General features: G+C 39.3%; 1 protein-coding gene across 1 annotated transcript; it reads left to right on the top strand.

Annotated features, from left to right (window-relative positions):
• Positions 1-51839: 51839 nt before the first annotated feature.
• On the top strand, positions 51840-212889 carry LOC126094486 (B-box type zinc finger protein ncl-1-like). The gene is made up of 16 exons (XM_049908883.1): positions 51840-52057; positions 52513-52748; positions 88008-88155; positions 107481-107660; positions 107750-107890; positions 109540-109871; positions 137845-138049; positions 143287-143622; positions 149238-149421; positions 163625-163759; positions 170055-170219; positions 170318-170568; positions 199471-199664; positions 199798-199961; positions 200986-201218; positions 206957-212889. The coding sequence occupies exons 2-16, from the start codon at positions 52618-52620 to the stop codon at positions 207059-207061; spliced, it is 2904 nt and encodes a 967-aa protein (XP_049764840.1). The 5' UTR covers positions 51840-52057; positions 52513-52617; the 3' UTR covers positions 207062-212889.
• Positions 212890-288358: the final 75469 nt, after the last annotated feature.

The raw sequence follows: 288358 nt of genomic DNA on the forward strand, positions 1-288358 counted from the left end.
TAAAATCCTGGAGTTGTACTACAAGAAGGAAACGGAATTTGTTGTAACCGTGACAGGAACGATCCCGGGTTTGCAGCTAACGAAAACGCAGCGGGACTGAACGGGAGCGGCCTGCGAACAAACAAGACTGACGAACGAGAATGGAAAGACAAGCACGACGACAGACAATGGAGCAAGACACCAAGATCAATAACATAGTATTAAGCAACAGTGTCACAAGAGATAACCTCACAAAATCAAAACAATGTCTACTCGTAAACGGAAAGTAAGCACCCGCAACGTAAACACGATGTCTGTAAGTGAGATATCAACTGACTCAACGTGAATACCAGACTGACTCGCTGAGTGAGAGGCAGCCGCCTAAATACACGACAGGGCTTGTTGCTATTAGCCACTGGGATCACGTGCTCCACAGTGGCGCCCTCACGTTCGACTCGGGGCCAGGAGCGCGCCCAGCCACGGCTTACGGCGCAACTGGTGCAGAGACCTCTATTGGTCATCGAGTTCCATGCCATCTGGGGCGGATTCGAAACCCACAGTGTCCGGTACCAGAGAATTAATAAGGTGAATTTAACGTACACAGGAAACTTTACACTCAAAATAAAAATTATTTACTCACTTGGTAATCCTGCCTCCAGAACTCCTATGCTTCTTGTCGCTATACTCTGAATCGTTGCTGCTAGCTCTCTCATCTCGGAGACAAACATTTACGCACACTCAGAGATGAGAGTATACACAACAAGGCTGACAGCAGCGGACTGATGACGACGGAGGTGGATTGTGGGTTTATACAGGGTGATTCACGAAGATATGCAAATATTTTAAGATGTAGTTCTACAAGTAAAACTAAAGAAACAAGTTCATATAAACATTGCTCCGCAAACGTTTAGTTACGGCTAATAAAAGATTTTGCCTGAAATGTAGCAACTTCACTAATATGAAGCTGGCGAAAACTGTACGAGATTAAACTAAAGCACGATTTACATTAATATTGCTGTTATTGGTCTGGTGAATCTAATGAAACATGTCCCAGACGTGTATCTGCAGTAGTTTTCCAGAACATTGAGAGAAGCAAAGATTGTTATACAAGTAAATTTGTTTACCTTCCATTAAGAATGTACAAACGTTTTGTCATTGTTGGCAACCGTTAGTGAGTTGTTTCAGTCGTTTCCTAAGCTTGAAACGAGTTAGGTTTCTGTACAACAGTGTATTAAGTGAAACCACGTAATAACTGTTGTAGTTTGTAGGTTATTTATGAAATAGGGATGCCTTTCAAATTTACGACAGAGAAATACACCGATATGGTGTTTATTTATGGCAAATGTGATGATAATGCTACGGCTGCAGTAAACGAATATCGCGTACATTATGTAACTCAGAGAATTCCGAATGCACGAACCGTTAGTGGAGTATTTCGAATGTTTCGGGAGACAGGTTCTCTACCTAGCGTTTATAATCAGTATGAGCGCTCGATACGTGAAGACGATGATGAGGATATTGTGAATGCTGTTCACCATAGCCCGGGTACCAGTACATGACATACGTCTCAATGATTAGGCATTTCACAGTCTGAGGTATGGAGTACACTGAAGTACAATAACCTGTATCCTTACCATAGACAAAAAGTGCATCATTTACATCCAGGAGATCCTGCCCTTCGCTTGGAGTAGTGCAACTGGTTAAATACTAGTCGGCAGTTACACAAACACATTTTATTTACTGATGAGACACAGTTTACTCGAGATGGTATAAACAATTTATATAACGAACATGTATGGTCTGAAGCAAATCCACATGCAACAGTGCAACGTAATTTCCAGCAGCGATTTAGCATAAATCTACATCTACATCTACACATATACTCCGCTAGCCACCAAGCGGCGTGTGGCGGAGGGCAAAATTCTCGCCAAAGTCATATTTCCCCCTTCTGTTCCACTCGCGGATCGTGCGAGGCAAAACGACTGTCTGAACGCCTCAGTACGAGCTCTTATTTCCCTTATCTTTGAATGGTGATCATTGCGCGATTTGAAAGTTGGTAGTAATAATATATGATATACATCCTCAGTGATGATCGGATTTCGGAATTTAGTGAGCAGCCCCTTCCGTTTAGTGCGTCGTCTATCTGCAAGTGTGTCCCACTTCAAACTTTCTATGAGATTTGTAATGCTCTCGCGATGGCTAAATGTACCAGTCACGAATCTTGCCGCTATTCTTTGGATCTTCTCAGTCTTTTGAATCAGACCCAACTGGTAAGGGTCCCATACAGACGAAAAATACTCCAAGACTGGACGAACTAACGTATTGTAAGCTATTTCCTTTGTTGAAGGACTGCATCGCTTCAGGATTCTACCAATAACCCGCAATCTAGAGTTCGCCTTACCCGTTACCTGTGTAATCTGATCACTCCAATTGAGATCATTTCGAATAGTCACACCCAGATACTTGACGGACGTTACCGCTTCCAACGACTGGGCATTTATTTTGTACTCGTACATTAATAACATCATACATCGGATACAAAGTCTGTGAATACCGAAAAGCTACCTAATGACAACTTTATACCATGCTCCAGTTGGAGCTGCGAAGAGAAATGACTTTCTCAGGCCGAATTCTGCGAGCAGAATTTGAAGTGGGTTACTAGTAACGGACCAAGTTCCTGTAGTTGTTCCTGTCTTCCCTCGTAACATTCGCCCCTTCTTCGAGAATCAATCCTAGCCTCTCACGAGTCGTCAGCCAATGACGAGTGTCTATTCTCCTGGAGCATTCTCCAACTTCTCAATAATTTTCCAAAACTACCGCGTCAGACCAGGCTGACCAACGCAATTTCCGCATTTTGGGACTAAAAGACCTACAGCTGAAGAAAGGAATGTGTTTTGGCTCTGTCCTGTCGGTACCTCAAGGGCGCGCTTTAGCATGTTGTTTCCTACGATCCTCCTAAGATTCCCATCTGTTTTATATACATGACGGGGCCTGCTACAGGCATTTTTGGGAGCAGAAAGTTGCTGTCTTACACTTAACAGCACCCACACACTTCGCCTGACACGTGCTGCTAAGAGCATAGAACAATAAATATCTGTAGCTTTCACAGAGTCTGCGTGGTGTTCCCTGGTACATTGCTCTCCTATCGTCAGACTGGTGCCATCTTCTCTGGATTCTCCACCCAAGGCTCATTGTTGCCCACCTTACGGGACTTTTACGGTTCTTAACAACGCCCACACCGCAGAAAAACGCTTTAGGAGCGTAGAAGCGGTGGCCATCTCGCGCAGGTTTCTAACGACTCGTCTGCGACCGTCTGGACGACCGCAGTATTTCCTGCTGTCTGCATTTTGCCGATTCGCGACTGACGTCCCTTCATCCTGTCCAATGCACACGACAGCCCTCGGCGAAAGTTGTCCTGCCTGACGTCGCTGTCACCTGTTACAACCTGTGTTAAGTTAATGGTGCCCTTCGGCCCGCTTTGGTCTGCTGTTTGTCTGTGAAACTGTCGCTCAGTCTAACGCAATTCTCTAGAAATAAAACGCCTACAAGTACTTCGTGTATTGGCAATCACTATCGGACAATCTTTAATAAAGATAAAGGAGTACTCTATATATCGATAATGTGCGAGTCTGCGAAACCGTCAGTTTCGCCGTCTTTCAACAGGTCTGCATGCTGACTTGAATTCAAATGCACCGCAGCTCTGAGCACTATGGGACTTAACTTCTGAGGTCATCAGTCCCCTAGAACTTAGAACTACTTAAACCTAACTAACCTAAGGACATCACACACACGCAGGCCCGAGGTAGGATTCGAACCTGCGACCGTAGTGGTCGCGCGGTTCCAGACTGTAGCGCCTAGAACCGCTCGGCCACCCGTGCCGGCTGACTTGAATTCCACTCCAACGTATTGGCCGCTGTATGAGCTGCTGCTGCTACTCAGATGTAGCAGGCACTGCATCAGATATAACTGAGACGCTGTTGAACTGAATGAGAAGAAAAAGAAAACCATGAAAAATACGTACATACATATATACACATAACGAATAATAAACACTGAGAGAGAGAGATGAATGGTTTAATATTTACAGTCGTCTCAGTTTTTTCTGACTGGAGGTGGTAGTCCTCTGATGACGCTTCATGGTGTTCAACCTTCCCCTATGGAGTACAGTACACAAGTGGCAGGTCCACTTTATGACTAACAATCCTGGATGCAGAACATGGGTAGTGGGGATAGACGACCGCAGCACCAAAGGAACTCGAACAACTTCACCAGACAATTTCATTAAATCAGTACACATAAGGATATCACATGCTGCATGGTTTTTATGACGTGTGTCAGGTTTCTGAAAGTGACTGCACTGTATGCCATTATCGTTACTGATGTATATTTTCGCTATTCTTAGGTGATTGTTAAACACTGTAATCCAGCAGCATATCAGCACTCGAGAGTTAAACATTGGAGTTATTTATGCTGAATTATGACACACTTGATATCAAGGATAATTTCACAGACTATTTTCGTATCAGCAAAACGTGGATTTTCATAGATTAGCAATACACTGAACCCTTCATCTAATGAGAATCCTAGACAGCACATTTAACAATGTAGGGATTAACACTACATTGAGTGGTGTGCTACGCGATGGTAGTGGTGTAGGCGTTGGAGATAGTGCAAATTCAAAGCCTAGAAATAATTGTGTGTATCATGCAGCATGTTTGGATGCAATTCTACATGCTGCTCCAGTACATTTTAGGATGGCTAGTATGCCTGGTCGCTACAGGTGAGTGGTAGATAGAAATCTGCTGGAAATGTTAAACAGACTAGTACAACGTAAAACACTTATATTTTATGTGAGGATTCACTTAAAAATGTTGTGCTAGCTGACATTAGATCATATTCTACACTCCTGGAAATGGAAAAAAGAACACATTGACACCGGTGTGTCAGACCCACCATACTTGCTCCGGACACTGTGAGAGGGCTGTACAAGCAATGATCACACGCACGGCACAGCGGACACACCAGGAACCGCGGTGTTGGCCGTCGAATGGCGCTAGCTGCGCAGCATTTGTGCACCGCCGCCGTCAGTGTCAGCCAGTTTGCCGTGGCATACGGAGCTCCATCGCAGTCTTTAACACTGGTAGCATGCCGCGACAGCGTGGACGTGAACCGTATGTGCAGTTGACGGACTTTGAGCGAGGGCGTATAGTGGGCATGCGGGAGGCCGGATGAACGTACCGCCGAATTGCTCAACACGTGGGGCGTGAGGTCTCCACAGTACATCGATGTTGTCGCCAGTGGTCGGCGGAAGGTGCACGTGCCCGTCGACCTGGGACCGGACCGCAGTGGCGCACGGATGCACGCCAAGACCGTAGGATCCTACGCAGTGCCATAGGGGACCGCACCGCCACTTCCCAGCAAATTAGGGACACTGTGGTTCCTGGGGTATCGGCGAGGACCATTCGCAACCGTCTCCATGAAGCTGGGCTACGGTCCCGCACACCGTTAGGCCGTCTTCCGCTCACGCCCCAACATCGTGCAGCCCGCCTCCAGTGGTGTCGCGACAGGCGTGAATGGAGGGACGAATGGAGACGTGTCGTCTTCAGCAATGAGAGTCGCTTCTGCCTTGGTGCCAATGATGGTCGTATGCGTGTTTGGCGCCGTGCAGGTGAGCGCCACAATCAGGACTGCATACGACCGAGGCACACAGGGCCAACATCCGGCATCATGGTGTGGGGAGCGATCTCCTACACTGGCCGTACACCACTGGTGATCGTCGAGGGGACACTGAATAGTGCACGGTACATCCAAACCGTCATCGAACCCATCGTTCTACCATTCCTAGACCGGCAAGGGAACTTGCTGTTCCAACAGGACAATGCACGTCCGCATGTATCCCGTGCCACCCAACGTGCTCTAGAAGGTGTAAGTCAACTACCCTGGCCAGCAAGATCTCCGGATCTGTCCCCCATTGAGCATGTTTGGGACTGGATGAAGCGTCGTCTCACGCGGTCTGCACGTCCAGCACGAACGCTGGTCCAACTGAGGCGCCAGGTGGAAATGGCATGGCAAGCCGTTCCACAGGACTACATCCAGCATCTCTACGATCGTCTCCATGGGAGAATAGCAGCCTGCATTGCTGCGAAAGGTGGATATACACTGTACTAGTGCCGACATTGTGCATGCTCTGTTGCCTGTGTCTATGTGCCTGTGGTTCTGTCAGTGTGATCATGTGATGTATCTGACCCCAGGAATGTGTCAATAAAGTTTCCCCTTCCTGGGACAATGAATTCACGGTGTTCTTATTTCAATTTCCAGGAGTGTATTTACAGAAATGATGATTGGAGTTTAACGTAAAAATTGTTAACTGATCTCCAATAAAGACTGCAAATTGCGCTAGAATACCTCATCATATAGCCATGGGGGTGCTGAAACCATCAAATAACGATATTCAGCTAGCACCAAACGTGTATCTGTTGAAAATTGAGTAGCAGTCTTCAGAGAGCAGTGTAGATGGCTCCAGCTATGAAATGTCAGAACTGTTACACTGCTTTGCTCTAGCACGACGGGACACAGACCTGTTCTAACATAAGTGGATATTTAAGTGTAAAATCGTGCAGTCTTAGGAATACTTTGTCATCTTATAGTTGGGGAACATATTCTCTTAGTCGAAGTAGTGTGCTTCTGCCTGCATTCCTAACTGAATGACATGGCGCCAGCTGTCTAGACTCATAGCTAAAAACGGCCTCTCTATAACAGTGCGTCGTGCAATCTGTAGCATTTGGGTTTGTCAACAGTTTGACGACAGCCATGGAGTGGCACAACAGAGTGCAGCCTCTGCCGGCGGCGGTTGTGGCCTATGCTAAGCTTCGCATTCAGCCTCTAGTGTGGTGTTTGTTTTAATAAAGATGCAATGGTTCCTATCCTATTCCCACTAAAAATGACAGTGACAAATGTACAGTCCACATCAGTGGGCTGTTCGGTTTTAAAGTGAGGACGAGTGTTCTACAGTTTTGACTACCATCAGACTTCCAATCGTTTTACACTTGGGGTATGTGAATTTTCTCACCATTTTGAACTTAAGGCAACTGGTGTGGAGGGGTAATTGTTTAAACTGTACTGTCAAAGGGATAGAGGGGGGGGGGAGGGAAGGAGGTTGTTTAAGAATAGCACAAGTGTACTTGGAGAAATGTGAGCTCCCGATTTTCGAATTGAAATAACATTATGCTGCATGGTGTATGTGTTGTTTTTTTTTTTTTTTTAGCTTAGGGCAGAAATTGCTCAAATAGTGATGTCAGAGGGGAATTGTTTAACTTATGACAGGCAATATGGAATTCAACACTTAAAACAAGTGACCTGATGGTTATAAGTAGCCCTACAGATCTCTACAGTGCTGGGCAGGGCATTTTCTAGCAGGCAAGTTACTTCCATTGTCCTAGCATCTTGGATTCTGACACCAAAGAGATGCTTCAGTATTCCAGGACAGCTACCTTGGATTCTATATCTAGCACAAGCGACCTACTACCACTAACATGACACAACCCCATCTTGGAATTTTGAATTTCCAGCCAATTTACACGTAGGGAACAACCCAGCATCCATAGTAACATCATTTCTTAATTTCCCACCATTTCATACATAGGGCAACTGGCCTTTGTCAGACTGCTTCATGTATAACAGAAACATAGACTCTACAGCCAGTTCATTGCTATTGCTCGTGCTATTTCCATGGATACTGTTGAAAACGAATAAGGTTATGTTACTTGACACCAAATCTGAAAAACGCAGAATGGTAGTATTAATTGTAATTTAAGTGGTAACAATGAATGTAAGTTGCAAGTTCAGGACTCTGAATCATCTTTCAGTACATGGAACTCAACCACTGAGTTAGTGCTAAAACAGACTGATAGTAGTAGGACAAAGTTCATACCATGCTACAGAAGAGAAAAATGCCTGGAATTTTCGGTGTCCTACAGCTACTGGTCTGAATATGTCCTAATCCCACAATTGCGGATGAGGGACAGTATCCTGCCAATGATGGAGGGTCTGCTTGAAGTTGTCTTTGAACACTTGAACAAAGAAGACATCACTAACTCTCAGATCTTTCCGTAGATACCTTGCCCCCATCTTGGTCGAACCAGTCTGTAGTGGCTCCTATGTCCCAGCACAAAGGATGTCTTGTGAATGAATGGAGCATTCTGATTGTCTCTTACTGAATTTACCTGCCAAATTCCTGATGCTGTCTGAAACGAGACTCGTCCAATCAGGCAACATGTTTCCAGTCATCAACAGTCCAACGTCGATACTTATTAGTCCAGGCGAGGCATAAAACTTCGTATCATGCAGTCATCAGGGGTACACGAGTGGGCCCTCAGCTCTGAAAGCCCATATCGATGATGTGTCGTTGAATGGTTCGCGCACTGACACTTGTTGATTGCCCAGCACTGAATTCTGCAGCAATTTATGGAAGGGTTGCACTTCTGTCACGTTGAACGATTCTCTTTAGATGTCGTTGGTCCCTTTTTTGCAGGTTCTTTTTCTGGCCACAGGGATGTCCTAGATTTGATGTTTTACCAGATTCCTGATATTCACGGTACATTCGATATATGATCATACAGGAAAATCCCCACTTCATCGCTACCTCGCAGATGCTGTGTCCCATCGCTCGTACTCCGACTATAACACCACGTTCAAACTCGCTTAAATCATGATAATGTGACATTGTAGCAACAGTAACCGATCTAACAAGTGCGTCAGACATTTGTTGTCTTATATAGGCATTGCCAACCACAGTGCTGTATCTGCCTGTTTACACATCTCTGTATTTGAATACTCATGACTATACCAGTTTCATTAGCGCTTCAGTGTATTAAGTAGACTCACTGACAACATATTTACGGAATACTGTAGTTGGAATTTTTTCCACAACAGCTTTAACACCTTGAACCATATTTCTACATTGGTCATGGCATTTATAATGGTCTGACTCAACTTGTGATGTCTATGTGTTCATTATATCTTAGTTGTTCCACTGAACTGTGTTTTCTCCGTCCCACAGATGTCACTGGACGGTATAATGCAATCGTTCTAGTTTGTTCAAGGAGTCATAGCTGTAGGTGATTCTTCCATCACCTCAGTAACATTGACTGTTGGATTCTGTGTTTGCTGGCTCGTGTCAGCAGCACAGTTTGGTGCTGGAACACTTTGTTGGTGAATACCGTTTAAATTTAACTGACGCTGGTTTCCCATGTTGAAATTCCACTGATTACTTTAATTTCAGTGCCACTGACCTACACCATTACCATAGTATCTGGGGTGGTAACTATTATCTGAGCTTCTTCTTTCGTTAAAATTTGGTGGAGCTCATGTTGTATGCTGAGTATTATGCAACAGAGGTACCACCAGCTGCATCACAAAGATACACTATGTGGTCAAAAGTATCTGGACATACGTTTTTCATATTAGGTGCATTGTGCTGCCACCTACAGCCAGGTACTCCATATTAGCAACCTCAGTAATCATTAGACATGGTGAAACAGCAGAATGGGGCTCTCTGCAGAACTCATGGAATTTGAACGTGGTCAGGTGATTGGGTGTCACTTGTGTCATAAGTCTGTACACGAGACTTCCATGCTCCTGAGCAGCCCTATGTCCACTGTTTCCGATGTGATAGTGAAGTGGAAACGTGAACAGCACAAAAGCATACAGGCCGACCTCGTCTCTTGACTGACAGAGACTGTCGACAGCTGAAGAGGGTCGTACTGTGTGATAGGCAGACATCTATCCAGACCATCACACAGGAATTCCAAATTGCATCAGGATCCACAGCAAGTACTATGACAGTTAGGTGGGAGATGAGAAAACTTGAATTTCATGGTCGAGTGGAAAACTTGGATTTCATGGTCGAGTGGCTGCTCATAACCCACACATCACGCCAGTAAATGCCGAACGACGCCTCGCTTGGTGTAAGGAGCATAAACATTGGACGCTTGAACAGTGGAAAAACGTTCTATGGAGTGAGAAATCATGGTACACAACGTGGCGATCCGATGACAGGGTGTGGATATGGAGAATGCCTGGTGAACGTCATCTGCCAGTATGTGTAGTACCAACAGTAAAATTTGAAGGCGGTGGTGTTATGGTGTAGTCACATTTTTCATGGAGGGGGCTTGCACCCCTTACTGTTTTGCGTGGCACTATCACAGCACTGGCCTACATAGATGTTTTAAGCAACTTCTTGCTTCTCACTGTTGAAGAGCAATTCGGGATTGGCGATTGCACATTTCAACATGATCAAACACCTGTTTACAATGGACGTCCTGTGGTGGAGTGGTTACACTGAAATAACATCCCTGTAATAGACTGGCCTGCACAGAGTCCTGACCTGAATCCTTTGGAATGTTTTGGAATGCCGACTTCATACCAGGCCTCACCGACCAACATCGATACCTCTCCTCAGTGCAGCACTCTGTGGAGAATGAACTGCCATTCCTCGAGAAACCTTCCAGCACCCAGCTGAACATATGCTTGCGAGAGTTGAAGCTGTTATCAAGGCTAAGGGTAGGCCAACACCATACTGAATTCCAGCATTACCGATGGAGGGCACCATGAACTTGTGATTTTCAGACAGATGTCCGGATACTTTTGATCACATAGTGTAACACTACAGTTTGTTGTTTGTAGCACTTTTATTTTATTTATTCCCTATTACAGCCCTCACAGCACATTTTAATAGGAGGAGGATCATCAATTTCAGATTCTACATTTAAAACATAAGGCTTATAGTAATCGCTGTACTCAGAAATAAGTGTATTACTTCAAAACACTTGATGTATCTTGTGAAAGTTCTGTGAATTATTACAAAATAAGGGTCTCAGTTGCTTTGGAAACAAATAGTAGACAAGTCCATTCAAGTTATGACACTCTTCTGGAAGTTTTTTGTAAATTTCAAAAAGCAGCTTACACACATATATAGGTGTTAGCCACTCAAACAAGATATTAGCATTAACAGTCTCTTTCCCATTGAATTCATAGTTTGGCAGTTGCGGGATCATGGCATATTTAGGAATAATAATATTTAGGGGGACTGAGATAACTAGATTTTGTGAAAAATCTGTGGGGGATGACCTACAGATCTCACGGGAAATATCTTGTGCTGCGAGGACTTTATACAGTCCATGTGCTAATGCTGTACTGAGTCCATGAATCGATGGACCTCACACGTCATCTGGGAACTGTTCAAGCTATTGGAGGCTCCTTGCTGTGGGTTGGATGCAGTGATTTGTCTAGGCACGACTCTGACATGTGACACATACGTAAGCATCATGTCTGACCACATGCATCTGTTCATGTCCATTGTGCATTCCGACAGACTTTGGAAATTCCAGCAGGACAATGCGACGACACCCCACATGACCAGAATTGCTACAGAGTGGCTCCAGGGATACTCTTCTGGGATTAAACAGCAGACAGCCATTGCCTACATCCTGTCCTTGGATCTATCTTATCTCATCTTCATTACCAGAACCACCAGACTGTAACCACTGTCTGACATCTTCTAACCTCTGATATCCATTGCCACAGAACTGTGAACCGAAATGATTTTCCTATTGCACTGTACTATGCATTATATGTCACTTACTCTATACTACCTGTGTGAGCAAATGAATATAAAACAAGAAACAGTATCTAAAAACTATATACATACATCTGTATTGAAGACATGAAACAAAGAAAATGCGCATGTGAGTATAAACTGTGGACACAGAAAATTTTAAAAACATGCTACATTCCACTTATCTGAGCAATATGTTCTGTTAAATTAACTTGTTAAAAACGATGAGTAAAAGATTCACCATTTGTACCTCATTTCGTGCCAAATTTATATTGCAATGACAAAATGTCTTTAATCATTCGAAGTGTTAAAGTTCCCATCACAATTTCTCTCAGGTTTTCTGTTGACTGCACTCAAATGTGGGGACAGATTTACTTAGATATATTCCAGAGCGTAGAACTAAATCCAGACATCAACCCTAAATCATGACACATAGAGTTCTACTGCAAAATTTTATCAAATCTATACCTCTCAAATCACTTCCATTAATGTTGTAACAGAGTGATCGTTCCTTACCACACAGGTTAACTGAACTGCTTTCAAGAAACTACCATTAGCCTACAATAACCAACTGTTTAACAAAACAAGCCAATGTTTATTTTACAATGGCTACATAACTGTATTCTTGTACATCGACTGTTCGAGCTCCTGATGAAGTTTTGTTGAATGGCACTCCATGTACTATGGGACACACTGTCTCTGCCATTCAAGGGGGCTGTGCAGCAAAACATTTTATTTCAAGCAGCCTCCTTGAATGATCTTGAAATTTCGATATTAGAGATAAGATTACATCTCAGAAAATCAACTTCAGTTTTGTATCTCAATTATCTGTATTTTGTGTTAAATAATAATGCTGTTTGAATCATCTTCTTTTTTTAGTGGTAGCACAGTACGGAACCCTGCTTTGTTGTACTAATGAAATTGGTTTTGTGTAATTCTTGGCCTGTAAATTAGTTTGAAGGAGTTAGTTCAGTGATGTGATGATAGCATGCCATAAGTGTGCTATCATCTTCCCTTGAACATTCATAAGTTGAACCTGCAACTTATATTTTTAATGAAGTCCGACTGTGATTGTTATTATCGTGCAAAACTAAGTTTCTTCATTAGCAATTAACAATAACAAGCTCACCACTTTCCAATGACGACTGCTTGACTTGAAGCTAATTCTTGCATGAGAATGAAAGTAAATTTTAACAAATATGAATCATTGTATGCTATAAGAAAACACTAAGGAAACCAATACCTTCTTGCCAATTTTATGAGATCTGGTTTCTTTTCTTATTAGAAGTGATATATCATTTCCTCTATAACATTTTTATTCCTAATGGAACAGAAAGGAGATACTTTACAAGACATCATGAATTGTTCATCTCATGAAAGTACTGGATGCACTCTGAGTGAAATTATATTCAATATTAAACTGAAAACCATAGTGGAATTCTTACATGGTAAGAATTAGATATTTAATAGAAGAAGAAATTGTTAAGAGAGAAAATGCAGAAGTATGTCGAAGCAATGATTAAAAGACATGGAAAGGTTCTTAAACCAGTAACATTGAAAGCAGGCAATAAGGTACTCATTAAACTCTTTGGAAAAATCCAGTGGGATCATTATTATGATCTTTAAAGAAAACCCGAAGTTTAGAATCATTTACATTTGACCTTTCAGGATTGAGAGTGTTCCTCACTTTGATGCTTTCTGTATGATATATGCACATGTGGTTAGAATGCTGAATATGCAGACCACTGTAGAAGTGAAGCAATTTTAGAACAGAAGTGATTGACTTTGTACAATATAATATTACATATCTTGGACTAAAGTATTTAAGTGTATTTTTATGAGTATGTAAAAACAAGTTCATTTTGTGATGGTTTTCACTGAGGTGGTCCATAAAAATAATTTTAGTAAAAGCAAACAGCTGCTTGCTATAACATAAGCTGTGATACATAAGAAGCCAAGTTTTTATAATTTTCCTTGTATTTTGTCAAAAGAAGTTTAATTGTACAGTAGCTAATAATAAAGTGGATAGCTTTAAATGAATGGGTGATGAATACAAAACGTAAATTTAGATCTAGTAAGACTTTCTGGACAAGTTGCAGGTTATATAAACTATTGAAAGTCTAGAGGAACGAAGAATAAGTAATTAAATAAATAGACTCACTAATGAACTAAGTGACTGTGAAAGATGTTTGGCAGGACATAGCTAACATGCATCAACTAACGTTTAGAGGGGATGGATGACAGTGCAGAAAAGGGCTGAGATGGTGCTGAGCTAATGACTTTCCCTTATGTTGGCTAAATGGAAAGACATTTTAATGTACGATATAAAGAACACATTAGAGAGAGTGAAAATAATCAGTTGAGCTTCTTCCTGCGCTTGAAAAATCAAAATCAGACTGCTGATACGATCGAAAACACACTTCAGATATTGCACATCATACCAAAAGGTTTTGCAATGAACATCCATGAAGAATTAGAAATCTATATACACATGAGAAAAAACACACAAGAAATATTAAATTAATATACAGAATTTAGGCAAAATACTACCTCAAAAACGTTATTAAAAGTTGGGAACGCGAAAATAAAGTGGAAGTAACATATGCAACAACCAAAGACAATTGTAACAAATTTAAGTTAGTAAAATAATATTGACTTTCATCTGAACAATCCTTGTAAACATATAGGTCTGTAGGAGTGGAACTGTCAAAACAGCTGTCACATCATAATTAACATTTTATTTTCAACATATTTACATTTAAAACCATGACAGTTATAAGACAGTTCACTATTGATGTAATATGGATGCAATATCAGTCTAGATATGAGTACAATATAGACACTTTAATATAAACCACTTTAACTTTTATACATGTTCTCACCAAAATTGTAATTGCAGGTACTTGACATTGGCGATAAAGGCCGAAACAGTCTGTCATGAATAAAGGTTATTTATTGTAAGCAGCTGTTTGGTGCATCTATTCTAATAATTTCAGTGATAAACAAGAACATCTTTTTATGCATTAATTAATTAAAAGCCCAATGTGGTAATTAAAAATGATGAGTACTATTATGTATTTGTTCAGATGAAAACAATCTCAAAATGTAATTGACTACATACTACTTATGTAAATATTTTTGAAATAGTTGCACTTAGAGATTTTGAAGTCATTACTTTGTGTCAGTGTATACACATGTGTTTGATTACTTATGTGATTAAATATTACACACTACCTATTTTGTAAAATGCAAAAACAACTTATTCAATTTTTTTGTAATGCATTTTTAACGTGTTACATTCCATGTTTCTTTCTTTCTACTGTTACATACTGATGTATATGTATTACTACATTTGTCGCAAATTCAGATGATGCATCAAACATATAGACTACTGTGTTCCATGATATTGACTTTTCTTTGAGTCAGTTCTTGTCAAAACAGATAAGGGAAGCATATTGCACTTGTAGTACTACAAGTATATAAAACATTGATACCATTTTTGTTTTGTATTTCTCAATGTTGTTCTTTCAACATGAATCTATACATTTTCTCTGTTATCTTGTCAGTGCCAACCGGTTATCACATTATGAAGTAACTTTCACATAGACTATTGAAAACAATTTTATAAATGTTGTAAGCAGACACATTGGTGATGCCAGGACCTTGCTTTATATAACAGTAGAGGAATAGTCTGAATGATATCAACATCTATGGTATGCACAGAGAGAGAAGTTCACTGTGATAAAGGCTGGACATGGATATTATGTGGCTACAAGAAAAACATTCACAAATGAGGGTTTGTCAATGTTGTGGTGAAAACCGATGGAACAAGCCTTTTTGAATGTGATAGGCATGCAGTTTGTGGGCCATTGTACAATGTATGTTAAAGAAGAGGCTTCAAGAGAATTATTAAAAGAAGTGTACTGTGTGACCAAAGTATGTTAACAGTTATCCACAAATTGGAGAAGAGCATTTGCTAAATAACTATTGAAGAGCATTTGCCAAATAACTATTGTCACTGAAATATCACACCAACAACTTCACTTCAAGTAAGTCTATCATTTCGGATGATAAGAACTGTAAAAGACTTGCAATGGCATAGAATCATTTACAGAACACTAAAGTGTGTACACAAAATTTAATCCTGATCTCATGTTAATCATTAACTGAAGTCATTATTGCTATGAGCAGAATCTATTTTGCATCATCCCAACAAACGAAAATCACACATAAGAAACGAAAATGACTTCAATTTAGAAGTATTAAATGTGCTCGAAAGTGAAACTTAAATTTTTCTCTTCCACTTATAACGGTACAGCATTCCCCATGATTCATATAAAATGTCCAATACCACCTTTTTTATATGCATCCATATAGTTATCAGACAATTCAGTGCTTCCTAAGGCTTTGTATGTGTGTTCTTATATATATACATATATACATACATACATACATACATACATACATACATATATATATATATATATATATATATATATATATATATATATATATATATATATATATATATATATATATATACATATACACATATATATATCATTCTGCCCTATTTGATAAAAAACTTGATATTCATTACGAAAGTGTGTGGAACGTTTTGGAAGGACGTGTGTTGTCATAATTATCGGTGGATTAATGTCATTGATAAATTATGTACATGTACTAAATTAAGTAACTGATCAAGAAATTGAGGTATTAAGTCCTTAGAAATAAATAACTAGAGGCTGTAGAGATGTTAGCATGAAAATCAATATTTTAAATTAACAAAATTGTAATCTAAAAATTCAGTAACCTTAGACCACATTATCATGAGAAACAGCTTAAAAGTTATTACCAAGCAATGTATTTTCATTTGTTATTTATTTGAATGTCTTCCTCTCTAATTAATATTTTTTGTAATTAGATTTCTAATTAAATCTCCAATTGTTTACATCTCACAGTTTTCCAAATTCCAGAATTTGATTTTTTATTTGTACATTCTACATATTTAATTGGATAAAGCACGAGCTCTGTACTACCATTGAATGTTAGTAACCAAATCCAAACGGTAATTAATTACATAACTAAAATAATATGAGAGACATTACTGCAATTAAAGTTCAGAATGATTTTCTTATGCAAAACTAAAGATATTACTATAAAAGATTGTCATTCAATATTGTATTTTATACCTTATTCGGCTGTAACATCAGTTTCTTTCCTTTTTTTAAATTTTAATTATAACATCAAAATTGTACAAAATTAATAATATCTTATTTTGGAACCTATAGTTAAAATTCTATATAAATCGATGCAGCAAGGCTGTAAGTTAGTTGTTGAGTTGTTGTTTTGTCAGTCAGTATTAGAGTTACTTTTGGAAGCCAAAGAGATCAGTGACATCTGTCCATGTTTTGTTTACATGATGAGTGTGCAGTTTGGATGTCAATTAATGTGAATAAAGTTTGTGAAGCATGAAAATTTCCCATTCATTCATCATTGGACCTGGCAGAAGAAACTTAAGGAACATTCAACATGAATCGTTACATTTGGTGGAGCTGAGCTGGGATCAATGTTTGAAATGTGGAAATATGTTTAACAAGTGACTGTTTCAGATGAATGAAAGACGAATGCCAAACATAAATTGTCTTGAAAAATTTTGTGTTATGGATGCACAGAACAAATGGATGTTGCTGCATGGAAAGAGTTGTTGTGGATAAAAAATACCAAATTCTCAGGCAGCAATGTCAACCATCAGATGAGTAACAGTTTATCTTTTTAATTAAATAGTTTTGTGACAGTGACAAAAATTTATGTGGGAAGTTTTTATATTTTGTAATTTACCATGGCCGATAATGAGAAGGTAAAAATGAGTGAGAAACCAATTGAAAACATTTTGGACCCAGTAAAAGTATCAGTGAACTGTCGCCCATTAGTAAACAAACTGTAGATCGAAGCTTTGGTGGAGAGGGTTCCAGTGAAAATGTCGCCATGAGTACTCTGATTGCACAGGGATGAGTAGGTGGAGATGATTTGTTAATGTTATTAATGCAGCATATGAAAGAAGTGAAGGAACAGATGGGACAGATGAGGCAGGATAGCTGGCCAGTGGCCGGTATGGCTGTGCGATTCTAAGCGCTTCAGTTTGGAACCGCGTGACTGCTACGGTCACAGGTTCGAATCCTGCCTCAGGCTTGGATGTGTGTGATGTCCTTAGGTTTAAGTAGTTCTAAGTTCTAGGGGACTGATAACCTCAGAAGTTAAGTCCCATAGTGCTGAGAGCCATTTGAGGCAGGATGTTGGTCAGCAAAGCCAACATTTGAATCAGCAATTAGTTGAAAATACTAATCAGATAAGGGAAATCCAGGAGGGTTTGGCAGCCTTAAAAATTACTATTGAAACATGGCAGGGTGATCTCAATGCTCATGTAGGCACAGTAGAGGGAAGGTTAGAAATATTAGAAAGTAATTTCACACAAGAGTTGTCAAAAACGAGGAGAGATTCGAAAAAGTAGATAAGTATGTAGAAGTAGAAAATTCTAAACTTAAAGTAGAGGTTGTCCATACTAGGAGAATTTTAGAAGAAAAAGTAGAATCTTACAAAAGGAACTCTGAGTCAAAACTTACAGACATTACTAATCAAATAAGTAGTGTAGAACTGAAATGTGATGAAAAAATAGATTAGTGTTAAATTAATGTTGTAGATTTAAGTAGGAAAGTTGCAGAACTACAAGAGGGTTTAGCTCAAAGAAATTTTGTTAGCAATATTAATTGTGTAGGGGTGGCATACATTTAAAATGCTTTCCAGGACATTGTAAATTGCATCCTGTTGATTTTTTACATCATTTTCAGGATGCTTTTAGTAATGACATGACAGATAATGTTAAAATTAAATTTGTTAAGAGATTTTTGGATGGAGAAGCAATCTCATGGGCCAATCAGAATGTTAATTGTACCATGTCATATGATGAATTTGAAAGAAAGTTCTTAAATAAGTTTTGGTCTGAATCTGAGCAAGCTGGGATTAAGAGTGAGTTTTTGAATGGTCGAATGTATAGCGAAGTTGACAGTAAACTGAAGTATTGTTGTGGAAACCAATAGACGAAATTAGTACACTCAAACTTTTTGATGAACTAATACAAATAGATGCCTTAAAAGGGAGATTACCGAAAAGAGTACAGTGGGTGTTGATTTATGGACTAGACAGCTCTTTAGATCGGTTCTTGAGGTATGTAGATAAGTTGGATAGAGCCTTTGAGAGAAATGAGAGTTAAGTAATGGCAGATTTGGCAATCAACCATCTCGGGGGCAGAATCAGAGCAGGAATCAAGGTAGGAGTGACAATGAAAATCAGAATAATAAAAATGATAATAATAATAATAATAGTAGTTACAATAGAAGTGATAATAGATGGATCAACCATAGAAATAAGAATGGAAACAGAGGATATGCAAGAGGGAGAGACCTTGGGAGAATAATAACAGACAACTGGATAATTACCAATAAAGACCAGGCAATTTAAACTGATGGATGCCTCATTGGAAGCCTGTCAGTTTGGGGCGAGAAATAAGTACCGAAATCAGGTTAAACACCACCGGCATAGAGACATCGAAAATAATTATAGAAGACAGAATAATCGAATATATTGGAGTGGAAACGACAGAACTAATGTAATAAGAGCACATTAGATTAGCAAATTACAGTTTGACAGTAAATTCTGGAAAATTATAAATCAAAGTGTTGAAGATAGAAGTAATAGCATCTGTAATAATGTTGAAGAGATTCTTTCAGAGGAAGAAACTATTTCAAGTCTATATAATCAGTGTGGCGAAGAAGTTTGCGAAGAAAATGTTGGTTATGATGGTAATCTTGATGAGTTTGGATCAAGTAAATTAATGGAGAAAGAATCTATCATTGTTAAGCCCTCAAGTGATAAATGTAAATGTTGTGTTACTTGGGCTTCCCGTCAGGTAGACCGTTCGCTGGGTGCAAATCGTTCGATTTGACGTCACTTCGGCGACTCGCACGTCGATGGGGATGAAATGATGACGATTAGGACAACGTAACACCGAGTCCAATCCAGCTGGGAATCGAACCTGGGCCCTTAGGATTGACATTCTGTCGTGCTGACCACTCAGCTTCTGGGGGCAGACACTTAAGTGATGATACTTGTATTGGTGTACTTCTCAACAATTCTGATGATAATTGCAAAGATGTTGTAGAAGTGCCTAGTATTGGAGATGATATCATGTGTGACGATGTTGATAGTGAATGTGACAGTAGTAATGATGAATGGGAGGGAGAATTAGATGGCATGGTGCATATGAAGGTTAAAGAAGATTTAATTAATGGTGAAGAAGGTGATGTCAGTAGTATTTGTGAAGAATATGAGTACCAGATTGTACCAATGGAAACTGGGAAGGTATCAACAGATATGGAACATGTGGACAGACATTATGACTTCGATGTGATGCTAGAAAGTTTATGGGATACTTACAAGGGTTATAGCGACAGTGACAGAGTAAAAAGGGTCATCAAGATTATTTGTGAAGAACTGCATTCCAACTGGGAAGGTAGAACCAAGCAGCAGGCTTAAAATGAGATCAGTTCTGAGAAAAGTAGACAGTGTGGGACATGACATCAAGCAATCATCTGATGTAGCTCTAACTAAAATTCAGACAAATAAGAGAAACTGTGCAGAAAAAAATGGTACAAACGACTTGGACTTTTGAGAGATTGAGGATGACTTGTTGCATGAAGATGAAGGAAGGGAAAGTTTTGGGTTGCCCGTATATATGTATAAAAGTTGCAAATTATGAAGGAATCTGCCTCTTAGACACGGGTAGTCATGTCTGTGCCATTTCTGAAAACTTTAGAGACCAGATAATACATTGTGGTGACTTTCAAGAATATCCTGTTATTGGAATTAAAATTAGGAAGCCTCTGGTAGGCACAGAAAAGTTGTAAACAGGTAAGCCCTAATATCTTTCACCATTAATGATGTACAATATAACCATAGATGTTTTGTAGTACCTGATCTCAATGAAAATATTTTGTTTGGGATGAATTGGATACAAGGAGTAAGTGCAGATTTGGACTGGAATAACAAAAAGTTAAGGTTTACCAACCCAAAGACAGATGTAACACATGTCACTGAACTAATCATCCAAAATTGCCTAGAGAGCAATTTCCTAATTAGAAGAGTGATTTGTGCAAATGAAATGATTGATGTTAATGAGGAAGATAATGAAGAAGAAATCAGTGAAGACATGTATGCTGAATTAGTGGCCACCAAACTAAAAGAAGCTCTAAGTCTAGAAAAACAACAGACAGATCAATTAGGTAGTTTGTTCTGGGACTACAAAGATGTGTTTAGTGAGAAACCTGAAAAAGTGAAAAACTATGAATGTAGACTTAATCTAAAACCTCACGAACCATTTTTTATCAAACCATATGTAGTAAGTGTCGAACACTAGGAAAAAATAAGATGATGTAAAAGCCCTCAGGAGGACACATCTTTGTATCAAGTGCATGGGGAGCACTAGGTCTCCGAGCTATGGAGCATTCTATTTTTCTTCTTTTCGTTTTCAGATGCTACATCTTTTACTCATCTATAAACCTGTAATGAAGTTATCTCTTACTGAAAATACTATCCATTCTGTGTAGTATAAGTATTTTATATGTAACATGACTATTGAGTGACATGATTTGAGGAATAATTTGAAAATGTAAACTGTGTACTTTAGATTAGATTAGATTAGATTTGCTTTCATTCCAATTGATCTGTAGTGAGGAGGTCCTCCAGGATGTAGAACATGTCAGAAAAACAACAGTAACACGACAAACATTTACAACTCAAACAAATAAGCTAATGTACCATTCGCAGGTCCCAAGTGGAATGATCGTCATTTTTTTATGAAGACTATATGAAAGAATAATTTTACAAATACTAATGCACTGAATTTAAAATAAAAAGTTTTATTTATTTATTTATAAGGTAATAAATGTGTAATACAACTACTACAATACTTATTTACAATGAACACATTACTGCACAGAAATTGTGCAGAAGTTATATTGTACTTATATATATATATATATATATATATATATATATATATATATATATATATATATATATACAGATCAGTTGGTTCTACTTAGAAATTCATCAATGGAGTAGAAGGAGTTGGCCACCAATAAATCCTTTAGGGTTCTCTTAAACTGAATTTCATTGACTGTTAGGTTTTTTATGGCTGTTGGCAAGTTATTGAAAATGTGTGTTCCTGAATAATGCACACCTTTTTGTACAAGACTAAGTGACTTTATATCCTTGTGAAGATTATTCTTATTTCTAGTATTGATTCCATGAATTGAGCTGTTGGTTTGAAAAAGTGATATATTTTTAATGACAAATTTCATTTAAGAATAAATATATTGGGAAGCAGTAGTTAGTATCCCTAGTTCCCTAAATAGGCTTCTGCAGGATGTTCTTGAGTTCACGCCACATATAACTCTTACAGCACGTTTTTGTGCCTGGAAAACTTTAACTTGGCTTGATGAATTACCCCAAAAAATAATCCCATATGACATTATGGAATGAAAGTAAGCATAGTATGCAGGCTTTTTCATTTTTATATCCCCTATATCTGACACAATTCGCATTGTAAATAGAGATTTGTTAAGACACTTCAGCAGTTCTGTGGTGTGCTTTTCCCAGCTGAATTTATTATCAAGCTGTAATCCCAAGAATTTAACCCTGTCCACTTTTTCTATCTGCTTGTCATCATATGTTAGGCATATACTCGTGGGAAACCCCTTACAAGTTCTGAACTGCATGTAGTGTGTTTTTTCAAAGTTTAGTGACAAGGAATTGGCTAGGAACCACAAATATTTTATTAGCTGATCTTTCTAAGACTACACTTGATTTGCTATTTATTGCAACGTTTGTATCATTGGCAAACAAAATGAACTTGGCATTTGGTAATGTTACTGATGAAAGGGCATTGATATACACAAGAAAAAGTAAGGGTCCTAAAATGGAACCTTGTGGGAGCCACATGTAATTAGTTCCCAGTTGGAAGATGCCTGATAGCTTGATACATGTCTCCCCTTTGTTTCCTGCCAGAGATATAAGATTTGAGCCACTTTGCAGCATTTCCTGTTACACTACAATATTCTAATTTACTTAAAAGGATATTGTGGTTTACACAGTCAAATGCCTTTGACAGATCACAAAATATACCCGTTTCTGCAATTTTTTATCTAATGAATTAAGCACATTTTCACTGTAAATGTAGATAGCCTTCTCAATATCAGAACCCTTTAGAAATCCGAACTGTGACTTTGACAGTATGTTATTTGAGAGAAGATGGTTATAAAGTCGATTGTACATTACTTTTTCTAAAATTTTTGAGAATGCTGGCAAAAGTGAAATTGGATGGAAATTTGATGCTATTTCTTTATCTCCCTTCTTAAACAGTGGCTTATATTCAGCATATTTTAACCATTCAGGAAATATTCCACTGATTAACGACTGGTTACACAGATAGCTTAATATGTTACTTAACTCAAAATCACGTTCTTTAACTAGCTTCGTTGATATTTCATCATAGCCAATAGATGTTTTTGATTTTAAAGATTTTATGATGGACATTATTTCTTCTGGGTTAGTGAGGGTCAAATTCATATTATGGAAGTTACTTGAAATGTCTGGTCTGAGGTATTCCATAGCAGCATCTATAGGACCTGACAACTCCATCTTTTCAGTAACAGTTATGAAATGTTTGTTAAAAAGTTCTGTAACACTATACACATCTGTCACCAATGTATCATTTACTCTTAATGTTATTTGTCCCTTTAAATTTGGCTTTCCTACTACAGTGATTGACCAATTATTGTAGTTATACTCTGTAGAGTATGTATTTGATTTTTGGGTGCTTCTTTGAGAATTACAGGCATGGTCATGATTTTATGAATTTGCTAATGAGATGAACAAATGGCCAACAGTAAATATGTACATGTGTTACTAAATTGACAAGTTGTCCTGTGACAAAAGACATTTTGTGAAAAGTTTATTACAAGATGGTGTGATGGTGAGCAGTCTGTGAGTTTGTGTGATGTGATAAAGAGTTAAATGAGATCTGGGGGCTCAAATATACTGTATAGTGGAATATACTGAAATATTAATCAAAAAGAAATGATACATACATAATTCATTTTAGGTTCATTAACTTTAATCTGTATACAGCTAAATCTTTTCAGCTTAGAAACACTTAATTTTGTGTGATTCTGTTTGTAAATCTGCTAATAGTATAGGGTAATGTGTGAATGTTTTTGATATATTCATACCTAGTATTACCTTAATTGTAACCTACACAATGAAATGGAACTTGTTGTCCCTTTCCATATTTTTTCCAATAAACTCCGGTACAGGAGAACTATAGCCAGAGTGTTTTGACTCTGCAGAAGCAAATTCCATGTATAACAAACAGAAGAGAATGGACCAAGTGGTGTTTATTTATTTATTTATTTATTTTATTTCTTGTGTGCCACGTTTCCTTGTATCCTTTCCTGTATGCGACCTCAGACTGTATGAATGAGATAGTATGTGATACAGCAGAAAGCTCTGGTCAGAGGTCGTAGCTTTGCATGTGTAGAGTCGTTCTGTGGTAGGATTGTACCAACCCCCTGAACGTGAACAAGTTTAGTGAAGATGATGGGCAAGTCAGGTCAGAGAGATAGCGAAGGCCCTTAGTATTGGCTCCGTGAGGTTGGTGAACCATCCCCTCCACCACCTTTTGAACGAAGAACGGTTAGGCGAGGTGTCTGGTGGATCACTTGTTCCTGGGTTGCGGCACAGGACAGACATGGTGACGCAGCTCTCTTGTTGGTAATGTTAACAAAGGTATTAGATCGTCTAAAATCTGCTTGGTAATGAAGTCCAGATGTTGAAATCAGGTGCGAGATTACCACTAAACGCCACAAGGGACTTTATTTTCATAACTAATTCGAATTTCAGTACAACTTTGCGTATGCACCATGGGCCTTAAGCTCACAGTCATATTATTGCTCTGTGCTTAACGGAAATTCGTACATTCAATGTATTTTAATATGCTCTTTCATTTGCAGTAATATTTTCGGGTATTTTTATTTATTTTCCATATGTTTTCTTTGTGAACTTGCTTTCGCGCCACATGGTCGGTTGGAGCAACCGCCACATTGATAAATTGTAGTTTCGGTCTGAAAATGTATTGTACATGATGAATAATGATACAATAGTCGGCGAGGGTGAAATAGGGAAGGAATAATCTTGTGTGTCCGTAATTTTCTGGATTTCTGTTGGCTACCGAAGCTTGGGCCACATGTGTTGAATAGCATTGAAGTGATGATGTTTCTTGTGCTCCCCCATAGCTATTTGATTTGTTGGCGATGTTGTGCGATAAGTGGTTCCAACTCGTACCACTAGGAAAAGTATCGGGTTTTAATGCCCATTGATTTGATAAGGATTTGTGAAATACTCTTTAACCCGAACCTAGTTTTGCTTGTAGTGTCTTTGCTGAACTTGTTCTGAGTCACCTATATCAATTGAATGTAATAAGCATGGGTTTAGGTATAATTGTGCGTCTGTATGAAATTACATAGAAGCCAGGTCTGCGCTCCCCTGTCCCATTCCATAATTGCGTGGCGAAACTGAACCATGTTAACTAGAGAGACCAGTTGTGATGATGTATGTTACAAGAAAAACACGACTAGTTGTTGAAATATCATCAGTACTAAATAAATATCAATTAATCTCTACCCTCGACTGATTATTTGCTCCCTCCATCATAAAGGATAGGTGAAAGTCAGTACCACGGTCGGTTTCTGGGTCATGAAAGCAAATAAAAGCTATGTACTGCCTATTAATCCCTGTATAAGTGCCTCCTGTAGTGGTTAAAACAAAAAATTGCATTATCTGTTGTGTTGTAATTTTTACTGGTTGGTGTTAAACCTTCCACTAGAAATTATTAATACCTGGCAAAAACTCGCAGGGGCCAGCAATTTCGTGGACCACACGAATTTAAGAAACCATTTACTACAGATGGTAGCTTGCAGGAGCAGTAGGACATAACAAAGCGACGGTAATCTTCGTACTTAGGTAGAGTTTTACCACCACCAGTACTGGAAGGTTACGCTACACGTGGCGTCCCTGACCAGAATTTAGAGTCGCAGGTCCTTCTGATTAGTAATTAGGAAGTACTAATTATATCAAAGTTTTTGTGTACTAATTATTATTTTTTCCTTGTACAGCTTAGCACAATTCTGCTTGTGTTGAATACAGCGTTGTCGTCATTTGTGTTGTATTCTGTTGTTTTGTGTGTGTTTTGTTCCATTGTGAAATTGATGGTATTTTTTGGAATTTGAACATAGATAATTACAATTTTTCATTCGTGTTTTGTGCTTGCATACTGTGTAAGGGGTAGGAAACAGTGGCTATAACGGTACAGATAGGTAATGAGTCAGATTATTACCAGGACGCGCGCTAAAAGTGTAGTGGATATGTACGCGCTTTGTGTCGGAAACTATAGTGGGAGAGCGTGCCGGCGTTGCTGGTTGCAGCAGAGTCCAAAAGCGTGGCAGTGAACCCGTAAGATCAGCTGACCACGGGTGGCGAACAAACAGGTAGACCCGGCGCGATCCTAACGGAACGCAAGGTATGGAGCGTGGGGACGATCTTGGAGACTGCCAGTATTGACGAGGGGGCGAGAAGCTGTGGAAGAACCACTTCCAACAGTCTTGGCAAGCGCGGTAAGCATGAACGTGGAGAACCCGCTTCTAGCAAGCATTCTTCAGTTCATGAAACAGCAAGCTGATGAGCAGAAAAGGGCTAATAATAACTTGACCTTGTTGATTCATGACTCCAATAAAGCATTAGGTGATAAATTGAACAAGTCAAACATAGCATTAAGTGAAGTATTAAGTGAGAAATTGAACGATTCAGAGAAAGCATTAAGTAATAAATTGAATGATTCAGAGAAAGCATTAAATAATAAATTGAATGAGTCAAATAAAGCATTAAGTGATAACTTGAGATTTTTGCGAAATGACCTCACACGGAAATTGGAAGAGCAAATAGGTGCAATGAATAGTCGATTTGACGAACAAGAATGCAAGGTAGGGTACCACAAGGAACGCCTAGATGCGTTAGAAACCAGAATGGAAACAGCAGCTGCTGGAAATCAGGCACTAGCTGACTCCATGTTAAAGGAGATAAAGTCTGTGCAAACCGAAGTCAGTGAGGCTACCGTCAGGCTTGAAAACCGTGTAACAGTTTTAGAAAACGGACTGTCCTCGCGAGAAATCGTCATTCCTTCAGAGTTGCAAATAAGGAAGTCCTAATAGACGTCTGCAAGGAACAAGGAGAGACTGTTGCTAGTGTGAGCGAACAAGTGGCGGCTCAGGGTGCGAAGATTACGGCGCAAGAAGATGAGATTGAGAAAGTAATCAATTAGGTGGGCGCCGTAACGAGTGCCGTAGAAAAGATCACGCTAACGAATGAGGCAGACTCGGACAGGACACAGCCAGCCGCAATTGCGGAATCCGAAGAAGTGCAGTCACTGCTGCGATTTAGAAGGGTGCAAGCAGACATAAACAAACGCAATCGGGACCTGTTAGCTGACTTGAATAACAAGCTGCGGGAAAACGAAAACGCAGAGGGCAGTGCCACTATTAGTAACATGGTTAGAGGAGCGGAAAGCACCAGCGGTTAGCGCAGGCGTGGAGAGGACGAGGTATACCGTGGCTTCGAAGAGAGACTCTGTAATCTGAGAGGAAATTCGGCGCCACCTGTACTCACGGTGAACAGAAGTACGAATTACGAAAGTGACGAGAATGCATGAGACACTTTGTCTCTGTACAATCTTACTCTCTTTTTCCAGACCCAAATCACGACATAGCGCCCTGGATGTGGTTAAACCAGTTTCAGCACTCGTCACCTCGCTCAGGGGGAGAGGTGCTCAGAATAATATTTGCGTGCAGTCGCCTGAGGGGTGAGGCGGCAACCCGAATGCAAAAAATGCTTCAAGACTGTCGAATGTACGAGGATTTCAAAAAGGCTTTCCTCGACGAGTTCTGGACACGGAGCATGCAAGAATGGGTAAAGTTATTCATCTTGGTGAAAGAAAACTATGCTGAAAGTAAATACAAGCACCCCGTGGAATTTTACAAAGAACTTGTGAAAAGTAATCAGTTTCTCGATGCACCACATGATCCCAAGGAACTTAAAGGAATTTGTCTGACTAAGCTTCCGAATAAATTGTGCAAAGATACTACAATTGCAGGAAGAGGTATGGATGACGTTAGTGGTCTTCAGAACCTGCTACAAGAATTAGGCACTGAAAGAAATGTAATTGAGCAGCAAAACGTAGTTAGGTTCGAAGGTAATCATTAGGGGAATAAAGGGCAAAGGCGCAACCAGAATTGGAGAACACAGTTTGGTCGCAATAACAATCATGCTCGTGGTAATGACAGGCGTGGGCCTGGACCTTGGAGCCCACGGTGCATTCATAGAGGTTGGAGACGCTTTAGGGAAAATCGGCCCCGTCATGATAATGGTAATGTGTTGGACACAACGGACGGTAGGTCAGTGGAGCCACACAATAATTCCCGAGGCAACAATATTAAGGAAAGTAGGGACGCGTGACGAGCAGTGACAGGAGCGAGTACATCTGCGATGCAGAATGTTCAAACTTGCAATGTCAACGCAATGTGCCTAGAACACGAAGACATCAGGGACGTGTTACTAGAGAAAACAGCAGTAGTAAACTCAGTCAAATGCCCCACAGTCAGCATAACAATTAACGAAATTACAATTCCCTGTCTACTTGACTCAGGAAGCGAAGCATCGGTGGTTAGAGAAGATGTGTTCGCATGGTGCATTGTGAGGAGTCAGTGGCCGGCGTTTCCGTTACAGAAAACAAGAGTGCGTGGTACCATAGTGAATAAAAGCGTAGAGACGAAGCAGCAGGTGTACATTAATTTTACTTGTCAGTGCACAACCTTACAGCTGTGTTCCTGATAGTGCCATCACTAGCGGTTGAGGCAGTGCTTGGCCTGGACTTTCTAAGACATTATAAGGCCGTTCTAGATTTTGATGGTATGTGCGTCCAGTTGCTCGATCACTAAATAAGAATGAGCGTTGTTTTCGATGAGGGACACGTAGAAGACGGAGTGGGTTGTGCGTCCCTTGGTGTACGCGTGACTGGCGAGTATGATGATGCCGAAGTGTGCCTATGTATGCTAGGTACAGAGGAAAGAGATCGAGATAGCGAGAAAACAGCAGAGGAGGTAATACGTGAGAAAACGCGGCATTTAGGAGCGACTGAGATAGGGGCACAACTAAGTGGGATTCATGGAAGGTACCAAACCGTTTTTCCAGATTTGGCTGGGCTCATATGTAATTTTAAATAGAAAGCGTAAAAGACAATTAACCTTTGAAGGAGGAGACAAAGTTCTCGTTAAAACTCATAGTTTGTCCAAAAGACACCGGTTCATTACCAGCACATTTTTCGATGTCTATTCTGGACCTTTTCGGGTTAGACATGTCACTTATCCGAACGCATTTGAAACAGAAACGACCAGGTCTCGTAGATCTAGGGGTTTGCATCACATAACTGATATCAAGAAATGGATGAAGTAAGAATTAGAGGCGGAAGTGTCATCTTTTGTAAACATGGGAATTGATTAGCTTTGTATAAAAAATAGTACTCTACAACATAATGTGTAAGGGATTTGGTACTCTTTACTGTCTTTGCCTGGTCATCTACACTCCTGGAAATTGAAATAAGAACACCGTGAATTCATTGTCCCAGGAAGGGGAAACTTTATTGACACATTCCTGGGGTCAGATACATCACATGATCACACTGACAGAAACACAGGCACATAGGCACAGGCAACAGAGCATGCACAATGTCGGCACTAGTACAGTGTATATCCACCTTTCGCAGCAATACAGGCTGCTATTCTCCCATGGAGACGATCGTAGAGATGCTGGATGTAGTCCTGTGGAACGGCTTGCCATGCCATTTCCACCTGGCGCCTCAGTAGGACCAGCGTTCGTGCTGGACGTGCAGACCGCGTGAGTCGACGCTTCATCCAGTCCCAAACATGCTCAATGGGGGACAGATCCGGAGATCTTGCTGGCCAGGGTAGTTGACTTACACCTTCTAGAGCACGTTGGGTGGAACGGGATACATGCGGACGTGCATTGTCCTGTTGGAACAGCAAGTTCCCTTGCCGGTCTAGGAATGGTAGAACGATGGGTTCGACGACGGTTTGGATGTACCGTGCACTATTCAGTGTCCCCTCGACGATCACCAGTGGTGTACGGCCAGTGTAGGAGATCGCTCCCCACACCATGATGCCGGGTGTTGGCCCTGTGTGCCTCGGTCGTATGCAGTCCTGATTGTGGCGCTCACCTACACGGCGCCAAACACGCATACGACCATCATTGGCACCAAGGCAGAAGCGACTCTCATCGCTGAAGACGACACGTCTCCATTCGTCCCTCCATTCACGCCTGTCGCGACACCACTGGAGGCGGGCTGCACGATGTTGGGGCGTGAGCGGAAGACGGCCTAACGGTGTGCGGGACCGTAGCCCAGCTTCATGGAGACGGTTGCGAATGGTTCTCGCCGATACCCCAGGAGCAACAGTGTCCCTAATTTGCTGGGAAGTGGCGGTGCGGTCCCCTACGGCACTGCGTAGGATCCTACGGTCTTGGCGTGCATCCGGTCCCAGGTCGACGGGCACGTGCACCTTCCGCCGACCACTGGCGACAACATCGATGTACTGTGGAGACCTCACGCCCCACGTATTGAGCAATTCGGCGGTACGTCCACCCGGCCTCCCGCATGCCCACTATACGCCCTCGCTCAAAGTCCGTCAACTGCACATACGGTTCACGTCCACGCTGTCGCGGCATGCTACCAGTGTTAAAGACTGCGATGGAGCTACGTATGCCACGGCAAACTGGCTGACACTGACGGCGGCGGTGCACAAATGCTGCGCAGCTAGCGCCATTCGACGGCCAACACCGCGGTTCCTGGTGTGTCCGCTGTGCCGTGCGTGTGATCATTGCTTGTACAGCCCTCTCGCAGTGTCCGGAGCAAGTATGGTGGGTCTGACACACCGGTGTCAATGTGTTCTTTTTTCCATTTCCAGGAGTGTATTAGGTATGAATTGTAATAACGAGTGTCGAAGGAAGATATTCGAACATTGTGGTCGCGATTTGCTTTGGAGGAGCGATGATCACTTGCAAGGGAAACAAGAAGAAATTACTCTAGAAAAGGTAAACCTTTCGGAATGTACAATGATGGGGAAACGCGCCGTAGATGCGCTTATGTGTAGTAATAACTCGCGCCGAAGGAGCGACGGGACCAGTTGTCGGTTGCTAAAGGCACCGAATTTTGCGAGTTCTTGTATTTGTGTTATAGTGGTGTGCAGAGACACAGTGCTACGAAGCGCTACTGACTTAGGCAGCGGTGACTTTGAGAGACCCCAAGGAAGAGCTGAACTCTTTATAGAGTGCATGACAGACCATAGCGAGGAAAATCAAACGGAGGCAATTTAAGGATCCTGAAGGTAAACCATCCAGAGGAATGAAGGCAGAACTAACTAAATAGGAAGCCCATGGACGTAACAGAAGGGGGTACTGGTTGTAGTCATGAAAGACATTTATTTAATGAAAGATGATACTTGTAGAATAAGGAGATGTAAATTGGACCCTTTGTCTTAAGCTAGATGTATGAGATGTGCGGTATCTGTGCTTGATTTTTTTTTGTTCACCGGGGATAATAGGCACTAAAGACGACGAGAATAACAAGAACTGGTGTAATAACTGAAGTGGAAGTATCATGTTTCTATGAGATTTCAAGTGAGCAACGCCATAGTGGTTTCCTTAACGAACTAAACTAGAGATAACAAAGAGAAAAATGTCCGATTTGGATAATGTAAGAGAGTGATGCAAGTGGTAAGAACTCCAGATGGTATCGTTCCAATTAGTTTTGATTTTATATATTTTTCCTTGTACTGTGTAATTGTCTACTTGTCATTTGATGGTGTGTTTCCTGGTCATACCCTCATGGATGAGCAGATATGTCACCTGTTTTGATTGTCGTGTGTGGTATAGGTCCAGTAATGAGACATTTAACCTGTTTTGGAAGTAGATTACAGGAAAGGGTGATAATAACACCATATTGTGATTTGTAAATGTTTTGGATAATGATAAGTATGTAACTTAGACCCAGAGAATATGAGATAGCAAGCATGCAGAATAGTAGGACATGGAGATGTAGATAGTGGTGGTGGTGTAGTGAACTGCATACCAATTCTCACAACCCAAGATATCTATCCTAATTGATTCCACAATTTGTTCATTTATGGGCAATCGAATACCTTTCAAAATAAGAAATAGGATAGTTATTGCAGGATGTCTCCAAATATTGTAAAAACTTCTGGAGACGTATTTTCTTTATTCAATTTTTATTCAGAAATCAAAAGACCTTGTTTTAAGTGTACAGTGCCTCACAGATGAGAATGAACATTTTAGAGGCCTATGTTTGTACGAGAATGTACAATACGTAGCGATTTAGGGTTGTTCTATTTTTGTTAATAACTATTCATCATTAATTGTAAAGTTCTGGCGAAATTCATAGATAATTAAATTTCGATGTACAGTAGGTTAAATGAAAATCGTACTTGGTACAAACAAGAGTAATTGAGGACCCCTAAGAGTAATTGAGGACCACCAAAGTTTAAGGGAGTAACAACTGTTTCATTTAAATGTTGCAAGGTGATGGCGAGCAGCAAAGGGCAACTGGTCAGCTCTGGATGGTAAGGACATGGGACGACCCGTCCCTGTCAAACAGCTGACCCTGTGGATGTGAGCAGCAGGCTGGGTCTGTTGCTACCCTCCCCCTCCCTCCAAGCGACAGTGGCGGCCGCTGAAGGGCGACATTGGCCTAGGTGTCACATACTGATGCACGGCCCCAAGCTACGGCATGGCAAGGTCACGGCCGGTGAGGGTGACTAAACTCTTTCCACTACAAAGGATACCCTTGTTGTTATCTCTGCAAGACATCATGTCGGATGGAGATACGAGTGTCAGTCCACCAGGATACAGGAGGCGGCGACACTGACAGTGGCTATTAGCACTACTGAAACTGTTAGTTGGTGACGGCGAACACTGTCACGTTTGCTAAGGTCAAGGAATAAAGTACAAACTACTAAGGGCTGCTAGCCTCATTAGTAACCCTTGTTGGATGCATGAACACCGAGTACATGGAGAACATGCTGTAGAACTTTCAAGGCAAAGACAGTGGACTTTGAATTTAGAAAGAGGGGACAGTTAGATAAACCGATATTTGAGTAAATTGTATGTGTATACATGATGAACTTACGTTTTGGTAACCCATGGCGGTGAAGAGTAGGCACAGACAGCTGTGCCAGACAAAAAAACTGTTCATCACAGAACTTATGCCCATGAGCCAAGGCAAATTCCTGTTTAAAGAATTCAGAAGTAGACAGAGGGCAGTAAAATAGGTCAACAGCTTAAGGACATGTACGTGCAGTGCAGTTGTTCAACTTACGGTTTTATCTGGATCACTGGAACTGATGTACCATTAGTTCAGCCCACTCCACTCGTTGAGTTGCTGTAAGGCTAATACAAAAGGGCAACTGGTTTATGATAGTGTGAAGACTGCAAAAGGACAGCTAGTTTGCTACCATAATTTTGCAGAAAGTAATTGTCTATGGAACAAAAAATTTAAGGAGACAACATGAGCTAGACAGTTGGCAGAGTGCAATAGGCTACCTCCAAGTTCCTTTTGAAGAAATCTCTCCCTGACGATTACCCTAGATAGTGTGTGTGTGTATGACTTCATAGTGCCATCAGACTACTCAAACGTATGACATGCCAAACAATAACTGATCTAGTGTGAGGGCTGGTCCTTTGAAAATGTTCATGGGGATTTTCATCGAGATATTCTCATATTAATATGCTGTGTTTTTTGTTTGTGACTTAGTTAAATATGTGGAGAATATGAAATGTTGTTTGCCTTAGGTTAGTCATTTTATTTATTTCCTTTCTTTGATGAATTGTTTTCTGTCATTGATCAGCCTGAAAATGGGGCAGTGAGATGATTAAAAGTTTGCTGGCTCAAGGCAAACTGTTGTCTAATATCTCAATCAGAAAGTAGATCGACAGTGTTTCCCTCATTCCTGTCTGACCAGACCAACATTTGTGGATTAACAAGAGGCCCTGAGCCTGAAAATAGTGCATATAACGTAGTCAAGTGATATCTGATCATAACGTTTAAAAAGAGTCCCACACTGTGAGTTAACTAGATAAAGGTAGGTCATTACATTAGTTTCATGACACATACATAACTTGATTGCTGGTTGGTGAAGAACAAATTAGATAAAATTTAATGTGTCAAAATACAAAGTTGCTCTTCTATGAAATTTGTGACCTACGTAATGTGCTACTACATAATTTTGTTCTAGTTTGATTTGAGATTTGGAGTCAATCAAAGATTAATTATTGAGAGTCCCATTCTGAGTAAATAGTGTCAAGTAGGATCTGTTTCAAATATGTCTTTTCTTTATCAGAGTTTCTGATTGGTGACTAGGGAATATTCATAACAGTAAAAGTTAATGGAGCTGTTGAAGGCCTGATGTTTAGTATTATTAATTATATTGAATGTTTACTTATTTTCCGATGTTTTGCGCAATTGATGGATAGGTAATCGACATAACAGAAAATATTTTGTAGCCACTATAGGCTGAGTGTTTTTTCAATGCTTTGCATAGAACGTGTTGTGTATTGTTGAGATACACTAACAGTCACCCTTGTTATCAGTATTTGATTGTTATCTATTAGGATAATTTAATATTTACTTAATGAGTACCAACCTGTATTGGATATAAGTGTTTTAATTGATTAAGTTGATTTCATTTATAGAATTTTTTGTAATATTATGAATATGCTTACATGAGTACCAACCTGTGTTGGATCTAAGTGTAATTAATTAAGGTGATTTCATTTACAGAATGTTTGTAATTTTATGAATATTTGTGGCAATGGCCTCTGTGTCAATGATCTTGGCAACTTAACTATTTCAAATGATGTATCTTGAACCTTGCCAAACATAACAAAAAAAATCAATAACGGCTTGGTGTAGCATGGAGATTAGGGTCTCCTCCTCATAGCACCAACTGAAAAATGTCCTGGACTGTCGTTCCATCGGAAAGACAGCCCTGAGTCCATTTTCTTCAAAGATACCTGAGAGTGATGGAATGGAACTTGCTGTCCCGTTCCATATTTTTTCCAATAAATTCCGGTACAAGAGTGTTTTGACTCTTCAGAAGTAAATTCTGATTAGTTAAGCTAAGGGTCATTATTTTAAGGTCACACTGCTTAGTCATTACTGTTTCATAAGAGATGATAAGTTAATTATCTTTTATTTTTAATTAATTATAACCTGTTGAATGTAATAATAACTGAACATCTAAATTCTGTGATAGCATGCATATTCAATCAAAGTCCTATGTGTGTAATGACCTTTATAGCACATGTATGTATAATTAATTATTGCTTAAGTTCAAATTCAATCTAACATAATAAGTGTTAAAACTACTGTCCACTTTAGGACTGGTAACCATGTTACATCACTCAATAACTAGTTTACCACTGAAGTGTAGTTTCATAACTAGAAATAAATTCAGCTAACTACTAAAAATCATGTGAGACCTGAATTTCCCCCAGGATGTACAATGTTCGGATAACTTATGGGAATGCAGCCAGGTGACATAATCAACAACCATTGATATTTCTACAGATGCATCCCTGTCATTTTCATGGCAAAAGTGCAGAAAGTAAGAGCTGTGCAAGTGACTTTAAAATCTCAGTTTCCAGAGCAGTTCCAGAAAGATAACATACACCCACACCCACCCACCCACCCACCCACCCACCCACACACACACACACACACACACACACACACACACACACACACACACACACACACACAGACACACACAAAACCACTGCAAACACTAGCACCACTACACAGGCAAATATGAGTGAAGCCAGAAATTAGCGATAGTGGAAATTATTAAACAATAAGTAATTTGGCATAAACTCTGTTTCTATATTTATTTGACAAGGCAGGCAGCAGGATTCCACACAGAATTTAAGCAAAAACTGCCATCCTTATTTACAAGGTTACTCGCTAATTTAATCTCAACTGTTTCCTTAGTAACACTATCTCTATAGCTGGTAGTGCCTGCCAGAACCTCAATATTTTTATACTCCATAGGATGATGGGTGTCATGACCGTGTTCTGCAATAGCATCTCTGCTTGCATGTCATAAGCATGTGTGATGGTTATGCTCAGTACACCGGTCCTCCACATCCTGACAGTCCAACTATTATATCACATACCACAACTGCAAGGAATACAATAGACATTTGCCTTATACAAACCAAACAAACAAAACAAACACCATCCAAACGTATCTTGAAGGCCCACTGACTGGTCGCAGTGTCATCCACAACCGTTAGGAATTACTGGATGTGGATACAGAGGGGCATGTGGTCAGCAAATCCCTCTCCTGGCCATTGCCAGTTTTCGTGACCAGTGCCATTACTTCTCAATCAAGTAGCTCCTAAATTGGCCTCACAAGGGCTGAGTGTGTCCCACTTCTCAACGCCACTTGGCAGACCTAGACAGTGATCCATCCAAGTGCTAGCCAAACCCAACAGTGCTTAACTTTGGTGATATGATGGGAACCAGTGTTACCCCTGCAGCAAGGCTATTGGCATTTACGCAAACCAAGATCATCCTTAACAGAACCTAAAAGGACCCTAATCTTAGGTGGAAGTCGGTAAACACATTTCATATCGTTTTCCTCTAAATACAAGCAATTTTGTTGGAGATGCTCCAAAGCACAAAGGCCTTAGATCTTGGCGCCAACTCGGTAGTTTCATCACTAATCAGGTGCGTGGTTGGTCGACATTGCAACACAGGTCTGGTCTGTCAATCACTTCGTCCATTCTGATGCAAGGTGACATCAAGATGGGTTAAACTAGCTGACAAACCCTCAGTGTCTCAAATGACATGGGCCCTGTGAACCAGGGTACGAAGTACCACTTCACACTGAGCCACATGCTGACAGCTATCAGCCAGTAGATTCAACTCAGTGAGATTAGGTTTCCTATAAACAGCATGTCCCAACATACCATCAACTTTCCTCCTAACCAACAAATCAAGGAAGGGAAGGCAGCCATTCTTTTCCACCATTATGAAACGAATCTTTGGGTAGATTGAATTCAAGTGTTCTAAAAAGTCGTTCGAATTCTCGCTGTCATTAGGCCAAACAACAAAAGTGTCGTCAACACATGAAAAAAAAAAAACATGCAGGACTCCCAGGTATGTCTCTCAAAGTCTTCCATAAACAAATTCGCAATAATATCTTATGGGCTTCCCATTGCAAGTCCATCTGTCTGCTCATAGTACTGCTCATTGAATAAAAATTAATTGGACGTCAACACTTATCCAAATAGGTTTGTCAGTTCAACACTTTTCTTGGGAGGCTGTTAGTCTATCTTCTTGCTGCAGTAGACTATCAAGAGTCTTGTTCCCATTAGGTTAAAATATGGCTTCCTGAAAATCCCCAAAGAAGGGGTTCCTCTTCTTCAGTTCTCAGTAACAATGGTAGTCTGACATACTGTGTAGCAAAATACCTTGCTAATCTGTTGAGTCCACTAGTTGGTCAGTGTGGGAATTACATAAAGAATTCGGCGGATTTCTTATATCGATTAAAGGGAATCCATTTCAATGACTCTGATATTCTAGTAAGTTCCGATGAAGCCTCTCATTTCACTTGTGTTCCTCTGTCTGATTTGTTACAATAAAGTGAGATTGTGTTAACTCCCACATACTTTTTATTCAAGGACCAGTAATATGAGCACACATATGGAGTTGCAATGGGAAGCCCATTTCACCCATTATTGCAAATTTGTTTATGGAAGACATTGAGGAACGTCGTTGGGGTCGGCGGCTTTGAAACGTGTGTGTTTTCAGACATAACTTTTTTTGTTTGGCCTCATGGCAGTGATAATTCGAACGACTTTTTAAAACACTTGAATCAGTCCACCCAAATATTCGCTTCATCACCAGCTGCGACATAGTCCATATTCGTTTCATAATGTAGGATGGCTGCCTTCCTTTCCTAGATGTCTTGGTCAGTAGGAAGGTTGATGGTACTTTGGAACATGCTGTTTATTGGAAACGTACTCACATTGACTTCAACTTACAGTTGTCGCCACGTGACTGAGTGTGAAGAGGTACTTCGTACCTTTGTTCACAGGGTCCAAGTCATTTCAAATACTGAGAGTTTGTCACCTGAATTAACCTATCTTGAGGTTTCCTTCCATCAGAATGGATGAAGAGAATGACAGATTAGACATGCATTGCACTGTCGCTCTATCGTACACCAGGTGAATGGCGATAATACCGAGTTGGCACCAAGAACTATGGCCTTTCTATCTCACACAGGGAGTATCTCCAACAAATCGTTCGTATTTTGCAGAAATATGATGTGAAATGAGTTTTCCGACCTATAGCTAAGATTAGCGTCCCTCTCAGTTCTGTGTGACTCGGCATAAGAGTCACACACGCTTGCAACAGCCAAGCAAATTGGCTACTGCAGAACATTGTCTTGGCACTGGGCATCTTATGGAATTAATAACATGGAGGTTCTGGCATGCACTCTCAGCTATTGGGATAGTGATATTGAGGAAACAGTTGAGAATAAATTAGCAAGTAATCCTGTAAATAGAGATGGAGGTTTTTGTTATAGTATGTATGGAATCCTGCTGTCTCCTTTGTTAAAAATACAGAGAGACAGAGTTCATGCCAACTCACCCATTGTTTAGTAATTTTCACTATCGATAACTCCTGGAGTAGTCATCTTTGGTTGTGTAGTGGTGCTAGTGTTTACAGTGTGTGTGTGTGTGTGTGTGTGTGTGTGTTATCTTTATGGAATTTCCCTGCAAACTGAGGTTTTAAATTCATTTGCCCAGTGCTTATTTACTGCACTTTTGCCTTGAAAATTATAAGGTGTGCACCCGTGAAAATATCGGCGGTTGTTAACGATGTCACCCAGCTGCATTCCCGTAAGTTATCAGAACATAATCAAAATTCGTTTTTGTAATTACACATAACTGAGTCAGACCCTTATTAGGGCAACATATTCTTGGTCATAGCAACAGTTAGTTGTACACTTTTCTACATTCTTTTGGCTTCTTTACTTTGGAACTGTCTTATCTGATAATTAGATACATTTAATTACTGTCAATTTCTAACGTACTGAAAATTATAGGGAGGTTACAGGGTGATTTATGCAAAGAAAAGCACCTGAAAAAATTGGCTGTCACGAGAAATGATCATGAATGGTTTACACAAGTCAAGGTATTTGAGAGAAATCTGTTTTAAAAAAAGAAAAAGCTGACTGACAGAGAACTTGCAATTACACAGAGGAGAGTCACTAAGAGGAGACAATGACATCTCCAATGCAGGAAACCTTCTTGATCTGTTGTATCTAATTGCCAATTTCCATTCTGCGATGAAAGAACACCACATCGTTTGGAAAATCATCTGAGTACCTTGTCCTACACTCTCCCACTTTTTCAAACGGGAACTGCTGTTCACCAGTCTACTAAGCAAGATCCATAAAGCTAAACGCTCCTGATAAGAATATCGTGAGTGTATGACACAAGTTGTCAGATATGAAGATCAGGATTTTGAAGTTAAGACTACAGATATTCATGAGTACTTCCTTGGTTTCATCGACATAAGCCAAAAGACGCTGAAAAACTTGAGTGGCATCTTATGTCAATTGGAAAATGGCAGAATGGATATTCAGGATCGCAGTCACAGTGCTATGACAACACTACTGTCATGGATGGTCAAAAGAGTTAGGCAACAGATTTAGGATTAAAAAATATCCACCTCTCTCTGTGAACTGTGCTAACGACTTCATGAAATTAGTGTGCGTGCATTCAGCCAACAAAAACGCTTTGTTGACGCCATTGTTTCCAAATATTCAAGCACTCTACGTTTTATATTCTTGCCTGACAATGCACTGCAGGCACTTAAAGAAAAGTTGTGCCCATGGTTCTTAAATTACGATCTGAGACCACATACACAGTGAGAAGAGAAGCTGTGCATTCCATCAGATAGTTTCTTGAAAACACATATCTAGTTCTCCAGAGTATGACAGAGGATAACCAAGCGAATGGTGAGACAAGATTGGATGCAAGTCAGCTGTGCAGCTTCATGTTGAACTACCATTTCCTGACTCTGCTGGGATTCATGGACAAATTTCTCACCCACTTAGAGTACAAAAAGGACTCCAGGAGCCTTCTGTGAACTTTCACCACTCTACACTTGAACTGAAAGTTCTACATGATAAGTTTAATAAAGAGTTACTGGCCTGGGCACTTCTGGAAGGATCACACCTATCAGAGGAATGGCTTCTCGACATTGCTAGGCATAACAGACAATGTCAGTGGTTGGTGAGAAATCCAGAGACTCACGACTGATGGCTGAGCAACAAATGACTGAAAAGAATGGTGGATAGTCTCCAGAATGGAAGAGTCTTCTCATTGGAAAAAATAAATGAAAAATTTGGGCTTCTTGTTGGTACATGAGGACTACTGTATGATGCTGATAAGGTGACTATGAAGACGAAAGGTGAAACTCTTGGCAAAATTTACTGCTGTGGTATGCATAGTGAACAGCTGTGTGTATAACTTTTGAACTGTTATCAAGTTGTGATTCTGATAAACTGTCAAGATCAGAAGCAAATATGGAGTATCATGATGAATAGAATACAGGGATTAGTGACCACAAGTTAGCTACGGCAATGTTAAATACTGTAACATCCACATCCATCATAAATAAACGCAAAATATATCTGTTTAAAAATCAGACTCTAGGCACTTCCGTTCGGAAGCATGCTGCTGCTACAGTTGCAGGTTCGAATCCTGTCTCAGGCGTGGCTGTGTGTGATGTCCGTAGGTTAGTTAGGTTTAGGTAGTTCTAAGGCTATGGGACTGATGACCTCAGATGTTAAGTCCCATAGTGCTTCGAGCCATTTGAACAATTTTTTTTAATCAGACAAAAATTCGTTTGACGCCTTACTAAGAGACAGTTTTCACTCCTTTTAGTCTGATTATGTAAGCATAGACAAGTCGTGGTTTAAATTGAAAGAAATAGTACCGAGGGCAATTGAGAGATATATACCAAATAAATTAATAAGGACGGTACTGAGTCCCAATGGCACACAAAACAGGTCAGAACACTGTTCTAGAGCAAATTTAAAAGAATGCGAAATCCCCAAGATTGTCGAAGTTTTACAGAAATGTAGCTCGATTTTCAATGCGAGATGCTTTTAATAGTTTCCACAGCAAAACTTTGTATCGAAACCTGGCAGAAAAACCCAAAGAGATTTGGGTCAAATGTAAAGTACAGTAGTGACAAGACGCAATAAATACCTTCAATCCGCAATAGCAATGGAAATTTTACTCAAGACAGTGTCACTAAAGCAAAATTACTAAACAGGGTTTTCCAAAATGCTTCCACTAAAGAAGACGAAGTAAATATTCCAGAATTCGAATAAAGAACAACACCAAACTTTAGTAACTTAGACGCAGATATCCTTGGTGTAGCGAAGCAGCTTAAATCACTCTGCTCCAGATTGCATACCAGTTAGGTCCTTTCAGAGTATGCCAATACAATATCTCCATACTTGGCAACCATACACAAACTCTTGCCCTTCGAAAGATCTGTACCTAAAAAGTAGGAAGTTGCACAAGTCTCACCAATACTCAAGAAAGGAAACAGGAGTAATCTGCTGAATTGCAGACCCGTATTACTAATGTCGATTTACAGTAGGATCTTGGGACATATTTTATGTTTGAATATTAAGAATTACATCAAAGAAAACGAATTATTGACAAATAACTAACTCTGATATAGAAAGTATTGTTCTTGTGAAACACAGATAGCTCTTTATTCTCAGGAAGTAATGAGTGTTATCGACAGGGATGTCAAATTGATTCCATAATTTTAGATTTCTAGAATGCTTTTGACACAATTCCTCACAAGTGACTTTAATCAGACTGCATGCCTATGAAGAATCGTCTCAGTTGTGCAACAGGTTCCCATGATTTCTTGTCAAAAAGTTCATAGTTGTAGTAACTGATGGAAAGTCATCAAGTAAAACAGAAGTAATAGAAGTAATATCTGGCATTCCAAAAGGAAGTGTTACAGGCCCTTTAATGTTTATGATCCATATATACGATTAGGAGCCAATCTGAGCAGCCCTGTTAGACTGTTTACAGATGATGTTGTCATTTAACATCTTGTAAATTCGTCAGATTATCAGAACCAACTGCAAAATGATTTAGACAAGATATCCGCATTGTGTGAAAACAGGCAACTGACATTAAATAATGAGAAGTGCAAAGTCACCCACGTGAGTAGGCCTACTAAACGGAATCCAATAAATTTCGGTTATATGATAAATCATACAAATCTAAAGGCTACAAGTTCAACTAACTACTTAGGGATTACAATACTGAATAACTTAAATTGGAAATATCACATAGATGATGTTGTTGGGAAAGTGACCCAAAGACTGCAATTTATTGGCAGAGAACTCAGCACATCTATTAAAGTGACTGCCTACACTATGGTTGTCTGTCCTCTTCTGGAGTATTGTTGAGCAGTGTGGGATTGGCATCAGATAGGATTGACGGATGACATTGAAGAAGTAAGAAGTTCAAAGGGTAGTTCGATTTGTACTACCACTAAACAGGGGAAACAGTACTATGGATATGATAAACGCTGGTCATGGTGGCCAAGCGGTTCTAGGCGCTACAGTCTGGAACCGCGCGACCACTACGGTCTCACGTTCGAATCCTGCCTTGGGCATGGATGTGTGTGATGTCCTTAGGTTAGTGCAGTCTTCCTCTGCGAAACAGCTTTGGAAAAAGATATTTAGTATTTCGGCCTTTAGTCTGTCATCCTCTGTTTCAGTACCATTTTGATCACAGAGTGTCTGGACATTTTGTTTTGATCCACCTACCGCTTTGACATAAGACCAAAATTTCTTAGGATTTTCTGCCAAGTCAGTACATAGAACTTTACTTTCGAATTCATTGAACGCCTCTCGCATAGCCCTCCTCACACTACATTTCGCTTCACGTAATTTTTGTTTGTCTGCAAGGCTTTGGCTATGTTTATGTTTGCTGTGAAGTTCCCTTTGCTTCGGCAGCAGTTTCCTAACTCGGTTGTTGTACCACGGTGGCTGTTTTCCACCTCTTACGATCTTGCTTGGCACATACTCATCTAACGCATTATGTACGATGGTTTTGAACTTTGTCCACTGATCCTCAACACTATCTGTACTTGAGACAAAACGTTTGAGTTGAGCCGTCAGGTACTCTGTAATCTTTTTGTCACTTTTGCTAAACAGAAAAATCTTCCTACCTTTTTTAATATTTCTATTTACAGCTGAAATCATCGATGCAGTAACCGCTTTATGATCGCTGATTCCCTGTTCAGCGTTAACTGTTTCAAATAGTTCGGGTCTGTTTGTCACCAGAAGATCTAATACGTTATCGCCACGAGTCGGTTCTCTGTTTAACTGCTCAAGGTAGTTTTCAGATAAATCACTTAAAAAAATTTCACTGGATTCTTTGTCCCTGCCACCCGTTATGAACGTTTGAGTCTCCCAGTCTATATCCGGCAAATTAAAATCTCCACCCAGAACTATAAGATGATGGGGAAATCTACTCGAAACATTTTCCAAATTATCCTTCAGGTGCTCAGCCACAACAGCTGCTGAGCCAGGGGGCCTATAGAGACATCCAATTACCATGTCTGAGCCTGCTTTAACCGTGACCTTCACCCAAATTATTTTACATTTCGGATCTCCGTCAATTTCCTTCGATACTATTGCACTTCTTATCGCTATAAACACGCCTCCCCCTTCACTGTCCAGCCTGTCTCTGCGGTATACATTCCAATCTGAGTTTAGGGCTCCATTACTGTTTACGTTTGGTTTCAGCCAACTTTCTGTCCCTAGTACTATTTGGGCGTTGCGACCGTTTATTAATGAGAGCAGTTCTGGGACCTTTCTATAGACGCTCCTGCAGTTTACTATTAGCACATTAATATTGTTATTCCCTGTTGCATTTTGCCTACTCCTATCTTGCCGCGTCTCAGGAGGCGTCTTGTCGGGCCTAGGGAGGGAATTGTCTAACCCAAAAAACCCACATGTGCACTCCACACGTACTCCGCTACCCTTGTAGCCGCTTCCGGCGTGTAGTGCGCGCCTGACCTATTCAGGGGGACCCTACATTTCTCCACCCGATAGCGGAGGTCGAGAAATTTGCACCCCAGATCTCCGCAGAATCGTCTGAGCCTCTGGTTTAAGCTTTCCACTCGGCTCCAAACCAGAGGACCACGGTCGGTTCTGGGAACGATACTACAAATAGTTAGCTCTGATTCCACCCTGCGAGCGAGGCTTTCCGCCTTCACCAATTCCGCCAACCGCCTGTACGAACTGAGGATGACCACTGAAACCAGAGGCAGGAGTGATTGGTGCCGACATGAGCAACAATTTGCAGTCGGGTGCACCCAGTGCTCTCTATCGCCGCCGGCAGGGCCTCCTCCACATCTCGGATGAGACCCCTCGGCAAGCAGACAGAGTGAACACTGGCCTTCTTCCCCGACCTTTTCGCTATTTCCCTAAGGGGCTCCATCACCCGCCTAACGTTGGAGCTCCCAATAACTAATAAACCCCTCCCCCCATGCTGCTGATAGTGCCTGCACACGCTGTACATGGTACGGGAACAACTGGTTCTCCCGTAGCACTCTCCATACAGTGACGTGGTCAACGTTACCTCGTACATCAGCAACTTCTCTGACCCTGACATTAGGGTTATCGTCAACTGCACGAAGAACTGCCTCGTCCATTGCAGGTGTCCTCGTCGTTCTAGGTCTTCCCCAGTCGCGAGTCATAGGCTGGAATGTTCCGTGCTCCCTAAGACGCCGATCAATTGCTTCGAACGTCTTCCTATCGGGACACCTTCGTTCTGGCAATCTGTCTCGATACAAACGTACCGCGCCACGGCTATTGCCCCGTTCTAATCGATACATCAAATGGGCATCTGCCAACTCCGCATTTGTAAACATTGCACTGACTGCAAAACCACGTTCGTGATGAACACTAACCTGTTGATGCTACATACTGATGTACTTGATGCTAGTACTGTAGAGCAATGAGTCGCATGTCAACACAAGCTCCGAAGTCAACATTACCTTTGTTGAATTGGGCCAACTGGCGGTGAATCGAGGAAGTACAGTACATACTGACGAAACTAAAATGAACTCTAACATGGAAATTAAGCGTTTCCGGACAGATGTTCACATAGTATCGTTTCTTTATTTGTGTGTGAGGAATGTTTCCTGAAAGTTTGGCTGTACCTTTTTGGAACACCCTTTATATATATATATATATATATATATATATATATATATATATATATATATATATATATATATATATATAGGGCTATTACAAATGATTGAAGCGATTTCATAAATTCACTGTAGCTCCATTCATTGACATATGGTCACAACACACTACAGATACGTAGAAAAACTCATAAAGTTTTGTTCGGCTGAAGCCGCACTTCAGGTTTCTGCCGTCAGAGCGCTCGAGAGCGCAGTGAGACAAAATGGCGACAGGAGCCGAGAAAGCGTATGTCGTGCTTGAAATGCACTCACATCAGTCAGTCATAACAGTGCAACGACACTTCAGGACGAAGTTCAACAAAGATCCAGCAACTGCTAACTCCATTCGGCGATGGTATGCGCAGTTTAAAGCTTCTGGATGCCTCTGTAAGGGGAAATCAACGGGTCGGCCTGCAATGAGCGAAGAAACGGTTGAACGCGTGCGGGCAAGTTTCACGCGTAGCCTGCGGAAAATTGGCTCATGCTACAACTGGAGACCGACAGCGCCCACTTCATCTTTCAACAGGATGGTGCTCCACCGCCCTTCCATCATGATGTTCGGCATTTCTTAAACAGGAGATTGGAAAACCGATGGATCGGTCGTGGTGGAGATCATGATCAGCAATTCATGTCATGGCCTCCACGCTCTCCCGACTTAACCCCATGCGATTTCTTTCTGTGGGGTTATGTGAAAGATTCAGTGTTTAAACCTCCTCTACCAAGAAACGTGCCAGAACTGCGAGCTCGCATCAACGATGCTTTCGAACTCATTGATGGGGACTTACTGCGCCGAGTGTGGGAGGAACTTGATTATCGGCTTGACGTCTACCGAATCACTAAAGGGGCACATATCGAACATTTGTGAATGCCTAAAAAAACTTTTTGAGTTTTTGTATGTGTGTGCAAAGTATTTTCAAAATATCTCAAATAATAAAGTTATTGTAGAGCTGTGAAATCGCTTCAATCATTTGTAATAACCCTGTATATATATATATATATATATATATATATATGTATATATATATATGTGTGTGTGTGTGTGTGTGTGTGTGTGTGTGTATGTGTGTATATGTATATATATATATATATATATATATATATATATATATATATATATATATGTGTGTGTGTGTGTGTGTGTGTGTGTAATTTTTTGAGTTCTTTCTAAGAACATTCCCATATTATTAAATTTATAAAAATTATGTTACATATGTTAAAAAATAGGTATAGAAAAACATATGCATATTCCAGTGCAAATTGTGTCGGAAATTGCAAAGTATTTGGTCAATAACTTTCAGCAATTTGCGATCAGAAACACTGATAGTCTATATATAACTACACGTATGGATGTTTGTTTCTTCAGAATGTCAGATATCCAAAAGTTCTTCAGGGATTGCTTTCAAATTTTGACACAATATTGCATTCAGATACTCAAGTGTCGTTATATACCTACTGGAATACCATCTTGTAGATATGTAATATAAATGGAAACGTTATAAAAATGTAAATGTTGATTTGTTCAAAATCATTATCTCCACAAAATTCTTGATCGATTGCTTTGAAATTTTGACACAGTGTTCAATTGGTGTATGTATGTGGTTTTATTTACCTATTTTTCAAATATGTGTAAGACACAAATTGATATAATTTTCTTAATAGGGACACATTATAAAATAGGGAAATGTTGTTACCAAATGTGAAATTTGTATTTATGGTTTCTTGATTTATGATAAGAGTACTATACAGAATTTTAATTTGCAATATCAATAAAAAAACTAAGTCAGCGAGAGGGGAGAAGAGGAGATGGACAGAAGGTGGGAAGTAACTGACATAGAAACTGGGAAGGAGGACGTGGACAAAGAGAGGGGGCAGCAGGAGGAGGTGAGAGAGGAGGGAGGAGAAGATGGATGATAGGCGAGTAGGTGAGGGACAGAGAGAGAGGGGAAGATAGAGAGGGGCCATGAGGAAATGGAGAAAGAGAGAGAGCATGGAGGAGAAGATGGACAGAGAGAGGGGGAGCAGGTGGCGTGTAGAGAGAGGGAGAAAGAGGAAGAAATGGACAACGAAGGGAGGAGGTGGCGATCGACAGCGACAGTGGGGAGAAGGAGATTAATGCGTATGTCAAATTCCAGTATGAATTAGAAACGTGGCTTCCTCTTTTCCTTTTTTTCCATTTAAGTAGATTGAACCACAGCAAAGTGTGGGCATGTAATAAAATAATAGAATTCGGAGCCTGCATGGATAGATTTAAGTGTTCGTTTTTCTCATGCACTGTTTGAGAGGGGAATGGTAAAGGAATAGCTTGAAAGTCATTCGATGAACTCTCTACTAGGCTCTCAACTTTGAACTGCAAAGTAATCACGTTATGTAGAAGAACTCTTGCTGATCATTGTTAAACTCGATGCCAACTGGCCTATCAAGACCAGAAGAACTCCTGTTGTTCATCGTTAAATAAGGTGCCAAAAGTGTCTTCCTGGTCTTAAGAATATCATCAAAATCATGCTGAAGTTGCTGCTTCCATCTCTAGCTGTGAGAAATCTATGTTTTCGTATCTCACCGCACCTATAATAAAAAGTAGGCTCAGTGACTTTGTTCTGCTTAATATTTAAAGGAGGAAAGGTGTGACAGAGAAATGTGATTTTGAGAGAGTGATTCAGCACTTTGCAGCAGTCTAGGTATGAGGGAATATTTTTATAAAGTCATCTCCTGTAAATAGAGAAATGGTTAAAGTTTGAAAGACTTTGCTCTTGTTAAAATTAAAAATTAATATAATTCAATCAGTCACTGCAGCAAAAGTGCAGTCAGTGCTTCGGTTTTTTTTTAAATTTTTTTCTGTGGGAACAGTGATCTTAAGAGCTTTTAAGTTACAAAGAATAAGGCTAATACTTTCTATTGATTTTAAATGCCTTAAAAATAGAACAAATTTGGTTTTAATCACAGTTTTAATTTTTCTTCCAATGTAGTGTAGATGTTATGCACCAGTTAAAAAAATAGTCGTTCTTAGGAGATACCACGCAACTGCCATGTTACACGGCCTCTAGCCTCGATAATGGACTCAGTATCACCTTGAACGATAGTCTTTTGCGAAGTACCGTGCACCAGATATTCATTGCATGCACTTTACTCCATGATATTCGCTCGGAAACTGGTTGAAATGGACCTGCATTCGATGACTACATAAATTCTTGTCGTGTTTGGAACCGACTGGAGTGGCAAGGTGTGACATTCATCTCCGGTACTTATCGATTAGGGGCCCGTTTAGACAAGTGATCTTACAACGTACTACATGGCTGCAAGTGGCACACTATTCTTTGTTTGGCTACACCGCGTTTATACCGCAACAAATCTGGAAACTTCGTTCACAGTGTGGTCATGGGCACGTCTATATACAATATCTTCTTTCAGCACTTCTTCACTACGATAGATTGCGTACATCCAACTGGTACATTCACATCACTTCGTATCAGTGCCAAGTCTCACATCATCGGTGGAGGGTCACATGACTACTTGGTAGAAGTTGTACACCACTGCATTACATAAACCATTTTCCCAATATCGATTCCGGTTAATCATGTACCTGTCTAAAACCGAGTCTGGAAATCGTATTCTAGTTACCGTTTTCCACTCCCGCAACCGATATTCGCTTCCTTGTAAACACACAACCCTTTCTGAAATGTGCTTGGGTTGTCAGGTTACTTGTCCTTTTTTTAAAATTCCCGGATAATGTGGACGGAGTGACATTTTGTACACAGGAGGAGAAGAAGAAATAATAGATTGAGCAGGAAGCTGTCTGCACCTCTAATATTTATCTAAAGAGAAATAGCGATTGTGCAGAATAAATCAGAAACTGAAATAGCTGCTTTCAAGACGCCATATCTGATTGTGGTAGAAAATTCGCTCCAGGCCTGTACATGCAAATATGACAGCAAAGACCGGTTTCCAAACTTTGGTTTTCGTCTTCCGGAAGATGTGTTGGATGTAAACGTAGTGAGTGCTTCAGTGCGACCAGTTATTTGGCTCTTGTCAGGAGGTGACTAGTATTTTACCTCATGGGATTAGTTGAGATGTAGCGTTATTTCACAAGTTCTTTTATTTAAAGAAAGATACAACGACGATGTAGCAGAAAAGGCTTTTTATCTAGAAATTTGAGTTGTCACTTTATGTTTTGCGTGTTAAAACATTACACAGACTGATTTAAAAAAAATGAATTTTACTGTGTTTTCTTTTGGTGGGTAGATAACTAATTACCAATTTGTTGTTGCCAGATCATAATATTATTTAATTACAACTAATACTGTAAGTATCATCTCACTGCATTATCGTAAAGATGTAAATAACTTAGGCGTTAGTATCTGGAAGTTTGGTGACTTACTGTCGCAATAAATAACCAATGAGTTCCAGATTTAATGTTTCTCTTGTCAAAAAAAAAAAAAAAAGAAAAAGCTGTTATGCTGCGACACAGGTGCATTGCAATATAACCAACTACTGCAAAGACAGATGAGGGGACGGGTGGGTTGAGGATTACACAAATAAGTGCAGAGAGAACTAGGGAAGTACGAAGCACAAGTTTGTTCAACGCGCGAGCTGACCAGGACATTGCTCACACTGAACACCTTTTCCATGCTCTAATACGGAAGTATACACGTTAGTAGCGACAAATTACAGTCATTTATGAAATATATAGATTGCTACTGATCTGACAGTAATCTTCCTGGCATAATGTAGTGGATATGCAACTTTTAAATTTCTTTTCATTTGGGTGAGCATTTAGAAAAAATTTTTTTTTGGGAAATCAATCATGTATTCATTTTAGGCAAAGGGCAGATTTTTAACACTGTAGCAGTGCAGTGTCAAGTAATGTGTGTGTCGAGCTTATTTGAGAAATTAAGATACGTACATAACACTACTAAATACATCACATCGGAGAAAGACAACCTTAAAATATCCAGTCGATACTTTGACCAGTAAACGTTGCGCATTTGTTTAAGTTAGATTACAACAATTAACGATTAAAAAAATGAATTAATGTGCACTCTTCTATTATAGTGATATGGCAAGCATTAGCAGTGGTAACGTTGTTGATAATTCGTGACATTTGTGTACTGATTTTAGGATACTGGTACGTAAATAAGCACAATATTGTAGCGGTAATGCGTAATTTTTTTATATTGATATTTAGATCGGTCTGTTTCCGACACGCTATTGACACATTAATGAGTATACTGTTTGTATTTAAGTTAAAGATTTGAGGCTTCCAACGTCAAAAGAGACTTTATTTTCAGTCTTGAAATATGACAATATGTTATTCTTCTTGTGCTGGATGAAAATCGTATCTTCTTGTGCTGGATGAAAATCGTAAATTTAAGAAAGAACCGGTTCTATTATTGCGTGGAAAATATTTCGAGTTGACTACGCAGGTAATTAGAATTAAATTGATTTATCCTTACTATAGAAAGTATGTGTAAAAAGCTATCGCCTTTGTTAGGAGTTATGCGTCAGTCTTTGTTTATCCATGGTGCCCACGAACACCCACTCACACACAAAGTATATACATGTTTACCATAAATTCTCGAGAACTGTAACAATAGAGGAAAACATTCATAAGTAACATTACGTGAAACAATTAGAAGATCTCGTTATCGCGTGAACGAAAACTGTAGAACAATTGTTTCATCAACAACATAAACATAGTTGTGTGCAATATAAGAGCCAAAGTTTTGTCATTTATCTATAGGTGTTCACTGAAACAATAATTTTTGTTTCACTCTGTTAATGTAAATAGTTTCTGTAAATGTCAGAGGTAGAAAAACCCACGAATTGATAACATATGCAGTAAGAAAAATTCTTTGCTATTTGGGAACTTCTTTCTGATAGGGATGCAATAGTTAAAAAAAAAACACCTCCGCTTCTTGCATTGAAGTATGCTACTCTGGTTGTTTGTTATTTTGTTCTGAATTGAACTTAAAAAGTTTTTATTGCCTATGTTAATTAGCCGCTATTAGAAAGTTGCCACCGAACTGTCTTTGAATTTAGAAAGCAAATTTTCATCTAAAGACATGTAGCGGAATGCGAATGGGCCGTGTTACTATGTGAACTGACCCGTAACTCGACTCTTGTTGCATTGCAAGAATGTTGTATTGTCTTGTGTTAATTCGTCTACACGCCTAATTGCTAGGATGGATCGCAGTAGACGATCACGGTTTTCATAAAAATTGAGTACATTTTGTTTTCGGGAAACATTGGCAGAAAACCTGAACAATAGATAGTCTTCGGTTGACTCCGTCTAGTTTTTGTCACGAATTTCACGTCTTTCGCTGTCCACGGTGCAGTTCAACAAGGCTCATGTCTATGTAATAGAGATTTCGAAATTACCTCAGTCATGCAGACATTCTTGCGATGGTTGTTGATTTTTAAGCAATGCCAATGAAAGTGCAATGGTCGTTAATTGTTTTACAGTCTTCATTCTGTTTCACTTTATGACTAGGAAAAATCATAAGTAAATTGTTGTCTTTATTTTTTATTTAAAAGACTGATACGCTCTTGTTTCCAACGATCTGCAATACAACTGGATTACCTAATGGACAAGACTGCTACCAGCAAGATCGGAACTGCCAACACAATTACATAATTTTTAGCATCGTTGTGGAGGTTATAAAGTTACTAAAAACTTCCGTACAGTAAATTCCTTCGTTAAGTTTTCTAATATCATATATGCTGATTAAGTAGCCTGTATTGTGGTGCGCAGATGTCAAAATTTGCTTATCAATAGTCTGTTTAATGAGTGGGATACTCAGTTGCCGCATGATATGTTCGCGCCATTTGCCATGGCTGTGGTAAGTTCTTTCCGAGATAGTACACTACATTTGTGATGATTTTCCATTGTTAACAACAACCTGTTTTATTTTAAAATTTTATGGAGAGTTGCGTCTTTAGAATGCGAATATAAGAATATGGCAATTAAAGGCCAAACTCTTACGGTTTTGTATTAAAGTGACGTCTGTGTTTGACCTCACAAACTCTGCCATTTGTAGCACCAGTCCGGTGCTGTTGTGAGCTAAAAATGTTCGCATAGTAAATAATTTGATGTTCAATATTGTTAAACTCTTCTCGTTTCTTGGGTGATTCACAAGCTTTTGTATTTTTTAATAAAGGAAAAAAGTTTTAGTGCAGTTGCATTATACGAAACCTTCCAAGGACACCTAATGTCAATTTTTGTTGGTCTGAAACACGCAACTAAATGTGCCGTTTAAAAAAGGATTCTGAAAATTATATTATTCTTGATCTGCAGGTCTGCTTGACGCCACTCACAACTTCAGTTAAGGTGTGAATCGTTGCCAGGGAACTGCAGTAAATTCTCGCAGACTCGATTTATTGTTTGCGTGAAGGAAAGAACATGGATATGGTGGAAACAACCGAAGAAAACGACTTGGATCTTTTCGGCGAAGGCTTTAGCGGAAGTCGATCGAGCCCTTTAGAAGAATCTAGTCCGTCTGAAAACCGGGATCAAGTATGCAGTATTTGCAGGTTAGTGAATATTTGTTTGAGTTTTATTTATATATATATCTATATATTTAATTTCGTGTATGGCACCATGTAAGACGCACTGTTGCAATTGCTCTGTTGACTAGCCGTTACGAACATATATGCGGTTGTATCAAAGTGCAGCTTATTTACATTTTGCATATTTTAATAATTTCTAAGGTTTTAGCAAATGATGTAAGTAAGTGGTGAGTCGTATATAATAGGACGATTAACTATCATGATTCCTCCTGTAATTCATAGATGATGCCAGAACCTTTGACTGGTGAAATTTAGTTTTTCTTCCTGCTGGAACTACAAAGACACTGTGTTATATCAGTGGATGTTTGTCAACAAACATTTCATGTACTAAGAATTTTTATAGTTTAAGTGTGGTGACATTCTTACTCACTTTACTATAGACCCGCTTGAAAATAAAATGAATAATTTTTGTGATATTTTTTGTGCATAAATATTAGGCCCTACATATATATGGCTCTGTGGGAGAGCTGAGATTAGATTACAAATATGAAGGTCTGTCGTTCAGTCCTCAGTTCTGAGATTGTTTCTGTCATTTATCACTTCTTTCACCTCTGTCAATTATTAGTTAATGTAAAACATTCCAAGTTATGCAGAGTGTAGGAATCCATATTGAACTGTAGATCCTCATGTGACTAATTGTGAAAGTGATAATTTTGTAAGTGCATATGTATTTTTTACTGTAATGTAGTAGGCACTATAACATACACACATTCATCTTGCTTTTGCAGTTTCTGAAGAACTACATGTAAATGGAAATGTGGAACAAATTAAATATGTGATAATTGACGGCTACATATTACATATATAAACATTACACATAGGCTGTGAATAATTTAATAAAGCACAGAACACATGATTAGATTGTTCCTTGGATTGTAGAAGCCAGTTTTGAACATAGCCACAGATAACTGTATACTTTTCACAATACTAAACTTTTCAGCGATGGAATCACAAAAGAATTACCAGTTTTCACATTCGCATGTCCAGATTACCTGGTTTAGAATGCATAATGGATGAATTAATATGTAAATTTGCAACTTCTGTAGCTTGTGTGGGGTCGACAGAAGCGTCCGATCCCATGCGTCGGCTTTGACCCGTGACGTAAGGGTGTTGTCTTGTCGTGTGTGACCTCATGATGGCGTGGAGTTTGGTTTGTGAGTGTGGCGTTTTTGTAGATATCGTCGTGTTGTGGTTTGTTGTGCTCTCTGGTGGTATGTTCAGGGTTTTTGCTTGTGTGGTGTAATGGGCTCAGTTTGCTTTTGCTCATTATCCAGAACTGTTTGAGTGTCAGCTGTGTTTGTAGTGGAATTCGTGTCAGTGAGTTAACGATTTTGTGTGAAGGTTAATTTAGTGTTGTTCGCTGTACGTTGTGTGGTAATTTTAGTGAAATTAATCGGTTGTTGTTTTTGTTCAGGAATGGATATGACGGATAAAATTAACAGTGCGCAGATCAAGGGAAGTGTTCGATCCCAATGTGTGGCTGTGTATGTTGGTATTGGTATCGGGAGATGATTCTGAGCTATATAGGCCAAGGAAAGTGTTTGATCCTAATTCATGGGATCGGGAGCTGCTGTTGACCTATATAGGTCAAGGGAAGTGTCCGATTCCAGATGATATTGTGTTTAGTGGTATCTGGGGAGTTTTACAATGTCTTTTTTTGTTGTATGGGGGTGGGTGTCTAAATTTGTTTATATTTAGTTTGCCCCCATCCAAAAACACCCCATTTCCCGCACTTGTCCCGTTAGTGTCATTAGGCTTTTTGTGGAAAGTGTGTGTGTTTGTGTTTTGATTTTTTTTCGTCCTCATAATGTGCACGTAACGACTTTATATGCGCCATATTGGAATCGTGGTTTATGATCATTTCCGCCATATTTGTGACGTCATGAGTCAAAGCAGACAGGCGAGATCAGACACTTCCGTATTTCCCTTGTGTGTGACAGTGCACAAAGTGTGTGGCATGCTTTCATGTTGTGACAACACATTCTGCTTGTCATTGTGGATCCTACTTAAAATACTTTTCAAAGACGCCTGTAATGAGCTGAGTTTATTGTCGTCTCTTGTCTTAGGGAATCAACAAGGATGCCAAACAAGTCTGTACGTGAACAATACGTGTAATAAGTTTTCCAACCTGTAGCATTCTTTACGTCATAATGAAGCATTATTATTATATTATTTGGAAATCAGTGGTTTTGACACCATATATCCTCATATCAGTTGTTTTGAAAATTGTGGGCTTTTCCAAGTTAATTCTAGATAGTATGAACTGTGACAAGGTGGAAGAGCACGTAATAATTACCACCAACAGACCTTACCGTTATTCATTTTCATTTAATACCACTATGAGCAAGACAGCAGGTGCTATTCTAATAGCATGCGGTATTTTGTTACTGTCAGTTGCTCAAGTTTATGTACTACATTGGGCAATCTTCCTAGTTTTCTTTTTCCAGAAGTGTTAAGTGTCTTCTGCTTTCATAATCATCCTTTTTTTTTATATAGATAATGTATTTAGATCCATTGGTGATACGTTATTTTTGGCAGTAACTCTTCTAGACCTACACTATTGATTTATTTATTTTTTACATACTAGAATAGTTTTGGGGGGTGAAACCATGTTGTCATGTGTTTGAACTCATCAAAGACAACAGGTTGTTGTCCTACATGCTACATACATGAATTGTATCATATTCACGAAGTCTCCTCAGTGGCCAAAATGTTATCTGATTCATGTGGTGCCAGGTAGCGCAATTTAAGATTTGCAGACCTCACTGAACATGAATGCTTGCTAATTAAACTTTGGCCATGAAACCAGTAGTGACCAAAGCACTAAGCAAATAGCGCAGGTGTTGTGGAGTTCTCGTTTGAAAAAAATTCTTAAACTTTTTTCTCGATTAGTCTGTTTATGTTCTTTTACAGTTCTCTTTTATCTGTGATTAATTTTAAGATTGTTAGTGAATTTTATTTTTTGGGAAATATGGCTAACTTACCACAGTTTAGAATGATTTGCTATGATGAAAAAGCCAAATTGAATGCAGGCTCACAAGTCTCACCCAAAGAAAACATGTAATGGGGTTCTGCAGGACCTTGGTGTTGGATCTGGTCTGTACCAACCATTCCACACATTGTGCCAACTGCGGGAGAGTGGCCACCCAATAACAAACATGGAAAAATAAGAAAAAAAAATCAGATTTATGTTGTGTGAACATTATGCCGAAAAGTGCACCTTTCTACCTATTCTCATTTCTAAAATATAAAAGATCAAAGTTGTAAAGATCATTTTGGAACACACCGTATGTGTATAGGAGAGCGCATAAGCATGTTTGCCACTGCAGTTTTAACTGACGAAAATGAAGAAACACTCTATGGTTTTGTCTTCCTTTAGTGAATTGTAACTAAGTCAATCAAATTTCCACAGACACATAGAAAGGTGCGGGTTTACCCTGGACAGTTGTATAAAAATCCCTTCGGCACGCCGATGGACATCTTGAAAGTTAGGACCAATCCAGGGAAATCTGGATGTATTGTATCTCTCATAGGGGATGTAAAGATGAGTGCATTGGATCCCTTAATGATATGTGGAAAAGAAAGGAGTCTTGTCTCATTTTAGAGACAGTTTGCATTTTGTTATAGGCAATGGGCAGTGATGTCCACGAATGCAAAATTATTTGGAATATTTAGCCATTTATTTGTGTGGAAAGTAAATATTTTGTATAGAAAATTACGTCAGCAGCTACATACATGCCCTTGATGTTTTCAGTTTTACGTGTATTGTCATAACTATTAAAAATTCACAAGCTGAAATTTTGAGGACTGCCTGTATGACATTAGAAATCTGTATGGGGCTAAGAGAAATTATTTAATATTATTTAGTCCATTTTAAAACTGCTTAATATTAAAAAGTTTCTCTACTTAGTTATTTTCTGCCCTGTAGTCTCATGTCTGTGAATTTTTTCAACTGGCTTAAAACATTTTGGTGAGATTACAACAGAGACATGTGGTAAACTCCAGGTTTATTTTGGTTTCTCTTAAACTGAGTCTACCAATATATTGATTCCTCATAGGTGTATCTTGCAAAAATACCACAAATGTAGAAATGAGAGAGAATCAAGCTCACAGGGAAGCTTAGCAGCTATCGTTCGTAACTGTAAAAGATTCGTGACTGGAACAAGAAAACAGGGAATTAGCAGTGGTACACTAAGTACTTACTCTCCGCTACACAAAAACAGAAGAGACAAAGAGTTAATATTGCACTGTCATCCAGTTCTGAGTTAAGTTTTAAGTCTTAACTTACAGGAAAGTTAGTTTAAACCCTCTGTACCAGACCTATTTTATGTACCCGTCCCTAGAAACCAGGCAATTTGTCAGTGTTTAGAAAATCACTGCATCAAATCTACTTTTTGGATTGTGGCAAATTTGGTACCATTTTGCAGCTGCACTTTTCGTCTTTAATTCTGTGCAAAAGAAACTACTTTGGAATGCACAGCTTTAAGGTACAGTTATAGAAATCACATAGGTGTTTTTAAGAATTTAGAAAAGTCATACGGATAAGAGAATGCAATTGTTATTTATTTTTAACTGATATTATGGCACTACGTAACATCTTTCTGTCAGTCTACAATAATTGCATACAAATTTCACACAGAATCATATTGTTTTTTAGTGTGGTAAATTTTGAAGCAAGGTTCCAGGCAGACTGAAACACTACACTGTTCACATTCATACCATGTGTCTTTGCGTGAAGCTTTGCCATTCTCTTTCTTACTCCTGGAACTGCACATGTGACACACACAAGCAGCATATTTCTTTGTAGCTGGAGGTATGTGCTGCAAAAAAAATCTCTCTTTGTTAGCCGACCTACAGTTCCTTCATTCCTTTGTATGACTTAAGTGTGCTGCAAAAAAAATCTCTCTTTGTTAGCCGACCTACAGTTCCTTCATTCCTTTGTATGACTTAAGTGTATAATCTTCAACAAGCTGAGCTGCAAGCACTGTTATGAAGTCTGTTATTGTTAGTTTCTTGTTGTGCACTGCATTGTAGAGCCAAAAAGGATTTGATACTCCCATCAGCAGCAGATGGAAATATAATTTTCGCCACCATTGCACTGTTCTGTGCTGGAATGGATTGTACTGCAGGTGCTGGTCTCTGATAATCCACTTCAATTTTATTCAGATTGTAATCCAATACCTGAAGTAGTTTCATTACTACAGACCCATTTTTCTTAGTATGGGTACCAGATGTGGCCTGATGCCTTGTAGAAAATGCATACATGTCCCTCTTATCCTTCCACTTCATTGCTAATACATTATCTTTACACCAAAAAGACATTTCGCCATTTCTCAGCTTATTTGATACAAAATCTTTAGGTAATCCTTCTCTACATTTGTTCACAGTACTAACAACTCTAGTACCTTTGTCAGCCAGTCGTTGAAAAAGCTCTGGACTGGAATAGAATTGGTCTAAATACACATTATGACCTTTATTCAGCAAGCGGCCATCAGACAACAATCACAATACAACAGCGGGCGAAGAATTGTCAACAATGTGCTTACCAGCATGAACTTCAAAGTTTACAGCATAGCCACTACTGGCTTCAGCAACAGCGTAAACCTTCAGTCCATACTTATGAGGCTTATTTTGCATGTAAACACGGGAGCTCTCATGATCTCGAAATGCACATATACGTTCATTGGTTGTCAGTTTTTTTGGGGGATGATATGCCTGGATACATCGCTCCTTCAAATTCTTGTAATAAGGTAAAACTTAAAGTGGTTGAAATCCATTTTCACCTGGTTTTTTCCGTTCAGAATTGTCAACAAGATGCAAGCACGACAGTATCTGAGTAAAATGCAAGTGACTCATAACTTGGGGACAGACGTTACAACTAAGAACAGGATTAGTGCTCCATTGGTCTACAACTTTTGGCTTTCTTGAAATACACATGTGGAAAAGCATACCCAAGAAACGCCTCATCTCACTCGTAGTCACTGGCTTCCAGGAACTCATAAGAATTAGGCTTGATGTTATTTCCTCTTCTTTTCTTCTGGATTGCCTGTGATGCATACAAATTTGTCTGTATCTTCAGTTCTTTTACATCACTGTCAGTAAGGAACACTTTACTGCAATCCAGTACAGAATTTGAGTCATCAATATTCACTAGAATCTTCCTTGGTGTAGTGTTGACAGGCAGAGGTCGGTAGGTGTCAAATTCAGTCCAGTCAGCATCTTAACTTTACACAACGAATTTAAAACATTACTAGGACCAAAATCATTTAATGGAACAACATTAATCTTTATCTCAATATAATACTATTCAATAATTTTATAGGACTATTCCCTTACATTTTTACTAGACCAAGCCATTTAGCATTAACATTTGCAATTGCTCTGATGAATCCATCAGCTGGATTTGAAGTAACACCGTCATCATCATTTGCATCTGCATATGAAGACAAGCTGTCACCGATCTCGCTCTCTAAAAGGAATATCACTTTATATGTAACTACATATATCTCTTACAGAAGATGTGTTCAGCAGAAATGTGTGTACTGCACAATTACAAGCAGTCATATGTCGTTGAAAATTCGGGAATACGTACCTTCAAACACACCATTGTATTCAGAATCACTCTCTACATTATCCAGAGTGGCTCTATTATTAATCTAATCAGCGATTTCTGCGTCTGATAACAACGCCCCCCCCCCCTCCCCCCTCCGAGACATGATTACAAATATGAAATAACACGACGACTTAAGGAAGACTGAGAACGCAGAGATAAGTTTTAACATGAATTACAGTGCTGTACGCAACACTACTGTGCCATCTATGGACGCATTTTGTTACTAAACATCTGTAAAATGTGTAACATTGGCCAAACCTGTAGAAATAACGTTGCAGTGTTTTGCATTAAATTAAATGTAGCGGCCCGTAAATTTTATGGGTCTGGTGATTTTTGCGCGATCCTAGGCCTGTAAATTTTACGGGCTTGGTACTTAGTGTTAAAATCAATTGCAAAATTTGTAGCGGACAGAGACAGGCTGAAACACAAGGTACTCTCTGCTTCACACCAGACTTGAAAGGAAGTTAATAATGCAGTATCATCCAGTTCTTACACCAAGTACCTACTCTTCACCAAACACCAGAAAAGAAATTGTATTGCCATCCACGTATGGGTTAATTTGAAAATTTTAAGACTTTAGTTTATAGGGAAGCTAGTTTAAAAAAATCAATAGCAAAAGTTGTACCGAACAGACTGAAAGACACAGTACCCTCTTCCACCTACCAGACACGAAAGTGAGTTAAATTACGGTGTCGTCCAGTTCTGAGATGTGTTGAAAGTTTAAAGCCTCTAGCTTATTGAGAAGCTGGTTTAAAATAAGTTGCAAAATTTGTACAAAAAAAAAAGACAAGAAACAAACTTAATTAAAATGTGTTGAGAAGTGATTGTTCATTTATATGTACACAAATCTTCAGTGCAGCACCAGATATTGAACTTCTAAAATCAACAAAAAATTGTTATTTAATGCCGCAAGATTTAAAAATTAGTATTTTTGTAAGTAAATACATACCTGTTGAATATACTTTAATTTTAGAAATATACTTTTCATCCACATCTCTTTGAAATAAGATATTTTGTCTCAAAAAAAGTTGCCAACCCTAGTCAAGGTCCATGTATAACCAAAAAGGCAGAAATATGTGTAAGTAAAGTCACTTAAACATGGAGAGTGAGTGGGTACATTCATATAACGGCCACAATTGATGTAGACTTGTTTCAGTAGGTTGTCTCGCAGTTAGTGAAACCACTGAAACCCAGTGAGTGAATCAGTGCGAGCAGTCATATAATTGCCACAGCCGACGGAGAGTTGTTTCAGTAGGTTGTCTCACAACATGATGAGTGAGTGAAAACATTCATATAACGGCAACAAATGACAAACTTGTTTCAGTAAATTGTCTCACACTGAGTAAAAGCACGCAAACATATAGCTGACATCGCCGCAGAGACTAATTTCATTTGGTTGTTTCATTCAACTAAAAAAATTGTGAATTGGCAGATTCCAGCAGTGACTCATTGAAGATACATGATACTATGTTTATTTGGTTTATGAGGTGCAAAATTTTACACTTTTGAACATTTAAAACAAGTTTTCAATCTTCACACCACTTTGAAATCTTATCAAGATCTGACTGAATATTTATGTAGGTTCTTACAGACAGTACTTAATTATAGATAACTGTATCATCTGCAAAAAGTCAGAGGTTACTGGTAATGTTGTGTACCAGGTCATTAATATACAACATGAACAGCAAGAGTCCCAACACACTTCCCTGTGTCACACCAGTAGTTACTTCTACATCTGATGATGACTCTCCAACCAAGATAACATGCTGTGTCCTCCCTACCAAAACATCCTCTATCCAATCACTAATTTCGCGCGATATGCTACTGGGGCTACAACTTTGCTTCCGCTGTTTTTTCTCAAAGTTAGAGGCTTTTTATTGTGAGCATCTTACAAAAAATTTAAGTTTCAAAGTGTTGGCCATCACTGGCCACTACTTTCTCCCATCTTTTGGGCAGCATACGAATCGCGCGGCGGATGAACTGGGCGTCTTTCGAGAAGATCCATGCATCAATCCAATTTTACAATCGTTCATTTGACAGGAAGTGCTGGGCACCAGGTTGTGTGCCATTGAACTAAAAAGTTGTTAGTCAAAGGGAACAATGTCTGGAGAATACAGCGGGTGGGGTAGGACTTCCCATTTCAACATTTCCATGTATGTTTTGGCGGGTTTTGTGACATGAGGTCGAGCACTGTCATGCTGTAAAATCACCTTTTTATGTATATCATTGTACTGTGGCCATTTGTCTTTCACTGCTCGGCTCAAACACATCAATTACTTTCAATAATGATCTCCTGTGATTGTTCTTGTCAGTTGCAGTAGCATCGAAAGCTTTCTCTCTTTCACGACCGTGCCAGTCTTCAGTGTCAAAATCACCATTCTTGAAGCATGGAAACCATTTTCTGCAAAGTTCTGTCACTATCAGGCGTCTCATCATAGGTCTTACCCAGCTTTTTGTTAGCCACAGCTGCAGATTTCTTAATGTGAAAGCAGAAAATTAAAACCTCCCGCAGATGACGAGAATTGGGCTCGTAAGTTGACATATTTAGCCAAGAATAACTTTAAGATGCAATAAAAAATCAACTAATATTCTGATTGGGGTATGTTCCCAAATGCCTAAGCTTACTGTACGACACTTCCGACCTATGACTTGCGCCACTACTTTCCACTGATGCTGTCTACTGCAAAACGGCGGAAGCAAAGTTGTAGAACTAATATATGCTCATACTTTTGAAGCAAGCATAGGTGTGGCACTGGGTCAACTTCTTTTCAGAATTCGAGACACTGCATCTACCTGTCTGCCTTAATCCTAAGCTTTCAATACGTCATGTGAGAAAAGCGTGAATTCAGTTTCTTGTGATCGATGTTTTCGAAACCCATGCTTTTTGGCATGGAAGAGGTTATTCTGTTCAAGATAGTCCAGAATATGTTATGAGATTCTACAACAAATTGATGTCAAGCATATTGGACAGTAGTTTGGCGGATCACTTCTACTATCCTTTCTGTGATGGTGATTCAGATGTGCAGGAGAACTGCGAATGTGTGCAATGTAACTGGCCAGCAGCTGTGCACACCTAACCTGCAATGGAGGGACTCCGGCGTCCATGAGGACACTGGTTACCGGACTCATCCTAAAAGCTTCTGTCATTAGGCGAATGCCACTGTGATGCAGTGGGTCGAGTAAAAACAACGCTGAGGGCACCGCCAAACCATAAACCAGACTCCATAGTCAAGACGGGATTGAACAAGGGCTGAGTAGAGCTGCAGCAGCGTAGAGTGATCTGCACACCAGCTGGTGTTGCTCAGGCAGCAGAGGGCATTGAGGTGCTGCCAGCAGTTCTGCTTAAGCTGCCGAAGGTGAGGAAGCTAAGTCAATTGGGCGTCGAAAACCAGTCCTAAGAATCAATATGTCTCCAATACAGTGAGTGGATCATCATTAAGGTAAAGTTCTGGTTCTGGATGAACGGTATGACGCTGACAGAAGTGCATAACACAAGACTTTGTGGCCGAAAGCTGGAAAACGTGGGCTAGAGCTCATGACTGCGCCTCGTGGATGGCTTCCTGTAGGTGCCGCTCAGCAACACTAGTACTGGTGGAGCAGTACGAAATGCAGAAGTCATCTGCATACAGAGAAGGTGAGACAGACGGCCCTACAGCTGCTGCTAGACCATTAATGGCCACTAAAAATAGAGAGACACTCAATACAGAGCCCTGCGGGACCCCATTCTCCTGGATATGGGGGGAACAATGGGAGGCACCAACTTGGACACTGAAAGTACGAAGTGACAGGAAATTATGGATAAAAATCGGGAGCGGGCCTCTGAGACCCCACTTGTATAATGTGGCAAGGCGGTTCATCTCCCGCATTGGCGTTCTAGGTCAGAGCTTCCTATTGCAGTTCGTGTTCAATCCCTTCTTTACGAACTGGAGTCCTTGCCTTTACCATGTATACTTGAGGTCCATTCATATTCACCTCCATGGTGTACGCCTAGGCTGCCTAAGGACTCAGTTAACCCTGCGGCTCTCCGCTGCCACTTCCTCTTGATTCTTGACATGTACCGAGGCCACAAAATGGTTTACACTGATGGCTTGATGGCTGATGCTCACGTCGGCTTTGCATATGTCCGTTGCTGCAGTGTTTCCACTGCCGAGCTGGTGGCTGTATCTCGTGCTCTTGAGCACATCTGTTCATGCCCTGGGGAGTCGTTTCTTCTTTGTGCTGACTCCTTGAGCAGCCTACAAGCTATTGACCACTGATACCCTTGTCATCCTTTGGTAGCGACCGTCTAGGAGTCCATCTATGTCCTGGAACACTCCAGTCATTAAGTGGTGTTTGTCTGGACCCTAGGTCCCATTGGAATCCCAGGCAATGAACTTGCTGAAGGCTGGCCAAACACGCTACACAGAAACTGCTTATGGAGATTGGCTTCTCTGCAACTGACCTGCGTTCAGTACTACGCCGCACAGTTTTGCAGCTTTAGGAGATGAAATAGCATAACCTCAGCACGCACAACAAACTGTGTGCCACGAAGGAGACTACGAATGTGTATCAGTCCTCCATGTAGGCCTCTGCAGGGACTCTGTGGTTCTCTGCCGGCTCCGTATTGGCCACACTTGGGTGACACACGGCTACCTCCTGCGCCGTGATGACCCACCTCAGTGTCTGTGTGGCACCTGGCTGACAGAAGCCCATATCTTGGTGAGCTGTCCTTCTTTAGCTGCCCTGTGACGTACTCTTCAGTTATTGGACTTGTTGCCATTAATTTTAGCTGACAACACCTCATTGGCTAATTTAGTTTTACGTTTTATATGTGATGGTGGGTTTTATCATTCGATATAAGTTTTAGCACATGTTGTTTGTCCCTTTGTGTCCTCCACTTCTAATGCTTTTTGGGTGGATGTTTTAATGTGTCACAGAGTGCCTGGCTTTTCCTTTTTATTCTCGTGGCCGGCCAGCAGCGATCATCTGCTATCTTGTTTTTATCTCTTCAGTTTCTTGCTTCTCGTCGTTCTTCTGGTTCTTCCTTTCTCCTGTTATTGTGGTGTATGTCTCCTTTCTTTTCTTCTTTCCCTTGTGTAATTATTTTACTGGGAACAAGGGGCCAATAATCTCGCATTTTGTCTCCCCCACCCCCACCCTCCTCTTTTAAACCAACCAACCGTATTTTCCGAAAACTGTTGTGAGCAGCCAGTTCGACAACCCAGATGCAATGGAAATATTTCAGGCTATGTAGCTAGAAACAGGGGTGACCTTATTGACAGTGTCAATATAGAGACACAGATTACTGGCTGAAATGTTACCAAATAGACGATGGTTACCAAAGTTAATGAATCTGTCAAGTGTGCTAGGAGAGTTTTTACACTGGAAGTAGCAGATGAGCAATTGGTGGCACCCTACTTCACCAATGAATGGGTACTTTTTAATGCAAATATGATAAATGGACAGTCGTTACTGGCAGAGTTTGAACAGATTGTCAGTTGCACTCTAGAGAAGTATATACTGAGTAAGTGAATGAAGATCAGAAAAGACCCAATGTTATTTAATAACAAAATTTGGAAAATGCTAAGGAAACTGGAATTTCTGCACCCTGTCCAAAAAAATATGCAAAACTGTTGACAGGCAAAATTTAACAGAAATTTGTGTGTCTAGAAAAAGATTGATATGTGAAGCATACAACTTCTACTGTCATATGTTAGTGAATGGTCTTGCCAAGAACCTGAGAAAATTCTAGCCCTATGTAAAATGCTGAGCAGGTTGAAGGCTTCTATTCAGTCACTTGTCATCAGTCTGGTGCGGCAGAAGAAGACAGCAAAAGGAAAGCTAAAGCTTTGAATTTGTGTTTTAAAAAAAATCATTCACACAGGAGGATCATGCAGGTACATTGAGGTGACATTAGTTAGTGATATACACATATACAGATGGTGGTAATATCGTTTATATAAGGTGTAAAAGGGCAGTGCATTGGCAGAGCAGTCATTTGTTTGCTGGTGATTCATGTGAAAAGGTTTCCCCCATGGTGGGAGTTAGCAGACTTTCAACTGGAATGGTACCGTATCTTACGGACTATAAGACGCTACAGACTATAAAACGCACTTCTAATTTTTAAGCAATTTAAAAAAAAATTTTTTTACCATTTTTATTAGTTTGCAAAGTCAGATTTAAAAAAACTTAGTTTATAAAACCAAAGTGGCTTTTAAAATTGCTGAAAATCATCATCTGAACTTTCTTCTTCCTCCTCCTCCTCCTCCTCCTCCTCCTCCTCCCCCATTTCTTCTTGCTCGTCTTTGATTGAGCTAGGTGGCGCAGTGGCTAGCACACTGGACTCGCATTTGGGCGGATGACGGTTCAAACCTGTGTCCAGCCATCTTGATTTAGGTTTTCCGTGATTTCCCTAGATCGCTTCAGGCAAATGCCGGGATTGTTCCTTTAAAAGGGCATGGCTGATTTCCTTCCCCATTCTTCCCTAACCTGAGCTTCTGCTTCGTCTCTAATGACCTCGTTGTCGACAGGACGGTAAACACTGATCTGCTCTTGCTCCTCTTTGTCATTGTTGTCCTCTTCATATATAAGATGGTCTGCACTGCCATTGAGAGCGTTACATATGCCACACTTCTTGACGGATTTAACAATAATGTCTGGTCTTACTCTAAATCATGATTGTTTTATCCACTGACAGACTTGTTGGATTGTAGGTCGTTTTAAAGCTCCAGGACGCGATGGAATCCCTGTCAGATTCTCTACTGAATTTGGAGCTGAGTTAGCCACTCTTCTCCACTATAATCTATCGTAGATATGTTGAACAAAAAACCATGCCCAGTTTTTGGAAAAAGGCACAGATCACACCCTTCTACAAGAAGGGTAGTGGAAGTGATCCACAAAACTACCACCCAACGTCCTTGACATCGATTTGTTTTAAAATCTTGCTACATATTCTGAGTCCAAATGTAATGAGATATTTTGAAGGGGGATGACTGGTGTCAGCTGCATCAGGACATCGAGCGGAATCAGCGACAATGAGTGAAAAAGGGGACCGGACCGCGATTTGAACTTGGGATTTCCTGCTTACTAGGCAGGTGCGATAACTACTGCGCCATCCGGGACACAGCATTATCGTAACTGCACAGACCATTTGGTACGCCTCATGGGTGATCCACACTCCCACCGAACGCCACCTACCTGCAGTCCCTGTCCATTATATTCCTGTTCACTATTAAGTACTAGATTTCAGGTATTACCTCTCGTCATAGCCAATGCAATGGCTGATGGCCTTCATGTAATGACAAAGAGCAATGGCCTTTGTATAGAGTTGTCAGTGCTAACAGACAAGCAGCATTGTGTGAAATCAATCTAGGATGTACGACGAATGTATCAGTTAGGACAGTGTGGCTAAATCTGGCTTTAGTAGGCTATGGTAGCAGGTGACCAATTTGAGTACCTTTGCTAACAGCATGCCTGCAGTGCCTCTCCTGGACTTGTGACCATATCAGTTGGACCCTAGATGACTGGACATGTAGCGATGCTCCCAAGTTGTCAACAAGGCAAGTGGGCTGTGGCTCCATAATGGTATAGGTCTTCTGGTCCAACTGAACCAATCATTGACTGGAAACGGTTATGTTCGGCTGTTTAGAGACCATCTGCAGCCAAACAACAATGATTTTTTTTTTAAAGAACATTCTGATGTACAATTTGAGCCAATGATTTGGCCACCCAGGTCTCCTGACAATTATTGATGGCTGTAGAGACAGTATGGCTCAGTATTTCTGATTAGGACTTCCAGTGACTTGTTGAGTCCATGCCATGTAAGTTGTTGCACGACGTCACGGAGGAGGAAGTCCGACACAATGTTAGGAGGTATTCCAAGACTTTTGTCATCTCATTGTATACCATTGTTTGACCATTGCATGTACTCAAATTCACTTTTGAGGGGTACTGCTGAATACTGTTCGGATTGGCCTCTTACTTAGCTGGCATTTATCACAAATGTCTTGTCCAGCGCAAAGTCCCAAGTGACTGGAAAAACCTCAGATGAGTCCTTTAAAGAAGGGTAAAAGAACAGATCCAGAAAAGAATTCTACAGCAAACCTGTTTTCGGGAACCAAGATCCTTAATGTTGGTTTGCTACAGAATTCTTGAGCATGCTCTTAGTTAGAATATAATAAAGTTCTTGACACAGAAAATCTTCTGTCTAAACATGGATTTAGAAAGCATCGATGAACTATGGATGAATATTTCTAGATTTCTGGAAAGCATTGGACACAGCACCCCACTGCAAACATTAGATAAAGGTGTGAGAATACAGAAGAGGTTCTCAGATATGTGAGTGGATTGAATACTACTTAAGTATTTGAAACCAGCATGTTGTCCTTGATGGGTAGCACCAAGCGGGGTAGTGCAGGTTGGCACACTGGACTCGCGTTCGGGAGGATGGTGGTTTAAACCCACATCAGGCCATCCAGATTTAGATTTTCCATCATTTTCCTGAATCACTTAAGGCAAATGCCGGGAGGGTTCTTTTGAAAGAGTTCTGCTGCTCACTTTCCTTCTCCATCCTTCCATAATCCGAGGTTGTGCTGCATCCCTAATGACCTCATTGTTAATGGGATGCTAAACACTAATCTCTTCCTCCTTCGATGTCAAACTCTCATCAGAGACAAGGTTATTGTAATGTGTACCCTAGGGAAGTGTGATAGGACTTATTCTCTGTGCACATAAATTATCTGACTCGCAGGCTGAGCAGTAATCTGTGACTGTTTGCAGATGACACTGTAGTGTACAGGAAAGTCTCGTCTTTTGAGTCACTGCAGGATGATACAGCACAGATGTAAGATAGTACATATGAATAGGAAAGACAATTCTGTAATGTTCAAATACAGTATTAGTGCTTGGCACAGTCATGTAAATTAAATGTCTAGATGTAAAGTTGCAAAGTGCAACTTCAGTTTATTTCGGAAAGTTGTGAGAAAGGTAGCTCAACAAATATTGAATCAGTAACTGGGTCTTCTGTCTAATTTTCAGTTCAGATTGTGGGAGGTACGGTCCCCAAAAAAACATGATAGCCTTTCTATTTCTCCAGTTATTTAGTGCTAGTCTGCCCACTCTGTAGTATCCTTCATACATGGGAGAATGGAGGGCCTATAGTCTCACTGTTCCTGCATTTAGATGACTTTCATATTTACTGCAGTTTTGAACCATGAGTGCTGAGTGCTAGCTACAGGGTGCCGTATGGAAAAACAGTTGTTGGCTCACATCAGTTGTTTCCACTGTTCCACTGCCAAAACACGTTACGCACTTCTGCCATCAGAAAAGTATTGATATTGCACTACTAAATGTGGTAGAGTAACCTCACTTTTTGGTACTTCAATTTGATGTCCAGTTGGCACAGCTGCTACGTATTCAACCACTTAAAAAGGTGCCAGTTGGAACTTGACACACTGTGCTCAAACGTCCTGTGTTGCGGACCTCTTTGAGTGTCTTCATCCTGACAAACCTCTCTTTCTACTTTGACTGGGTTCTGGGAGGTTGACTGACGGATCAACAGCACCTTAGGTGTTAATGGGACTTGATCCAGTGCACCAGTATGGAATCTGACTTGCGACTGGTGCCTTTTGGATGAACTTTGTGGTCAGTCTGCTAGCAGAGGATGGCATTCCTCCTCTACAGATCAGACGCAACATTGCTACTGAATTATGCAATATTTGTCTAAAAATTGCCTGTACACTCAGACTACTACACCCATATTCCTGATAAGGGGATTCACGTCCTACAACGACGACCTAAGTTCGGAGTTGTAGTTTATCTGGTCTCTCTTCACTATGACGTATGTCATCTTCAGTTCTTGTCAAATACTCATGCAGTTTCGTCACCCTGTTCCTCATATGTCATTGGAGGATCTGTCTGGATCTGGATCAATCCAAATGAAGTGGTCCAACAAAAATTAAGTTGGTTGCTTGTCCATTTTTAAATATTTCAATTTTTTATATGTGACTACTCTATAATTGAGAAGTTCAAAACAGTTTTAAAAAAAATTTTACGTTTCTCCTTTACTGAATGGGCGTGATGTTTCAGTTTAGAGATGTAAGCAAAAATATGAATATCTCTGCACTGGGTTAAGTTACAGCATTGCAGTTGACCTGATTGTTTTGAAAAGTGCCCTCTAAAACATTGTCTATTACACAAAATACCCTAAATTAAAAAGTAATCAAAATGACCTCCAAAGTTTGGTATCCAAATTTTCAAAAATTCACTTTTTAGGACCAAAAATAACAAACAAGGAGTGATCTATGAGAGTCTACTTTTTCCTATAGATAGATAGCGTACACTACTAGCCTCATATAGAGCGAGAACACTTACAAAAAACGTCTCTGAGCACTTCTGTGGTCATCAGTCCCCTAGAACTTAGAACTACTTAAACCTAACTAACCTAAGGACATCACACACATCCATGCCCGAGGCAGGATTCGAACCTGCGACCGTAGCGCCGGCCGCGGTGGTCTAGCGGTTCTAGGCGCTCAGTCCGGAGCCGCGCAACTGCTATGGTCGCAGGTTCGAAATCCTGCATCGGGCATGGATGTGTGTGATGTCCTTAGGTTAGTTAGGTTTAAGTAGTTCTAAGTTCTAGGGGACTGATGACCATAGATGTTAAGTCCCATAGTGCTCAGAGCCATTTGAACCATTTTTGCGACCGTAGCAGTCACGCGGTTCCGGACTGAGCGCCTAGAACCGCTAGACCACCGTGGCCAGCAGAACACTTACAAATGTTTCCTTAATTTTTTATGAATTTTTGGAATTCGAAAATTTTCATTTTTGTAAAGTTTGGGGTTAGTTATCTCGGGTGGGACTGAATATAAAAATATGATTTTTGCACGGTGTGTACACCTATAATAGCAACATTCTGGAAAAATTTCAACATTGATATCTGACTATGAACAAAGTCATGAATTTTTGAAAATGAGGAGATAATTCACATTGCTCTACAACTGATGTTATGGCTGTTGCCTATTAATGTGTGATATTGGTGGGATATAATCAATTATTATTGAAGTAAGGTACTGAATTATATAAAAACAGTGGAAAAATCACTGAAATTAACATTTATATTATGTTGACATACTTAAAATAAATATTTTCAATTAACAACCTTTGAGATGCGACTGTTCCTAAGCCTGGTGGTGAATGTTAAGAACACTTATTTCTTCAGCTTCTGTGATATAGAATAAGACCTCCCATTTGCTGTGGTAAGTACAAGTACTGGAAGTTTCCTTAAAACATTTTTCATTGGTATTCTTTACAGACAAATGGAAAAACTGGTAGAAGCCGACCTTGGGGAAGATCAGTTTGGATTCCGTAGAAATGTTGGAACACGTGAGGCAATACTGACCCTACGACTTACCTTAGAAAATAGATTAAGGAAAGGCAAACCTACGTTTCTAGCATTTGTAGATTTAGAGAAAGCTTTTGACAACGTTGACTGGAATAATCTCTTTCAAAGTCTGAAGGTGGCAGGGGCAAAATACAGGGAGCGAAAGGCTATTTACAATTTGTACAGAAACCAGATGCCAGTTGCGAGAGTTGATGGGCATGGAAGGGAAGCAGTGGTTTGGAAGATGAGTGGGACAGGGTTGTAGCCTATCCCCAGTGTTACTCAATCTGTATATTGAGCAAGGAGTAAAGGAAACAAAAGAAAAATTCGGAGTAGGAATTAAAATCCATGGAGAAGAAATAAACCCTTTGAAGTTCGCCGATGACATTGTAATTCTGTCAGAGACAGCAAAGGACCTGGAAGAGCAGCTGAACCGAATGGACAGTGTCTTGAAAGGAGGATATAAGATGAACGTCAACAAAAGCAAAACGAGGATAATAGAATTTAGTCGAATTAGATTAGGAAATGAGACGCTTAAAGTAGTAAATGCATTTTGCTATTTGGAGAGCAAAATAGCTGATAATGATCGAAGTAGAGAGGATACAGAATGTAGACTGGCAATGGCAAGGAAAGTGTTTCTGAAGAAGAGAAATTTGTTAACATCAAGTATAGATTTAAGTGTCAGGAAGTCGTTTCTGAAAGTATTTGTATGGAGTGTAGTCATGTATGGAGTGTAGTCATGTATGGAGTGTAGTCATGTATGGAAGTGAAACGTGAACGATAAATAGTTTAGACAAGAAGAGAATAGAAGCTTTCGAAATGTGGTGCTACAGAAGAATGCTGAAGATAAGATGGGTAGATCACATAACTAATGAGGAGGCATTGAATAGAATTTGAGAGAAGAGAAATTTGTGGCACAACTTGACTAGAAGAAGGTGTCCGTTGGTAGGGCGTATTCTGAGGCATCAAGGGATCACCAGTTTAGTATTGAAATGTAGTGTGGAGGGTAAAAATTTTAGAGGGAGACCAGTAGATGAATACATTAAACAGAGTCAGAAGGATGTAGGTTGCAGTAGGTACTGGGAGATGAAGAAGCTTGTACAGGATAGAGTAGCATGGAGAGCTGCATCAAACCAGTCTCTGGACTGAAGACGACGACAACAACAACAACAACAACAACAACCACCACCCAAACTTTCATTAATAGATTTCTTGAATGATGTTCTTGGGCCAGCAGGGTGGCAAAAATGGACAAAAACATGATTGTTTTCCAAACTTATTCTTTCAACCTCTGCAAGCTACCACTGTCCATCATACACACATGCCACTATGCCAATCAACGTTAAAGACAGAGGTGTAATTTTACTGACACATTGATCCTCATAAATTTTGGTTTCTGACATAACATAGCATCGAACTAAGTTCTCTGCAATGCCAAGGAATTCGTGGAAATGCCCTGTTCCTTTTATTGCTACACAGTTTTCAAATCTGGTTTGAAGTGTTGTTTTCATATGCAGAACCACTTCTTCTTTCTTGATCAGAAAATAGGTAATGCCTTTAATATTATCCTTGCAAGACATACATGCCTTGTACTGTGAGAATTTGGTCTGTGGTTGGTCTTTGTAGGCTGGCTTTACTTACTTCACATTTTGTTGTACCTCCTACTCCATCACATGCATTTTTACCATGGCAAGATGCAAAAAAGTGCCATTCAGCCTCCAATTGAAAGTATTCTTTGTGGTTGCACTGATTTGAAAAATTCTTTTTGTTCTTCTACTGGCTACCTCTTCCATCTGAAAAGTATATCAGCTTCTCAAACTTGGGAAAATGTTCTTTATGTAATTTGTTACATACTTTTGAAACACATGTACAGCCCAAGTGTTGTGCTCCAAGTAGTCACTTACGATGCAAATTGAAGAACTGCAAACTTCATCTTTCTCATTTTTAAAGTAGAGAATAAATAGATGCACTGTTGCCTGGTCATTGACCCAGTGGTACCCTTGTATTGCATCCTGAATCACAAATGGAAAATTTTCTGCAATATCAGCTAGCACTGTGCATTCAGTTTCATGAAGTTGTGCATTTTTGTCCTTCAGAAACTTACTGTGGATTTTAGAAACATAGTGGAGACTTTTGAGTTTTTGTAAGTTATTAATTAAAGATTTCAAGTACTCTTCCTGAGGTTTAACCACTGTTAACATTTCTGCCCTGTCAGTTGTGACCCACTGTTTGAAGGTAATACTGTCCTCATCATATTTGTGAAAAAATCAATAACAGTTTCCTTACCAGGGCATTTATTACACAAACTCATCATGCAGTCGTAACTTAGTGTCACAGACCATTGAATCTAGTAACTCTTTTTAGTTAAGATCACCGAGTTTTGCACCCACAATAATCAGTTTGACATTTTGATGATGTAAACAAACACATACAGAGTGTGTCTCTTAGGATCCAGCCAAAATACACCAGTTAGGGTGGAGGTCACAAAATTTTGACCTTCCAGTTTTGCATTCAGGATGAGAATTTTTGAAAGCTACATAAAGTTCATTTAAATTTGACAGCACTAGTTGTTTCTGCTTTGTTACTTTAACTCCATTTATAACAACTGTTTTGCTATCTTTGCAACCTGGGCACATTGTACTGTTTTCATCATCTTCAAAAAACTGTTGGATCTTTTTAATAGTTTCTTATACTTACTCCTTTCTTCTTTCCTAAAACTGGAAGAATGCCTTGCTCATTCACTAATTTTTGGGTTAGTTTAACCAAATGATGAGAAACGTTGAATTCATGAACAATTTTTTTCTCTTGACCATGAGTCAGGGAGCAAACTTAAAATTTTAGCTTTTTCCTCTTTAGACTTCACTGAACATTTAATTTTTAATTTCTCCATTAAGCTCAAATATTCAGTGTCAGATGATGCTGGTGGTAGGTTTTCTTCTTCTTTAGAAATAATGTTGGTATCTGTATTATTAAAGCATGATTTCAAGTCTTTTCTAATTTTGTCTGAAAACTGTTGTACCTTATTTTCAATAGCTTCATTTCGTTTTCTGCTACTTAATTGTATTATTTTCGAAGCAGGAGATATGTCTAACTTAGAACAAGCAAAATCCAATATGCTAACAGCTTCCTCATTAGGAATATAAATGCCATTAACAAGGTTGCATGATTCTGGTTCTGGATTCACAACAAAGATTTTTGAGTAACAATTTTGGCACAGGCTATTTCCAGGAATGATATTACGTTTCACTTGGGAAGCTGTTTCACTCTCACATAACAAGGACAGATGTTAAAGTTTTATTTCCCTCAAACCTTTAGTAATAGAATTTTCACAGCACTTTCTTCCAAAAATGTGGTTGTACTTCAGAATATATTTCTTCTCATGATACACACTGATATTACAGAAGAACTTACTCGAAATTTAAACAAAGTTTGTGAACTTCATCAAAGTCATTGACATTTTTCAAGTTTTTTGAAACTGAAACGTAAACTGTTCTGTGACACACTTCACTTGCTATCTGTCCAACAGAACACTGTTCATCCATGTTATTGCATTCCAGTTAATTTCTCAAAATTAATTACAAATTACACACTCGATGAAGTATATACATCCACTCTAACAGAGGTTTCAGAACATACCGACTGCAACAGTGCCGCATCCAGCAATAATTGTATTCAGAATGAGATTTTCACTCTGCAGCGGAGTTTCATATCAAGTTTCAATAATTGTATTATTACTACAATGCCACACCCAGCTATAATGTACTTCTTTATTGACAATAAACCTAAATGTAAATGCACATTTTTATTACCATAGAACAAAAGTGAAAGCTCCTATTGTTTAATATTGCATTATTAAAAATAAATACACTAAATGAATTTTGGGTGATAGTGTTAGCTAAATATATGTCACAGTTAAATTTTATTACAATGGAACAATAAACCATTTAAATAGCCAACAGCCATAAGATCAGTTTTAGAGTAATGTGAATTATTTCCTCATTTTCAAAAATTCATATCTTTGTTCAGTCAGATATCAATGTTGAAATTTTTAGAGTATGTTGCTATCATATAGGTGTACAAGCTGTGCAAAAATCATATTTTTATATTCAGTCCCACCCGAGATAACTAACCCCCAACTTAACAAAAAATGAAAATTGTAAAACTTCCAAAATTCATAAAAAATTAAGGAAACATTTGTAAGTGTTCTTGCTCTATATGAGGCTAGTAGTCTATGATATCTAACTATAGGAAAAAAATAGACTCTCATTAATCACTCCTAGTTTGTTATTTTTGAAAATTTGGATACCAAACTTTGGAGGTCATTTTGACTGGTTATTTTTTAATTTAGAGTATTTTGTGTAGTAGTCAATGCTGTAGAGGACACTTCTAAAAACAATCATGTCAATTGAAATGTTGTAACTTAACCCAGTGCAGAAATATTAAAATTTTCGCTAATGTCTCCAGACTGAAAAATCGTCGCGCACCTACAAATAAAAATTGGCGCCATTCAGTAAAGGTGCAAGATAAATTATTTTAAAAATAACTGTTTTGAACTTCTCAAATATAGGGCAATCACATAAAAAAATTAAAATATTTAAAAATGGTCAAGCAACCATCATTGGACTACTTCATATGGATTGACCCATCTGTACTTCGGGCTGAATGAAATAGTTGATCTCTCTGGGTTCCACGGTATTTACCTCTCAATTCTTGATGAATTTTCAGGTTCAAAACTCATCCATACGGAGAGCTTTGAAGGTCAGTGATCCCATCAGCTTAGCTTTCATACAATCTGGGGTTCACAATGGGCTCTCCCTACTGTATGGCTGTAGTGTTTTTACAGCAGAATTAGCACCTGGTATCAGAATCCATTCACACAACCTCAAAAAAATTTCCTAGCCAGTGACCCAACAATCTACAGCTCAATAACCAATGCTAGGCGTGGAACCTGATGGTTTTTCATCATTTGTTATATTTTCACTGATCTCCGCATTACTAGGACTTCAATTTTATTTCTCTGGATGCAAAGTCATATTGTAATTTCAGGGAATGAACTTGTTGGTCAGTTAGAGGAGGAAGCTACCAAGATCAAAATTTTGGAGATTTGGATACTGGGATCAAGCTTGTGATAGACAATGTGTCTTTCATTCTGGAGGCTGGGAACCGGAGGATGGTTCACTGTAGTCACCGGAAACAAGCTATAAAAAATAAAAGATTCCACTGCTGCATGGCAATCTTTCCTTTGTATTCATTTGAAGTTTATCACCACGTTTTTGCCACTCTGTGTTGATTATTGTGTGGACTGACCAGAATTGGCACTATCTTGAGCTCATTTGGTTTTCATTGCAATTGGAAACTACAAAAATTATGTCCAGTAAGTCGACATAAAAGTTAATGAATTACATAGTTCAAATTTGAGAATGACTTGTGTCAGCAAATATCTATGTAGAAGGGGATGTAGGCAGTTTAATATGAACATTTGAGTTAGCTTAGTATGTGGCTTCTGAGCCTTAGTGCCAGTCATTATTCCCTACACTTGGGTTTAAGAATTGTGAAAACCTGTTCACAAGCATAGTGGTCTCTCAGAATGAAAAAATATTAATGAGGCATACCAGATGGTTATAATTAAACAGACAGTATTCTGAGTGCTTCAGTGGGAGCTGTATACATCTGTAGGATGCTGAAACATCACATCCCTTGGCTATGCATGTTGATTTCTTTTGTGAAGTAACTGTGTAAAGGTTTAAAAAGATGAAAGTTTTCGTATGAACGCAGTGGCTATTGAGAAGAAAGACAGTGCCCTGCTGGTAAAGTTGTTTTATCAGAATGGCATCAATAGCAGTGCTGCAATGTGGCAATAGCAGTGACAGAAACAGCTACAAACTAAAGAATATGATCACAAAATTTGAAGAAATGGGTGGATTAGGTGGTGTGGCAAAGAGAGGTAGGCAGCCCATTCCCGTGGCAATTGTTGGTGAAATTGGTATTGCTGGAGTAGACTGTGCAGCAAGTGCCTCAAATTCTGCACCCAGTGCTTGAACTATGTCATGGGAATTGTTTCTGCCCTGGTCAACAGTTCAAAAGCTTTTGCGGTGCATTTTACAGTGGTACCCTCCAAGATTCACAAATGTACTCTAAACAAAGCCTCAAGATGGTCTGCAATGCCATGACGTTGCCCTTAATTTTTTGGCCCGGGAATATTCTGAGAGTGGATAAGGCACATTTTACTCTGCGCTGTACCGTGAAAGCAAGGCTGTGGCATACTGAGTTTTACTCCACCATGTGTTTGAAGGAACATCCATTGCACCCATCTTATGTGACTGTGATATGGTTTCACCAGCTCCTTTGTTCTTGGTCTGTTTTTCTTTGAGGGGATGACACCTTGTGGGCCTGTTAGGTGTACAGTGAAATATGCATATTATAAGGACATCCTTGTGCAACATATGATTCCTGCTTTGCAAGATCGCAGCTTCATCCACATCACTATTTTCATGCAAGGCGGGGTGACCCCTACATGTCACTTGCTAGGTAAATGATTTGCTTTGAGAAACGTTCATTAGTGATCACTTCATCACCTGACAGTTTAGAGTGTGGCCTTCCAGATCACCTGACCTAAGTCCATTTGACATCTGGTTGTGAGTCAATCTGAAAGCTCGTGTGTGTCAGTGATGTATTCAGACTCTTCGTGATGCGAAGGACAGCATACGAGGACATATTGCTCTGACTACACTGGCAACTGTCGACTGTGCTATGTTAGTGGACGCACCATGTTGTGGAGTCTGGAGACCGTGTTGAACACACGTTGTAACTTGTGACCATGTCCTAATAAAAGTGCCAGAACCACTGTTATCATGTGTTTGACGGTTTCTCCATTTTTCCAGCACCAACACCACATTCTTACTGCTTACAGCACCATATTTCCTCCTGATGGCAGAAAGTGAAACTATTATTTTTTCCAGCATACTTCGTAAGTGCACTGATAAATGAACATACCTGCAACATTTCAGCATCTTGCGATGTCTACAACCCGCACTGCAGCGTTTGAAACACCATCAGTTTAATTATAACCACCCGATGCTTGTAAATTCGATATACCATCTCAATGAGGAACTGATGCATCTGATTCAACCTAATGATCACAAGTTGAAAACAAGTAAACTCTTATATTGAAATGTATTTTGTTTCATTGCTGACTTCATTTCAATGCTGGGAAAATATGTGAACACAGTGAGCTATTAAATTGCTTACCACTTGTATAGTCTTCGACACAGCTGTGATATACTGCTTACATCCAAAGCATGACGTAGAGAACCTCTTAGAATTCCCCAATAAGTCATATATCTGAAATAAAAACCCACTACTTAAAGAAATGTGGAGAAGCTTAAATACTTTTTTATGCCACTTGAAAGTAAAAAAAAAAACTTTCATCAACTGGAAGGTTGATTCGAACACTACACTGTTTTACTAGACATGGTCCTGTTGGAGATAGTATGCCATAGCCTTCCTCAAACCTTTGAACTGACTTACTCAGCAAGTAATTGGGAGGACCTACAGTTTAACAGGGACTATGAATCATGGTGCAAGTTGGTATTTTTCACATTAAGAAGCATTGGCAAAAGGAAAAGGAGATATATGTGATGTACTGAACTCAGTCTGCGGTGCAGCTCAATGTATTTCAAACATTTTGGTTTTGAGTGGATAGTGCCACATGAGCAGTAAAACCATAAGGTGTACAACTTTGCATCCGCCTTTGGCCGATAGATGGCGACAACGGTAAGTAGCGGTTGAAATAAACAGATCGCAGATGTCAGGCAGTTAGCTTGGACCTTGGTCAACATAACCTCATTCAGACATTAGTCGACTTTTGTCTGCATCATAAAGTTGTTATTGATTTGAAAATGTCAGTGTACGAGCCTAATTCTCGTCATTTGTGGGAGGTGTTACTATGAAGAAAACAGCGGCTGTCTCATTGAATGTTCTGAAGTGTGTATGGTAAGGATGCTGATAGTGAAAGAACGTGTCATGAGTGGTTTCAAAGCTTATAGAACAGTGATTTTAATGTCGTAGATCAGCATAGTGGTGGAAGAGAGAATGTTTTCTAAGATGCAGAATTGGAGAAATTCCTGAGTGAATACTCGCGTCAAACTCAAGAAGAATTGGCACTATTAGTGGGAGTGACACAGCAAGTCATTTCAAAATGTCTCAAGGCTTATGGGTATGATTCAGGATGAAGGAACTTGGGCCCATGTGAGCTGAAACCAAGAGACGTTGAACGGCTTTTGTGTGTTTGTGAAAAGTTACTTCAGAGGCAAAAAACAAAAGGGATTTCTGCATTGCATTGTGACCGGGGACGAAAAATGGGTTCATTACGACGGTGAAATCGAATATTCACGGCTCCAAGATCTTGCTCTGCATTTGGTGGGGCCAGCTCGGCGTCATGTACTGAGGTGTTAAAACCAAGTGAAACAATCTCAGGTGCTCGTTATCAAACCCAACTAATTCGTTTGAGCAGAGCATTAAGACAACTGGCCGCAATACAGCGAAAGGCATGTTAAAGTGATTTTGCAGCATGACAACTCTTGACTCCACATTGCGACAGAGATGAAAACATACTTGGAAACATTAAAATGGGTAGTCCTACCCCGCCCGCTGTATTCTTCAGACATTGCTCCCTCTATCACCTGTTTAGATCAATGGCGCATGGCCTGGCTGACCAACACTTCTGATCTCATGAAGAAGTCACAAATTGGATTGATTTGTGGATCGCTTCAAAAGATGAACAATTTTTTTGACGCGGGATTTGTACACTGCCCGAAAGGTGGGAGAAAGTAGTGGCCAGTGATGGAAAATACTTCGAATGATACATGTCTAACGAATTTGTTTCATTAAAGTCTCAAATGTTGGTGGAAAAACAGTGGAAGCAAAGTTGTACGCCTTTTATATGTACCTGATAAAATATGTTTGCAGCTCTTGGCCTTATGCGCAAGGCATAGTGCTTGTAATATTTATTGTAAAGGGTTACTTGAAAATTGCTTTGCTGTGTTAAGACTTTCCAGAAATGGGCATCAGAATGTTTACGGTATTTATCTGAAATTTTTCAGTGGCCATTAATTGCACGAAGTTATGCAGTGTAATTAAAAATATTTATGCAGTAGCTTCTACAATTCTTTCCTGTGGGTTATGTGGCAACAGATAATGTCACAAATTGATATGTGTAGTGGTGAGATGCTCAACGGCACTTCATTATTGGTATAATACCCAGTCCTGTGAAGTACATTTGAACACAGTTTTCCAAAAGCTGTCTTGAGCAGCTTCTTAGACAGCTGACACAAAAAGGAAATAGTTTAGACTTTGTAGTTACTAACATGTCTGTCTGTATGACAGTGTCAATTAAGAGACAGGGTTACTCATCATTATGTCATTATTGTGACAATGGTTACTGAAGTTAACAAATCCATCAAGAAGGCTAGGAGAGTGTTTTTGCTGGGAAGAGGTGTTTGCATCTCACTTAGACAATGAATAGACATCATTTAGTTCCAGTATGATGGTCGTAGAGAGGTTATGGCCAAAGTTTAAACAGATTGTAAATTGTGCTGTGCACAAGGATGTGCTGAGGAAAGTTTACTAACAAGGGAACCTTCCCACCGCACCCCCCTCAGATTTAGTTATAAGTTGGCACAGTGGATAGGCCTTGAAAAGCTGAACACAGAGCAATCGAGAAAACAAGAAGTTGTGTGGAACTATGAAAAAAGTAAGCAAAATATACAAACTTAGTAGTCCATGTGCAACTTAGGCAACATTAAGGAGACCGCGAGCGGAGTAGTGCCGTGGTCCCGTGGTTAGCGTTAGCTGCTGTGGAACGAGAGGTCCTTGGTTCAAGTCTTCCCTCGGCTGAAAATTTTATTTATTTTCGCAAAGTTATGATCTGTCCGTTCGTTCACTGACTTCTCTGTTCACTGTAATAAGTTTAGCGCCTGTGTTTTGCGACCGCACCGCAAAACCGTGCGATTGTTAATGAACTCGCGAGCTATATTTGCTGGATTCATATTGCCCACGGAATACATCTCACATATTTAATGCACTCTCGTCCAAAGTAGTGAACAGTCAACTGCCAGCCAGGGAGCCTCGTTAGCAGGAATACTCTCTCTTCCGTGCGCTGTAGTCGACTGACGTCGTGTGTTTCGATGTTTGTTTAGGTGTGGCGTCCCCATACTATGGCGCAGTTACCTCGCATCGGACGTACGGACAGATAATAATTGTCTGAAAATAAAAAATTAAACTTTTCAGTCGATGGACGACTTGAACCAATGACCTCTCATTCCGCAGCCGCTCACGCTAACCACGGGACCACGGCGCTCTAGAGCTCACATTCTCCTTGATGTTGCATATGTTGCGCATTGACTAGTCAGTTCGTATATTTTGCTTATTTTTTCATAGTTCCACACAACTTCTTTCTGTTTTCTCGATTGATCTGGATTCAGTTTTTCAAGACCTATCCACTGTGCCAACTTATAACTACATCTGAGGGGGGTGCGATGGGGAGGTTCCCTTGTAAGGATGGAAAAGACTCGCAGTGGTTTAACTCTTTGATCACTGTGGGTGAGTTACCTTGTCATGCTCCACTGCTCCCCAGGTGCTGAGGACGTAGCCTCTGGGTTTTTCTTGAGCACTATTCATGTGTTTACATGTTCTGTTCCACCATATAAAAAGTTTAGAGTATTCGTCGTACTACATGTGTGCCTTCTTCGCATGCCATCATTTGCAAAAAATGTTTCAGTATCTTGAACTGTTCACAAAATATGAATATTGTCACGACCACATGATTCACGATATGCAGGGATGGCACCAAGGGTTGAAAACAAATAAGTAGCCAGGTCGATGGAATCCCAATTCTGTTTCACACAGAGTTCTATATGGCAGCGGCCACTTTCTTGGCTTACATTAAAAAACCCACCAGGTGTCTACTGTATGTAAGAAGGATGTAGAACAGACCCACAAAATTACAAACCAATATCCTAAACAATGATTTGCTCGAAAGTTCTTGAACATATTCTCAATTTGAATACAGTAAATTTCATTGAAACGGAGAAGCTTTTGTCTGTAAATCACCTTGGATTTATGAAGTATTGCTCTTGTGAAACTCAGCTAGCCCTTTTTTCACAAGATATCCTGCAAACCATGCATGGAGGGCAATGAGCAGATTCCATTTGACACGGTGCACCACTGCAGACTATGAACAAATATAAGAGTATACAGAATAGGTTCCCAGGTACATGAGTGGTTCAAAGACTTCGTAAGTATTAGAACCTAGTATGTTTTCCTCAATAGCGAATGTCCGTCAGAGATAAGGGGATCAACAGGACTGCCCCAGGAAAGTGTGATTGGACTGCTCATACTCTCTTCTGCTCATTTATCTTCAGATAAATGATCTCAAGGACATGGGAACAGCAATTTATGGCAGTTTGTTGAATGGCAACTTGCTTTAAACATAGAATAATGTAAGTTAATGCAGCTTAATAGGAAAACGATCCCTCAGTTTTTGAATTCAACATTGATTGTGTGCTGCTTGACACAGTCATGTTGGTGAAATAACTAGTTTCAACGTTACAGAGCAGTATGAAATGGAACGAGCATGTAAGGATGATAGTAGGAAAGGCAAACCGTCATTTTCAGTTTATTTGGAGAATTTTAGGAAAGTGTGGTTTACCTGTAAAGGATACTGCAGAAAGGACACTCGTGTGATGCACTATTGAATACTGTTAGTGTGTTTGGCTCTCCACCAGCTTGGATTAAAGGAAGATACAAGCAGTTCAGAGGTGAGCTGCTAGATTTGTTCCCAGTGGATACAGTCAACATGTGAGTATGACAGAGGTGATTCATGAACTCAAATGGAAATCACTAGAGGGAAATCAAATTCTTTTTGAAAAACACTATTGCGATCATTTAGAGAAGTGTCATTTGAAGTTTACTACCTCAGATGTACATTAGATAAATTAGGGCTCATATGGAGGTATATAGTTGGACGCATTTACCTCACTCTGTTTGCGAGTGGAACAGAGAAAGAAAAGACTAGTAGTGGTACCAGGTATCCTCCACAGTGCATCGTATTGTGGTTTGCGAACTATGTATGTAGATGTAAATAACTGGGCCAGCGACCATATCCACCCTCCTAGAGCTGCTAGAGATGGTTGCACAAATTAAAGTTATGTATACAATAGTTACTTTTTCTCCTATATCCAATTCAGGGAAAACACGAGACGTCATTGTGTGTCTTAAGTATGTACCTCAGCAATGTGAAAGGAACTGTGATATTCCTTGCAAATAGTGGGAACCGTTCTTTCCTCTTTGTGTCATAATACAGTATAATTGCTAATAAACAGGACATGATAGTTTTTTTTTTATATGTGCAAGAACTGCGAAAGAGGATGAAGAATGAATATACAAACAGTGAAAAAGAATTACAATTCTTACTTTCTGTTGGTCATGCATATTACTCCCATTTATCATTCAGTGCCATATATACATCCAGCTCTCCAATGAAAACAATCAATTATTGACCAAATTATTTAATTGGGTACATCAATAATCTAATCACCAAACAGCTGCAGAACACACACATATAAGACGATTGTAATTGGCAAGTTTTCGGAGACAGTGGCTTCTTCTTCAGTGTGAATGGTCGAAAGGAAAGGAAGAGGGGTGAAGGAAAAGGAATGGAGAGGTCTAGGAAAAGGGGTAGACTTCAGGAAAGTGACCCAGAGCTGCGGGTCAGGCGAGACTTACTGTACGGGGTGAGAAGGAAAGACTGATTGTTGGGGACTGCATTGGATAACATTTGAAAACCTGAGAGCTTAAAGGTTGAAGACAAGGTAATATGCAGAGATTACTGATTCAGCATCTAGCATGAGTTAATAAGAGTGAAAAGCTAAGTGCATTGTACGCAACAGATGTGGGAGGGGGGGGGGGGGTAAAAAATATAGATGGGAAAGACAATGAAAGTTGTAGAAAACTAAAACGGAGTGAAGCAAATAGCAGTTACAATGAAGAAATGCTGAGACAGAAGAAATTAATGTAATTTAAGGCCAGGTAGGCGGCAAGAACCTAGGACACATTGTAGTGCTAGTTCCCACCTGCGGAGTTCTGAGAAACTTGTCTGGGGGAAGAATCCAGGTGGTGCGTGTGGTGAAACGGGTCACGAATGTCATGTTATAGAGCATGTTCTGCAACAGGATATTGAGAGTTGCCTACTCCCATTCATCTTATCGATAATTTGGTGGTAGTCGTGTCGAAGTAGAAGGCCGAACAGTATTTACATAACAGCTGGTATATGACGTTGTTTCACAGGTGGCTCTCCCTTTGATGATATATGTTTTGCCTGTTACAGAGCTGTTATAGGTGGTAGTAGGGTGCATAGGACAAGTCTTGGAGTGGGACTGTCACACGCGTAGGAGCCATAGGATAGGGAGATGGATGCAGAAGGACCATAGGGTCTGAAAAGAATATTGCAGAGTTTTGGAGGGCGACTGAAAGCTTTTCTAGATGTGGTGAGCAATATTTCAGACAGAATAGATGTCATTTCAGGGCTTGATTTTAGGAAGTCATGGCTCTGTTGAAGTAGCTGATTAACACATTCCACACCAGGATAATACAGAGTCACCAATGGTGTGCTCTGGACTACTACTTCACCATTGAGGGGCAGACATAAAGACAGATCAGGGGTACAGCTATGGGAACCAGGATAGCTCCTTCCTATGTCAACCTTTTCATGGGTCACTTGGAGGGGGCTTTCCTGAGATCCATGTCATCAGCCCCTGGTTTGGTTCAGTTGCATTGATGTCATCTTTACCATATGGACTCATGGTGTAGCTGATCTGCTAAAATTCCTTGAATCTCTGAATAACTTCTCCAAATTAAATTTCACATGGTCCTATTCAGAAACCCATGCCACTTTCCTTGATGTTGTTCTCGTCCTTACCGAAGTCCAACTACACACTTCCGTCCACATTAAACCTACCAACAAACAACAGTACTTAAATTGCCATCTTTTCCATGTCAAACATTCCTTCCCATACAGCTTTGGTGTCTGAGGCAAATGTATTTGTTCGGATGCAGACTCTTTACAGCAGTACACCACCATTCTCACTTCAGACTTCTCTGCATGTAATTACTCCACCAGCTTAGTTAAAAAGCAGATTTCCCGTGCCATCACATCCAATCCTGGTACTGCTGATACCTTTAAAAAACAACTTTGGAGCACACCATTGGTGACTCTGTATTATCCTGGTCTGGAATTTGTTAATCACCTACTCCGACAGGGCCATGACTTCCTAAAATCGTGCCCTGAAATGAGATCCAGCCTGTCTGAAATTTTGCCCACCACACCTAGAATAGCTTTCCGTCGCCCTCCCAATCTCGGCAATATTCTTGTCAGACCCTACGCTCCTTATGCACCAATCTCCCTACACTATGGCTGCTACCTCTGTGACAGTCCCCAGTGCAAGACTAGACCTATGCACCCTACTACCACCACCTAAAACAGTCCTGTAACTGGCAGAATGTATGCTATCAAAGGGAGAGCCACCTGTGAAACAACACGTCATATACCAGCTGTTATGTAAACACTGTCCGGCCTTCGACATCGGCATGACTACCACCAAATTATCAATTAGGATGAATTGGACGTAGGCAGTGGGTGTATAATGGCAATTCTCAATATCCTGTTGCAGAGCATACTGTACAACATGACATTTGTGACCTCGGCGCCTGTTTCACCACACACACCATCTGGATTCTTCCCCCAAACAAACATCTGGATTCTTCCCCTCAGCATTTCTTCACTGTAACTGCTATTTGCTTCACTCTGTTTTAGTTTTCTACAACTTTCATTGTCTTTCCCATCTATTTTTCACCCCCCCCCCCCCCCCCCTCCCACATCTGTTGCGTACAATGCACTTAGCTTTTCACTCTTATTAACTCATACATGATGTTGAATCAATAATCTCTAATCTCTGTCTGCATATTACCTTGTCTTCAACCTTTAAGCTCTCAGGTTTTCAAATGTTATCTAATGCAGTCCCCCAACAATCAGTCTTTCCTTCTCACCCCGTACAGTAAGTCTTGCCTGACCCGCAGCTCTGTGTCACTTTCCTGAAATCTACCCCTTTTCCTAGACCTCTCCATTCCTTTTCCTTCACCCCTCTTCCTTTCCCTTAAACCCTTCTGTCTGAAGGACGAGCCACTGGCTCCGAAAGCTTGCAATTACAAGTGTTTTTTATGTGTGTGTTCTGCCACTACTTGGTGAGTAGATTTTTTATTTATCCAATTAAATAAACTTGCCAGTGATAATACCTAAGAATTGTGGGTTTCAAAGTTTTCTTCACAGTTTCTGTATTACGGATTGCAGGAGGCTCGGAAAAAGCATGAATGTCTACCATGGCAAACTTAATTTTTCACAAAGTAGTTACTATTTCAATATCAGTGCTTTATTATATAGAATCTTAATTATCACAGGAGCTGTATCAGTATAGGGTATCACATAGTTGTTTTCATGAGTGTGTTAGCTTAGCTTGAATGCAACAGAATTGGACAACAGTAGTATCATACAATTGATAACTTTCTCACCACATATACTTTACTGTATTTTCCACATACGAACTACCACGCTTGCTGCCTCTGTTGCGTTTGCAGGGCAGATATCAACTTTTTCTCATGTTTTACTCTGAAGTTTAGAAAAAACACATTCTCTCTTACTAGCCAAACTACCAATATCAGATCCCTAATCCAGCCTACTTAGAGATAGAATGTTGATATGTGTTTCAGAAATTTATCTGGCTTTTCACAAAATTCTTGATTCCTGACACAATGTATGCTAGTCACAGTGCATCTTCAAGAATGTAATTCTGACATTTTGAATGCTTCTTACTGATGTTTACATTGATTCTTCTTCTTCTGATGGTGATGGTGATGATGGTGATTTAATGAAGGGAAAATAAAGAAATAACTTCTGAACAGAAAAAAACTCTGTTGTGTTTGATCTGCATTGCCAAACTAACTGAATGGGAATTTTATCCATGGTATAAATAACTAGGGAGTAAACTGGTGTCATAAAATGCATTACTTGAATTTATATCATAGTTAGCCTATTCCACAAATATCTGTTTCTGGTGTTTTACCATGATTTGTCAGTGACCTTAGACACAAAAGATAAGGGAATGCAGATGTCAGTTGTACATTGAAGACCTCTGTGATTGTAAAGAGAGTCCAGAAGTACTGTCTGTAATGACCTCAATGTTGATGTGACGGTAAATCCAATCTTCCTTCCTTCCAGAGGGAATGCTGTGTGAGAAATATTGAAGAACAATGAAGGAAATGGGAAAACTTAGAACACAAATAAAAAATCGAGAGAAATGAATACAAGAGTTAGTTTCGTGGGTTGACATAGTTGAAAGTAAGGAAGACCTCCCTGCTCTGCTCTCGACACTCTTTAGGTTCAAATTAAATAGAACAAAGATGGAAAGGATAAAAATAGTATAAAGGAGAACAGTTATCAGCATAACTCTCTCTCTCTCTCTCTCTCTCTCTCTCTCTCTCTCTCTCTCTCTCTCTCTCTGTGTGTGTGTGTGTGTGTGTGTGTGTGTGTGTGTGTGTGTGTGTGTGTGTGTGTGTGTTTTAAGGAACTGCCCAGCTAAATGCAGAACATCTTCTGAAGTTAATTTTACTCTGAAAGAAACCATATAATGAGGAATAGTGAGGACATAGTAAATATAGAATATTTGAAACAGCTATTCAAAGTATGTTTATATAGTAGGGGTGGGAATCCCAAATAATTGTTTTAGAACATGGAAATACATTCAACTTTTTTAGATGGCCCTTATTACTTTGACAGCATTCTTCGACAAATCTTTATATAAACCAACATCACACCAAGACATATAATAAAACTAATCCAGTACACCATCAAAGATTTCTATAAAAAATATTTGATGAAAATCATTTACAGTGTAATGTTGGCTTAAGTGCCAAATTAGCTGTTTCTAAGGCATCTGGTATGGTTTGCTAGAATAATGCAGTAATTGCTTTTTGAAATGAAATGTGCTAATGGATTGTTTGCAAAAGTGAAGTAAAATAAGGATAGTTGTAATATAATTGCACTTGTGAGCATGTTGGCTTACCCAGAGACACCATAGAGGAAATAAAGTGTGTTAACAATAATTTTGTGTGTGTGTGTAACTGCATTCCTCTTGTGTTCCAGTATGAAGTTCACGAATCCCCGTGTTCTCTCATGCCTGCACGTCTTCTGTGAATCATGTATCGATAAGTTACTTATTGATGAGTCTGGAGATTCTGGAAAACGGGACAGTATTGTTACATGTCCGAAGTGCAAGCAGGAAACAAAAATAGTAAGTTATAATGTTATTTATTAAGGAGAGTACTTCTTTTTTAAATCACATGTTCCTATAAATTAAACAAATTTATATGAAACAATGGAAATTCAAGGCTGCAATAATTAATACTATGAAAAGGATAGATTGCGACTCATATATAGTGGACATGTTGAGTCGTAGCCAGGCACAACAGAGAAACTGCTAAACAAGTCACCTTCTGACTTACACACACACACACACACACACACACACACACACACACACACACACTCGTGCACAAATGATGCAACTAACATACACATGACCACTGTCCCAGCCTGCCGAAGACAGTCTGGCCTCGGCAGCCTGAGACAGTGATCATGTGTGTGTGTGTTGCATTTTCGTGAATATGTCTGCGTATGTGCGTGCGTTTTCTTAATTCAGAAGCAGGCTTTTTGGGAGAAAACTTACTGTTTAGTAGTCTTCTTGTTGTGCCTGTCTGTGACTCAACACTTCCACTATATGCTTTTCATAATTTTATCACAAATTGACATGAACAGTTTACCAAGCAGTGGTGAGAAAAAACACACACAAAGGTTAAAGAATTGTGCAATCTTTGGGTTGAAGGGGAAGGAATGGGGATGGAGGAAAACAACTGGCGAGGTTTAGGGAGTGTGGAGAGTTCGGTAAAGTTGTCCAGAACTCCAAGTTCCGGGAGACCTACCAGACGGGCTGAGAAGAAAGGCAAGTCTCCTAGACACAGGGTTCTGGGCGACTTATCTGAACTCTCCTGATTTTCTTAATCTCGCTAGTCCGTTTCCTTCACCCCTCTTCCTTTCTCTACTGACCTTCTGCCAGGAGCAGCTGCCACCATTTCTGAAAGATTGCACATTTCTTTTATGTGTCTGTTTTCTCTTGCTGCATTTTGGGGAGTAGACTTTTTATGTATACAATTATATTATGTTTTCAATAATTGATTATTTTTGTTGATAAATTTGTTATTGTTGCTAAATTTTCTTGAGCTTTCAGCTTTGAGACCATACCATCATTCTTTCTTTTATTTCATGCTGTTCTTACAGTTAACATTATTATTGCTAAGATTGCAGAGTTGTTTCTAATAACTATAAAAATGATATTGAGAAAGATATGCCTATGCTCCCAGTTGCAGGAATCTTGTTCAGAAGTATAATATCTTCTGAAAACAATATAGTTGTTGAATCTTAGCTTGTGTTAGAATTTATGTGTTATGTGACTTAAGTATCAAGATGACTTAGAATCCAAAGGGAAGGTGCAGAGTCTGTGAATTGCGAAGAGAAGGGGGGAGACAAAGAATGAGAAGGATCAGACAGACGATAACCAATTGTAGAAAATATTTGGGGAAGGGGCAATAGGAGGGAGAGATAGTAAAAAAGCCAAAGATAGATAATGCTAAAAGAAAATAGAGAAGGGAAATAAGGAAAGAATAAGGCATATTAGGAGGATTTCAGAGATTATCACAAAAGAGTTGTATACTGCAGCAGGTGTGTGTTGTCTTACGCTGCGCGGACTGTGCGGCTGGTCCCAGCGGAGGTTCGAGTCCTTCCTCGTGTGTGTGTGTGTGTGTGTGTGTGTGTGTGTGTGTGTGTGTGTGTGTTGAACATTTGTTGTCTTTCCTTTACACCAACCTCATCTAATCATTCCAAAAATGTGCCTTTTTAGTGTATGTAGTTGTTGCAACTTTATAATATCGGATTTGAACAGGAAAGTCTTCAAAATATGCTATCGCAAAACTCTTGTTATATTTCCATGTTAAATATCTGCCATAGTGCATCATCTGGACGAAAAGTATTATTTCAGCACTCCACAAAATGCTTTCACCTCTGCCTGCACTCCCATAATTGAAGGGCTGTTCTCCCTCTCCACACATCCCGTAGGTGTGCTCATTTTACATTTGGTAGTGTGGTGTGATGGCTGCACTGGCTATTGGGTAACTTAACAAGTCGCTAGTCAAAAAAGAGTTCGGTAGCTGGAAGTGGGCGATGTTTTTTCGATTACGACTGAGCATATGCTTTGATACTCGATGTTTGAATTTAAAAGGTTGATGATTGATATTGTTGCTGAATACGGTACATCGGGAATACATTCAAAAGGATGAGGCAATTAAGAGTGGCACAAGAAAAGGTTATGGCTGGGCCCCTTCGTCATGTATTGACTCGGTCCAGAACACTTCGCGTTGACTGTCTTGTTTTTCCATTACTGCTGCTACCTGGCAGTAGTTGTACCATAATTGCGCAGTGAAGCCAAATGCCAGTTGCGTTGGCAACAGTTCGTGGATTACATCAACATTTCCTTTCTCACGTGCCCCCTCTCCACAGTGGCCTAAAAAGTTCCCTTAACTCAGCCACCACCTGTGGTGGGAACCATCTGTCTTTTGTCACTTATAACTTGTTCAGTTACATTGAGTGTCAATAGGAAGAAAACGGGACAGAATCAAGCGAGACATCGAGTAATAACTAAGAATCAAGGTAAACCTTACGAGGAAGAAATGTAAAATCAGGGAATTTTTAGCATTGATCACAAGGGTTTTTCACAGGGGCTATGCATGTATGGTGTAGAATTGCGAAAAACATAATATGGAGGTTCCACTGTAATTGGATGGAGGTTTTAATGTGATTTTTAGCGGGTGGCTCATCTTTTTAGTTCTGTGATCAACCAGCTCTATTACTGACTTTCCCTGTTTTATTTATTCTTTTAACATGTGACAATAGTATGACTAGATCTGGTGGCCCTTGTATGTGGCATTTTCTATTGCTGTGGCTGTCATTATATGGCCTTCAGCTACTGTTTTAGCAAGAATACACTTCATTCACTACTATCATGATCTTGTGAAAGAGCACTGATGATAAAGTTGTTTAGTGCCCAACAATTTTAAATCTTTCCATCCATTCAAGCTTCAGAAGAAGTATACTTTAATTTGTGGGGACATAACTCTGTGGAGTCACCTTGAATTGAACCTCTCTGGACGTGCAGTTAATTCACTCTGATCAATGTTCATGACAGTATGCTTTGTATCTTGTAGGACCATAAAACATATTTGTAGGAAATCGTGTGACCTATTGTTGTTGTTAACTAAGATTCCAAGTACTGTACTTACTACAAATTTTTGACTTGTGCCTGCTTATGGCTGAAAAAGTAGCACTCGAAGGTATTACTTTTCATGCGCAGTGCATATGCTCGAATGTGACAGTGGGTAAACAGAAAGTAAAATTACATTTTATGTCAATAAAATACAAGTGTAATTATGAAGAAATCCATTTCTAAGGAATAAGCTCTAATAAAACAAATATAAATCCATGTCTACTTACAGATGAAATTACTCCACAAAGGTTTTTTTAATTTATTCCTGAAGAAATATCAGTCATCGTCATTTAGGACATTATTGGAAATATTGTTGAATATGCTGCCAAGACATTGTTAGACCATGGTTTTAAATCTTGCACTGTCTGGAAAGAATGTCCTTTAAGCTTCAGGATCTATATAGTCAAATTTTAGACTCATGTGTACTTAGGGTTGAAATGACCCCCCAAAAGATTTTATAAATGTATTACTGATTTCTTTTTTCTTAATTGTTATTGAAAACAATAATGAAAATACGGCCAAAATGTTTTTACACCGTTGTTGAAGGAATATATTTGCCTTTGAACGGTCAGTTCCTTTTTCATTGCATAGTGAGTTAGCTTGCTCTTTGACAGTTTTGTGACTTACATAATTTGTGTTTTATGTGTTTTGTGAAGCAAACCAAGAAGTTGTGGTCGAGGTTGCACTGACTGTCGTAAGTCTTCACCATTTTACTGTGGTGAAGTCAGCTTAAGCCAGTGAAAGAAATGTAATTGTTAGACAGAGCTTGTAAAACTTAAATCTCCACATCACGTTACAGGAGAAGAGCAAATTTGTTCATACCATAATGCTCTGCTGGTGGTAAAATTCCAATCTCTGCAAAATACCTGCTCTAATCCATTTGGTAAGAAGAAATATAAAGTTAAAATGGGTTTATATCCAGTTAGCATTGCTCATGTTGAAAAGTTGAAATTGTTGACTAATAGTTTTAAAGTCTGGCAGTACATTTCGTCACAGATATAGGCATGGATTTGCTCATAAGAAATTATAGCCCCAGGATGAATAAGAATCAACATCTAGGTGTTATATGGATGCAGTTGATGCCTGATTCACAGTGAATGCTTCACTACCAACTCCTGAAGATTCGCCTTTAAAGCTTCAACAAATTAGCAAACGTGATGCAATGTATTAACATAAGGCAGAAAGTTCAGAAAGTACAGGGTGTAGTCACAAAGTCTATAGCAGCAGCTGCTGGTGTGGGCTCTGCTGATGAGAGAACACATATGGTAAAGCAATGTCAGAAATGTAAAGATACGGTTATTTTAATTAATGAACTAAAAATAAAGTGTATCATTCAAGTCATTCTGGTAAAGTTCAAATTTTGACCCTGACTTCTGGCAGCTGGAGTATAGATTAAACAGAAAAGGTATTTAGTATTTCCGCAAGAGTGGTGAATCAGGGCATCTTGGCAGTACCTGCAAAATGGTATGGAAAAAGTCTCTGATAAAATCAAACATTAAGTTCTCAGCTGTGCCTGGCAAAAAGGATTACATTCAGTAACATTGGGTGGTGAAAAAGTTCATACACAGAAACACCTCTTTTCTTGATATTTGAAAGAAATGTTCATCGCCAGTCGTAAGCAACATGGCAGTGATTGGGCTTCTTGCAGTTTCGCCAATGCAGACCAAAATGGGATATTGCAGTTGGTGCTGATGCTGCACACTGTGTGTGTGTGTGTGTGTGTGTTGTACGAGGTCTGTTCAAGAAAATTCCCGAATCCACAAAATTTTTCTACTCTTATCTTTTACTTATTGTGCATGGTCTCCATGGAAATACTCTCCTCCACAATTGTACACCACTCCCAATGCCGTTTCCACATCCAGAAGCAGTTTTGGTACGCCTCTTGCTGGATCGAGGGAAGTGCCATCTGCGAATTCTCTTCTATCTCGTCTACGCAAATCTTCATCCTTTTGATGAGGTTTTTAACTTTAGAACTAAAAAAAAAGTTGGCAGGGGGCTGGGTCTGGAGAATACGGAGGATGAGGCAACACAGTGATTTCAGTTTTTGTGCAATAGTCATACACCAACCAGGGATGAATGTACGGGTGTTTTCCTTTGATGCAAGAGCCATGAATTGTCTCACCACATTCCAGGCTGTTTACTTCTCACATTTTTTCGCAGGCGTCGCAACGCATCCCGATAGTACTATCACTTAACAGTTTGTCTCTGTGGCACAAATTCATGATGGTGAACTAATCCTTCAAAGTCAGAGGAAACTATCAGCATGGCTTTGATATTTGACCCGACCTGATGAGCTTTTTTTGGTCTTGGAGAATCTTTCCCAACCCTTTGTAAAGACTGAAACTTGGTCTCAACATCATAACTGTAGACCGCGTTTCATCACCAGTCAAATATTTCTCTTAAAGAGCATCTCATTCTCATTTGCAAGATCCAAAAGCTCTTCAAAGATTGTGAGGCAAAGATCTTTCTGGTCTTGACTCATTAACTGTGGGATGAACTTTGGTGGCAACACGATGTATTTCAAGAAGCTGTGTCAGGATTTCATGACATGATTCAACTGAAATGTTACATTCTTCAGCAGTCTCTTGGACAGTCAGTCTTCGATTGGCATGCATAATTGCGTTGATGTTTGACACGAGCATCGTTGGTAGATATCAAAGGGTGTCTTGAATTGGGGTCACCTTTAACTTGGGTCTGGCCATTTGTAACCATGTGTACCATTTGTAACACTGATTACAGCTTAAGCAGTTAACACCATGGGCTTCCTGCATCATGTGGTGTCTCTCACCCAAGGTTTTATTGAGTTTAATGCAAAATTTAATGCAGACACATTGCTCCTCTAACTCTGCAATCTCAAATTCGCAAACTGTGCGACACAGCATTCTACTCGAACAGCACTGAACAATAGCTAACAGACATACAACAGTGAAACTTTCAGCAGTTACACACGAACACAGGCGTGTGTAGGGATGCCAACTGCATTTCACTCCAACACACCATTGGCATGGAATTTTTTGAACAGACCTTGTTCATCAAAATGCCAAAATTATGTGTGCTGCAATATTGGTCAAGGAGGATGCTGACTGAAAGGAACTAGGCTCATCAAGAAAATGTTCTGTTTGAAATGAAAAGACTTTGTGCTGCAGTGCTGTGGACTGTGTCGTGAAAAACTTGAGAGGGAAGCTTATTTGGTGGGTGTTTTCAAAGACTGTGACCCAGAAATGATATAATACTAACAGTGGGTTCATACTGACAGGGATGCACTATACACATCACACAACTCTAGACAAGTTTGTAGAACTGATTTTATAAACTCATATTCTGACTAGCCACCATTTCATTTCAGAATACGAAAGTTCATATCTGAGGCACCTGAAGAAATAAAATCTTGCAGATTATTTTGGTGGGAACTGTTCACTTGTCATTCAAGCTACTGTTAAAGGGTTTCATTGGAGAAGAGCCAAGCCATATTGCATCAATTTGTGGTTTACTTTGGTGGAAAAAAAACTACACAGTATCTGCGTCTGTATTATTAGTGACGGCCTTCATCATTATACTATTGCAGTTAATGCGTTCGTAATGAGGATGATTAAATATTTGAAGATAGAAGAAATCGAGCATATTCACTGCTTTAGTGAGGGCTCTGCTGTCCAGTACAAGAATTTTAACAGTTTATGTCTCCATAAAAAGGATTTGGTTTCTCTGCTGAGTGGAATTTCTTTGCAACCAGCCATGGAAAATCTCCTTGTGATGGAACTGAAGGATGAAGGAATAATTAGAGAGACTGGCTGCTCATACTAGTTTGCAGAGGCCTTTAGATAACCAGATTTTGGCACCTCTTGAACTGTTTCAGTTCTGCACTGATATTTTAGTCATAATTTTTTAAAAAAAAGTTGCACAGAAAGAAATTGAGCAAATTCTGTTTGATCAGGAAAGGTTTGCTAAAGGCCACACAGTTGTTACTGGAGGAAATCACCTGTTGATGCCCATTGGTTTAAACAGGATCAGAGTTAGCAGAGTTTCCAATGACGCTGCAGCAGTCGCAGTTAAAACAATTGACAAAATCCAGCTTTTTCAACAACAGTGTTAAAACCCGAGCAGGATGTCACTTGCATGTATGGCAATGCTTGGTGAGTGTGAAATGTATGTAAACAGGGTGGTCAATCTTATGGAAAACATGGAATTATCAGGGAATTACATTTTACTTGCAAAAATCAGGGAGATCGGAGGCAGCTGCAGGAATTTCATAAAATCTTGGGGAATTCTGCATTTTTAACCTAGCATTAAAATTGAATTTTATTGTGTTCTATAAATCACAAATTTTAAAATGCTTAATATTTCTTTAAATCTGTTAATTATATGAATATTATTCCACCTAAAGTATCGGTTTAAAAACTGCGGTTAAACTCCTGCTTATGGCTGGTATATAACACAGCTGAGAGGAAAGAAAAATAATTATCGTGGTATGCTGCCACCCCCTCCTCACCATTAATTTCCATTAATTTATCAGGAGCTTAATGACACCATCTTCCTCCTCATACCTAGAATTCTCAGGAGTTTTTTCCCAAGTTTGAGTAGCCATCCTGGTAAATTCCATTGAGGGGAGGAGAACCTTGGTCAGCTTTATGCATCCCTGTGCTCTCCCCCATTTCTTCCAGTGGTCACCTACTAAAGATATTTTCTGGGTTCCAAAGCAGCATATATCTAAAATCATGAAAGCACCGTAAAGGAACTCAGGAAGGCAATATAGTTACTCAGAATCTGAACAGGACAGTATTGGCAATTATTATTCCAGTTGCACAGTGCATGTAAAAGTTGTAACTTTCTGGATTTTAATTTGGTTTATTGCTTGAAGTTTATTTATAAATAACTACACTTGTATTTTTAACATTTGTTTCCACTGATTTTAGTTTCTGTTTGCTCTTCTATATCACATACACACTGTGTACGAAAAGTAACAACTTCAAGTACTGTTTTCCATCCATAAGCAGGCAGAGTTCAAAAATGAAACTATATAGCTTCTGAAGCTTAAAAGAATATTCTTTGTAGATACAGCAACATGAAAAATATTAAAGAACATACGATTACGATACAGACCACCAAAATTACCTGATTTATGCCAGTGAAAATGTTTACACCAAATTTGCAGGCGGATGTATTTCGATAGAGAAGGACAGAGGCTATTTACAAAAAGCACATGGCAGAGTGGATGTGTGTCATACTATAATTCTAGGCTGAATTTGAAGGAGTGCAACTGTCACCAGTTGTATTTAATTGTCTGTTTAGCACAAACAGTTGTTTTAAGTGTGCAAAAGCAGGGGCTTGGAAGGTAAAAGTATCTTTCATAAAATATATCCAAAGTTGGCAACTTGAACATGAGTGTAAGTGGTGCAGATTTGGGATCCATACCTATTACAGGCTGTAGAAATGGAATGGAACGAGATATCGAGATAAAGCTTTGGACATATCCATCCAAGACAATTTTGAAGTTACTGAAAAAATTTCACTGGATTTGCAAATGGTTGAGTGGGACCACTTCTGAAACTAGTCCTCTTTAGTGGAGTATCCAAGCAAGTGTGTTTCCTTACCTCAGGTTGAATGAATTGTGAATGCTGCCTCTCTGAAATACTTACCTTGTATAGAAATTCCATTTGTTTTGCCTCCATGTATTACTCTTAAGCCATTCTCACATGGGACATGTTCCCCATTGTGAAGTGCGCTAGACATGGTATCTGTCATGGTTGCTGCATTCTCTGAAATGACCTGCTATAGATCACAGGAAGAGCTCCTCATAATGATTTGTGATCTCGGCACTCTACAGTGGCAGTCCGGGCATCTGCTGTGTAAATCGCACATTTTTTCACGAAAATGGATGCGCATAAAATAGCTGTGTTAACTCTGTTAGTGATTGTCAACAAAAGTGGAGGAAACAGCAACTAAAATGCTGGACTTGTTCATGGATTGAACAGCGAATAATGCTGTAAAACAGTGTGCCATACATACCAGAAGAAGTTATTTGTTAACTCAGTTGAATTTTTCTGATTTTCAGTTTTCAGTTCAATATATTTGTAGTGTCTAATGTCAGTTTGCACATGCATGATATCCATATTGTTGATGTTCCATTCATTACAGTCACCCTGGCTTCACCACATAGATTTCAAGACTGAGATTAGTTTCATAACTCCATTTGAATGGAAGAGATCTTTTTTTCCCAAAGTTGCTCACCATAATTGAAAAACATATTTACTGGCAATATACAAATATTAAGCAGTCCATAAAACCAAAAGACAGGTAAATATATGTTACACGAAGTTTCATTAAAGCAAAAACTTCCAGTGTGTAACTTTTTTGCTTGCAGTTATGTTCAGATTTCTGGCTACTGGGGAAATGTTCCAGTCGCTGGTCTTTGCAACAAGAACTGCAGCAGCAAATGTGTTTGCTTATATTAAAAAAAAGACTGCTACAGGTCGTACTTCTATGAAATTAATAAGAAAGAGCCAAAATCTTTAAGAAAAAGGAAAGTGATTTTGTGTGTGTGTGTGTGTGTGTGTGTGTGTGTGTGTGTGTGTGTGTGTGTGTGCGTGCGTGCGTGCGTGCGTGCGTGTGTGGACCTTGAGCTTCACTGCCCATAATGCTGTCAACTTAGCTATGCCCTCAACGTTGCTTCCTGGCCACCAATAATGGGCTGTCTAAAGACTGTATCTACAAGTTTCCGTATTTGATATTTTAACTGTAACAAATTTTATCAAAACGACACGCTTTTGAGAGATCATCATTGCGCTGTAGCATTGAAACTGTGTACTTTCATATCACACATCTAACAATCATAAAAACATCAAGTACAGGAGGCCATTATATGCCGATATGTAGTTTCCTGTTATTTTCATAACAAATTGTAATGAAAACGATAAAATGGAGTGTTTTCAAGAGATCGCCACTTTGCTGATGTTTTGAAACAGCTTATATTGTGAAACAGCTGTATATATACTCCATTCATCATAAGAATAAACCTTATGTAAACATTACACCATGTATGCTTCTGCGTTTGCTTGAGTCTCATTGGATTTTGTTTCATTTGGAGTGGAAACCAAGCTGCGTCCGGTACAGTCAAGTACGATCATAGGGATACGCTCTATGCTGTGTTACACGCACATAGACTGAGCGATTACGCTGGCCAACAGCTTTACTGGTGCATTAAACTTTGACAGCACTGGCCAGCCAGCGGTCCAACTAAACTGCAGTGGTGTGAGGAGTTGCAGTTCGGATGTAAAAGGAGACTATCAAAGAAACAATTTAGCTTCGAATGCCATTTTTAAAAAGAGTGAAACAGTAATCGGCAAAATTCCAGCACTACCGCATGGTTCTTAGGTGGCCAAACAGGAAACATAAAATGCTCTTGTGCTCCAACGAAGGTATTAATTACGGTCAGTCGTCAGGTAATCTCTTAGCTCCATCCTTATCCGAATCCGAGAACTATGTTTCAGTTCTGGAATTGTCATCTGCTATGTTGATAATGAGTCAGTCAACAACAGAATCCATGAAGCAAACTAGACACTGCATTTTCTCCTCTTCTTTTATGACGTGCCATTCTGTATCCCGCCAGCATTTGACTGTGATGTGAAAAAGCTGTGAGTGTCAGTTCCAGTGCGTCTGGCAGCTTAACAGTCTTGTTATTTCTTGTACCAAATCCCTTAATGTGGCTATCAGTTCTGTTCGGTTCATATTATAATGGTACAGTGAAAAATGTAAAAATTATGCAGCATTTGTGTGCTCGATGCTGTGAAAATGATTGTTTTTTTGTTTCTATGACACTCGTCTACATCTGTGGTATAAAACAAAAGACATAGTTCAAATAATGAGTATATTTGGTTTTTCATTTTTGCCTAACAAAATGAAATGGTTATGTTTTTTTAATTTAAGCAACCTTTATTAACAGTCTTTCATAAAATATCGATAATTAAGAATTTATATTTGAAATGAAAACAAGAATTTCACGTGCAGTATGTAATTAGAAACAAGACGACGTCCATTATTCATATAAAAATGATGACAAATTATACAATTACGAGATGTAGGTATTTCAAATTGAACAAGGAAAAAATAATGATTTAGGTGAAACTTGAACCAGCAAATTAAGAACTGGTATGACCTATCTCTCTACTACACTACAGATACCGCTGTAAATGAAATGTGAGCTTAGCTCTCTACTGTATATAATACAGTCCCTCGGAAAATTTGAAAGCCGATTATCTCTGTAAATTTACAAAAAACATTAAGAACAACATATTTCACTTTTTAACCGTTTTCCATACGAGTGTTTCAGTATGAAAATGTAAGCAGCCTCAGCCATTTTCATATTGCGTATTAACGGCATGACAATCGGAGTACAACAGTGGATAGGCTGTGACTGTACACAATTTTTGAAATAAAAGCTACATAACTAAAGCGTGATTAGGAAATACGTTGATGGCTGTTAATATATTTGAATATCTTAAAGTGTCTTTTACCGTAACTTAGTAATAATAGTTTGGACAAGAAGAGAATAGAAGCTTTCGAAATGTGGTGCTACAGAAGAATGCTGAAGATAAGGTGGGTAGATCACGTAACTAATGAGGAGGTATTGAATAGGATTGGGGAGAAGAGAAGTTTGTGGCACAACTTGACTAGAAGAAGGGATCGGTTGGTAGGACATGTTTTGAGGCATCAAGGGATCACAAATTTAGCATTGGAGGGCAGTGTGGAGGGTAAAAATCGTAGAGGGAGACCAAGAGATGAATACACTAAGCAGATTCAGAAGGATGTAGGTTGCAGTAGATACTGGGAGATGAAGAAGCTTGCACAAGATAGAGTAGCATGGAGAGCTGCATCAAACCAGTCTCAGGACTGAAGACCACAACAACAAACAACAACAGTAATAATATATCTCGTACATAAGTAGAACCTACTTCTAAGAGCGTAACAACACCACTGTAGGTCTGCTATGGCTTCTGACTAATCATCGCGTTTGTGTACATCAGGTTTATTCCTATGGTAAACAGAGTATAGTGTATTCTGTGACAAAGAAGACCCACCAACTGTGTAGTTTAACTCAACACAATATGGCGGCTCCTCTGATCTGCTTGTCATGTAAAATGGTCATCTCATTGGCTACATTGCGTTCCACTAGGCAAAAATTCTTCATTTGCGCTCATGTCATGTGAGAGGATGGCTTTACTGTTGTATACCTTCAGATCATTTTATGCTATTTTTCACAAGTTTTTCTCCTTTCTTTGTACCTCCCATTTTCTAAATATATGTGCTGTTTCCCACTAAGGATATGTATTTATCATTCCCAAATTTTTGTCCATTCTGCCAATTTTTTGTTGATCGATCTGGTATTTGAATGGTAAAATACCAGTGGTTACAGGTGTTGGAGCAGCACCTTTTTTAGGATAGGTAAGACAGAAAGATATGAAGTTCTACGAGAGGTCAGGATTGAAACAAATCTTCAGTTTAGGAAAGAAATTAAACAGCACAATTCTAGCACATTGGATCACCAATCACAGCTGTCAATTATAAATTTTCACCAATCACTAGAAATTTTATCTCCACCAAGTTGTATCTCAGTCCTAGATAATTGCATTGATGAGTTAGTCACCCAACCCAGTTGGCATAATCTGCCTCTCTGAACACCATGTGACCACTGGTATAGGAACTGGGCCTAAGCACAATGAGAAACTCAGACAGGAGAGTACTGCAAATGTTAGAATAAGGAAAGGTTCTCATAAAAGTATAATTAAAAATAATGTAAGTATATTTCTTCAAAATATTGTGAGTTTAAAGAATAAAATAGATGAGCTTCTGGTTTGTTTAGAAGATTTAGAAGCTGAGGATGAAATAGATATACTATGCCTGTCTGAGCATCACATTGTTACTGATATGGATAAGGTAAATGTAAGTGGATATAAGCTCTCTGCACATGTAATTAGAGAAAATATGGACAAAGGAGGAGTTGCCATATACGTCAAAAGTTATCATTGTGCAAAAAGTATAGAAACAAAAAAGTTTTGTGTAGAGAAACATATAGAAGCATGTGCCTGTGAGCTTAAATTAAATAAAGGCACATTTATAATTGTAACTGTATATAGGTCCCCATCGGGAAATTTTCATCTATCTGAAAAATTTGGACTCCTTGTTGTGCTATCTGTCAGACAGGGGGAAGCAAATTATTATTTGTGGGGACTTCAATGTAGATTCTCTGAAAGAGGGTAATAGGAAAAATGACCTTGAAGTATTACTCAGTTCTTTCAATTTGACACCTGTTATTGATTTTCCTACTCGGGTGGTAAAGGATAGCAGCTCACTGATTGATAACTTCTTTATAGACCAAGATAAGTTTAACCAGATAAATGCTCAGCCTGGTCTTCTCTATATCTTCTATCAACCCTATCTGGTATGGATCCCACACTGCTGAGCAGTATTCAAGCAGTGGGCGAACAAGCGTACTGTAACCTACTTCCTTTGTTTTCGGATTGCATTTCCTTAGGATTCTTCAAATGAATCTCAGTCTGGCATCTGCTTTACCGACGATCAACATTATATGATCATTCCATTTTAAATCACTCCTAATGCGCACTCCCAGATAATTTATGGTATTAACTGCTTCCAGTTGCTGACCTGCTATTTTGTAGCTAAATGATAAAGGATCTATCTTTCTGTGTACTCTCAGCACATTACACTTGTCTACATTGAGATTCAATTGCCATTCCCTGCACCATTCGTCAATTCGCTGCAGATCCTCCTGCATTTCAGTACAATTTTCCATTGTTACAACCTCTCGATACACCACAGCATCATCTGCAAAAAGCCTCAGTGAACTTCCGATGTCATCCACCAGGTCATTTATGTATATTGTGAATAGCAACGGTCCTATGACACTCCCCTGCGGCACACCTGAAATCACTCTTACTTCGGAAGACTTCTCTCCATTGAGAATGACATGCTGCGTCCTGTTATCTAGGAACTCCTCAATCCAATCACACAATTGGTCTGATAGTCCATATGCTCTTACTTTGTTCATTAAACGACTGTGGGGAACTGTATCGAACGCCTTGTGGAAGTCAAGAAACACGGCATCTACCTGTGAACCCGTGTCTATGGCCCTCTGAGTCTCGTGGACGAATAGCGCGAGCTGGGTTTTACATGACCGTCTTTTTCGAAATCCATGCTGATTCCTAAAGAGTAGATTTCTAGTTGCCAGAAAAGTCATTATACTCGAACACAATACGTTTTCCAAAATTCTACAACTGATCGACGTTAGAGATATAGGTCTATAGTTCTGCACATCTGTTCGACGTCCCTTATTGAAAACGGGCACCGAGCGAGGTGGCGCAGTGGTTAGCACACTGGACTCGCATTCGGGAGGACGACGGTTCAATCCCGTCTCCGGCCATCCTGATTTAGGTTTTCCGTGATTTCCCTAAATCGCTTCAGGCAAATGCCGGGATGGATCCTTTGAAAGGGCACGGCTGATTTCCTTCCCCATCCTTCCCTAACCCGAGCTTGCGCTCCGTCTCTAATGACCTCATTGTCGACGGGACGTTAAACACTAAATCTCCTCCTCTTGAAAACGGGGATGACCTGTGCCCTTTTCCAATCCTTTGGAATGCTACGATCTTCTAGAGACCTACGGTACACCGCTGCAAGAAGGGGGACAAGTTCCTTCGCGTACTCTGTGTAAAATTGAACTGGTATCCCATCAGGTCCAGAGGCCTTTCCTCTTTTAAGCGATTTTAATTGTTTCTCTATCCCTCTGTTGTCTATTTCGATATCTACCATTTTGTCATCTGTGCGACAATCTAGAGAAGGAACTACAGTGCAGTCCTCCTCTGTGAAACAGCTTTGGAAAAAGACATTTAGTATTTCGGCCTTTGGTCTGTCATCCTCTGTTTCGGTACCATTTTGGTCACAGAGTGTCTGGACATTTTGTTTTGATCCACCCACCGCTTTGACATAAGACCAAAATTTCTTAGGATTTTCTGCCAAGTCAGTACATAGAACTTTACTTTCGAATTCATTGAACGCCTCTCGCATAGCCCTCCTCACACTACATTTCGCTTCGCGTAATTTTTGTTTGTCTGCAAGGCTTTGGCTATGTTTATGTTTGCTGTGAAGTTCCCTTTGCTTCCGCAGCAGTTTTCTAACTCGGTTGTTGTACCACGGTGGCTCTTTTCCATCTCTTACGATCTTGCTTGGCACATACTCATCTAACGCATTATGTACGACGGTTTTGAACTTTGTCCACTGATCCTCAACACTATCTGTACTTGAGACAAAACTTTTGTGTTGAGCCAACAGGTACTCTGAAATCTGCTTTTTGTCACTTTTTCTAAACAGAAAAATCTTCCTACCCTTTTTAATATTCCTATTTACGGCTGAAATCATCGATGCCGTAACCGCTTTATGATCGCTGATTCCCTGTTCTGCGTTAACTTTTTCAAATAGTTCGGGTCTGTTTGTCACCAGTAGGTCTAATACGTTATCGCCACGAGTCGGTTCTCTGTTTAACTGCTCAAGGTAGTTTTCAGATAAATCACTTAAAAAAATTTCACTGGATTCTTTGTCCCTGTCACCCGTTATGAACGTCTGAGTCTCCCAGTCTATATCCGGCAGATTAAAATCTCCACCCAGAACTATAAGATGGTGGGGAAATCTACTCGAAATATTTTCAAAATTATCCTTCAGGTACTCAGCCACAACAGCTGCTGAGCCAGGGGGCCTATAGAGACATCCAATTACCATGTCTGAGCCTGCTTTAACCATGACCTTCACCCAAATCATTTCACATTTTGGATCTCCGTCAATTTCCTTCGATACTATTGCACTTCTTATCACTATAAACACGCCTCCCCCTTCACTGTACAGCCTGTCTCTGCGGTATACATTCCAATCTGAGTTTAGGATTTCATTACTGTTTACGTCTGGTTTCAGCCAACTTTCTGTCCCTAGTACTATATGGGCGTTGTGACCGTTAATGAGGGCAGTTCTGGGACCTTTCTGTAGATGCTCCTGCAGTTTACTATTAGCACATTAATATTGTTATTCCCTGTTGCATTTTGCCTACTCCTACCTTGCCGCGTCTCAGGAGGCGTCTTGTCGGGCCTAGGGAGGGGATTCTCTAACCTAAAAAACTCCCATGTGCACTCCACATGTACTCCGCTACCCTTGTAGCCACTTCCGGCGTGTAGTGCACGCCTGACCTATTGAGGGGGACCCTACATTTCTCCACCCTATAGCGGAGGTCGAGAAATTTGCACCCCAGATCTCCGCAGAATCGTCTGAGCCTCTGGTTTAAGCCTTCCACTCGGCTCCAAACCAGAGGACCGCGATCGGTTCTGGGAACAGTACTACAAATAGTTAGCTCTGATTTCACCCCGCGAGCGAGGCTTTCCGCCTTCACCAATTCCGCCAACCTCCTGTACGAACTGAGGATGACCTCAGAACCCAGACGGCAGGAGTCATTGGTGCCGACATGAGCAACAATTTGCAGTTCGGTGCACCCAGTGCTCTCTATCGCCACCGGTAGGGCCTCCTCCACATCTCGGATGAGACCCCCCGGCAAGCAGACAGAGTGAACACTGGCCTTCTTCCCCGACCTTCCCGCTATTTCCCTAAGGGGCTCCATCACCCGCCTAACGTTGGAGCTCCCAATAACTAATAAACCCCTCCCCCCGTGTGCCTGCTCGGACCTTGCTGAAGGAGCAGCCACTTGTCCACCCACAGGCAGAGCGGGCGATGCCACACGGCCAGCCTCCACATTGACCCTCCGCCTCGTGCGCCGCGAACGCCGCTGAACCCACCACTCCCCTTGGGGAGAGGGTGGCCCAACCGCGCCCAGTACCCGCGAAGATGTCTCGACAGCAGGGACAGTGGGTGAAGCATGTAACACCTGGGGTGTACCTTGCGACGCACCAGACTCCCCACTGCTGCTACACTCCGAGGCAGCAGCCTGAAGACGGCTGACCGCGGCCATCAACACGCTCAGCTGTTGGCGAACAGTGGCCAGCTCCTCCTGCGTCCGTACACAGCAGTCACACATCCTATCCATCCAAAGGAATCAATTTACTGAAGAGAGTTAATCAACCTTTAACTAGACTGCTAATTCACTAAAGGCGGCTGTTTATTCACTAAACTGTGGTTGCTAGCCACTTCTTGTAGAAAACAATGAAAATAGCACTACCTGTCTCTGGACTGTATTGAAAACAAACACTAGCACTACTGGCACTATGGTTGACTAAAGGGACTCTCTCTGACTGTATTCAAAACAAACACGAAATCTATGGAACACTATTAATAGCACCCGACAATTAAAGCTTCCTAAAAGCAAATACACACGGAAGAAGAAGTGACAAGTAAGAAAAATACAGTTAGTACTTACATTAAGGTAGCTCGCTGCACAGCAGACGTGAAGCAGACGGCAGTTACGACGACACATAGAATAAAGACATTGTTATAGTATTAATAACAGTGCACAAAAGTCATACTTATTAGCTTAAAAACTAGTCAACATAAATGTGAAGATAGCAGTTTCATATTTAGGGCATTATTGCATCTGTTTTAACCTTGAACAGTAATCAAAACTCCCCACTTTGGGTTTAAAAGTGACCCAAAAATGGAAATGAGAAAAACAGCAATTTTTACATTAGGGCATTATTACATTAGTTTAACAGTAAACAGTGTCAAAAAATTTAAAAACCTCTTTCCAATCTGGGTTTTACTTATTTCTCTGAAAGAATTCCTCTAGTGAAAAAAAAGAGGTCTCAAGTAAATAATTTTTCAAGCTACGTTTAAATACTGATGTACTACTCCTTATACTTTTGATGCTGTTGGGTAGGGAATTGAAAATTTTCGTTCCAGCGTACTTTACCCCTTTCTGAATAAGTGTCAAGTTCTTTAACTCACAGTGGAAATACTCTTTTCTTCTGGTGTTATGTTCACGATGTAGGCAATTCGTTTCATACAGCTGGAGTCCACCCAAGATCATCCTGCAGACATTTATTTAAGGATCTAGGGATATTCACAGTAGCTTCTCAGTATATATACTCTCTTATGAAATTTGTTATTAACAACCAAACCCAATTCAAAAGTAATAGAAGTGTGCATAACTACAATACTAGGAGAAAGGATGATCTTCACTATTCAAGATTAAATCTTACTTTGGCACAGAAAGGGGTGAATTATACCGCCACTAAAGTCTTTGGTCACTTACCAAATAGTATCAAAAGTCTGACAGATAACCAACAAGTATTTAAGAAGAAATTAAAAGAATTTCTGAATGACAACTCCTCTTACTCCATAGAGGAATTTTTAGATATAAATTAAGAAAAAACCAAACAAAAAAATTATAAAAAAATTAAAAAAAAAACAAAAAATAAAAAAGTTGTTATATTAACTTAATTATGTTGTTAAATTAACTTAATTATGTCATGTATTGGAAAGTTTGACTCGTTCCACATCATTACGAAATATCGTATTCATGATCTATGGAACTAGTATTAATCTAATCTAATCTAATCTGTTGTTTTGTGATAGTTGTGTATAATTGTATGTTTGTCCATCATGCTTACTCTGCTTTTCAGGAACCACAAAGCATGGTACTCAGTGGTTACGACACATACTTGCAATTGAGAAGACAGCACCTTGATTCCCTCAGTGACAAGCGAAATTTAGATTTTCTTTGGCTTCCATAAATTACTTAAAGCAAATGTTAAGATATATTTGAAAAGCACATAGTTGGTTTCCTTTATCAGTGTGCGCTTGTGGTCCATCTATAATAAACTCATCATTGACAGATATTAATCCTTAATTTTCCTTCTGGAATTGAGTGTGATGTTGCAGCGGCTAATACATAGACCTATACGCCCAATTTGATTAAGATTGTTTGTAGTTTCCTTAAATCACTCCAGGAGAATTCTGGGCTTATTCTTTCATAAGTTGGCCATTAAATTTCATGCCTCATCCTTGTCCTGTCCAGGCTGTTCTTCACCCGTAATAAACATGACATGAAGATGATGTTACGCCTTGAAATTCCTTCAGTATTCTCTTAATACAAACATTTCTTAGTTGTGTAAAAATTCCTCATTTCTTTTTTATATACTAGATTTTAACTTTATGGAAGATCGTCTAACATCTTCTGTAATAAGTAATCATAGAATAATTTTTCCAACAAAATTAGAAACAATGATGTATACAATTTATGTCTTAAGGCAGGATCAAAGGGAGCTTCCTCTCTTCCATGTGACTATGTCCTTACAAATATATTGGACATGTCTGCTATTGAAAGCACTGCCGTATTATGCACGAGCTGTAAAGCAAAAGAAAAAGCTGTAGCTCGTTGCTCAGATTGTGCCCACTTCCTTTGCCCTAACTGCAACACAGCACATCAGGTAAGCAGGTTCATTGATTTAGGTCAAATATCATTAACTGGTACTTTCATTAATAATTTGCTATATTGTTGCATTGCTTAATGTTACAGTTTATGCGCTGCTTTGAAAATCATCAGGTAGTACCATTTGAGGATTTACGAAGCTCAAGAGAAGTTGTCCCCATACACAAACCAATATTTTGTGACACTCATCCAGCTGAAAGTCTGAAGTTCTATTGTTTTAAGTGTCAGGTAAGCTTTATGTACAGTATTGCCACTTAATTTTATGGTATAATGCTTGCTGGAAAATATGGAATGTTTGACAGAGGATGCTGTCCCTGTGAGTTCTTTTGTGTATTGTGCACTTCAGCTGTGACACACCATTTGATTATGTACATCTGGGGTGAGGGATGGTTACAGTTATAAAACTATGAACAAGAAGAAGTGTTCTTTAATATGACAATATTCCCCAACACAGTTGAATGGTCATATTTGATGATGATATTATGATGATGATGATGATGATGATGATGGATCAAATAACATTACAGTGCATACCTATAAAAAATTTGTAATTTTTGTTTACAGTATTCGTTGAACAGACCGCATAGTATATACAAAATGCATTGGTGGCGGTTTCACAATTTTCCAATGTACAAATTTGTGAAGATGACTTACAAATTTGGTTTTGGTGTTCTCCTTTTAGCAAAATCTCAAGTTCATTTTACATTACATTAATGGATTGATGTGACTTCCAATGTCTCAAGATCTCTTGTGAAACCTTTTCCAAAGTTAGGGGTAATTTTTTTTAGTTGTGATGCACATTTTTGTTATTCATTAGGGGAATGTGTCTCGTCAGAATGGTGTAAAAATTTCATCTCCCACAAATCCTCAGAATTAATAATAAGAGTATGAGAAAATATGAACAAGGTGATCATGTCACAGAGGCAGTTATGAACTTCGTTAACGTTGTGTGATAATGTGCAACCATTTTGGACGTGTATAACATGTTTTTGTAGTAAAGCAATTTTGCATTTTCTTTTGCCACCAAAAAATTTTAAGTTTGCAGCTGTCTCAAATTTTTGCACATTGCCACTACTCCAAAGTTTGGTAGTTATGTGTGTTTACTTTGCTGTTTAAGTGTAATATTGTTTAATCGAATAAATTCAGTGTCCTGATTTCTGATGTACTCTTGACATAATTATTTTCAGGTTTCCAGTTGATTTACCCATTTCAGTGTTGCTCAAAAAAATCATTCGTGTGTGTACTGTAAACTCTTACTGTACCATAAAATTGCTTGTCTTCGTCCAGCTGGTTTAAGATGTTAGCACAGAACTTTTTGTGAGACCATTTTTCTGTGTGTCTTCATTCTTGATGTATTGTCAATATTACTTTGACATGTGCAGACATTTTTGCAGTAAAAGTCAAACAGTTACATGCAGAGTACCCAGTTCAGGAACGTTACACGGAGTTACTTTTGCAGAAGTGTTAAAACATTTTTGCCCTTATTACTCTCTTGTGTTGGATTAACACTTCCGTATGCTCAACAGAACACCTTTGCCACTTGTAAATGGAAGGTGCATAAGTTCTGTATTGGAATGAAAATTCCATTTTAGGGCGCTTATACATCCAGTTTTTTTTTTTTCCCCACATTCGGGACCATTGAAAAGTGGCATGAGTCACTTCAAGTCAGCTCTTTATGTGCTTTATTAAAGAATAACACAGGAACCAGACATGCGAGTGCACAATAAATTTATAAACCATTGAAAGTTGTAAAACATTTATCTTGGCATACTGTGTGGCTCAACAGTTTTATATAAATTTTTTGATTGCTTGGTAAAGTCAATAGAATGAACACAGGTGCTTACTGTTGCTGATTCCAATGTCTTTGCTTTTTATAGATGCCTATATGTAACAATTGCATGGTGAGTGACCACAAAGCACCAGAACATCATTATGAGTGCCTAGCAGATGCAGAGGAGCAGCAGAAAGACGAATTAAAAAGTCTCATGGCAGAGAGCAAGTCAAAAATAGAGTTCTGTGAAAGTGCTTCAAACCATTTAGAAAGTGCTTTAGGTGAACTGCAGATACAGCATGATAATGCCAAAGATCTGATTCATGAAACATTTCATAGTTATAAGGCTGTGCTTGAGAAGTGCAGGGACAAAGCTTTAGAAGATTTGACTAAGATACATAAATCAAAAGAGTTGAAAATAATGGATACATATAACAGGTAAGGTTTGCATTATATTTGTATATGTTGTAAAGTAATATATGTCTTTGTTACTCAGACTGGTAATTTACACCTTTGATGACAAAATTTTCTTTAAAACTAATGTTGAGTACAAGGTACTAAAGTCTGGGCTTTTTGACAATATGAGCGTTATTAGCAGCCCCTGAATGAAGTCTATTCTGAACATTAGGAAAACTTTTAGTTATTAAAGATGTTTTAATGCTTGAGTAAAGAAGTGGGTGATAGTAAGTTTATTGTCCTTGGCTAACCAAGTATGTCTTTTGAATTCATCAAGATGGGTCTAAAGTAAGTGCTGTGGCCTGCTTAATTGTTGTAATACAGTATTAATGATTACAAAGCAACAAGTTGATTTTTGTCATTTTTTTTTGTTCACTGTGTTTTGAAATGTTTCTGTGATAGTGTTGTAAAGAGAATTAATTGTAAATACTCAATGGAAGCAGTGTCATTTTTTTTCCAAAATGAGTTGGCATTAGGGATTCTACCACTCATGTATAGCTGACTGATATGTGGCACATAGAAACACACAAAAGAAAGCAGTATTAACAGTAGCTGGCTGAACCTTTGCCCTGTCTATAGTGGAAGTACACACATTCACGCACACAACTACATATACCCAAATGTGCACAAGTATGGCTGCTGCAAGGCTGACTGTCGATTATCAGTAGCGTTGGTGGATAGAAGTGTACTGCCTCCCCCCCCCCTCTTGCTCTACCCTCTATCCATCTTCCGTGTTACCCCCCCCCCCCCCCCACCTTGAGCGTCCTTCTCTAACTCCTCCACACAGGGAACTGCTATCAATTGATTAACAACAACAGTCAGTTGGTGACCGCAGGTGTGTGTGTGTGTGTGTGTGTGTGTGTGTGTGTGTGTGTGTGTGTGTGTGTGTGTGTGTGTACTTCTGAAAGAGAAAGGCCAAAGCTTGAAAGCTAGTGTTTCTATGCACCCACGAATCTGTCAGTTGTAGGTAAGTGGTTGCTTTTTGTTTGTCATTTACCCACACAGAATGATAAAAAAGCTGCCACTAATAATACTTAAAATGTTCACTCGTAGAGGACTGTTTTTAATGACAGTGCATTAAGTGGATTTCCCAGTACTATTATGATGCCATCCAAATAAAAAAAATTGGAAATGGTGTAAGGAAACTAGCAAGTGCAGGTTCCAGATTGGTGAGGATCATCATCCTGTTATGGTTGCCTTAGGTACTTTCAGAAACAGCATTATGTCAAACTAGGGGACAAAATGCATACTGTACCCAGAACTTTGGCAAGACTTCTACTAATCAAAGAGCACTATGTATTTTTTATTTAAAGTTAATGCTATTCTTTAAGAATAATCAGATAATTATCCTTCCTATTCGCAAAGTTGTGTCCTCATTTTTGGAACTATATCCAGTTACTGAGGCTCTGTATCTTACAACATTATTTCTCAATCTGTTCTGTATTTTTAGTTTTTGAAGAGATGCTGTTAAGAGTTCCTCAGGAAGGTGGTTCAGTATTCTGTTGCAAGCTACCTTTTCAAAAAGTTGTGGGAATGCAGGAGGCAGGTGTGTCTTTAATTGTAGGTGATTTGGTTCTCTCAGCTTTTATAAATCGGTCGGGCTACTGCATACATAATTTTTTTTGGGAAAAGCACCTTTATTCACTGACAGACTACAAAAGTAACTTTAGGGGGGGTTCTATCAAATTAGCACAAAATTTAATTATCATAAAAGTTTATGCTTTTCAGTGGCCTAATAGTTCTTGTAATTTCTTGGAGAGTTGTTTTGCAAAACTGATGTTTGATGGTGGACTAATAAGTGCCTGTCTAAGTTTGATGGGTCTGCTTTTGGTGGTACATTTCTTTTCCCTATGTTTTCAATTTACTGGTAGGCAGAATTCATTGATTTTAATGGCCAAATATTGGAATTCAACACCTGTCGCACTGCTATTTTTCATTGCTACTGGCTCTTGTTGACACTGCTGTATTCAGCAGCAAGGTCTTATAACTGCCATAAATGATTTTGTAAGGGTTCAATTAAGTGGTGCTATGGTCTCTGGTGTTGTAAGAACTGAGCCCATAGTGAATATCTCTCTCTCTCTCTCTCTCTCTCTCTCTCTCTCTCTCTCTCTCTCTCACGCACTTTGTTTGTGGTTGTTTAGTTTTAACTAGTTAGATCTGTGAGCTTAACACAGACGTAAATGTTAGATATGTACCTTTCTGCATTACCTTTTCTACAAAGTTGAATCCAACTCTGAGGTATAAATTAACCACTCTTCATTTTGCACAGTAACAAGTGATAACAGCAACACATCAAATAAATTTTATGTGCAACTTGTAAAAATGATGAAAGACATTACAAATAATTATTCTACAAATGCTTTATAGAGTAAAACTTGGTCAGTAATTTTCCTACTGACCAGATGTGAAAGTATGTCTGAATAATGCAGAAAAGGAAAGCCTGTAACAAACACAATTCATAAGAGGGAACTCAGAGTACAGGAAGAATCATACTGATTACCACCATATAACCAAACATTATTGTCCCTAAAGGCATTACTAACGGCAAGTGACACGGTAATATTATACTCCGTCTATTTTGAATCTAAATATTTATGACAGTTTCGTGTATTAATTTTGGTACGTCTGGTATTCCTTGGTATGGTTGCAACCATGAAAATGCCTTGGGGTCCCACTAGCAGCGTACCACTCGATATTAGCACTGGTGTGCTCAAACCTCATGCTGGTAAGCTGATATTATAAACATTGTAGAGTGATCTTGAAACAAATTTCATTTGTCAAAACACTAGATATATTGTTTGATGCGTTGTCATAGCTTTGATGTGACCTTGCAGTATAATGCATTGAGAAAGCTTTTTTAATGCCCATCCCAAAATGTATGTGATCAGTCAATTTCATAATTCCCCAAATTGTGATTTATTGACATTGTAGTCAAGGGAACTTTTTTATGCTCTGTGAAGTGCACAGTTTTGCATTTCAGAACATTTACAAAAAGCTTTCAGTCTTTACACTGTTTTGAAATCTTAAAGCAAAACATGTGTTGACTATTTGTACAGGTTTTTCCAGATAATACTTAGTTACAGATAACGTATCATCTGCAAAACAAATCTGAAGTTACTATCATTGTTACCTCCCAGTGAACCTCGCATTGCTTCACAATTGCTAAATATGTATACACATAATCTCCTCCTCCTCCTCCTCCTCCTCCTCCTTCTCCATCTCTTCCACTCTCTCTCACTGTGCATTGCTTCCTCTCCTCTCGCTCAGCCCATCTCCTCATCCCTTCTATCTGTGTTTATTTCCTCCCCCTTCCTCTCTGTCCTCTTAATGCTCAATCTGACCTTGACCCTTGTTTATTGTTGTTGCAATTTACAAAAGAAACTTTCATTGGGGTCATTCCATGGTAACTCACGTTACTAAGTGATGTTTTATAATATAAGTTCTGTACAATTAACAGAAGGAAATGTTTCCATTGAATATTTTTTATGCCTCAAAACATACTTTATACAGAATGCTCTATAAACCTATATCACAGTAATTGTTATATTTCTATATTTATAAAACCAAATCTTATAATTATTCTTAGTAACTCACGTTACATTTCCAGAAAATGGCTTTTGCATATGATAAAGAAAATACGAAAGTCTGCTCTGTTTTATGTGAACATTTCTTGTAAGTTTTACACACAATACCAGAAGATCTTATTAGTATTTTAACAAAGGTCCAAACATTTAATCCTTCATAAAATAAATATTAAATCCTTAATGAACACACAACTCACATTGCAACATACGGTAACTCATATTGTCACAGATCACAGTCAGACTTGAAAAAACCATGGGAATTTACAACACTTGCAGGGTTCACTTTTCTGACAATCTTGTCTTCAGTGTAGTACATCTCATCTTTAATTTCAGGCCACTTCTAAAACTTCCCATCTTTTATCATAACATCAACTTTAAAATCACCATTTTCAATTTTAGTAACATTACCAGGAAGATATGAATTGTCATATTTTGCCACCACTCAGTCATCTACCTGCATATTTAGTGATTTTTCTGTTCTGTTAGTGTTTTCCTCTGCAGCTTGTAAAGTGGGGTGTCCTACAACTTCATTATTATGGAGTTCCAAGTGATGAATTTTAGAAATGTTCAAGAAAGGCCTGCAGTTCTTGATTAAGGCCGAGAGATGTAGTTTTTGCTTCTTTGGCTAAAGTATTCTTCACCCATAAGAACTGCTGTCGCATTAGAAGAAGAATTCAACAATGCTTTTACAAAATCTGTTGCATTGTTCACAACACATTTCCTGCTTTTCACGTGAGACCAAACTTGGCACTTGACAGCTCCACCAATTCCATCCACTGGCCCCTTCCCATGAGAAGTTGCAAAGTACTTCCATGTAATTCTTTTGGCCTGACTCTGACTTAGAACTTTTATAGCCTCTGCAGTATATCTGTTTTTAAACTGGGAAGCAGGACCATCTGACCAGATTGTAACTTACCTAATATGTTTTGGTAGTTCTTCAAGAAGTTTATCAATACAGGGAATGACAGTGTTTTTTGTGTGATCCAGATTATCAGCTACCAACACGTAGGGGTGAGAAGTACCTGAATGAATGCCAAATCATGGCAGTAAAAATACTAATTTGATTCTGCTGCCAATGTGCACTTTGAATTTCGTCTTGACTTACACATGTAAAATTTTCAGAAAAATCGATTTGCATCATGGCAGTTAGCATTGCAGAAGGCATTGATTCCTTTGATTCCTTATCACTCTGATAGTTCTTTGATTGTTCTCTATTCAAGTAGCAGTGCTCTAAAAATTTAGGTCCCATGGTAAGAATATGATCAATAAGATTCTGTAATATACCTACTTCCTCTACTTTCAAAATTCTGCCAACACTCTCCTGCCACACATACCACTTCACGCCATACTCTTGTACGCCAGTACATAAACCAAGAAGTTTAGCTGCCAATAAATCTTTACATTTCATGCACTGTCTCCCAACCAACAGTCGGCTGTAGGCTCTGCACACGCAAAAAATTGTGGCCAGTTACTGGTGTACTTAAGTATTTCAGAGACTGCTATGAAGAGAGTTAATGGCACAGATGAAATTCTCGTGATATTTGCAGAGACACACGTTGTGAGGAAGTTTATTGGCAAGCATGACATGTTTGGGTCTTAATTCTGCGAATTTACTTTTACCATCACTTTGCCATTTTCTTCACAAAACATTGCATGCGTTTCTTTCAAAGGAAACATCAAGTGTTGTACTTGCAAATTACCCTTATCCTTCTCATCTTTTACAGTCACATCTTTGTGTCCAGGGTCCTGTCTGCTAATGTCATCCCTTTCATAGAATTTTCTTGCTGCACTTATTATTTCATCACTTATTTTTTGTTTAGAGATTTCTTCTACTTCTAAAGGTTCAACAAATGTATGATACAACCTTCTAATAATACATTTTTGTTTTGTGGATGATGCTGGAAGTACACGTTTCTCTTTCGATATGGATTTTCCCAATGAAGACCATTTTTTAATATGGTGGAGAGGCAGAACTACTTGGTGTAGCTGAAGATGATTCCTTTAGCCGCTTCCTGTACTTGGCAACTCTTTCTTTAACATTCTGTTTCCTGTCTGCAGCAATCCTTTCTTGTTCTCTTCTACTCAAACATTTTTCCTGTTCCTGCTTCTTTTTACTGAATTTTTTATAGTTTCCTTGTGTCTGATTTTATACTCTTCATATCTGCCTTCATCTTTCAATTTCTTCTTCTTCTTCTTCTTCTTCTCATCTTTACAGCTGCACTTAAAGGCATTCTGCAAAAATTGCAAATTGTTGTAAAGTAGAAGTAGCTAGTCCCTATTGGATTTTATGTGGCATATGGAGCTAAATATACATTAAATATGTTGAAATATATTGTTAGTTGTGTTGTATGTAATTCAGAACCAATCTGACTGCTCAAAATTATAATTAATCCTACAAAAATTATGGTAACTCATGTTACATAAATAAAGGTAACTCACGTTACGTGAATTAAATATCCTATACCAGGAGAAGGCTTCCAGGAGGAAATTTATTTGAGACACCAAATTATCAGGTACACTTATGGGAAGGACAGCATGGCATATAAGTTTCTACACTTTAATGTATTTTGTGAAAATCATAAAAAAATTGGCATTTGGTAACTCATATTACACTTTTGGGTTAGGTTATATAAATGTTCTTGTATTTATCATGCGTAAATTCTTTGCTTCTAAAAATATATCAAAAAGAAGAAGAAGTTATGCACTTTAAAGTGATATATAAACCATAAAGAATTATTACAAATTTCATTATTTTTTTTTTCTTTCTGTGACATTGATCATATCTTCTGCATGAATAAACTCAACAATATAATCTTCAAAACAATGGCTCCCACAAGTAAACAATAGGTTTTGGAGGGAAAAATCAATCTTGCCAACAAAATTCAACGCCCAATGTTTCCTCGTTTACGTGGAATGACCCATTGGGAGTTGAAGTTAGTTACAGTGAATGGGTAACTTACAGTGAATGGGTAACTCAGTCGGAGTCATTGGTATAAAGGTATGAGAGACACCTCTCCAGCTGGCGGATCTTTGAAGATAGTAACTTCAGTGAGAGTGTTTCACATAATTATAATTTGCTAGTGGCTAGTATTACAAAGTTTTGGATGATTCAGATTCCATAGTAGTATTCTGATCACAAGTTGATAAGCCATAAATATGAATTTCCTGTTCTCTTTTAAAACTGACCACAAGGAAGAAAACAAAAGCTGCACATTGTTGTATATGTTTTTTTGTCTGGAATGATACAGGGTGCTTGTCTAACTAGAAACAACAAAATATCTAAAAAATAGACATTGTATGAAAAAAAGTTCCACCACTGCATGGGGCCAGCTTTTTATTTTCAAAGGGGAACTCCCCTATTTTTATTGCAGATTCACATTCAACACAAAAAAAGGCGGCAAGGGTTAATCCAAAATAATTTTTTTTCATTCATGGTAGATAGCGCTGTAATTGGTACAAAAGATACTACATGGTAGATAGCGCTGTAATTGGTACAAAAGATACTACAATTGGAAGGAAGAACACACTGATATCAGTCCCCCTCTTAGAGAGATTTGAGGGCACTCAATGAAATCAATCAGCCTGATGATGTGGAGACTCAAAGAGAATCAACTCGAAGGGAGCAGAAAACTGTTACATTAAAAGTAGCTTATTTGCAAGACTTTTAAATGTGTTAAGTGAAAAAGTTTTACTATGCAGTCAAATTTGCAGAACTAAATTAAATCTTTAGCAAAGATCAAAAAGTTTCCATCTTTATAATTTTTAAAAATTAAGGATCCAGCAAGTGGTTTTGAACATTTTCATTTGTTCATTACCTACATTAGAAGGTACAATGCTATTAACGAAACATCGATTATACATTACATTTTAATCAAAAATGTAAAGTAATGTAGAATCAAATGAGTCAGTTCTTAAATGTAAAAACTGGAGAAACTTAATTTTGTTAATTACAGTGCCATCTACCACAAATGTAAAAAAAAGTTTTGGGCATAGCCCAGGTACTTTTTGGCGTAGAACCAGATATGCAATAAAAATGGGGAGTTCCTATTTGAGTTTAATATAGCAATTTCCTTTTCATGCCAAACAAATAGTGCAGCTCAAAGGAAAGGTAGTTTTCCTCTTGTATTGTTTGGCATTGTGGGTCAACCAGAATGCACATATGCTATTTGTTGTGAAAGGAAGACTATACCTAAGTTTATAACTTAGCTTGTTGGCCCATTCAGAACATGTCTGAGCCTTTTGCTGTCCTCAGATTCTTGAAGCACACCAGGGGGGGGGGGGGGGGGAGGGGGAGGATTTGCTCCTCTTTCAGCGGCAGATTGTGATAGATCAACAAAATCTTCCAACTGATTGGAAAAAGGAACACGTCATTCTCATTTTTTATGGAAACAAATATTTTCATCTATAGGAGTTAATGTAGGTTCTGTAAATGATCGTGTGAAACCGGTTTCCTTTCTCTGTGAGATTCAGAAGGCATTGGTGGTGGTGTGCAGGTTGAGATAGTATTCTTTAACTTCTAGGTTAGTTTCACAAAATCACATAGTGCACAAAAATTTGACCTTATGGATTCTTGGACCAGCTTTGTAATTGCTTTTCAGCTGTGGTGCTGCACATAATTATTAATGAGAGAATGTGTCGGATGTGAAAGTAGCTCTTGATGTACCCCAGGGGAGAGTTACCATTAATGTTTCTGCTATCTCTAAATGATGTAATGGAGAAAGTTTCAGGTCTGTAAGGTTATTCATGGATGGTACTATTCATAAAGAATAGGCCCACTGCTATAAAATTGTAACAGACTGCAGGGAGTTTGCAGAGGATTGGTACATAGACTGGTAATTTGTAACATATCATTTCAGATTTTGTAGGGACAAGTGTTTGGGAGAATAATTCCCCAATTTCTTTTGTAAATGTGACAGTAATTTTACATTCTAGTCTCTGAGAAGGTAGGCAGTAGTTTCAGCTTAACCATTAGCAATGCAAGGGCCATTATATGTTGGATTTTCTGTAAGAGAATTCCAGGTTCTATGAGCTAGCAGTGCTCATGTTTGTATGCAGCTGGGAACTGTTTGGCTCTGGGACTTAAGAGTTTTCAGGAGCTACGTGTACTACTCCCCAAGAAATTTAAAAGTGGGAAAAATACAATGGAAGTATTCGTGCCAGGATTTAAGTGTTTATCAGAGTAGCTCTTTTTCTCGAGAAAAGAAGTGATCAGTGGGAATGTTGGCATTGGGGTCAAAATCCAATTGTTCTGAAAGGCCTCAATGTTGAAACAATTTGGGATCTGCTTGCAGCTTGTCAGATATGTTGATCAAGCAGTCCACCTTGGTGTAGGCAGTATATTGGCCCTGTGGGGTGGAGGTGTAGTTTTCGAATGTTAGATGTTTTTGAAGTCAGAAGTTGACAATATTGTTTTTCAACTATTGAAGAATCACAAGAATTTACTAAGATTTTTATTTTTTTCTGGTTTTTACAAGCAGGTATTGTGACTCAGTGTGTGTTTGTGTGATAAGTCAATGGCAGCCTTAGATTAAATTGTAAAGTTATTATACAGGGCACATGAAAATGAATCATCTGATAAAAAATAAATAAAATAAAAATCCTAACTGTTATGTTATTTGAGACATGTGCCTCAACAACATACTGTTGGAAAGAGCAAACACTCAAGTTTACATTGTTCCCACTAGGTAGCAGCAGTGTGCACCCACTTCGGTTCTAGTAAAAATGGTATCAGGACAACTGAAGTGGTTTTTTGTTCTACGTTTTGCACAGTGCAAGTCAGTAATAACTGTTCAGCGTGACTTTCGTACTCGGTATGTAGTGGATACTCCTACAGCACAGGGCTTTAGACAATGGCATGAACAATTCTGAGAAACAGGTTGTTTGCGTAAAAGCAAATTGCCGGCCGTCCCAAGTGTCTGACATAGACGTCGAACACATCCGCCATAGTTTTGCAAGGAGTCAACAGAAATCCGTTCGCCGTGCAGCTCGACATGTCAATATGCCCCTGGTGTCCATCTGGCATGTGTTGCGTCGTCACTAACACGTGGAACCATACAAAATTCAACTACTGCAAGCTCTTTGTGAAGATGGCAAACAACAATGTGTGGAGGTCTGTAATTTTATTCGTTGGAAGATGGAGGGTGATAGTTTTTTTCCATGCTTAATGTTTAGTGATGAGGCAACATTCCACCTAAATGAAAAGGTGAAACATCGTAATATGAGAATATGGGGTTCGGAACAACCACATGAAGTTGTACAACATGGGAGAGACTCTCCAAAATGTAATGTGTTTTGTGCAGTTTCACAGGAAAAGGTATATGCTCCATTTTGCTTTGTCGAGAACATTGCTACAGGAAGCCCGTATCTCGATATGCTTGAGAACTTTCTTTTCCTACAGTTGGAGACTGATTCGAATGACTTCATTTACCAACAGGGTGGGGCACCGCCACACTGGCATGTGGAAGTGCAGATATTTTTAACACTTAGGCGCCGACGCCCGTAAAAACACGGGCGTGCGCGACCTGCTCGAAAGTCCGGCGCCCGTAATTTTACGGGCGCTTGTTCTCGTTCTTCCCCTTCTTTCCTTTGTGTGTTCTTACGGCTCCCGCTTGTCTGGGAGGCGCTGCATGGACTGTAGTTCGAGTATTGTTCACTAGATAGTGCGGGCATGCTGTGGAAGGGTGTGCTTCCCCCCCCCCCCCCCCCCCTTTTTTTTTTTTTTTTTTTTTGTGAGCAGTGATTTTTTTTCCCCGCGCGGTCTCAGTAGTGTCGACATGGTGAAGCGTGGCTTGACGGACGAAGAAATTGCTCGTGAGTTATATCGTGATTTAGAAGAAATTGATGTTGATTTGTCAGAGGAAGATATTGTAGATGACTCTGATGATGGTGTGGACTATGTTCAAGAAGAAGTTTCTGGCAGTTCAGGTAAAGAATTCTGACAACAAAACATCTATAATTTTTGTTCAGATTTTCACTGAAAAAACTCTCAGTACGTAATTATGATTTTATTTGCAAATACTACTCTTCTGATAGACTCAGAAGAGGAGAGCAGGTGTCAAAGCACTTCAGCAGCAAGTAATCCTGTCGATATTGTGCCTGAAGAACGAGTGAGACTAACGGCGAGGGGGAAGCCGAGACGTGCGCGCCGCACCGATTCTGAGGAAGGTTGGACGACTACTGATCGTGCACCAGATATCGATCTATTCTCAGGACAATTTGGAATATGCAGTGTTGTCAGTTTAGACCAGAACAGTGCACCTCTAGAATTTTTTTCATATTTCATGACAGACAGTATGATGAAACATATAAAGGAACAAACTAACCAGTATGCTCAACAATGCATCAGGAAATTATGAAGCACAAATTCCCTTTCACCCACTTGCTCATTATCAAAGTGGAAAGGAGTTACACTTATGGAAATAAGGAAGTTTCTGGCAAAGTGTGGCGAAAAGACACAAGCTACCAGTGTAGTGAATGTAAAGTAGTATTGTGCAAAATGTCGCGCTTCAAATTTTACCACACAAAAAGCAAAATTGCATCCTAAAATAGTTACAGGAGGTTGCTGTAGATAAGACATACTGTATCCGTCATAATTATCTTCCCAAGGGTAATTAAATTGTTGTATCTCTTAACGCTGTTGATGTAGGAGCCATGTCTATTTTAACCTTGTCTTCTATGTGGTGAAGGCAACTTTTATCAAGCCTATTCTAAAAATATAATGTTGACAGGCTTGATGAGGGATTACCAACAAAATTTTTGTCAACTACTCTGCAATGTGATACGTCACATATTTTGACTTGTGTGCAGAAATCCAAAGATGCATGTTACATGAGGTATGTTTAATAATTGTGTGCCCATTCAATTTTGGTGGCTTTGTGCAAACAAAGGGGTTATATGTGTGAGAACCAGGCATGATTTGTTAATATAACAGGAAAGAGAATTACATTATTGATATGTGACGCAGCCTTTACCTCCATTCTCCTCACTGTGAGTTGCCTTTTGGATCATAGATGTAGGTGCACTTGGGCATCTGAAGTCTGCCAAACCAGAAGTGTTAATACAACCACACTTGAATTTCCTTTATACAGTAATTGCTCCGCAGTCTTGGTACTATCTCCCAACATATTTCACCAAGTTTACTTAGCATAACAGAGGTACTCTTCACATTGCTACATGTTACTCATTTTAGGCACTTTCATGAAGCATTTGATATTAATGACTTGGTGTAGCTGTCAAGAAACATGTTATTCTAGTTTTGTTCAAACTGTGACAGATATGTGAATGATGCCCACTGAAATTTTCTGCCATTTCAGAGAAATTGACTGGGAGTACTGGTCTAATTTAGCACAATAATGAGATATCTGTGCTTGGTCATTTTAAACATAAAAGGAACTATTGTGTTATTTTCTGTCATTTCATGCCATATTGTGGTAGCCACAAGAATAGGACCCTGATAGTGGGATCGACTTTTTGAAATCATCTGTGTGATGACGTAGGTTAATTCACCATTCAAGAGTACAATAGAGCCCAGGTAATTGGGGGTGAGACTACCTCGAATTAAAAAAAAAAAAAAAAAAAAAAAAAAAAAACTTGGATTATGTGGAAATACCACTAAATCAATAGGTCAATCGTGAATAAATGTTGAATGAGCACAAGATAAATAAAAAACAGTGTAGTACGTACCTGTGTTTTATGTGCCTGTATGGGCACACATTTTCAAGTTGAAAAATGTGTTATATTTTAAAGAAATTGTCCATAGCCCTTTGTTTTAAAATAAGATTGCTGCTTTTAAAAAAATAAAACAAGGCATGCAATCTTCCAAGAAGCAGTTAGTGAAAGGTCGAGAAAGAAAGAAAGTAACCGCACTCCTCGAAACCTAATGATACCTGCCCATCTGTAATACAAATGCATTAGCAGTCTCGGGCAAGCGTTATTTTTGTGCATTATGAATTAAAACTCTGAAGTGAAGTGGGTCAGTTTTAACCTGTCTTGTACATGGAAAATTGAAGGTTCAAAATGTAACACATTAAAAAGTATATAAAACATATGTGGACAACACATGAAAACTGGGCTTTACTCTAGTTTTACATAAAAGTTTAATTTTCTTAAAACCAGCTCAAATTACATGGAACTTTGAAATACCGGATCTCTACTGAGAGGGGGGGAAAAATCAGAGCTTTGTGTGATGATGTACAGCTGCGAAAAGTAATATTATCAGTTGCACAGTGTAGTGGTTAAGGTTTTGGCTTCCCATGCAAAGGGTTGTTGGTCGAAACTCATCAGATGCTGTCTAAATTTTGATTTTTAAATCTTTATCAAAATGTCTTTGGTCATCATTTTCATCCAGTTAATTGGGTTAAATGTAATTCTTTTTATTTGTGTTGCTTTGTCATTTAATTTGATCACTGTATTTACTTTCTCATTTGCTCTCATTTTTGTTCCTAACATTTTTTTCCTACTTGATGTCTTTGTTCATGTAATTATTATTATTTTTATATATTAACTTTGATTTAATATCTACCATTTTATCATCCTCTTTTTTTTTTCTCATGTTTTTGCATTCGTGCTTTCCATTTCTCATTTTCCGTTTAAAGCTTCATCTGCATTACTTTGTCTGCAGTGCAGTAAGCATTTGTTTTCAGTGTTTGATGATTACCATAAAAATGTAAGCATTGTTAGGAAAATACATTTTCAACACATTGCGTGGTTAATATAAGTAGAGTATTTCATCTTTCATTATTTAACCGTCTGCCCCTGGTAGCTGAGTGGTCAGCGCGACAGTATGTCAGTCCCAAGGGCCCAGGTTTGATTCCTGGCTGGGTCGGAGATTTTCTACGCTCAGGGACTGGGTGTTGTGTTGTCCTAATCATTATCACTTCATCCCCATCGACGTACAAGTCGCTGAAGTGGCATCAAATCAAAAGACTTGCACATGGCGAACGATCTTTCCGACGGGAGGCCCTAGTCACACGACATTTACATTATTTAACTAATACATTTGCAGTTTCAAATGTTTAAATATTATTATAGATAAATAAGAAAGAATTATATTCAGTTGAGAAAATATTTTAAGTGGAAAAAGAATGATGATAAGAAAAAATTAGAGCATCTGAAGAAGTTAATACAGTGATTGAAATGATGTGACAAAGAAGAAGAAATAAAATAATTGCATTTAACCAAATTAACTGAATAAAAAATGACCAAAGTATTTTTGTTAAAGATTTAAAAATAAAATTTAAATAGCATCTGATGAGTTTTGAACTGACGGTCTTTTGCCTGGGAAGCCAAAACCTTAACCATTATGCTGTGCAACTGATCTGCTATACATCACTTCTTCACAGCTGTAGAACGTGATGCAAAATTCCAATTCTTCTTCTTCTTCTTCTTCTTCTTCTTCTTTTAATTACTTGCAAATGAGGGCCCTACAGGGTGAATGGCTACAGGGTGTGATACCTGAGACCTTAATCTACATCATTGTGTAGAAGATTTCGAGTTGATCCCACCGCTGGGAACCTCTCCTTGTTAGTGGTAAAGGTCAGACTACAAATCCAGAGGTTCTGCATTCGATCCGTGGTCAAACGTAGGATTTTTATCTGTCTGTTTATAACTTTTTCACATCTGACAATGTTTAGTGATGTGAAAAATGCCAAGTAATCTGTGGTAAGTCAGTTAAAAGGCCAGAGGAAGGCAGTGCCAAACCATCTCCAACAGGACAATGCCTAACAAAGCACTGTATTGTTCAAAACAATCTTCAGAATGATGACGGCTTTTCTTACTTGTAAGAAATTACTGAATACATGCTCTTGTACTACCTATGGAGATCTTCTAGTCCTTTCCTTCGTATCCTTTCCTGCTTAGTATCACTTATTTGGGTCTGCCCTACCCAGCCCTCGATCATTCTGATTCTGACATCTTTGACCACGCATCCAGCTTACATCCAAACATATGCAGTATCACCATTCTGAATTGTCATTAGACAATTTCTATGGAATCTGAACTGATCTTCCCCAAGGTCGGCTTCTACCAGTTTTTCCATTCGTCTGTAAAGAATTCGTGTTGGTATTTTGCAGCCGTGACTTATAGTTCGGTAATTTTCACACCTTTCAACACCTGCTTTCTTTGGGATTGGAATTATTTTATTCTTCTTGAAGTCTGAGGGTATTTCGCCTGTCTCGTACATCTTGCTCACCAGATGGTAGACTTTGTGTCATAGCTGACTCTGTCAAATTCTTTACAAGTATCATATCTCCCATTCCATCTTCACTTACGTCCTCTTCCATTTCCATAATATTGTCCACAGTACATCACCCTTGTATAGACCTTCTATATAGTCCTTCCATCTTTCTGCTTTCCCTTCTTTGCTTAGTACTGGTTTTCCATATGAGCTCTTGATATTCATACAAGTGGTTCTCTTTTTCTCCAAAGGTCTCTCTAATTTTCCTGTAAGTAGTTTCTATCTTACCCCCTAGCAATAAATGCCTCTACATCCTTACATTTGCCCTCTAGCCATCCTTTCTTAGCCGTTTTACATTTCCTGTTGTAGAGACGTTTGTATTCCTTTTTGCATGCTTCATTTACCACATTTTTATGTTTCCTCCTTTCATCAATTAAATTCAGTATCTCTTCTCTTACCCAATGATTTCTACTAGCCCTCGGCTTTTTATGTACTTGATCCTGTGCTGCCTTCACTATTTCATCTCTCAAAGCTACCCTGTCTTCTTCTACTGTATTTCTTTCCCTTATTCATGTTAGTCGTTCCCTAATGCTCTCTCTGAAACTCACTACAACCTCTGGTTCTCCCCCCAGGGGGTCCACAACTCTTTTGTGGATACGTGCGTAGCGAGCACGGGACCCCGAGCTAATGTGGCCTTCCTTCCTTTCCGGGCTGCATACCTTCCCATTCCGCATCCTTCCCCATCCCTATCTTCGCCCCTCCTCCCCTCACCTCTGGCTCTTTCCTTCCCTTTCTCCCCATCTGGGAGTATGGTTTGTGCCTACGTCCGGAGACGGACGCTCGTAAATGTACTGCATTCTTCGCCTTTCTTGCCTTTATGTCTTCTTCCTTCCTTTGTCCTTCCCTTTTTCCTTACCTCTTCTCTTTCCCTATTCTCCGCTGCGGCGTTTGAGACCTCTCTTCTTTCCTTTCCTTTTCTCTTTCTTCCTCCCTGTGCGTGTCTGAAGGCCGACCCACGCCCTTCGTGCGTAGCCGGTGACGGGGTAACGCGTAATTCCCCGCCCCGGGTAGACAGGTAGGACACGTACGTACCCCCTGGTAACGGCCAGGCCCAGGGAGGGGTGATTACCCGAGCTGATACCTTCCGAAAATGCCGATTGGTCCCTCCGTCCGTTTGTCGGGAGGTGTGACCTGAGGTATGAACAATCACCTAAGGCGGGAGTGCCCTCAGAGAGGGCCCCCACAAGGGAGGAGCGCGCCATCGGAGACGCCGGTAATCATGGGGGATTCTTCCGCAATGGTTTCCTCACCTTCCACTATGTCTGCTCACAAACGTAAGTATACTGAGTCTCAGCCACAGACGATTCTTCCATCGTTGCCACAGTTCCTTGTTGTTTCTCGGTCTGATGAAGGTCACGACTTCTCCACGGTCAACCCTTTCATTATTCAGAAAGGTGTCGACGCAATTGCAGGTCCTGTAAAGTCTTGTTCCAGATTACGGAATGGCACCCTGTTGTTAGAAACACACAGTGCCCTCCAGGCACAAAAATTGCTGCGTACTTCTCTGCTCCACACCTTTCCTGTCCGGGTGGAACCGCACCGAACCTTAAATTCCTCGCGTGGAGTCGTTTATACACGCTCCCTCGATGGTTTGTCTGACGAAAAAATTCAGCACTATCTGTCTGACCAGGGCGTAACGGCAGTTCATCGAGTAATGAAACGGGTTGACACGAACATCATTCCAACCCGCACTGTCTTCTTGACATTTGACACAGTTCAACTCCCATCGAAAATCAAAGCTGGCTATGAGATAATTTCCGTTCGCCCTTACGTCCCAAACCCTACGCGTTGCTATCGATGTCAGCGGTTCAATCACACCAGCCAGTCCTGTTCCAATCCAGCCAAATGTGTTACGTGTGGCAAGGATGCCCATGAGGGTGCTTGTCCACCTCCATCCCCTCGCTGCATCAACTGTATGGGTGACCACGCTGCTTCCTCTCGAGATTGCCCCGTTTTTAAGGACGAAAAGCTCATCCAGGAAATAAGAGTGAAGGAAAAGGTGTCGACCTTTGCTGCTCGAAAATTATTCGCCAGTCGCAAGCCCACCGTGCCTCAGACAGGAAAATATAGCACTGTCCTTGCTTCTCCTCGGCCAACAAAGGAGGCGGCCACGCAGACTTGCGACCTCACCTTTAGTGCCACGGTCGTCAGATCGGCCAGCGCAAAGATCGCTCGTTCAACCTCACCAATTTCGCCTGCCCACTCTATGGCTCACCCTTCGTCGGGTTCTGTTAAATCTCGAGCCCAAAAGTCGGACGCCAAGTCTTCGAAAAAAGAGCGTACTCGTGAAGAGTTTTTACGTACCGCAACTTCCCAACCATCGGTTCCTCCATCTAAACATCATTCTTCCAAGAAGGCTGCAAAGAAACCCAGTTCCTCTCCTTCTCCGCCAAGGCGTGTCCCATCTACAGCACCACCTGGCGGAAATCGCCCTCGGCCGTCTTCTGTGTCGCCGAGGCGCACTGCTGGTGGCCGGTCAACTGGCCAATCGCTGGTGGCAGGAGCTGCTCCTGACCAACCTATGGATCAGGATCTTCTGCCTTCGGCTGACTGCCATTCCATGCTGTCGGTCGCTAGCTCCGAGCGGTCTTTGACTTGACAGCAACTTTGGTCACAGTCCTCCATTTTCTGTTCACCCCATGTCCATTATCCACTGGAATATCCGCGGCATTCGAGCCAATAGGGATGAATTGTCGATCCTCTTAAGATCCTACTCGCCGGTCATCTTCTGTCTTCAGGAAACGAAGCTGCGTCCCCATGACCGCTTTGTTCTCCCTCATTTTCAGTCCGTCCGATATGATCTCCCCTCTGTTGAAGGCTCTCCAGCCCATGGAGGACTCATGATTCTTCTCCATGATACTCTCCATTATCACCTAATCCCCTTAAACACTTCCTTCCAAGCTGTCACCGTCCGTCTTTCCCTTTCCAGATACACGTTCTCTCTTTGTACTGTATACATTCCATCGTCCACACCAATGGCACGAGCTGATCTCCTTCATCTTCTTGGTCAGCTTCCACCCCCCTATTTGCTGGTTGGGGACTTCAATGCCCACCACCCGCTTTGGGGATCTCCACATCCTTGTCCACGTGGCTCCATATTGCTAGACGTCTTCCACCAAGCGGATCTAGTTTGCCTCAACACTGGGGTCCCCACATTTTTGTCTGCCTCCACGACAACCTTATCTCATTTGGACCTTGCGGTCGGTACTGTTCCGCTAGCTCGGCGCTTCGAATGGTTCGCCCTTGATGATACACACTCGAGTGACCACTTTCCATGTGTCCTCAGACTGCAGCCTCAACTGCCATATATGCGCCCGCGACGCTGGAAGTTTTCCCAAGCCGATTGGACACTTTTTTCGTCTCTCGCGACATTCGATGACCGTCGCTTTCCCAGTGTCGACGATGAGGTCACACATATTACCGACGTTATCCTTACAGCTGCGGAACGTTCAATACCACGCACCTCCGAATTGCCCCGGCGCCCCCCAGTTCCTTGGTGGAACGAGGCATGCCGTGATGCAATATGTGAGCGGCGACGTGCTCTTCGCATTTTCCGTCACCATTCTACTTTGGCCAACTGTATCCGCTATAAGCAGCTCCGTGCGCGATGCCGTCGCGTCATCGGCGATAGCAAGAAGGCAAGCTGGAAATTCTTTATTAGCTCATTTAACACCTTCACTCCCTCCTCGGAAGTTTGGAGTCGGCTTCGACGGTTCTCAGGCGCGCCTAGTTTCTCCCCGGTCTCTGGGCTCACTGTCGCGCATGATACCTTAGTGGACCCCGTCGCAATTTCTAACTCGTTGGGTCAGCACTTTGCTGAGATTTCGAGCTCTTCAAATTACCCGCTAGCGTTTCTCCCGAAGAAACGTTCAGCGGAAGTGCGACCTCTTGCTTTCTCCTCTCAAAATCTCGAAAGCTACAATACTGTTTTCTCCATGCGGGAACTCCAACATGCCCTCTCATCTTCTCGCTCCTCCGCCCCGGGACCGGATGGTATCCATGTCCAAATGTTGCTGCATTTATCAACCCCTAGTCTGCGTTACCTCCTTCGCCTTTATAATCGAATTTGGACCGACAGTACCTTTCCCAAACGGTGGCGGGAAGCTATTGTCGTTCCTGTTCCGAAACCTGGAAAGGACAAACATCTCCCCTCTAGCTATCGCCCCATTTCTCTCACGAGTAGTGTCTGTAAGGTTTTGGAGCGTATGGTGAATTACCGTTTAGCTTGGTGGCTGGAATCCCGCAGTCTTTTAACACCAGTCCAATGCGGATTCCGGAAGCATCGTTCTGCAGTTGACCATCTTGTTGCTCTCTCCACTTATATCATGAACAATTTTCTCCGGAAACGCCAAACGGTAGCAATATTTTTCGATCTGGAGAGAGCATACGATACCTGTTGGAGGACAGGCATCCTCCGCACACTGTTCTCTTGGGGCTTTCGAGGCCGGCTGCCCCTTTTTCTTCGCGAATTTATGGCAGAGCGCACTTTTAGGGTGCGGGTGAACACTACTCTCTCCCGTACTTTCTCCCAAGAAAACGGGGTACCCCAGGGATCCGTGCTGAGTGTTGTACTGTTTGCCATCGCCATAAATCCAATTATGGATTGTCTCCTTCCTGATGGCTCGGGCTCCCTCTTTGTGGACGGTTTTGCGATCTACTGCAGCTCTCAACGGACCAGCCTTCTTGAACGACGTCTTCAAGGATGTCTCGATCGCCTCCAATCGTGGAGCATCGAAACCGGCTTCCGTTTCTCACCCAGTAAGACCGTTTGTGTCAATTTTTGGCGACATAAGGAGTTTCTTCCGCCCTCCTTACATCTAGGTCCTGTCAACCTTCCGTTTTCAGACGTCGCTAAATTCTTGGGTCTTATGTTTGACAGAAAACTGTGCTGGTCCTCCCACGTCTTCTATCTTTCGGCTCGCTGTCTGCGATCGCTTAACACCCTCCGTGTCCTGAATGGTACCTCCTGGGGAGCGGACCGAGTGGTCCTTCTCCGCCTCTATCGCGCCTTAGTGCGCTCAAAATTGGATTACGGAAGCATAGTCTACTCCTCTGCTCGGCCGTCTATTCTTCGGCGTCTCGACTCTATCCACCACCGTGGATTACGTTTAGTGTCTGGAGCTTTTTACACTAGCCCTGTGGAAAGCCTTTATGCTGAGACTGCTGAACCTCCGCTGTCCAATCGGCGAGCAGTCCTCCTGAGTCGTTATGCTAGCCATCTGTCTTCCATGCCTGCTAATCCAGCCCATGATCTTTTTTTCGACGCCTCCTTTGATGCAGGGTATGCAGGCCGCTCCTCCTCCCTACTACCCCCGGGAGTCTGCTTCCGTCAATTGCTCCATTCTCTTTCCTGCCGCTTTCCGAAAACCTTCTTGACAACTTGGGGTACAGCACCGCCTTGGCTCCGTCCCCGGATCTGCCTGATCCGTGACCTTTGTCAATTCCCCAAGGATGGTACCCCTACACTTGTTTATCGTCGGGCATTTGCTGCTCTATGTGCACAAATGACGGACGCCACATTTATTTACACCGACGGCTCGAAAACATCGTTAGGTGTAGGGAGTGCCTATATTGTTGGCGACACCCCAAATTGCTTTCGACTTCCCGACCAGTGTTCGGTTTATACTGCGGAGCTTTACGCTGTTCTCCAGGCTGTCCACTACATCCGCCGCCATCAGCGGATACAGTACGTTATCTGCTCCGATTCTCTCAGCTCTCTCCTCAGTCTCCAAGCTCTTTACCCTGTGCACCCTCTGGTCCACCGGATTCAGGACTGTCTGCGCTTGCTCCACCTGGGGGGCGTCTCGGTGGCGTTCCTCTGGCTCCCGGGACACGCTGGTATCTGTGGGAATGAGGCGGCCGATATGGCGGCCAAGGCTGCAGTCTCTCTTCCTCGGCCAGCTATTCAGTCGCTTCCCTTCACCGATCTACGGAGCGGTTTATGTTGCCAAGTTGCTCATTTATGGCATGCGCATTGGTCAACACTTCCCCGTAATAAATTGCGGGAAGTGAAAGCCCTTCCTTGCACTTGGACCTCTTCCCCCCGAACGCGTCGTCGGGAGGAGGTAATTTTAGCTAGACTCCGGATAGGGCACTGTCTTTTTAGCCATAGACATCTTTTAAGCGGTGATCCTCCTCCACTCTGTCCCCACTGCTCTCAGCCGTGGACGGTCAGACACCTTTTAATTGAATGCCCCTATTTTAATCCGTTACGCTCCCGTCTACAGCTATCGCCTGATCTATCGTCGATTTTAGCAGATGACACGCGCTCAGCCGACCGCGTTCTCCAGTTTATTAGTGACAGTGAAATGACGTCAGTCATTTGAAGTTTTTTTTTTTTTGGGGACAACCACCCCCTGTCTGTAGTGGATTTTTAAGCATTCTTTCTACTTTTAGTTTCTCCAATTTTATGAGTTTGTTCCCATTGCTGCTGGTTTTCAATTTCGGTTTTTTTCTGTCTTAAGTCACGGGCTGGGCGCTAATGACCATAGAAGTTTTGCGCCCTAAAACCACAAAAAAAAAAAAAAAAAAAAAAAAAAAAAAAAAAAAAAAAACTCTGGTTCTGTTCTATTCATGGTACGCTCATGGAAATGGTCACACGGGAAAATCCCCTCTTCATCGCTACCTCAGAGATGCTGCATCCCATCACTCATGCGCCAGCTGCAACACCACATTCAAACTCAATTAAATCATGATAACCTGCCATTTTGGCAGCAATAACTGATCTAACAGCTGTGCCAGACGTATGGTGTTGTTTATAGGTGTTGTTGACCACAGTGCCGTTTTCTGCCTGTTTACTTCTATCTGTATTTGAATATGAATGCCTGTATCAGTCTGGTGCTTCAGTTAAGGGGGGGGGGGGAGAGGCACTGTAACGTAATTCCCCTGCTCGGCGACTCCTCTTAACAGTAATTAAGAATTAGACACACTTTGAAATGAAAAGAAAAGAAAAGAAAACAAAACAATAGAAATGACCAGTTGGAAAAGTAATTTGAGGAATCCTATATAAGAATGCGCGATTCAATGCTACTAGTACCCTCGACACTGATAGTAACATAAATCATAAAAGTAGTTACACCCTAAATTTTAACCCATAAGCACACATCTGGTGTGAAATTTATCCCACTGTAGCATTGTTAGAAAAATAGATATCTGTAACCTTCCACATACCTTTCAGCCAACAGTCCCTCCTTGAAACAGTACGGGAGTTCTCCAGTTCCACACACTGTCTTTTTGATTATAGATGTGTCTTCTAGTGCCTGGGCAAAAAGTACCCCGGGCATACGATAATGTAGTCACTGTATCAGTTACAATTCTGATTAAATATAAAAGACAAACTCTCCTGAATACGTTGTTTTTGTGAGATTTTATTTTTGTCATTATGAAAAGTGAGTGCTTACGTCTTAAGTCATTAAATACATCTTATACTCTAATGTTGTGATGTACACATGTACGTTGCAATTTCCTTAATAGTTTCGTGACTTTTTTTTTCCTGACTTGTGTAAAAAAATGCCCGACACGTGTAGTAACATCGTAAAAATTCATAGGTGCACCTACTTGTTAACGGAGAATAGGCTGATTAGTACATGTCATCTGAAAATCTGTAACCATCCCAAATTCAAGAAAATTTTAATGTGCAGAGGAAAACAGTAAAAAGTTGAGAAACAAATGTTATTTCACAGTACTTGAAGGAAAGTTGTACCATATCATGTCAGTAAAGGGATTTACTGCAGAAAGATGGTAGCTTTGTCCTGGAAGTAGCCCCATCCGGGGTTGTTTGGTAAATCATGTACTGTCTTGTTTTTGGGGGAAGGATGAGGAAGCTCTTCCATTCTGTCAAAGCAAGATGTAGCACCAGTTGTTAGTTCTCGTGTTACTCAAGAAATGGAATGTTGTGTCAGAGTAGTTTGTTGCAAAAAAGAAGTAGCTTATGTGATTATCTCTTTGTTGCATCAAATGACTGTTATTTGTTTGCAGGAACATTATGCAGCAGAATTATGAACATCGGAGTTGTTTTCCAGTTGTGTCTTTCGTTTTGGTTTTCATAAATGTAATTGCATATAAAACTTCCTGGCAGTTTAAAACTGTGTGCCAGACCAAGACTAACTCGGGGCCCTTGCCTTTATCAGACAAGTGCTCTACCAACTGAGTCACCCAAGCACGACTCACTATCTGTCGTCACAGCCGTACTTCGGCAGTACCTTGTCTCCTACCTTCCAATGTTCACAGAGACTCTTTTGTGAACCTTGCAAGACTAGTGCCTCTGGAAGAAAGTTTGGAAGGTAGGAGATGAGGTTCTGGTGGAAGGAGGGCTGTGAGGATGGATCGTGAGTCTTGCTGGGGTAGCTCAGTTCGTAGAGCACTTTCCCGTGAAAGGCAAAGGTTCCGAATTTGAGTCTCGGTGTGGCACACAGTTTTAATTTGCCAGGGAGTTTCATATCAGTGCACACTCCGCTGCAGATTGAAAATTTCATTCTGGATAATTGCATATATTTCTGAAACAGTAGTGAGCGATTTGGAAGAGGAAACACCATTTTTTCTGAGTCTAGCGATTCATATGAGCCTGCTAATGGGGAAGAAATCACTTTCAGCGAAGGCTTTATAAACATAAATAACTTTTCCTATTTGGATGATATTGAAAAGGTTTGAAATCTAGTGCTGAGAAAGATAAGGAAATGATGGCTGGTTTGTGGCAAGACATGCAAAACCGTAAGTGTGAAAGATAAATTTTGACATGTTACTAACAGTTATTGTATGTGTAAATACCAATGTTTTGGTACATTCACTGAATGTTAAAAAATGTGCATACTAATTGAAGTAAACTGGAGAGATGATAAGAATGAGTTTGTAAGAAAGCATTTTAATCAATTCATGACACGCAATATTAAGGTTGCAGGTAGTATTTATGAAATCTGTTTCTTAGTAGATAGACCGTCTCATCTGCTTTGTAGCAAAAGGAGAGAGCTGCAGCCATGAGACATATACCACAAGATGTGTAAGGTACATTTATTAATTAAAATACCCTCTAAGTAAGAAGCATTAAGGAACTTATAAGCTTATATACACTCCTGGAAATTGAAATAAGAACACCGTGAATTCATTGTCCCAGGAAGGGGAAACTTTATTGACACATTCCTGGGGTCAGATACATCACATGATCACACTGACAGAACCACAGGCACATAGACACAGGCAACAGAGCATGCACAATGTCGGCACTAGTACAGTGTATATCCACCTTTCGCAGCAATGCAGGCTGCTATTCTCCCATGGAGACGATCGTAGAGATGCTGGATGTAGTCCTGTGGAACGGCTTGCCATGCCATTTCCACCTGGCGCCTCAGTTGGACCAGCGTTCGTGCTGGACGTGCAGACCGCGTGAGACGACGCTTCATCCAGTCCCAAACATGCTCAATGGGGGACAGATCCGGAAATCTTGCTGGCCAGGGTAGTTGACTTACACCTTCTAGAGCACGTTGGGTGGCACGGGATACATGCGGACGTGCATTGTCCTGTTGGAATAGCAAGTTCCCTTGCCGGTCTAGGAATGGTAGAACGATGGGTTCGATGACGGTTTGGATGTACCGTGCACTATTCAGTGTCCCCTCGACGATCACCAGTGGTGTACGGCCAGTGTAGGAGATCGCTCCCCACACCATGATGCTGGGTGTTGGCCCTGTGTGCCTCGGTCGTATGCAGTCCTGATTGTGGCGCTCACCTGCACGGCGCCAAACACGCATACGACCATCATTGGCACCAAGGCAGAAGCGACTCTCATCGCTGAAGACGACACGTCTCCATTCGTCCCTCCATTCACGCCTGTCGCGACACCAGTGGAGGCGGGCTGCACGATGTTGGGGCGTGAGCGGAAGACGGCCTAACGGTGTGCGGGACCGTAGCCCAGCTTCATGGAGACGGTTGCGAATGGTCCTCGCCGATACCCCAGGAGCAACAGTGTCCCTAATTTGCTGGGAAGTGGCGGTGCGGTCCCCTACGGCACTGCGTAGGATCCTACGGTCTTGGCGTGCATCCGTGCGTCGCTGCGGTCCGGTCCCAGGTCGACGGGCACGTGCACCTTCCGCCGACCACTGGCGACAACATCGATGTACTGTGGAGACCTCACGCCCCACGTGTTGAGCAATTCGGCGGTACGTCCACCCAGCCTCCCGCATGCCCACTATACGCCCTCGCTCAAAGTCCGTCAACTGCACATACGGTTCACGTCCACGCTGTCGCGGCATGCTACCAGTGTTAAAGACTGCGATGGAGCTCCGTATGCCATGGCAAACTGGCTGACACTGATGGCGGCGGTGCACAAATGCTGCGCAGCTAGCGCCATTCGACGGCCAACACCGCAGTTCCTGGTGTGTCCGCTGTGCCGTGCGTGTGATCATTGCTTGTACAGCCCTCTCGCAGTGTCCGGAGCAAGTATGGTGGGTCTGACACAACGGTGTCAATGTGTTCTTTTTTCCATTTCCAGGAGTGTGTGTGTATATATATATATATATATATATATATATATATATATATATATATATATATATATATATAAAGAAAGATGATGAGACTTACCAAACAAAAGCGCTGGCAGGTCGATAGACACACAAACATACACACAAAAATCTAGCTTTCGCAACCAACGGTTGCCTCGTCAGGAAAGAGGGAAGGAGAAGGAAAGACAAAAGGATATGGATTTTAAGGGAGAGGGTAAGGAGTCATTCCAATCCCGGGAGCGGAAAGACTTACCTTAGGGGGAAAAAAGGCCGTTTCCAGTTCACAAACAGTTCCTTTCAGCTATTAAACAACCTTTTCGGCCAGTTTTAATATCTTTTGCTTTATTTCCATTTCCGTTTTTCTCACATCATCGATCATTTTTAGCCGCTTCCCACAGGTTTTTAACGTCATTATTTCTTCATCAGACAATTGTTAGCTTCATTTCCATAATCTGCCACCACCAAACCACCCTTTTACTACATCCTCACGTAGTTTTTTCGAAATTTTCCCGTATTTCTCCACCCTTTAACGTGTTTTGGCGGCAACACAACCACCTAACCTTTATGCACATCATTATCTACCTACACAAGTTCACCATAGGATCAACATAGCCCAGCTCTAACCAACCCTTTTTCGCCTTTTTTCACACCAGATCTCCATTTGATTTCTAGTTTTACCTTTATCTCTCCCCATATATTTTTATATTTATTTTCATTTTCATTTCAGCCTCGTGTTCCACTTTCCACCTTCTAGTACCATGTCACCCTCACAACACCTCCACAACGACCCCATTAAGTTTTATTTACATTCCCTCCGCAAACATGCCTTCGCCCTAGCCAGATTACACTCCCATATTTTATTTTCTCAGGCTTGTCTGACATTTGGCATCACCCCCAAAGGCCTCACTCTTAAAGTTCCCATCTCTGGCTGCAACCCTTCTTTCCATCAGTCCCTATACCAGTTCCAAACCGAACAATCCATTGCCCTCACCCACCTAATCCTTCACCTACACATCCACTCAGCCAATCAACACACCCATCAACTCCTGTCCCTAATAAAAGTCCTCAATCTTTCCTCTCCCACATCCACACCGGTTGTTCAGAGCATCCTCCTACAGGCCAACCGCAAATTAGAACAGCATGCCACCCTCCACCTTAAAAAACTATCCAATCTCCTGGTTTCCCACCTCCGGAAAGGCAACTCACTCACCCTTCACAACCATTCCAGCAAACCTCAACCTCCTCTCATTGCACACAAACCTAGTCTCTCCCATCTACTCAATCTCCCACTTCCAGCACCACTCCCTCCAAAACCTCAAAATTCCAATCAACACAATCTGGAACCACAACACCCCAACTCAGTAGTTAACCTCTCCTCCAAACCTCTCTCCCAATCCGAAACCTCTGTCCTATCCAAAGGCATCACCTTCAGCCCCACTCCCAGATTTAACCAAACAGCCCTTGTCAAAGATTTACTGTCCTACACCCGTACTCTCATCTGTCCTTTTTTCCCCCTAAGGTAAGTCTTTCCGCTCCCGGGATTTGAATGACTCCTTACCCTCTCCCTTAAAACCCATATCCTTTTGTCTTTCCTTCTCCTTCCCTCTTTCCTGACGAGGCAACCGTTGGTTGCGAAAGCTAGATTTTTGTGTGTATGTTTGTGTGTCTATCGACCTGCCAGCGCTTTTGTTTGGTAAGTCTCATCATCTTTCTTTTTAAATATATTTTTCCCACGTGGAATGTTTCCCTCTATTTTATATATATATATATATATATATATATATATATATATATATATATATATATATGATATGAAAAGAAAGATGATGAGACTTACCAAACAAAAGCGCTGGCAGGTCGATAGACACACAAACAAACACAAACATACACACAAAATCTAGCTTTCGCAACCAACGGTTTTTTTAAAGGCTTGCTTTCTTGCTGTACATCTTAATTTGAGATTGAGCAAATCAGCTATACATTTGTCTACACTGAAATTTAAAACACATTTGGGACATGTCTTCTGTTTCGTTGAAATTGTGCCGTGTTTCATTGATTATGCGTTAGATGTAGAGTGTGTACAAAAAACTTGGCCCCCTACCTGTGCAAATGGAATGGCAGTGGATAGCTGTAGAGGTGGAGGTCCACTTGTGAACGGACACTGAATGTAGGGAAAAGGCTGTTTGACAGCTGAGGTCTTCAAACAAATGTCTGTCTATCTTGCAGAACTTCAAGGTGCCGGTAGGAAGTCTTGAGCAGTCATATTAACTAATGATTGTAGACTTATAGTTTGATGAATAGAGACTTTCAAAATCAGTAGTCTGTCTCAATTGGTGTGTGTGTGTGTGTGTGTGTGTGTGTGTGTGTGTGAGAGAGAGAGAGAGAGAGAGAGAGAGAGAGAGAGAAGGGGCAGACATGCCCACTTCTCAGAACAAGAATGTTTTCTGTACATGATTGAAGTTACTTTGCACATGCTCTACTTCAAAATCTGTGTTCCCTGTGATATTAAATGTATAATAATGTTTTTCAGATGGTGAAGGGAGTGAGGCGACTCTGCCTTTAAGTTCAATTCTGTAATGATGGAGACTTGAAAGAATGAAATATATTTATAATATTGAAAACTAAATGTGTTTTTTTTTTTTCAGCATTGAAAAGACAATGGAAAAAATAAATGATGCTTGCAAATTTACTTCTCGGCTCTTGGAGCATGGAAATATTGTAGAAATTCTGTCGCTAAAGAAGCTTGTTGGAGCTCAGTTGCTTTATTTAATCAATAACACGCCAAAACCAGATGTAACCACCACAATTGAGTTCAACACAGATATTAATAAATTTGAAGATGCTATCAAGGTGAGTTGATCTGTGTTTTTATATTAGGTTTATGCATTAGTTCATAGTGTTTTTGTTGTGCATGTTGGTATTTTGGTTGCTATAGTATTATTTATCATTTTTTTTTTTTTTTTGTTAACTTTCGCCATCTGAGTTTACATATTGCTGTTCTGTTATTTGGAGATAGTGAGGGGGAGCTGTGGATGTCAAAAATAGGAGTGCCAAGTGGAGAAACCTAAACCTTTTGACATAATCATCTTTTTGAATTCAGTAGAAGGGTGACAGCAGCAGCCGCAGCCAAAAACATCCGTGCCATGTGTGGGGATAATGCATTCGGACAGAGCACGGCAATAAAATGGTTTTTTAATTTTTAGAAGGAGTGTTTGGACAAAAGTGACTCAGGAAGACCTCAGAGCTTTGAAGAAGATCCACAGTGATCCATGGCACTGTACTTGAGAACTGGCAGATGTGATGCACTGGGATCATTCTACTATCATGCAATGTTTGCAAGCAATGGGGAAGGTTCGAAAGTTATATGTATGGGTACTGCATCCTCTAAGCCAAAAATCACAAAAATCAGCGACTGGCCGAATGCTTGCTTGTCGTCAACTGACTCGTTAATTGATGGCCAGAAATGTTGTCTTTATTCTAACATGAGGAAAAGAAAGGTATGGTTGAGCCCAAACAAAGCAGGAATTTCTAGTACAAAGGCCTGCGTGCATCCACATAATACGAGGTTATATATCTGGTTGAACAGTAAAGGTGGTGTATATCACAAGTTATTCCCCGAGGTGCAACTAATGCTGACATTTTTTGTTAGCAACTTTGATGTCTTGGAGACTCGGTCCAAGAATGATGACCAAGAAGACTGCGTGAAGTGCTGCTACTCCATGAGAACACCTGTCTGCATTCTGCTAGACTGACATAAAGCCCCATACAAGAGTTGGGTGGGGAAGACATTCCGCACTCACCCTGTTCACCTGATCTTGTGCCCTCAAATTTTCATATTTTCCTCTTTGTACAAGCAACCTTCAAGGAACCTGCCTTCTGAATGAAAATGTGCTCCAAATATTGCTCGATGATTTCTTCACCTCAAAACGATGTTATTTCTACAGTTGCAAAATCGAAAAGTTACCCCAGCACTGGCAGACTGTTGTAAACAATGGAGACAGTATTATTGATGACTAAAGTCTGTTATGTGTATCTGTTGAGTTTATTAAACTTGCGCAAAAATACTACGAACTTATGCACCATCCCAATAGTATTGGGCACAATTTTCTGCGAACCGGTTGAAGTTCAGATATTGTTGGTTTCTACCCAATACAGGGTGGCATTTTTATTTCTCTCATTTCATCAAAAGGTATATTAGGGATTTACATGTTGAAGTTTCAAATTTTTGGATGCTATTTTGGTTGTATGTCAGAGTATAGTTTGCTTTCTTGGTGCTTGTGGCAGGCAATCTCATTTTCTCGAGTTGCCACATCACATGCAGAATTCTGTTAGAGCTGGAAAGAGGATGTACAGAAAACAAGATTATTTGACTGTCAAGAAATATCATTCAATTTTAAAAGTTTACTATGTGAAACTACTAAGTTTTGAATTTTTTTTTCTTTCTTTCTAAAAATATGATTGCTTAGAGAAAATGAAACTAGAAATGGTAGGATTACAGAGATTGCATTCTTATTTCATGTTCTCTGATAGGTACTCTGTGTTTAAAGAGAAGCCCCACAACAACTCACAGTCCTGTGCTAGAGACAGAATCATTTTATCTTATGGGTTAAAAATATGGGTTAAAAATTTTTCACACAGCTGCTCCAGAAATAGTCAGTGTTTCTGTGCGATAGGTTCACAGTGCATCGGTTATCCATGGCTATGTTAAAAGTTTGTGGCTTTATCATATTAAGCCATCAGCTAGAGAACCTCAGTCAATTTCTAAACATATTAAAAGAAATGTTTTCAGTTGTTATTTACTCATATCAGAAGTAGTTTAAATTAGACTGTGACACCTTGCAGCTTTTATCAACAGTTAAATCATCTGAGTACGTTGCAAACAAAATTTTTAATATGTTCTTTACACTCATTATTGAAAGTAAAGCAATACTGCTGTATCAGTGTTTTTAACTACATTGAGTCCCTAGAGTATACCAAGAAAACAAGCTATGTAGGTAGTAATTATCAAAATTTTTAGTGTTGTGGCAGGTTACCAGTGCTGCATTGAAAATCCATGCTTCGTAAACCATTCCATCTAACTTTTTAAAATCGAAAGTCAGGAATTGTGTATAAATGTGGAATTGTGTATAAATGTAACTAATGGAACAGTTAACTGAAATTCTCAGCAGTCTAGTTTCACATCATATGTTAACAAAAAATAATGTGAATTTAGCATTTAATAGACAACATCGGTGCAAGTTTCTTTTGTTGCGTCAATGGTGTATTTCTTGATGTGCAGAGTGACTGCAGTCGCCCTTTGTGCAACACATGAATCCTCCAACCCATTGCCAGAATGAATAGTAACTGAAATATAATGATCAGAGCTTTTCACGCAGCTATGCCTTTGAATACATTGTGAAGGGTTCTAAAGTAAAAACCTGCATTCCGAAAAACAAAGAGAAATGATTTTAAATAATGTTGCAGAGAAAAAAGTCGTGAAATAATATAGAGGAAGAATTTTTAATTCTCATTAAAATTATTATCCCTACCTGAGAGAATAATCTGTAGTAGTGTAGCCAAACACCAGAATGAAAAAACCAAACAATAGTTTGGCATGTTTATGTCATTGTTCTGTATCTCTCAAGATCAGTATTAGACAACAAATTTTTGTGGCAACATGTTTTCAAGAGACATCATTGTATGTAGTATTAATAGACTAGATTTGTAGTGGTACAGGCATTTTTCATCCTGTTCCCATGGTTTGCTTGAAGCAAGGCGTATAGTAAAATCAGAAAAGTACCAGTTTCTATTGTAGTCAGTAAAAAGAAAGAGAAGAAAAAGAAGAAGAAGAAGAAGACTGAGTATTCATTGCTTATCAGTGAAACATGTCTATTAAAAAAGTCTTTATTAGTTTTAAAAAATAATAATAATTCCACTCTTGCTTTTGTGTGAATAAGGAACTAAGAAACCACATCACAGTTTAAATCTGATGTGCAGGTTACTTTCACAATTGAACAATCTAAAAAACACACCTGGCTGCCAGAGAACAACTCCCACATTTAGTGAGCACCTTGGAGGCATCTGTGTAAAAACCCTACCAACTCAAATCAGTACTGTGCCTTCCGTCATTTACCAACTCCACAACTTATTGATCTCCAAGAATAATTTGAATCCCCACTGAGTCTTTGACTTCTTAAAGGCTTGGAAATGCTGGTAGGGCTTTTAAGATTCACTTTTAGTTCCCTGATCTTCAGAAGTAAAACCAGACTCTGGGAATTTTTGGTGATAAGTTTTAGCCTATGAGCATTAATTTTGTGATTGGAATTCAAGGCAAATGAAAATATGCCTACTGAAATATCAAATAATGCCAGTATTATTACAGTTGGACTTCCATACAAATTAAGTGCAGAATGCAGTCATTGTAAAACAGGGTTGTAAAATGATATTTCTATTTGAAGATGAATGGCTACATTTAGCCTAAGAATTATCTCGTATCTCAATTATCGCTCTGTGTATTGAACATTGACATGTTTTGTGACAAGTTATTTATTACATTTTAAATGAAAACAAAAATAATCAATTTTTGAAAATATAAGTAATTGGAAATTAAATGAAAATATGTTTAAGATTTTTTGACTTTACATCTGTAAAGACCGTTTCATGTGGAATGTATGGTCATCTGTAAGGACCGTTTCATGTGGGATGTATGGAAGGTACATTAGCATATTTGTTTTCTTTATAAACATTTATTATACATTCTTGTTTTTCTAACCTTTTATACATCCTGAAGGATTCCTGACTATGGATTTATTGGAACTAAAAGTACACCTAATCTAACCTAAATTTCTCCTATGTCGGGGAATTTTTCTAGAAGGAAGGGAAGTCTAATGTTTTAACTTCAGTCAATAAGGGTCTTCAATTTGGGTTTATATTTGATAGGAGAAGACAGAAAAGGGGGTGTTGGGGGTATGGACCTGTACCTGCTTGGACATGTCCATGTCCACTAATGCAGTGCTCCTACTGAACTTCATTTTACCCCATTCCAGCACTAGACATTTAACAGTGCATGTTCTGAAAACTGAGATATCAGGAGTGGTGTTTTCATTATTATTGATTGAGTTTATTCAGTTATTGTATGACGGTTGCCCAGAAAGTAATGCACCAATCTTTTTCCATTCCCTTCAGCCGAAAACATTGCTATGAATGCAAAATGTTACGTATGTGTTATTTGAAATTTCCTGAGTGAGTGTGCCAAGTTTCCATCACTTCTGACAGATAGCGTAGCTGCAGGACAGTTTCAAAATGGGGTCTGTAGGTGATGTGCGTTACAAGCAATGTTCCGTCATTGAATTTCTCATTGCAGAGAAAGAAACTGTGGGGAATATTGGCCGGCTGGTGTGGCCGTGCGGTTCTAGGCGCTTCAGTCTGGAACCGCGTGACCGCTATGGTTGCAGGTTCGAATTCAGCGTGTGATGTCCTTAAGTTAGTTAGGTTTAAGTAGTTCTAAGTTCTAGGGGACTGATGACTACAGATGTTACATCCCATAGTGCTCAGAGCCATTTGAACCATTTTTGGGGAATATTCACAAACACTTTTGCAAACTCTATGGAGCATCAGCTGTCTACAGAAGTACAGTTAGTCGCTGGACACGGAGGGTGAGGTCATCAAAGGTGGTTTGGTGGAGATCAACAATTTGCAGCGGTCGAGGTGACCATCCACAGCTGTCACATATGACACACCTGACCTAGCCCCCTCATACTTGCACTTGTTTGGACCATTGAAGGATGCCATTCGTAGACGTCAGTTTGGGGAAGATGAGGTTAAAGCACTGGCTCCACCACCAGGACAAGGATTGGTGTCGGCAGGGTATACTCACCCTTGTTTTGCATTGGAGGAAGGCCATAGAACGGGATGGAGATTATGTGGAAAATAGGGTGTTCAGATAAAACACCATTCTTTTCTTTCATGTATGTAATTCTCATTATGTTCAATAAAGAATTGTTGAAGAAAAAAATACAGTGCATTACTTTCTGTACAACCGTCGTATTTGCTTGATAATGTTTCTAACGATTCGACATTAACACTGACAAATATGGAATTCTTTTCAGGCTACTTTCGGAACATTTACTACAGAGGTTGTAGCCACATCAAAGGAACTATCGCCGCCAGCGACCTTGCCAGCACCAGTGCCATTGACTCTAAATAATGTGATGGCAGCAGCAGGAATGGGCTTGGTGACAGGTTGCCCGACAACAGTTACCACTACAAGTAGCCCTGTTTCAATTCATTCATCATTTGATGGTGAATTGGCAACTAACTTCACAATGGCCACAAATGTTCTCAACCAAGATGTTGCCCCAGTTGTGCCTCCAAGTACATTACATGGATTTACAAGTATTCAGGAATACAATCTGCAACAGTTAGCAAGCCTTGCAGAGAAGGAGGTTTGTATAATTAATTATGGTCTCAAATTTTGTGGTCTGTGTATGTAAATTGCAAACTGTGTTAACATCTGTGTGTTGCCAGTTTCCGTGTGCTTGAATTTTCTTGGAAAGCAATTTGTGGCAATTGCCCTACTGCTCTGTTAAACAGTTCTGTTTGAAGGGCATTTAGAGGAGTGAGTGAGTGAGGTGGGGGGGGGGGGGGGATATATGCGGGATATTATATTACCGTGTGATTCCTTTCTATATACTTAAGTGGTGGTGGCAAGTGTCTGAAAGTGTTTGTCTGGAGTGTAACCATGTATGGAATTAAAACATGGATGCTAAATGGTTTAGACAATAAGATAATAGAAGCTTTTGAAATGTCGTGCTATGGAAGAATGTTGAAGATGAAGTGGGTAGATAATGTAGCTAATGAGGAGGTATTGAATAAAATTGGGGAGACAAGAAATTTGTGGCACAACTTGACTAAAAGAAGGTATTGGTTGCATTCTGAGACATCAAAGGACACCAGTTTAATACTGGAAGGAAGTGTGGTGGGTAAAATTCGTAGAGGGAGACAAAGTTGAATACAGTAAACAGATTCAGAAGGATGTGTAGGTTGCAGTAGTTATTCGGAGATGAAGAGGCTTGTACAGGGTAGAGTAGCATGAAGAGGAAAACAATCTTCGGACTGAAGACTACCCCTACCACCACCACCACCACCACCACCACGATTACTTTCACAACAAATTTGCATGTATTAAGTCTTCTCAGCAAAATAATAGTATGATTTTACAGTTTTAAACACTGCTGTGAGCCAGCAACAGTACAACAAAAAAATTTGTAGTACACAGCCAACTGTTTGGCTGTATTTACGAATCGCATACATGAGTTTTAGTAAAGAAAGGCCATTAAACATTTTGTTTTTGTCGTAACTGTTAGCAGGGTATTCTCTACTCTTGGGGGGGGGGGGGGCCTCTAAAAGTGCTTCTTGTTTTTAGTTAACATACACTGAGAAAAGAAAGTACTATTAAGATGGTCTAATGTGAAGGCGACTTACGAAACATGTACATTGTTTCACAACAAGACAGAGTCTGCAACCAAGAGGAATTTCACAAATATTGACTTTGGTCACACAAATCTATTATCATCAGTTTTCCTTTATATGTGCTTCTGAACTGAAGAGTACTTGCCACATTCTTTTAGTAATGCAGTGTGAAAACAGGGCTAGTTCCACTCAAATTTTTCAGCTTACTCTTTCAGTACTAAAAGTTTTTTTGATTACTATAAACAAAAGGAGGCTCTTTCTTTAATTCAAAGGTTAATTCGAGCAAGGCTTCCCGGTTTTGTCATTGTTAGATCAATGGCTACATTGACTGGTTCAGTAAACAACGTATACAATTTCAGTATATGTCACTTTCCACATAATTGTCATGTGATTATTAATCATTGACCAGCATTCATTTATTTCTAAAGGAGTGTTTAATGCTCAAGAATTATGACTTTTTTGAGAACAAAAATCTCCTCTCTAAAAATTCACATGAATTCTGCAGACATATATCTTGTGAAACTCTACTCACTTTGTTCCTCTGAGATCCATAGCATTGTAGGCATTGGCGTTCAGGGTGGTGCTGTTTTCCCACACTCCTGTTTAATGTAAAATAATGAGCTTATTGAGTATCAGACCGGATTGGTGATTGGATGAAAGACTTCTTTTCATATAGAACTCAACATGTCACTCATAATGGAAGAAAATTATCAGATGTAAAGGTAATTTCCTATGTACCTCAAGGAAGTGTGATAAGACCATTATTGTTTACATGTATGTAAATGATTTAGTTGAAAGTGCTGGATGCGCTTTAAAATTGTTCGCAGATCAAGAGTTTGTACATAAGAATGTAGCGATGCCGGAAGGCAGTATCAGTTTGCAGAATAACCTGCAGAGGTTTGATGAATGATTGTAGGCCCTGACCGTTGATCATGACTGTAAATAAATGTAACATATTGAAACGTACATGGGAAAAGAAAGTCACCAGTGTAGAACTACACTGTTACTGGGGAAACTGCTGGAAACACTATCAAATGTAAAATATCTAGGAGTAATTATTCAGAGCAACCTTAAGTGGAATAAATTAACACCTCCTGATAGCATCTGAATAATTTACATTCTAGCGTGGTCACCAGTAGTCACCTACACCCCGTACAATCATGTTCTATTTGACGATGTAGATTATATTGATGTTTTACCGTACGTGGTAAGTGTCACTTGTGTGTGTTTATTTATTAGTATCCTATTTATTTATTATGAGTTCTTCCCATTTTGTGAGTTACAGAAATAATCTGCAGAGAACTGAGAGATGGTTCAGTAGACAATCTTTACAATTTCAGTACATGGCACGTACCATGTAATTATCACGTGATTATTAATCATTGTTCTTCATTCATTTATTTTGCCTCAGGGCAGATCTGTTCATGGCAGCTAACCAAAACATGTAATCGGTATTAGAAATAATAGTGTGTGGTCAGGACTGAAAAATTTACATGTTTGCTCTAGTGGAATAACAGGAAAAGAAGCGGCCAGATTGAGATTCATAGGAAGAATCTTACGCAAATGTAACTCATTCACAAATGAAGTGACTTCTGAAGTGCTTGTTCAACCATTTCTTGAATATTGTTCATAAATATGGGGTCCTTACCAGGTAGTAATGATAGAAAAGGTAGAGAAGATCAAATGAAGACTGGTGTGTTTCATCACTGGATTATCTAGTCGGAGTGAGAGCATTACCGAGATGCTCAACAAACTCCATTGACAAACATTAAAAGAGGCATTGTGCATAGCAGAGGTTTACTATTGAAATTTCAAGAGAGTGCTTTCAGGATGAGTTGACAACATATTACGTCCTCCCACATACATCTCATGTAATGGCCACAATGGGAAAATTCAAAAAATTAGAACCAATACAGAGGCTTACCAACGATCATACTTTCCATGTACCATTTGCGTGTGAAATGGGGCAGGGGGGAATCGGTCAGTGGTACCAGAAGTATCCTCCACAACACACCATTAGGTGGCCTGTGGGGTATGATGTAGATGTAGATGATATTGACGTAAAGGAATTAGAAGACTGTGATATCTAAAGCAGAGGATGATACAACTGCATCCTGTTCTTTGTTCTGTAGGCAGCTGTGGCAATACTATTAACATACAAACTCTTGCAATTCGTATCCACATACATTAAAATTTTGTAGATCAGTTTAATCTATTCGTTAGCTGGAACTTTGATGGACATACATATTCCCTGCCTGCATTATCCTCTAATGAAGTCTGACCTTGTAATTCACATTCTATTGACTATGAACTTAGAGGCTGCATTTTAATACAATTTAGCGTGTCATAATGTGATACATTCACTTCGTTACAGATTTCTATTGTAATTAGTGAAATAAATTGTTAATTTGGTCCTCAATGTAATAAACTTTACTTTGTGTACTTACAAATATATTGAAGAGAAATATTGGAAGATTCACTTATTTTATGTTATAAGTGAAACACAAAACAGGAGTCAGAACATACAGTGGAAGTCCAAACGATGGAATGTCCTTGAATAGGCTTTATGTAACTTAGTTAAAGCTTCTGGTAATAGCGTAAGTGGCAGCTGTTAATGCAAGTGAAACAGTGAATGACTTGGACATAAGGCAGCTACCTGTACAGTGGAAATAGATCATATCTGTATTTGTATGGGAAAACCCTCTTCAGGCCGTACAGATATCGGCAATGCAGCTATCCTTTCTTCCTACACACTGTGTTCTAGCTAGCAAAGTGGCATTTTGTCCTGATTGAGTAATAGCAGTGGCTTGTAACAATTGAGTCTAGTGATCTTGTGTAATCCAAATAGAGGAAAGTAATAACATTGACACAGTCCGTAAAGTGCTAACCGCAAAATAATTATTATTGTAGATACCGACATACATAGCTGTGGAAATCTGCATCAGTATGGGCTTTTATATGAAAAACATGTATTTCTGCAGGTATGAGGGTATGTTGAATGTATGTAGGATGTGCTATCTACAGTGTCATTGTCTATAGAATGTTCAGTCATAAATGATTTGTGCAAAACGTTTCTTCTCTCTTGAACATTTACTGGTAAATGGTAGATGGTCTATGTAGGAAGACTTTCGTGTACTATTCTTTTTAAAATTTTGTATTGATGTCATAGTATTATTTCATAACAGGATGTAGCAAGTGATAAAGTTTCAGTTGCTTTCCTTGCACTCCTCAAATTAAATTTGAAGTTATGATTAAGAAGTCTGGGTAGGAGGAGGAACAGGAAGAGGAAGAGGACAGCAGATGTTATGTGTGGTTGATCTATGATTGGTTTGAGTCCTGTTAAATTAAAAATTGACACAACAGTGAAGATGTGAAGAGAGAAAACTCTGATTTAGACCGAGCAATGTGATGCAGTGGAGTCTCATTTGGGAGGAATGAGATTAAAAGTTGAGCTATTACACAGCTATAGCCTTTTGGTTTCTTACATGCCGTTTGTTGCTCATTGAAGTACTATTGGGTTCAAAGTGGCTGCAAAGTAATTTATAGTAGCTTTACTTCATGAAACACACATTTTAAGCCAAGATCTTGTTTTAGAATTGGAATTTGCATGCCTGTTCAAGATGATGATCACTATGTGTGTGTATGGCTGTGCATGCTTGGAATTGCATTTCACTTTATTCCAAAAGAAGAATTAGGATTTTTGTAATAGATCTTAGCATAACTCTGGTTTATTTGAAATATTTTAATTACACTAATGTTCATAAATTCACCTGTTGAGTGTACTGTGGGGGTTTGGTAAGATTATCCATTGTAATACTACAGTTTTGTGAAGAGCTGCTGTACTATACTATTCCACCACTATATGTCCACCCTTTCACATATTCTCATCCAGAAGTTTCATTGCACTTCACCAAAGTTTGTGCTATTGTCTCTTAAGGCATAATGACATGGTTTTACTTACAAGAAAATTTTCCTTGATGAAGGAGAAAGGAGTATGATATAATTCCCTGCATTTGATGGTAAGAGACTAACTGTAATGAGATTTGAATGTTGAGATTTGTCAGTGTTTGAAGACAAGGAGGAGGTGGGTTTGTGTATGTATGTTAAGGTTCAACCTATCATTGACAACAAGGTCATTAAGAGACAGAACAGAAGCTCAGATTTTGGAAGAAAATTGTTCGTGCTCATTTCAAAGGAACCATCCTATTATTCACACGAAGAATATTATGGAAACAACAGAAAATGTAAATCTGGGTGGCTGGAAGGGAATTGTAGCTGCTTTCCTCCTGAGTACAATGCCTTGCCACTAAGCTACTTTGCTCAGTTCAGTGATTGGGTTGTGAAATGTGTTTCCAAAATGTGAGAAAGACAAAACCACCATTTGACATACTTTTGCTTGTGTGGTATTATAGTTAGAAACTACACAGTGTTTACAGTTTAGGTATCTTCTCTTTCTTGGAGTTATGCATTGCAATATCGACATGTGCATTTTTGTTAAATAGGAAGGCTGTGCATGAAATCATATTTGACTGTTCTGTTTTGTTGGTCTATCAAACTGTTTGTATTAAAGAAGATGCTAATTTTTCAGGTTGCAGTCGGTGCCTCTGCAGTAAATGTAACTAGTACTCATCCGCCTGCTAGCTCAAATCCGAGCCCTACTCCATCATTCACATTAGCAGATCTGTTCTCTGGTGATTTCAGTTCAACAAACAATGCAATCAATAATCTTCAAGCGCTTGCAAAGTTGGGGAGTGTCACACTCAACAACCAAGGTAAGTTTTCTCAAGTGTCCATGTTCAGTAAATTTGAAGTGGAAATAACCAGAGGGATGTTACAGAACTGTTCGGAGGTGTAGCTACTACTCCACTTCCACAAATTACATTGCATAGTTACAGGCAAAGCTTGTTTTTATCCCTGTGTTTTTCTCCTCATCAATTGAAAGAAATGCACGCTTCATTTCATCATCATATCTCATCAATGCAACTATCTTAGGCAATAAATTTGCAACAAAAGGCATTAATTATCCAAGGTACAGCAATACATCTCCGTAGAACTAACATTAGCAATAGGCTCCATGACACTAGTTAAACAAGCTGAGCTACCCCCCCCCCCCCCCCCCCCCCCCCCTTACTTGCCATGAGCCCGCCGGTTGCTCACTGCTTGGATGCGCATATGAGTGAGCAAACTTGCACAAGCAGATCAGTGAACAGGCTAGACTTAGAGAATGTGGAAGGTAAGTGGCTAGGTTGATGTTAAATCTAGCCGGGATTAATGGAGTGTGCTGGCAGGAAGAACAGTATCTTTCTCAGGTGAATACTTGATTTTAAACTCTAAATCAAATAGCGATACTGCAGGAGAGCGTCCAATGATGATCAAGAAAATTTTAATGTGGGCGATCTACAAAAAAAGTAGTGAAGAGATACTCATAGCCAAAATATGCATTAAGTCACAACCTATCAAACTAGTAAAATTTTGTATGCCTGCTCACAAGATGGAAAAACATATTTGATGAAATAATAATTCTGATAGTGTTATATGATGGAAATAAGTTATTCAGTACAATCAAACAATGGCAAATCCAAGATGGAATAACAGCAATATGGAAAGGGTGGATTACTACTCACCACATAGGGGAGGCATTGAGTCACAGAAGACACGATGATGAAGACTAACTTTCTCTCTTTCTTTCTTGCACATGTGTTTTAGTTCTGAAATATATTATCTTTACTACATGGTGAGTAGTTACTTTTATTCCTTCTATTATTTGAATTCCACCTAGGATTTCCATTATGTTTGTGTACTGTCTTATTTATTATATTGAGACTTTTAAAAATGTGTACAGAGCATTTAATTAAAGTTTGTTCTTCAGTGGTATCAAAACACCAAATGAGGTGAAGTGATAGCATGCATATTAGTGTAACTCCCTCTCTTGTTAATATGCAGTATGCAGAAGGTATTTTGTTTGTTGCGACATGCTCTGTACTTCTGTTGAGCTATGTCACTGTTGACTACTGCATAAATAAATTAGTCCAAGTGAAGTAACTCTTATTTATTATAACTCTCAAAGTGCCTTGACATGAACACTGGTACACAATATTCCATACAGACACGAGATTAGTCGTGACAAGTTATCACTTCCATTAGTAATGTCCTCCTAAGACTAAGTTCACGTAGGCACTGCATCATTAGTGCTGTAGTGTCTGTCTATTGTCCACTACACTCCCAGGTAACTTCATAATTGCGATGGTAGTCTTGTTGACTGTAGAATGAGACACTCGAAATTTAGCTGTGTTATAACTTGACGTAGGTGGCAGTATGGGAGCTGCGTGATTGGCTGTGTTGTCTGTGATAGCGAGTTCATTGCCTCTGGCTCTCCTGGCTGAATGGTTTCATCATTGTCCTTTGTTAATGTCTGTGGGAGATGTGACAAAGAAGTTCCTTTGTCGATGGCGACCTCTGTTGATCAGTTGCCGTGACTTGTTTTGTGACATGGGAAGGAATGTATGCAGTAGGAGGTGCCAGAGAATTCAACATCCCCTCCCCATTCAAGAGAGAGGAGGTGAAGCCTCTATGTCAGCCATTAGGGTTGTGGACGATGTCCATCTGCATCTTGGGCCTCTTTGTTGTCACTGATGAGGTCTGTGTCTGTTAACTCAGGAACTAGCAGGGTGTCTTGAGATGGTAAATTGTGTGCCATTATCTGTCACGATGGTGAGGGGAAGTACTTCCACTGTGAAAATATGGTTAGGTGCTCTGACAGTTTGGGACATCACTGTACTGTGCATTTATCAACATAAGAATAACTTGTGGAAGTTTCTACCAGAATGAGCCAATAACTTTTGGGAGGCTTGTACCAGAATGAGCGAATTAGTCCCAAGAAAGGGACAGCACATCATCCATCTACATCTACGTGATTACTCTGCTTTCACAATTAAGTACCTGGCAGAGGGTTCAATGAACCACCTTCAAGCTGTCTCTCTACTGTTCCACTCTTGAACAGAGCGCTGGGAGAAATGAGCACTTAAATTTTTCTGTGCGTGCCCTAATTTCTCTTATTTTATCATGATGATCATATTTCCCTATGTAGGTGGGTGCCAACAGAATGTTTTCACAATTGGAGGTGAATACTGGTGATTGAAATTTCATTAGAAGATTCTGTCGCAACGAAGAACGCCTTTGGTTTAATGATAGCCACTCCAATTCACGTATCATGTCTGTGACACCATCTCCCCTATTTTGCGATAGTACAATCGAGCTACCCTTCTTTGAACTTTTTCGATGTCATCCGTCAGTTCCACCTGCTGCAGATCCCATACTGCACAGCAATACTCCAGAATAGGGCAGACAAGTGTAGTGTAAGCAGTCTCTTTAGTAGATCTGTTGCACCTCTAAGTGTTCTGCCAATGAATCACAATCTTTGGTTTGCTCTACCCACAACATTACCTACGTGATCATTCCAATTTAGCTTATTTGTAATTGTAATCCGTAAGAATTAGTTGAATTTACAGCCTTCAGATTTGTGTGACTTACCGCGTAATCGAAATTTAGTAGATTTCTTTTAGTACTCAGGTGAATAACTCGCACTTTTCTTTATTCAGGGTCAGTTGCCACTTTTTGCACCATACAGATATCTTATCTAAATCATTTTGCAATTTGTTTGGATCATCTGATGACTTTACAAGATGATAAATGACAGCATCATCTACAAATAATCTAAGAGGGCTACTCAGATTGTCTCCTGTGTTGTTAATATAAATCAGGAACAATATGGGGCCTATAACACTTCCTTGGGGAACGCCGGATATTACTTCTGTTTTACTCGATGACTTTCCATTTATTACTACGAACTGTGATCCTTCTGACAGGAAATCATGAATCTAGTCTCACAACTGAGGTGATATTCCATAGGCATATGGTTTGGTTAGAAGATACTTGAAAGGAATGATGTCAAAAGCCTTCTGGAAATCTAAAAATATGGAATCAATTTGACATCTCCTGTCGATAGCACTCATTACTTCATGAGTATAAAAGCTAGTTGTGTTTCGCAAGAATGATATTTTCTAATTCTGTGCTGACTATGTGTCAATAAATCATTTTCTACAAGGTACTTCATAATGTTCGAATACAGTATATGTTCCAAAACCTTACTGCAAATCGACATTAGTGTTATGGGCCTGTAATTCAGTGGATTACTTCTACTTCCCTCTTTCGATATTGGTATGACTTGAGCAATTTTCCAGTCTTTAGGTACGTTGTATGTAATTGCTAAATATGGAGCTATTGTATCAGCATACTCTGAGAGAACCTGACTGGTGTGCAATCTGTATCGGATTTATGAAGTGATTTAATCTGCTTTGCTACACCAAGGATATCTACTTATGTGGTTCTCATCTTGGCAGTTGTTCTTGATTGGAATTCAGGAATATTTACTTTGTCTTGTTTAGTGAAGGAGTTTCGGAAGACCGTGTTTAATAACTCTGCTTTAGTGGCACTGTTGTAAGTGACTTCACCATTGTTATCGCACAGAATCTCTTTGGGTTTTCTGCCAAATTCCGAGACAGACGTTCATAGCGGAAATTACTAAAAGCATCTCACATTGAAGCATGGGCTGTATTTGGAACTTCTGCAAACTTTCCCAATCTTGAGGATTTTGCGTTCTTTTAAAATTTGGCATGCTTTTTTTTGTGGCGGTCTTCGTAGCAACGAGCACCGCCACACTTTTAGTAGCGGGCCGACCGGTCCGCTGGAACAGTGTACAAAGAAATGAAAACACAAACACTCGGATTGAATGAAAGTCGGTACTTATCTTTATTACGTAGATACAGAAACACAGTGGTGAACATTGTCTCTACAGCAATCGGTCTGGTTCGAGTCGGGCAGCTAGGTCAGCGTCGGCTGACGACAAATAACAACTCGGCTGCGATGTACCCCCACTGACTAACAAGTACACTCTGCGGTGGCGAGTCTGCAACACAGCGGCCGAATCCAGAACTGAACTAGCGCTCGCGACGGCAGTGCTTAAGAAGCCAGTCGTGGCGCGCGCAGACTTGCGGCGATTTCCTTAATCGCTGGCGCTGCTTGTGCGGACGGCGTCCGGACTGATGCTGCCAACCTTTTGGCAGCGGGCTCGGTTGGCCGGACTGGCTAGGATATAACACTCCTCCCCCCCAAATCGCCGCACCGTCGTTGAATAATGACGTGGCGAGCGTCGACGGCGGGGGAGGGGTCTGGCCGCAGGCGTAGCAGAAGAGACCGGGGCGGAGACTGTTGCCGGCGGCAGTCCCCGGTCCGCACCCCAGCATTGGCTGCGCGGGGCCTCGGGAAACACCGACGGAAAACCGAGGTCAGGGTGCACGCCTGGGACCACGGGCGCAGCTTCTGGTACTGGATGCGACGGGGCGTCGGGACCCACGAAGAGAGGCAGCGTCTCCTGACGCTGCGTCGACGGCTGCTTAGTGGGCGCCGGACAAGGCGCTGCGGTGTCATACTCCTTGGGGGTGCCCAAGGAAAGCGGCTGCCGGACAGGCTGCACAGCCACCCCTTGGGATGGCGGCCCGACTGAGGGGTCGACGTCCATCTGCTCCGAAGGCGGTGGCGACTGAAGAGGGACCGCAGGCGCCGGAGCGACCACCTGGGGCGCTCCCGGATGAAGCTGCGCGGGAGGCATCAACGGGACGGGCTGTCGGCGTAGTAGCGGCGACGGCTGCTGCTGCTGCCCTGGGGGCGGCAGCGAAGTCGGAAGGCGCGGCTGGAACCCGCCACGGTCCAAATCTGTGGACAAAGAACGAGCGGCAGAATCCGGGTGGCCAGCGCGGCGCAACTGGTTCAGATGCCTCCTGTGCACCCCAGTTGTACCTTGAACAGTATGAAAACCGCGACCCTGGACACTTATCACGGTGCCTCGTTCCCAACGACGGCGACCGTGATAAACTCTGAAAAAAACGGCGTCGTTGCGCTGAAAACGCGTGCGATGCTCAGAAGCGGCGGGTCGATCCGGGGGGTGCAACAACTGTAGTAGGGTGCGATGACGACGGCCGTGGAGAAGCTCCGCAGGCGAAGGGCCGTCGCGTGGCGTGGTCCGGTACGACGACAGGAACGTGATGAGGGCCTGCTGACGAGAGTGCGTAGCACGAAGGCGGTCCATATGATCCTTGAATGTGCGTACAAAACGTTCCGCTGCACCATTCGATTGAGGGTGGAACGGCGGAGTAAGAACATGGCGAATGCCATTGGCAGAACAAAAACTTTCAAATTCAGCAGAGGTAAATTGTGGACCATTGTCAGACACTAAAACTTCTGGAAGACCCTCAATACAAAAAATTGAAGTCAACGCCTTTATAGTTTGTGCAGACGTTGTAGACTGCATGGGCACAACAAACGGAAAATGACTAAATGCATCTATCACGATGAGCCAACGAGAATTCCAATATGGACCAGCGAAATCAATATGTACTCGCTGCCAGGGACCGGCAGGTCGTGCCCACTCAAAATAGCGTTGAGGCGGAGCAGCTTGGTGTTCGGCACACGTCGAACAATCTGTAGACATCTGCGTAATCTGCTTATCAATGCCGATCCACGTACAATGACGGCGGGGAAGCTGCTTGGTGTGGACCACTCCCCAATGACCTTGATGCAACAAGTCGAGGACCTTGGATTGGAGCACTTGGGGAACCACTACACGAAGCTGGTCATTCTCGGTGCGTAACAGCAAAACTCCGAGCGAAACAGACAACAGATGACGTTGCGGATAATAGCGACGAACCACAGGATCCGATATGTCCTTTGCCTTGGACGGCCAACCACGTTGAACAAAACGTAATAGTAAACTCAGATGAGGATCTGTAGCTGTCTCACGTGCCACCCGACGATAATCAATCGGAAAATCCCGGAGGGATTGATGCTCATCGGCATCAGTCTGATGGCAAGAGTCTTCAGAGGAATCGAAGACATCATCCGCAGCAATCGGCAATCTAGAAAGCGCGTCAGCGTTTGCATGCTGAGCTGTGGGGCAATACAGTATCTCATACTGGTATTGTGATAACAAAAGAGCCCAACGTTGTAGTCTCTGTGCTGTCCGCTGAGGAACTGGTTTAGACGGATGAAACAGGGACGTCAGGGGCTTGTGATCTGTTACTAAATAGAATGGTCTACCATAGAGGTAGTGATGGAATTTTGTGACACCGAACACAATAGCCAACGCTTCCTTGTCCAATTGGCTATAATTACACTGAGCTTTGTTTAGCAATTTAGATGCGAACGCAATAGGACGTTCGGTGTTACCGACGCGGTGAGACAACACAGCACCTAGGCCGAAGGAAGAGGCATCACAAGCTAACACTAGAGGCTTGTTTGGGTCGTAATGGACCAGACAACGATCATTCAATAAAGCCTCTTTAAGCTTCTGAAAGGCTGATTGGCAATCAGCTGACCACACAAACGGAACATTCTTACGGCGGAGACGATACAACGGTGCAGCAATCTGGGAAGCATTAGGTATAAACCTAATATAATATGTCAATTTGCCAAGAACTGCTTGCAATTCATGCAGATTGCGAGGGGCGGGCAAATCACGAATAGCTGCTAAATGTGACTGGGAGGGATGAATGCCTTGAGCATTAATAACATGTCCCAGATACTCCATCTCCGTAAGGAAAAATGAACATTTATCGATGTTGCAACGTAGGCCTGCCTGAGACAACACTGTAAACAAACACTCCAAATTACGTAAATGTTCAGCAGGCGTCCGACCGGACACAACAATATCGTCTAAATAGTTGCAACACGATGGCACATTAGCCAGAAGTTGTGACAAAAAACGCTGAAAAACAGCTGGAGCTGACGCACAACCAAAAGGCAAACGCAGAAAACGGAACAACCCCAACGACGTGTTGATGACAAAATACTGTTGTGATTGCTCGTCGAGGGGCAATTGCAAATATGCTTCACGGAGATCAATTTTGGAAAAGAAACGAGCTTCCCCTAACTTATCCATCAGCTCGTCTGGTCTAGGCAAAGGAAAAGAATCAATGACAGTCTGAGGATTAACTGTCGACTTAAAATCAGCACACAAACGTAACTTGCCAGACGGTTTCTTTATAATAACTAAGGGAGAAGCCCACTGGCTCGCTGAAACGGGTTGAATAACACCGTTGTTTTGCCAACGACGAAGTTCCTCTTCTACAGGTGCCCGGAGGGCGTGAGGCACTGGACGAGCACGAAAAAATCGAGGCTGAGCATTATCTTTTAACGTAATATGAGCTGCAAAGTTCGCAGCACAACCTAGTTCGTCTTTAAATATGTCACTGTATCGTTTACACAAATCGGTTATGCTGTCTTGAGGAACAACCACAGAATTAATTTGCAACACATTGTCTTGGATAGACAGGCCAAACAAGTCAAAACAGTCTAATCCGAAAATGTTTACACTGTCTGTAGCGCGGAGCACTGTGAATGAAACTGTTTTTGTATTGCCACGGAATGTGGCTGGCACGCTACATACACCTAACACAGGAATTTGTTCTCCACTATACGTAGCCAAAGAATGTTTTGCCGCTGAAAGTTTAGGGCGGCCGATAGCCGCATACGTAGCACTATTGATGAGAGTCACAGACGCACCAGTGTCTAATTGAAAATTGAAGGTCTTATCCTGGATGCGGAGCTTCACAAATAGTTTATTACACTGTCGCTGGATCGGTGCAGTGGAGGCGGAAGACACAAAATCAGCGCATTTAGCGCGCGTTCGCTGCTTACGACAACTCGTGGGTTGGGCGGGTGGAACAACAACTCCCGCTTCACTTGCAGTCTGTACATCACTTTTAACAGCGTGTGAATTACGCTGGGGTCGCATAGCAGAGGGCTGGGTGGGTGGCTTATTGCGAACAAGTTTATTACCCACACGAACCGTGGAAGAGTCTGTAAACGCGACCTTCTGGGCGGGCTGGCTTTGAATAACATGAATATCCATGGGCTGGGCAGCACTAGAATTGTTCTTGCGTTTACGCAAACAAACAGTCTGGATGTGTCCTTTCCTTTGACAAAAGTGACAAACCGCGTTTCGTAACGGGCAACGTTCTCGAGGATGAGCGAGAACACACTTAGGGCAAGACTTAACCCTATCATTTTGCACACGCGGCTGACGAATGTTTTTAACATGACGCGGCCGGCTAGTGTTTACAGTCTGACTCTGCCGGTGGGGCCGCGGGCGCGACATAACTTGCTTAGCACAGGCAATTTGAGAAATACATGGCTGATCTAACTCACACTCAGCATAGTCAAAAGTATCTTGGGCTTCAGTGATGTTCATCACCGTCTCTAATGACGGGTCAGGCAACTTTAAGATAGCAGCACGAATACGAGAATCTGCAATGTTTTGAGTAATAGCGTCTCGTAACATGACATCACTGTAGGAAGCTCCACACACACAATTAAATCGGCACTGACGGGTGAGGCCCCGTAAATCTGTTAACCACTGTTTATGAGATTGATGTGGCAGTTTCTTTAATCGGAAGAACTTGAATCTGGCTGCTGCCACATGAACTCGCGACTCGAAATACTCAGCAAGCTTGTTAACAACAACGTCATACTCTAAAGCTTCTGGCTTGGATTCCGGAAACAACTTACAAAGTAGTCTATAGACTTCCATGCCTGCAGTGGAAATTAAAGCTGCCGCTCAGTACCTGTGATTTTGTAGACTGTCATGTGCGCCTGCAACTGCGCGAAATATTCTTGCCATTCTTCTCGCGCTGCGTCAAAAGCACGGAACGGTGGTGCTGCCTGTGCTTGTTCCTTTTGTGATGGTGGATTAGCCGCTTGTTTGGCAATTGCTTCCACCAGACTTTGGATTTGCTGACTCTGTAACAAGATCAACTGTTGTAATTCGGCAGACATAGTGAACACAAATTAAACCAGCCCCCAAAAGTCTAGCTCTAGAAACAAGTTGAACCAGCCCTGCACACGAGTTCGAAACTCCTCGTCGCCAGTTTTTGTGGCGGTCTTCGTAGCAACGAGCACCGCCACACTTTTAGTAGCGGGCCGACCGGTCCGCTGGAACAGTGTACAAAGAAATGAAAACACAAACACTCTGATTGAATGAAAGTCGGTACTTATCTTTATTACGTAGATACAGAAACACAGTGGTGAACATTGTCTCTACAGCAATCGGTCTGGTTCGAGTCGGGCAGCTAGGTCAGCGTCGGCTGAAGACAAATAACAACTCGGCTGCGATGTACCCCCACTGACTAACAAGTACACTCTGCGGTGGCGAGTCTGCAACACAGCGGCCGAATCCAGAACTGAACTAGCGCTCGCGACGGCAGTGCTTAAGAAGCCAGTCGTGGCGCGCGCAGACTTGCGGCGATTTCCTTAATCGCTGGCGCTGCTTGTGCGGACGGCGTCCGGACTGATGCTGCCAACCTTTTGGCAGCGGGCTCGGTTGGCCGGACTGGCTAGGATATAACACTTTTTTCGTTGCTTCTGCAACAGCGATCTGACCAGTTTTGTGTACCATGGGGGATCAGTACCATCTCTTATTAATTTATGTGGTATATATCTCTCAATTGGTGTCAATACTATCTCTTGAAATAATTTCTATGCTTACGTTATCAGATCGGAAGTCTAGATGTACCAATTCCAAGACTCCATTTGCCTAGACCAGGGGAAATATGCTCTTGAGGACATTGCCTGGTACTTGCAGTGGTGTGTGCAGGCCTTTCGGTACGTGTGTTGTTGAGCCATATATTTGGCCTTTAAAATGCCAGTGTCAGTGGTGCAGTAGCTTGAGGACATCTGCTCTGAAAGCTGCTGCAACAACCACCCACAACTCGTCTCCCATGGAAGATGTTGACTCACTAGTAAAGTGATAGAACTGCTAGGATATTCCAAAAATGTGTGAACTTGGAGTGGGTCAAGGTTGTCCTTGACATAGGCCACAGAATTTGCAAGAAGTGTTTGACTCACGAGAGGACTGTGTTGTTCGTAACAGCATTGGCAATGACCCGGACATTGAGCAGAAGGCAGGTCAGAGCCTGGCTGGAGAAGGCGTTGACACTGGGACAAACATCAAGACATGCGTTAAATGAATCATTCCCTCCCACCAGCATGGTGTTTCTATGGTTGGATGATGTCCGGAACTTACCTCGTAATCATAGGTTGATGGAAAGGAGAATAAAAAGCATGACCAGGGGTTTATGGTCTGTCTGCAGTAGGAATTTTCTCCCATAGATGTCGTTATGGAATTTTTGATGAGAAAAGTGAAGGGCAGGGCTTCTCTGTCAACTTCAGAGTAGCTGCACAGAGCCGTGTCAGCATTTTGGACATGAACACTATTGGCTTATTTGCCATCCCTGTCCTGTGCGATAACACTGTCCCGATCTCCATGTCGCAAGGATCCACAACCACAATCAGAGGCTTGTGAGGGTTGTAGTACACCAAATGTTTGGAGTCCAGGACTCGCTCAAATGCCCGTTGACCTTCAGAAGACCAGTCCCTGCATTTGTCTTTCAATAGTAATTTGTGAAGGGGCTGTGTGATTGTGGCCACCACTGATAGGAACTTCCAGTAATATTCGACTTGCTCTAAGACAGAATGGAGTTGATTCGTGTTAGTGGGATCTGGGAGTCTGGCAATGGCCTGGAAGTATGTGGTTATGGGGCAGGTACTCGATTTCGTTGTGGAAAAAAGAGCACTTGTCTGATGTAAGTTGTATATCAGTGGATCCAAGCTGTCTAGGTGCTCATCAAATTGTAATTACAGACTCTCTCTTAGCAAAATGCAGAACACAAAAACTTTGTGCCCAAGAGTCATCATTTTGTGTATGTGGTGCTGCATCAGCAAAAACAATATAACAGTTCTCATGCATGCCCTTATCTAAAATTGTTTGAGGTACTCTTTGTGAGCTTGAACCAACACTCCAGTCAGGGTGCATATGTCCCTGGACAATGGGAAAAACCCAGAAATTTTTTTGTCCAGGAAAAACTCTGTAATTCTTTAGAATTTTGGAAATTTTTGGTTGCTTTAGTTTTCAGTTAAATGTTTATAATTTTGACTGGTAAGAAATGAGATTCTAACAAAGACTTTTACTTCAGCTGACTACTGCAGAATAATACTACAGCAATAAAATATAAACGAGAGAATACACCAAAATAAAACTTGAATTGCAAAGAAAATGCCGCCATTTACAACAAAAAAACACAGTGTACACACAAGCACCTGCCAACAGCAAAATGCATCAAGGGCTATAGGACAGAGACAATGCAGTACTACATAACAACGAACTGCTCTCAAGGAGTGTGACTTCACAACTGTTTACATTTCTATCAGGTCATGAGAAAATATGTGAATGATGGATTGAGAAGTGTTACTTTCAAAGTAAATTTCCTTTTAAGCAAGGTGAATTAATGTTGTGTGTGAGAATGTGCGATGAATTTCTGAAATAAGAGTTTTTTTAACTCTCATTTGAAACTTGAAGAGAACCAGCCATTTGGAAAAATCTGGGGCTCAGAAGACCAGCCATTTATGCCATTATTCAAAATTTTATTGGCGTTGCTGGAATTTGTTTCCTGAAGTGCCGGGAAGTTGTAAAGCTTTGATTGAAAGTATATTATCGCTTAACTTGGAAAACATGTATTTTCACCCAGGAAAAAGTGTATTTTTAAATGGAAAACCTATGATTTTTTTTTCTTGTCCGCGTACACACTCTTACAATGCTATTAACATTTATAACAGGGACATTCTTTTATGGACACCACGTTTTCCGCTACATAAATGGCGGTGGAAAGGCAGGAATTCCTACGTGTTAGCACTGGAAATGTCTTTAGACCTCCATTCTTCTCCTCGAAAAACTTTAGATATAAATCCTATCTGTTCCTAGTAGTAAAAAAAAAAACCCTTTTACTTAGTTGCTGCGGAGATGAATTTTTGGAAAGTTCTTCTGAAAATACTTTTTGTAATCACGTTCTGCTTATGCGCCCGGCAATGAAAAATGGTTTCCTATAACTGTTTTCAGATAGATGACATGTTCCTTCATGTACCTAGCACCATAATTTATAATATGCTTTACATTGCCATATTAATTGTTATAGTCTTCTAAAGCATGAGCACGTTGTGTTGACTTCACATTGTCGAGAACCTGTACACGTGCAACAAAAAGTTTTTGTTCTTTTCATGCCCAAACTGTCTCCAGCAACACAGTAAAAATATGACAGTCTCTTTTTGTCAGTGATCTCATTAGTGAACACAACATCATTGCCAGTTAGTTGCTGCATCACTTCGTCCTTTCATTGTTTCTGTATTGAAGGAATAACCATTACCTTCATTATTTTGACCCATGGAATGTCACCAGCAATGTTAAGAAAAACCACTGCTAGCGTACTTGAACTAAACCTCTATTAAAAAAAAAAGAAATTTCATTAAATGTGCAGTGGCAAATTGAAAACTGTAATTTGATTATCGTACTGTTTACTGTCAGTAACCGCAACTTAACTTCAATGAATTTGTTCATCCTGTGACGAAAAATCTTCGTTTTCTAGTTTGTGCAATGGGTTATAGTCTTTCAAAGATATTTCCATGGTGCTTTGAGCCAGATATTCACAGTTGCTTAACTACGTCTTGGGCAGTTTAAAGCTGCTGCTAATTGAAGATGACTGCTTTATCTGCACAATGCAGCCCTTTGATCTGACACTCCGTCGTCACCGAACTATTACAAAATGTGTGGACATATATATGAGTCATCTTATCATAAATTGTGAACACGAATTAAAAATTAGGATTAAAGCTAACTTTATGCACGACAGACATACTTTTTGATCATACTGTGGTGTGGCAATTCTGGCCAACACAGTACTGTGGTAAGCACAAACCACTAAACTTGAATTCACTTTTAGATGTGGTTTGTGCTTGCCACATTAATGTGAAATTTTCCTGTCCTTGCATATATCACAAAACGACAATATTTCTGTATAAATGCATGTCTTCATGGCTGATATATACTGGTTAACTTTCCTTGAGCTTCCAACCATGTAAAGTGATTAAAAACCCAGATGAAATTAAATTTGAAAATGCTTTGTGTGCATACTTGTTTGAGAATCATAGTTTTGTTGTACAGTAGAAAAAGAAATCTTATTGAAAGTGAAAGTGTAAATTTTAATCAGTTTTTGTGTCCCATTTAATTTGTGTGAAGCAATCTGTGTCATAGGAATAAGATAATGTATAAGGACCATAATGACCACTTTAACAATAAAATAAAATGCTGTCCAACAACATGAAGATTTAGTAAAACTTAATATGAAATTAAGAGAGTAATTTGACCTTATTTTTAATCTAGATTGCCCTTTCCGATAGGCTTCTGAACTTAATTATTCTTGTACTTCTTTCTGCATTTTGGGAGGTGTAACAAAAAACTGTGAGCATTCATTCTGATTTTCAAAACACATGTGAATGACTGCATGTCGACTGTTTGTAGAGTGTGTGTACCCATCAGTGCACAGACATATCAGTATTACTGTCAGCTGATCATTGTACCATTTTCTGGTAGTAGTGCAGTCAAAATATGATAAATGCAGTTTCATGGACTGTTTAACAGTTAGACTAAAAGTTACCTGTTCATTCCTCGTATAACATTCAGTCTCTGTGCGTGGCATATCCTGGAAGGTGATTTGTCAATTAGCACTGGACATAGCTTGACAAAAATTACATCCGTCTTTGAATAGTTGAAGGGATTACATTGTTAAACTGTCCAAATATTCATGAACTAGCACACTTCTTTAAGCTTGTAAGGAAAACGTCAGTGCTCTGCATTATTGCAGATAATTTGCTTTTAATAACTTTATTTGTTTAAAAGACAAAACAAGGAAAACGGCTAATGTTGCAACCCAATTTTCACTTTTTTGTTCTAATTAGTATATGGGAACACATTTACTTTGCTTAGAAAAGATCATATACATAAATATCATTCTGAAATACTATCGCGCATATTTTCAGGGCAGATAGTGGTTACAGGAGACCCTGCAGTAAGCCTGGTGGATCCACTAACCACAGCAACAGCTGCAGCTGCTGCAGCAACTCACAGCTCTACCCCTACACCACCACCAGCAACTCTCGGAGCTCTGCTTAATGGTAGGTTGCATTGGTTACATTCTTATTTCATGACACAGTGTCTGAGGAGAACTAGCTGTGCATTACTAATACATTTACAGTTGAGTTATCTATTCCAGAATATAATCAGGATTGTGATACGAGATCTTAGAAAAGAAACCCCAGCTGTATCAGAATGTGGTCGTATTTTTCTTACTAATGAAAATTTACACACATTTTGTGACTAGCATTGATAATTTAGTCTGCAGCTGTAAACATTGAAGCAAGCCAAAGTCAGTGTTATGAGGTTGCTTTTTGTCCGCTTTGCTCAGGGCTTTTTCTGTTATCACTTCCTGGGGGGTGGACGGACCACCCGATCCCTTGACCGTTCAAAATGATATTATGGGTGTTTAGTCTATGCATCTGGACGTCTGTCCATCTTATGCCTTCTAAATACAATCCATCATCGTGGAATTAGTTAGGTGACAGGTACCTTTTACAGTAGCTCAGTTCAAATTCTCTGTTCAGAAGCTGCTGAACTACCACTGTCATAGCACTGTGATGTTCTGCTCAGCAGATATACATCCGTTTGTCTGCATGCCCTGCAACCCATCGTATGCCTCCACCTCCAATGACTCCTTTTATTGCCAGTATTGGGCACGTCCCTCTTCTCTGTTACCTCCTGCAGTTCGCTTTTGGCTACTGCTCCAGCAGCTTAACCTCACGCTGCCTGCCACTTTCCCGATGGGTGTGAACCTTTCATCACCTTGGTTTTGTGCAGTGGCCCATGTTCATCTTGGACTTCATTTGCTTCCTAAGGAAACAGCTTAAGAATTGATCTATCGCTGTAAGTTCCTCGATCTTCGTGTGGACTTAGCGATAGTACATCTATGAACACTGAACACTGATGGCTCTCGGACTGACCATAGTGTTGGGTGTGCCTTCTTCAGTGCCACAGATGATTTTTTGGTATCAGCATCCAGAACACTGCTCAGTATTTACAGCAGAGCTCTTTGCCATCAGGCCATGCAATACATCCACTCCAATTCTCTCAGTGCCCTTCAGGGTCTTTGTGTGCTGTACTCAGTCCATCACTTATTGCAATGGGTCCAGGAAAGCTTCCACTTGCTCACTCTTGAGGGAGAGACTGTGGAGTTGCTGGTCGCGTTGGTCTGACAGGAAACGAGGCTGATGACGCTGCTGCCAAGGCTGCTGTCCTCCTACCTTGACTCTTCAGTTCTTCCCTTACTTCCGGTGATCTCAGTGTTGCCATCTGTTAGGTGGTGATGCCACTTTCGTGTTACCACTGATCTTCCCTTCATGGGAACAAGTTCCAGTAAATTAAACCTCTCCCAGGGGCTTGACCGACGCCATCTTGGCCCTCTTGCTGCGAGGAGATCATTTTAGCTACGTTGTGGATTGGGCTCCGTCGTTTTAGCCATTGCCATTTGTTAAGTGGTGATCCCCTCCACTTTGTGCTTATTGTCATAAATGTTTGATGGCTTGCAGTTTCGTGAACAAATGCCCTTTTTTAACCACTTATGTTTTAATGTATGTTTGCTGTCTTGAGTTATCGGCTGTTTTAACGAGCAACGAGTGGGCTGTCGACCGCGTTTTACTTTTGATCTATAGTAGTAATATGGTGAAGGTCATTTAATTTGTAGTTTGGAAGCTCTGTTGCCTCTGCAGTTTACTTTGTGGTATTTACCCATGAGGAAGCCATTGCTTTTACCTGTATTTCCTTGCATTGATTGGGCTTAACGTATAGTCGTCTTAACTCCTTTCCTGTATTAGTGTTCTAAGGGTGTGACGTGGGCACGTATGACCTTGTTTTTGTGCCCTAAAACAAAACAAATCTTTTGGTTATTTAGTTGACTAGTATTCCAGGTCAGGATTTTGTCTGTTAAAGAGTAACAAGGAAACCGTATGGATTGGCCCTCCATGTTTATTTTCTTTGTTCTAATTGGATTTGTAGGTCACTGCTCAAACAGAAATTTCTTAAAGCAGTATAAGATGCTTCTTAAAAATGGCTTCCTAAATGGTCAACTAATTGAGTTCAAAGATTTTTAGGTGCTCTGAGGTGTGTGTGTGTGTGTGTGTGTGTGTGTGTGTGTGTGTGTGTGAGAGAGAGAGAGAGAGAGAGAGAGAGAGAGAGAGAGAGAGAGAGAGAGAGAGAGAAATGAAAAACTGAGCTTATCAGTGGATCCACCTGTATCTACCGCCATAGTGTTCTAGCCTTGTAATCGCAAAGTTTTTGGTTTGGTTCTTGTTAGGTACGACAATGTTCTTTCACTTTTGAGTGCTGTATTTATCAAAGTAAAATGTTATGTAACAAACAATGAACCATAATTCTGTAACATGAATATTAACTACTGATCATACTAAAATACAAAAATTCTTTATAAATTAAAATTTGATACAAAAATGCGGAACTTCAAATTGAACTAAGACTATCTTATTTCTAGAGATAATGAACAGAATAAATCTTTTTCATTTAACAATAACACATTCTAGATTTAAGTTCGAATTTTTAGTTTATTATGAAAATTAAAAATGTATCATTATTAAGAAATTATTACTTACATTGTGTCAATCAACTTGGTACTGATTTAGGAAATTGATGTCTATACACTGACCTTCAAATCATATACACTATGTGATCAAGAGTATCCGGGTACCCCCAAAAACATACATTTTTCATATTAGGTGCATTTTGCTGCCACCTACTGCCAGGTACTCCATATCAACGACCTCAGTAGTCATTAGTCATTGCTAGAGAGCAGAATGGGGCGCTCCACGGAACTCGTGGACTTCGAATGTGGTCAGGTGATTGGGTGTCATTTGTGTCATACATTTGTATGCGAGATTCTCACAGTTCTAAACATCCCTAGGTCCACTGTTTCTGGTGTGATAGTGAAGTGGAAATGTGAAGAGACATGTACAGCACACAAGTGTACAGGCCCACCTCATCTGTTGACTGACAGGGACTGCCGACCGTTGAAGAGGGTTGTAATGTGTAATAGGCAGACATCTATCCAAACCATCACACAGGAATTTCAAACTGCATCAGCATCCACAGCAAGTACTGTGACAGTCTGGTGGGAGGTGAGGAAACTTGGATTTCATGGTTGAGCGGCTGCTCACAAGCCAAACATCACACCGGTAAATGCCAAATGACGCCTTGCTTGGTGTAAGGAGCTAAAAATTGGACAATTGAACGGTGGGAAAACGTTGTGTGGGGGTGTCGAATCACGGTACACAATGTGGCGATCCAATGGCAGGGTGTGGGTATGGCGAATGCGTGGTGAACGTCATCTGCCAGCGTGTGTAGTGTCATCAGTAAAATTTGGAGATAACTGATGTTATGGTGTGGTTGTGTTTTCTTTGGAGGGGGCTTGCATCCCTTGTTGTTTTGTGTGGCACTATCTCAGCACAGACCTACATTAATGTTTTAAGCATCTTCTTGCCCCCCACTGTTGAAGAGCAATTCAGGGATGGGGCGATTGCATCTTTCAACATGATCGAGCACCTGTTCGTAACACATGGCCTGTGGTGGAGTGTTTACACAACAATAACATCCCTGTAGTGGACTGGACTGCACGAGTCCTGACTTGAATCCTATACAACGCCTTTGGGATGTTTTGGAATGCCAACTTCGTGCCAGGTTTCACTGACAGGCATCGATACCTCTTCTCAGTGCAGCACTCTGTGAAGAATAGATTCCCTTTCCACAAGAACTTTCCAGCACGCCATAGAACGTTTGCCTGGAGAGTGGAAACTGTCATCAAGGCTACCTTGACATTTTTTAGTCCAGCTGTTGGAATGCAGTGTACCATTTGCTCATGCAGTAGGTCTTATTTGTTCACTACAAGCAAAACAGAACTAAGATTTTCATGACACTGTCAACCAAAGTGTAATCGTAGGGATTGTGCCATGTTGTGGTTTAGAGTTAGAAGAGGGAGCTTTTTTAATCCTAATAAAGTAGGGAATGAAGTACCAACTAAGTCCCTTCATGTTACATAAATTGTTCGAACTATTGAAACAAGGTTATTAGCAGGAAAATTTTCGAGGTTGCAGGTTCAGTGCTCAAAATTTGTCCGCTAAGACATTCCTATTGCTCCTCCTCCACCCTCAAGGAGTTCAAAACACAGCCGTTTTGCTTTAAGAACTTCAAGTTTGTACGCAGGTTATGGGGAATTGTACTTCACAAGAACTAGTAAATCTGTTTGTAGCATTTTATTGACATTTAACTCCCTCTACTTTTAGCTATGATTATCACAAATAACAGTGTGACTCCTCTGATGTTTTTTCACAGTGTCGCACATTTGGAACCTTGTTCTTTCAGTGTAAGAGATACACCCATTGTCTATAACAATATATCCTTCTGTGTGGTGGGATATGATTAATGATGATTGGCAAAAGTCTACATGAATGTAGCCAAAAGCATTGGATGTAGAGAAAAACTATAATGAACTAATTTAAATAAATTCCTATATTTTTGTGGAAATTGCTTATCAAATAACAAAATGAGCAAAAGTGTATCTTGGTTGCTGTTACTGTTAAGCAGCACATAACTAACATACTTGCTGAGTTACTTGCAAATAGTGAAAAAACTAGCACTGCATTCCATCTGACCTGAGATACTGTCATTATTGTTCTCATTACAAATGGATAGGGACTGGAAAATTTCGCATTTTGTGACAAAATTTGAAATAGATGCAAATTCTGCCATAAAAATGTGAAAACATGAAATTACCTAATAGGCACTATTTCAATGCGAATTCTATCCAAACGAAATATTTTATCAGAGATAGTTTGAAATCTTTATTTTCTGCTTATAAATAAGTTTTCAGTTACTGGTATTGTACACCATCCAGTGAAGCCCAATTTGGAAAGATAATGTGTGTAAGAACTTGTTTGCAAAATAAAAAAAGTGCACAAATGCAATAATGTATCAGTGCATGTGACGTTCTGGTGCCGTGACGGTTGAGAATGGTTGAATGATTTATGTAAGATACGTGATGCTAATGCAACTTAGTACTCAGCTGTGTGACCTAGCATTTTATAACAAAGAAATGTGTATGTTTGATTGTTAATTTACTTAAGCTCAAAAGTTGTTATAATGCAAACACTTCAATGTGACCAGTTAGGTGGTTGTGTCAAATACCGCAAGAATTTGGGCCTGAATTACGTCATTAACAATATGCTGCCAACATCAACAAGCAGTTGTGTGGTTACTGTTCCCGAACGCTTTGTGCTGTGCGTTGTTCGTTGTTTTCTAATGTTGAAGTCCTTTAGCAACTAATCCTTGTCCAAAACGGATTTAAAGTATGACCCTTGTGACATCACAAGAGATCGGCGATACCTGTGTCAGTTCTGCTTTTGGCGAATGTGGGTATAGACTGCTGCCCTGCAAGAGGGAGGTGGAGCTTCCTTCCCACCCTGCACTTGCCATTATAAATTGATGCATCGATTCCTAGTGCTTCTCTTTAAATTGCAGTATTGCTCGTTCCTACAAAACTGACATTCACTAAGTTATTTTAATCAAAGTGATGCAAAAGTAACCTTCAGATTTTGGAAAAGAATGTTATATGAAAAGTAACTATTTCACACTTGACTTCAGAGGATGGCTAGGACAACTTATGTGTAGTTAGGAAAAGAGAGTAAAGGGAAGAAGCATCTTGAGGAATGGTGGGGAGCCCGTTCATAGAATGTACTCTTTAAGTAGTTGAGCCACAACGGCTTTAGTTGAGGCACAACGGCCATCAGTTTTCTGGTTAAATAAATTGCACTTGCAGGCATTGTGACACTTTGTGTAAAAATTGAACCGTCTCCCTCTCCCTAACCTCATTGGAGATGAAACATAAAGAGAACGAAGTCACCTTATTTGGGGGAAATTGCTTGGTTATTCCTCTGTTGTTGTTATTAAATAACATTTGAATTGGTCTCTGCTCTGTGCTGTATTTACTTTTCAGTACTCTGAATTGTTGTAAGTGCACATACTAATGAACTTCTTCAGTGGCACAGAAGTCTGCTTTGAAGTGCTTTCTTTATACGGCAAGACTACATCTCCTAAAAGTCACCAGTTCCTAAACATTAAACTAATTGCAAGTAGTTGACTGTTTAATAAATTTAACCTATAATGTATCCCATTTAGAAACTGTTGAAGATAATTATTGTTTTGAAAATTGGGTTTCACTAAGACAGGCTTTTAACAATATACTTGGCCATTAACAGTTTTTGTGTGTGTGTGTGAGGTGTGTGTGTGTGTGTGTGTGTGTGTGTGTGTGTGTGTAAAGATTGCACTTCAACTAAATAATTTTTTTTTTTTTTATAGATCTTACAAATGGATCCCTTAACACAGGTCCTCCAGTTAGTTCTTCTTTGGTTTTGGGACGTGGAGCTTCACCAAGTCTAGAAATAAACACTACTATTGCGTCAGTAAATGGTGGACCTTACCAGTCACTTTCAGGATCGCCATCTCCTATTTTATCTCAACCTGGTAATGTAACAACCCTAATGGTTTTTCTCCTAATTTTATTGATTCACAATATATTAATTTATAGTTTGCATTGATTGTGTATTTCCTACAATATACAGATGAAATAGTTAATGACCCAATTCATAACATGCCTTTGCTGGTTGGAACGGGCACAGCTCCTCCACCACCGCCACCCCCGAATAATTTTCACCATCCACGTGCAACTCCGGGAAAACTGCCTGCCATGCACATCAGACTGAAGTATGGACAGCTGGGACCTGGAAAGGGGCAGTTCAACTCTCCTCATGGCTTTTGTTTAGGCACAGAAGAGGATATAATAGTGGCAGACACAAACAATCACCGTATACAGGTAAGAAAAGGTGAAATAAAATTACAATTCACATTAAATAAATGCAAATGCAAATAAATTGGTGTTAAAGGGTCATAGACCTGTAGTTGTTCCCTGAATTACATTGATAAATTATTAACATAACATATTAAGAGTTGTTAAGACATTGGGGCTGTTGGACATAATTAATAATTCTCCATGTTTTGGCTTTTAAATACGAATAACATATGTCACACATCAGCTCAGCGAACCATGGAAAAGAGCTTGGCAGTGGGGTATGCTCCCTTGTACCAGTTATTAGACTTTTTTCTCAATCCATTCATGTATGGAGTGAGGGAAGAATAATTGCTTTGATGTCGTTGTTTGCACCGTAGTCAATTTTTCCTTCTTAATCCCTATGGGAGTGATGTGTAGGGGGCTATAATATTGTATCTTCCTATGTTTATAACTTAAAGTTGGTTCTAGCAACTTTTTAAGTAGGGTTTTATGGGATACTTTGTATCTATCTTCAAGTGCCTGCCAGTTTGGTTCTTTAAGTCCCCCCCCCCCCCCCCCCCCCCCCCCCACACACACACACACACACACACACACACACACACACTACTTTGGAGCAAACCAACCTTTGACCATGTTGTCCTACTTTGTATCCATTTGATATGCCCTGATAGTCCTGTTTGCTATGGGTCCCACATGCTTGAACAATATTCTACAATAGGTTGCACTAGTGTTCTGTATGCAGTTTTCTTTGTAGACGGATTGCATTTTCCTAATATTCTGGCAGTGAACCACAGCCTGCCACCTACCTCACCTGTGATTGACACTATGTGGCCATTCCATTTAACTTCCATCTTATTTAGTAACCACTTGAATGCTTGTATTATATTCATAGGTTACAAAATTAGTTGTTTGGCTGGTTGTAATTGCACTGATCATTGCTAGGACCTAGCAAGAGTTCTTTATTTGATATTTTTGTTTGATGCCCCCCCCCCCCCCCCCCCCCACTATCTTGTGAACTGTGACAGTATTTTTTGGATCACCATTATGCTAAGGGCATTGGCCATTTCATTCTTCCATTAGCAGTTGTATAGGTATGCATTATTTTGTCCATAATTGTGCAAAAACATGGAAGCTAATGCATAAGTTGTGATGACAGTGTTTGTTGTTCATAGAAAAACTGTGAAAGGTACTGACATAAGGTACGAGATGATGCTGTAGGTAATGTGACTGTCCTTTTGTGTTTTGGAGTGCTTCAAAAAATCTCGTGCCAGAATAAGGCCATTTAATTTTTAAAAATTTCATAATGAAACGTACACGGTGTTTATAACTAAAGTTAAGCTTTCGAACCACTGTAGAAATAATACCATTGGTCAGAATGACGTCAAATTGCAACGGAATATTATTGGAGGAGGGGTGAAAATGTACAGCAGAAGAAAAATAAATAATTACAAAATGTAGCAATTGATGGCACTGTAAGCATCATAATTTAATAGTGGTAGACCACAAATGACAAATGAATCATACAACACCACCTATGGTGTATGTTTGATGTTAAACAAACTGCACTACTCAGTGTGTGTGGTTGTACAGTTGTGGTACTGTTAGTTACGTAAGCCCATCTACCACGGCAAGGTCATATCACATTGGATTGGAAAAATAGATTTTTAATTGTGCTGAGGCCAAAACTGCATAAAAAGCATCACCCGCATCGGTTTTTAACTGTCCCGAAGCAAAAAACTGAATAAAAAGCATTAATCACGATGGTTTTTAATTGCCTTGAGACCAAAAGCAGCATAAAAAGCACCAATCAAAATCAGATTGGATTAGTAATTTCCGTGTGACTGCCGCAAAACGTGTTCAATATGCTATCCACCATTTTCTGCAACAGGTTGAAATTGAGAAACAGCATGTTCTACAAATGATCGAAATGTTTCCAGGCTCACGTTCAGAATCTTTTGCGCAACGTGTGCCTTAAGTGCAGTTAAGTTTGCAGTTGGAACACTGAACACAACAGCTTTCTGATAGCCCCACAGCCAGAAGTCACACGGATTAAGATCAGGTGTTCAGGATGGCTGATAATTCTAGAATTTCGGAAATGGTGCTTCAGCAGCTGCTTAACTGGATTTGCAATGTGCGGAGGTGTGCCATCTTGCATAAAAATGATCCCATCCACGCTGTTGGAGAGCTGGAATGATGTGGTTGGGTAAAAGCCACTCAGCGCTTACCAGTGAGTAAATCTGCACCATAGAGTGACCTCTTTCAGGATGAAGTGGTACTGGTGGACTTGGGTGTGGATTTTCCATTGCCCATGTTCGACAATTTTGTGTATTGACATATCCTGTCAGCTGGAAGTGGGCTCCGTCTCTCCACAAAATTTTCTACAGCGAATCATTGTCCAATTCCATGTGAGCAACAAATTCTAAAGCAAAGGTCTCGCTTGCTGGCAGGTCAACAGGAAGTAACTCGTGAACATGGGTAATTTTGAATGGATCGCAAAGAAGGATGTTTCGTAGGATTTTATGCACCATGCTCATGGGTATGTCCCGTGTTTGGGCAATTCTCCATGCACTTCATGTTTGCACATCACCACTCATCTCCTCCTGCATTGCTGTTGCCACTGCTTTCACTGACGTCGAATCAATTTGTTTACTCCCTCTACTGGGTTGCAACCCAAAAGAACTCATCTTTTCGAATTTCTGAATAACGTTCTCCAAACCCATGGCCGTCATCGGACCAACACCTTTTTTCAAACCCTTCAGTGTCCGGAACGTCTGCAGAGCAACATGTGCACAGCCATCATTCTTGTAATACAGCTTTACAAGCAGAGCACTATCCTGCATTGAGACAGTCATGGCGAACACCGTGGCGCGAAACAAGGAAAAGCCTTGTACCCGACTTGTTTATACCAACTTCAGTGGGTTGCGGTCGCGCGCGTGACAGGTATTTTCATTTATGTATTCTTGACACACAGTGCCATCTATTGATCAGTTTTCACATCCCCCCCCCCCCTTCTGCCATACTTTTTCTCCCTTCTCTGATAATATTCTGTTGCAATTTGAAGTCATTCTGACCAGTGACATTATTTCTACAATGTTTTGAAAGTTTAACTTTAATTATCATCACCCTGTATTGTTCATAAGTAGTGTGTTTAGTAGTGTCTCATGAGTAATTTCAATCAAATAACGTACTACACCTTATGTATGAGTGAGTGTTATTTTGTGCAACATGTTTCCTGTTCTTGTCATTGGACACCAATAACTATTTTATAAGTTCACAAACAACTGTCTCTGGCTGCCGAGACCATACTGGCCTCTCGGAAGGCAGAGACAGTGGTGATATGTGAAAGAGTGTAACCTATGTGATGATATCTCTTCAGTTCAGTAAACAGTTGAGATTCATTAGTGTTGTGAAATTGCATATTTCATTCAAAAGAATCTTTTTTTTTTTTTTACTGGTTTTGTTCTTATTTTCAATTTCTTTAGGAGACAGGCAGAATAATACCATCTTATCGCTGTAACCAGATGATAAAATACATTTTTGAAGATTCAGTACTTCATATTCTACATTTTGGCTTTGTAAAAATATTGGTTTTGATACTGTCAGTGTAACTCACTGGCCCCAGGCCCAAATTCCTTCCATCAGATAACATGTTCACACAGTAAAAGACATAAGCCCCTTTATACTATCTTTTCTGTGTTACGTTTTTTTATACTTTGTGCAGTTAGCTGTTTCTGGTTCACTACAGGGGCCATAAAAGTTGCCTTTTTGGGAATGATGTTTTAACCTTCGAAATATGATACATTTCATCAGTTGATAATTCCTAAACAAAACACTGGTCCCAGTTTCCGTTTCTCTGGGAAAAAGGGATTTAATGTTTAATATTGTTATTTGCTGTCAAGTCAAAGCCAGTATTCCGTAATTGAGTTTAGGAATGCCAAACATCTGAGTATGCACAGCGTAGATTTTTGAATTAGTTTTTCAGCATACATACAAAACTCGGGATAAGGGGAGTGCAGTTAAATTGTTCAATTTTTTAAGGGAAGATGCTTATGTAGAAAAAAAAATTAGCAGTGGAAACAAAAAATGGAAGTATTTGATTTTAATGATTTGAGGTTATTCAGAACTATGAAAGTTTAATGGTTGAGGCCAGAGTCAGTAATGCAGATTTGTTCTTTGTAAACCAGACTGAACTACCAGAGAGAAAACGGCATTCAGTGATTGCAGGTTTATATAATATAAAGAAAGAGCAGATTTAAATATGAAGACTTACGTTTTGTGAATACAACTAGCTATATAGCTTAATTTACATGGATTGGATAAAAAGTCGTGGCAACACTTAAAATTCATTATTTACAGATGTTCACCATATTACATACCCTCACCATAATGCCCCACATCTTGATCACCTTCCCCACATAGAGGGAAGGAGTCGTACGCTGTCGATGTGCCCTCCTCTGTTCATGTCTTGACCACCCTATGGCACAAATGATGTCTTCTCTTGCGTTGTAGTGCATGCCATGAAGAAGTTTCTTCACCTTGGTGTTGTTGTTGTTGCTGTGGTCTTCAGTCCTGAGACTAGTTTGATGCAGCTCTCCATGCTACCCTATCCTGTGCAAGCTTCTTCATCTCCCAGTACCTACTGCAGCCTACATCCTTCTGAACTGCTTAGTGTATTCATCTCTTGGTCTCCCTCTATGAATTTTACTCTCCACGCTGCCCTCCAACACTAAATTGGTGATCCCTCGATGTCTCAGAACATGTCCTACCAACCGGTCCCTTCTTTTTGTCAAGTTGTGCCACATACTCCTCTTCTCCCCAATTCTATCCAATACTTCATCATTAGTTATGTGATCTACCCATCTAATCTTCAGCATTCTTCTGTAGCACCACATTTCGAAAGCTTTTATTCTCTTCTTGTCCAAACTACTTATCGTCCATGTTTCACTTCCATACATGGCTACACCCCATACAAATACTTTCAGAAACGACTTCCTGACACTTAAATTTATACTCTATGTTAACAAATTTCTCTTCTTCAGAAACACTTTCCTTGCCATTGCCAGTCTACATTTTATATCTTCTCTACTTCGACCATCATCAGTTATTTTGCTCCCCAAATAGCAAAACTCCTTTACTACTTTAAGTGTCTCATTTCGTAATTTAATTCCCTCAGCATCACCTGACTTAATTCGACCACATTCCATTATCCTCGTTTTGCTTTTGTTGATGTATATCTTATATCCTCCTTTCAAGACACTGTCCATTCCGTTCAACTGCTCTTCTAAGTCCTTTGCTGCCTCAGATAGAATTACAATGTCATCGGCGAACCTCAAAGTTTTTATTTCTTCTCCATGGATTTTAATACCTACTCCAAATTTTTCTTTTGTTTCCTTTATTGCTTGCTCAATATACAGATTGAATAACATCGGGGAGAGGCTACAACCCTGTCTCACTCCCTTCCCAACCACTGCTTCCCCTTCATGCCCCTCAACTCTTATAACTGCCATCTGGTTTCTGTACAAATTGTAAATAGCCTTTCGCTCCCTGTATTTTACCTCTGCCACCTTCAGAATTTGAAAGAGAGTATTCCAATCAACGTTGTCAAAAGCTTTCTCTAAGTCTACAAATGCTAGAAGCGTAGGTTTGCCTTTCCTTAATCTTTCTTCTAAGATAAGTCGTAGGGTGAGTATTGCCTCACGTGTTCCAACATTTCTACGGAATCCAAACTGATCTTCCCCGAGGTCGGTTTCTACTGGTTTTTCCATTCGTCTGTAAAGAATTCGTGTTAGTATTTTGCAGCTGTGGCTTATTAAACTGATTGTTCGGTAATTTTCACATCTGTCAACACCTGCTTTCTTTGGGATTGGAATGATTATATTCTTCTTGAAGTCTGAGGGTATTTCGCCTGTCTCATACTTCTTGCTCACCAGATGGTAGAGTTTTGTCAGGACTGGCTCTCCCAAGGCCGTCAGTAGTTCTAATGGAATGTTGTCTACTCCCGGGGCCTTGTTTCGACTTGGTCTTTCAGTGTGCTGTCAAACTCTTCAGTATCGTATCTCCCATTTAATCTTCATCTACATCCTCTTCCATTTCCATAATATTGTCCTCAAGTACATCGCCCCTGTATAGACCCTCTATATACTCCTTCCACCTTTCTGCATTCGCTTCTTTGCTTAGAACTGGGTTTCCATCTGAGCTCTTGATATGCATACAAGTGGTTCTCTTTTCTCCAAAGGTCTCTTTAATTTTCCTGTAGGCAGTATCTATCTTACCCCTAGTGAGATAAGCCTCTACATCCTTACATTTGTCCTCTAGCCATGCCTGCTTAGCCATTTTGCACTTCCTGTCGATCTCATTTTTGAGACGTTTGTATTCCTTTTTGCCTGCTTCATTTACTGCATTTTTATATTTTCTCCTTTCATTGATTAAGTTTAATATTTCTTCTGTTACCCAAGGAGTTCTACTAGCCCTCGTCTTTTTACCAGTTTGATCCTCTGCTGCCTTCACTACTTCATCCCTTAGAGCTACCCATTCTTCTTCTACTGTACTTCTTTTCCCCAGTCCTGTCAATTGTTCCCTTATGCTCTCCCTGAAACTCTGTACAACCTCTGGTTTTTTCAGTTTATCCAGGTGAACACCTTGGTGAACAGATCGTAATCGCATGGGCTTGTGAGCGGCATTTGAAAAGTCTGTGCAAAGTCAGAGAGATGGCACCACCGGCACGTATCGAGGTCATGTTTAGTCAGTAGCATCTTTGGAAATAACGCACACAAATTTTCAGCCATATTGGTCTATTTCTTTGTGTTTGGCATTCGTGTGAATTGAGGAAGTCAAGTGAGTGACAAAAAATGGATGAAGAAGAATTTAGTGTGGTGTTTAAACATTACTTTATGAAAGGCCAAATGCCTCAGGGGACTAAAGAGAAGCTTGATAAACATTACGGTGACTCTCCACCTTCGATCAGAAAAGTTAATAATTGTTTTCAAAATTTTCGGAGTGACCACATGGGCACAAGTGATGCTGAATGTTCTGGATGCCCTGTGGAGGTTACAACTCCAGAAATCATTGATAAAATCTATGATATGGTGATGGATGGCAAAAGAGTTAAGGTGTGTGAGATTGCTAGTGGATTTCACGATTGCTCACGCTTGACCAAAAACGGAATCGTGTGAAGTGTTGCAAGGATGGTTTGCAGCTGATCATGAAGGATCCGCAGGACTTGGTGCCGTTTCATCACTGTGAATGAAACATGGATACATTACTATACTCCTGAGACCAAACAACAATCTAAACAATGGGTTACCAAGGGAGAATATGCACCAAAAAAAGGCGAAACCATTCCTTCAGCCGGAAAGGTTACGGCGACCGTCTTTTGGGATTTGAAATGGATAATCCTCATTGACTATCTGGAAAAGGATAAAACTATTACAGGTGCATATTATTCATCATTAGTGGACCATTTGAAAATTATGCTGGAAGAAAAATGCCGGCGAATGGACAGCAAAAAAGTCCTTTTCCATCACAACAATGCATCAGCACACACCTCAGCAGTTGTGTTCGCAAAATTTAATGGAGATAGGATTCCAACTCGTTTCACATCCCCCCTATTCTCCAGGCTTGGCTCCCTCGGATTACTATTTGTTCCCCAATTTGAAGAAATTGCTGGATGGGACGAAAATTTTATTCAAACGAGGTGGTGATTGCAGCAACTAATTGCTATTTTGCAGACTTGGACAATTCTTATTATTTGGAAGGGATCAACAAATTAGATCATTGTTCAGAGTGTATACGACCCGGGAGATCTGGGAAAAACACGGGAATTTTTTCGTGCGGGAGAAAACCGGGAAAAACCCAGGAATTTTTTAGAATTCCAGGAATTTTTCATTGTTTTAGTTACCAGTTAAATTTTTGTGAGTTTGACTGGTAAGAACCAATACTGTAACGAAGGATATTACTGTATCCTGCTTCTGCAGAATAATACTGCAGCAACAAAACATGAATGAGGGAAAAAAAAATAAAAATAAGTAAAACTTAAGTCGCAAAGGAAATGCGCCATATACAACAACAAAACACAGTGCTCATACAAGCGTCTGCCAGCCAGAGTGTGTCAAAGGCTGGCATGTACGAACATGTGGGCGTCCTGCATCATCGTAGCTGCGCAGGCACAGTGACGCCTGTTATCTGGCGCGCTCTGGCAACTGCTGAAATGAACCAATTTCTAACAGGTCACGGGAAAATATTTTGAATGGCGGTTTCAAAAGTGTTACTTTCAAAGTAAATTTCCTTTTACGCAAGATGAACTACCATATGTGCGAGAACGTACGATGAATTTCTTAAATCACAGAGCGTTTGACTCTCATTTAAAAATCAACTCTTTGAGGACAATCATCTAGAAGAATTTTGAGCCCAGAAGATCAGACATTTACATCATTAAAAATTTCACTGGCACATTTGTGTGATGTATCTCAAACTGTAACACGCGCAAAACGATCAGCATTATATGTGGAAGCTTAGCTTCTCTTGCAGCTTATTAATCTTCAAGACCAATAATATTTGTGAAAGTTTTGTCTTTCTTGTAGGAACACTATGTGTATTAATTTAAACCATTAACTTTTCTTTTTTGTGCGTTCGTGCTACTTAAGAGTAATCTTGCTATTGGTTGACTACATCACGTGTCCTAAGCTGTCATCGGCTGGCGAGATCACGTGACATGAGCTAAGACTGCCTTACAAAAGCACGTCGCAGTCTCGATTTCATTGCTTCAGAAAGTAACATGCAGTGTTTGGTGGAAATCGAATTTATACCTCCGTAACATGAAAAAATGTAGCGTACATGTTGTTGCACATCAAAGATCTTTCCAAAACATGTTTCTTTCCCCCTTGGGTTTCGTTTTCTAAAGTGCCGGCAAATTCTACGTCTGTGTAGAAAACCGTAAACATTCTAAAGATTGATCAGTTTTACAGCGCTGAGGAAAAGTGTACTGTCACTTAAGACGGAAAAAGTGTATTTTTAACCGGGAAAAATCCGGGAATTTTTTTTCCTTGTCCATGTATGCACCCTGTTGTTGGACGAAGTGTTTAAGTCTAAAAGGAGACCATGTCGAAAAATAAAAAAGGTTTACCCGAAACATGTAAGCAGTTTTTATTTTTGCACAGGCTTTTCAAACACCCCTCGTATATCGGCTGAATATGGTGGATGTACCAGTATCATCTTCCCCCATATATGCAGGAGCACCTGCCTTGGGTTCACTGTTTGGCATCCTGCCATTGTCATGAAGGATGATGGGATGCAGTGCCAAGAGGTGTTGTTGCTTTCTTTTCAGTGTGGAATGAAGGTGATGTCGCAAGAAATGGCAGTGGCAGTCTGTTACAGTATTTGAACTGGTCTCCCGTACTTTCAGAAAATACACACTGCAACGAACTAAAACTCAGTCCTCACCGCTGACTACACTATTTCACATGAGATTCTGCTGTCAGCTACAGACAGCACACTTGGTATTTGATGCACATCCTTCAATTTAGGGCACTGTTGCCACTACTTTCATCCACCTCTCGTAGTTCTGTATTTATTGCACTGTTTCGGCTACTTGCACCATCAGAGGTGTGATTAAGTTTAAAGAAACACAGAGAGATACAATTGCTTGGTATGCATCACCTGGCTACAAAACATGAAAAATTAAGAAGATAATTTTTTCAGAAGTTCACGCACCAAAACTTAAAAGGCACGCGATCTCCACACGATGTGCTTACTTCAACGATTTCTTAGCCACTGGTGCCCCCAATACTTATCTTCTCACATTAAACACCTATCATCATTCCACAACCGCAATACCAGATCGGATACATCTAGCATCTTGGCTGTACCTTTACATAACACAAAATCTTTCTCTGTGTCATTCTCCATCTCAGCCATACGACTATGGAACGCGCTCCCCTGTGATCTGCGTCTTATCCAGAACCACTTAACATTCAAGAGGGAACTCAAGACTTACATATTAGGGACGGTATAGCCACCATTGTCGTGCCCCTCTCATCTTTTTCTTTCTCCTCTCCATCATAGCTTCGAATTTTACCATTTTATTTCTCCTCCTCTAACTTATCTACCTTTTCTATATCTCTTTCACCCCATTCTATCGTCTTATATCTCTGCTTGATGAGAATAACTCACAAGCTGCAAGAATATAACGAGAAAATTCCCAACTAGCAATAGGACTGACATTCATAAAAGAAAAAATATGTTCACTTTCCTATACATAGTCATTACTATTATTATTATTCTTGATTATTATAATTATTTTTTGATTGTTATAATTATCATTGTAGTACTTTTATAATCTCTAATTTTTTTCTGTAACATTAATACTGTATAACATGTTATATGTCCTTAATGTTCTGTAGAAACTGAAATTTGTTGAATCTGAGTATGCCTGGTTAGGTGTAAGAGAGGGCCTGAAGGCCCTAATCTTGCCAGGTAAAATAAATGCATAAATAAATAAATAAATAAATAAAATAAAACTTGCAAAATGAGGTTCAGTGTCAGTATCAAAATCCTATGTCTAATCGGAGTGTCATCTGTCAAAAAAAATTATACAAAGGTATAAGGTCTAGCTGACTGGTGGTACTAGTTTGGGGAAATTGTTGCATTCAATCTTGTTTTCCCTTCATTATTATAAATACACTACTACAGTCAAGTGAATCACATTTTTTATAAGATTAGCTTTTCAGATGGTGGCAATTAGTCCTTGAGCACTTCACCTAAATTTTACAAGAAGTATTCATCGAATCTGCTATACAAAATATCTTCAGGACAGCCACATAAAATTAAATATTAAATGCTCTTTGCGTTAATATGATGTTATGACTATAAAAGTTGCACTTGCATTTATAATTATGTGTGTGTGATCAAAATCTGTGCCCTATGAACTAAAACTTACCCAAACAGTGTACTAAAACATGTTGACTCATAAAACAGAATTTAAGGAAGAAAACAGTCTTGATTTTGAAATTATAGCATTTTGGAAGGCAGCTCCATCTTACAGAAGAAACCGTAACTTGCTCCTTGGGACAGATTGGTTGCCACAAGATTAGCAGGAGCTCCCCTGGCCCAGCACAAGTGATGCGAGGTGTGGCCCAGTGTGAGCAGCTGTAGCACGTGTCACAATCGGCACACATCACCAGCAGTTTTCAAAAATCCAGTCATGGTTAAATTTACTCTGTTTGTTGAAAATTGTTTGTGGAGCTCAGTTTTAGTGGGTAAAAATTACTAGGTCCTCTAGTTTAAGGTATGTTTGTGCTTTCACTCATCTGACCTAAAATGTGCTTCTGTGTTTTAAGTGTGTTGTCAGTGTGCTACTTCTCCAACTGTAGGAGTACTCCTTTAACCTTGTTGGATTATTTGAATGCCTTTGTGCTTGGTGTAATTATTTTAATATTGTTCTCATGATCCGTATGTGAGCGATGTATAGGAGATTGTAGTATATCCCTAGTCATCATTTAAAGCCAGTTATTGAAACTTGGTTAAACGTCCGCGTGGTAGTTTACATCTATCTTCAAGAGTCCACCAATTCAGCTTCTTCAGCATGTCTCTGAATATTTCTATGAATAAAACAAACCTGTGAAAATTCATGCCACCCTTCTATGTATACATTCACTATCCCCCATTAGTCCGTTTAGTATGAGACCCACACACTTAAGCAATATTCTAGAATGGGTTGCATGAGTGATTTGCAAGCAATCTCCTTTGTAGACTGATTGCGCTTCCCCATTATTCTACCAATAAACTGAAATCTGCCAAATATTTTACCCACAACTGACTCTATGTGAACATTCCATTTCGAACTACCGACAGGTATTTATATGAATCGGCTGATTCCATGTGTGTCTAATTGATATTATAGTCATACAGTACTATGTTCTTTTGTTGTATGAAGTGCAAATTTTGCATTTCTGGGCATTTAAACAAGTTGCCTATCTTTGCACAACTTTGAAATCTTATCAAGATCTGACTGAATATTTATGTAGCTTCTTTCTGACAGTAGTTCACTACATGTAACTGAATCATCTGCTGAAAGCCTGAGGTTACTATTAATATTTTCTGCAAGATCCTCAATCTACAACATAAACAACAGGGGTCCCAACACCCTTCCCTGGGTACACCTGAAGCTACTTTTGCATCTGACAATGTCTCTCCATCCAAGATAACATGCTGCATCTTCTCTATCAAAAAGTCTTCAATCGAGTCACAAATTTTGCTTCATACCCCATATGATCATACTTCGGCAGTAAGCTTAGGTGTGGTACTCAGTCAAATGCTTTTTTTGGACATCAAGAAATACTGCAGCTACTTGAGTGCCTTGATCCAAAGCTTTCAGTAGGTCATGTGAGAAAAGAGTGAATTTTGGTTTGATGTGATCGATGTTTTCGGAACTCATGCTGGTTAGCATGGAGGAGGTCATTCATTTTGAGATACCTCATTATGTTTGAGCTCAGATATGTTCTAAGATTCTACAACAAATTGATGTTGGGAATATTGGATGGTAGTTTTGTGGATCACTTTTACCACCATTCTTGTAGATGAGTGTGACCTGCTCTGTCTTCCAAAAATGGGCACAGTTGTTTGTTCGAGGGATCTATGATGGATTATACACTGAAGCACCAAAGAAACTGGTATAGGTATGCATATTCAAATACAGCGATATGTTATCAGGATTTAAGTGGGTCTGAACGTAGTGTTATAGTCGATGCACGAGCAGTGGGACACAGCATCTCTAAGGTAGTGATGAAGTGGGAATTTTCTTGTAAGACCATTTCAGGAGTGTACTGTGAATGTCAGGAATCTGGTAAAACATCAAATCTCAGACATCGCTGCAGCCGGAAAAAGATCCTGCAAGAACAGGACTGACGACGACTAAAGAGAATCGTTCAATGCGACAGATGTGCAATGCTTCTGCAGATGGTTGCAGGTTTCGGTGCTGGGCCATCAACAAGTATCAGCATTCGCACCATTCAACAAGATATCATTGACATGGGCTTTTGGAATGGAAGGCCCACTCGTGTAACCTTGATGACTGCACAACACACAGCTTTACACCTTGCCTGCGTCCATCAGCACTGACTTAGGACTGTTAATGACTGGAAACATGTTGCCTGATCGGATGAGTCTCATTTGAAATTGTATTGACCGGATGTTATGGACAGTCCTGCAGGATTCATGGTGTCAGTTCTCTCCAGCACTACTTCAGACATTAGTCAAGTCCATGCCACATCGTGTTATGGCACTTCTGTGTGTTCATGGGGTCCCTACACGATATTAGGCAGGTGTACCAGTTTCTTTGGCTCTTCAGCGTAGTTCGAAAGGGGCTAACTCAGCTGCCAATTCAATATAGAAACTGATAAAGATCCCATCGGGTCATGTAGCTTTGTTCAGTTTTAATGGTTTCAGCTGTTTGTCAACACCAGTAACACTCATCCTAATTTTCTTCAGCCTTTTAGTGGTCCAGGGATTAAATTGGGGCAGTTTTTCTGGGTTTTCCTTTGTAAAGGAACATTTGAAAGCAGAATTACGCCTTTTAGCTGTAGCTTTGCCATTCTCAATTTCAGTTTCTGTCATTCACTAGGGACTGGACACGAATTTTGGTGCCACCAGCGGCCTTTACAAGTGACCAGAATTTCTATGTGTTTTGTGAAAGTTGGTTCAACACTATTCTGCTACAGTCATTGAAGGCTTCACGAATTGCTTGCTTGACAATTAAATGCATTTCATTCACATCTCTGTCTGTAGTCCTATTCTTTGTTTTACACTTTATGTAGTAATTCCTGTTTCTTTAGAAGTTACTTTACAGTGGCTGAATACTATAGAGCAGGGCTTCACAACATAAGTGCTCGCGGAGCAAGACGCGAGCACGGAGCAGCGCGAGCACGCTACCCCCACTACCGGACCAGAGCTGAGAGTGGGGAGAGTCACGTGGGGCACACAACAGCTGCTGCCAGTCAATGTAAATCCGCGGCCACCTGCAGGGATATCACTCACGAATTATTACTGCGACAATTGAAACAAATAAAGGAGAATGTACACGTGCCACATAATTTTATTAGCTTAGTGTATGCCTCTACATTCGTATTAATTTGTGAACTGTTACACAATAAAAGGTGTCACTGAAGTGTGGGATTCTCTGTTATCTTGTACTTTTTGCCCTTTACATTTGTGTCTATGTTCGGAGTAATTGTTCTTGTGCATCGTAGGTGCAGCGTGCAGTTTAAATTTTGATCAGACACTGCGTTTCTCAGGTGCGTCTTGTTATATTTCATTGCAGAGAACAGTTGTTCACAAACATACGTGGAACCGAACATTGATATTATTGTAGCCGCCAGTTTGTGCAAACGAGGAAATCTATCCTGAGGAAAGTGTCTGTAGAATTTCAAAATATTTTTCTTGTTCTGAAATTTGTCTCTGTATTCTCTGTCACACTGCAGGTCAATAATTTCTAGTTGCAGCTCAGGACGAATCTCTTCAATATTCGCTGAATATGGAGAGGAGAACAGATAAAAATGACTCTGGTGCTGTCAGATCTTGAAAGCGTTGATCAAATTCTTCCTTAAGGGCAACTAAACTATGGGAATAACGTTCACAGTCTTTGTGAACATCTTGCATGGAAGATAATTTAGGAAAATGAGCTAGATTTCCTGTTTCCGGCTGACTCACCCAAAGTGTCAATTTCATTTTAAAAGCTCGTATTCGATCTATGAAATGAGTAATTAGCAGATCTTTACCTTGTAGTGGAATGTTCAAAGCATTCAGATGGCTAGTTAAATCTGCTAAGAATGCGAGATCACATTTCCATGAAGGCTCTTTCAATTCAGGAACGCACGTTATTTATTTCCATGAACATATTTATCTCATCTAATAGGCAAAAAAATCGATTTAATAATTCGCCACGACTAAGCCAGCGGACCTCGCTGTAATAAGGCAGGCAACCATACTGGCTTTCTACATCCTCAAGAAAGCTTTTAAATTGCCTGTGTTGTAGCCCATGCTTCCTTATATAATTGGTTGTACAAACAACAACACTCATTACATTTTTTAGAGCGATAATCTTTGCGCATAGGTTTTCCTGGTGGATCACACAGTAAACGCCCCATATTTCATACGGCACGGTCAGTTTTTGCATTTTCTCCTTCAACAGCGCAACGAAACCTGATTATTTCCCTGTCATCGCTGGTGCACCGTCTGTAGACACTGAAACTAAAGAATTCCACGACAATCCTATATTTTCAACACTTTTTTCAACTCTACTTAAAATATCACCTCCGGTTGTAGTGTTCTTCATGGATACTACATCAAGGAGCTCCTCCCTCACCTGAAGATCTCTTTTAACACCTCTGATAAATATGGCAAGCTGCACTGTTCCAGTGATATCAACACTTTCGTCCAGAGCTATAGAATAAGCCATAAAATCTTTACAGATATTTGCAAGCTTACTCTGGACGTCGTCTGCCATGTTCTGTATGCGACGCATAATGGTCATGTTAGATAATGGCACAATCCGAAACTGTTCAACTTGAGATGGACACAAATGTTGCACTGCAACTACCAAACATTCTTTTATTAAATCACCATCAGTGAAGGGGCGTAGGGATTTTGCTAAAAGCAAAGCAATTTAGTAACTCACTCTGAGAGCTGCCTCAGTTTATTTTTCTTCGTCGTCCAGATCATCTTCGGATAGCTTTCTTTTAAGTTTAATAACTTCCTTTGCACCGTCAGGTCCATGACATTTTCCACTTCTGTAGTCTTTCGCGTTGTACTACATATAATGTCAAATTAAATTTCCTAAAAGAATTCAGCGTTTTGTGACATACTAAACATATTGCAACACCATCTCTTTCTGTAAACAGACACAATTCATCCCAACTGCGAAAGCATGGTTGAGGTTACACAACAGCGACTTGACATGATTCTTAACCAGCGACGTGACTGTTAGAGCTGATCGTAGTACTTTAAACGTTACACAATCGTCGCGATTTCAATAGGCAAGCTGCGGCCCTATTCAAACGTGCGCGCGCATTTCCCCTCCCTCCCTACTCCGCGACCTTGCACCTGCTCGCGAGCGCATTCCTGAGCAGACGCGAGTACTCGTGCTCAAAACCGGCCAGTTGTTAAGCCCTGCTATAGAGGGGTCCCTTCCATTATGAACTATTGTACTGGCTACATATCTATCCAGTGCATGTTCAAGAATTCTTTTAAACTTGAGCCATCAGTCATCTACATGTTTCTTCCCTGTGCTGAAAGTTTAAATTTCGTCATTGAGATATGAAACTACTGATTTTTTTGTGAAATTTACTGAACATATGTATTTTTATGCTTGTTTTAATTATCGTACTTTGGTAGTCATTGTTGCCACAACCACACTGCATCGTGGTCGGTGATATTAGCTTCAATGTGGATGTCCTTGAAAGAGGTCAAGTCCACTTGTTGCCATTAGATCCAATATATTTCCATTGTGAGTGGGGTTCTGAACTATCGGTTCTAGGTAGTTTTCAGAGAAGGCATTTAGTAGTGTTTCAGATGATGTCTTTATAAAGCCCACCACTGAAGAAACTAATTTTCCCATTTGTTTGTTGAACGATTAAAAGTCTCCTCTGATGATTGCAGTTATCATTGGGAAACGTTCAAAGAAGCGAACTGAGATTTGCTCTAAGGTTTTTGGTTAAATCAGGAGATGAGTGGGGCAATAGAAGAATCCATTAATCATTTTGTGCCCACCTCTGATACTGAGTCTTGTCCAGTCACACTCACATGCAGCTTCAATTTCTATCTCAGTGGATTTGAGTTTCTTGTGTACTGCTACAAATACACTATTACCACTACCCATTATCCTATCCTTTCGATATACACTTAAATTTTCCCAAAAACATCACGGCTATCAATTTCGGGTTCCAACCAGCTTCCTCTACCAAGTTTCATGTGAGCTTCACTGCTTTCAAGTAGCACTTCGAACTCCGGCACTTTGCTGTGAATGCTTTGGCAGTTAACAATTAGGATTTTAATACTCCCACCCGTGCGAGCACCCCACACACACAGTCAGCTACCTGTGTTGCAGCCTCCGATGTCTAGGGCTCGCCAGAGCCATTTAGGGGAACCCTATTTTTCTCAACCCTATAGTGCAAGTCCAGGAAGTTACAGTATAGCTTGTCACAGGAACTTCGAAATCTCTAGTTCAGTCTTGCCACCTGACTGAGAACCAAGGGACTATGATCAGTTCTGATGACAAGGCTGCAAATTGTGAGCTTCATTGAAACTACATGCGCAGGGCTGGTCTTCTCAACCATCTCTGCCAGTCGCTGGATGACCCAAGTATGACATCGGAACCCAGACGACAGGCATCATTTGTTAAATTGTGCGCCACAATCCGCAGTTGGTTTTACCCTGTTCCCACAGTGGCTGCCAAAACAGCCTCTTTAACTTGTTGAGTGAGATCCCCAGACGTACACACTGAGTGCACGTGGTGTCCCTTGCTGCCATTTCCGTAAAGGGGTACCATCATTCTCTGTACATTTGAACTGTCAATGATTAATAGACCCTACCCCTTCTCATCCCCAAACAGGTGAAGTGAGTCCCACTGGTTCAATTTCAGTGAAAGACAGCACCTCGAACTTGTTGGTTATGGGCATTCGTATAACACCCTGAGCCCTCCCTCCTTCCCATCCACTCTGTACGGGACACACAGATTTACCATGGAAATGCCACTCACATCAAGTGGATGAGTAATGACAGATCCCATACTTTCTGCAGAGGAGACAGGATCCACAGGAGAGGATAGTACTAGAGGTTCTTTTAGTATCAGTACCACAGATACGCGACTCTCAAAATAGTCAGAGCTATTTCCAGTTGCTTACAAATGTCAACCAACTCAACCCGTCTTTGAGAAAAGCGTATACAGTGGGGCTGCATTTTGGCTGGTGCCCTGCATTACAGACCAGTAACAAATAACTTTAAACCAAGCCTGCTGGCGAGACTACCACCTGCGTCGGTGACGTAGCGCCCTCTGAAAGCGCCTATCTTTTACTCTGCTGAGCTAAAAAAATTAGTAATTCCGTATAAGAATTAAAGTAAATAACATAAATAGAGATGTCTGTTAAGCCAACAGAAAAATAATGGTAAAAATTACTAGTTTTTGTGGTCGATTATAGATGTTAGCAAAGTAGAAAATAGACTTAATTTATGATAAATATAGATAATGTACATTCCTCTTTAAGGGAAAAGCTAGGTGTAACCAATATACTAGTTACAATATCTGCTATAGAACTCAAATCACAAACACCTGTTTACTATAAATTAGAATATGCACAGGACAATAGTAACTTCCAAAAATTCTCAGAGATGCATGTTGATTTGTGTTTATACTCTGAAAATTGGGGTGCTCTGTTCTTTGGCAGTAACTGTGAATCACAAATGCTGATTTGTTACGAAATAAGTTGTCTAAAACACTTGTGTTGTGAAGCGTTCAAAAATTCTCAAAAGTAACTTATTTCTCAAGTAATTCTGCAATGAAATTAGAGAATTATTTTGAATGAGCATAGGCCTACTGTTCTCAAATATTTTAAAAGCACAAATAAGTTCAGATATACAGTTGACTATAATGGCGCAAGTTTATTGCAGCACTCATGAATGTTTTAAATTTCACAAGAAATCACAGTGCAAACAGTTATTGACACAATCAGTGAAAAGCAATGTAGAAGCAACGTGAACAGTAAAAATGTGAATCTGGAGTTTGTCAACACATGATTCTTGCACACGTGATCTCATACTATGGAAATTCTGAAGTCTGCTTTTACATATAAACAAAAAAAGGGAATTTCACAAATTTTTTACGTAACTGTTTCTGTCCCAACTTCTACACTGCATGCTGAAGAACACTGCAGTGTTAGTTCATCTCAGTCAAAATCGTGAAGATGTGGAGGGCCAACAAGGCATGTCTTCTGCCTGTTGCAGCTATCAGTGCATAACAATCATTCTTCCCGCACTCCATATGTGAGTGAGTGGGAAGAAGCCCTAGTAACTGGTACAATAGAACGTACCTTCTTGCATGCAGTTCACGGTGGTTTGCAAAGTATAGATGTAGATGTAGAACTTTTGGTTTTTGCTTATAAATTTTTTCACAATTGTTGCTGTTAATTATGTACTTTCTTAGTCACATTTTTTGTAATGCTGATGAAATAAAAGAAGTCACTAGGAAGCTGACAGCAATTTATCCTAAAATTAACTTCATAGTTAACTACAAAAGAAAAAAACATAATTCTGAACTTTCTAATATTAATAATGACTGGAGGCAAGAAATAATTAACACTAGAAACCACCCAACACCGATGTGATCATTAATGAAATCATGTTGTCCCCTAAAACATTCTTCAGATCTGTGATACACAGAACCTTGAAGTTTACCTTTGGATGAGGGTGATATCAAGAAAGACATTCAAATTTTGCTAAGACCTTGCAAAGGGATACATGAGTACCCATATCATCAAAATGTAGAAGAAAATTGAAGATAGAAAAAGTACATGGCCAGGCATGCTTCAGGATAATAGAAGTTTTCACATATACCGTATTTACTTGAATCTAAGCCGCACCCGAAAAATGAGACTCGAAATCAAGGAAAAAAAAAAAATTCCCCGAATCTGAGCCGCACCTGAAATTTGAGACTCGAAATACAAGGGGGGAGAAAAGTTTTAGGCGGCACCTCCAAATCGAAACAAAGTTGGTCCATTGTAATATGAGACACAATTTAGGTCGAATGAATGGCGATACAGCTACAGTTGTTTGGTTTGAGTCGTAAGCTTAGAAGTTAAACTTTACCAGGTAGCCATTGCTATGCGTCAGGCGCTCCGTCCGTATTTATAGGGTACCCTTCCTTTTTCACGTGCTTCATCTAGTTTGAATTCATTGCTTATTTTTCTTTGATCTGACAAGTTGCGTTCTCTTTGTTGTAGGTGTTTACGTCACTCTAAACTGAAAATGCATTACTGTACTGTGTCATGCATTGTTTGTCGCATTCTGATAATGAGTGTTTACGGCCTGTCGCCGCTTGCGGCATGACTTGCTTTTGTGCGCGCTACTGCCGCTTACAATTTAAAAAAAAAAAAGAGAGAGAGAGAGAGAGAGGAATCGTCTCATTAGCGAAACAATGGCAAGAGACTGCTATTTGTTGTTACTTACACTGCTGCTTTCTTTGATAATGATCAACAAGAACCAAATAATAGACTGCGTATGATAGAAGATGTTCTGAACGAGAGTTTAGCGAAAATTTTTCTTCCTTTTGAAAATCTTTGCAGATACCTCTTTAGTACATTACATTTTGCACAGAAATTAGAGTCATCATAGATTTAAAAATCTAGTCAATTGCCGTGCTTCATTTCTGACTGTATCACTATTAGGCATACGAATAATATGACTATAAACATGACATGATATGTATATTCTTCTGCATTTGCTGTTGTCTCACTCTAGTTTCGTAGTTTATTAGGCAGACAGGGTTTAAATGAGATAGCAGCAAACACGAAACAAATGCATGGCAAAATGTTTATATTCAAATTATTCTTATGTTGAAGAGAATACTGCTTGTGATTCACAATTCATAAAAGTTCCTATTAGCAACCATCTCTTCCCACAGGTAGGAAAAAATTCAGAACGTAGAGTTGGCCATATTGACAAACATCCCAAACAGTCTTGCCAGTCGGATTTTCGTAGTACATTCGAAGATGAACAATACGGAATTTGTATTTACTTTGTTGTATAATGTATGAAAATGTAGTGGTCGAAACTCAGGGCAGAGAAAAAAAGCTCGTCTTTCACCTTTTTTTAAATTTATTTACTGACGCAGAGGTTTTGGCGCCAGTATTTATCTTTGTGCCTGCAAAGCATGCCTGTTTAGTGCTACATATATTCGACGGCAGAAGTTAGTTGTGGCGGCATCTACCAAATTTTTCAGAACTTCCACTTACTTTGCACTCGATTCTAAGCCGCAGGTGGTTTTTTGGATTACAAAAACAGAAAAAAAAATGCGGCTTAGATTCGAGTAAATACGGTAGTAGTTCACATTCTTAAAGCATCAAGAAAGCTAATGTCTCTATAGGCCTTCACGCCAAGTAGCCTAGGAAATTTGTTACCCCACAAAAGTTGATGAAAACGTGACAAATACAGTGAGTCTGGATTGTATAAAATAAACTACAATGACAGTGGAAAAATTTATACAGGTAAAACCTGGAAGAAGTTCATGACAGGGCATAGGGTGCACTCCTACAATGGGAGGGGTAGTACATTGACAACACAATTAAAAACACAGAACATGTACCGAGAATTACTAGAGTGATATGTGCTGAATCTAGCATGCTCTCCTTCTGTTTGCTGGGCCAACCATACCTCACCTTGCGTCTACTGTGCACTGGACATTCTGTTGGTTGTGCAGTAACTTTTCTGTGTCAGGGAGAAAGTTACTGATTCTTCTGCAGGATTGAGCTGCCTTCCAAAATATTTTAATTTAAAAATTAAGTTTGCTTTGTTCTTTATAATCTGTTTTAATTCATAGGCAATAGATTTTTATTTATTGGAAGGGGATGATTATAGTGGCCAATGGAACTTTTGTAGTATCATCATCATATTAATGCAACATTTATTTAATGCTTTAGTTTCTGTGTCTGTCATGTAGATATTATTGTGTTGCAGATTCAATGTGTACTTGGAAACTTCAGGTGAAGTACGTATGGAGTAATTGTAATGCCCCCCCCCCCCCCCCCCCCCGATTTCCTGATAGTACATACCTGCCTACCCACCTTTGATCTTTCTCAATGCCTTTGTCAATCCTATATGGTAAGGATCCCTATATTGTGCTGTACCACTACAGAACAGGAAGGACAACCATAATGTAGGCAGTATCTTCAGTAGATTGGTTCTATGGCAAACTTATGAAAAGAATAGTTGCTACTCACCATATAGTAGAGATCCTGTAGAGGTGATGTTGAATTGCAGATAGGCACAACAAAAAAGACTAAAAGACTATTCGCACCTGCACGCACACAGAGTCTCTGGCTGCTGAGGCCAGACTGTGAGCAGCAGCGCGTGTTGGGAGAAGCAACTGGGTGGTGGAGGTAAGGAGGAGGCTGGAGCAGTGAGGGGGAGGAGTGGCAGGGTAGGGGTGGTGCTGCATGTGGGAGCATACAGAGATGAGGTGGAGAGACATATGGGCAGCTAGGTGTAGTCACTGTTAGACAGGTGGGTAGCGGAAAAGGAGAAAAGTAAAGAGACTGGATGTTTTGGTGGAATAGAGGGTTGTTTAGTGTTGGAATGACTACAGGGAAGGGGCGAGATAAGGAAAATGACTAACAAAGGATGAGGCCAGGAGAGTTAACTGGAATGTAGGATATATTGCAGGTAAGTTCCCACCGACACAGTTCAGAAAAGCTGGTGTTGGTGGGAAGGACCCAGATGTTACGGGTCCTGAAGCAGTCATTGAAATGTTGGGCAGCATGCTTAGCAACGGGATGGTCCAGCTGTGTCTTAGCTGCAGTTGGTGGTCATTTATGGACACAGACAGCTTGTTGGTTGTCATGCCCACATAGAATGCAGCACAGTGCTTGCAGCTTAGCTCTTAGGTCACATGACTGGTGCTTGTAGGTCACATGAGTGGTTTCCACAAATAGTCCTGTCTTTGGTGGGATAGGTGATGCTTGTGACCGGACTGGAGTAGGTGGTGGTGAGAGAATGAATCTTGCATCTAGATCTGTTACAGGGATATGATCCATGAGGCAAGGGGTTAGGAGCAGAGGTTGTGTAGGGATGGACAATGTTATGTAGGTTCTGTGGGCAGCAGAATATCACTGTGGGAGGGGTGAGGAGGATAGTGGGTAGGACAGTGTTAAACCCTGCCTGACTCAGTTCACTCCTCCATCCATCTGTGATTCACGCCCACTGACCCAGATCACCCCATTAACTTTCCAGAATTTCTTGACCTCTAACCTTATCTCACCATAACTCCTCAACATGCAAACTAATCTTACATTCACGGAAAGAAACACCATGTACTGCCTAGAAACTGATCCCTACAGTATCATCCTACCTGCTGACAAAGCAAAACTGTTATTTTGGACTGCAAGGATTACCTGACAGAGAGACTTTGCCAGATTCATCTACCTGCCACAGTGACCCCATTCCAGAAATCCAGCATTATCTCCAATCTCTCCTCATATCTTCTGCCCACCCCAGAACCTCTCCCTGGAATCCATCTCCCCCCCTCCCCCCCACACCCCCAATCACCTGTACTACTACTCGTTCTCCTACCTTCTACATGATTACTTAGTCCATAAACCCAAACAGCCAGGATGGCCAATTGTGGCCGGTTATTGTGCCCCCACTGAAAGAGTCTCTGCTCCCGTAGACCAACACCTTCAGTCTATTACCTGCAACATACCGTCCTGTATAAAAATACCAGCCATTCACTCCACCAACTCCCCATAGTTCCTGTTCCTTTACAACATGGTTCCTTTACAACATGGTGCCTTGCTCGTCACCATTGATGCCATCTCCCTTTACACTAACATCTCTAATGTGCGTGAGCTTACCGCTGTTAAACACTACCTTTCCCAATGCCCAACGGATTCAAACCTACAACCTCCTTCCTAGTTGCCATAGCCAACTACACTCCTGGAAATGGAAAAAAGAACACATTGACACCGGTGTGTCAGACCCACCATACTTGCTCCGGACACTGCGAGAGGGCTGTACAAGCAATGATCACACGCATGGCACAGCGGACACACCAGGAACCGCGGTGTTGGCCATCGAATGGCGCTAGCTGCGCAGCATTTGTGCACCGCCGCCGTTAGTGTCAGCCAGTTTGCCGTGGCATACAGAGCTCCATCGCAGTCTTTAACACTGGTAGAATGCCGCGACAGCGTGGACGTGAACCGTATGTGCAGTTGACGGACTTTGAACGAGGGCGTATAGTGGGCATGCGGGAGGCCGGGTGGACGTACCGCCGAATTGCTCAACACGTGGGGCGTGAGGTCTCCACAGTACATCGATGTTGTCGCCAGTGGTCGGCGGAAGGTGCACGTGCCCGTCGACCTGGGACCGGACCGCAGCGACGCACGGATGCACGCCAAGACCGTAGGATCCTACGCAGTGCCGTAGCGGACTGCACCGCCACTTCCCAGCAAATTAGGGACACTGTTGCTCCTGGGGTATCGGCGAGGACCATTCGCAACCGTCTCCATGAAGCTGGGCTACGGTCCCGCACACCGTTAGGCCGTCTTCCGCTCACGCCCCAACATCGTGCAGTCCGCCTCCAGTGGTGTCGTGACAGGCGTGAATGGAGGGACGAATGGAGACGTGTCGTCTTCAGCGATGAGAATCGCTTCTGCCTTGGTGCCAATGATGGTCGTATGCGTGTTTGGCGCCGTGCAGGTGAGCGCCACAATCAGGACTGCATACGACCGAGGCACAGAGGGCCAACACCCGGCATCATGGTGTGGGGAGCGATCTCCTACACTGGCCGTACACCACTGGTGATCGTCGAGGGGACACTGAATAGTGCACGGTACATCCAAACCGTCATCGAACCCATCGTTCTACCATTCCTAGACCGGCAAGGGAACTTGCTGTTCCAACAGGACAATGCACGTCCGCATGTATCCCGTGCCACCCAACGTGCTCTAGAAGGTGTAAGTCAACTACCCTGGCCAGCAAGATCTCCGGATCTGTCCCCCATTGAGCATGTTTGGGACTGGATGAAGCGTTGTCTCACGCGGTCTGCACGTCCAGCACGAACGCTGGTCCAACTGAGGCGCCAGGTGGAAATGGCATGGCAAGCCGTTCCACAGGACTACATCCAGCATCTCTACGATCGTCTCCATGGGAGAATAGCAGCCTGCATTGCTGCGAAAGGTGGATATACACTGTACTAGTGCCGACATTGTGCATGCTCTGTTGCCTGTGTCTATGTGCCTGTGGTTCTGTCAGTGTGATCATGTGATGTATCTGACCCCAGGAATGTGTCAATAAAGTTTCCCCTTCCTGGGACAATGAATTCACGGTGTTATTATTTCAATTTCCAGGAGTGTATATCCTCACCCACAATGACTTCTCCTTTGAAGGCATCAACTGCAAACAAATTTGGGGTATGGCTATGGGCACTCGCATGGCACCATCCTATGCCAGCCTGTTCACTGGCCATTTAGAGGAATCTTTCTTCAACACACACAATTCCAAACCCATCAAGTGGTTCAGATCCATTGATGACATCTCCTTGATCTGGCGGAGGGTGAGGACATCCTATCCAAATTCATCCAGAACCTCAACACCTTTTCCCCATTCAGTTCACCTGGTCCTACTCAACCCAACAAGCCAGTTTCCTCTATGTTGACCTCCACCTCAAAGGTGGCTACATCAGTATCTCCGTCCATATCAAACCTACCAACCCCCAGCAATACCTCCACTTCACAGCTACCACCCATTCTGTACCGAGAAATCCCTTCCATACAGTCTAACCACCTGTGGCTGTTGCATCTTTAGTGACAAGCGGCCCCTCTCAAAATACACCAAAGGTCTCACTGAGGCCTTCACAGACTGTAAATACCATCCCACCATTGTACAAAAACAGATCCCCCTTGGCTTATCTAGTCACACACCATATCCCAAAGTCCCACCATCTGGCCCAGAGGAACATTCCACTCGTGACCACAAAGGATTGCAGCAACTGAATCACATTCTCTGCCATGGTTTTTAACTACTTCTCGTCATGCCCTGAAATGAGCATGAACCTGCACAATATCCTTGTCCATCCCTACACAACCTCTGCTCCCAACTCCTTGCTTCATAAATCATATCTCTGTAATAAACCTAGGTGCAAGACCTGCCCCCATTCATTCTCCCACCACCAACTACTAGAGTCCAGTCACAAGCCATCACCTATACCGTCAAGCGCAGGGCTACCTGTGAAACCAGTCATATGATCTACAAGCTAAGCTGCAGCCATTGTGTTCCAGTGATGTGATCTACAAACTAAGCTGCAACTGTGTTGCATTCTACGTGGACATGACAACCAACAAGCTGTCTGTCCACCTGGGTAGATACCGACAAACTGGCCTAGAAACACTGGATCACTCCGTTCCTGAGCACGTTGGCCAACACGGCGTTCTTCATTTCAATGACTGCTTCACAGCCCATGTCACCTTGATCCCACCAACACCAGCCTTTCTGAATTTTGCATGTGGGAATTCCATCCTACAACCCCATAACCCTTCTGGCATCAACCTTCGTTAGTCATTGCCCATACCTATCTAGCCTTGTCCTCATTCTCATTCCAGCACTACACTGCCCTCTACTCCACCAACATACTCACAGTCTTTTTTACTTCCCTCCTTTTCCACTACCCCCTCCCCTCCATCTAACCTCCCGGACCTTACCTAGCTGCCCTACCCCCTCTCCACCTCATACCTGTATGCTCCCACAAGCAGCACTTCACCATCTCCCACCACTAGCCTGCTACCACTCCCTCTTCCCATCCCCAGCCTCCTCCCTACCCTCACCATCTGGCATGTGGTTGCTTCTCCCATCATGTGCTGCCACTCACAGTCTGGCCTCAATAGCTAGACTGTGGCCATGTGTGTGAGAGTTGCATTTGTGTGTGTGTGTGTGTGTGTGTGTGTGTGTGTGTGTGTGATGCAGGTCCATTGGCTGAGAGCTTATTTTCTGACAGTCTTTTTGTTGTGCCTATCTGTGTCTCAGCATCTTTACCATATGGTGAGTAGCAGCTATTCTTTTCATAATTTTGTCGTATTCCATGGATTTTTCATTGTACATTTGTTCTATGTCTTCTGCGAGTAAAATGTTGTCATTCACATATGATGACTCCAACGTTCTACCAGTAAAATGCAGTGTTTGGTTTGCTTTCTACACAACATTTTCCATGTGATGGCTCCAATTTAAGTTATCCGTAATTTAATTCCTAAGTGGAACTGGGCTGTCGTCTTTTCAGGAAAACAGCATTGTTAAAACAAACATTTTTATTGCTCAGAAAACTTCAACAGTTGTCAGAATGCATGGAGAAGCAAACGCCCCCCAAAGCGTCTGCTGTACACGAAAGGTGAGAAGTTTTTGCAGTCAGTGAGCAGCTTGTCATCTCTGCTGACCCGTGGTGTTGCTTGGCCATTGAAGTGATAATGGCAGGACACTGATGTCATTAGTGTTTGGCATCCTGCAACACTGCTTTTGCACAGGATGGTGGCAGCCATGTCAGGGCATCTGGGGCACACAGAATCACACCTTATATCCAGCATGGATCCACTCTTAGCAACAGCGCCTGCCCATGCAAGTACAGGTGGACAGCAAGGAGTTCGCTCACACAGACAGTGGTGACTGCACGGTCTCAGACTCGAACAGTAGACCATCTGGGCAGGAGGGTCAGCAGCTGGTGAAATAGGCTCACAAGTGGGCTACTGCTTGGAGGGCACTAAGTCAACAGCATTGACTCAGTGCAAACAGTAGGATCACAGCTAGCAGCAACAGCATACGGTGGAGGCAGCTTTTTTACTCATGTCATTGAAGTCCGTTGTGATCCTCCCCTTGTAGCTGGCGGCTCTCAGGCTGCATGCTTCTGTTGAGAAATGAATAGTGTTTATAAAAGCTTGGCCCATCCTTGTTTTGCCTTGGCACCAATTTCCATCATACAAGCCCCAGCAGAGTAATGGCTCGGGTGTGAAGCAATCAGGTCGCCAACACCTCAGCAGCTCTGCATTTCTGTTGCATTGATAATATTACAATTGTGGTCCCTCTGCTTGGCTGGACTGTCTGGTAACTGCTCCATGCTGTGGTGGCAGTACTTGTATCAGCAGGTCGCTCCTGATGTGAGAGCCTGGCTAGCCCACGTCTCACCCATTTCCATGAGAATCGAGAATTAACTCTCGTCTCCAGTTTATTCAGCTGTGCCAAGTAAATTAGTTGAGTTGCAACAGGAATCCACATGAATATTTTTAGTAATTTTAGTAGTTACTAATGTTGAGGACTTCATTCTTTTTATTGTTCCACTGTTGAAGTTTTTGCAAAAGTCCAGTCAAAAAGTGCACTGTAAACACTGAAATTTTCACTCTGTGCATCTAATCATTTACAGACAATTTCACAAAAATGATTTTTGACAAAAATATATTCTGCGTTTTGCGGTCTCTAGTAATTTGTATCATTAATCTGGAAAGTTTACTAGACAGTAAACATCATCATCAGCAGCAGCAGCAGCAAACAGTCCAAGAAGGCTGCTCAGGTGTCTTTGTAAATTGTTATGCGGGTCTCAAACAGCAGATGGCCTGTAATGCTTACTCGAACACAATATATGTTCCATATTCTTCCTGCAAATTGATGTCAGTGATAAAAAGAGTCAATAATTCAGCTGATGAGTTCAGTTTACTTGGTATGGCCTGTGCAATGTTCCAGTCTTGAGGTACAGGTTTATTGTCAAATGAGCAGTTATATATTATTGCTAAATATGTGGCTATCTCAAAAGCATGATGTAAAATGTGCTCATTCAATGAGAAGCAGAGATTTGAACATAACTACATTATGGTCAAGGTTTAACCTTTTACTTTACAATCCCTCTCCAATCGTAGGTGCAACATTTTGATGGGTATTAAGCACCCACATATGAAATGCATAAACTATTATGATATTGAGGCCTTAGGAACGTATCTCTCCTTAGTAAAAAAAGAAACAGGTGATCTAATATACAGAATAAATTTGATGACAAAACTAAAATGCTTGTTGTAGCAGTAGACTGTGACATTGTTGTAGGTACAACTGTAAACATAATAACTTTTATTGTTCTCTTATTAACAAATATAATCTTTAATCTTCTCTGTGTGAAGCCATTCTTAATAGTATTTTTTTCTGTAGGTGTTTGAGAAAACTGGAACATTCAAATTTCAGTTTGGTATACCAGGAAGAGAGGAGGGCCAACTGTGGTATCCACGTAAAGTGGCTGTAATGAGAAATAGTGGAAAATTTGTGGTTTGTGATCGTGGCAATGAAAGGTCTCGAATGCAAATTTTTACAAAAAGTGGCCATTTTGTGAAGAAAATAGCAATCAGGTTAGACAATCTACAAAAATGTTAGACATTACCATTTAAATTAGTTATGGTAATTCAATGTAATACAAATAATTCAATACTTAATACTTTGTCTTTACTGTTGTGAGTGATAACTGGAAACTTTCTGTTTCAGGTACATAGATATTGTTGCTGGACTGGCAGTTACATCACAGAGTCATATTGTTGCAGTGGATAGTGTATCCCCAACTGTCTTTGTTATATCGGAAGGTGGTGAACTCATTCATTGGTTTGACTGCAGTGAATATATGAGAGAACCATCAGATATTGCAATCAGTGGTAAGTAATTTCTCACTGTTGCAGCTTCCATAAAAAATAATTAATGCAAAAAGCAGCAACATGTAAAAATGTACACAACATGGAAAGGCAAAGCAATTGCAGAAATGTGAGAAATATTGTGAGTATTCACATACAGAAAATGTTTTATGCACTTGCATGAATTACACTTCTGTGTGCCACCAACAGGAATTTGAGTTGCGCTCATGTGATCCTCTGTATTTTCAGCGCACTTACAAATTGACCGTGTTCTTGAAAGTATTGCTTCTTAAAAGGGCAGTGAGCTACACACAAGACTTAAGCATTTCAAATTTTTATGGCTGTATTGCCAATATGGCTTATGGATCTGCAACACACTTCATGAATTTCATGTTTATTTTCTTTCCGCATCATTTGTTCTGCTGAAATAACACAGACACTTATTTGAACGGATGAAAAATAGTGTTACACTTAATATTTCATTTCATTGGCATGTATTAAACATAATCCTTGACCAGCTGGCTGCCAGTGATCATGCTGAGACTAATGTGATCAGCGTCTTTTCCACATTCAGTCTCATAAAACATCACCAAGCAGATCTCCCATTTTTTTGGAACAATGGATTCCTTCATCAGAAAGCAAACCTCAGAAGAAAGAAGAAAGAATTATGCACATTAGTTGGCATACACAATCGGTTAATTGGCCACTTGTTTCGAAAGATATATGTGATACAAAGTGGGAAAGTAAAATTGAAATTCCCTATCAACTAGTGCAATTTTGATGTCATTTCTGACATCCTGCCTCCCCTCTGCCATTTAAACATGGCTGTAGCTATTAACCCCCCTCCTTCGTTTTTAGCCATCCGAGCTAGAGTTCCGTCCATAATGGTCTATACCAACGGGATATTAATCTCTGAGCTTCTCTCGTGCAATATTCCTCCATTCATGTTGCTAATCAATAATGAAGTTACTTTTGGTGATTGGATGTGTTTAATTTTTAAAGTAAAGTTTTATTACAAAAAGTTACTTTAGTTCTACTTCTTTTTCAGGTAAAGAGTACTTTGTATGTGATTTTAAAGGACATTGTGTTGTGGTATTCAATGAAGAAGGCCAGTTTTTGCGTCGCATTGGATATGAAAACATTACAAATTTTCCCAATGGAATAGACATATCAGATGCCGGTGATGTTTTAGTTGGTGATTCCCATGGAAATCGCTTTCATGTGGCTGTGTTCTCAAGAGATGGTGTTTTGCTATCAGAATTTGAATGCCCCCATGTCAAGGTAAGTTAAAGATAGAAATAATTTTTTTTTACATAATATTAAGACAGGTAATTTTGGAACTATTTCAGTTTGTGTAATATGTGTATAAATTACACAATTATAGTGGTTGGTTGAGTGAGGCTCAGTAAATCAAAATTTTACTATGTTTCTCTACCATTTTAATTACTCTGTCTGTGTGACATAGAAGTGCCTTTTAAAATACTGCACAGAGTGTGTGGAGGGTAGCATTGTTGCCAGCATGTGTCTGAGGGGCCACACCTGTTTTCGGCACACGATTGTTCTGGCTGTCTTTGAAGCATTTTTAAGTAATAAACAAATAACAATTCTAAACAGGGCATTTACATTACTGAATACTTTCTAAATAGTTGCAGTCTTGGTGTAAATGGCACAATTTTTCTTCCTCTGACCAAGAACTGGTATTGTAACCAACAGAAATAATTATTTTTTCTATATTCTAGCAATCCTTCACAGATTTGTGTTCACTATCTTCGTGGTGTGGCTCACAACCCGAGACTAGTCCTGTTGGGCAACAATCACAATAGTTTCTTTTTCAGAATTTTCATCTCACTGAGAATAAACTTTTTATAGTTTGCTGCCAAATTACTTTTCACTGCAGTCAGTTTGTCAATTAGACAAGTGTGGTTTTTTTGTTTTTGTTTGTACAGCCTATAAAGGCCCACCAGCTCCACTCTATTCATGCCAGGTTCAGTTTTCTATGTGGTACATTTTTATCTACTCAGAACAAAATACCCGTTCTCATCCACTGCATTTATAGAATTTTTATCTAACAGAGCAGAGTGGAAAGCCACATTGTCCATTACTATTGTCGAATTTGAGGAATATTTTAGAGCAGATAATAGGAAAACATAGCTGAAAGTCGTAGGTGTTCACTCCAAGTAAGATATCATTGATATCCTTTCACCATGTATTTTAATTTCACCCTTGAACCATTCTTTTATTTCCACAATTGCTTCTTCAGTGTACAGATTGAGCAGTAGGGGCGAAAGACTACACCCCTGTCTTACTCCCTTTTTAATCCGAGCACATAATTCGTGGTTGTTCACTGTTACTATTCCCTCTTGGCTCTTGTACATAATGTATGAGGGTCGTTCAATAAGTAATGCCCAACTTTTTTTTTCCACACAACATTTTTATTGTTAAGTGTCAGAATTTGGTGACAATATACATCAACATGTCTTGTCAATGTCCTATTTTTCTGTGCAGCCTCCATTGCATTCTGTGGCTGTACGCCAACATTGTGGAAGAATATTTATTCCCTGCTGGTGAAATCTCTTGTCCTGTAGGTGTACCCATGTTTTCACTGCATGACTGTCACACTCATCATCTTCAAAGTGTGTAGAGCCAGTTGTCAAGTAGTGGTGCGCTGGTCGGCACGAATAATGGCATCCGCACGATTCAGCATATTTGGAGCATTGGTTGAGACAGGACGTCCTGAACGAGGATGATCATGGAGCTCTGTTTTTCCATTTTCTGAGGCAGTAATTTTCGTAACCCATCACCCAACTGTACTCCTATCAACTGCAGCATCGCCTTACACTGCACACAAATGTTTATGGATGTTCATTGTGGTTTGTTTTTCTGCACACTAGAATTAAATAACATCATGCTGCTTGTAATGCAAGTCGTATGTAGATGCTGTTTTAATGCTGTGCTATGGATGTGGCACCTGGCAGAACAGTTCGAAACTTCTGGTGGCACACACAAAAAATACCACATGTGAAGCACCAACAAGGGTGTTTCATATATTACCCGTCTCTCCTTACAACTTACTCCTGTTTTTCTCAGAATTTCAAACATCTTGCACTATTTTACATTGTTGAATGCTTTTTCGAGGTCGATGGATCCAATGAACGTGTCTTGATTTTTCTTAAGTCTCGTTTCCATTATCAACCGTAATGTCAAAATTGCCTCTCTGGTGTCTTTAGCTTTCTGAAAACCAACTGATCCTCATCTAACACCTCCTCAGTTTTCTTCTCCATTCTTATGTATCTTGTTCTTGGCAGCAACTTGGATGCATGAGCTGTTAAGCTGATTGTGCGATGATTCTCGCGCTTTTCAGCTCTTGAAGCTTTTGGAATTTTGTGGATGATATTTTTCCGAAAGTCAGATGGTATGTCGCCAAACTCATACATTCTTCACACCACCGTGAATAATGGTTTTGTTGCCACTTCCCCCAATGATTTTAGAAATTCTGATGGAATGTTATCTATCTCTTCTGCCTCATTTGATTGGAAGTCCTCCAAAGCTCTCTTACATTCTGATAATAGAAGTTTTCACATATACCGTATTTACTCGAATCTAAGCCGCACCTGAAAAATGAGACTCGAAATAAAGGAAAACAAAATTCGCGAATCTAAGCCGCACCTGAAATTTGAGACTCGAAATTCAAGGGGAGAGAAAAGTTGTAGGCCGCGCCTTCAAATCGAAACAAAGTTGCTCCATTGTAAAATGTGACACAATTTAGGTCGAATGAATGATGATACAGCTACAGTAGTTTGGTTCGAGTCGTAAGCTTAGCAGTTAAGCTTTACCACGTAGCTATTGCTATGCGTCAGGCGCTCCGTCCGTATTTATACGGGTGCCCTTCCTTTTTCACGTGCTTCGTCTGGTTTGAATCGATGGCTTATTTTGCTTTGATCTGATAAGTGCCGTTTTCTTTGTTATAGGTGTTTGCGTCACTCTTAAGCTGAAAATGCATTACTGCACTGTGTCATGCAGTGTTTGTCGCATTCTGGTAGTGCGTTTTTATGGCCTGTCGCGGCTCGCGGCGTGGCTTGCTTTTGTGCGCGCTACCGCCGCGTACAATTAAAAAAAAAAGAGGAATCGTCTCATTAGCGAAACAATGGCAAGAGACTGCTATTTGTTGTTACTTACACTGCTGCTTTCTTTGATAATGATCAACAAGAATCAAATAATAGACTGCGTATGATAGAACATGTTCTGAACGAGAGTTGGGCGAAAATTTTTCTCCGCTTGAAAAGCTTTGCGACCGCTTCTTTATTACATCAAATTCTGCACAGAAATTAGAGTCATCTTAGATTTAAAAATCTAGTCACTTGCCATGCTTCATTTCTGACTGTATCACTATTAGGCATAAGAATAATCCGAATATAAACATGACACGATACATATATTCTTCCGCGTTTGCTGTTGTCTCACTCTAGTTTCGTAGTTTATTTGGCAGACAGGATTTAAATGAGATAGCAGCAAACACGAAAGAATACATGGCAAAATGTTTATATTCGTATTATTCGTATGGTAAAGAGAATACTGTATGTGATTCAAATTTCATCAGGTTCCTATTAGCAACCATCTCTTCTCACACATAGGAAAAAATACAGAACGTAGAGTTGGCCATATTGACAAACATACCAAACAGTCTTGCCAGTCAGATTTTCGCAGTACACTGAAATTGTGCTACATTCGAAGATGAACAATACGGAAGTTGTATTTACTTCGTTGGATAATGTATGAAAATGCAGTGGTCGAAACTCGCGGCGGAGGAAAAAAGCTCGTCTTCAACTTTTTTTTTTTTAATTTATTTACTGACGCAGAGGTTTTGGCGCCAGTATTTATCTTTGTGCCTACAGAGCATGCCTGCATAGCGCTACATATATTCGACGGCAGAAGTTAGTTGTGGCGGCATGTACCAACATTTTTCATAACTTCCGCTTGCTTTGCACTCGATTCTAAGCCGCAGGCGGTTTTTTGGATTACGAAAACCGGAAAAAAAGTGCGGCTTAGATTCGAGTAAATACGGTATACATTCGCGCACACACACATATCCATCTGCACATACACAGACACAAGCAGACATTTGTAAAGGCAAAGAATTTGGGCAGAGATGTCAGTCGAGGCGGAAGTACAGAGGCAAAGATGTTGTTGAAAGACAGGTGAGGTATGAGCAGCGGCAACTTGAAATTAGCGGAGGTTGAGGCCTGGCGGATAAGGAGAGAGGATATACTGAAGGGCAAGTTCCCATCTCCGGAGTTCTGACAGGTTGGTGTTAGTGGGAAGTATCCAGATAACCCGGACGGTGTAACACTGTGCCAAGATGCCTGTCAGAACTCTGGAGATGGGAACTTGCCCTTCAGTATATCCTCTCTTCTCGTTATTGTCTGAATAAAAAAGAGAACATTCTTTGGAGAAGATTCTCAGAGCAAAATAACATTCACTGAGAAAGTTCCCTGTTTCACACGAATAAAAAAATTCAAAGCATGTTCTCTGATGGATGAGTGCTGTGAGAAAATGCGATGATGAGCATCTAAAAATGTCTGACACTTTCGTCTGGAGTCACACACTAGTCTGAAAACTCGGGTCTGTTAAATAGCACAAAAATGTTTTCATTTCTGCTTTATTTGATAGGCCGCCCCTCTCTACTTTCATCATTTTTGGGAAGGAAGTTTGTCAGCCAAATAATGTTTTTATTGTTTAACCTGTATAAACTTACACAGTTTCTCTCTTTAGTATTTCTTTTAGCTGTATATTTTTTTACCTTTCAACCAACATAAATTCTGATATTTTCACTTCAAAACCAGGTAAAACTTCAACCTCAACAGAACTTACTCAGCTCGAAGTATGCAAAAGAGCTCACTTCAATAAATGGAAGATGTTCTCTCTTGTGAGAAACTTATCTAATTTTATTCATGCAAAATCAACTAATGTTCTTCACGTTGAGTGATTTCCCTCACCCATTTACTCAAACTGAGAACATTCTCAGTGAAGTATATTCTCTGACTCGCTTTATTCATGTGAACATGAGAATGTTCTCTAAAATTCCAAGAATAAAGTTACATTCTGTGTTTTATTCACATCTGCCTCATCCAGCAGGGAAGAAATATTTCATTCAACTCGCTGCAGCAGGCTAACTGTTCAGTGTACAAACATGGAACTGGCATCATTGTATTGTGCAAAAGATACACAACGCTTCAGTTTTGTCATATTTGTTACCAAGATGAGACAGTCGTAGATTACAGTTGTTTTCATAGGTTACAACTGTTGGTATTAATTGGTATAGACAAATAATTAATGAAACCTCCTTCAATTAAGATGGCTAGAAGCTTTGTGTCAAAAAACTCTTGCTATTACTGCCAGAGTTCCTGATTTCATCTTATCACTCAGTGTTTCCTTTCAGTTGTTGAGTAGTTATGAATATTAGTTCTATAATAAATAGCACTTCATTTACAAGAGGAAAAATATACTTACCCACAATCTGATGTAGTTTTGCTGGTTTTTGATCAGTAACTCTCATACACTGTTTTTACTGCTTTAGCAATTTTTGAAATAGTTGAGTGGCTTCATTTTCAGTAATTTCTTCTTCTTCTTCTTCTTCTTCCCATACAACTTTCACATGGCGCTTATGCCAGTTTTCATCTATAGTCCTTAAGGGAAGCATTGAACACAGCAGTATTTCCAAAAGGTTTTCAGTGTGATGACGTTGACATAGATATATAATAAACTATTTTACATGCCTCAGACTTAATTCTGTTTGTAATGAGAGTTAAAACTGGTGACTTTTTAACTACACATTCACATTTTTGATCTGTCTCTCTTTGCCTGCTGTCTTCTGTACTGCCTAGATACAGACTTCGGTTTGATGCTTTGTTACATCTTACAGGGCATTATAACTTCTCTTATAAGATATTATTATTGAATTAATTTAACTCGCAATGAAAATAAAATTAGCATTAGTATACTTACTACACTATTTTCTGCAGGTGTCTCGTTGCTGTGGCCTAAAGATCACGTCAGAGGGTTATGTGGTCACTCTAGCTAAGAACAATCACCATGTGTTGGTTCTCAATACACTTTATATAATGTAGAAAATCATTAGTGATTGAAAAATGAAAGGACAATAGCTGTTGTGAGTAAGCCACAAATTAGATTTTAGTTCATTCGAATTACAGGGAGTTATAGATGATCTCGCATTAAAATGCTAATGATTATCAATAGCCAGTCAGGTAAAGAACAATAGATCTTTATTGTGAACACTATTGCCTGTTTAGGCTGTAAATTGTTTCAGATGAATGTGGGGGGAATATATTTAGTATAGGCAGAAGTCTATTTTAAAACTGATTGATAAACTGTATTATTGTGGAAGTGCATTTAGCAAATTATCCAAATAGACAAATACTGGAGTTAAATATTTACACTAATTATTATTTTATATTTGTTGACTTTTACGAACTAAATTATTATAATTATTTAGTAGCAGCAGTAATATGGTTCCTAATTGTAAAGGCTTCAAGAAGCACTTTTTGTTTCTAAGTGTATGTGAGTGTATTATAATATGGCTGTGTGTCTGCATATGTGTGTGTTGAATATTTTTGTGTAACTAATAATTACAATACTTACTCAGGACATTTTATTTTCATCTTATTATGCTACATATATAACTTTTTTAATATGTGTGGTTGAAATTTTGATTTTATCTTAAAAAGAGAATTGTATTTAAAATGTTTGCTGTGACTTATTCAGCTGATAGGCTACTAAGCAAGAAGGAACTTGATCCTGATAATGTTTGGTCAGACAGTGCCATTTTTTACTCAACTGTTGACAGCAAATACTTTCTGTGTTTCCTACCCTTTGGCTCTGTGTGTGTGTGTGTGTGTGTGTGTGTGTGTGTGTGTGTGTGTGTGTGTTTTGTTTGAAGGTTATGTTTATGTGTACTCGCATACATGCTTGTACATTGTATGTCTGTGCAGTTCCCACTTTTCACATCTATCCCTCCTTTCACTTGGAGACCCAAACATCCCATCCTCATTTTAATTGCCACTTATGTCCCATTCTTCTCTTAATGGATATATTTTATTGTAGGATATACTTGTAGAATGTGAAAAAGAATGAGGTGTTTTATGCCTGCGTTAATGTGCTAGTGTGGCAGACAATTTCCAAGGAGACAAATGTTGTACTTGCAAATCCCATGTATTACTCTAAAGTGCTGTTTTACTGCACAACAGTTTTCCATTTTGTGTTTTGAGGAGTATGTTTTTAAATAATTCACTGATATTTTAAGTGCCTGTATGGTTAGGTGAAATATGTCCATCACATAGCCAGACTCCATAATTTGGTTTTCTATTGTATAAAGAATCAAAGAAAATTGGAAGTGAAATTATTTACACAAAAGGTGTAATTGGTTTCCTAACCTACGTCTTTTATGTATCATAGATGGTATGTTGAAGTTTTATTAGTGGTACCTAAATGACAAGGTTAATGGTCTCCCAAGGAAACCTCACCTCTACTTTAAAAATTTCATAAATTTATGTGGTTGACTACCATAAATTGAATGTGTTTAAGTGTCCTTAGTGTTCTACAGTTAAGTTATTGTAAATAACTGTTAGTCAGTTTATGTATTGCATATTGAATATATTCGAGTCTGTGAATTGCTTATTTACACGCACATAGAACCATCTATTAACATAGTAATGGCGTATTGCTGGTTTTTGTCATATCTTCATTTGAAAATAATTTCTGTGATAAAATTATAAACTTAAAATTATAAAAACTAGTGCAGAGCAATTGAAGTATTTTGTTAGTAATTGTGATTCGTCCTTCCGTCTGATATTATCTACCGATTCTTTTGAAAACAACGAATTTTTCTATATAATTACATACAACATAGAATACTATTACTATGTGCGTAGATGGGCAATAAGACAAACACCTGTTTTGTGTTTCTGGCTAATCTAGAAGTCACAACCTCTTTATCAATCTGAGTTTAGCTTTCTAAAATGCTATTAAACTTTATTCTTATTTACCCAATTTTGTTTGTCCTAAGAAGCTGTTTTAAAAGTAACAATTCAAAATCACTTTTTAAAAATGCCTGTGATAATAGTATCTTCAGGATGAGTTGTGACCTTAGTATCTCGTTGTTTTATTATGCGCTGCCTGTATTTACTAGTGCGAAAACTTAGCAAGTAAGGTTTAAAAAAAATAGCCATAATGTTTCTATGAAACTGTATGTCTACAAAATTTTAAAAAAATCAAAGCTTAAATGTCTGTTTAGGACATATTTATGTGTATAATGTAGCTTCTCCTTCCTTTGAGGAAAGCAAACTGAAATGTTAAAGGGGTGCTTGTTTCCTTTCAAACCATTATGTCATGTTGACAGTGTCTTCTCTGTATAAATAAGGGACAAGTTCAAAATTATTAGTGAAGAAGTTTATTCTTCAATTTCAGTTTGTAAGGGGGTATCCATTGTTAATACAAATATCAGTATATTTTTGTTATTTGACTTAATTGAAGCAACAAAATTTTACACATACATACTCTCTCTTTAAAGATATACATATATACATTATATATATATTAAACCTGCTCAGAAACTTATACATGTTTTGGGTATATAAATATATTTACGAAACTTTTTGACCTTAATAGGTTGGGCATACCTTCTGAACCTTGCTGTACCACAGTGATTAATCAAAGAAGTTGTGCCTAACCTCCATTTTGATCCCCCTATGATTTACCTCAATAATGAGAAAATATATAAAAAAAATATTGTGGTAATTGTGATAGAATTTTTGATGGTTTTTACAAATCACAAGTCTTTTTCAATGTGTACAAAATGTGTTATTACTTTTTAGATAGCCACTCTGTATTGAGTAATTTTTCCACCCTAACTGCTAAACAAGTGAAATGAATATTGAAACAATAACACAGAATTCTTTAAACTGAAGCGAAAGTGCTTCAGGGGTGAGTTTGTACGTATGTTTCCCCACCAAATTCACTAGCAATAAATGTTGTTAGTTTTGTCAGTATTGAAATTATAAGAAAACAGTTGTAATTATCTACACTAATATTTGTATAGACCTTTGTTGTGTATCATTCCATCCATAATGGAACCAGTAGCCACGTGATTTCCTTCAAAGTTTTGATGCACAGAAGGAAATACGCCTTCAAAGGCTTATTTGGCATCCCTCAGATATGTGTGCAGAAAAGTAGTGTGAACATTTAAATCCGTTATCCCTGGTTCCATCTTTGAAATTAGTCAGTGATTCACCGGTCATTGAGGCAGCTTAAACAGTGGCATAAAATCAGTATATTGATGTGCACTGCCCTTCGTGCTTTTCTGCCACAACCATTTGCACAGTCTAGATGGCTTGTTGGAAGGCAAAGATTATAATTCCAATACTCAGAAAATTGGATTAACATTTTGAGCTTCACTTAAACTGTATGAAGTACAGTTGTGTATACTTTAATTACTAGTGATGTGTGGTGTGTGTGTGTGTGTGTGTGTGTGTGTGTGTGTGAGAGAGAGAGAGAGAGAGAGAGAGAGAGAGAGAGAGATGTGTCTTGATTTGACAGAATAACTCATACTGTCACAATTGGGAGTATAATTAAGCTGTGCAGGTGGTTGTCTTTCTCTTCCCTTAATTTAGTACGCTTAACATGTCATAGTCCAAGGTGGAATACCAACCACCAATGGAGTTTGTGCTATTGCACATATAATGTCAGTTGGGATGTTCAACAAGTTCATCCTGCTACATATTTTAGCACTGTGGTTGTTAAATTTGAAGCAACCTAATTTTGTCTTCCTAGTTGCTAAGGAAAGTAATTTAGTAGTTAATTATAAAGAAGAATTTTTTAAATCTCAGAAAAAGTCTGTTATTTTTCATTATAGTTGCAGTTAAGTGAGTTTAATGGTTTCTGTTGTTCACTTATAGTTAACCACTCAAATTTCCAATATAATTTAGAACTTTTAATTGTTTTTCAATTTTATCATTTGTGTTATATGTCAAAGGCTTTTTTATTGTCAAGTTTTTCATATACATCTTATTTAATATTTGAAAATTAGTTTTATAAAATTTTATGTAAAATATTGCGTTTTCAGTGGTCAAATGGCTGTTTAAAAATGCAAATGAAGGAGGAAATCAGTACTTCCCAAAAACGTTATTCAGAGCCTTTTTCACACTACCCCTTATTTCAGACTGGATCAGGCTGTTCCATAAGTTTTGTGGCATTTCATGGTGTTTGTTACTGGTTTCCTTTTTCAGTTGTTGCATTCTATATTATTATGACATGTGTCATAATGTTATTTCATCAAAATATATAAAAATAAAAAATATACAAATTATAAAAGTATTTTATGGAATTGACACTTTTGTTTCGGTGGATAAAATAACAGGAACTGCTTTATGAAGAAAACTTGTTACCTTGAGTAGTTCAGCCCTATTTCAGCAACAGTTTTCTGCACTGAGCAGTGACCATAAAGTGCTATGACTTGCACCATTGAGAGTTCAACTCAGCCTGCCAACTGAAATGTAAATGTGTATGCATAAACTCTAAAATTTGTTTATTCTGTTACAGTGATGATAGAAATAACAAAAAGGGAGATACATATATTTAGGAAGCACTGTTCGGAAGTATTATTTGTATAATATTTATGGGGAAAATTTTGTGTGTATTGCCACTGTACCTATTTTTGTTCCACTGATGTTAAATGTTATTCCCCCTCTTCATTCGATATGTGTACACATTGTAGTCTGAAATTGGATTTCATTCCTCTGCATTTGGATAAGGTGCTATCTATCAAGTGCTCAGAATAGCAATGTTGAAATGTCAACTTGGTGATAAGTAATTTAAAACATTTCGGTTGGCAGAATTAGTGATACAGTAGGCCCAGTATGTTAAAAATGGTTGTGAGATTTTATGTTGTACTTTTTCGTGTTTGGAGAGTTCTGTCATTTCTATGCAGTTGTGCAATAATACCCGATTATAATTGTAAAAAGGAAAAAAAAAAATTAAAAGTAAACCAGTGATAGGAAAAGAAACATAAAATTATACACTTTTACTTTGTGTTGTACACATTTGTAAATAATGCCAAAAGGTGATAATTTTTTAATGTTGAGCAATTGCATTCCAAGCCTTAAAATATAACTTTACCCATATGTTGAAAAGATGTTTCATTATCAGAGTCACAGGGTTCAGTGACTGAGGGGCCATCTGTGATTGTATTTAAGAAGTCTATTAATATAAATTCGAGCAAAAAGATTTAAAATCTAATAATAATCTCAAAACTGCAGTTCCTCAAATTTTCATATTTTTCTTGAAGTAAGATCTGTGTTTTTGTTTGAGTTGACTTCAATATTGAAATTAGTAAGGTTTTCTCTGATGTACTTAGGTAAGATGTTTACAACTTTGCCCATCTTCATGGCTGTTGATTGCAGGTACACTCATACTTCATTCACTTTCTAATAAAATGTATATTTGTTTGAAAGTGTGCTGGCAAAAGTAGGTTACAAGTTACATTATGTTTAGCCCCCCCGTTCCCCCTACCCCCTTCTTGCATTATTGCCCGTCACATTTAAGATTTAAATTTCTTGGTCGTCTTAATTATTTTAAAATTCAGGGCACTTTTTGGGATCATAAAATTTTACAACTAATTAATTTATGAAGCACATATTTCCAAAATTTTTGTCTTTGTGTCGGTATTCTCTGTACTTCCATTTACGTTGTTAACGTACATTTAGACTTTGTATGCACTTGCTGAGACAAGCTGCCTCATTTTCTTTGTGGTATTGCCTGCTCCTGTGTGATGTGTAGTTTGACATTTTTATGAAACTATGCAGCACTATTAATAAACAACTGTAAACAGTATTGTGGTGATTCATATTTTCCAGTAATCTAGTTATCATTGTTTTTTTTTTTTCCTCATGTAACTGATTCATTGATCATACAGTAGCACAAGATTTGCACTTTCCCCTAAATGTAAAGGGGGAAAACAGAAAACAGTATTATCTCTTTTTTTAGAAGAAAAGGAAAGTTAAATTCGTGTTAAGAAATATTCGCACAGGCATGTTTGAAGTATTCTTTCCCTAATATCGTTACATTGCTTTCAAAAGAATGGAGTTGTTTTGGTAACTATGTCATGTACATAAATGAGATGCATAAAGGAACCAGAACTTTTCTAAAGGGGAAAAATTTGGATAATTCGCTGGTCTATACTTTTATGAATGAAGTTTAATGGAACAGACAAAGATTTTTAATAATTGGAGTTCATTAATATGTAGTATGAATGTACCTGCAGTTTTGCACAGCTGTATGTAGATAGCAGAGAAAATATTGGTTCTTATGACATTGTACTTAATAATGCACTGTCGTGGAGGTCCTGGGTTAGTTATTTGGAACCAGTGTTGCTTTTTAAGCAAAATTTTATGTAAGTGCCAAATAATTAAGTGAGGTTCAGGTCCTATAGTTGCCGACAAATTGTTGAAGATGGCCCCTAAATAGATTGATTCATTGTTTAATTGGGCTCCTGAGAGTTATTGATTTACTGACTGATGATAATATGTATTGTTCACAATATTTTTTATTCAACTGTAAATTTATCACTTGTTATAGTCAGCTCAAGTACAAATTTTTGAAATAATTTACTGATAATCTGTAGATTATTTGAACTTTTTACATAGTTTTTTTTCTTATTGTTTATTTTATTGCAAAGAATTGCTGTTTTATGTCTGTTCAATATTGTATGACAGTGAGTCATGGCATTATCCACCTTTTTTTCTTTATTTGCTGTGCTTAATAGCATTTGCAGATCAGACAGACAGAGGGACACTGACTTTAGTCCTAAATTATTTTTTCTTCCTTGGTGGAAAAATGGTATTTTTGTCCAAAGCATGCTCTGAGCACAGCTTTTAAACTGAGATTCAAGCTTTAACTCTTAAAATATTAATAATTACATTTTGTCTGATGTCACACTTTTCAAAATTGTTTGTATTTTGTGTGCTGTTCCAGTCAGGCAGTGCTGTTTTGCAAATAGATAATTCTACATCTGTACATAATCTTCATTTTGTTGCTGTATTCTGAGCATTAAGAAGGGTAATGAGTTAACAGAAATATTTATATTTTAATGTCATGACTCATGGATTCTTCCATTTGTCACTTGTGCTGTAGTTTATATTTTTCCCTGAGTCATGATTAACATATCAATTTATCAGTCCTGTCTCTATTGCTTTTGTGCTTGGAGTTTAAAAATCTAAAAATAAAAAAAAAAATAAAAGCTCTAAATTTATAGGTGCACCAAATTATTATTTTCTCATGTAGATTGCTTTATATATTTTAAGAGTAGCAAAATGTTACATAAAAGTATATATATATAGTTTGTACAATATATATATACATACACACATCTAAAATTACATTATGTGTGTTTGTAACTGAATGTAGCATCAGAAAGGTACATTTACAGTGCTCACATAAATTTTTTGTTACTAGTTCCTTATGGGAAAGTGGAAGTTTTTTGTTTTTAATGCAGACATGCTTTGCAGTTTTTTCTAGACCATATCTTCTTTATTGTGATACCTAGAATTTCATTGTTGGTAAATGGGATTTAACACATGTTCTAACAGAAGCTTCCAAAGGATATTACAGAAAAAAAACTAGTCTGTTACTTCATTGTCTTTCTCCACACTTCAATTTTTGCATAAATGTAAAGAACATGAAGTACATTATTTTTGTGTAATATATCTAATTATTTTAATGTTGTCACTATTTGACGAATTATATGTTTTTTTTATATAAATACATTGTAATATTTGATGATATACACAATATCATTCATAGGATTATACAAAATAAAAAAAAATATTGTAAGACATCTTGCATATTCATTGCCTTTATAAACAGTGATGTAAGATAAATATTGAAAGTCCTTACTTTATTACTTTTGAAAAAACCATCAGGGCCTAATCTAAATTTTAAAGTGAACCAGCATTTAAGAAAATTGGTTTTGTGTTATATATTGACACTTATTTTCCACTGTTTTGTCATTGATTGGTCAGGGTTCCTCTGTAAATTAATAGCTTTCATTACTATTTTTGGAATGAAAATTCTCATAAATATTGCCAAAATGTAATTATTTGTTTTGGAAATAAAGTCACCTATAATAGAGCACTATTGTCTCTTTAGTCTTGAAAATACCCTGCTCCCTACAAAATATCACTGAATGCTGCAAGAAATAACAAGTTTATCTGTGAACATTTAACTTATTTGCATCGTGAATTTCAGAAATGGATAAAGTATAAACCCCCCCTCAGATGCATGTACCAAATATTGTTTGGTATTAGCTTCTCAAGAATACTTCATAGGATATGAAAAAATGCTGTCCCATTTTTAAAATGAAGTGGAAATATTATCAGACTCAGTCTGTTGCATGATATGGTGTCCAGTGGGTATTAACAAAATCAAGAGTGCGCATGCGCGCGCGCGCGCACACGCACGCACACACACACACACACACACACACACACACACACACACGGAATAGGACTAGCAAATACTAATATAAAAATCCATATCCCATGCATTGCAGGTTCTTATGGAATATATATATTGATGTAGGTTGCACTGATAGGAAATGTATGGTAAATTCCTATGGGACCAAACTCCTGAGGTCATCGATCCCTAGGCTTATCCACTACTTAATCTAACTTAAACTAACTTATGCTAAGGACACACACACCCATGCCTGAGGGAGGACTCAATCCTCTGACAGGGAAAGCCGCATGGACTGTGGCAAGGCGCCCCAGACGCGTGGCTACCTCGTGTGGCTGCGCTGATAGCTTTGCAACCATAAGTGATCAATGCAAACATTTAATATTGTTGCTTCCAAATAAATAATTCAGTTTAATCTGTAACAAACAAAACAATTTGCAATGTTTGCCGGTCCTTGCAGAGAATGTCATTTGGTGAAAATAATTACCATGAAGTGTAACACTTCAGTTACATCACATAAAATATTTGGAACCAGTAATCCCCACCCCACCACCACTACCACCACAGATTCTTTAGGGAATCAAACTCTTATGTATAAAACAGCTTCAGATGTCTGATTACTTTATGAATGGGTCAATGTTGACATTAAGCGTGTAAAACCTTTACAGCTGAAGACCCTGTAGCTTTTCAAGCGTCTCAGTGTTTATGATGTCATATTCCTGAACAATGTGTACGACAATATTATTACCGTGTAGATACATTTAGTCTGATATGTGGATGCTGTCTGCAAAATGTGTTGTGAATAGTGTTAGTATTAAGGAAGTAATAAATTAAAATGTCGTGTCTGATGCAAAAGTTTTACTCTGTGAACGGTGAAAATGTAAATGACAAACTTTTTCCTTTCATTATTTTGTGAAGTGTATCCGCAAGAAAGTTCAGAAATACGTGTGAAGTTTGTTGGAAGTCTCAAAATTCCTTCTCAAATATTGGAGGAATATAATCGAGGTAATTTTGTACAATACAAGTTAAGCTACCTCAAGACAAATACGCAGTTTCTAACATGAATACTTGTCTTATCTGTGTTCCGCCTTTAATGTTCTTAACCCTTAACCTCAAACATCGGTGTCTCAGACCCCTCGTTTATTTTAAATGTCGAGTGTGGCAGCACCAAAAAAAAAAAGGCTTCATTTTCCTAGTACTTGCCACAATACTTGCTGTGCGTAAAGCAGCAATCAACAATCAGTTTTATTTCATCAGTGAAGACGTACAGAGTATTGTTTAGAGGAGTGCGCCTGGGATACCACATGTTTCGTATTACGTACAAGAATTTGGTAGGTCCAATAGACCACATTTTTCTAATCACGACATATTCTGCTTTCCGTGGCTGTTATTTTATAGCATCTTCTTCTATGTCCTTTCTGCATTTATGTGCCTAGCAATCAGCCAAATACGGCATAAAAACTGTGTCGGGCCGACTTTGGAAGCGCTTACCTCTTCAATACCTACATATATTCAGGGACAGATAGTGATGGATGTGCCCTGACAGAAGAAGAGAAAAAGCTTGCCAAACCCATTCGGGCTGTTTTACGTCTGTGAAAACCAATAGAAGGAAGTAACAGAAACTTTACCACTGACAACTGGTTTACATCTATAGAACTCATTCGTGAGCTGAGAAAAAGAGGACTAACATATGTAGGAACAGTCAGAAAGAAAAAAACATGAAATTCCTCAAGCGTTTTTGGCTGTTAAAAGTAGGCCAGTTGGGTCAGCATTATATGGATTCTCTGAGAATACAACACTGGTTTCATTTGTTCCTAAGAGAATCAAGACAGTAATTCTCATGTCTTCATTGCATCACTCCATTGAAAATGATACCATAAAAAATAAGCCAGAAATTATTTGTTACTACTATATAACGAAATCAGGAGTAGATTTGCTCGACATGAAATGCACCAATTATTTGTCAAACAGATGTACAAGGCGCTGGCCAATGGCAGTCTTTTATACATTTGTAAACATCAGTTGTGTGAACAGTTTTGTTCTGTAACTGTGCTACAGAGGAAACCCCATGTTAACTCATCTCAAATTCACCAAAAGTCTGGCCATGGAGCTGATCGAGCCACATCTAAATTTATCTAGAAATATCAAGGAAATTATCCACAAAGTTTGGGAGACACTCAGCAATCAAGTGAAGGCATACCAAGTGATAGAATGGACAAAAGGAAGACATGTATGAAGTGCCCTGCGTCCAAGAAGAGGAAAACGGTGTATAAGTGCATCAAATGTGGTCGCTCAGTTTGCCTGGAATGCAGCAGAAAGATGGATATCGACTGTGCAAAAGAGATGTGATTTAATATTTCAGTTCAGCTGATTATTATCCTTTTTTACATTTTCTACAATATTTTATTTATATTTAGGAAAAATATTGTCTGGTATAACAGTGGTGAAAATCGTATGAAATCTGACACTGAATGATTGCACGTACTTGTGATATTTTGTGTTTATTTTATATAATTTAAACAACAAAGTGTTTATATGGGCTGAAAGTATTAAATTTACTTGTAACGTGAATTAACTGATTATTTATTTGATTTCTTTCAACTTATGTGGAATTCTGTGATAGAAAATATTAGTTGTTCTGAGAGACTGCATGTTTCTAGTTATGTACATTTCATAGATGTTTCTGGTTAAGGGTTAATGAATAGATTAACAGCATTTTGAATTCAATCATTATATGAAATACTTCAAATTAAATTTTTGTAGCCCTTGGAAGGCATTAGATGGGCAACCTGTGACTGAGACTAGGTAACCATTTCAGCATGTAGTAATATATACGTGTTGCACCTTAATCCGTATGTCCATAATAGTTCATTTGGTTGGAAAGTCTGCAGATATCATACTGATGAAATGCGTTTGGGAATACAACCATTAAAATCCAAAATGTCATTCACAAACATAACAAATTGACTATTTAGTGGTCATCATAGGTTGGTGGATTCTGAGCAGACTGCTGGAAGAACTTCGTGATTGGTTAGTATGAAGTAGATAAGTTGCACCACTGACCAACATTTGTAGTGAACATTGAAACTGAAGGTTTTTTTATTTTTCTTTCCTTGATTCAGATTTTTCTCTCTCTACCCAGACACCACGTAAATTCAGTAATTCAAAAGTCTAGATATTGGCAGTACTGCATGGAAGATGGATACATTGTTTGAATATTAGTGTGAGAAAGTGTAATATTCCATTAAAGAATGTATTCAGTACTGGAACATTTACATTCATAGATCTACTTATGGCACCCTTTTTTCAAGGGTATTGGCGACTGAAATGTGGTATGATATGTGTACGGGAAAAACAATGCAGCTGCAAACTTCTCTGAATTCCATGCACTGTTCAAATTAGTATGTGAAGAATGATTTCTCGACTTCAATACACCTAATGAAAATAAATGGATAAGAATGGGTATTAAAAACCACCTCAGCTCCTTACAGAACACTGTATTAATCAAGAGCTACTAAATTATCATAGTTATAAGAGTATATGGGAAGAAACTGCTTCAGAAATATACAATGCAAAAACTAAAAGTAAAGTAGTATGAAATATTTCGCAAGTCCAAGGCTTTTGACATTGACCATAAAGTATATCGAAGCCATAGAATCGTTATGAATAGTTGATGAATACAGGAAATATGAGATGAAAGGTAGAAATAGCACACACTTCAGAAGATACTAAATTATTTATGAAACAGTTATCAGACTCAAAAATATTAATATAGGTGGTACTCAGGGTGGCGTATTAGTACCCTGTCAGTTCTTAGATATAGTTAATTACTTTTCAGACAGTGTAAAGAATGGATAGAAAAATCCTTTTCTTTTGTTGTGATAGTAACATTATATTAGTTCATAAAAACACCAGAGCTCTTAGTTGGGAGCGTTCTCGCTTCCCGCGCCCGGGTTCGATTCCCGGCGGGGTCAGGGATTTTCTCTGCCTCGTGATGACTGGGTGTTGTGTGCTGTCCTTAGGTTAGTTAGGTTTAAGTAGTTCTACGTTCTAGGGGACTGATGACCATAGATGTTAAGTCCCATAGTACTCAGAGCCATTTGAACCATTTCTTAGTTGGGAAGGTAAACCGATGTTCTCAAGGATGTTTACAATTTGACAACATTGAACATAATAAAACTAAGAACATTAATGTAAATTTAAAGAGAGAAAAAAATTTAAGTCTCATTAAAGGTAAATGATAAATATTACACAGTCGTATCTAGTGAGCATTTAACCAAATTTATGAATGTTACTGTTGTGTTGACTACAAACTTCATTCTGTTCCATCTACATATAATTCATAGCTGTGGGATTGTTTTCATGGAATCAACACAAACCATAGAAACTATTTTCAAACTGCAAAAAGCTCTGTAATGTATAAAATTAGTAGTCAGATTCATTAGAAGGAAATATTTCAAAAGTGGATCTCCATAAAAAATTGTTCAAATGGCTCTGAGCACTATGGGACTTAACATCTGAGGTCATCAGTCCCCTAGAACTTAGAATTACTTAAACCTAACTAACCTAAGGACATCACACACATCCATGCCCAAGGCAGGATTCGAACCTGCGGCCGTAGCGATGGCGCGGTTCCAGACTGAAACGCCTAGAACCGCTCGGCCACTCCGGCCGGCGGGTCTCCACATAGTGCCAAGTTAGTTCAGCTAGCAATCTGTTGTGTGCATCAGGGAAGAAGAAGAAGAAGAGAGAGAAAAGAAAAAAAGGTAAAAAAAATTGTAAGCATTTCACAAACATTTATGTCCATCATCATGGAACAAAAGCTAGTTTATTTCCATTTGCAAAGGAAAATGATGAAATAGTATTTTCTCAACCATTAAAATAGGGTAATAATTTCCCCAAGCAAACTAAAGAAGTATAAAAAATGCATTTTTAAGGAAGTCAGTCAAAACCTACCTTTTAAATAATGTGTACTACTCAGGGGAGAGGTTAATATAAAAATGTGACAAGTAAGTAAGTAAAGCAACACCTCCCCCCCCCCCCCCTTCCTCGGCTCACCTCAAACAGGAAACAAGACAGTGATCTGTGGAGTGTGGCTACAACAGCTCTCCTCCCAAGAAAAAGTGCAAAGCCGCATGGTCTGGGACTCTGAAGGAGTTATTCCATTTGATTTCCTCTATCATGATACAACAATCAACTGTCCAGCGTGTTGTGGTACCCGCAGAAAATTGAAGAAACAAATTCAGCCTGTTCATCGCCACAAAAATGCAAACTTTTCCTTCTCTATAACAACACAAGGCCTCACAAGCCTACGTCACCAAGTTCATTCGGGATTCTAATACGTCGTATGTTATATCGGCGGCCCCAAGTATTAACATTGTAACTCAAAATTGTCAATTTTACAGGAGAAGCAAAAGAAAGTTTAAGTGAACATTGTAAATCAGAATTTATTTAAATTGTAATGAAACTTCACAGGTAAACAGCTATAAATGAAGAGATTTAAATGTACTATACTAATGTGCTCCACCCTTTTCCAAAAGTATAGTTTTCTGACTTATGATGTTTTTCTCTGGAAAAATATACAGAATATTTCTATCTATGTTCTGTTACAATTGCTTTATGATAACAAAAACGGACTAAATAAGGTATTAAAATTTTTTTGAGCACTTTTTGACAATAGCTCATCATTCATCTGCACTTGACACATCATTGTCATGTTGTTCTGGTGTGCCAGTTTGTGTTGAAACCAGGCTTTGATAAAATGGATGACAAACACTTGGGATGCACTTGCTGTCACGTAAGGACAAGAGATCCTTCACTTCAGTTCACTTATTGATAAGATTCCGTGATATGCCTGTTCAAGGATGTCGCAGGATAATAACTGTCGTCCTCTAGAACGCTTGAAGTCATAAATTAAGTCCTCACTCATTTCATTACCTGTTTATGGCTTTCCAGTGATCTCACTCATTCTAATCAAAGTGACCCATTGATCCAGAACGTACACGGATTGCTTCTTCTTTCGATCAGAGCGTGCATTGGGTCACCTTCATTCTGGGAGTGATCCCGTTCTAGAAAGCGATGTGTGATTGAAATTTCAAACTTAACAGAAGCAGTGACGAACATTCAAAATAGGAATCTGTTCCTATTTTGGCCTCCACAGCTATCAGAGTACGGGTTGAATGTTTTTCCACCTTTGCAAACTTTCATCTGCAAGAAATGGTAAAGACAGCTAGCTATTTCATTTGGACCATGGCGGGCAGTGGCCTCATGCCAAATATAGCAATGCCCTTCCTTGTTTCCCATGTCGTATACTGTAAAATTGTAGGTGGACTATTTCCGTTTGTAGTAGTAAAGGCTCACATCAGACTGAGGAGTAGCCAACACTTTCTGCAGATCGAAACATGCACTAATAATGGGCTTGTCAGAGATAGAACTCATTTTGTCTTTTTCTTTCAGATCCCTGACAATAGTTTTATTGGCAATGTGAGACATGTATTTGTCTTCCAACTTTGTTTTCTCCTCTCCAGAGGAACTATAGTAAAGCTCACATAGTTGACACTTATCCTTTTTAGGCTGAAAGAATGACAAATTATATTCTTGGTTGAATATACCAGTGTATTGCCTTAATGTGGCAGGATATATGGTGACATATTTTCTTTCCTTGATCCATTCCTGGTACATTCTGTGCATTTTTACAATGCTCAGTTCTGCATCAAGGTATTTTCTGCTTGTTTCTTTTCTTGTGTAATGTGACTCTACACAAGGAAAGCTGTTTATATGCTCTCACACTGACTCCTTTATTTGAGGCCCTATTGTATTCCCCCTTCTACAATGCTTACCTCTCATTTCAGGTGACAGAATTCCATCTGTTCTCAGTTTTTGCATGGCAGTTCTCACCCACATATCCGTAATAGAGAGAGTGCGCTGAAATATTTTCTGGCACACCTTAATGACATTCCCATCGACTGTTAGAGAATGCTGTCTTGAAAATGTTCTTCTTGATTCTGCCACATTTCGAATCTGTTTCCTGCTTACATTTTCCACATGTGGACATATGAACTCTCGTTGTCTGCTATGATCCCCCATCTGCCAGAACTGTTCAAAAATATCCTGCCTGATTTTTTTAGTTAACTTGTTAAGACATTTTAGTCTGCATTAGTTAGGATCGGCATCCAGGCTTCATTACTCTTGCTTTTATTTCAGCACCTTTTCAACCAATGTGTGCAAAACCTCTGTTGAGAGATTCTTTTGCTCTACTTACTATCTATGAGGCCGGGTTCCTACTCCTTTTACAGGTCTTTTTATCCTTATTTTCACATCATCGTGCGCTAACAGTGTTTGGTGAGGATATAGTTGTATTACTTTCCGCTGTGGATATGGGTGGAGAAAGATTTAAGCGTTGCCCAGTAGTTTGCAAGGAGATCTCTCCTGTAATAAAAATGCGTAATTTTAAAATAAAATGCCTATATTATATTGTTTTGCGAAATGTAATCTATTACAGAATCCTTTATTATTTACCTTGGTCTTTGTTATGTTTCCCTTTGAACTTTTTTTCTCTTTTGCTCCTTCTCATCACTTCTGCTTGATGAATCATCAGCTGTTGTGGCAACGAAGTCAGGATCAGCAACAGAGTCATCACTATTATCCAAACACGATGTATCAATTAATTTTGAACTATTTCCTGTTGTCATCACTTCAGCTGTGCCATTATTGGGATGAACATTAGAAAACCACGAACTTAGCACCCAGCATCATTGAGAAGTGGTTCCATTTTATTTGCACTTTCGTCTCCTGTAGAAAGGCACGAATGGCGTCTAACAATAATTATTACTGGGACAACACAAATTATTTGTAGCGTTAAATAGAACTGCAGCCAAAAATTTACGAAAAATATTCTTAATTTGTATATAAAACGAGAAATTGTAATTATTTTTGTTGTCTACAGAATTTCGGGGCTTTTTCAGGTTTTCAATTGTATATACGAAATTACATTCTGTATCATTGTTACAATAAAAGAAAATTAGTACTTACGTTCATCATCTTTCGTTGGGTTGAGAACCATGTCCATTATTTTTAATGCCCTACTTGAGTACATAATTATCCAAAAACGTAATAAATGAAACTAATTACAAAAGCAGCACACTCGGAACCCGTTCACACAGATGTTTATCAATTAATGTGCTAAGCGAAATAACTGGTTATATTTGTACTGATGATCGCATCTACAATGAACATACTTATTGTTGGCTACAAACAACCCGGGACGACAATGCTACCAACTTAATGGGCGAGTGAAAAACATCGCATATCTACACAGTAAAATTTTCCTGTACAAACATCGACACTACGCATACGGTATTTGGTCCACTACAATTCTCCCACGAAAAACATCGTAACATAACTTGCGATCATTATCATTGGTGAAAGAGTCCCTTAGCTGACTTACAATACTCTGAAGATTGCTATTGCTGCTTAAGTTGCGGCGCTAGAGATACGATACTTATACAGGGGAAAAGTACGGAGGCAACAATTCTGCCGAACATCATAACTCAATTTAGCCGTTTTTGGTCTTACGATGTATATATATTACTTATTGAACGCCTTTCGTGTATGTTCTCAATATAATCCTTTTTACAGGAAATTCATACATCCAAAATTTATAGAGCTTAATACTAATATCTCACCGTATTTTGGAGCTCTGATAAATCACTCATCATATGGGCAAGCAGCCTCATTTTTTCAGACTGACGGGGGAGAATATATGGAAATAAAAACACGTGTAGCAGCACGGTCCTGAAGTCATACGTGTGTCTGGAATACAGGGAATAGCTCAAAATTGGTGTACCTCTTTCTTTAGCAACAGACATCAAAAAGTCATCACTCACAATGTTGAGAATGGTCGTGATGTGGGGTGTGAGTGGAGTACGGTCAATTGGGGGATGCCCCAGGGATCAGTGTTGGGGCCACTCCTCTTCCTTATTTATATAAAAGATATGCCCTCTAGTATTACGGGTAACTCTAAAATATTTCTGTTTGCTGATGAAACTAGCTTGGTTGTAAAGGATGATGTTTGCAACATTGGCTCGGTTTCAAATAGTGCAGTTCATGACCTAAGTTCATGGCTTGTGGAAAATAAACTAACGCTAAATTGCAGTAAGACTAAGTTTTTACAGTTTCTAACACACAATTTAACAAAACCTGATATCTTAATTTTACAGAATGGGCTTATGATTAGTGAAATTGAACAGTTAAAATTTCTAGGTGTTGAGATAGATAGTAAACTGTCATGGAAAGCCGATGTTCAGGATAGTGTTTAAAGACCTGATGCTGCCATTTTTACTATTCGAATGGTATCTGAAGTGAGTGATCGTTCGGCACGAAAATTAGTCTACTTTGCTTATTTTCATTCACTTATGTCATATGGTATTGTATTTTTAGGGGTAACTCTTCCCATTCTAAAAGGATATTTTTGGTTCAGAAATGGGCGATTCGGACAATAAGTGGTGTAAGTTCACGAACCTCTTGTCGACCCCTGTTCATGAGTCTGGGTATTTTGACACTGGCCTCTCAATATATGTATATATATACGTTACTGACATTTCTTGTTAACAATATTAGCTTATTCCTAAGAATACCTTTCACTCAATTAATTCTTGGCAGAAATAAAACCTGCATTTGGATTGGACTTCCTTAACTCTTGTGCAGAAAGGCGTGCAGTATACTTCTGCATCCATTTTCAATAAGCTACCACTCCAATTCAAAAATCTTAGCAGTAGTCCAAGCACTTTCAAATCGAAACTGAAGAGTTTCCCAATGGGTCACTCCTATTCTGTTGAGGAGTTCCTTGATAACTTAAGCTGACTCTTGTTGTTTTGTTGATTCTGTTTACTTAAGCTCTCAACAAGGGAAGTGTTCAGGCATCTCGGAGTGAACCAAAGCGATGTTGTTCGGACATTGAGCAGATACAGAGAGACAGTAACTGTCGATGACATGCCTCGCTCAGCCCTCCCAGGGGCTACTAGTGCAGTGGATGACCGCTACCTGAGGATTATGGCTCGGAGGAACCCAGACAGCAACGCCACCATGTTGAATAATGCTTTTCGTGCAGCCACAGGATGTTGTGTTACTGCTCAAACTGTGTGCAATAGACGGCATGATGCACAGCTTCGCTCCCGACATCCATGGCGAGATCCATCTTTGCTACCACGACACCATGCAGCGTGGTACAGGTGGGCCCAACAACATGCCGAATGGACCGCTCAAGATTGGCATCATGTTCTTTTCACTGATGAGTGTTGCATATGCCTTCAGCCAGACAAGTGTCAGAGACGTGTTTAGAGGCAACCCGGTCAGGTCGAACGCCTTGGACACACTGTCCAGCGAGTGCAGCAAGGCGGAGGTTCCCCTGAATGTTTTGGGGTGGCATTATGTGGGGCTGACATACGCCGCTGGTGGTCATGGAGGGCGCCGTAACAGGTGTACGATAAGTGAATGCCTTCCTCCGACCGATAGCGCAATCATATTGGTAACATATTGGCGAGACAGTCGTCTTCATGGATGACAATTCGCGCCCCCATCGTGCACATCTTGTGAATGACTTCCTTAAGGATAATGACATCGCTCGACTAGAGTGTCCAGCATGTTCTCTAGACATGTACCCTATCGAAAATGCCTGGGATAGATTGAAAAGGGCTGTTTATGGATGACGCGACCCACCAACCAGTCTGAGGGATCTACGTCGAATTGCTGTTGTGGAGTGGGACAGTCTGGACCAACAGTGCCTTGATGAACTTGTGGATAGTATTCCATGACGGATACAGGCATGCATCAATGCAAGAGGATGTGCTACTGGGTATTAGAGGTACCAGTGTGTACGGCAATCTGGACCACCACCTCTGAAGGTCTCCCTGTATGGTGGTACAACATGCAATTTGTGGTTTTTATGAGCAATAAAGATGGCGAAAATGATGTTTATGTTGATCTCTATGCCAATTTTCTGCTCATTTTCCGGAACTCTCGGAACCGAGGTGATGCAAAACTTTTTTTGATGTGTGTGTTTTTGTTTGCTGATGACACTGGCTTGGAGGTAAACGATGTTGTGTGCAACATTGGCACTGTTTCAAACGGTGCAGTTCATGACATGAGTTCATGGCTTGTAGAAAATAAACTATCGCTACATCAGAGTAAGTCACAGTTTTTACCTGATGTTTTAATTTCACAGAATGGACATATGATTATTGAAACTGAACAGTTAAAATTTCTAGGTGTTCAGATAGATAAAGCCCACATTCAGGATCTTGTTCAAAGACTTAATGCTGCCATTTTTACTATTCGAACGGTATCTAAAGTAAGAGAGAGTTCCACACGAAGAGTAGTCTACTTTGCTTATTTTCGTTCGATTATGACATACGGTATCATATTTTGGGGTAACTCTTCTTATTCTCAAAGGATATTTTTGACTTAGAAACTGGCGGTTCGGGCAGTAAGTGGTGTAAGTTTGCGAATCTCTTGTCGACCCCTGTTCACAAGCCTGTATATTCTGACATTGGCCTCTCAATATATATTTTTTTTACTGTCCTTTCTTATTAACAGTATCAGTTTATTCCCAAGAATTAGCAGCTTTCACTCAGATAATACTAGGCAGAAATCCAATCTGCATTTGGATTGCACTTCTTGACTTTTCTGCAGAAATGTGTGCAGTACACTCCTGCATCCATTTTCAATATGCTACTACAAGAATATAAAAATCTTAGCAGTAATTCACGCACTTTCAAATCGAAGCTGAAGAGTTTCCTCATGGGTCACTTCTCCTCTTCTGCTGAGGAGTCCCTTGAAAAATTAAGCTGATTCTTGTTGTACTGTTGATTGCATTTACTTAAACTTATGGATTGACTTTTTTTGGGTTCATAACATTTTATTTTTATCTGTTATTACTTTTATGTTGTAATTTCATGTACTGACATGCACATGACATTGGAGATTTGCTCCTCAATTTGGTCTGATGGAACATAATGTGTAAATAAATTAATAAATAAAATAAAAAATAAACTGTGTTAGGTAGTCCATTTGTTAAGATTCTGCCTTCAGTTTCAGGATGATGTAGATTCAAGCTTTGCCCAGCCATCTTGATTTTGATTTCCCGTGGTTTCTGTAAACCATTTCAGGCATGGTGGGATGTTTCTCTCAGCAAAACTGCAACCTAATACCAGTCTTCTCACGATTAAACATATGTATGTCCTTATGTATCTGTTGTGTGACTTTATGTTTTGTATTAAGATGACAGTTCTTACATAACAGTAAAATCATGCTTGGAAGGATAAATTACTATACCGTGCTGTAGATACAGTTGTGCAGTCCTGCAGCAACACAGTTTCAGTAGATTGTTCAGGACAGTGATCTCCATAGAATTTTAGTTTCTGACCATAGAACTTTGTGTTCCTGCAGGTTTCTGTCATATGTATCAACCATACTATTATAATTAAGCAAGAAGATGAAATCGTTCTGTTCATGATTAAAGATTATTTACTTATTCCTGGATTAAACTGTAACAGTGTCTGAAGTAGAAAACTAAAAGATCAGCATAATATTTTAGTACTTCATTCGATAATTCCTTGCATAACATAAGCTAACACTTATGCAGTTTCTCTTGTGGTTTTGTTCCAGCAAATGTGAATAAAATATAATGATGAACTCGCTAAATTAAAATTGTGAAAGCTTGTTCGCCATGTATATCAAGCAGGAAATTATCACTTGGAACATTGTATTTGAAACCAATTGTCTGTCACATTATACATATCTCTCTGTTGTCAAAATGATACAGCTAGTATCCAAAAGTGCAGATCTTTCGGAAAGGTAGACATATAATATGTTGTAGGTAGAAATACAGTATCACATTTGTAGTATACATTTGAGTGACAAATACACATGAGATATCACATGAGATATCAAGAATGCAAAAATGTGTTTCACTTTAGATTTAGAAGTATGTGCTCTTGCACATGTTAAGAGCAGTTTACTTAAGAGCGACTTACATAGTTAGTTACTAATTTTTATCGTCAGTAGTAGCATATCTGAATAAATATAGTATCATATTTTCTCAGTATCTACTGCATCTTATGGTGGTGTTTTGCACAACAACAGAATGAAAGAAAAAAACAAGTGAAAATAGAGCGTAAACAATTTTCTAATCACTCTGTCAAATGTCTGTCTACATTCAATTTTTGAAATGATAAACACAACTGTCACCATTTCTTGTACTAGTTTTGAAATAGTTCATTTTGTCTCTTCCAGAAATGTGGAAAATCAAATGGAATATAGTCATATGGGGTAGAATAGAAAGTATTTTCTTTTGCATTCTGGTAACATGATGTAGTTATGCAAGAAACAAAGTATTTGGCAAGAAACAAAGTATGCTTAGTTTGACATCCATTTTAGGTGGAGATCACTGACCCAAATACATCTTTTAGAACAAGCTTTACCTAATGAGAGGAATTTTAAGTTTTTTTTTTCTGATGAAGAAACAATTTGGGACTTGTGAATTGCTACCATCCATCTGGCAGTAGCTTGTCATGTTACATCAGTTGTGCGAGTTCTTTTCATTCCACAGTCACCTGTTTTCCACGAGTCAGTGCTCTATTATGAAAATGTCTTTCTCATATCTGCTATTTGAGTCACAAGTTCATTTGGAATCTACACAAAGAAAAGACCTAGAGAAAAATGATTTGAATCAAATCTCATACCTTTCCCAGAAGTGAACTGCGTTGTCATCTTGGATGCTGAAGAAGCATTGAGGAAATAAAAACTGGAACACCCTCTGAGTGATTACTAATTCATATATTAATGGTTGAAACCATAGATATGAAGTATATAAAATGATTACATTTACAGATCGATAGTTTAAGATTAGATTTAGATTAGATTTACTTTCACTCCAATTAATCTGTAGAGGAGATCCTCCAGAATGTAGAACATGTCAGAAAAATAATAATACATGACAAATATTTACAACTGAAACAAATAAGCTAATGCACCTTCCACGGGTCCCAAGTGGAATGATTATAATTTTTTTAATGAACACTATATGAAATAATCATTTTACAAACGATCATTTACTAAGATCGCATTAATGCACAGAATTTAAAATTTAAAAAAAATGTTTTTTATTAGTAAGATAATAAACATATAATAGAACTACTACAATACTTATTTACAATGAACACATTACTGCAATGAAATATATATATACAAAAAATCTGTTGGTTCTACTGAGAAATTTATCAGTGGAGTAGAAGGAGTTGGCCACCAAATAAATCCTTAAATCCTTTAGGCTCCTCTTGAACTGAATTTCATTGGCTGTTAAGCTTTTGGGGCTACTGGCAAGTTATTGAAAATGTGTGTTCCTGAATAATGCACACCTTTTTGTTCAAGAGTAAGTGACTTTAAATCCTTGTGGAGATTATTCTTATTTCTAGTATTGATTCCATGAATTGAGCTGTTGGTTTGAAAAAGTGATATATTTTTAATGACAAATTTCATTAAAGAATAAATATATTGGTAAGCAGTAGTTAGTATCCCTAGTTCCCTAAATAGGCTACTGCAGGATGTTCTTGAGCTCACACCACATATTGCATGTTTTTTGTGCCCGAAAAATTTTCGCTTGCCTTGATGAATTACCCCAAAAAATAATCCCATATGACATTACAGAATGAAGTAAGCATAGTATAACAGCTTTTTCATTTTTATATCCTCTATGTCTGACACAGTTCGTATTGCAAATAGAGATTTGTTAAGACACTTCAGCAGTTCTGTGGTGTGCTCCTGCCAGTTGAATTTATTATCAAGCTGTAATCCCAAGAATTTAACCCTGTCCACTTCTTCTATCTGCTTGTCATCGTATATTAGGCATATACTCATGGGACACCTCCTTACAAATTCTGAACTGCATGTAGTGTGTTTTTTCAAAGTTTAGTGACATGGAATTGGATAGGATCCAGTGATCAATGTCCATGAATATTTTATTAGCCAATCTTTCTAAGACTACAATTGATTTGCTATTTATTGCAATGTTTGTATCATCAGCGAAGAAAACAAACTTGGCATCTGGGAATGTTACTGATGAAAGGCCATTGATATCCACAAGAAAAAGTAAGGGCCCTAAGATGGAACCTTGTGGGATCCCATATTTCTTTAGTTCCCAGGTGGATGATGCCTGATAGCTTAATACATGCCTCTTTCCTAATAACACCCTATGTTTCCTATCAGAGATATGAGACTTAAACCATTTTGCAGCATTTCCTGTTACACCATAATATTCTAATTTACTTAAAAGGATATTGTGATTTACACAGTCAAATGCGTTTGACAGATCACAAAATATACCAGTTGCCTGCAATTTTTTGTCTAATGAATTAGGTACATTGTCACTGTAAGTGTAGATAGCCTACTCAATATCAGAACCCTTTAGAAATCTGAACTACGATTTTGACAGTATGTTATTTGTGATAAGATGGTTATAAAGCCAATTGTACATTACCCTTTCTAAAATTTTTGACAATGCTGGCAAAAGTGAAATTGGGCAGAAATTTCATGCTATTTCTTTATCTCCCTTCTTAAACAGTGGCTTAACTTCAGCACATTTCAACCATTCAGGAAATATTCCACTGATAAACGACTTGTTACACAACTTAATATGTTACTTAACTCAAGAGTCACATTCTGAGAAGTTTAGAGGTACCAGTTACAGACCCATACTGAAATATCCATGTTAGCACATGGTGCACACTCAACAGGTGATAATATAGGCACTGACTCTGGCACACAGTGCATCATAAAGGTGGTGAATGCTGTTTTGGAATAAATTATTCCACACCTGATCAACCTGTTCACATAGCTTTGTAAAGAACTGGATTGACAAGTCACCTGTCATCCGATCATGTCCTACATGTGCTCAATTGTAGCCAAGTCTGGCAGCTATGTGGGTGGGGGAAGTTGCTGCATTTCATTAAACAAATGTTGAGATTAATGGGAAGTGCACTGGTGAGGATTGTTCTCTTGGAATGGGATATCACCATCCTAAAACAAGAGTAGTAGAAGAACTGGTCAAATGACGTTCTGCAGGTTCTTAGTGCTCATGAGTGTTCCTGCCCCATCTGAACACACACACACACACACACACAGATGCACGCATGCACTCTCTCTCTCTCTCTCTCTCTCTCTCTCTCTCTGCCAGGTCTACATTGTACACATGAACAACCATCACCTATGTGCAGGTATAAATTGGTTTCATTGCTGAAGATCATGGTGTGCAATGCCATTTTCATAGGATATCCTCTGATGGCACCAGCCAAGCATTGCACATAGATACTACGACATGAGTGGAATAGAAGTGTATATGTCCATAGTCATACTGCCAGTATCCAATTTACAACAATTCATATGATATATCTGAGGTCACATTAGCTTTTATCCATCCTATGGAATCTGTATGGTCTGGCTCTTTTGCCCTTCTAATTCAACAATTTCATTGGGTATGTGCTGGATAATGTCCAGAACCTCATCCACAAATGTGAGAATGTTCCTGCATCCATTGTTACCAGCATCACTACAGAACTGATTGGTATGTCCAACTAGTGTGATAATTCTCCAATGCTCGCAAACTTGCTGAGTCATTTGAAGGGAAGCGTGAGGGCATCTGTGTAGCAATGTATCTGCTCTACATGTTTGCATCATGTTGAGTTTAATGGCCATGGACTCTGTTAGATACATTACAGTACTACCTGCATTCAGGTGAGACTGAAATAATCAGGACATCCACTATCCATCAGGTGGCATATGTGCTGATTTATCAGACAAAATCCACAGTTTCGTTCTGTTTGTACCAATTCTTTTAGGCAATATATTTTTTTTACTGTGCAGCACTCAAGAAAGTTTTTAAATTAACATATTGCAACATTTTGAATGGGGACTGCAGTAACTAGCCAGTACACACTGATGAGACTGAGACAGGAGTTTCCTAACTCTTTATCTGATGGATGAGAATCCTGGTACTTTGATGGAACATCTTGTTTATTTTGTGGGTTAATAAAAATTTAAAATTTGGAAAACTTGTTGTAAATTAGTATTGTCAAAATGTCGAAAATAAAACAAACATCATGTTGTTAATAGTTTCTTGAGAAGCAGTTATTCACTTCCTGCAAAACACAATTTGGGAAACCATTGTCTAAGAAAAGGCAAAATGTTGGGCAGTGCATAGTTTTTGTGTTCTCAATATTTAGACACCAAACAAATTCAATACGTGATGTACAGAAGGGCACATGAGCTTGAGGGCACTGATGAATATAAGATGTAATAAGTTACTAATTTGCTCATCTGTTCTGACGTGCTGTGTTTATTTGAAGCCAAATTACTGTACCTCACATAGAAACCAAATTCTTGCCTCCACCCTAAACCAACAAGAGCTGAGAAATGAGATGTTATTGTATTGTGTACTAGGATGCATATGGAGGAAATCACATTTGTAATTCAGAAGGTGTATCAAGTTGTGAATACCGAATTGTTCTGATTTCCTGTGTGCAAAACAAGCAACATATTTAGTAGCATCATCTATGGACGCCTGTATGATCGCTAATTACCACTGTGTACCATCTCCAGACAAAGAATTAGATGTGAGTAAACATGACCTTCCTCATGAGTCACATTGTTGTATCAAAAGTCAGTCAGTCTCTCGGGTAGTATTTCATTATAGATAACTACATCACATGCAAAGAGCCTGACTTTATTATTAATATTGTCTGCAAGATCATTAATATACAACATGATCAGCAAGGGTCCCAACACAAATCTGAAGTTACTTCCACATCTGACAATGATTCTCCATCCTTCCTACCAAAAAGTCATCAGTCAAGTCATAAATTTCACTTGATACTTCGTATGATCGTATTTGTGATAATAAGCATAGGTGTGGTACTGAGTCAAATGCTTTTCAGAAACCAAGAAACACTGCATCTACCTGGGTTCCTTTCAGTATGTCATGTGAAAAAAGTGAGTAGGGTTTCACATGGTCTATGCTTTCGAAAACCATGCTGGTTGGCATTGAGGATGTAATTCTGTTCAAGATAACTCATCATGTTTGGGTTCAGAAAGTCAAAGATATTGGATGGTAGTTTTGTGGATCACTTTTACTAACCTTCGTGTAGTTTACTGAAATTAACTGAAGCAATTTAGGCTGAATTAGGAACTACAATGTTTAGTGTAAAACCATTTTCTAATGCAGTAGGTTTTAGTTTATTTGAAATGCTTTCTACAGGTTCAGTTACATCTTTGTAGAAATCAAGAAGATCGTTACATTTACCTTTCTTTATCTTTGGAGAAGTATGTTACAACTATCAGGTAATGTTTCTTATTGCCTTATTTGAAGTGTCCGGACCTAACGAAAATAGAACATTAGCAGTATATTTATGAGAGTTCTGCACCAGAGAGAACATTTTTTTTAAATTTCTTGATATGAAACCAAGATTTTAGTTACGCTGATTCCCCAATTAAAAATTTATATACATCTGCAAGCAACATTTTCATTTATTTAAAAAATAAAATGTAATAATTTTTTTCTTCATAAATAGGTTCTTCAAGATTGTGTTTATCTACATCCACAAACCAAATTTCATATATTTAAAAAATAAAATCTAATAAATTTTTTTGTTTATTAATAAGCTCTGTCAAACTTTGTCTATCTATATCATCAATTGAAATTTTCATTAAAAACTAAAAGCTACATTTTAACTGTAAACGTTTTAACTTTTTAAAACTTTAAATTTTTTTCTATATAAAGAAAAGCAAAAAAATCTACTCCAAAGCTGAGCTAATTCAAAACACAAAAAATTATTGTATAGAAAGATGTGGATTGAGTTATGTCCATTTAGAAAATTACTGTAATGAACAATGTTATTCAAATGTAACTAGACAAGATCTAGAGGAATTTATTGATTATGTTAATATGAAAGAAATGAAGAAAAGAGAACTAAGATATAAAAAATATAAAAGAACTTAGAAAAATTTGTAAAACAGGAAAATTAAGGAGTTGTTCTAAACTTAGTAAATAAAAATTAATCGATCTGATTCTAAACCCTGTTGACAAAATTAACAATAACGATAATGAACTGGATAAAAAATCTTCAAAAGGGTTTCATGAAATCTGTGAAACAAAGATTTTATAAAAGTATTCCAAACTTAATAAACAATAATTGATCACTTATCAAAAAATCTGAGAACAATATTAATAATAATGATAACAATTTGAATAAAACATCTTTAAAAGAACTTCATCAGATCTGTAAAATGAAACATCTAAGAAATTATTCTAAATTTAATAAGCAATCGATTTTATCAATATACATAAGGTTAATATTAATAATATCAATAATGAGAATGATTTTCAAAAGCTTTGAGTTGAAAAATATCAAGAAATTTAAAAAAAAAACTATCAGGAAAATTACCTGGTTTCAGTTTCCTAGATGATGACGATTTTTTTTTTAAAAAAAGCTAAACGAATCAACAGAAAAGCTTCTGCTTTTAAACCGAGAATAATAACTTATGATATTAATAAAGTAGGGTTATAAATACAAAATTAAATAGGGGTAATGCAGGAATAGGTTTAATAATGAATAAGAAAATAGGACTGCAGGTAAGCTACTACAAACTGCATAGTGAACGCATTATTGTGGCCAAGATAGACACAAAGCCCACACCTACTACAGTAGTACAAGTTTATATGCCAACTAGTTCTGCGGATGATGAAGAAATTTATGAAATGTATGATGAGATAAAAGAAATTATTCCGGTAGTGAAGGGAGACGAAAATTTAATAGTCATGGGTGACTGGTATTCGACAGTAGGAAAAGGAAGAGAAGGAAACGTAGTAGGTGAATATGGATTGGGCTAAGAAATGAAAGAGGAAGCTGCCTGGTAGAATTTTGCACAGAGCAGAACTTAATCATAACTAACACTTGGTTCAAGAATCATGAAAGAAGGTTGTATACATGGAAGAACCCTGGAGATACTAAAAGATTTCAGATAGATTATATAATGGTAAGACAGAGATTTAGGAACCAGATTTTAAATTGTAGGACATTTCCAGGGGCAGATGTGGTCTCTGACCTCAATCTATTGTTTATGAGCTGTAGATTAAAACTGCAAAAAGGTGGGAATTTAAGGAGATGGGACCAGGATAAACTGAAAGAACCAGAGGTTGTACAGAGTTTCAGGGAGAGCATAGGGGAGCGATTGACAGGAATGGGGGAAAGAAATACAGTAGAAGAAGAATGGGTAGCTTTGAGGAATGAAATAGTGAACGCAGCAGAGGATCAAATAGGTAAAAAGACGAGGGCTAGTAGAAATCCTCGGGTAACAGAAGAGATACTGAATTTAATTAATGAAAGGAGAAAATACAAAAATGCAGTAAGTGAATCAGGCAAAAAGGAATACAAATGTCTCATCAATGAGATCGACAGGAAGTGTAAAAGGCTAAGCAGGAATGGCTAGAGGACAAATGTAAGGATGTAGAGGCTTGTCTCACTAGGGATAAGATAGATACAGCCTACAGGAAAATTAAAGAGACCTTTGGAGAAAAGAGAGCCACTTTTATGAATATCAAGAGCTCAGATGGAAACCAAGTTCTAAGCAAAGAGGGGAAAGCAGAAAGGTGGAAAGAGTATATAGAGGGTCTATACAAGGGTGATATAATTGAGGACAATATTATGGAAATGGAAAAGGATGTAGATGAAGATGAAATGGGAGATATGATACTGCATGTAGAGTTTGACAGAGCACTGAAAGACCTGAGTCGAAACAAGGCCCCGGGAGTAGACAACATTCCATTAGAACTACTGATGGCCTTGGGAGAGCCAGTCCTGACAAAACTCTACCATCTGGTGAGCAAGATGTATGAGACAGGAGAAATGCCCTCAGACTTCTAGAAGAATATAGTAATTCCAATCCCAAAGAAGGCAGATGTTGACAGATGTGAAAATTACCGAACTATCAGTTTAATAAGTCACAGCTGCAAAATACTAACGCAAATTCTTTACAGACGAATGGAAAAACTAGTAGAAGCTGACCTCGGGGAATATCAGTTTGGATTCCGTAGAAATGTTGGAACATGTGAGGCAATACTCACCCTATGACTTATCTTAGAAGAAAGATTAAGGAAAAGCAAACCTACGTTTCTAGCATTTGTAGACTTAGAGCAAGCTTTGACATAGTTGACTGGAATAATCTCTTTCAAATTCTGAAAGTGGCAGGGGTAAAATACAGGGAGTGAAAAGCTATTTACAATTTGTACAGAAACCAGATGGCAGTTATAAGAGTCAAGGGACATGAAAGGGAAGCAGTGGTTGGGAAGGGAGTGAGGCAGGGTTGTAGCCTTACTCCAATGCTATTCAATCTTTATATTGAGCAAGCACTAAAGGAAACAAAAGAAAAGTTCGGAGTAGGTATTAAAATTCATGTAGAAGAAATAAAAACTTTCAGGTTCGCCGATGACATTGTAATTCTGTCAGAGACAGCAAAGGACTTGGAAGAGCAGTTAAACGGAATGGACAGTGTCTTGAAAGGAGGATATAAGATGAACATTAACAAAGCAAAACGAGTATAATGGAATGTAGTCGAATTAAATCGGGGCTACTTAAAGTATTAGAGGAGTTTTGCTATTTGGGGAGCAAAATAACTGATGATGGTCGAAGTAGGGAGGATATAAAATGTAGACTGGCAATGGCAAGGAAAGCGTTTCTGAAGAAGAGAAATTTGTTAACATCGAGTATAGATTTAAGTGTCAGGAAGTCGTTTCTGAAAGTATTAGTATGGAGTGTAGCCATGTATGGAAGTGAAACATGGGCAATAAATAGTTTAGACAAGAAGAGAATAGAAGCTTTCGAATTATGGTGCTACAGAAGAATGCTGAATTTTAGATGGGTAGTTCACATAACTGATAAGGAGATATTAAATAGAATTGGGGAGAAAAGGAGTTTGTGGCACAACTTGACTAGAAGAAGGGATCTGTTGGTAGGACATGTTCTGAGGCATCAAGGGCTCACCAATATGGTACTGGAAGGCTGTGTGGAGGGGAAAAATCGTAGAGGTAGACCAAGAGATGAATACACTAAGCAGATTCAAAAGGATGTAGGCTGCAGTAGGTACTGGGAGATGAAGAAGCTTGCACAAGAGCTGCATCAAACCAGTATCAGGACTGAAGACCACAACAACAACAACATTAATAAAGTTGATAATATTGTTGAACCACACTAACTTTTTAATCAGATAAAGGGGAAATAATCACTGACTTTAAGAATGTTTTTATACAAAGAAGAGCAATTAGAGCTAATACGAAATTTAATAGTAATTTTAAAAGACAAGACGATATACTAGAATTTAACTTTAAAACAAATAACAAAGTTTTATTTAGAACAACTGATTTAGAAGGTTATTATCATAAACCAAAAATCGAACTATTAACTGGAATGGAAGAAATGAAAAAAAATTGTACATAAATAAATTAAGTGATATATATAATCCAATTGCTGGTTCTTCTTATATCGATTTACCAAAAGAAATTAAAGATAAAAAATCTGTAATGTAAAAAAATATAATCAAAATCGTCTTCTTTATTCAATAAAATCATATTTACATCCAGCAAATGATCATGCCAAAACAGTTAAAAATTATAAAAATATTGGATTAGAAGTAGATTAAATTTTTGAAAAAGGGAAAATTAATTTTTCTGTTCATTTAACAGATATTCTAAAACTTGTGAGTAAGTCAAATATTTCAATTAATGCTTACACTCTTTAAAAAAAACAAGAGAACATGTTAATCTTATTTTAATTTGAGATAACGATAACTCACAATATTGTTAGGTAAAAAATTTATCTAGATTGATTAGTTCACAAACGAGGGAACTCAATGGAAACGTTTAGCCTTGTGATGTTTAACATATTTTTATTTTCAAGAAAACTGAGACGAACACGAAAACGATTGCATAGAACAAAATGCAGTAAACGTAGATATCTCTGTGGAAGGTGACAAATTAAATTTAAAAATTATAATAACTAATTAGGAATACCTCTTGTAATTTATGCACATCTCAGATGTCTTTTAAAAGATGTTAACACTTATCAACCAAATCCTGAAAAAGCTTATATTAATACCCAGCAAAAAATTTATGGATTATATTTAGTTAGTATGTTAAATATTCTAGGGTGACTGTAAAAATCCTGTTATGTATACTGGCAAAGATGCAGCAAGAAAATTCATAGAAGTGTTAAAATAAGTATCTAGAAAAATTGCTAAAATATATTATCTAAATGTACCAATGATAATGACAACCGAAAATAAAATAATTTTACAAATTCAAAATTCGTTTTATTAGCGTAAAAGAATTTACAGTTAGCAAAAAAGTAAGATCATTGTCATTTGAAAAGAAAATATTGAGTGCTTACGAAGATAGTAATCTTAATTTTAGAAATCCTACATTTATTCCAGTTAACATTCATAATTAAACAAATTATGAAGTTCATTTATTTATTAAAGAATTAGCAATAGATCAAGAAGATATTAATGCAATTCCAAATAACAAACAAAAATATATGTCTTTTGGTAGAGGGGTTGAAGATGGATTAACATTGAGATTTTTGGATACATTTAAATGTATATTTTCGATCATACACTCCTGGAAATTGAAATAAGAACACCGTGAATTCATTGTCCCAGGAAGGGGAAACTTTATTGACACATTCCTGGGGTCAGATACATCACATGATCACACTGACAGAACCACAGGCACATAGACACAGGCAACAGAGCATGCACAATGTCGGCACTAGTACAGTGTATATCCACCTTTCGCAGCAATGCAGGCTGCTATTCTCCCATGGAGACGATCGTAGAGATGCTGGATGTAGTCCTGTGGAACGGCTTGCCATGCCATTTCCACCTGGCGCCTCAGTTGGACCAGCGTTCGTGCTGGACGTGCAGACCGCGTGAGACAACGCTTCATCCAGTCCCAAACATGCTCAATGGGGGACAGATCCGGAGATCTTGCTGGCCAGGGTAGTTGACTTACACCTTCTAGAGCACGTTGGGTGGCACGGGATACATGCGGACGTGCATTGTCCTGTTGGAACAGCAAGTTCCCTTGCCGGTCTAGGAATGGTAGAACGATGGGTTCGATGACGGTTTGGATGTACCGTGCACTATTCAGTGTCCCCTCGACGATCACCAGTGGTGTACGGCCAGTGTAGGAGATCGCTCCCCACACCATGATGCCGGGTGTTGGCCCTCTGTGCCTCGGTCGTATGCAGTCCTGATTGTGGCGCTCACCTGCACGGCGCCAAACACGCATACGACCATCATTGGCACCAAGGAAGAAGCGACTCTCATCGCTGAAGACGTTCGTCCCTCCATTCACGCCTGTCGCGACACCACTGGAGGCGGGCTGCACGATGTTGGGGCGTGAGCGGAAGACGGCCTAACGGTGTGCGGGACCGTAGCCCAGCTTCATGGAGACGGTTGCGAATGGTCCTCGCCGATACCCCAGGAGCAACAGTGTCCCTAATTTGCTGGGAAGTGGCGGTGCAGTCCGCTACGGCACTGCGTAGGATCCTACGGTCTTGGCGTGCATCCGTGCGTCGCTGCGGTCCGGTCCCAGGTCGACGGGCACGTGCACCTTCCGCCGACCACTGGCGACAACATCGATGTACTGTGGAGACCTCACGCCCCACGTGTTGAGCAATTCGGCGGTACGTCCACCCGGCCTCCCGCATGCCCACTATACGCCCTCGTTCAAAGTCCGTCAACTGCACATACGGTTCACGTCCATGCTGTCGCGGCATGCTACCAGTGTTAAAGACTGCGATGGAGCTCCGTATGCCACGGCAAACTGGCTGACACTGACGGCGGCGGTGCACAAATGCTGCGCAGCTAGCGCCATTCGACGGCCAACACTGCGGTTCCTGGTGTGTGCGCTGTGCCGTGCGTGTGATCATTGCTTGTACAGCCCTCGTGCAGTGTCCGGAGCAAGTATGGTGGGTCTGACACACCGGTGTCAATGTGTTCTTTTTTCCATTTCCAGGAGTGTAGATAAATTATCTTCTAATCTTATAAAAGTACAATTTAGAGAAACACCAAAATATTTTAAATGTGAACAATTAGTTTCAGTATTTAAAAGGGAGTTTATCCTAAAGAGTATATGGATTCTGAAGAAAAATCACTAGAGAAAAAATTTCCTATAAAATAAATGTATTTATTCGAGACTTTATAAAGAAAACATTTTTGCTGAACATTATAACTGTGCAAAAACAATTTGGAAAAAATTCGATATTAAAATTTAGATGAATATAAAAAATATATAATAAATCTTTAATTTTAGCAGATATTTTGGTACATCTCAGAGTTAGATATATTAAATATTATAAACTCGATCCATCTTGGTATTTTACAGCACCTGGTCTACAGTGGGATCCTGTATGAAAACTGACAAAAATCGAATTAAATTGATGAGACGATTATGATATGATTTTATTTCTGGAAAAAGGAGTTCGAGGTGGAACTTCTTAAAGTGATATGTCAAATCAAGTAGTCAATAAAAGAAAAATTTGCAGCTAGAAAAACAATCAAATTATGTTGCTTATTTAGATGCAAATAATGTATATGGTTGGACATTGTCTTAATTTTTACCATTTAGAGATTTCATTTGGTTCGAACCAAGGTGTTTTAATCCTGAAAAAAAACACTTAAAATACTAGATGATAACAAAATGGTTATATTTTAGAATTCAATTTAGTATATAAAAATATTACATGATTTAAAGAAAGATTTACCATGAGCACTGTAAGAAGAAAATAAATTAAATAATAAGAAAAATATGTGTTACCCTATAGAAATCGTAAACAAGTTTAAATCTAGGTTTAAAGTTAGCGAAAATTCATGGAATATTATCATTTGACCAATCAGATTGGTTGAAAATGTATATTGGTTTTAATACAGAAAGAGAACTAAAGCCAAAAATGATTTTCAAAAAGATTTCTGTAAGTTGAGGAACAGTTCAGTATTTCATAAGACAATTAAAAATATTAAAAATAGAGAAAATTATAATACAGAAAGATAAAGAAAAATATATGAAATATATTTTAAAACCAGGTTATTAATGTACTGCTATATCTAGTTGCAGATCATATGAAAAAAAACATTAGTATAATTATATAAACGAATTTATATTGGAATGGGTAATCTAGATATTACAAAAATAGAAATTTAAGATTTTTATTATAATGTTATGAAACCAAAATATGGTTAAAATGTTGATTTATCTTATATGGATAGATATTCTTTTATTTTTGATATAAGAACTGAAGATTTTTATAAAGATATGAAAACTATGATAAACGCATTTGACACAAATGATAATTCGAAAGCTAACATTTATTGAATATCACAATTAAACAAGAAACCTTGAGGAGAAATGAAAGGTGAATATTGAAGAAAAATTATGTTGGAGCACATTATTTAGGATTGAAAATCTATGCTGATTAAGTTGGTGATAAAGAAAAGACAAAATATGAAATTTATTTCAAAATGGAATTACCTTTGATAATTATAAAAGTTGTTAACATGTCACAAGAAATCACATGAAAATTAATTAAAGTAGAGAGTTTAAACACAGTTATATACAGTTGAATGTAATAAAATTGTTTTAGGTTCTAATGACGATAAATGTATTATATTACTAGATGAAATTGATGCTCTTCCTATGATAATTATAAATTAAACTTATGTAAAATAATAGATAATAACAATGATTTCTTACATGAACGGAACAGTTGTATAGAAGATTAACCAAAAACAAATAATAAAGTAAAAAAGTTATCAGTTTTTAACACATATCACGATATGATAATTTTTTTATCTGTTTTCAGATACACTTTACAATTTTTCCACAAAAAATTCAACTTTTTGATAATCTATTTCCTTGTATGTTTGATTATAGTTACAGCTATGAATATATCTACAAGAATTTTTCTTTCTTTTTTACAATTTCCATGAATACATATTCTTTATTCCAGTTATCTATATTTTCTTTTATATTTTCATATCTATTTTCTCTATATTCTTTTTATTTCTATTTTATCCAATCAATATAATCTGTTTTGAAGGTGTATCCTTATTTGTAGTGTTTATTTCTTCATGAGAATTCTAAAGTTTAATAAATGTTGTTACATAGAAATGTAGTCATTTGCTGACCTAAAAAATACCAAACTTCCATATAATGATGAAAAAGTATTAATAATTATTGATGAAAACAATAATCTGTGGTTTAAAACCAAAGATGTGCTAAACTTTTAGGATATAAAGAAATAAACAAAACCTTCAAACATTTTGATGATGAATTTAGAGGTATTGAAAAGAATGAAGATTGAGCTATTTTTATCAATAAAAGGAGGTCTTTATTCTTCATAATAAAATCTAAAAAAGAACAAACAAAATAATTTAGAAATGGCTTAATCATGATGGTTTACCTTCACTAAGAGAATACAGAGAATATAAAATAAAGATTAATGTACAACTACTCTGTGAAGGTCAAATAAATTATAAAAAAGTTTAAATAAAATCAAAGATAGTAGATGAAATAGAGAACTGTAGAAATTTTACATGAAAGAAATGAACAAATAACTACACTGAAGCACCAAAGAAACTGGTGTAGGAATGCCCATTGAAATACTGAGATATGTAAATAGGCAGAATAAAGCACTGTCACCATCAATGCCTAAATAAGGCAACAAGAGTGTGGTGCAGTTGTGAGATCGGTTAGTGCTGCTACAATGGCAAGTTTACAAAATTAAAGTGCGTTTGAACATGGTGTTGTAGCTGGCACGCAAGTGGTGGGACACAACATCTCCAAGGTAACAATGCAGTCGGGATTTTTCTGTATGACCATTTCATGACTGTACCGTGGGTATCGGGAACCCATTAAAACATCAAATCTCAGACATCACTGCAGCCAGAAAAAGATCCTGCAAGAATGGGACCAATGATGACTGAAGAGAATCGTTCAACATGGCACAAGTGCTACCCTTCCTCAAATTCCTGAAAATTTCAATGCTGGGCCATCAGGAAGTATCAACATACAAACCCTTCTACAAAAGATCATTGATATGGACTTTTGGAGCCGAAGGCGCAATTGTGTGCCCTTGACAGCTGCAAGACAAAGCTTTATGCCTCGCCTGGAGTGATCAACACAGATATTGGACTGTTGATGACTGAAAATACGTTGCCTGGTTTTACGAGTCTCATTTCAAATTCTATTGAACGGTTGGATGTGTATGATTATGGAGACAACCTCATGAATTGATGGTTCCTGCATGTCAGCAGGGGACTATTCAAGCTGGTGGAGGCACTGTGATGGTGTGGGGTGTGTGTAGTTGGAGTGATACATCTATATATGCCTCTGCCCAGCAGGGCAATGCGACACCCCACATGTCCTTAATTCCTACAGAGTAGCTCCAGGAACACTCTTCTGAGTTTAAACACTTCCACTGGCCACCTGACTCCCCCAGATATGAAAATTATTGAACATATCTGGGATGCCTTGTGACATAGCGTTCAGACGAGATCTCCATCACTTAGTACTCCTGCGGATTTATTGACAGCCCTGCAGGATTCATGGTGTCATATCTCTGCAGCAGTACTTGAGAAATTAGTTGAGTCCATAAAAGTAGTCGGTCATAAAATTTCCTTTTATTTGTTCACCAATTATATCCTTTCATTTTAACATATTCAGTTTAAGAAATGTCATTTTACGAATTTGCCGTATATCCTTTCTCGTATTTTCCTTTTAATTTACTAGTTCTACCCTTATCTGTAGTTATAAATTTAGCAATATCTTTATTGTTGAATGTTTTGTGTTATTATATTCATCAACAAGTTTTTTAAGTAATTCAACCAATTTATAATTTCCTTTAATTCAAATTTTATGTGCCTTTTTCTCTTAATATTCTGTTAAATCTTTCAACAAGATATGCTTTTAATTCACTAAAAGTTGAATAGTGATTAGTATTAAATTGTTTGATTAATTATTGAAATACGTTATGATAAACTTCTTTTCCATCATCTGTTTTTAAATTTTTCAGTTTTTTCGACTCTAATATTTTTTCAAAAAAATCAGCTATACTTTTATCTGTTTTATCTTTATCTGGAATAGAACAAGCAAATTTTGAAAAAAAAAATCTATAACAGTTAAATAAATTTTTTATATCCTTGATTTATTTTCGAAATTTCTTTTAATTATCCAGTATCCATTTAGACTAAATCAGTCATAAATCATGTATTCCAAAAGAATTACATTAAAAATTTTTGCAATTGTTTATGTAATTCATTAACAATTTCTTTACTCATATTTAAACCATTACCTACAATTTTTTATAAATTTGCTTTTTTTTAGATTTACAAATAGAACAAGTAGCTACAAATCTTCATTGTCCATTTTTAGTTGTTCCGCTATTAGAATTTGTGTTCCAGTAAACTTTTTACATTTGAAACAGTAAATGTTGCTATGATTCTCCATTTATATATAATAAAAAAATAATTAAATTATTTCACCAAAAATAATTAACCTAACATCTACAGGAAGAATTTTAAAAGAATTTTTTAATCGTACTTCTAGAAAATTTAATTTTTACTGTTTTTTTGTCATGAGTTCTTTTGTAAAGTTTGTCAAACACTCCCATCCAAAGATGACAATCATTAATTGTTGACTCACTGTTTATAGGTTTACCAAAAAGAACAACTTTTTAAGACTAAAATCATTTTCATTGTTATTGTGCATTTTTTGTGAACCTCCAGTCATGAAAGTTAATTGCTTTATTAATTTATCATATACTTTTTCTTTAAGATTACTTAAATCATCCAAGTATTGAGTTTTTGAGAATAGTCTGAAAAACCTTTTTCTGATCTCTTTTTTGTAAAATAATTTGATGTATTAGTTTAAAGTTCATCAGTAACAAGATAAGCACTGTACTTTTCTAAATATTGTTTGTTCACTACTTGCTTTTTAGCAATTGGATCATTTACATTCATTAATCTTCTACTTTTAGAATCAGTATTACTGTTTTTAATTAAAAAATTCGGTAGTTCTTTTTGAGATTGCGTCATTAGACAATTTATTCTGGGATTTACTGATGACTGAAAACAATGGATATCTTTAAATTTTTCTAGTGACTGGTTTTTTCATATATTGATGATTGAATATTTTAAATTTTTGTTTCCAACAACTCTGATGTAGTTTTCATTTATGAATCTATTGATGATGGCACATTTTTAATTTTTGATTGAAAATCTTTGAATTTTAATTGATAATCTTCAAATTTTGGAGTTTTTAATTTCTGGTTCTAATAGTTAAAATTTTTTAATTTCTTCTAAACCATTAGTGTGTTAAACATACAATTTATTTCCAAAAATGTCTGTTTTAAATTTAAGATATTATTAAAATTTTAATTCATCCATAACAATTTTAAAACAGACAAAAACGACCACAAATAAATTCGTTAAAACTTTGTATCCTTTAGATCTAATAACATAAATCATTTTTTCATAAATAATTTACTACTTCGGTGTATTCCCCCATGTGAATGAAAAACAAATTTAGTATCTTAATGCTTATAATAACAAATCAAATGAGTAACATTAATATCAGATGTATCTTAATTCAGTATCAACAGTCTAAATTTTTTGGTTCATGAGGTAATTCATCAACCAAAAAACGCCACAAAGATATTTAATTTTTAATAGTTTAACTAATTCTTCTACGTCAAAATTAGATAAAGTCATGTTGTATTTTTTTGATTATTTCTCTGAATTTTTTCTACATCCATTTCCTTTCTTTTCCATTGCTGTATTATGTCTTTTTTGTTTTTCTAAGACGTTATCAGCTTTTTAACTTCATTCACAATTGCTGCAGATCCACCAGCGAATGAACCAGTAGTTGCTAGTTATGGTATTGCAGCTAATAATAATGGTACAAATCCACTTTCAGGTTTTTTTTCTTCAATAGATATTCAGTAATTTTTTCACTACAGGAGTACCCAATGTAATAATTAAATTTCCACCAACTTTGATCTGTTTTTCTTTTTTCTGTTTCAGTTAAAATTGCTCAGTACTTCATGATTGAATTTAACTTTAATTGATTTTGGTTTTATTTTGCCATTTGGGAGTTAGTATAATCGACACTGAAGTTATTCAATTATATAGATTAAAACTTAATAAGGAATTTTTATAATCCCTATTCATATCAACAACATTTAGTCAAAGCCCTAATATTCGATTCCCATAGATTGGAGCTAATTTTTCATCAGTTGAAGCATCTCAAGCATACATTCTTTCTTTTGCCGCTAACTGAAGCTTTTTATCAGCTTCATGTCTTTTTTCTATATTATCTCTATAAATATGGCAAGCTTGATAGTGGGTTTGCAGTGGAGCAGTTCAGATTTAGAAGACGAAAAGGAACAAGAGATGCTATTGGCCTGTTAAGAATTATACGTGAAAGATATATGGAAAAAGGTGGAGAAATCTTTGCTGTTTTTATACATTTAGAGAAGGCTTTTGAGAGAGTTCAGGGGAACAGGCTGATGGATATTTTGAAGAGGAATGGAGTGGATTGGAAAGAGAGATGACTGATACAGAATCTATATTTACACCAGAAAGTAAGGATCAGGATTGGTAATGAAATGTCAGAAGGAAGCAGCTTTGGATGAGGTGTTACACAAGGTTGTTGCCTTTCCCCACTGTTATTAAACACATACCTTGAAGAGATTATTACGAAAGGCTTAAATGGGAAGAGAGGAATATGTATTGGTGGAAAGAGAATATAATGTATAAAATTTGCTGATGACATGGTATTAGTGACAGAAAGTGAGCAGACATTGAATGACATGCTGAAAGACCTGAATGAAGCTTGTGTGTAATATAGGATACAAACAAACAAAGCAAAAACAAAGAGTATGCTCTTCAGTACAAGATGCAGACTGTCAAATTATTAAAATAGGACAATTTACCAGTAGCCAAGTAAGTGCATTTAAATATCTTATTAGCACAATAACTGAAGACTTGAGATGTCACCAGGAGATGAAAACTCGAATTGCCATAGTGAAGGAGGCATTCAACAGAAAGAAGAGACTCTTATGTGGCAATTTAGATAGATGTCTAAGAAAAAGGCTTGGCAAAGGTTTTGTCTGGAATGTGGGGCAGAAACATAAATGTTGAGGCGAGAAGATGGAAAAAAAGGTTAGAAGAATCTGAGATGTGGATGTGGAGGAGAATGGAGAGGAGAAGCTGGATGGACAGAGTGAATAATGAAAGAGTATTGGAAAGGGTTGGTGAGAGAAGATGTCTGCTGAAGGTTGTGACAGTAAGGAAAAAGAACTGGTTGGGACATTCACTGAGACGGGAGTGCCTGCTAGCAGATACTTTGGAAGGACTGGTTTGTGGGAGAGGACTGAGAGGAAGGAGGAGATACAAGATGATAGATAACATGAAGGGAAGAGGAAATTATGCAGACCTGAAGAGGATGACAGTAGACTGGACAGCCTGGAGAACTACCATGTGAAAACCTGCCTCTTGGCAGAACACTGATGATGATTTCTATAAAAATTTCATATTCTTTAGATGCTGCATGTAATCGATTTATTCCTTTCATCTACACATGCTAATTTTTCGTTTACTTTAGTCTCAGCGGCACACCAATTATAAACATGTATATGCATTCCAAATGGTAAATTAATAATTACTTTATTAAATACTCCTGTTCTATATTCACTTGCCCAAAGTGAATATGGAATTCCTTTTGGATTGTTAATTATAAAATCAATAAATTTATCAAGAAACATTTTTGTTATTTCGTTTTATGATTATAATAATTTTTGTTTCTAGCTAATACTTCAACATGGGTTACTGTAATCTGTCAATTAATTGATGAACGTTATTCACCCAAGTATATTCAACTTGTTTTTCTGAATATTTTTTTACTAAACCTTCACCCTCCTTTTGAAATGAATGTTTAATATTTCCCTCTGAAAAACTAGGAAAATATTACGTCAACACTTGTTTTTATCAAAATATTATATTTATTTCTTTTAATTGATTTAATTTTATTTGGATTATTATCAGAATATACATCATTCAAGTCAAATAAAATTGTTGCATAAAGTTCTTTACCTAATTCAAGTGTAGTAATTTGATTTTTAGTTAAAAGTTTCACTATATGATCAGCACAGTTGTATTCTTTTTCACCAGTTTTTAATAATCATTGAGTTCACCTGGACATTTACCAATGTATTTAAAAGTACCAACAGGTCTTAATACAACAACAGTACTTCAAAATGATTAATAAATTTTAACATTTTTTCACTTATATTTATTTTACTAACATTCGTTAATTGCTCTTCTTTTTAATTTTCTTTCTTTCTCAAAATTCTCTAAAAACTTATTTATTTCTGAATCGCTTAATGTATTATCTTTTATATCAATTTCATACTGTTAATTGTGGGAATATCATTCACTTCTTCTAAATAATATTGATTATAATGAACCATTTGTTTTTCAGCATCCCTATTTTCTTCAATAGCTTTCAAAGCATTATCACCGAAACCTTCAATTCCTTGTTTAGTTTGTTAAATTGCATCGACAATCGGTTGATCATTATTTAAAAAGTTTTCATATTCTTTTTCTGGTTGTCCTTTTTCATTTTAAATTCTTCTTCTATTTGTTCTTCTACTTTTCTGTTTCGTTTAGCTTTTTTAACACCTTGTAAGCTGTATTTTGCCAACATTTATTAATGACAAAATACAATAACTGTGCATATTATCCATCCATCATTTATGTTTTACATTGTATGTTTGATGTTATTATGCTGAAAATTTTTGTGTTCAATGTTTACATTCAACATTACCATTCAACCTTTTAATGTTCAAAGTTTATGTTCAACATTTCTATGTTCAACGATTTTATGTTCAACATTTATGTTTAATGTTTGCAAACTTCTTATTCTTTTCTTTTTATTAATTTTTGTTGTCATATCTACTGAACTAAAACTAAATTCATCTTTTTTCCAACATTTACTACACATTTACTACACTCTAAAATCGCTATATTTTAAATCAGCACCAACAAATACATGATAAATATGATTTAAATTTATATAATATTTTCTGAAAATATTTAAAAATTAAGATGATCTCTAACTAATAATGTTGGTGTTTTTGAATAAGTTTGAGCTAAGTGAAAACAATCTGTTCCATCATGTTTACATCTAGTAAAATATTCGATGTCTATATCTTGATATTCAAGAATAAATAATCAAAAATAACAACCTAATTATATTCACATTTTCTAATAGAATCATTTCATCATTATTTTCAATAAAAGTAGGAATTTTTGCATTAATATTATCTTCAATTTTTTCACATCTTCTTATAAATTTTAAGTATTTTGATTGATCTTAACTTTTTGCAATTTAACCATCCTGGAGCCAGAATATGATCATTAATGATTAATGTGGTTGTTTCACAACCGTTTAGTCCTTTTTGTCGAAGATTGAGTAGAACTTTATAGAAGCTTACCATATTAATTTTTTCAGGAATGCTTACTTTTGGGCCAATTTTTTACCTAATTTTATTAATGTAAATGTATAGACTATTCTAATTGGGTTATAGTTGATCTATTCTGAGAAACAGAATTACTGTTCCAATAAATGCAACTTATAAAAATGTTTCACTAGTTGTTTTTTATTCAACTTCTTAACTCCGAAAAATTACAACGAAAATAATAAATTGCACACTGACGAGGAAACGATATAAATTCCTGTTGTTCAGTAAGTTTGAACATTTTGGAAAAAATCATTCAATCATAAAAACCTAAAACATTTGAAACAGAGTTTTTATCGAAGATGATATTAAATTATTTATGGACAAAAGCATTGTAGAGGCCAAATGTTAAAATTTTATAATCAAATTATTGCAGTCAATGAAAACTCAATTGCTTAGAATGTTCTGAGATTTATTCTACTTGGATTGATAAATATAAATTTTAATCTTGCTGACAGAATATTTGTTAAAGAGAATGAACATTTTCATAGAAAAACTAATATTTTTTCCATTTGAACCAAATACTGGTTTTGGAGAAACAGTAATTTATGAATCAAATTATCCCATAAATATACCAATTTCTAATACTATTCAGAATGTAATAATTACTATCACTGATGAAAATGATAATTTGATCGATTTAAATGGTGCTTGTTTAAAAGTGATTTAAAAAATGAATTAACAAATTATTTCCTTAATAAATCATGAACAAAACACAAAGTTACAATTTTACTTATTTCCCATTAACGAGGAAACAAAAAATAGTTTAAATGTTCCAAACAAAGGTACAGAAATTAATATTAATGTTGGTAAGGGATTGATTCATTGTAATTGTTCAGAAGTTTACATGACAATTAATGTTATTGGCACAGGTGGAATGGATACAGTGGTAAATCGGATATTATACTGACTGATAATTGTGTGTTACAATTGTTCAATGTTATTGCAATTAAAAAATAAACCAGTATTTTATTTAGAATAGAATATCCATTTATTTGTTAATCAATTGTTATTTGTTTTACTTCATGTCTATCAAATGAATTAACTACGGAAAGATAAAATTAAAACAAACAAAAGTAAGTACTTTATCCATTTGAATTATTTGATGGGTTTTTCATGGGTTTTAAAGAAATAATTTGAGAAGGTGGTTTAACAGTAATATTTACTTGGAGTTCAAGAAAAGACCAAGAAGGCTCTATTCTCGATGGACTACTAATAATAATGACAGCACTCTTCCAAAAGAAGCATGTTCCTGTTGTTAAATATGAAACAGAATATTTGCTTGAACTAGAACAAGGAAAACAGGAAAATCCAAATATTTCAATTTCCTCCATTATATTACAAGCAATTGAATTTGCTGGATTAAATAGAATTTTCGTTTTTTCCAAACTGATCAAAAAAATAATCAGTTAATTGATTCTTCGTTATGCGATCATGTTGAATTACAAAGTATTTATGTAAAAAATGGAAGAAATGATGTTTTTCTCAAGAATTATCGAATAGTGATCTAAAGAATAACTTTTTAATGGCTTGCATTGCTTTTAGAGATTTTAAAAGAACAATAACGTTAAATAACAGTGTAAATGTAATTACATTCAATTTTATTCCAAATATATGCTATCTATGTCATAAGTCAGATAGAAGAATGAATGTTTTAACTATTCAGAACACAACAATATTTTTAATGAATATATACCTACTGATACAATTCCATGTATAATTATTTTTGGTAAAAAGAATTTAACTTATAATTCACAACATGGAATTGTAACTAAAATTTTTAATTACTTAAATGAATAAAGTGTTTAAAAAGCTATAAAAGTGTCATTTTCATTTTTACATTTCCTTTGGAATATTTTCAGAAAGATAGAGGACAATTAAAAATGGTTCAAATGGCTCCGAGCACTATGGGACTCAACATCTTAGGTCATAAGTCCCCTAGAACTTAGAACTACTTCAACCTAACTAACCTAAGGACATCAAACACACCCAAGCCCGAGGCAGGATTCGAACCTGCGGCCGTAGCAGTCCTGCGGTTCTGGACTGCAGCACCAGAACCGCTAGACCACCGCGGGCGGCGAGGAGAATTAAACTGAACATAATGCGATTATAAAAAATTTTAAAGTTTATCAAACATTTTAATTTTTAAAAATCTAAGTTTTTCAGTATTTAAGATTTTCAGTTTCAAAAATATTATACTTTCAAATTTTTAATATTTTCAATTTCAAAAAATTAGAAAATTTTACCTTTTTCATTATAAATAAAAGCAAAACAAGATGAACATGAATGGTAGCATTGAAAATCTAGGAAGTGAACTCTACAGTTATAGTAATGGTTATAGAGAAGTGTTCACTAAATTATCAGAGGTGAAAAAAGAAGTCTTACAATATTTCAAAAGTTGAAATTTTTGTAACTAAATACGGGCAAAAAATTTTTATTACTTTTAAGGTGATGAATTTAAAATTGCTCTTCCAGATCGTTTTATTAAATGTTTTCAGAAGACGATGATAAATTGGAGAAATTTTTTGGATTAAAATATATTTATTGAGTTAAAACGCAAAATAAAGATAAATCTGTTCATATTGTTGCGTTTGGATTAATTGTAGGTTCTATTGCATTTTTTATTTTTTAATTAAATAAAAATTTCGTTTCGCATCATAGATAAATATTTAAATGTGGAATACAGTAAAACTAAAATCTTTGTTTTGTATCGAGAGATTTTAAAAAAATCTTTTCTTTGGTCCGGAACTCTCATAAATATATTAAGACATTTTGCTTCAATTCACTTAGTTGATTCTCACTGACATGAGACAGAAGCACATTTTTTACTACCACCTCACTTTTAGTTCGGCCATGTCTTAGTGTGACCCCCCATGAACCATGGACCTTGCCGTTGGTGGGGAGGCTTGCGTGCCTCAACGATACAGATAGCCGTACCGTAGGTGCAACCATAACGGAGGGGTATCAGTTGAAAGGCCAGACAAACGTATGGTTCCTGAAGAGGGGCAGCAGCCTTTTCAGTAGTTGCAGGGGCAACAGTCTGAGTGATTGACTGATCTGGCCTTGTTACACTAACCAAAACGGCCTTGCTGTTGTGGTACTGCGAATGGCTGAAAGCAAGGGGAAACTTCAGCCATAAGAGATGAATACTCTAAGCAGATTCAGAAGGATGTAGGTTGCAGTAGGTACTGGGAGATGAAGGAGCTTGCACAGGATAGATTAGCATGAAGAGCTGCATCAAACCAGTCTCAGGATTGAAGACCACAACAACAACATCATGTCTTAGTGTGATTGTTGCCCAGTGCTGTCAGAAAATATGCAGGTATAACTTACTACACAATTTTGAGAATTGTAAGAATGGTGGTGTTTCACATCTTGATAAGCCAAAGTTAATTCCATTGCACAGAATTTGTCATCTTTTGCAGAAAACTATTCTTGCATTAATTTAAAAAGAAACTGATTTTCGATTTGTGTGATATTTGCTTAGTGTCTTTCTGGTTGTAAATGCCTTCACACTGGAATATTTAACACTAAATGAGATACTGCCAAAAATATTACGAATTATTAAAACTAAAGTGCAATTAAAATGAGTTGATAGCTGGTGTCTGTCACTTGCTGCTACAGTGTTGCCACATGTGATACTGGCTACCTGTCGGTTATAGGCGATGCATAAACACTGTGGACCACTTCACAACTGCTGTTAATCTGTAAAGCAGAGCAATCTTGGCAGCATACATTGCAAAGTATGACGGAAATGGAAGATCCTCTGTTATGAACTGATTTTAAGTGATCAATGACAGCTGTGAAAGACTACAAGTTTTGTCGCCCTGATTTTAAGTTATTGTCCTACCATAACCACAATCTCATGATGTGCAATGTATTCTAGAAAATGGCGACCAAGAATTTGCAGCAGAACTAAAATCACAATTAATTCGTTCATGGTGCTTAAGAGTAAACTGAAAACGGAGAAATTTCGTATGTTTGTTTGCATAGCTATCTTACACAGCAAAATTTCAGGTCTAGTGACAAAAGCAAACTAATTTCTCGCTGGCATTGGTTACCTGAAACTAACCTTACTCTAGCTGCACATGATTCCACATTACCAACAGATGAGCAGACCTGCTTGAACTTGGTTGCAGATTGTAGAGGACACAAGCAGATATCAAACGAAAATTAAATAGGAAGAAAAATAAGAGCAAATAAAAATGTCAACACAATGATGAAAAAGATGCCCTATGGCAACTACGTTAACTCGATCGCTATTTCCACGGTGGTCAGAACACTGAGAGGTTTCCATCAAATAAAATCAGGTTTGTCATTTCATGGTCTCTATTAAGTCTGGAGACAACGACATATTACTGACAATTTCTATCTAACTTACAATGAAATGTCATTCTTACAGTGCTACATACCCTTGTTTATGATGATCACAGTTACAGTCTTCCAAGTCCACAAAAGATGAAAGCACGAATGACAGAGTACAAGCAGATAATGCCACTGAAGAAGCAAATAAAACTATTTAGTGTATGACACAAAAGAAGAACAGTGCAGAAACTTTAGTTGTTGGTTTGAAAAAAAAAGTTATGTATTTCAGTTTATGATACACTGAAGCACCAAAGAAAGTGGCATCGACATGTGTATGCGAACAGAGAGATATGTGAACAGGCTGCGGTCGGCAGCGTCTATATAAAACAAGTGCCTGCTGAAGTTGTTAGATCTGTTACTACTCCTAAAATGACAGGTTATCAAGATTTGAGTGAGTTTGAGCATGGTGCTACAGAGTGATGGCACACAGCGTCTCCGAGGTAGAGATAAAGTTGGGATATTCTCATACGACCACTTCACGACTGTACTGTGAATTTCAGGAATCCGGTAAAACATCAAATCTCCGACATTGAGCGGCCAGGAAAAGATCCTGGAAGAACAGGACAAACGACGACTTAAGAGAATCGTTCCACAAATTGCTACATATTTCAACATTGGGCCATCGACAAGTGTCACCGTGTGAACCATTCAACGAAACATCGTCGACATAGGCATTCGGAGATGAAGGCCCACTCGTGTACCCTTGATGACTGCACAACACAAAGCTTTACGCCTCGCCTGGGCCCGCCAACACCGACATTGGACCGTTCATGACTGGAAACATGTTGTCTGGTCGGACGAGTCTCGTTTCAAACTGTATTGAGAAGATGAACGTGTTTGGGTATATAGACAACCTCATGAATCCATGGTCCCTGCAGGTCAGGAGGGGACTATTCAAGGTGGTGGAGGCTCTTAAGGGTGTGGTGCGTGTGCAGTTGGAGTGATACATCTAGAAACAAGTCTGAGAGGTGACACATGTGTAAGCATACTGTGTGACTCCTGCATCCATTCATGTCCAAAGAGGATTCTGATGGACTTGGGAAATATCCAGCAGGACAATGCGACATCCCACACGTCCATAATTCCTACAGAGTGGCTCCAGGAACACTCTCCTGAGTTTAACACTTCCGCTGGTTACCAAACTGCCCAGACATGAACATTATTGAGCATATCTGGGATGTCTCTGTCCCCTCGTACTCTATGGACAGACCTGCAGGCTTCATGGTATCTGTTGTGTCTAGACAAGACAGCCTAGACACAATGCGAGGAAGCCGAAAGGCCCGCGCTTAAACTCACGCAGGCTGGCGTGAGGTCTGAAACAGGATACGTAATGAATGCTATAAAGAAAAGTACGTAGCTTCTGGAATACTTAACTTTAATCCACATTTGTAGAACATCGCTCTTGATGATACAGTAATAGAATCTCAATATCTATACTGGTAATGGCGCCTTGCTAGGTCGTAGCAAATGTAGCCGAAGGCTATGCTACTATCGTCTCGGCAAATGAGAGCGTAATTCTCAGTGAACCATGGCTAGCAACGTCGGCTGTACAACTGGGGCGAGTGCTAGTACGTCTCTCTAGACTTGCCGTGTGGTGGCGCTCGGTCTGCAATTACTGACAGTGGCGACACGCGGGTCCGTCGTATACTAGCGGACCGCGGCCGATTTAAAAGCTACCACCTAGCAAGTGTGGTTTCTGGCGGTGACACCACATTCCTCCCCCGCAAATCGGCGGACGGTTGTGTTATAAGGCCGCCGTGGGGAGGACCCCATGTTGACGTATGCGACGAGGTGTGGAGCCTAACAACAGGCGTGGCTGTGTCACCCGCACCCGGCCATTCGGTCCGAGGGGAGCTAGGAAACGCCTGAAAACCTAGTCCAGAGTGCACGCCAACATGAGGTGTATGCGCCCGTAGATAGTCAGGAGGGGCCGAAGGGTCGACCTCCATCGAGTCGGAACACCCGACTGGCGAAGACGACAGATGGTCCGGAGCGGGCAAGAGTTCCATTCCGGAGGACAGCTGGTCGCGGGAAGCGATCGGCGGCGCGTGACCCAGGGAGGCGCCCGGCGGTTGCAGCGACGCGTCCACTGCGGGCGGCGCCGGCGGCGGCTGCGGCGGCGGCGCGACGCCATGGGGGAAAATGGAAGGCATCGTCGGTAACACCTGGGGATGAGGGGAGCCAGTAGATGGGTCCCCAGGGCGCTGACCGGACGGCACCGTCGCTGAAAGCAGACGGGGAGCGGCAGATCCCGTGCGACGACAGAGGCGCAGCTGATTGAGATGCCGACGCACCTCACCAGAGGCCCCCAAAATCAGATACATCGCGCGGCCGAGGCAGCGAAGAATGCGCCCTGCGAGCCAACGCCGTGAACCGCGATAGTTGCGATAGTATACAACGTCGCCGGGAGCAAAAGCAGGTGTCTGCCGCTGCACAGGAACCTGATGCGGCGGATGTACCAAAGACATCAAGGTTCGATGAGAGCGACCGTGTAGCAACTCAGCCGGCGAGCGACCATCGCGGGGCTGAGAGCGATACGAGGACAAAAAGAGCAATAACGCGTCCTCATGAGAATGCGACTCTTTCAATTTCAACATCTGTGACTTGAAAGTCCGGACCAATCGCTCAGCGGCACCGTTTGACTGTGGCGAAAACGGCGCGGACGTCAGATGTTGAATACCATTGGCCTTGCAGAATGACTGAAATTCTGCGGACATGAACTGTGGGCCATTGTCGGTAACAATAGTCTGTGGCAGACCTTCAATGCAAAAGATAGCAGATAACGCTTGGATGGTGGCAGATGACGTCGTGGAAGACATCCGGACAACAAAAGGAAAATTACTGAATGAATCGACAACAACCAACCATCGAGCATTCCAGAATGGACCAGCAAAATCGATGTGTAAGCGTTGCCAAGGGGAAGTGGCTTTCGGCCATGCAAAGAATTTCCGCAATGGTGCGGATTGTTGTTCGGCACACGCCATGCAAGAAGAGCACATATTCGTAATCGCAGCATCGATTCCGAACCAAGTACAGTGCTGACGAGCAAGTTGTTTCGTTCTCACTATACCCCAATGTCCTTGGTGGAGAAGCTTTAAGACAGAGGACTGTAACGAACGTGGGACCACGACTCTGGATTGATCATTATCAGAACGCAACAACAAAACATCACGTCGTACAAAAAGTCTCTCCTTGTGAGCAAAAAATCGGCGAACCAACGGATCCGCGATCCGTGAGTTTGACGAGGGCCATTGCGTAGCAACAAAACGCAGAACAGTAGCAAGGACAGGGTCTGCAGCTGTGGCTGTAACTACACGACGAAAATCAATCGGAAACGATTCGACCACGTCATCGGTTTCCACATGAATGAACAGGCAAGCAAGTTCAGAAGAATCGAATGCTCTATCCTCAGCAACAGGCAAACGGGACAACGCATCGGCGTTTCCGTGCTTAGCAGTGGACCGATACAAGATATCGTAGCGGTACTGCGAGAGGAAAATAGACCAGCGAATGAATTTCTGCGCTGTACGTGGAGGTACAGGCTTGTTCAGATGAAAAAGCGATGTCAAAGGTTTTTGGTCTGTGATGATGGTAAAGTGACGACCACACAAGAAATCGTGAAACTTTGTAACACCAAACACGAGAGCCAAAGCTTATTTCTCTATCTGTGAATAATTTCTTTGCGCAGACGACAGCAATTTGGACGCAAAGGCAATAGGGCGATCATGCGAACCATCTTTGTGCGCAAGCACATCTCCGATCCCGAAATCCGATGGATCTACCATCAACAAAAGGGGTTTTTGGGGATCGAAAGGCGTAAGGCAAGTATTAGAAAGCAACGCCGATTTCAGCTGGCGAAAGGCGCGTTCGCATTCCGTCGACCAGACGAACGGAACACCTTTACGGCGTAAGCGATGAAGCGGAGCTAAAATGGAAGAGGCATGAGGGATATAGCGATGGTAATAATTTATTTTACCCAGCACACTCTGTAGCTGCTTCAAATTCTGCGGCGAAGGCAAGTCTTGTATGGCACGAAGGTGCTCTGGACTGGGATGTATGCCTTGGGCATTGAGTACATGTCCCAGATATGGCAAATCACGAGCAAAAAACACACATTTGTCCTTCCGCAAGCGAAGACCATTTTGTCGCAAGACCTGAAATAATGTTCGGAGGTTGGCTAAATGTTCGTCTTCTGTCTTTCCGGAGATCACAATATCGTCCAGAGAGTTTGCTGCAATAGGGACTGACGCACAAACAGTTTGTAAATATTGCTGAAACAATGCAGGGGCGGATGCACACCCGAATGGCAGTCTTTTGAATCGATACAAACCAAGATGTGTGTTAACCACCAATACGCGCTGGGATTCTTCGTCCACCGGTATTTGCAAGTACGCATCTGCTAGGTCCAACGTTGAAAAATATGTACCCGGGCACAGTTTGTCAAAAAGATCTTCCGGACGGGGTAGTGGAAAAGTTGCAGTCACAAGTTGTGGATTCACTGTTGCCTTGAAGTCCACACAAAGTCTCAATTTTCCGGAAGGTTTTTGCAAAATTACTAAGGGTGAGGCCCAGAGAGAAGCCTGCACATGTTCAATTACACCTTGTGATTCTAAATCATTTAATGTCCTTGCGACCTCATCACGCAATGCGTAGGGAACATTGCGCGCTCTGAAAAATTTCGGTTGCACGTCGACTTTCATTTCCAAATGTGCTTCATAGTTCTTAGCGCAACCAAGGCCCGGTGCAAAAATGTCTGCAAATTCTTCACATAGACGAGAAACACTGGCTGAAGGCACAGTCTGGTTCACTGATAGGACCTGATTTACGATAGACAAGTTAAACAACTGAAATAAATCTAAACCAAACAAGTTCACTGCAGAAGAAGAACGAAGTACGTAAAAAGACACAAGTTTTGTTTGTCTCTTGTATGTTGCAAGAAGGCTGCACTGTCCTAACACAGGGATATTCTGTCCGGAATAACTATGTAACTTAAAATTTGCGGCACACAATGGAGGTTTGCCCAGTTGTTCGTACGTGTCTTTATTGAGCAATGAAACTGCAGCTCCGGTATCGAGCTGGAATGGTATCACGTTGCCATTAATTTCCAAGTCTACAAAAAGTTTATTGTCCTGCCGACGACAAGAGCGACTGTTTTGTGCAACGTGAACAGACACTGGTACAGAATCACCTGCGACTTGACGGGATTTCCGTTGATGTCGACGCACACTTTTTGTGGGACGAACACAGTCACCGTTAGAGAGAGAAGCACTGGGCGGAGTGGCATTAACTACATGAATTTCCATGGGCGAATATTCTTGGTTCGATTCCGGCGCGAAGCAAAGGGCCTGGAATGTTTGTGAGTGTCCGATTTGAGCTTTTTCTGGCAAACACTTTGAACATGACCTTTTTTATTACAGAAAAAGCAAATTGCTTGGCGTGACGGGCAATTCTCACGCGAATGTCTAGTAGCACACCGCGGGCATGATTGCACTGCATTTGCGTGCTTGCGCGGGACACGTGGCTGCGCGGAAGGGCGCGAGGGCTGTTTACAGTTCCGTGCAGCTCGCCCGGCAGGCCGGTTAACGTGACACATAGCTGGCGAAGTTTCAAATGATTCCTGAGCAAAGTCAAGTGTGTCTCGTCTATCCAATATGTCTATCACTTGTTGAAGGGAGGGATTGACTAGTTTCAAAATGTGTTCCCTTATGCGAACATCAGAAACGTTCTGTGCAATTGCATCACACACCATAGTATCTGAATAAGGGAGTCCACATTCACACTCAAAAGCACAATCCCTAGTAAGGCCTTGCAAAGTTGCAACCCACTCCCGATTAGTTTGACCGGCCGTACGTTTTGTACGAAAGAACGTATACCTTTTTGCAACTACATTAACTGATTCTTTGAAATAGGCATCTAAAGCAGACAAAATTTCTTCGTAGGACAGAGTTGCTACGTCGCGTCGGGGAAACAATTTCACAATCACACGGTAGGTGGACACACCTACACAAGAAAGGAGATGAGGGTGCCGCTCGTTACCTTGAATTCTGTAGGCGGCGAGATGGAATCCAAATTGTCGTGACCACTCCGTCCAGCTTTCCATCGCAGCATCAAATGGCCAAAAATGTGGTGCAACTGCATGTTGTGGCTGCTGTAGCGGTGGAGCGGCGGCGGCCGCATCGTGTTGCAGCGCACGTTGACCCTGGACGAGCTGTCCAAGGGCATCCAATAAGGCCTGCGTCTGCTGATTCTGCAAGCGATAAAATTCGGACAGTACATCTGGAGAATGTGGTGAAGCCATGACACAAGTAAATTAGGGCAAAGCAAGGATAAAGAACAAGATCCTTTTTGATCCCATCCTCGTCGCCAAATATGTTGTGTCTAGACAAGAGAGCCTAGACACAATGCGAGGAAGCCGAAAGGCACGCGCTTAAACTCACGCAGGCTGGCGTGAGGTCTGAAACAGGATACGTAATGAATCCTATGAAGAAAAGTACGTAGCTTCTGGAATACTTAACTTTAATCCACATTTGTAGAACATCGCTCTTGATGATACATTGATAGAATCTCAATATCTATACTGGTAATGGCGCCTTGCTAGGTCGTAGCAAATGTAGCTGAAGGCTATGCTACTATCGTCTCGGCAAATGAGAGCGTAATTCTCAGTGAACCATGGCTAGCAACGTCGGCTGTACAACTGGGGCGAGTGCTAGTACGTCTCTCTAGACCTGCCGTGTGGTGGCGCTCGGTCTGCAATTACTGACAGTGGCGACACGCGGGTCCGTCGTATACTAGCAGACCGCGGCCGATTTAAAAGCTACCACCTAGCAAGTGTGGTGTCTGGCGGTGACACCACAGTATCAGTCCCCTCCAGCACTACTTCAAATCATTAGTCGGGTCCATGCCACGTCGTGTTGCGGCACATCTGTGTGTTCGCGGGGTCCTTACACTATATTGAGCGGCTGTACCAGTTTCTTTGGCTCTCGAGTGTATGTTACATAGTGAAAACGTAACCGATCTGCTGAATAACCTTTAGGAATTTCAGTCTAGTGGTAAGGATCAACCTAGCAGATAGTGTCGGAAGTTCCATGCGGCTTTCCGCGGATGATGCTGTAGTATACAGAGAAGTATACAATTAGAAAATTGTAGTGAAATGCAGGAAGATCTGCAGCGTATAGGCTCTTGGTGCAGGGAGTGGCAACTGACCCTTAACATAGACAAATGTGATGTATTGCGAATACATAGAAAGATGGATCCTTTATTCTATGATTATATGATAGGAGAACAAACACTGGTAGCAGTTACTTCTGTAAAATATCTGGGAGTATGCGTACGGAACGATCTGAAGTGGAATGGTCATATAAAATTAATTGTTGGTAAGGCGGGTACCAGGTTGAGATTCATTGGGAGAGTCCTTAGAAAATGTAGTCCATCAACAAAGGAGGTGGCTTACAAAACACTCGTTCGACCTATACTTGAGTATTGCTCATCAGTGTGGGATCCCTACCAGATCGGGTTGACAGAGGAGATAGAGAAGATCCAAAGAAGAGCGGCGCGTTTCATCACAGGGTTATTTGGTAAGCGTGATAGCCTTACGGAGATGTTTAGCAAACTCAAGTGGCAGACTCTGCAAGAGAGGAGGTCTGCATCGCGGTGTAGCTTGCTCGCCAGGTTTCGAGAGGGTGCGTTTCTGGATGAGGTATCGAATATATTGCTTCCCCCTAGTTATACCTCCCGAGGAGATCACGAATGTAAAATTAGAGACATTCGAGCGCGCACGGAGGCTTTCAGACAGTCGTTCTTTCCGCGAACCATACGCGACTGGAACAGGAAAGGGAGGTAATGACAGTGGCACGTAAAGTGCCCTCCGCCACACACCGTTGGGTGGCTTACGAAGTATAAATGTAGATCTAGATGAAATAAGGAAATTGGCTCTGACCACACAGTCTTACGGAAGTTTGTGCAATTATCTCATCCAACAACAATTCACTGCAATTTCTGATAAGCTTCTTATTTATAAACAGTACTCATCTTTCTACAGCAACTGAATTTGGGGAATGAAAGGATAATGCAAAACATAAATCTGCAACTCAAACATTACTTTATATGCAGAATAGGTCATTTACATAAAGCCACATCACTTGAGCCACCAGGTAAAGTTACAAGACAACTGTATACCAAACTTGTTTTATTTAAACAGTTAGAAACAGAATCTCAGTGAAAAAACTGAAAAAATGAAATGCCAATAAAAACACTGTAGAAATGAAATGTTAAGAAACATTGTAAAAAGGAAATGGCAATAACTTATGCTACCGTCTTGCAAGTCATCATTATTACTATTGAATAACTATTACTTGTGTTAATTACTTGTGCCACTTTTTTAAAAATATTGTCGTCCAAAGCGGACTGATTTTTGAGGCTGTGACTGATTAAAATACAATCTAATATAAAGAATTTCTACGCCAGTTACCGTTTCTGTCAACTATCCATAAAACTTTTCACAGTTTACTCCATAATTATCAAGTGGTACCTAATGAAACTGCATTGATTTACGTTCATATTGCGAGTAACTGTTGCCTGGTCGGACGAGTCTCGTTTCAAACTGTATCGAGCGGATGGACGTGTACGGGTATGGAGACATCCTCATGAATCAATGGACTCTGCATGTCAACAGGGGACTATTCAAGCTGGTGGTGGCTCTGTAATGGTGTGGGGCATGTGCAGTTGGGCGTGACATGGGACCCCTGATACGTTTAGATACAATTCTGACATATAACATGTACGTAAGCATCCTATCTGATTATCTGCATCCATTCATGTCCATTGTGCATAGTTACGGACTTGGGAAATTCCAGTATGACAATGCAACACCTCACACTTCCTGAATTGCTACAGAGTGCCTCCAGGAACACTCTCTGATTTTAAACATTTGTGCTGGCCACCAAACTCCCAAGACATGAACATTATTGAACATATCTGGGATGCCTTGTAATGTGCTGTTCAGAAGAGGTCCCCACTCCCTGCAGGAATCATGGTTTCAGTTCCCTCCAGCACTACTTCAGTCATTGGTCGAGTCCATGTCACGTCGTGTTGCGGACTTCTGCTTGCCCGCGGGGGCTCTACACGATATTAGGCAGGCGTACCAGTTTCTTTGCCTCTTCAAAGTATATTTTTTCGTAACTGTCGCGACTTTATCCTTCTGGCTGTTGCCACGGCCTCGTCCTCTTTGAACACTTCCGCCCCACTTTGTCTGTCATGTTTCGTTTCTTCTGACAGTCGAAGCTCCTAGTGTTCTTGCCTCATTTTCACATTTTGGGTTTGTAAGTCCTGGTCTTTATACTAAAAGAATAATTTCTTAAGAGAGAAATCCGCCTCATTAAACCATATACTTCATCCAAAGTTTCGTATTCAGTAAACCTATCAAGGTGCGCATAACTGCTTGCTTTTCTATTAATTCTACGTCGGAACGACATAGTTTGAACAGCAGTGCGTTGCGTCTCGCAAGGTGATCTCACATCGATTCGTCGGATTTCTTTTTGATTTTCTCATATTCCTTTAACGCAAGCGTTCCGTCTCACAAATCTTATGTATTAAAATCTTTCAACGAATCGCATATTTCTTTTACTGACTTGTATATCATACAGATAATTATCACCTCTGTTGTTATAGCGGCCATCACAAAAACAGGCACCTCAAGGTCATCTCACAGTCTTGCAGTAATGCCAGTTAGTGGTAATTGCAAATGTTAGAAAATTTCAAAAAAAATATTAGACATCTCTATTTTTAATCTAGAATATGATGATGTACTTTCCAAAAGACAAATGATACTAGTTGCTACGAAGAAAATAACTAACGCTACATGATAATTTGAAGAAAAATAAATTTTACTTCAACCTGTTGAAAAAACCAGAACCACTTGACATATTTGGACTGGAAAAAATATGTGAACATTCTGAAAGTTTATAGGTGCATGTGATACATATTTTATCGCTAAAACAAAAGTATTCCGAGATAAATTAAATATTATAAGTGGTTGGCGGCGGGGGGGAGGGGAGGGGGTGAACCCGGGGGCGCTCTCCAACGCGTGTTTAAAAAAGAGATGATCAATGTTGGGTCTAAAATTAAACAGAATACTTCGATGAATGTAGTATTTAAAAATATTCGTTTTATAAAACTTTTGGACTTTTGAAAATGCCTAAAAATGTTATTGTAAAAAGCTCTGACTTAGTAGATGCTCACAGCGCCACGACATTTGCGACCATGTAAGGAATGGGTATCGAGAATATATTCGTTTTATAAAACTTTTGGACTTTTGAAAATGCCTAAAAATGTTACAGCGCCACGACATTTGCGACCATGAAAGGAATGGGTATCGAGAAAGAATGAATGAAACAATTCTTAATCCAAGGGCGCCCATGCGATACTTTATAGGGTGGAAGGGCAAACTGTAGTGGGAGAGGGGTGTTACCTACCATCTGTCTCTCTCTCTGTCTATATATAAATGATAGATTAAAGTCCAACGAACTGTGATAACGATGCCATCGCCATCTGGTGGAACTCCTTGGAAGTACGCAGTGCGGCGTAGCCCTTTCTAACTGTGGAATGATTTACGGAGAAGTCCCAACTCATATTTTTTTGAACTGTGGTGATTGTGGAGTTATTAACGAATGACTGAAACATTGGCTGGAACGGCTCAATACTTAATGAGTCGTGAATATTGTTATAATTGGTTAGAGTTTAGGCTAAACTAATTAGGGTATTTTATTACTTTTCAAAAAATATAATGTATACTACTGAGCCACGAAAACCTGGACCCTTGCCGCGAAGCACGCAGGGAGCAGTCAAGTCAGTGCTTGGACGACTGTGCTGGCGCAGAGGTGGGGTTAATGGGCTGTTGTCAGTGCCGGCAACTCAATCTCAAAAAGAGAGCAAATATTACTCGTGATAATAATTACAACAACAGTAGCTTGACAATAGTCTTTTCAAGAAGTTAAATAATTGAAATAATAATGTAGTTATGATAACTTGCTGCCTGCTTAGTTTGGTGTCAGAACACTGAACATTAATATGTAATTTGTACTATGGAGGACGCTATGAGTCATAGTGGGCTGTCGGTTGAATATGTGGAATAAACCATCTTCTTTTCGTCTCAGGAGTACTGGGGTTTGTTGTTGTTGTTGTGGTCTTCATTCCTCAGACTGGTTTGATGCAGCTCTCCATGCTACCCTATCCTGTGCAAGCTTCTTCATCTCCCAGTAACTACTGCAACCTACATCCTTCTGAATCTGTTTAGTGTATTCATCTCTTGGTCTCCCTCTATGACTTTTACCCTCCACGCTGCCTTCCAATACTAAACCGATGATCCCTTGATGCCTCAGAAAATGTCCTACCAACCGGTCCCTTCTTCTTGTCAAGTTGTGCCACAAACTCCTCTTCTCCCCAATCCTATTCAATACCTCCTCATTAGTTATGTGATCTACCCATCTAATCTTCAGCATTCTTCTGTAGCACCACATATCAAAAGCTTATATTCTCTTCTTGTCCAAACTATTTATCGTCCATGTTTCACTTCCATACAAGGCTACATCCCATACAAATACTTTCAGGAACGACTTCCTGACACTTAAATCTACACTCAATGTTAACAAATTTCTCTTTTTCAGAAACGCTTTCCTTGACATTGCCAGTCTACATTTTGTATCCTCTCTACTTCGACCATCATCAGTTATTTTGCTCTCCAAATAACAGAACTCCTTTACTACTTTAAGTGTCTCATTTCCTAATCTAATTGCCTCAGCATCACCCGATTTAATTCGACTACATTCCATTATCCTCGTTTTGCTTTTGTTGATGTTTATCCAGGATTATTTCGGCCACTCTCCCGAATACTGCGTATGTTGCAGTACGCTTCACAGATTGCTCCAAAGGGTAGAAGAAGCGTGGACTGAAAAGTAATGCCTCCACCTTCGTAACTTTTCTACAGTTGGCAGCATTGGTATGTGCCAGGTACTGGCTTGTTCCGTAGCCTCTTCTCTGCAGCTCCAGATGACGGGAAGCCTTAGCATTGAACGGTTGCGTTGTTACAGTGTAAAGTACGGAACCCTACGCAGACGATCGGTCAATGTTATTTAAGCAACGTGCAGTCATTGAATTCTTGACAGCAGAAGGTGTCACCCCAAAGGCGATTCATCAGCGAAGGTAAGCAGTTTATGGTGATTGTGTTGACGTGAGTACTGTGCGTCGTTGGGCGAGTAAGTTTAAAATTGTTGGGGCGAAACATCTGGCCTGCGTGACAGAGTTGTTCTGTGACAGCAACCACCGAGTTTCACAAGCAAAATGTAGACTGATTCAGGGCGATCGTCGTATCACTCAGAGAGAAATTGCAAACACAATCGGCATTTCATAAGAACGTTTGGGTCAAATTACTGCTTTGCTTGGCTATCGGAAGATCTGTGCACGATGGGTACCCCGGACGCTGACTCCTGAAATGAAAGCGCACGGACTTCAAATTTGCCAGGAACTCCTCTCGCGTTACGAGAATGAAGGTGATGCCATTCTGTATTCAATTGTGACAGGATACGAAACGTGGGTACACCATTACGACCTGGAGACGAAACGCCAGTCTATGGAATAACGACACAAGGACTCGCCCCAGAAAAAGAAATTCAAGACACAGCGCTTGTGGTATGATGTTCTGTTTCAAATTAATGTTGTGAGCAAAGTAAGTCAGTCATCTATAATAAACTTTGTCGAGTTTATCGAACTCCGTGATAAATGTTGCTCGTATTTGGAAACATAGACAAACTGGTTTCGAACAACATATTGTAACAGCAACTGAATTAGCGTCGGATGTTGGTACATAGCCTTTATTCAAACCACAAATGCGACTAAGCATATTAAATGCAGGCCAGATGAAGGGACTGTTGATAATCATGTAATTGACCCAAAAAAGAAATTTGGAGTAGAATTTTTTAACTCTCTTTTGTACACCGTGCTCATATCTATGAAAGAAAGCCTTAACAGATGTCAGATTTTTCTGCGTCGTGGAGTTTTATTTATGTAAAAAATCAGAATAAAGAAGACGTAATTTAGCAGTGGATTAAATTACAAAAAAAGTTATCAGTCAACATGAAATCAGATACTGATGGCGGTTTGTTGTGCGACGAAATTTTAGGCCTGCAATATTATCTCGAAGAGAGTCAGGCAACACCTATTGAAGCCTTTAATTTGATCAAAAAACAATCTTCTAAGCGAGGTGGCGCAGTGATTAACTCATTGGATTCGCATTCGGGAGGACGACAGTTCAAACCAGCGTCCGGCCATCCTGATTTAGATTTCCGTGGTTTCCCTAAATCGCTTTAGGTAAATGCCGGGATGGTTCCTGCGAAAGGGCAAGGCCGACTTCCTTCCCTATCTCCCCCGCATCAACCAACCATAATCTTTCACCGGGACAACGTTGCGTATTCTGTTAACAATACCAGTGCAAATGGCGAACTCAGTTTCTCCGAACTGAAATTGTTAAAAACATACTTGCGGTCCACAGTGTCTCAAACAAGATTGACCAGTTTGGCCTCACAGTCCGTTGAAAATGAATTGCAGAATACCTAGATTTTGCTAATCTTATCAGAAAGTTTGCTGACAAAAAAGCTAGAGAAGTAAAGGTTTAGATGTTTCTTTATATTTGATTTTCATTAAATCTTTTGCGTTCAGACGATTGACAGACAAAGTAGGCTCGCTGCTTAGAGTTATGTTAAATTGAATAAAAAATACGATACCCAACTCAAAATTAGTTTTTTTCTATTATATATTATTATATAATAAATGGCGCCAAATGAATGACTCGCCCGGGACATCTGGATGGTTAAGGCCGGCCCTGCGCGTCACCTATTTCATTAGCGAGTGACTCAGTGCGCCCTAGCACGCAAGTACTTGTATGCCGGCGACAGAATTTTTTATTTGCAGTTCTTTCTGACCCCTCGTCACAGCAAACATCACCCGTATCGCCGATATAAGCTACAGAACAGTAACACTACATACTTTCAGGCCAATATTTCTGTTGTATGTACTGTTTTGTGAAACATTACAAGTATATTGACCTCAGCACGCAAAAAGTGCATCGGACACAAAACTTCGTCTTGGCGCTGCAGTGTCTCTGCATTCCATTAAAATTTTGATTTATCATTACACTTTCTGAATCAAAAACAAAGTGACTAGAGAAGACAATGAACGGAGGTCTCTGAGACAGAATTATTAATTTTTTCAATGAGGTCATCCTTGTACTTTTCTAGCCTTTACATACTCTCTTCTGTCGTAGTATCTAAGACTAACTTTTTATCACCATCGTCCAATTCCGTATATTTCCGTTTTTGTTTATATCCCTTTCTCGGAGAATCGAAACACATCTGACATCTAGAGAGTCTAGCGATGTTATTGCACTGTTGATACAGAACACAGTCGATTCCAAAACAGCACCAAGTTTTCTTGTGATTTAATGAACTTCCGCAAAATTTATATTATTTCTGATGTCTTCACTGTTGACCATATGATTTAAAAAACTTCAATGTATTCGATATGACTATTTTAAATTGTTTTAGAATGTCTTTTCTCCCATTACGCACACCAACTGGATTAGTAGTACACGTAGATTTTTGCTTCAGCATTTAACTCACTAAAAACGCACATCAATGCATCGTTCTACGGAAGAGTGCTGTCACACTTGAAACACAGAAACACGGAACGTTGAGCTGGCGTTGACTCTAGTCTATGGTGCTGAGTTACTGTACAGTTAACAGTATGTATGTGGCAACAAAGCTATGAGGCGGGCGAATCACAGCGCTGAACGTCTGTGCACTGCAGGCAGCGAGAGTGACCTTGGGGTGTCTAATTTCGTGACGGTCACTCTAGTAGTATTCCTATTGCCCTTTCATTTGCATTTCGTTCTTCCACTGTGGGTGTATTTCCCATGCCAATATCGATCGCACAACAACGCTGTTTATTTATGAGAATTCCTTTAATGGCTTGTAATCAGTGGCGGTAACTACCGTTATTCAAGAGCTCGATTTCCCGCTCGTCAGCCAGGTTTGATCGTTTACCTAGGTGCTGTGCATGTATCACGCAGTAAGATAATTTTCCCTACTTATTTCTGTCGCATTCTGTAGCATCTATCACTTTCACAAAAAAGTAAAATATACAGTTCTCACAGTTCCTTAGCGTTTCAAACGATCTTCCAGCCTGTTCTGTTGTTTGGGCGATACTCTCATTTCCTTTCGGCGATCCTGGGGCCATAACTTGTGAATCTTTCTTATGGAAAAGGTAGGTAACACAAGAAATGCACAATACATCACGAATGTAAGATCCCATTTATTTTAACATAATTACAAGCAGATGGCGTTTTACAAAATATCATACGAAGATGACAATGGGTACTTCGAAGTTAACGGTAGAGATAGTTCACATCACTGATATTTTTCCGGAGGGTCTAAAATATGCCAATGCTAAAACCTGGTTTAAGAAAGGTGGTGGGAGAGATGTCAATAACTACCGATCTGCTTCAGTACCGACATTATTTTCCAAAAATTTTGAGTAAGTGAGATATTCTATAATAGTATCCCACTTGGTAAACAATAACTTCTTTAGTAAATCACAGTTTGGATTTCAGAAGAGTTGCTGAACAGAGAATGCATTTACAGGTTCACTCACCAAATTTTCTAAGCATTTAATAACAAAATGGCACTGGCTGATATTTTCTGTGACCTATCTAAAGCTTGTGACTGTGCAAATCACAATACCACTTTAGATAGAATGCAATTTTTGTGCAACTGATGGTATAGTTAATCAATGGATGTCACCTCTAACCAAAGGAATGCAGAAAGTAGCACTTAGTAATTCAACCAATGTAATCAGGGGAGATTCTTCTGGCTGGGGAGAAATGATGTTTGGGATTCCCCAAAGCTCAATCTTAGGTCTGCTATTGTTCTCATATGTGTAAACAATCTTCCATCTAAATGCAATTAATACTTTTTGTAGATGACACTAGTAATGTTATCAATCCATAGCAAGTGAAGAAATGGTAAACAATGTTCTTAAAAGTATCCCTGACAAGTTTTCTGTAATGATCTCGCTCTCAGTTTAAAAAAGACATAACATATTGAAACGTCCCCTTACAAAAATTATAAATGACTGTGCTGAAACTGACACACAATATTTTTAGCGCAACGGAATCTGGCTTTCAAAAATCCCTACAAAAGAATGGCCCTGACTAACAATAACTTATACCTTTCATGAATCACTTACCTCACAAAAATCTTCGTTACTCAAACTACTGCAATACAGCGTGCGCCAATACTGCCAGCTGAATAAAAGATTCTAACTACTGAAGGCACTAACTACTGATATGCACAGTTAGCAAATGAAAGATTTTGATGGAGATCAATGTACTTACCTTAATAGTGTTCAAAAGTCATAATATGTAACAGTTCATGACATCCACTCTTACAAATTTACTCTCTCTGATGGACACACGTCCAGATCATCCGCTCTCAAAATTCCACCATCTCACTCCCCACATCCACCACTGCTGGCGGCTCACCCCCAACTGCACAACGCTACGCGCTGTTAACAGCCAACTGCCCAACACTACAATAGCAGATTCCAACAATGCAAACCAGCTACAGACTGCACACAGCACAGTCAGTGATTTTCATATAGAACGCTACATGGCGTTACCAACATAAAAGGATAAACAGTCTACTTACATAGCCCCCAAGCTCCCCACAAAAAATTTTACAAAACAATTTGTTTTGGGCAGTGGCCAACACTGATTTGAAAAAAATTTTCATAATTACAATAACAAAGATCTTAATGCACACACTTATTGATACACTGTTGGTCAAAAGCAAAAATTGTTCTCATAAAGAGTAATACAAAGTGAAATTTAGTAGCACTATGTCTGGCAAGCAGCAGTAGCAAATACTATAACTTATACCTAAACATGACAAAGATCAAGCAGAAAAAATATTACAGTAAAGATGGCCATGTCTAATACCTATGTCACATCTTAACACTAGAGTGATGCATCACGATAACTTACTCTAGCAGACAAGTTACCAAGTCGTTAAAAAATTATTTATACAGTTCCTGTGAAGGGAAATGTCTATTTGCGTTCCCTCTTCTTCTTTTTTTTTCTTTTTTTTTTTTAAGAAAGTAGTTCATAAAATTATTGTTTAGTAGATCTGTAGACAGAAAATATTTACTTTAGTACATCTATTAAATTTTATTTTAACCAATGCTGCAGTGCAACTAGAAACTAGATATTAAACAAAATGAGCAAATAAATACATAAAGCAAGGCGTGAAACGTCATTCGCTAGCCATATGGCATTTCATAAGGCAGTAAAAAATCTCTCAACTAGCAAGATAATAGTTGTGAAATGTTTCTCATCGTTTCATTAGTCATTTCAGTAAATATCTGAAAGTGTCGTATTTGCGATGCTTTCTACAAAGGAATGTTAATATCGAGGTTAATGGCCATTTGTTTTCTCCACTTAATGGCTTTTTCTCCAGTCGACTGGCACAGCTGGGCATCCACAACGCATTACGTCAAGGTCACTTAGCTTTCTTACCGAAATATTTACGACAGCAGTATGTGCTACAGTGACAGTCTCATAAAAAAATTTCACAGGTCGAGAATCCTATAAATGTAACAGTGTCCAAAAAATTTTCGCTGGCATTTTGATACATTCACGCATGTACACACATTTCATAATTCTTAAAGTACAATTCTTGGTTTCCAACATCCTTTTCCGCAAATCAGAGTCCTTAACCTCTACTCATTAGTCCTTACCTTATTACACATATACATATTCGTCGACACTTCTTCAATATTTCATCATTATAAATATGTAGCATAATCAAATTCCTCATATAGCATCAGCTTATTGATCATAAACGTACCTCAACAGCATAATACACATGGTAGTCGTAATAATAACATCATAACATCTCAGCCAAATCTCAAAAACGTCGTAGCTTTCTGCAATAATTTCAAAACCTAAAAAAAATTCTCTGCTCATTTCAATAGTGTCATCTACCTCAAACGTACTTTAAAAATCATGATCTCATACCAAATACATCATTCAAAGCTCTCATAATATCATAATGGTTCCGAAAAAAATATGAACAGTTCACAAAGTACAGACAAAATACAATTTCATAAGCGTGAAGTTATCCACCTGTGTAATTACCTAAACATGTGTCACTGACGTAGTAAAAAAAAAATGTTTGTCTCTCTCAGTTAAATGATCAGATAGCTGTGTAATTTATGTGTTAGAGAAACATGGTACCGATGTGTAAAGTTGTATAAACAAATACCATATTAGCTAGGGCTCCTTGTGCTTGCCAGACACATGGTACACAAAGTAGGTGTGTACCCCCCTGAGGGTTAATGTAATTATACCCTCAGGTGTTACAGATTACAGCAATGGAATGAAATGTATCACGGAAAACCTTTGTATCCTTGTAATTCAAAAATCTTTAAAAGTAAATGTTTTAAGTACAAAATCAATCACTCAAATACGTGTCCTTTAACGCTAAATGTGCATCTTGGTGTAAGATAATTCTGTGGAAGTGTTGTAGTTAACGCCCTCCGAAAGCTAAGTTCTACAGAAGTCAATGTACTTACCTAATCATAAACAAAAGTGAAATGCTATGATTAGAGATAATGTAGGTATTACGTACATTAGCGAGATCAAGAAAGTAATATACTGTAAGGTATTGTTGTGCTACGAAAAAGGCCATCTCATTGTAGCTATACCACAAAGGTTACTACTAAAACATGTTTTACTTTCCAGAAGAATTCAGAAAAACTGTGCAGATATAAAACAGAACACAGCACAAAAGCAACAATGTAAATTGTGTCACACATTAGTAGCGTCGTGATATAATCGTGTAGCTATCAAAGAAACCAAATACTAAGTCATCTTTAATCTCACACAAAGTACTTCAAATAAAGAATGTCTTTTCAAGTAAACCAAAATGTTGCATTAAAATCTCATTAGCAGTATATGTTCTAAGTATGTAAGCCTTATAGTCGTTATGTAATTGTGCAACTAACAAGCAAGAATTTACATACACAATAACACTGCGTCCTCTGTTCACTATAACAATGCATTTGTAATTACTTGTCTAAATAAGTCTCCTAGGTTCTTGACTGGATAGTTAACTTTAAAACATAGTTTCATGTAAACAGTTTCTAAGTGTGACAAAGAGTACTAGTAATGTGAAGTGAAAATTTTTATAGCAAAGACTAAGTTAAAAAACAGATTATCTCTCAATAAACGGTTTTACATGTGAAATGTGGTGCAGTCCTTTACTCTTCCTGGTACGGAGAGTTTCAACTTCATCGCAATTATCATGTGGTATACGTCGGATTCTGTAAGGTACATTGTAAATCAGAAAGAATTTGTGACTCAAGTGTTTCTTTTTATGTGACAATGAATGAGCTTTAATGAGAACTTTCTGACCAATATATAATTTCCTTGCATTTGCTTTACTGTGTAGTTTTCTCCTTTTGTCTGCTGCAGATTTTATATTTTTAATATCCAAATCAATTATGTCTTCGTGTCGAAGTTTACGTGTATTCGGAAAAGGTACAATCTCTCTGATTCTGTTCGGTTGTTCTTTATTCTTCAGTACAAGAATAGGTGGTAAAGCAGTGGAGTCATGAGGCATTTCATTCAGCATGTTTTGAAATAAGTGCAAATATCTATCCCAATACTGATGCTTTCTGTGACAATAAAGTCTGCAAAGCTTATTGATTTCTTTCATAATCCGTTCAGACGGGTTACAATGTGGTGAGTACAATGAAATAAAAACAGTTTTGATTTTATGATTCCGAAGCATGGGTGACCAAACATCAGACCTAAATTGTGGTCCGTTTTCTGAAATGACTTTACTAACGTGTCCAACTTCACGTAAGAAATTTTTAGCAAAGGCATTGGATACAGACCGTCCAGTGGCTTTATGTAACGGGGTGAAAGAAACAAATTTTGAAGTAAGTTCAACAGCGACTACAACGTACGAAAATCCATTAGATGTTCTGACAAGGGGTCCCAAGAGATTAACAGCAGCAAATTCTTTTAATTTAGAAGGAATGATAGGAAACAACAGAGCACGATGTGAGATAGTAGACAAAGTTTACAAACAGACAAGACTCTTCGAATTCTCTTTTCCATATTGTTAAAATAACAAGTCGTCCGAAGAATATGATAACATTTTCTTGGACCAAAATGTGCGTAGCTGAAATGAATGTACCAAAGGAGCTTATTAACAAAATCGTCAGGAATACAAAGCTTGTTATCAACAGTGCAGCGTATGAAGAGTATGTTGTTTCTAACCAGATAACAATGCCGGATTTGTGTGTGTCTTTTCATGCCATTTACTTTTGATGTCTTTCCAAATCGGATCTTTATCTTGTTCATGAGCTATGTCCTTTAAAGATGTGGTGACGAAGTTTGCAAAGGCGACTTTCTGAATGTAAAGAATACTGAAATTTTTCTCGAGGTTGCCTTCTGTGTTACTTTTGTCAAGCCCAGCCGGTGCGCGTGACAGTGGGTCCGCAACAATGAGAACATTGTTGCCGGGAATGTAGACTATTGTGAAGTGGAATTCTTGCAGAAACAATGCCCAACGTTTTAACCTGTCATGATTTAATTTTGAAGTCATAAGAAACTGTAATGCACGATGATCATTGTATACTTTTACGTGCTTACCAGAAAGAAAGAAACGGAATTTGTTAAATGCCCAAACGATAGCTAAAGCTTCTAATACAGTAACGGAATAATTTTTTTCAGATTTTGTTAGCACTCGGCTAAAAGCAATGGTTTTCTGAAAAGTAGTGTCATTTTCTGTTGACTCTTGAAATAAATGGGCACCAAGACCGACTTTAGAAGAATCCGTGCTTGTGACAGATCTGGATGAGCTAGTATTGGCGCGTTAAGTAGCGCTTCTTTCAAATAATTGAATTCCAACTGTGCTTGTTCGTTCCAGTTCCAAATAGTATTTTTTCCAGTGAGAGAACAAAGTTTTGGTGTAACTAGAATTTGCATATTCAGAAAACGACGGTAAAAATTTACGAGACCTAGAAAACTGCGGACTTGTTTTTTTGTTGATGGAACTGGAAATGCTCTGATTGCTTCTAACTTTTCAGGATCCGGCTGAATGCCTTCAGAAGAAATAATATGTCCCAAAAACCTCACCGTTGACCTACCGAATTCAGACTTTTCCAAGTTAACTGTAATTCCAGATTCTGCAACAATACGTAACAAACTGTTGAGGATGCGATTATGTTGTTCCCATGAAGCTTCTGCTATTAGAATATCGTCCACATATAAGGTGATGTGATGTTTTAAGAATTCAGATAATATGGAATTTAGCCCGCGAATGAATGCTGCCGAAGAAATGTTCAAACCAAAAGGAAGTTTCCGAAACTGATAACAAACGCCGAAACAAAGGAAAGCTGTGTATTTTCTACATTCTGGATGAAGTTCGATCTGATAAAAGCTGGATCTGAGATCAATGGAAGACAACACTTTTACACCATTAAAGTGTTGATGAAGTTCTTCCAACGTTTGCGGCCTGTTTGTTTCAGGAATGAAGATAGTAGTGCTTTGTCTCGTATCTAAGACAAGCCTGATCGAGCCATTTTTCTTCTCAACAACATGTAATGGATTGTTGTATGAGCTTACTGCAGGCTCAATAATGCCCTCGTCAAGCATAGATTGTATTTCTGTTCTAACACAGTCCCTATAATGTGCCAGAATTACGTATGGTCTAACACAAAATTTAGTACGCTCACGAACACGAAATTGGTATTGAAATCCCTTGATTGTTCCTGTTTTGTGAGTAAAAACTGTGGAATGTGCGTGTAAAATCTCAAAAAGGTCCTGCCTATCAGTGTCATTACAATTCTCAATTGTTTGAATGTTATTCTGAATTAACTCATTAGTATCAAATAAACCGTCGATATCATACCTGTCAGTACTTGCAGAGTGATTGTTAGTGTCAAGTTCCGTCGAAAATTCCGAACTGTTGTCTAACAAGAGGTAAAGCCGATTAATTTCCTCGTCATTGTTTGAGAGCCAATCTTCAAATTTCAAAGCTATTGACTTACCTTCTCTCTTTAAACATTTTTCAGCATCGTGAAAATTTAAGATTGCTATGTATTCATTCAAAAAGTCTATTCCCAATATAATTCCTGTTGACAGTAATGGAACAATAAGAAAGTTCATAGAGAAGCTATGGCTTTGACAAAAGAATTCTAAGTTGGTTTGTTGGCATACATCTACACTTTTTCCAACGACTGCAACTTGTAATTTAATCTTACGTAACGGAAGTGTGGGGCAATCGTTCGATTTGTTGCATTTGCTAAAGGATGTTTCACTAATTACTGAAATGGGACTGCCAAAGTCAATTACTGCCGTAAATTTTACTTCATTTACTGTAATGTGAATTACAGGATATGCAATGTTGTTATGATTTACGTCATGTTCCTGGGGTAAGATGTCCCTAATGTCTTCCATTTTTACGTAATTACTAGCCACGGCAGCTACGTCGTCAGGTTCATAAGTACGTTTTGTGGCTGCCAGCGGTGTGAGTCATTGCCTATTGTCTCTTTGTTGGCGCGCGTCGTTATTGGGATTTGGAGATCTAACTTCTACAAATTCACCTTGTCGAGAGGGCCATGCCCTGTTTGAATCCCGCCAGTTCCGATGAAATTCAGGTCTGTCGTTTTGTCGATAGTTTATAAAGTTTCTTTTTTGTCGGTCATGTGGTGGAGAATTTCTCCTGGAATCGTAACTGCACCGTGGACCGTTGCATCTGAAGTTATTCTGTCTCCCTTGATAATAATTATTTTGGTTCCCATATTGTCTGTTTCTCTGATTGCCTCTATGATAGTCATTACAGCGGAGAGGTGGTCTTTCCCTGTAATTATTACTACTCTGCCAACGGTTGTCATATGGGTGGTGTCTGTTTTAGTCACGATTTATGTTGTAAGAATAGCCTTGTCGTGTCCAGTTATTATTTGTGTCATCGCGGAATCGTGATGGATGTGACCTATAATTGTTGTGCTCCTGTTTTAGCGTTCCGCGATTGTCAGTGTCAATTTCCAAATCTTGTAAGACTCCCTGAAAAGTTTCAATGTCGTCTTTGCAACGTCCTGCCAAAATAATATGTCGTAAATGTTCAGGCAATTTGCTTAAGCAAATGCGGATGAGTTCTGAGGGGCTGTATGGGTTTGAAAGATACTGATTCTTATGTAACATGTCTTCGAAATATTTGACAAGACTAGAAAATTCCGATTGTTCGAAATGTTTCATCATTATGATGCTATGTTTTACTCGGTCTTGTGTAGCTTGAGACCAATATGCTGAGAGGAACGCATGATAAAATTCTCCTTCACTGTGACAATCGTGAATGACCGATCGCATTCTTACAGCTGGTTCATTCTCTAAGCAGCCACACACAAATTCTAACCTGTGCTCCAATGACCAGTTGGGAGGAAAACAATGAGAGGATTGGTGGAGCCATGCTTGTGGATGAATGTCGTTGCCAGAATTCTTAAATGTTTTGAATTTACGTGTAGTAATGAACAACTTATAGTCAAAATCATCATGTCGGCGAGTCGCATATCGGTCATTGTTACTTCGTTTCGGCGGTTCAATCTCAAAATTCAGTGGGCCTTGCCAATTTCTTTCATAATTTCCGAAATGCCCTGTGTTATTATTTTGTGACTTTTCCGTATTTCTAAGTCCCTCTACCTGTGTTGGAGCGCGAGTGTCGTCTGAAATATGTAATTCTTGTATTACCTCTGTCAACTGATCTTGTACTTCCGGATTTCTCTTTTTACTGTGTATTGATTTGATTTTGATGTTGTTTGAATTTTCTAATTTGTTCATACTCTTCTGTGTCAGTGAAGGCTACGGGTCTTGTGTCATTCAGATCATCATCTACCTTTGTAGATAAGTTAGTGAACTGATCCGAAAGTTCGGCTACTTTCTCTGATAGTGAACTGATTTCCTCAGTGTGTTTTTCTGAACCAAGTTTCAGAGTGTCCATTTGTGTTGAAATCGTATCTACTGTGTCCTTTAAGTTTTCCTGAGTTTTTGCAAGTTGCATAACCGAATCGGTAGATGCAACTGATTCAGTTTTAGCTTGCAAGGTGTCGTGATTTTCATGGACGATAGTTTGCAGTTCTTTTATGGCTGCTTCGTGATTCTGTAATGCATTTTCATGACGTGAAAAAATAAGTTGAAAATGCTCACAAATTTGTGTTTTTACGTCATTACAGACTTTTTGATATTTCGATTCGATTTTAAGTAACTCAGCAGTTAAACCTTCACGTGTTTGTTCAAGCTTCATGTCTAACTTTTTAAGCTGTTGCTGTGACTGTTTTTGATTTTGTTCCATTGCATCTAACTGTTGCTGTGTTTGTCCCTGGTGTTGTTCCATTGTGTCTAACTTTTGAAGGTTTTGTTCCATTGTGTCTAACTGTTGCTGTGTTTGTCTCTGATTTTGTTTCATTTGTTGCATTAATTGCAATAATAATGTATTAGTGTCTGGAATCTGTTCCACTACGCTTTTCGGCAGTGCATTTGCACCGGCAACATTCACATTTTGATGAGCAGAAAATGTGTCTTGACTTATTTGAGAAAACGGTGAGGACGCAAAACCTGAATCTACAGTATTTGCAAGATTGTGTTCTGTCATTTCGGATTCCTGAGGCGAACTGTTGCCGATCGATCGATCGATAATGCTTCCCTGTTCACTAATTGTTTCACTGTGTACACCATTATTTGCAGCCCGCTCCATTTCCCTATGCACAATTATCAAATTACTACTTTGAACATTAATTAATTCATTACACAGTGGCGCTACCACACTGCTTTCGTCTTCACTGTCATTTCTCAGTTTACTTTGGAGCCTAGTATTACGTTTTTCACACGCAATTATTGTCACAATATTTCACACGATAACACAGAAAAGCACAATTTGAAGAGCAAAATAAGAAAACACATTAACATAGCACTGAAAATAATATCTAGTTAATTGCAAGCGCAGCTGCAAAATACTTGGTGCAAATCTACATGCATGCCACAACTGTTTTACTGTACAACAATGAAAAACTACAACTACAAAGGAAATTCTCTCTATAATTACGCGCTAGCAATAAACAACAGCTACACTAATTACACAAACTACAAGAAAAAATCAGAATATTCCAGTGAGGTATCCTCGGCTAAGGGTCGACATATGAAACGTCCCCTTAGAAAAATTATTGAATCACTGTGCTGATAAACCTCTTACATTATTTGCTTTTCAAACAGCTGAGCAAAACTGAACGTACTCAGACATTACTCTCTTTACTTATTCTGATCAACACTAAACTGACACACAATATTTTTAGCGCAACGCAATCTGACTTTTAATAATCCCTACAAAACAATGGCCCTGACCAACAATAACCTATACCTTTCATGAATCACTTACCTCACAAAAATCTTCTTTACTCAAACTACTGCAATACACACACACACACACACACACACACACACACACACACACATATATATATATATATATATATATATATATATATATATATATATATATATATAAGTTCATTACATCCAGTCTTACAAATATACTGTCTCTGATGGACACATGTCCAGATCATCCGCTCTCAAAACTCCGCCATCTCTCTCCCCACATCCACCACTGCTGGCGGCTCACCTCCAACTGCGCAACGCTACGCTCTGTTAACAGCCAACCGCCCAACACAACATAAGCAAACAACAATGAAAACCAGACACAGGATGCACACAGCACAGCCAGTGATTTTCGTACAGAGCGCTACGTGGCGTTACCAACATAAAAACCTAAACAGCCCACTTACAAACTCAGTACATATCTCGAAATATCTCTTCTTATCTTACCGATTCCTAAACTTTAATATACGATGATTATCAATGCAAAGTAGTTTCAAGTTCTATTATTCCTTGGAGCGTGCATTTACTCCATGGAATAGAGCTTCTCTGCTATCTATGTTTTCTCTCATGAAAAGAATGATTCAGATCTTGCCGATTAGCCGTGAAAGAACGAAGATGTATATGTATGTATTGTTGACCTAGTCGCCATCTTGATGAGATTCTGTATGAGAAGGAATTTAATACATGAACTAAACTAAAGTAACTGTTTTCGCATATTATTTAACTGATTATTATTGACAGTGTCTGCTTACTACGCTGTGTTGCACGGGATCAGTAGGGAACGTCTGATTTACACTGGATGAACCTGCTGTTTTGTACGCTCAAGATATCCAGTTTATTACTTTCTATAAATGGGTTAACACGGTCTTACCAGCAGATCTCCGGTCTTCCCCATGTGATCACCGAAAGTTAATAATTATTACAAATGTTTTCAGGAGATCGACTGACAATTTTCGTCGCACCGAGACTTCGAAATTGCTTCACTGCCTTATGGAATTTAAGCTAAGCTCAATTTAATCAGGATAGAACAGTATTGAACTGTGTGAATGTGATAAGCCTGCTTTGTGAATGAAATTTCCCTTAATATACGCATGTTTTTACTATCCTCATCAGTGAAGCTAAATCAGGCCGGTGTGAGAGAGGTTTTTAAATTTCAGATCCCACATAAAATATTAAACAGTATTGCTGTCTTGCTGAGCGTTTTGTAACATACATGTCTAGGCTTCACCCATAAGCCATAAATTAGCCATCTGCAGAGTGGTTTCATCTAGACAGTTACTCATTCCAGCTGTAGCCAATACATCATTAAAGAACACCATTACATCCTCTGTCACTTTGCTGCAGAAAGGTGCGATTAGGTTAGCTACTGAAGGATCTACTGAAATGTGGGGCATTGCTACAGATGACTTAAATTCACTCGAATTCGACTGAGGGCCTTCGCAGCCTACAAAGACTGTAAGTGAACTATCAATTCATCACTCTGTCAGAGTGGTTATACTATCACTGGTGTAGCTGACCTTGTTCCTAGCATTTTTGTGCTGTTTACCACTAACTTATATTTGTACTACAAGTACATGCTTCTAACAGAGCAACATACACCAAACAAGAAAAAAAATTTAACTTACATTCTACAAAACTAGACTCAGTTACTTTTTTTGCCTGATCATCACCCAGCGCCATCAACTATACATGTGATTTGCATGAACATGCCATCTATAAGTAGAATTAGTTACTGGTACGAAGTTAGTGCATGGTTCACTATAATACACTAAATTACAAATAGTGCATCTAAACGGTACAAGACATGTCTCTTTACAATTTCCACTGCATTCTGATAAATCAACAGGCCCCATAAGTTTAACAAAAGGTACTTTCAACATAGCACACACATCAATAAGAGTAAACTTTGTCATATCACTGCCAAAGAAAGAGAAAAAAGTCTTTTGTGCTTACCGCATTGTGGCTTCTGCTACGAAGTGTGAATTTCGTAGACACAGACCACTAATGCCGAATTCCAGGTGTTGGAGTCGAACACTTCCGATGCCAAATCCTCTGACGACGGCATATGAGTGCACACTTCTGGGACCAATTAACAGAGGGCTGACCAGAGACACCTCTGCGTGAAGTCATTATAGCTGTTGGGAACTTGTGAACCGTCAATGAAGCTAATAAAACTTTAACAGTTCAGTTATTTATTTACAATGTTAACAAGTTTTCTTTCTTTCGCACCAGTCCCTGCTGTTGCTCATTCATCTGTTTGTTGGATTCTAGCTGACATCAGTCAGGTCTACTCAGTGGTTGCACTCCCGGAGAAGATGTCAGCAACCCTGGCGCTGCAACAGGTTTCCAGCTGGCAGGCGAGACCATTTCCCAGCACGGAGTAATTTTTTCAGTGGCTGCTGCAGTGACCTCAGTCCCACTCTGAATTCTGCGATGATCCTTGATGAACTATTTTTGATGTAATTGGTGTGGGCAGCCGAGTCGTGGGTTTATCTGCTGTCTATGCCTCATGGGTTTCAGCAGTCGGAGGCGCCTGAGAGTTAAACTAAAGTGGGCCCCAAGAGACCTTGTTGCCGGCTTCTGCATTGAAGTTCCGTGCTGGCAGCACCCTGCGATGTGGTGTCCTCAGGAGACAGTCAATTCATCCATCAGTAGGTGGTAGGGGTTGAGCAGTATGAAGTACACTACTGGCCATTAAAATTGCTACACCAAGAAGAAATGCTGATGATAAACGGGTATTCATTGGACATATATTATACTAGAACTGACATGTGATTACATTTTCACGCAATTTGGGTGCATAGATCCTGAGAAATCAGTACCCAGAACAACCACCTCAGGCCGTAATAACGGCCTTGATACGCCTGGGCATTGAGTCAAACAGAGCTTGGATGGTGTGTACAGGTACAGCTGCCCATGCAGCTTCAACACGATACCACAGTTCATCAAGAGTAGTGACTGGCATATTGTGACGAGCCAGTTGCTCGGCCACCATTGACCAGACGGCTTCAGTTGGTGAGAGGTCTGCAGAATGTGCTGTCCAGGGCAGCTGTTGAACATTTTCTGTATGCAGAAAGGCCTGTACAGGACCTGCAACATGCGGTCATGCATTATCCTGCTGAAATGTAGTTTTTTTTTTTCAGGGATCGAATGAAGGGTAGAGCCATGAGTCATAACACATCTGAAATGTAACGTCCACTGTTCAAAGTGCCGTCATTTCGAGCAAGAGGTGACCGAGACGTGTAACCAATGGCACCCCATACCATCACGCCGGGTGATACGCCAGTATGCCAATGACGAATACACGCTTCCAGTGGGCGTTCACCGCGATGTCGCCAAACACGGATGCGGCCATCATGATGCTGTAAACAGAACCTAGATTCATCCGAAAAAATTACGTTTTGCCATTCGTGCACCCAGGTTCGTCGTTGAGTACACCATGGCAGGCGCTCCTGTCTGTGATGCAGTGTCAAGGTTAACCGCAGCCGTGGTCTCCGAGCTGATAGTCCATGCTGCTGCAAACGTCGTCGACCTGTTCGTGCAGATGGTTGTTGTCTTGCAAAAGTCCCCATCTGTTGGCTCAGGGATCGAGACGTGGCTTCACGATTCGTTACAGCCATGCGGATACGAAGCCAGTCATCTCGACTGCTAGTGATACGAGGCCGTTGGACTCCAACACGGCGTTCCCTATTACCCTCCTGAACCCACCGACTCCAAATTCTGCTAGCAGTCATTGGATCTAGATCAACGCGAGCAATAATGTCGCGATACGATAAACCGCAATCGCGATAGGCTACAATCCGACTTTTATCAAAGTCGGAAACGTGATGGTACACATTTCTCCTCCTTACACGAGGCATCACAACAACGTTTCACCAGGCAACGCCGGTCAACTGCTGTTTGTGTATGAGAAATCGGTTGGAAACTTCCCTCATGTTAGCACGTTATAGGTGTCGCCACCGGCGCCAACCTTGTGTGAACGCTCTGAAAAACTAATCATTTTCATATCACAGCATCTTCTTCCTGTCGGTTAAATTTCGCGTCTGTAGCACGTTATCTTCGTGGTATAGCAATTTTAATGGCCAGTAGTGTACATCAGGTGGAGGACATGTACGAAAGAATAAACACCACACTTTTATATAACTGAGTCAGTTCGATGGGCTGTGAATACATCACCTTCAGTGCGAATTCAGAATCAAGTTCGACGTCCTACTGGAACCTCAAAGTAGCGAACATGGAGGACATGGATTGGGACTGTTGATATGTGGAGCAAGGTGGGAATGTGGGTCAGTCAAAGGGCATACCGAGATAGTCCACGCAACTGCACTGATCACTCTGTCTGTGTGGCACAGTGGTTAATGCAGCTGCCTAGTAAGCGGGCGATCCTGGGATCGAATGCTGGGCCGGCTTACATTTTCACTCAGTGCTGCTGATTCCGCATGAAGTTCTGATGCAGTTTACACCATGAGTTCCTTCCCTTTCTCTTTTCTCCACGTCCAGTTTGCATATTATGTATCATAGCTGTCATTCCGTATGGTGTCTGTTCTTTCAGCCATGTCCAAAAGAACAAATACCACGCATTCATATACAAAAAATATCTTCTCTAGTATAGTCCTTTAAATCTGCTACATACATAATGACATGAGCATCTATCTGTCTAGAAACTGATAATACTTTGTGCCACTTTGCAATTGTGCTGTTCAAATTATTGATATTTTCGTTATCTGCTATTCCAGACAAATTTTTAACAGTTTTCCTTCTGTTTCTAACCAACCTCGTTTCTTACATATTAGTGTCTGTGACCATATGTGTTAACTGCTACAACTTAGTCTTCAATTTCTCATGAGAGAGTTTTAAGTCCTGGGAGAAATGGAAGTACCGTCAAGCCACTCCATCCTTTACGCAAGTAATTAAATGCAGAAGATGACAAGTAAAGAAAATTAACTTAACATAACAAATCAATAAGAACCAATTGTGCATTTCACATGAAATTTGCGTTATTTCCTAGATCTAAGTGCATAAAGTACGTTTCTCTGATGTTCCTTTGTCCTTGGTAATTCCACTTTTTTCACAACAGTTGAAGGAGTCTATGACTATAAAAGCTCTAGTTGGCAACTAGAGCTTTTATAGTCCATGTAAGTAATGCCAAACCGTTTAGAGGTGAGATTGATGCTTTGCCACAGATTCCTTCAACCGTTGTGAAAAAAGTGGAATTACCAAGGGAAAAGGAGCATAAGAGAAACGTACCTTATGCACTTATGTCTAGGAAACAGGGCAAATTTCATGTGAAATGCACATATGGTATTTGTTGGTTTGTTAGTTTAGTCTTAATTTTCTTCACGTGTAATGTTCTGTGTCTAATTACTTGCATAAAGGAGGGAGGAGATTGGTGGAACTTCGTTCCTTCCCAGGACTTAAAACTCTCGCATGAGAAACTAAGGACTAAATTGCAACAGTTAACAGAAAAAGTCACAAGCGCTAATATGTAAAAAACAAGGTTGGTTAGAAGCAGAAGGAAAATACTTAAAATTCTTTTTGGAACAATAGGTAATGAAAATATCAAAAATTTGAACAGCACAATTGCAAAATGGCACAAAGTATTATTAGTTTCTAGATGGATAGATGCTCATGTCATTTTACGTTGACTAGCGAAGTCATTTCGATAACTTGGTAAGGTCCACGATATTTCATAAAAATTTTTGTCCTTTCGAACATACAGATTAGCTAGTAATATCCACTGTCCTGTATTGTGGCAGTTTACTTGTCTGCTGCCCAGTGCGTTCTTGTTTCTCTAAAGCTTTAGCATGGGCTGTGCTACCGTACTCGCCACCTGATCTGGGATGGCTACCAAAGCTAATTATCGTGAACAATGATCAAACATGTTGTATATGTATGTTTCACTCCTGACCTATGAACTACTTCATAATCGAACTTAATTGTAACGCCCATCTCGTTAATCGATTTGATGGATTTTTCAACCCCAATAACTATTTTAAAGAAACAAAGTCTGTAGTCACTTTGAATTTACAACCGTACAAATAGCAAAGACGATAAGAGTTCCCTTAAATAACTGCTAACATTTCTTTTTCAATTGTCAGATAATTAGTTTCAGTCTCATTCAATGTCGCCAAAAGTTCTTTTTATAGCAACTTAATTAACTGATGTGCAGTTTCAGTAAATACCTTTACGAACTTACGATAATACCTCCAGAATCCAATAAACAACTGTAACTGTTTAATAGTTAGTGGAGTTGGAGGAAGTAAGTCGAGGATCTGTCCTCACTCTTTCTTGACTGATAATACGTGCAAGATAACTTAGTTACGTATGAGCACAATGGCCTTTCCAAGCAGTAAGTGTAAGGTGTTCTGTCCTCAATCTGCTAAATACTTCATTCAGAGATTTAACAAGATCTTCTGTAGTACTCGATTAGACGATGATATTGTCAAGATATATCATACAGATGCTTGGTTTTAATACGTGAAGTACCCCATCTGATATGCGTTGGAAAGTAGCTAGAGCATTTTTGTACCCAAACGGCTTTCTTCGATATTGGTAATTACCTGAAGGTGTTGTGAAAGTTGTTTTGGGTCTGTCTCGGGAAGACACTTCCAGCTGGTGATGACCTCTTCTAAGACCAACTGTTGAAAAATATTTACTTCTTCCTAGGTTGTCTAATTTGTCCATGATGTTTGAGATCGAATAAGCATCCATTGTGGATTGTGCGTTTAAGTAACGGTGGTCACAACAAAATCGATATTTTCGAGCGTCGTCAACTGACGTTTGGGTACAATAACAATATTTGCTCACCACAAGATATCGCTATGCTCGATAAAACCCAATGTATTTGTTGATCTGTAAATTTGTCTATTAGTGGCTGTAGGTGTTTCGCTGTTCAGTATGGTTTCTTATAGACTGGTGGATTACCGCCCGTTGGTATCCGTCGATATCCTCATCCTCGGGTATCGCTAAATTTATCCTTTTGGGAGATTCACTTCATCTGCCTTAAAGTTATCAAAGTTCACTGGACTCATTAGTTTCTCATTAACGTTGGACATGCACGCAGTGCTTCTTCATATAAAACAATGCTTTCATCTAACGTTTCATTGTTCTACACTCGCTCAACCGCACATAACCTCTGCTGTGGCACATTGGCACCTACAGATACCAAAACCAGCTTCCCTGCACCAGCAGGTACTTTGCCACGCGTAATTATCTTTAATGAATGTGTACACAGAACAGTTGGTGACACCTTAGCAATTGGTGTACCGTCCGACACTGAAAGATTTACAACTGTTAGACTCATCAGAAACAAGGTCAAATCAAGTTCAACTGTGCGCTGTGCAAGATTAGTTTTTACATGATGCCTATCCAGGACGTCAACTCGCAGAACCGCAGAATATCCTTGTCCCGCAGTGGGCAGCACTCCCATATGCTCACGGAAGTCTATTGTTCCAATCGTACAGTCGGACTGTGTTGTCCCCAATGGTACCAAATCATTGTTTCCCACTCCACATAACTTATACCTTGGAGTCCCTAGCCTTCCCCTTCTCATGAGGTCTAGACTAACCGTAGATACATGTGCACCGGTATCGACTAAAAATTTACATTTACGAAACCTATCAAACAACAGTCCATCTCCACAATAGTGTCTGCAGTACTCTGACTCTCTGGGAATACTTTCCGACGGAAGAGACACTGCAGTTTTAGTTTAACGTTTTCCGCTGCCTATTTGTGTTTTACTGCTTTCGGTTCCCTCACTCATTTGTCTTGTAACCAAAACGTCCACATCTGTAACATTGTGGTTGATTGCATTGCGTCTTCAAATGCCCTTTCTTCCCACAACGATAACAGTTCTTTTCAGAAGCAAAAATTCGTTTCCCATTGTGTGCTCTTTCCAGCAATTGTGTGGCAACACGTAGTACTGCAGCCAAATCCTGTGGATCCTTTGGACGTAGCAGACCCATCAAAAAACTAAACTTTTCCATATCACAACCAAAGAAAGAGAAAAAAGTCTTCTGTGCTTACTGCATTGCGGTTACTGCTATGAAGTGTGAATGTCGTAGATGCAGGCCATTGCTTCCGAATTTCAGATGTTGGAGTCGAACACTTCTGGTGCCAAATCCTCTGACGACATCGTCGGAGTGCACACTTCTGGCGCCAATTTAGAGAGGGCTGACCAGAGACATTTCTGCGTGAAGTTCAGAATGTTCAAATGTGTGTAAATTCCTGTGTGTAACTCCCTAGACTTACACACTACGTAAGCTAACTTGAACTAACTTATTCTAAGAACAACACACACACCCGTGCCCGAGGGAGGACTC

This window comes from Schistocerca cancellata, chromosome 8 (genome assembly GCF_023864275.1).
Source record: "Schistocerca cancellata isolate TAMUIC-IGC-003103 chromosome 8, iqSchCanc2.1, whole genome shotgun sequence".
Taxonomy (NCBI): domain Eukaryota; kingdom Metazoa; phylum Arthropoda; class Insecta; order Orthoptera; family Acrididae; genus Schistocerca; species Schistocerca cancellata.

Bases quoted from the DNA above. Each gene is read 5' to 3' on its own strand.
- LOC126094486 (XM_049908883.1), top strand. From the start codon at position 52,618: ATGGATATGGTGGAAACAACCGAAGAAAACGACTTGGATCTTTTCGGC. The intron at 88,156-107,480 runs GTAAGTTATAAT...TTATGTCTTAAG, and splicing joins GCAAGCAGGAAACAAAAATA to GCAGGATCAAAGGGAGCTTC. The intron at 107,891-109,539 runs GTAAGCTTTATG...TGCTTTTTATAG, and splicing joins TCTATTGTTTTAAGTGTCAG to ATGCCTATATGTAACAATTG.